Genomic DNA, 243,793 nt, shown 5'->3' on the forward strand with positions numbered 1-243,793 from the left:
AATCCAGTGTATCCTATATTTCCTGGTTAGAATGGTCTAAAATAGAAGATAATGGAGTAGTGTTGTAGTATCTCTGAATTGACAGATCTTATGATTTGCTATGTGATATGGATCAGTGGGGAGACAGGAAGGACTGCTCCAAGGAGAGCACAGCAATGTACTGCCCCTTACACTGGGCTGATCCTACAGCCACAGTGTAGCCCTACATGGACTCTTCCAAAAACTAGCATTGCCTGGAAGCTGCACAAGCCTTTTATGCCTGATTTAAATTCTCTTTTTTCCTTTTAAAAATAAAAAGGAACTGAAAACGCAAAAATGAATCAGTGTAACATTAAAGTTACAAGATCAAATATAGTAAAAATCAGGAAATCCCAAAAGTTTGGTTTGTTCTGGCAATCTTAACTCAGCCATACTGGCCCCATATAGTATTTCTGCACCTCTTCCACTTGTTAAATGTAAATGTTAACATTTTTTTCTTTACTAATGTATAATACTGTGAAATATACAGGATATTCAGTGTAGCTGATTTAATGCTGCAGGGGCACTATGCATGACCTCCCAACTCTTACTTTGCAGTAGCACTAATTTTTTGCATGTGAGGATTTTACATTTGAGGATGTACTTGTTTGGAATCTGACAAGTGACACGTTGTTTTCAGTTTGCACTAACAAGCAGTTCCTTTATTATCAAAGAACGTTTCACAAAATAATCTTAGAGAATGCATATGAAAGCACAGAACAAACGTCTTTCATCCTACTTCATGCTGGAGAGAAAAGTGTAGTGTTTCTAGAAAATATTCTGTTTTGGCACCATTTGAAAAGAAAGCTTAATTAAAACTATGATTTTTCTCATGTAGAGAAATATTCAGATAGAGTTTTAGGCATATGTATCCAGTTGAAGGCCTTGAAAAAAGCGGATAGATTTTGCTTCAGTCTGCCAGTGTTTTCAACAACTATAAAAAAGAAGTGGGAATAGGGGAGACATTTGATGATTTAGTTGGGGATTGGTCCTGCTCTGAGCAGGGGGTTGGACTAGATGACCTCCTGAGGTCCCTTTCAACCCTGATATTCTATGATTCTATTTGGAAGCAACCTTAGCACTAAGATAGGAAATCTAAATGTAACCTACCACTGTGTGAATGAATGGTTAAAGCCTTATGTTGCAATGGTAGCAAGTTCACATTCTGGGTTTGTCTATGTTGCAAGTGAAGGTGTGATTGTAGAACAGATAGGCATACCCATGTTAGCTTTAATCTAGCTAACATGGGCAACAATAGTAGTGTAGGTGTGGTGGCAGGAGCTTCAGCATGGGCTAGCAACAAGAGTATGTACCCAGGTTTCCTGGCCTGGGAGAATTGTGGTTTTGCACTTGCCATTATAAACACAAAACGAAACAAAAAAGAAAGAAGATACTAAACGCATGATTTGTCTGGCTTGCTAGAGCACATGTCCCTAGCTATGTTCCTCAATTTGGAGTGTCCTGATAAGATCACACTACATTTCACAGAACAGTGAGAGGCAGAGACAGTGCATGATACTCTTGAGTATCTTTTAGAAATGCCATGGAAGCATTTATATATATGAATATATGAATGTGTGATACTAAAAGGAGAGTGCCTAATGGGGAGAAAAAGTCTGTGGGAGTTGTTTCTTATTTCAGGAAGTTAATCCAACAAAATACTGGAGTAGAAATAGTACATCCTGTGATGGGGTGACAGCCTATTATGGACTGGAAAGGGGTTAATAGTGAAGTAGTTCGGATGGTGGTGCAATCGATGTACCTAATTAGTTGTTTCTCAGTCAGGGGGGTGGGACTAGGAGGCATCAGGTGATAACTTAATTGATATCTGGTCCCCATAGATGGGGAGAGCTCATTCTGAAAGGGAGGAACTACGGTGTACAGAGGGACTACTATGAAAGGGCCTGAGCTAGAGCCTGCAAGAGAGCAGAGACTCAAATGACACATTCTGAAAGGCCAGTGCTCAGTGATGAAATGGGGAAGGGGAGGAGAAGACTCTGGAGTAGCTGATGGTGAGGACTGAAGACAGAGCCCAGAGAAGGGTAGATTTCTTTAGACTTGGATTACTAGTTTGAGGTTTTGTTGCCCTGAAGGGGGTTGGATTTAGATGCTGCTCAACCAGAGGGCTGAATTGCACACAGAGACAGCTGACCTGTAGGTGGCGCTAGAAATGCAGATTCCATCAATATCAAGCTCTGCCGCAAGGGGGCGCTCTAATGGTAAATTGGCACAACACATCTCTTCCGACTAACTCTTGATCTCCAAGCCTCCTAAGTAGCTAGACATTTTGGGGTGGAAATTTTGTATGTCCCAAGTCACCATTGAAAAGCATCCATGCAGTTTTGGCTGCTCATTCTAACACTTATGTATTTGGATGGTGCTGTGTCTGCACACAGTTGCTTGGACTTTTCAACAGGGATTCAGTTTCAATCAAAGGTGTTTGAGTGGATAGCCTATAACTGCTATTTCTGCCAACTAGTGGCTAGGCACTGGGTGAACTTATCTAAATAACAGAGTCTTTTGTCTGATGGGTGAAGGTTTTTGGTCTATGTTGTACATGTTACTAAGGGCAAGAATAAAATAAAATAATAATTTGCCTTTCTTTAGCATCTACCATCCTGAGGCCTCAGCATGCTTTATAAAAACTAATTAATCAAGCCCTGCGCCATCCCTCTATTGAATTCACTAGGAGCTGCAGATACGCAGCCCCTCCAAAAATCAGGCCGCTAACTTAGGTGCTTAAGGATGGATTTAGGTGTCTACCTTTGGGGACTCACATTTAAAATATTTGGTTTAACTGGTTTTAATAAGCTTGTCTTTAATAAGTCTCTTCACATGTCTTACACTAATTCTGTCAGTGCTCTCTCTTCTGCATGAAGTCACTTCTTTGTGTCAGCACTAAGGCATCAGAACCTCATTCCTCTTTGCAAATTTTTTGCATCTTTTAACATTTATGTACTTTAAAAAAGAGTAGCTGAGTGTTTGTAGCTACCAAATTATAGTAAGTGCTTCAGACTTGTTAGTAGTTAGTAGCATCAAAATATATCATATAATTCAGGACGTAATTGCCCACAGGCATGCTTGGTGTGCGGCATCTCAGCAAATTATGTCACTGGTACTTAACCATTCAGATGAACGAATCACTCAATCCCCCAACACGAGTAGTCCATTTGCTCTGAAAACTGGGTGTTTCATCGAGTTATGCGATACTCTTTCGCCTAAAATGAAAGGAGGGGCAATGTGAATTTCACACATGGCTCTAAATAATACACTTTTGATATTGTGGGTCATACAGTAGTTTAAAGTACTGTAAAAGAAAAGAAGATTTGTTATCTTTTTCCTGCGAGTTGGCTATTGGCTTTTGGCATGTAGAATACTTCTGCAATGTTTCAGAGGATGGTAAGAAAGTGTTGGAACTGCTGAACAAATTCACCCTGGTCTATAATGATGAAATTGTGATATATTTTTGAAGTAGTTGAGAGATCTAAACGAGATGTTTAGGAACATTTTATGTGGAAGTCTGACTGAAAATTGAGGAATAAGTATGACTGAGGTGACTTATTTGAGGCTAAATCAACCAATAAGCACCAGATGAGAGCTTCCCAAGGGACAGTGGGTATTATTAACATTTGCCTAATGGCAACTGTAGCATCATCCCAGCCCCACTGACTAACTTCTATACAGAAACACCCGTGTTATCTATCAGGGAGGATATTTGAGATGGTCACTGACTACAATACCCTGTCGCAGTTATATCATTATGCATGGCATGAATGCCAAAATGTGGTATAGCTCTCAAACAATATTCATTTCAGTTTCCCCACCATAGTTACACCAAGAACGCTAATGCAGATGGTCTGTTTAGGAAAAAAGACAATAAACTGATGCCAAGGAGGAGGAAGTGGGATAAACCTAGTCTCTGCATGTTAATATTCTAGGGGTATCATTAGAAGTCACTGGTACATATTAAGAATGTCTTCCTATATTCTCTTCATTAGCTGGCAAAGTTTAATAATAAGGATATTGTCTTGAAAAGTTTAAGAATAAGGATATGGGATGGTGAACAAGAACTAAACAGTTAGGCCAAAATTTTCAAATTTAGGTGTCTAAATTTAGACCCTGTGGAATTAATTTTGTGGCTGCAGTAAGGTTACAAAAAATCTCCCTTGTAGTTTGCATTGCATGCACTAGTCTTCAAGTCCCCTCCTTTTATATGAAAGTCACTATATACATGTAAGGGATTATGTGATTATGCTCACACTTCATGAGGACTAGAGCTCATACATTAATATTTATGCAGTCTTTTTGTGCAATTGGCTTGGAGTTGCATGCATGCACATGATGGGACGACTGGGCCTCTAAATTACTGAAGTATATCCTTTTCTGTGATGTTACATGCATTCCTCTTGGACAGCCAAACACTACATCCTTATTTGCAGTGAAAAGACATTTTTCCTGAATAGGGGCTGCAGAATTTAGTTTTCTTTTTTACTGTGGAAGTTTTCAAAAATCAATAAGAAACCCGATCCTGCAGTCTTTACTCAGGCAAAACACATCAATAAAGAACATAAAGGCCCACAACTGAATGTAGTCTGTACTATAATGGAAATCATAAAAATAGACTGTCATAAACACAGTTATGTTCCTGATTCTAGACAATACAGACAAATATGGCACTTTTCCTTTAAAAGTTCTTTAATGGAGCTCCCAGTGGGTGCAGGTGATGACTGCCTCCTTAAGGAATCTCAAGAATTTCCTAGCATTTGCAATAGCTTGTGAGATAAACAAGAGGAATTCTGGGAAGAATATGAATATGAGATGAACACACATAGCTGCAGGGTTCCATTGTTGATCTGTATTTAGAGGATCTTAGATTTGTTTCTGTGGCAGAAGGAAACCTCTGTCTATATGGGGAAGTGTTGTGCTTAAAAAGATCCTCCTGATTGGGGAGATATAGGGCCCTCATAAATCCTTATCCCTGCTGAGAAGAGGATAGTCTCCTTAAAACTGCACACTGTGTTTGTCTTTCTTCCAGGAGGTTTTTGGGTAAATTTTCATTTTGATGCTCAAAGATTTATGCTAATAGAAATTGCAGATGTAAATCCCCCACACTTTAAGATGGGGAAGAATTTACCACTTACTTTCAGTACATTATATTTCTTTCTCCTGACTAAAGTAATTTTATGAACATAATGCAGGCAGCAGGGCAATACTTCATAAGCCAGATGTTTATTGACCTTTGTGACCGCTCCAAGTGTTTTCCTCCTCATTGTTTGTGATATGAACATAACAGATAACATCTGAAGTAATGTGGGAAACAGAGGTCTACAAATGCAGTCACTTTTGGCACTTGTTTCAGATCATTTTGATTTCCATTGGTTTTGTTTACTTAACAGAAGAATGAAGGAGGAGGGAAACAAAAAAATGCATTAATTGCAATAGGTTTCCAAGACTCCTTGGTGGATGCTATGAATGAGCATTGAAAATAGAATGAACTGCAAACAATGGCTCAATAATCCTGATTCTGCAGGAAAACTTGTTTAGCAAAGCAGATGCTGTGATGCAGGGCTGCTACTTTTTAGTACTTATGATTCAGGATGGTATCTTGGCTATTGTCATTTAAAAATATTGAATCACAAGTAATCATTCTGCACTTTGGACTCAGAGAGCCAAATAAATGTGTAATGCCTCTGAAGTCAAAGGGATGAATCTCTTGTTATGGCTTGCCCATTGGGAGTCACTGATGTATACGGGTCTAGGATGAAACTCCCCACCGACAGAGTTAAGATGCCATGCAGTAACTGCACCCAGAAAGTCATTAAACAGTCTCTGGTCACTCGATTACAGACCTAAAAGTTGCAATTCTTCAACAAAAAAACTTCAAAACCAGACTCCAACGAGAGACTGCTGAATTGGAATTAATTTGCAAACTGGATACAATTAACTTAGGCTTGAATAGAGACTGGGAGTGGATGGGTCATTACGCAAAGTAAACTATTTTCCCATGTTTATTTCCCCCCTCCATGCCCACTGTTCCTCAGATGTTCTTGTCAACTGCTGGAAATGGTCCACCTTGATTATCACTACAAAAAGGTCCCCCCCCGCCCCGCTCTCCTGCTGGTAATAGCTCACCTTAGGTGATCACTCTCGTTACAGTGTGTATGGTAACACCCATTGTTTCATGTTCTCTATGTATATGTCTCCGCACTGTATTTTCCACTGAATGCATCTGATGAAGTGAGCTGTAGTTCACAAAAGCTTATGCTCAAATAAATTTGTTAGTCTCTAAGTTGCCACAAGTACTCCTTTTCTTCATCCGTCCATAGTTGTTCTTTCCCAAACACTGAAGGAGTGAGACACAATGTCTCTGAACTGAGGAGACAGAGTTCAAACATTCACAACTGTTATGCTGCTCTTGATACGAAAGACAAATAGGCTGCCGTCCTGCAGGTGAAGAAGGATGGGCTGGCTGGTTAAAATTAAACCCAGAAGATCATCTTTTCTAGATTTATATCCTTTTCTAGGAAAGTCTTGTTGCCTAGCCCCGTAGTACAACTGATGAAAGAATTGCTGAGAGCGATATTGCTGGAGTTGTGATCTGAAAAATGATGCATCTTTTGTCCTGGATATAAACCCTAAAGACTGTAAAATAGCTTGGCAGTCCTTAAAAAATTTTAAAGTTTAATCAGTTTTCTCAGAAAACAAAAAACAACCATCAAACGGTAATTCCTCTACGGTATGTTGAACTTCAGAAGTTATGGTGGAGTTCTGTAGCCACAAGCCCTTTTCATTGTCACAGCTGAAGCCATAAGTCTGGACGAAGAATCTACCACATCCAGTGCTGACTGTAAAGCTGTCTGCCACCAAACAGCCCACAGTAATAAATGCCTTAAATACTTCCTCGGAGGATTCTGATAATTTATTTACAAAGTCATATTTAAATAATAATGCATGCTGGTTGGCAAAATCCATTTGTAATGAAGATATTGAATGTACTTTTCTTCCTATCAAATCTAACCTTTTTAAACTTTGTTTTAGGAGTAGATTTATACCTACCCTGACTTACTCTCTCATTTGCCTCAGTCACAATCAGGGAATTAGGAAGCAGATGAGAGGAAAAAAAAACCACTCTAAACCTTGCCAGTATCCTTAGCTGTGGATATTATAGATGCTGGGGTATTCCACAGAGATTTGGCAAGCTCCAGTATTGTTTCATAGGGAGAGCGACTCTCCCAGGAGCTGAAGTTTGAAAAATATAAATACCCTTATGGGTGTTCTGAATAAACCCAGACTGAATACCCACAGATGATGCCATTTGTCTCAAGAAGTTTTGACACAATTTATTTAAAATCCTCTGGTATTGCAGATGAGCACTCGGGCACTGTAGCATTATCTGGTGAAAAGGTAAGCGGAACCACTGGAATCTCTTGTGATAACAGTTAAGTGCATCAGTGGTTCAGGTTGCACCAGGTCAGACGGAGCTCTCTCAGCCTGTGGCTGTACCACAAGGCTACAAGGGCCAGAGGATGAGCGCTACTCCAACAAGAATTGCTAAGCAAAGTTCTTGGCTTCAGTACATTGGGCCCATGCACACAAGTGGAATATGTGTCTGCAACCAACTGAAGAAAAATCAAGTAATTGTGCATCAGGTGACCCAATCTGAGCACAGAAATTCAGGGGTACACACATACATGCAGGTTTTAGGCTACACCAAATGACTATGTGTGTATTCTGAGTGGTGCAATACCAGAGACCACTTTGAAATGAGATTGCTTTGTAGATCCTGGTTTCTCTTTGATAGAGGAGCACAAAACCACATCTGAAACCAGAAAGCTACTCTTGTTCTTTTTTCCCCATATTAAAAACAATCCAATCATTTACATGAAAAACTGCTCACATTATATAAAAATTGCTTATGTTATATACCAAGCTTCAGACAAGAGCTAATTTTTAACACTGATTTATAAGACCCTAAAAATAGAGTTGATAATAAATATGCTAACACACCCGATTATAGCAGTGCCAATGCCTGTGGTACCATTATATTTAGACTTAGGCTTGCTGAATAATGGAGAACTCTTCATGTAGGCAGTCTGGTTCTTTTTTTCCCTTACCCTGTATTCATCTTTCCTTTCTCTCTCTATGGGATAGATTACCTACGCTATCACTCTTGAAATGATGTAAACTTTACCTTGTTTTTAATGTTATTTCCTATTTTATCTTCAAATGCTTCTGAAGTATTACTAATGTTTTGGCCTCTTGTCGTCCAAATTGAATATAAAGAAATGCTATTAAAAAAAACCCAACAGTATATCTTAGTTCATTTTCACATATCACATTTACTAATGTTTCTCATATGCAGCATTAGACTATTTTTCCTGGGGGATATTATTAATAAACCTATCTAGCTATCAAGCCAGGATCAAAAAAGACAGGCTTTGAGGGTATAAATAGTAGTGGTTGCCGAAAGTCTTTTATTTCAGTTGTGACAGGGTCGGGCCAGATGGCTATAGGAGAGTAATCCTATTGGGATCCAGGAAGTGGGCGGGCAAAGCCCGTTCACTGCTAAAGGATCCCCCCCAGCCTAAAAGGGGGATCCACAGGACCTAGATACCAAATAATTCCGGGGGACAACTAATGAAATAACAGGGATAGGAGTGTTGTCAAAGGGTCAAACAAAGGGAACCAACGGGGACACCAAGCAGAGAACCCCAGACAGTGCACACTGCCCCTCAATGGCGTCAAGGGAGTCAGAGGACGCCGCCAAGAGGAACTCTGCCCAGATATGTGAACGGACTGAGGATCGGAAATAGGCCGCACAGTCACAGGAGACTTCATCGGCCAACCTCCTCACTCTGGTTTTATAGATGGCCATTTTAGCTAGGGCCAGGAGGAGGTTGACCAGGAGATCCCGTTACTTTGTGGGGCCACGGATAGGGAGTGCATAGATAAGAAGGTGAGGGGAAAAGTGCAACCAAAAACATAATAAAATATTGGTGAGGAGCCGGAATAGGGGCTGCAGCCTGGCACACTCCAGGTACGTGTGTGCTAGGGTTTCCCTCACACCACAAAAGGGGCAGGTGTCTGGGATTGAGGTGAACTGTGCCAAGAACATGCCCGTGCTCACGGCTCCGTGAAGAAGCTGCCAACTGACATCCCCGGCGGGCCTCGGGACTGGTGGAATATAAGCTGGTCCACCGGGGCTTCTCACCCTCCAAAGGTGGCAGGAGGTCCCGCCATTTTGTATCGGGGTGGGACACGAGGGTGAGGGCATGAAGGGTGTGGAGCACGACCATGTATAGATGTTTTCTTGGCGTGGTTTGAAAGCAGACTGGCTGCATCTCGTGCAGCCGGCTTATAGTGAAGGGGTAAGGGGGTCGGTTGGGTCCACGGGGCAGGGGTCCAATTAAAAGGTCCAGCGGGCCTGGGGCAGGGCGTGCCCTCGTGCAGGACCCGGTTGAGATAAATCCGAGCAGTGGGTGGCAAAGCGTCCTTCACCTCCTGAAGTATGTGCCAGGGAGTACAAGGTCTGGAGAGCCCCATGTGCTGAGCGAGCGTCAGGGGATCCAGCCAGTCTCCCCGGTCATAGTCCAGGAGGTCTCCAACTCTTGTGACTTCTGCCAGGACCAACCTCTGGTGCACCGAGCGGGACTCCACCATCTGCACACGGAGCTGGGGGTTGTGTAGCAGGGGCTCCTCATTTGCCCCCTCGGTGGCCGCCACGAACCTGGTTGTTGAAAACAGTTTCCAGGTCTGGAGGTCCTGATAGAAGACCGGCAGCCCGGAGAGGTCTCGCGGAAGATCTCTTGGATGGAGATAAAGGAGCTGCTGGTCGTATCGGAGCCCTCGGAAGTGGCGCAGGAAGGCGTGCGCCAGTATGTTCCACACCTGCACCATGAAGGAGCCTCTGCAGGGCCTGGAGGCGGAAGACATGGACCTGAATAAGCGGACATTTCAGGCCCTGCCCTTCCTCCTCCAAGGGTAGATGGAGAACCCCTACAGGGACCCAGTGCAGTCCTGACCAAAAGAACTCCAGAATCGATGTCCGGAGGTTGGCCAGGAAACCCGGGGCCGGGACCAGGGTGTTGAGTCGCTACCAGAGCATGGACAGGACTAGTTGATTCAGCACCAGCGCTCTCCCTCGAAAGGAAAGGCACCGGAGTAGTCCTGTCCATTTCTGAAGCCACTCTATCACCCCACCCTCTAAATTCTGCCAGTTCTCCGGTGGAGAGGGATGCATGGCAGAAAGGTAAAACACCTAAGATAGAGCAGCGGACCCGCGCTCCACCGGATGGCCTGAAGCACGGGTGGGAGGGAGCTCGCCTGCCGCCACTCCCCTACCACCAAGCCAGAGCTCTTGACCCAGTTGACCCGCGTGGAGTAGGTTGCCGAATAGATGGCCTGGCAAGCCTCCACCCATGCCAAGTCGCCCGGGTCCTGGACCACGAGGAGCACGTCATCAGCATACGCCGACAGGACCAGCTGCAGCTCCGGCTCCCGCAGCACCAACCCTGTCAACCTCCTTCGGAGGAGACAGAGGAAGGGCTCGATCGCCAGAGTGTACAGCTGGCCCAAGAATTGGCACCCCTGCAGTACTCCTCGCCCGAAGCTGACTGGTTCAGTCAGAGTCCAGTTGAGCCTGACCAGACACTCTGCGGAGGCATACAGTGCCTGGAGAAAACCCACAAACTGGGGTCCGAAGCCAAACATTTGCAGAGTGCTCAGGAGATACCCGTGATCCACCCTGTCGAACGCCTTCTCCTGATCTAAGGACAGGAGAGCGAACGACAGACCGTCCCTACACTCGAGTTCCAAAAGGTTCTGGACCAGATATAGGTTCGAAGATGATGTGGCCCGGGACGGTGTAGGTCTGGTCTTGGTGAACCACGTCCGCCAGCATGGACCCCAGCCGCAGCGAGATTGCTTTTGCCATGACTTTGTAGTCTGTGGTGAGGAGCGAGACGGGATGCCAATTTTGTAAATCACGGAGGCCCCCTTCTTCAGCAATAAGGTGAGCACGGCTCGCCTGTACGAAAGAGGGAGGACCCCGCTCTGCAAAGACTCGGCTCAGACGGTGACTAGGTCTGGGCCGAGGACATCCCAGAACACGCGGTAGAACTCCACAGTCAGCCCGTCCATGCCCGGAGATTTATTGGTGGGCATACGATGGAGGGCTTCCGAGAACTCAGGAAGAGTAAGAGGCAGCTTTAGCTGGTCTTGGTCGCCCACGCTGACTGTACGGAGCTCCTCCCAGAGCACTCTGCAAGCGTTAGGATTGGTCGGATCTGGGGAGAAAAGGCTTGCGTGGAAAGCTCTCACCCTCCTACACATCTCCACCAGATCTGTGAGGGGGGTGCCGTCTTCTGCCAGTAGGCAGATGATATGTTTCTTGGCCCCCCTCTCTTTCTCCAGTGCGTAGAAGAAGCGGGAGCTGCGATCCATCTCCCGAAGGAGACGGATGCGGGATCGAACAAAGGCACCCCGGGCCCGATGGTCCTCAAGGGCCCGGAGCTCCTCCAGCTTCTCCCGGCACGCTCCGTAGAGGGGCAGATCCTTGGGGCTGGCAGCCAGACGCCTCTCCAGCTCTAAGACCTTCCGTTCCAACTGTTCTATTGCCGCATCCCTCCGTTGGCTGGCGCCCCAGGTGTAATCACGGCAGAAGAGCCGGCGTGCACCTTCCCTAGGTCCCACCACTGCCACGCCGCGGGAAAGGCACGCCGCTGCCCTCGCCAGGCCAGCCAGAACTCCTGGAAGGATGCCATGAAGCCTGCATCCTCCAACAAGCTGTTGTTGAAATGCCAATAGGCTGGCCCTGGCCTCTCCGCGCAGAGGGAGGCCGTCACAGTGGCTAAATGATGGTCAGAAAATGGGGCTGGCCGGATGTTGGAAGAGTGGGCTTGTGAAAAATGGAAGCGTGATAAACAAATACAGTCCAACTGATGGGCCTCCACCCGGACAAAGGTGAATGTGGAAGTGTCATCCGGGTGGTGGTCGCACCAGACGTCCACCAAGGAGTGGTGTTCGACTATCTCCCGGAGGACGGCGGCGGCGGCTGGGGTCTGCTCGGTCCCCAAGCGATCCCGCTCCTCGAGGGTGATGTTAAAGTCTCCTCCCAGAACCAGGCACTCATGAGGATCCAAGATGCTAAGGAAGGCGGACGCCTGCTGATAGAATTGTAGCTGCTCTGGGCACACTGCCAGGGCATAGATGTTAACGAGGTTGACTACGAGCCCCTCCACATGGACCCGGAGATGCAGCAGGTGGCCCGGCACAGCCTCGGTGACCCCCAGCACCTTGGGCCGTAGGACAGGGGAGAACAGGGTTGCCACTCCAGCCGTACGAACTGTGAGATGGCTAAAGTAGACCCTGTCCCCCCAAACCGGCCTCCAGCTGTCTTCGGCGGTCGGGTCCTTATGGGTCTCCTGCAGGAAAACCACAGAGTACCCCCATTCCCGAAGGAAGGAGAGCACCTGGGACCTGCGGAGACACATCCTACAGCCGCGGGTGTTCAATGTTGCGATGGTAAGAAGTGCCATGAGGAGGACTGGGGGGGATCCTCGCCGGCAGGGATGCTTGTGGCTCCCAACGGGCCGTGCAGCAGTCCGTGACCTACCCCGTAGGTGAATAAGGAGTCACGGAGAGGCGGACCCACTGGTAGGCCGCGGTGCCCTGCTTCCCAGTCCTTTTACCCTCCCCCATGAGGGCCCTTGCGGCCCGGAGGATTTGATGAAAGTCCCCCCATCACTGGAGAGCAAGCTGTACTTTGTTGCGGGAGCCACGGACGTCTTCTAAAAACTCCTGCAACTCCTCTTGCAGCACATGGGGGGGTGGGGTTATGGTCTCCTGGTTACTCCCCTACGGGGCCGTTGGTACAGCCCTGTGGCCCACCGAGATGGGCAGACAGGGTGCGGACCCGCGATGGGGCTCCTGATGGGTTGGTACCACTAGGCCCGCCTCGAACCCTGGAGCGATAGGGGGAGGCGGAGGGAGGATAGCAGCCCCTAGTGGGTCAGGATGGGTAAACATACACAAAGGCCGCTCCCGGGGGTCATCTATTGGAAAAGGGAAGGAGACAGCCCCAGGGGCGGCAATGACATCTCAGGAGGTGGACGGGATAGGGACGGGGCAGGGGCAGGGTTAGAGGCGAGATTCTGGGCGGGGAGAGGGCTCTCTCTGCAGGCTCTATGGTGGATTTGGCAGCCATGGCATCAGGAGGTGGACTATCTTCTATAGGGCCCCCTCCCGGGAAGGAGGTCAATTGCTCCTCACCAACAAGGGGAGCCCCTGGTGGCTCAGGTCCCGGCCGCATGGCACTGGCCATCGCCTCAACAGGCTCGTCAGCGGGGTGCCATTTGCAGCCAGATTGATGGAGGAGTCCAGGGGCTCCTCGGAGGTGGGAGCGGAAGCGATGGTTAGGGGGAGGGAGCATGAGGAAAGGGGGACTGGAGTGAAGTCGCCCAGATCGAGGCCCGCTGAGATAGGGTCATCCTCCCCCTGGGTGATCGGGGTCAGACCCAGGGCCTCGATCTCTTCATATATGGATGGGAAATCATTTTCTTCCACCCCGGGATTCTCCCCACCAGCACCTGATGTGATGGTCGCCTCGGGGCTCATTGAAGTTTCAGATGGCGCCAGGGCAGGGCAGGCTCCCTCGGGGGCCTCGGAGGAGAGGGACTCCCGTGGAGGGGAGGTACTGCCTTCCAGTGCTGCCACATCTTCCCCAGTCAGCACCGATGGATGGAACAGACTCATGGGTAGAGCGGAAGGCTCAGCATCGGTGCCCCCCTTCTGGTCTTCCGGGGGCCTCCGCATCAGATGGGAGGAGCGGAGCTCGAGCCTTCCACTTGCCCCGCTTCCCCTGGACTAGGGCCCAGCCCTCCATGGCATCATCCGAGGACTGGCTAGCAGGGGTCGTGTCAGGGGGCAGTGGCAATGGCTCAGGGACTCGAGGGGTAACGGTGGGGCAGCACAAGGGAGGGAAGATTCCCCTTGGGGCGGGCCCTCTCCCATGCCCAGTGGTGTCCCTGCTGCACCCTCCTCCACAGGCACTGCCAGATTGCAAGCAGTGGGCACGGGGCTCTCCTGCTCATTTGGTCATAGTGGGGGAGGTGCCCCTCGGGCCCAAGTGGGAGCAATGGTGGACTGGGAAGGAGGCGGGGTGGTTTCAGGTGCTGGGCAGCCAGGGGCGCCGGTGATGACGGGGCCGGTGCCCTGTCGGGCCTCGGGGGTCCCGGATGCCTCTCCTTGCCGGGCCAAGGGGCAGTCGCTCCAGACGTGCCCCATCGCCCGGCGGAGGTAGCACTGGGCCTCCCCTGTGGAATAGTGCACCCAGTAATGGGCCCCCTGGTAGGGGACTAGGAAGGACCCCTTGAGTGCCTCTCTGTCACGCGCTGCTGGTGGCAGTTGAAGCTGCACTTGCCGGCGGAATGAGACGACGTGACGGAGGGCGGGGTCCTTGCAGCCCAGTGAGAGAGGTCTCAGAACGGAAAGGAGCTTCCCCAGGGTTGAGAGGGCAGGTAATAGGGCAGCATTGGGAAGGAAGGGAGGGACTGAGGTCAGGACGAGGCAGACGCCCAGGTCGTCTAGCAGCTCCAGGGGGACAAACACGCCCCCCACTGCCAGGCCCTTCTCCTCCGCCTCCTGGGCGGCAGCCTCCGATGCTAAGAATAAGATGACCTTTCTATACATTTTGGAGGCCGCCACAATGGCCGTGGGCCCCGCCACCCTCACCAACGCCCGCACGTAGGTCTCCACGTGGGGCGAGGCGGGCACCAGGAGGCAACGGACGCCGTGCTTCCTGGTCATGGTGGGAAAGGGGCCCCGGCCGCTATAGATGATAGTGGAGGCGGTGGGTGGGAGAGATGACGTAGTGGCAGGCGGGGGGGCTGCCGCCACCTGGATGTACGCCCTGGGGGCCAGGGGAGGGACACCTGCAGAGCTGGTGGAGGGAACAGCGGGGAGGGACGCCCCAGCTGGTGGTGGGGCCGGGGTATTGGGGGCAGCCCCTGTCATGGAGGGCCTGGTCTTTTTCGCGGGGCCCTTCCCCTTCTTCTTACCCTGGCCTTTCCTGCCGGCTGGGGGGGGCTCCCCCCGAATCTGAAGTGGGGAGGGATGTGGCAGCAGAGGATGTCACCCCGGTGCCCGCCGCTGCTGGTGCCCCAGCGGGGGCAGTGGCAGGTGGTTCGGCAGCAGAGGTAGAGGCTTAGGGGGGGTGATGGAGGGGCAGGCGTGGGAGGGGTAGCTGGGGCTGCTGGAGGGGCCCCACTCATCTTGTCCCCCACCATCATGAGTAGGGAGGGAAGGGGAGACACCAGAAGGAGGAGGGGAGAGGGGAAGCAGGTCGACCACTCCTCCCCGCTAGGCTGCAGGCAGGGGAGGAGGGTGCCAAAAGGGGTGGGCTGGATGGGGGGCAATCAGGGGTTGGGGTCAGTCGCTTGACACAGGGTGGAATTCTGGCTTCTCTAGCTGCACTAGGGGAGGGGGGATACAACAACATTGGGGTGCAGTGAAGAGGGTTGAAATTAAAATGGGGAGTGGCACAAGCGCATGGGAGGGGACAAGGGGGCATGGAGCAAGGGGCTAAGCGGGCTGGAGTTAGGGCAGGGAAACCAAGGGACTAGCTTCAGAGGCTGGGGCAGGGCAAACAAACAAAGGCTGCAGAAGGAAATGGGTGGGGCAGGCAAATAAACTGAAGCTAGTAAGGTGGGGCTTGGGCATAAGGGGGGCAAAAGCTGCAAAGGGCAAATGGGGCAAGTTGCAAGGGCAAAGCTGTGAGGTAAACAGGCTGGGGGGGGGTGGTACGTGCGCTTGCACAAAGTCTGTTTAGGCTGGTTGCTGCTTCTGAGCCAAAGGGTGGAATCAGGGCATGGCAAGCCAAGCAAGCACTGAGTCTAGAGGTAGGAGTTGAGGCAGATGGTATACAGCCAGTGGGGGCGGTGGAGGGGGCAGCGGTGGTAGTAGTAGTGGTGGGGGGGATGGGGGGGGACACAGATGGATTGGAGGGCAGCTCCACGCCACACCCCGTGTCCCTACAAACACACTCAATCAAGACCCCCACCACAAGAGCACAGTTTGAAAGTTGCTCAGCCTTAAGGCCCCCTCCATGATGGTCTGCAAAGTCTCTAGGTGCTCCCCCACTGGTAGGTGGTCCTCTTCTTCTCCTCCTCCGGGCTTCAGCAGCTCCAGGCAGCAGACTCCGCAGCAGCAGCTCCAGGAACTCCAGGTGGTGGTCCAGGCAGGCAGGGAGGACCACTCTCAGGTGGTGGTGGTGGTGGTGTCCACAACAGCAATGGCTGGGGCTAGGGTCCCTCACTCTCCCCCTTTGGGGAGTAGGCCAGCAGCCCCACCCCCTGCAAGGAGCTGCAGTTGGAGCAGTAGCAGCACCCAAGGGTGGGGGTCCAGCAGCTGGCCAGCAACCAGGTAGCAGAGAAGGGGGGTGGTATCTGGCCTAGCCAGGGGAGCAGCTGGAGTAGCAACAGCCATATTGGGATCCAGAAAGTGGGCGGGCGAGGCCTGTCTACTGCTAAAGGATCCCCCCTCAGCCTAAGAGGGGGGTCCACAGGACCTGGAAAGCCAAATAATTACGGGGGACAACTAATGAACAACGGGGATGGGGTGCGGTTAAAGGGTCAAACAAAGGGAACCGGATGGGGACACAGAGCAGAGAACTCCGGACAGTGCCCACTGCTCCTCGAAGGTGTCGAGGGAGTCAGCAGACGCCGCCCAGAGGAACTCTGCCCGGAGGCGTGAACGGATGGAGGATCGGAAATAGGCCCCACAGTCACAGGAGACTCCATCAGCCAACCTCCTCACCCTGGTTTTATAGATGGCCACTTTAGCCAGGGCGAGGAGGAGGTTGACCAGGAGGTCCCATGACTTGGTGGGGCAACGGACAGGGAGTGCATAGATAAGAAGGTGAGGGGAAAAGTGCAACCAGAATCCTAACAAAATATTCGTGAGGAGCCAGAATAGGGGGCTGCAGCCTGGCGCACTCTAGGTAGACGTGCGCCAGGGTTTTCCTCATGCCGCAAAAGGGGCAGGTGTCTGCGATTGGGGTAAACCGCGCCAAGTACACGCCTGTGCTCACAGCCCCATGAAGGAGCCGCCAACTGATATCCCCGGCGGGTCTCGGGACCAATGTGGAATAGAGGCTGGCCCACTGGGGCTCCTCACCGTCTAAGGGTGGCAGCAGGTCCCGCCACTTTGTGTCAGGGCGGGATGCGAGGGTGAGGACGTGAAGGGTGTGGAGCACGAGCGTGTATAGATGTTTCCTTGGCGCGGTCTGAAAACGGACTGACTGCAGCTCGTGTAGCCGGCTCACGGTGAAGGGGCAGGGGGGCAGGTCGGGTCCACGGAGCAGGGGCCCGATCAAAAGGTCCAGAGGGCCTGACGTGGAGGGTAGGCGGGGCACGCCCACCCTTAGGACCCAGTTGAGGAAAACCCAAGCAGCGGGCGGCAAAGTGGCCCTTACCTCCTGAAGTACGCGCAGGGGAGTACAAGGTCTGGAGAGCCCCATGCACTGAGCGAGCGTCAGAGGATCCTGCCAGTCTTCCCGGTCGTAGTCCAGGAGGTCTCCAACTCTGGTGACTTCTGCCAGGACCAACCTCCGGCACACCGCGGGGGACTCCGCCACCTGCACACGAAGCTGGGGGTTGTGTAGCAGGGGCTCCGCGAGGAGATCTTCCCCCATGGAGGCCACCATTGACCTGGTCACTGTGAACAGTTTCCAGGTCCGGAGGAGGTCCTGGTAGAAGACCGGCAGTTTGGAGAGGTCTCGCGGAAGACCTCTCGGATGGAGATAAAGGAGCTGTCGGTCGTAACGGAGCCCCCGGAGGCGGCGCAGGAAGGCATGCGCCAATACGCTTCACGCCAGACTACCTGCACCATAAAGGAGCCTCTGCAGGGCCTGAGGCGGAAGACATGGACCTGAATGCGAAAACACTTCAGACCCTGCCCTCCCTCCTCCAGGGGTAGATGGAGGACCCCTGCAGAAACCCAGTGCAGTCCTGACCAGAAGAACTCCAGAGTCAACGTCTGGAGGTTGGCCAGGAAATCCGGGGCCGGGACCAGGGTGTTGAGCCGGTAACAGCATGGACAGGACTAGCTGATTAAGCACCAGTGCCCTCCCCCAAAGGGAGAGACACCGGAGTAGTCCTGTCCATCTCCGGAGCTGCTCTACCACCCTGCCCTCTAAACCGTGCCAGTTCTCCGGCAGAGACGGATGCGTGGCAGAAAGGTAAACGCCAAGATAGCGCAGCGGACCCGCACTCCACCGGATGGCCTGAAGCGTGGGTGAGAGGGAGTTGCCTGCCGCCAGTCCCCTACCACCAAGCCAGAGTTCTTGACCCAGTTGACCCACGTGGAGGAGGCTGCCGAATAGATGGCCTGGTAAGCCTCCACCCATGCCAAGTCGCCTGGGTCCTGGACCACAAGGAGCACCGGAGCTGGGGTAAAGGAGAGGGCAAAAAGGCTGCAAGGGACATAATGGGGCAGGTAACGGGGGACAAAGATGGGGCTCACTAAAGGGGTCCAGACCGGGGGGGGGGCACGTGCGCCATCAAAGAGTCTGTTTGGGCTGGCTGCTGCTTCAGGCCCAAAAGGTGGTGAAAGGGCACGGCAGGCCAAGCAAGCAGCAGAGTCCCAGGGGCAGGAGCTGAGGCAGATGGTACGCAGCCAGTGGGAGTGGTGGAGGGGGCAGCGGTGGTGATACTGGTGGGGGTTGGAGCAGGACACACAGATGGATCGGGGGCAGCTCCACGCCACACCCCCTGTGTCCCTAGAAACACACTCAAGACCCCCACTACACAAGCACAGTTTGAAAATTACTCAGTCTTAAGGCCCCCTCCATGATGGTCTGCAAAGTCTCTAGGTGCTCCCCCACTGGCAGGTGGTCCTCTCCTTCTCCTCCTCGGGGCTTCTGCAGCTCCAGGCAGCAGACTCCGCAGCAGCAGCAGCTCCAGGAACTCCAGGTGGTAGTCCAGGCAGGCAGAATGGACCCCTCTCAGGTGGCAGTGGTGGTGTTCACAGCAGCAAAGGCTGGGGTCCCTCACTCCCCTCTTCTGGGGAGTGGGCTAGCAGCCCCCCCCAGGGGCTGCAGTTGGAGCAGTAGCAGCATCCAAGGATGGGGGGGAGAGTCCAGCAGCCGGCCAGCAACCAGGTAGCAGAGAACAGGGAGAGGGGTGGTGTCTGGCCCAGCCAGAGGAGCAGCAGTCACCACAGGGAGAGCCCAGGGCCTAGCAGCAATACCAGCAGCAGCCCTCTCCCTCCAGGCCAGAGGGATACAGGAGTGCAATAGAAGGAAGAGAGGTTGGTCCCAAGTCAAGCAGGTCCCTTTTCCCAGGGTAAGGGAATAGGAAAGGTTCCAGAACAATCAGGAACCTTCAGGAGACAATTAAGACAGGCTGATTAGAACACCTGCAGCCAATCACGAAGCTGCTAGAATCAATTAAGGCAGGCTAATCAGGGCATCTGGGTTTTAAAAAGGAGCTCACTTCAGTTTGTGGTGTGCATGTGAGGAGCAAGAAGCACTAGGAGCTGAGAGTGGGAAAGTGGACTCTTGGAGGACTGAGGAATACAAGAATTATCAGACACCAGGAGGAAGGTCCTATGGTGAGGATAAAGAAGGTGTTTGGAGGAGGCCATGGGGAAGTAGCCCAGGGAGTTGTAGCTGTTGCACAGCTGTTCCAGGAGGCACTCTAGACAGCTGCATTCCACAGGGCCCTGGGCTGGAACCCGGAGTAGAGGGCGGGCCTGGGTTTCCCCCCAAATCCTCTCAACTCCTGGTCAGACACAGGAGGAGTCAACCTGCACTGTGGGTTCAGAAAGCGGCCAAGCTGAGGGCTGCCGTGTAGTAAATCCGCCAATAAGCGCAAGACACTCCAAAGAAGAGCAGGAACTTTGTCACACAGTATTAACATGTCTGAATTTAGACTATAGATATGGGTGGAATGACTATAGGTAGAAATCAGCGTATGAAAGGCAATTACTTGGTTACTGTATGTAGTTAACAGAACATGACTTGTCACAGACAGCTAGTTTGTAATATATCCAGCTATGTATCAGTAATGAGGCTCTGAGACAGTCTAGGTGAGACTTAATTTCCTTACCACAGGCACATGATCTGGGACAAGATTAAAAATGTTATAGCCTTGTTACATGGCAGGTGTCAATATCCACTGATTCTAGTGGCTACTACTACAAATGCATGTGTGGTTGTTCTTGAGGCACCCAGAACAGTGAACCACTTTGTTACCCTCTGCCTCCAGCCAGATAGAGTGTTTCTTGTGAGAGCTGGGTGTCAGCTCCCTGAAACAACCAGTGTTTCAGCCACTCAAGCACTTTCCTGTGGGATATGCCAGCCCTAACTTCACCATGCAGGTGATATCCAGCCCTCACACTGGCTAGCGGCAGGAATTCCAGATCCCCTGCACTCAAAGATGTAGTGCACCCCAATTTACCAGTTTTACCTTAAACCATCTCTTCTGTAAAGCACTGTGAGCACTTACAATAAAACAAAAGTAGGTTTATTTAAGAAAGAATAAAGATTTACCTATAAGTGAGAGAAAGTGATGGAAATGCTGGTTAAAACACAAAACAACATCATAAAATGCAAACCTGAGTCTAAACTTATCCCCAGTTACCTTTCCTATATAATAAAGTAGGCTTTCCCACAAAGTTCAGTCCATTGCAGAGCTGGATGTTTTCACATAAACCAGGATTCAACTGTTCATGAAAGCCCTCTGCACCTTAAGGGATTTACTCAGTGAATGGACACAGAGTATCTTTCCCTAGACTCTGTTATGCTGAAACCATCTTTTGTCTTTTTTTTCATAGCCAGGACAATCCCCTGCCTGATGTAATGTTCCTTTTCACCTCCAAGTGGTTTTGATCATTTGCAATTGTCTTAACAGTTTTCCATCACCTGTTCTATGGCAAGGATAGACAACAGAAACTTGCATTATCTCAGTGGCTGAATAGGGAAGGATCACAACTGCCTCATGTTTGAATGGGTCATCACCAAGGATCCTAATTTTCCACGATAAAAAAAACAAACATTCTCTGATAACATTAAAAATCCATGTTTTTCTATGATTAAAATAAAATGCTGAACTTTAGTTTCCCTAGTCACAATATATATAGGTATCAGTTGAACGCTATGTTTTATTGAGATACAGCAGAATCCCGTTTATCTGAGTCTCCATTATCTGACTCTCTGTATTAACCGAACAACCAGCCACCTGGAGCTGACAGCGGGGCTCAGGTGGTCAGCCCCAAGCAGCTGGTGGTTTGGTTAATACAGAGAGCTGGATAATGGAGGATTGGATAAATGGGGTTCTATTGTATGTTTTTATTTTTTTTAACAAAATGTAAAATCTAAAGATTCTCTGTAAAAATGCAAATTCTGTGTTTTTCCATGGCAAACAGATTTCTAGGATCCAGTGTCAACACTAGATTTATCTCCTGGTGACTAATTTCTACTCCATGTCCATAAAGCATACTTTCAGTATAAATACATTATTCCTAAATATTACCCGTACATACATCTCACAATGGGTATGAGTATTGAAAAGTTATGTGCTTTCTGTAGCTACCTTACATGTTACTCTTTATGGATAAATATCCTGTAAAACATGTATTTGGTGTAGTGAATTCATCAGGTATGAGGTAAGAGGTTTTTTTTTTTTTTTTTTTTTTTTTTTTTTTTTTTTTGAAGAAACGGGGTCCTTTTTCAAGAAGCCTCTGTGTCACACTTAGATAATATATATAGGATCCTATCTTTTAAAATACCAAGGCCCAAATGTGGGAACCAATATGTGACTGAGAGACAGAACTCAATCACGTATGTAGCAAAATTAAAATGCTATGGAATCCTTTGTTTAGTATAATAACTCTTTCTATAAACCTCAGTGTCATGAATATTTCTGATTTAAATAATTTTTCAACAACAAAAGGAAGGGAACATCAAATATGTGTAGAATATAGATAAAATCTGTGTTTTAAATCTGTGAATTCCTTGATTGTATGGCTAAGGGACCACCATATATGCCACACTGGAGGCTTAAAAATGTTTTTAAAAAGCTGTGATGAAAGAAATTAAAGAGAGGAATGGGTGAAAGGAGGACAAACAGAACTGCAGTTTGTGTTCCCAGAAATTCTATTACAACTATAAAATGATGTGATTTTGGAATTATTACAAAACCAAATTTTAAATATATCAAATACATAAGAACATCTATGTATATTCTTCTTAGCTTCTTGGTTTGAAAAAAGAAAATAATAACTATTGTGTGAAATAGCTTGCTAAATTATACATAAACACACAATTCAGCATTCATTTTTAATAAGCCAGAACAGTAACCATATAATAAAGTCTGAGATTCCAATCTGTGTGTGCAGTTATTGCAAGTTTCATGACCAGAAGAAAGAGTTTGTGTCCTGTGGCAAATTGCCGGCACTACTATGATGGGTCCCATGCTCTCTCTTCTTGGGGGGTGGGGGTTCAGGGTGCCATTTCTCGCCCCTGATCTGGGGTATTAACTGTCCCACTAGTATCCCAGAGAAGGGGAGTGGAGAGGGAGGGACCTGGGCCCGCCCTCTACTCCGGGTCCTAGCCCAGGGGCCCTAGGGAATAGCAGCAAACCACTTGAACTAGCGATTCCTTTCCCTGGGCTACTTCCCTCTCCGGCCCTTCAGCTTGTGGGGCTTCCTGCTCTCTCTCTGCTTGGGCCAGGTTTCTCCCAACCCCTTGTGTCTATGGAGTCCCTCTGCTCTGCACAAGCCAGGTTTCCCTTTACCTAGGGTCTTGGTCTACTGGCCTGCAACAGCACTTCTCCAAACTCTCCTCTGCTCTCCTTCAAACTGCTCTCTGCTCCAACACCAAACCACTCTCTTTCAACTCCTTCAACTATCTGATTGAAGCGGGGGGGGGGGGGGGTTACCAGGTGACTGGCTTCAGGTGCTCTAATTAATCTATAGCAACCTCTCTTCCCTCTACAGGGAATAAGGCTCTCATCATCCTGGGGCTTACATATCTCCCCTCTATCACCCTCCTGATCTGCACAATCTGCAGCCAGTCCGCTTCTAGAACGCACCAAGGAAACATCTATACACGCTCGTGCTCCATACCCTTCATCTCCTCACCCTCGAGTCCCTCCCCGACACAAAATAGCAGGACCTCCTGCCACCTCTAGAGGGTGAGGAGCCTCGGTGAGCCAGCCTATACTCCACTCTAGACCTGAGGCCCGCCGGGGAAGTCAGTTGGCAGCTCCTTCACGGAGCCGTGAGCACAGGCGTGTACTTGGCGCGGTTCACCTCAATCCCAGACACCTGCCCCTTTTGCGGTGTGAGGGAAACCCTGGCACACACATACCTGGAGTGTGCCAGGCTTCAGCCCCTATTCCGGCTCCTCACCAATATTTTATTACGCTTTTGGTTGCACTTTTTCCCTCACCTTCTTATCCATGCACTCCCTATCCGTGGCCCCTCAAAGTCACGGGACCTCCTGGTCAACCTCCTCCTGGTCCTGGCTAAAATGGCCATCTATAAAACTAGGGTGAGGAGCTTGGCTCATGGAGTCTCCTGTGACTGTGGGGCCTATTTCTGATCCTCAGTCCGTTCACGTATCCGAGCAGAGTTCCTCTTGGCGGCGTCCACTGACTCCCTTGATGTCTTTGAGGAGCAGTGGGCGCTGTCCAAGGTTCTCTGCTCGGTGTGCCCATCCGGTTCCCTTCGTTTGACCCTTTGACCATGCTCCTGTCCCTGTTATTTCATTAGTTGTCCCCCAGATTAATTTGGTGTCCAGGTCCTGTAGATCCTCCTCTTAGGCTGGGGGGGGGATCCTTTAGAAGTGGACGGGCTTCGCCCGCCCACTTCCCAGATCCCAATAGGATCACCCTCCTGATCTGCACAATCTGCAGCCAGTCCACTTCCAGACCACGCCAAGGAGCGCGGAGCAGTGGACGCTTCGAGGAGCAGTGGGCGCTGTCCGGGGTTCTCTGCTCTGTGTCCCCATCTGGTTCCCTTTGTTTGACCCTTTGACCCCCCAGAATTACTTGGTTTCCAGGTCCTGTGGATCCCCCTCATAGGCTGAGGGGGGGATCCTTTAGCAATGGATCTCTGGATCCCAATAGGATCACCTTCCTGCTGCCCTCTGGCCATGCTGTATCACAGTCCACCTTACAGATATTCTACCAAACTGTTTGTTTGTTTCCATATAATCTATAAATAGGGCTAAATTAAGAAGGGTTAATTTAACTCCATTGATTTTAGTGGAGTTGGACCACTTACACCAGGTATGAATTTGGGCCATTGTTTTGTTTTTCTTTGCATTTTCCTGTCTGTCACATATTACTTCCTCCATTGCAGCATTCTGTATTCTGTGTTTAAGGTCGTATTTGACCGTTTATACAGGTTTTCCTCTTCTGTTTAGATAAAAACTACCTCCTTGCCAAGAGCAGTGTCGGTGCCAGGATTTCTGAGTTTTTCACGTTGGAGCAATGAACTACTACTTAAGATACTACTTAAGATGGGGGGAGGGATAGCTCAGTGGGTTGAGCATTGGCCTGCTAAACCCAGAGTTGTGAGTTCAATCCTTGAGGGGGCCATTTAGGGTTCTGGGGGCAAAAATTGGGGATTAGTTCTGCTTTGAGCATGGGGGTTGGACTAGATGACCTCCTGAGGTCCCTTCCAACCCAGATATTCTATGATACAGTTCTGGGCTAGGAGCTTTATGATGCCCACTAATATCTCTAGTTCTTTGGACCAGTATCCCTCAATAAGGGGGCACTCCCAGTCCAAAGCAGCTTGCATCAGGGCATATTTTAAATTTGTCTTATTTTGTTTTGTTTATCCAGCCTCAAATGTATTGTGTATACATTTATTGTACACTAGATTGTACCTAGCATTTATGGATATTGTTTTAGTTCCCCCACACAGACCCATCCACATTTTATCAGAATGCATTTCTCATGCATCTCATGTTCATAGGTTACTGGAAGAATCCCATACGAAGCATATGAATTTAAATATGGTATTGTTCAAATGCTTTGTATCTTCATCAGCTTGTAGAATTCCAAAATTTTCCATATCACTGTGTACACATTTCACTTTTAATAGTACGTGCCAATTTGCAAATAACGAAAAAATCATCACCTCTCCAACTTATATAGATGCCCAGAGACAATGGGATGGTGCAATGTGCTCCCCTCTGCACTAGCCTACTTTCCCTAGTTCTACACACTGCCTATTCCTCCCCATCCCTCTCTGGATGCCCGGAGTGCTGCAGTTGTGAGTGGCTGCTGGCTGGGGATGCAAGGCATATGGGAAAAGTTCCTTGAGGCCTCTGCCTTGCACATACTCTCTGTTACAGACTGGCCCTAAATTTGCATGAAATACTTTCCCCCTGGCTATTCCTATTCCACTATTCCTCTGGCTCAGGAGTAAGACTAATAGATTTTTTCCCACGCTATTTTCATTTGTTTTGTTTTGTGTTTGTCAGATGTAGCTTCTGAAGCAGAGTATCTTGTATTCTTGTCTTTTTAGCATAAACTTCCTCTTTCCCTACTCTTCTGATCATGTTATTTAGCCCTCCAACTTTCTGCAAGAACAAGGTTAATGTGCTGCCAATTGTGTTGCCTTTTCCTTTCATATTTGCACACTTTTTCTCATCTATAGATTTTTTCTGTATTTATCTTAATGTATTTTAATGAAACTATATATATTTATTTCAGCTATTACCACATTTTCCATATATAGCTGCCCCAAAAGTGACAAACCCTAATAATACTCTTTATAAATTAAGACCCTTGAGCAACTTCTACAAAGACCCTTAGGATGAGTACAATAACTTATCACAATAGGCTGACCACTGCTTGGGTGTTAACATATTATTATTAACACATACTTTAGCAAGTCATTTTTGAATGACTGTTTCCTATTACAGACTGGAGGGATATTATTTCACTGTGATCTGTTCTCCAGATTATCTAATGGCTCGAGCATGGCCTAGGAATCTTTAATTTGCATTTCTCTTCTAGATTTTTGTATCTACCTTTCAGGCAGTGTCTCTGCCTAATCTACTTTATTACCAGTTCCCTGTGTTCCTTGTTTCAATTAGTTCATTTCTTCAGTTAGAATTGGTAATCAAATTTACTATTTAGTTGGTTGTTGCTGCTTTGATGGATCGTGACCTGACAATCACTTTCATTCAGTGGGAGATCTGCTTCCAGAAATTGCATCACATCTTTAGTCACTCCCTGAAGTCTGTGGGGGAGCTGGGTGCAATCCACTTAATCCTGCAACATGAACTGTTCCTGCTTTTGTTTGCCCCTTTTTGTTCTGCCTGCCTGCCTCTGTTCTTGGCACCTTTTCAGTCTTCAGTTTGGTATGCAATGTCTCTTCTCCCCAACCCCTCAGCTTCTTTTTAAAATAGATTTTACTATAATCATGGGTTATAGCCAGAGTTTACCACTCACTGGCACAAGCTTCACCATCATGTGGTCTTTCTCATCCTGCATAAATGGAGTCTAGATGTGATTTTAGGTTTAGTTCATGTTTCACTATGCATAAAAGAATGGAATGTGATATAAAAGAAGAAATACTACTGAGAGGAGCACTTTATTTTAGAGACTGATGGAGAATAACAGAGGTACCCTTAGTTCACTTTCTTTGTGTTTGCACTGAGAACAAGCTGAAAAATTGTACTAAATCTGAAATTACTTGCCAAGAACATTACTCCTGACAATAATATTGTTTCTGACAATAAGGCAAGGTTGGGGTTTAATAATTTTTTTTTTTTGGCCAGGAACTCTTTCCACTGGAATTGCACTCAGATCAGCTGTAGAGCAATCATTTTGGGGATGACATAATCACTATAGCATCCTCTGCCTAGATGCTTTTATTTCAACCATTTATATTCAGCATGAAGATTTATTTGAAAAGGTTTCAGAGTTGGGACTTACTGTCATCATGACTAATTTTATATAGTGAGAATGACATAGAGTTTTCAGGATAAGGAAATATATTTTAAAAATGCAATAGAGCTATGTTGATTTACACCAGCTGAGGATCTAGCCGATTATTCTTAGAGGAAAATTATGCTGGCTCAGAACAAAAGCACAGTTAACTACAGATCAAATTCACTTCTGGCATGGGTGGGTTATTGACTAAGTGAAATTGTTTACACTTATGCCAGGATCAAATCTGACCCAGAGTAAGTAACTTTGTTGCAACTTTGTTGCAGATCTTATACTAACTGAATCACTACCATCAATACATTCAAATAATAAATGAAATCCTCTTTGAGTCAAAACCTCTAGAGAGCATCATTTTACATGTGAAATGCCCAGGGACTTCAAGAAAGGACTAGGTCAGGGATATCAAATTCAAATCACTAAAAGGGCCACATGAGGACTAGTACATTGGCCCGAGAGCCGACACCTTTTCATACAAAGATACAAAAGCCCCCGCCGTCTGCCCTTGGCCCCGCCCCCACTCCACCCCTTCCTTGAGACCCAGCCCATGCCCTGCCTCTTCTCACCCCTTCCGTGCTCCCATTCCAACCCCTTTCCCAACTCCGCCCCCTCCCTGCCCCTATTCCAACCCCTTCCCCAAATCCCCACCCCAGCCCCGTCTCCTCCCCTGAGCGTGCCACATCCCCGCTCCTCCCCACTCCCTCCTGGAAAGCCCTAAGTGCTGCCAAACGGCTGTTTGGGGGCAGGAAGCGCTGGGGGGTAGGCAGAGGAGTGGGGACACAGCGTGCTCGGGGGGGGGCAGAGGCAGAGGCGGGGCAGAGGCAGGGGGAGCTATGGCGGGCCGCAGGAAATAACTCCCGCGGGCTGCGTGTTTGAGCCCTGGACTAGATGGTCTGGTCGATGCACTGCACCAACAAGTAAAACGCAATAGAAATTGCTTTGAAGTCACAGATTCATAGAATTTAAATCCAGAAGAGGCTATTCGGATAATCTAGCCTGGTGTCCTACATAACACTACATATAAGACCCTACAAATTCACAGTCCACTTTTATCAATTTGGTCATAGGATTTTAAAAATTATAAATTTCATGAATTATTTCATCTATTTAAATCTGAAATTTCAAGGTGTTGTAATTGTAGGGATCCTGACCCAAAAAGGAGTTGTGGGAGGTGGGAGGGTCACAAAGATATTGTAAGAGGGGCAGCTCAGAAGTAATGGTGACATTACTGCAACCCCCCTAAAATAACCTTGCAATCCTCTGGCAATTTCCTTTTGGGTCAGGACCCCCGATTTGAGAAATGCTGGTTTCCCCCATGAAATCTGTATAGTATAGGGTAAAAGCACACAAAAGACCAGATTTCAGGGATGAGAAGAGATTTCACGGTCTATGATGCGTTTTTCACGGCTGGGAATTTGGTAGGGCCTTAACTATATAACTTCATCAAGAAATTTCTGCATTGAGCCCAACAACTTGTGTTTGTCTTAGACTATATATCCTTAAAATGATATCCGGTCTTGATTTTGGCTCCAATTTATCAAAGCACTTAAGCATATGCTTAACTTTTACCATATGTTAAAATCCCAATGATTCCCTTTATACACATACTTAAGTGTTTGATGAATCGTGGCCTTAAAACTTCAAGTGATGGAGAATCTACCACATCCCTTATTAAATGTTCCAATGGTTAACTGCCCTCATTGTTAAACATCTGCATATTGTTTTCAGTTTGATTTTTTTTCTTCTGGTTTCAGCATCCAGCTACTGTAATGCATTGTATCTCACCATTCTCCTCATTACTTTATCCTCCCCATGAAAAACCAATCAATTCTACCTCCTAGAACACCATCAATTAATTCAGTCACCACAAACAATAATTCTATACCTCCAACACAGCCCCACAGTTAATCTACTCTCCAACACATGTAGGGTATGTCTACATAGCAACTAGACACCTGTGGCTGCTCATGCCAGCCGACTCAGGCTCACAGGGCTGTTTCATTGCTGTGTAGACTTCTGGGCTCAGGCTGGAGCTCAGGTTCTAGGACCCTGTGGCTGCAAGGTGGGAGGGTCCCAGAGTTCAGGCTCCAGGCCCAGCTCAGAAGTCTACACAGCAATGAAACAGCACCACAGCCCGAGACCCACAAGCCTGAGTCGGCTGGCATACAGGTTTTTCTTTGCTGTTTCAATATACCCATAAAGCTCTGCAGTTATTTCTATGACCCATGCACCTCCAATTAATTCTGCTCTCCACCATGCCCATAGGCTCTCCAATTAATTCTGCTCTCTCCTATCCACATACCCACCTGCACAGAGGCTCCCTCAATTAATCCTGGTGCTGACCTCTCCAAGCACCCCACCCCAATCAATCCTGCCCCCTCTCCACACCCTATTGAAATCTGTCCTCATTTCAGGGTTATTGGTGGTCCTGTTCCCTTCCAGTCCCTTGGCCTCTCATATCCACTGGCTCTCTTTGCTTATCATACTCCTTCTCCTGCAAAAAATACAGTGGCTCCAGCTCCTTTCCTCCAGGTGCTCAGAGGATGGACAAGAATAGAAGGATATTTCATTCTCTCCTCAGCTTTGGGGAGGGGCCTTAGCAACAATGTGGGGACATTATCCTGCCTTCCAGGTCTGGCAGGGGAAAGAAGCAGCAGTAGTTGCAGAGCCAGAAGCAAGCTGCTGTTTTCCAGCCAGCTCTAAGCACTAGTGTTCCCCAGTGACCAGGCTGACCCTAAACACATGAAGCAGCTCTGATTGGCTCCCTTTTGCTATTTCCCCCACATCCTAATGAGGGATAACCAATCAGAAGGGGATTTCACTGCAGACGTATAAGAAGGTCTGAAAACCTGTAGTCTACAGGGAAAGCCGGGCAACTGTAGAGTTGGCAGGCCCGCAATGCAATTCCAGTAAATGTTGGTTGAATTGCAATAATGCAACAGAGAGAAGAGTTTGGCTCTCCACATTTATTCTGTTGTGATACTTAGGTCTAGATCCTCAGCTGGTGTAAGTCAGGTAGCATCAGGTGAAGATCTGGCCCTTATTATAAGTGGACGTTCATCTCAATAATGATTTGGTTAAGGTGCAGAATATTATTATGCTGGAAGGTGTTAATGGCTGCCATCAAGCATGTCTTTGCTCTATAGATCAGTCACTGACATGGTAAAAGTCTGTGGGAGATATTAGCCACCTTTTATTCAGGCTAAAAAGAAGAAGCAGTTAAGTGCCCCTTTTGTATAGTGATAGCTGAAATGATAGGAAGCTGCCTCCCAAGGCACTGTATGGCAAAGTCAACCAGAAGCTACATTGTGTGGATGGAGGAGTTTCCCTGGGGACTAATTGCAAATTCAGGGGCTGCAGATTGATTGGTTACAGCTCTGTGGGGAGGGGAGAGGCAGATAATGAGAGAAGCAGTGGGGAGCATGGCCTTGGGAGGAAGCCAAGAGACAGAGATTCATGTGGGCACAATACTTTGTGGAAAGGCAGACTTGGATTTCTGAACAGGGAAACTGCCTCCTTCTGGTTGTTTTTATTGCGTTCAGGGAAACAGGACTGTGTACATTCTGTGTAAATAAACAGCATTGCACCAAAGAAATATCTGACTACTAACAATTTCTCCACCTAACAGAAACAACAAGGCTCCAAATGTTGGCCAACCACTCAAGTCAAAAAGGGGAAACAATGTGTTCTCTGGTATGCATAACAGAAACATCTATTTATCTATCTAGCTGTGTATCCAATGAACCATCCATCCATCTAGGTTTTTACCGCACACGCATTGCCATTATATTTATGTATCTTACAAGAAGATAAAAGAGAAGATTTGTTATTGTTTTTGCCATCATTCTGTGGTTCAAGAGTGTGATGTGACATATGAAATCTATAAGAAGATTTTAAACAACCAAAAGTCCTATAAAATTCTAACAGAAATGAAGTATGATCCAGCTGAATGAAAAATATTTTCTAGTAAAATCAGAGAGATATATTAAAGTCAAAATAAAAGCAGTCTTTTTTTTAAACAACATACATGCTTAGTCATCTGTTAAACAGCAAACAACTTAATACAAATATCCTTGTATGTTAACCATGTAAAGCGTGATTGTTTTATTGTGCAGTGTTATTTTTAAAGGCACAGAATTAAATGACTAGAAAAGGATCATTATTACTGCTTTTAAGGGGAGGCAGCACTGACATAACTACCTTTAGGCAGTTAATCCAGAATCATTTACTATGTCTCTCTGGAGCAGGACTCATAATTTGATTTCTCCCATTCTCCCCCAGACACAATTTATTTCTATAGGTGACAGCTCTGAGTGAGATGCTGTGCTGCACCTTAAGCAGCACAGCATACAACCCTCAGCCTAGGCAGAGGGGGGCTAAAGGTGGCTTTAAACCACCTTTGTGCTCTTTCAGTCCCCGGCTGTGCTGTGGCCCCAGGTCTAATTTAGAAAGTCCTCAGTCTACATATGGAAACCTCCTCAGACTACTGTATGGGTGGGATCATGTGGCCTTGCTCCCAATATATCCACCCTAGTATGTCCCCATGAGTGGGGTCCTCAGAAGGCAGTCTTATGGCTGTCTTCCCCAGTGCCTGTGCCAGTAGGGATTCCCAGTCAGATCTCGGGCTTAGAGGGTATGTCTGCACTGCAATGTAAGCCCAAGGTTAGTGGGACTCCAGTCAGCTGACCCATGATACGGAACCTAGGCTTGAGCATCTACACTGTATTCTAACCCTAGGTTAAGAATTTTCTGAACCATGCTTGAACCTAGGGTGGGTCCAACCTTTCAATAGGTAGATTTCAGGCAAAGTAACCATATCCCAGAGTCTCTAGTGCCTTCCCACCCCCAAATGTGGCTGCTGTAGCCCTAGGAACATGGGGCACTATGAGAAAACTCTACTGCCCACCCTGCACATTACAGTCTGTACTGCCCATCAATACAGCCTGTTATTTTGTTAACGGTTATTTTGTTCTGTGCACTCCCAGCTACCAGAGCCAGCAACGTGGAGGTGGCGCCTTTTGACAAAGTTCTCTTGCTTGCGCTTTCGCTCCAGTGTGAGGAAACTGGCAGAGCATCTGCAAGGCGCTGGTGGACATTTCAGTGGCTTTTTCCATCCCACCAAAGGTGGATGGATTTCCAAAGGCAGAGGAGTAAGTTGGCATTGCAGACTCTCACTGGCCGATATTGCTCAGTATAATTGTCATAGCTGCTTATGTCCCCTATATATACCGCCACTTCTGGTGCAAGGCCACAAGCACAGAGTGGTGGAACCGCATCGTCTTGCAGACCTGGGATGACTAGCAGCGGGTCCAGAACTTTTGCATGAAGAAAGTCACGTTTCTGGAGCTTTGTGATCAGTTTGTTCCCAACCTCCAGCATAGAGACACATCTGAGGTCACCAAGGCCAGTCTAGCAACGGGTTGCTACAACTGTCTGGAAGCTGGCTGCTACAGGTCCATTACTAACCAGTTTGGGATTGAAAAGTTACATGTGTGTAAAGCAGAGATGGAAGTAACTGAGGCAATCAGATGTGTGGCTTACCCAAAGATGGTGGGCATTAAAGATATTTTAGAGGTAATTGCTGGCTTTGAGAGAATGGGGTTTCCTAACTGCAGCGGGGCTATTGATGTGCTCATAGTTTATCCTCTTCAAGGAGCACATGACTATATAAAACACAAAGGGTACTACCACATTGTTATGCAGGCACGAGCGTACCACAGAGACAGATTTATGAATGTCAGTGTGGGCAGTACAGGAGAATCATGGTGCCAGAGTTTTTCACTGCTCAGGAGTCTACTTTCATGGACAGGCAGAGACCCTATTTCCACCAAATGACATTGACATAAATGGTGTTACTGTCTCCACTGTTATTCTGGGGACCCTAGGTACCCTCTGTTGCCTTGGCTTATGAAACTATACCCTAATTTCAGAGGCTTTCACACAAAAAAAGGTTTAATTACACTCTCAACAGGTTTAGATGGTGGCTGAATGTGATTTTAGCAGATTAAAATCATGCTGGAGGTGTCTACAAATCCATTCGGATGCCAATGTAATCAATGCTGTCCACATTACTGTGGTTTGCTGTGCTCTTCACAAGCTTTGTGAAGCCAGAGGTGACCCATTTCACCCTGAATGGGCCTATGACAGCGAGAAGACATTGGATCAGTACCCTCAGCTAGAAAGTACAGCTACCACTGAGGGAAGCTGGTTGCATCCAGGCAGCAGAAGTAAGGGATGCTTTGTGTTCTCACATTATGTACTTGCCTGGCCTATTTGAAGAGGGGGGATAGTACCTGTACGAATGTGCTTCAGGGAAAACCTGGCTGATTTATTTTTTGGGGTTGGCAGTGCTTGGGAATGGAGTGGTCTTGATTGCCCTGCAATGTAAGTCAGCATGACATGATGAAAAATGAATTTGGTTGTGGTTTGGGGGGCCCAATGGCTGTACAGATAGAATTTACTGACATTTGAATTGCTGCACCTACATAAATAGAGGAATACTGTTTGCTTTGTAATGCTTAATTACTCAACATGTTTTGAGCTTTATTATCTGAAATCATGATTGTATGATATTATGCAGTGATAGAAATAACCTTTCTTGAAAATATAACATACTTTATATGTAAACAGCTCTTAAAACACTAAACCACTCACAGTCTTGTGCAAGCCAGCTGCCATTATAAAACCACACACCCAAAAAGAAAGGTCAGGAAAGAGTTAATACCCAATCTGATCCCCCCACTGCTGCATGTCCCCTGGTCCCAGATTCTCCTTTCCCTTCTTTACACGTTTACCCCACACTTTGCAATGTGAGTGGGGCTGGAAGTTTCCATCCAAGAGGGGTGGAAGAAAGGAAGGGAAGCTGCACAGTATTTAGCTGCTCTGCCCAGCTGCTCAAGAGTCCTGAATGCACGGGCCGCCCCAACATGGAGTTGTCCAAGCTACTGCTGGGTGAGGGTATGTTGCTGGGGCATCATGCTATGGGGAGGCAGCAGGAGCCAGTGTTCTTGCAGCCATTGTAGACAGGAGTTGCTGAAACAGTTCTCTCCGCAGAGCTCTGTCTTCCTCTAGCCACTGATCCTGTTCCAGGAACTGCTTTGCAAGTACCAGCTGCCTTGATGAAACCCTGTTCTCCATCTGGGTGGCAAGCCTCAGCCTTGCCTCCTGCCTGTCAGCATGCCATTATTCCAGTCTTTCATCCTTCTTCTTCTGGAACTGTACCTGCTGGTCTGCCCTCTCAAGAACATCAACCATAACTTCATCATGGGAACACTTCCTTTTGGAATGGTCTGTGAGTCCATGTTGGGCCAAGGATCAAGTTCCTGAATTTAGAACAGCAGGCAGTATAGGCTGAGGGTCCTGAAACAGGACAAGAAACAGAGGGTTATTGTTCAAAGTAGCTCTGTGGAAGAGCACAGAACTAATTACTGTGGAATCTCAAGGACATAAATTGTAACTGTTCTAAAGTGATTCTACACATATTGTGAAAAGGATGCTTCAGTCCTCTGTTTCTGGACACAGCCTTGTTAATCGTAGTTACAGAGGTGCAGAGGCAATGGTAAGTTTAAAATTAACACCTTTATTTTGTTTCATAAAAATGTATAACTAATTGTTTAATGAAGAAGGGGAGTATGTATAGCACCCTCACTGAAAATGGTTTTTTACTCTCTTTTCAGGCCTTTCATATTTTGGAAGACATAACAGTTCTTGGGGTGCCCTAGTGGCAGAGAGAGATGTTATTCCAAGCTGCTGGATGGAAACCTGCAGTGTATGCAGCAGCAGAATTAAAATGAATAGTGACTGAACAGCACACTTGTGAGTGGAGTGGAGTTCCAAGCTGTACAGATGGCTTGGAAAATATGCTCTTCCCCACAGTGTGACTGACTGTCTGGAGTTCCTGCTTCAGGAAAAGTTTGCAGCTATCAGCAGTCAGGACTGGGTCAGAATCCCTGAGGGAATTAACATGATGCTGTGTTAGCACACACATGGTTTACCTTGTTATTGATGAATGCAAAACTCTCTGAAATCTGCAGCTTTACTCCACCTCTGCACGGATTACCTCTGCAATGGACTAGATTTGGAAACACTTCACTGTTTACAGGCAGCTGTATATACCCAGGAGAAGTGACTGCAGAGTGGCAAATTTCTAATTACTGAAAGGAAAACAAGAAACATCTGTGACTTAGTTAAAATAAACTTTACAGCTGTGTATGAAAGCTTGAAATTTCAAGTTGCCATTTTGAACTACCACTGGTGGAGGGTTGGGGAGACGGAGACGGAGACAGAGAGGGAAGGGATGCCTAGGCTCTGTGATATAATCCACCATTAGTGGCCAAACGCTGGGAGCTGGGGCTTACCATTTTTGCATTGCCTCTTAATGCAGAAATCCCTTCCATTACTGTAATAATAAACTTTTTATTTGAATCATGCACTTACCAGTTCTGGGGCAGCTTCTGTCCCCACTGGGTTCTCTGCAGGCTCAGCAGCTGGCTATTCCTCATTGTGGGACATGGATCAAAGAACTCTTCTGAGCAGGGACTGAGAATTTGCTGTTTATCCTGATCCACAGCCTGCTCTGGGACTGGTTTCATTAAAAGTGTCGTTTCATGATTCTGGCTGGGATCTCATCAGTCCCATGGCCTCTGGCTCCTATCACTCCCCATTCTTGATTCAGGGCCATCCCAGCTCACCAGGTCATCATGAAGCAAGGTTAGCTCTGTGCTGGGGCAGTGCCTAGGACCCAGTCAAGGTCATCATAAAATAGGCATGCTGCTGTGAGTTATCTGAGGTATGATTTTATCACTTGCTTCCTGTATTCACTCCTGCACTGAACATCTGTCCGGAAAATCTGCAGAGCTGCCAGATTTTTAGCTATCTGCGGGAAAGCGTGGTCATTCCTGGTGCTTTTGCTGAAGTCCACAGTTTTACTGGCCTCACACCACAGATTCACCAAAATTTGGCTGTGCTTGCATGACCAAGAAGCAGCACTGTTTTTAATAGAGTCCATTGTAGAGTGTTGGCATAGAGAGAACTAAGGAAGTTGCCCCAAGGAACTGTGGATACTTTCGAATGACTCCCAGGAGCTAAGTCAAGCCGAGGCCTCATCTACACTGCAAAGCAATAAGGCTCAGCCCCTAAGTCCTGGCTTGACTTGAGCTCAGACCCAACAGGGTCCTGGGACTCTGGGTATGAACCATGGGTTAGTGCAACTGCAGTGTAGATGCAAGGGGGTGTTGCCTTGAGCCCGGGCTTACATTGCAATATAGACATACCATTAGTGCACCTTCATGCTGCTCCAGCCCTTTTATCCAATCTAAAGGGGCTAGAGCAGGTGTCAGGATTTCATCTTTGTATGCCATCCCAAAAGTTTATTGGCGCTTTACTTTGGTAATTGCTAATGTCATACTAAAGAGTCCAATAAGTCTTTCTGTGTCACATTCTTACCTTTTGCATTATGTGTGACAAAAGATGGATCCTGCAATCTTCAGCAGAGTACTAAAACAAACAAAATATCTAATTTTTCCTTTCTTTGTTGCTTTTTGAAGTGAAGCACCTGGATGTAAACAGGTGACATTCACACCCACCTCCTCACAGTGTGCACACTGATAACACTGCAACCTCCCTGGACACTTGATTACAGACCTAAAAGTGGCAACTCTTCAACAAAAAAACTTCAAAAAACAGACTCCAATGAGAAACTGAAGAACTGGAATTAATCTGCAAACTGGACATCATAAAATTAGGCTTGAATAAAGACTGGGAGTGGATGGGTCATTACACAAACTAAAAACTATTTCCCCATGCTAATTCCCGCCCCCTACTGTTACTCACACCTTCTTGTCAACTGTTTGAAATGGGCCATCCTGATTATCACTACAAAAGTTTTTTTTCTCCTGCTGATAATAGCCCACCTTAATTGATTTGTCTTGTTAGAGTTGATAAGGGAACACCCCTCTTTTCATGTTCTCTCTGTGTGTGTATATATCTATATCTGTCTTCCTACTATATTTTCCATTCCATGCATCTGATGAAGTGAGCTGTAGCTCACGAAAGCTTATGCTCAAATAAATTTGTTAGTCGCTAAGGTGCCACAAGTACTCCTTTTCTTTTCGCAAATACAGACGAACACGGCTGCTACTCTGAAACCTGTCACTCTGAAATCTGAGGCTGAATATTGTTCATACTCATGCTATCCCTGGGGCTTGCCTTTATAATTAACATAAATAAAACAACAAACAAATCTAACACAAACGTTTCCTCTTAGCTTGGCTGTTACTTTTTAGCCATGACGTAGCTCTGAAAACCAGTTCAGTGCACTCTGAAGTACATTATTGCAAGTCAGTAAGGTGTGCTAAGAATCACAGATATGAGAGGGGGGAAAAGGTTGTCATTTCTTATTTGGGACTTTTCTTGAATGTGACCTGCAGCTGCACTGCCTGCAGAGGAACCATACATGTTCTAACAAACTCAGAAATACATAGTTATGTGATGTGGACTAACAGTTGTTGAGAACTAAAGGAACAAACTAATATGAAATTGCCTTTACAATGCCAGTCTTTGTTACATAATTCTCCTTTTCTTTTGCCTGTGGGCTTGTTAACCCTTCACAGGTAAAGCAAGCAGAGAACAGACCAAGAGGGATTTTACAGCTAACTGGCTGGCTGGGTGTCTATCAAAGGGAGCTACTTCCCACCTCCTCCCCCTTCATGTATCACACCTCCTCTCCCACATTCCATGCTCTCTCCACCACAGTCAGCTCCCTACTGATGATATCCAAGTCTATTACAATAATGATGGGAAGGGAGCATCTTTCTGGTATTTTATTATTACTTTCTTAGGGGTGGATGCTGCAATCCTGGATGCTTATAGTGAGCAATACTTATCTATTAATCCTTTCAAAATGTGAGCCTTAACCATAGACTTTTAGCTATTTCTTATTTCCTCCTTGGATCACAAGTATGCATAATAGCCTTCTCATGCCAGTGGCCCAAGTACATCATTATTTTCTGTAATTACAGGGTATTCTCATTATTACTTTTATATTTTGGATCACAGGTTCAGAAGAGGAAATGTGTTTGCCAAAGGTCCATTTTTGGTTTTAGCAAACTGACATGAACCTCTCAGTCCTTGCTTGTTGTCTCGCAGTTATAAGTGTACAAAATAAAACTGATTTCATTCAAACATGAACCTTTCTGAACTTCAAGGAGCGTAAACCGGCTCTGACAAAGACTTGACAAATGCGTTTCAAACAGAACTTGAAACGGTAACAGCTCTAGAAGAGGCTCCGTGGTAGCCTCTTTCCAGTACTGTCACTTCTCACAATTTTATGATGATTCTCACTGCATCTGTTGTTTTTCTTGAAACCCCAGCACCTGGAGTCATGTGATTACATGGGACTACCGTGTTTCTTTTGGATTATATAAATTAGGGGCACTGTGTTTCTTTCTTTCTGGCCTCTTTTTAGTGGACTGTATTTACTGAGTCATTCTTATGCATATAGATCTATTCAAGCTAAGTGAATCATTTTTTCCATGACTACTAGAAAAAATGATATTTGAATTATGCATAATGTGTTTATCAATAAAATATACAATGTTATTCTATCATGATCTTCAAACCCAATGTGTATGGACTCTATTTTGGAGCAGGCAGTTCAGTGACAGATCTAGAAGAGGAACTTGCTAATGGACTCTTAACCATACTCTTGGTTTTATTTACTAAATTTAAAAGATTCTTACCACTATCTTGGTATTGCTGGTCTCCCAGTACGCCGAAATTATACTAGCATATGCTTTTAGTCATGAGAGGCAGGGATGTGTTAATTTTAGAACCAGAAAAAATGTAGCTTGATGGAACGGAACAGAAGTAAAAAGGTGAGAAGTTTAGAAACCTTTTTTCTCTTTTTTTATTCAGTGTCACCCTTTTCTTAATATAACTTTCATGTTTGAACACACAAAAGCATCTATCAATGCAGATTTACCACATCTACCCTGTTCACTAAATCTAATGAATAAGATCACTGCATGATATTATTGTACCACATTTGCTGTAAGATTCGGATATCAGAAGTCAGTTAAGAACATGGTGAGCGCTCTATTTCCTTCCTGTTGAGGGCTGGTCATGCTGCCTTAAGAGTTTGTATGGTAATTTTCTGTGTGAATTAATAATAATCTTTAAAAATGTAAATAAAATCTCATCATGGAAGCATATGAGAATATCCTATAATGTGCTGATCACAGATTCCTCAGAATGCATCATTCTTTTTAGTACCTTTGCAAACAACGATTCAATAAGGACTCTTATGTTGATTATTGACATGAACATAGTCTTCAAGGGTTGCTTTATATCATCTCTGTGATGAAAGTCCTTGTTTGACCTGTCATGGGCTCTAGAGGTTTAATTTAGTTCTGAAAATAAAGACCAAGTCAGTTAAGAATATTTGAGTAAACAAATACCTAAAAGGAAAAAAAGTGAACCTATTTATTCAGAGACAGTTTATGAACCCTTTACTCTCTCATTGTGTTGCTGCACATAGCATTGATGTTCTTTTCTCTGACTGGAGAGCTGCTTTTTTTTGCCAAGGGGAGGGAGTATTTATAAAGTAGGAATACTCACATATATTTCTCATCTTATAATTTAGATGGTGTGACTAGATATATGGTTGATAGACTTCCCACATGAAGGAAAGGATTAAAATTAAAGGCATGAATTATTTCAGCAGATGAGAAGGGTGTACCTGTCAGTATAATTTTGAATATGCTGCTTTTATGACCTGGTCTTGCTCCTATCAGTGTCTTCATTGACTTCCAGGTGTGTAGAGTAGGTGTCGTTCTTTTACTGTATAAACCGTAAGCTCTTTAGGATATGGACCATGTCTTTCTATCTAGTTTAAAACCAGGTGCAACAAGTGAATGGAACAAACAGTAGGAGGGTCATGAAAAAGGAGGGTCAGATTAACAGGAAATAAATACAAATTATGCATTTACTTTTTGCATACGTTCATAATTCTATACTACACTATAAATATACTATAAAATCTTTGTTTTAAATATCAGCAATCTTCACTGTTTTTCTGCTTAGCCATTATCAGTTGATCTCCTGCAGACACAATTGTAGGAGTAGTTCTTAAGAAGAACTGAAGGACAGGTTAGTAACTTTATGGAGTGGTTCAGGACGAGCATGTTATACATAAACATGGAAAGAAGCACACACACGTGCTTGTGGGTGAAGCAGATAGTTGCCATTCAGGTTGCCATCAAGGTTGGCATCGTTAGTGGGGTATGTGTTGAAGGGTGATACAGCAGATACAAGAGCAGATAACTGGGGAGGAACAGAGGTGTGAAAGGCTTTAAAAGATGTAGTAAAGAAGCTCAAACATGACACATTGGAGTTTGGACATGGAAAAGCTACTAAGGACATTTAAAGAGGAGTGACTTGGCCATTGCAATGTGCAATGCATAAAAGTATTCAGTAGGACTTCAGAGTTTTAAAGCTGAATGTTGTAGTAGCTACAATAATTCTGCACAGTCTTCATATAAGAATGGTGAAAGATAATATTCTTGATTTCCATAATAACTCTAATACTGTTCAGCATTATATAGTACCTATGTCAGAGTCCTGTATTTTGGGAGATCCTTATATATAAAGAACCCCCATCATGACAGCATTCAATCACTCACAGTCACTATCCTCACAACATCCCTGTGAGATAGAGAAGTACAATTATCCCCATTTTACAGATGAGAAACTGAAGCACAGAAAGACTAAATGACTGCCTAAACTCTCACAGACAGTCTGTGAGAGAGCAGGGAATTGAACACAGGTCTCCTGGGTCAGAAGCCAGTAGTCTAACCACTGACACAGCCTTCTTCTATCTACTTATCATATACACAATTTTGCTCATGGAAAGACAAGTACCCAGGGGCTCCATACACTCTTCCATAGTAGGGACAGAATCCTTCTGCTAATGTCTTCTAAGATAAATTCTAGTGGCAAATAGCCAGGAATTTAATTTTGCATCTATCCCAAGACCCAACTCGGAGGTAGGGGGAGAGAAATAGTTTAAATTTAACTAATCTAACCCTAACTGTTCCTGCACTTCTATCCTGTGATATTCATTCTTGGACATGTGGATATCATACACAATATTACATGGTACTATGGCTCATAAGAAGTTCTTACCACAAGTATTCTTTATTGTAACTAGTATAGCAGAACTGAAAATCCAAAATTAAGTTATGAATTTTTAGCTTCAACAGGATAAAAATCCACAAGAGTCAAAACCTGAGACCAGATTTTTTTTTATTTCATCCACCAGAAGTACCCCAAATCTATAATTTTAACAGTGTTGAAAATCATTTGTGGAGGAAGTCAATGGACACTCATGCCTTGGAAGCTGAGGCTTCAGAAGTGGAAATGCCTGAAACTGAAGGTTTTGTCCAGTTTAATTTATTTGGATTATCAAAATTCCAAAGGATGTAATTCCTCTTCAATAGCCTCTTCTCAACAGGGTATCTCCCTTCACTATATTAGTGAGGTGACTCCCTTTGTTATTGCCATGCTGGTATGGGTCACCCATGAGAAGGCCAAATTCAGGGCAGACTGTAAGAAACAATCCAAAACTGGTGGCCTATTCTAGAATTAGATTTCACCAAGCCAGTAACAAAAGTGAGCTCCTGCATCACCACTGGTTAACAAGAAGCCCAAACACAGTCCCCGGTTTACCACCCAGACAACCAGATTTCTGTGATAAATAATTATTAAAACCAGAAATCACATATAAAGTTCTTCCAATCACAAAGGCTCAGACACACCCCAGGTTAAAATATACTTCAGATTTTACCCCCAAATCACACTGATAGCCAATCCTTTAATAATTAAAACATAAACCTTTATTAAAATAAAAAGGGAAGAGTTATTAAGAGGTTAAAATGAATCATATACATTACGGTTAATTTCAGAGTTTGTAGATCCGGATAATAGCAGTAATGTTAAATCTGCTAGCCTGCAATGAGTCTCTCTGGATCACCCAAAAAGATTAGAGTCCAAAAAACATCTTAGATGTAGAGTCTATTAGAGGCCTTCCATGAATTATCCAGGGCAATCCAAGTAGTTTCTTGGAGATCTCCATCTCATGGCTTAAACTTTCCCTGTTTAAAAGTTCAGCAGACTAGAGATTACAGGATCATACCCAACGCCTCTTTTTTATAGTTGAAACAAGCTACCAAGTTTCTTGAGCACAACATGTGTTCAAAGATTCCTCTTTATTGAGCCCACAAGGACTCATCCTTTTAAGTTAACATAATATTTCCTATGCATACACAGGCAATTCCTCTACACTGATTTACATAAAGCAATTGCTGGTCACTTGTTATAATAGGAATAGATAAGATGAAGACAATATAAGTAATATCATTAGTTCATGCAGTGTTTATACATCTTTGATCTTAAGGTTGACTGAACAGAGCCGCATATATAATGTAAAGACAATTAAGACATAAAAAGGATTTAGTATCTAAAAGCTAATTTGATGACATTAGTAAACTTCAAACAAGACATAGGCACACAGACAAACACACTTCGCATCTACTCTTGATTCCTATTACTACAAATGAATGGGATAGTGATTGCTGGTCTACTTAACATTTCTTTGATACCCACACACAAGTGAATTGTCCTGATTACAACTGAAGTGCCACTTGTTAAGCCTCTAAGGATCATATACAGTTTAGCTGGTTTTCCAGCATCACAGTTATAAGATTCCCATGGCAATTCAGCAGGGGTTATAAGCATCTTGAGGTTTAGCCTGTTTCTTTTGTACTTTAATCAGCTCCAGCCATATAGAATCTTGGATTGCAACTACATTGAGGGACAATAGATGATGCTGTCTGATACCTTTCCTCAGCCAGTTATATCAGATTGTCCAATAGTTAGGGCACTAAATTGGAATACAGGAGAATGGGGTTCAATTCCCTGCTCCATTACAGACTTCCTGTGTCACCTTGGGCAAGTCGCTTAATCTCTCTGTACCTCAGTTCCCTACCTATGAAATGAGGATAATAACACTTCCCTATCTCACAGGGGGTTGTGAGGATAAAATACATTAAAGATTGTGAGATACTAAGATATTACAGTAATGAGGCCATATGAGTTTCTAAGATGGACTGTGGCACAGATTCATTTGGCACAGCAAAGAGAGAGGAAGAGGTGAGAGTAGTCATGGCTCCATAATTCTCAGGGCAGATTGACCTCACCCTAAACCCTGGTGGTGGTGATTTTAATGCACACCAGCTGGGTATAGCTGAAGGGCACTGTCCTGTAGCTTTGCTTCCCCACCTGCACAAAAGCGGGAGCTGCAGGTGGGGATGGGGTTCACTAAATCAGATTAGCATCAGTGACAAGGGAATTTTCAGGTGGGAAAATGTGGCTTCTTTGAATCCCTCATACACACATAAGGATCTATATATACAGCAGATCTGTTTAATGAAAACTCAGGTAGTACTTCTCTCATGTGTCCTCTGGCTTGATCAAGATTTTTACTTCTTATTTGATCTGTTATAGCATGTACTTGTAACTGTCTGAACTATGACTACCGCTGTTTTTAAAAACATAAAATCTTTTTGACAATTAGGCAGAAAAGTTCACAAGCAACTAACTCCGCTAATGAGGGCTAAACATCCTGACAATGTGGGGGCTGGGAAAGTTGCAACTGAGAGGGGGGAAAAAAGGTGGACAGACTATCACAGGTAGCTCCAGAGATCTACATTTCTAAGAACATCTGCTTGCATCCAGCATAGAAGTAGGTGGTTGGAGGTGATGGAATGAAAACAGAACAGAAAACAACACCCAGAGGGAGTCCAACATAATAGCATAATAGAATAAGATAATAGCACTGCAAGATTCTATTTTTTCCCTCTAAACACTATTTTACTAGTTATCAGGTGTTCCTAATTATTATTCATTTCACTAATTTCTTACAACTTGTTCAACTAGCTCTCCAGATAATTAATTGTATTACTACATGCTTCACTGACTCTCTCTGCTAGATGTTTTCCATTCTTAGTACATTTCTTCAAATATATCTTAGGTGCTGTACTCTGTTTGGTTTCTGTCCCTTTCAGTTTTAAGTCTGTTATTTCCATTAGTCTAGTTGCTCATTTATCTCCTCTCTTACTTGGCAAGTCCTTCTACAAGGCAAATGTTATATACTTCTCAGATGTCATATTTTGCATATACAGTCACTGCTTTCAGTAGTGTGAATTAAAACTGTTTGCAGTTTGGCACTTGCCTTCACAAATGATAGCCATGTTTTCTGACATGGGCTAGTCCTGCTGCTGGTGGAGGAAGCAGACAAGGAGTTGATTAGACTAGAGTCAACTTGGAATGGCTGTAGTTAAATAAATATACATGGAACAACAATACCTGAAAAACAGTTTCTGATATTAAATCTCCTTATTTTTGAGATGGGGTTGAAACTTCTTAACCAGATTATTTTCATTCTTATTCATAGAGGCAGAAATGATAGTGCACCTACAGTAAGGTTGCCTAACATTTCCTGTTATGAGACTCTGTCTTCAGTTGCTTATAATTTTTGCCAAATTTTAACTGTTTGGTCTGAAATGTTTCATGGGTAGGTGTCTGCCAGAAACTATTTTTAAGTTTCAGGTAAAATGCTTCAGTGGTATTGAAGAATGAAATTAGGGAATAATGCATTGTTTAGTCTATGTTTTTAAAAAAATGCATGCAATTGTTTCATGGAAAAGCGCTAGTGCCTTCATGCTTTGAAGCAGCAATTTGAAATTTAGCGTGTGTGTGTGTGTGTCACACTACTTATGGAAGGATGTGCCTTTTAATGTCCCCCCAGAAAATCCACCCACACCTAGCCAAATTATGAGCCTCTGGAAACCACAATTCACACATGCTCAGTAGACACCTGTTAGAGTTTTGCAGCTAAATTCTCTGAAGATTCTGTCCACAATGAGCATGCTTCAAGTTGGAGCTGTACAGGACTTTTCTTACAACTGCTCATTCCAGCTGCTAGGGGTGAAAAGGGACAGAAGGGGGAAACATTGGCTATGCCCCCCAAGTCCTTTTGAATGTAGTGGGGATGATGAGAGTGGAGGGGTGCAATATAGACTGCAGGGAAGAATAGGGACAGAGTGAGGGGGGAGGGACAAAGAGCCAGGCTCTAGGGGAGAAGTAGAGGCAAAAGGGACCCCAGACAAGCAAGCAGATGATAGGGGCAGAAAGAGGTAGTCAGAAAGGACCGGGGCAGAAGAGTTTATAATCCCTAAAGCATACTCACCTACAAAACCCAGAATTTAATCCAGGATTAGAGTCCGAATGTTCTTCTGCTGTCTAGCAAATAGCTATGAAACACACTAGCAAAGTGTGCATCTCCATTCATTTCTACTGGCTAGTCCTCGCAGAAGGTAATAATCTATTACTGCTGCCAGTTACTCCATTCGCATATGCAGTAGAGCAGTGGTTCCCAAACTTTAACAGCCTGCGAACCCCTTTCACTAAATTGTGAAATCTCATGAATCCCCTCCTAAAAATGAATATTTCCAGGGATTTAAGTTTAAATTTCCTCTGCACTCCATGGGGCTCCTGCTGCTGGACCCCGTTGACTGCTCCGGTCAACTGAGCTCCACTGAGCTTGGGCTGCAGGTCCCGCTGACCGCCGGGGCTCGGGCTGCCAGCCCCACGTGGAGCGTTGGGGTTCTGGCGGCCAGCTCCCCGGCTGACAAAGGCAGGGCTCGGGCTGCCAGCCCCAACTGCCCTGCCCTGCTCTCCCTGGGGCTCGGGCTGTCTGCCCTGCAACCAGGTCCCACCTGCTGCCTCCAATGCCCGGGGTCCTCTGGCTGCCATTAGTGAAATTTTTCTGGCGAACCCCCTGTAACGTTCTGCAAACCCCCAGGGGTTCACAAACCCCAGTTTGGGAACCACTGTAGTAGAGTTATGTGCTGTGGATCTAAAGAGCCCAACCATATTGATGACCCATGTGGAAGGTCACTGTGGGTATGTCTACACTCTGTGCTTAATTAGTAATGAAAGAGGTGCTAGGATTCAAACACATTTTTTTACATTCATAATTAATGCAGCAGACAGATGGGGCTATGAACTGCCAAGTCTAGAGGTGCCGTGGCAAAAATTAGGCACTGTCTACACTGCAGTGTAAATCCAGGGTTCAAAGTCAGGCTTGAGCCCAATCCCCCTTCTATCTACACACAAATCACAACTAACTGAGGGTCCAAGCCTGAATCAAGAGGGGATCCAGGCTTCAAGCCCTGTGGCTTTGTACTGTAGATGCAGCCCCACTGGACTCATGCTCTGAAAGCCCTCCACAGGCTGACTTTCTTTCTCCTCTGCATAGTCAAGTTTGGCGGACAGTCAGCTTTTCACACACTGCATCATGAACAAAGGGCTAGAGCAGCCACATTTTTGGGAGGGTGTTAAGAAGACTGGGATATGGGTGGTTGGATTTGGGATTGCATAATGCAGCATAGATGCTGGCCCAGGTTGGGCCCTCGGGTTCAACAATTCCTAATCTGGGATTACAAATAAGTGTGGACACTCAAATCCTAGGTTAACAAACCCAGGGTCTCCTAACTCAAATTCTAGTAAGCGTGGGCTTACGTTGCAGTGTAGATGTACTCTGTAGTTCCATACAAAGGAATTTGTTTTTTTCTGTTTGTTTGTTTTCAAATAACCTTTTAAAAAATCTAGGAAATTATAGTTAGAAAAAAAACTGTTGCAGAGTCAAGCCCTCAAAAGTTAGGAAATATGGACATAAAGATTGTCTGCAGTGTGGCATAGTTGGAAATTAAAATCACATCTTTTGAGTTAACCACAAGAACATCCTTCTTCTTTACAAAAAATAAGAGTACTTTATTTGTGTTATAGACAAACTAGGAAAAAATTCTTAGTCATACAATTCAAGTAATTCCAGTCCAAATTCCTATAACCCTTAAAATTGTTATTGTACAGGAGATACCATTGACTAGGATCTAAACAAGAGTTTAAAGAAAGAATTGGGATGGTCTGATAGCACAGGAGTTAAAGTTAGGAGACATGCATGAATTCTAATTCTGGGTTTTCCACAAACTTCTGTATGACTTTTGAAAAGTCCTCTGTGCATCTGTTTTCTATCATTAAAACAGCCTGCTTTATGGGGCTATTGTGAAGTTTAATCAATGTGAGTAAAATGCTTTGAAACTCTCAGACAAAGAACATTAAAGAAGTGAAGTATTATTATGAGTTTTTCATATGACTGGATGTTGGTATAGTTAGGAAATTTTGAGGTTGTACCACTTGGAGCTGTACAATTTATGCAATATATCATTAAGAAAATGTTGTCTAAAGATGTTAATTTTCTTGACTCTCCAGTTAAGTCTACAACTATATAATTGTTTACAGAGCCTTTCACCTGCACATCACCAGCTGAATTCTAAGCCAGGTGAGAAGAAGCTGAATATAACCAAAACTACAGTTGATCTGAGCAAAGTTCACTCCTCAGTGTCTCTATTTGGTGTTATGCAGCCCAACACTCACACTTTTCCTTCTGATTCCATGCTTTATGGTCACCTGCTACTCAGTTAAGCTAATTAAGATGCACACTTGCAGTGTCTTTAACCTCAGACCAAGATAATTAACCCACTGGATTAGAGCAACAGTTTACTATATGAAAGCTTGTTGGAGGCTTCTGTGAAACGAGCTTAGTGTCTCAATGTGACAGGTAATGTTATTATTATTTTGGATAGGGGAAAAAAAGCAGAATTAGCAATGGATAGTGAGTTGAATATAATTTTTTACTTTTTAAATGATGATGAATCTAAAAATGGTGAATATTTGTCTTGTTATAACCTTGCTTCCTTTCCTGTTGGGGTTGTATATCCTGCAAATGCCAACTAAGGACTATACGCTTCCCAACTCACTCGGTCAATGTGTCTATTAATGTCAATAGAGGGGGAACTTGGTGCCTTGAAGTAAGCAATCAGATAATTTAGTGTTCGTAGCTTACACTTTAATAAAATAATACAAATTCCTTCCTTTTTTGAGGAGAAAAGAAATCCTACAACATCTGAAATATTGCAGGTCCTACATGTAGGCTTAGAACAATTAAATATTTATCAGTAAATGTTAGTAAACATTGATTTCATCATACACACGCTCACAGACTGACAAAAATACTTCAATCAATAATAATTGAAATTTACAGATAGATAAATAAGAAAAATGATGTTTGAGAACTTATTAGAGTTTGATGTAAAGATGTACATACTTTGTAAATTTTGACACATGATTTTGACAATCTGTATTTTAGTGGTTATAAAGATTTAACTTTTTGAATGTCAGCATCTACTGTGTCATTTAATAATTGTCTGACCCTGACTCCCATAATTTACTGCAACCATGAAAATTCAAATTGGTAAAAAATGGAAATGCATGCTTTAAAATAAGCATTGATTTTTATCCTTTTAAAATTACAAAAAAAGAAAATGGATTTCTAATAAGTTTTCTTACATGATTTGGCAAAAACTTAGTACTTCTAAACACAGACATTAATGCGCCAAACAAACCATGTGAACAAAATTTTGGTTCATAAAATATGGAGAACTTCCCCCCAACATAGGTTAACAGATTAAGGGTCCTATATGGCAATCACTTAAGTACATATTTAATTTTACTCATTTTTGGAGTTTCATAGAGAGCAAAGCGACTATTAACATGCATCAAATAAAGTACATACATATTTGCAGGACTAGTACCTCAGAGTGAGGGCAAGATCCTTATCACATAATATTCTGTAGTTTAGGGGAAGGTACACCAAGCTAAAGTCAAGCACCCAGGGGCTGTAATCCAGCTCTTCTCTTGACTATACCTTATATTTCTGTGCACTTCATGAACCTTATTACCTTGGTGAGGTAAATTTTGCCCTTGAGCATTCTGTGATTGATCACAGATACTAAGGTCAGAAGGGACTATTATGAACATCTAGTCCGACTTCCTGCACAATGCAGGCCACAGAATTTCACCCACCTACTCCCGCGAAAAACCTCTCACCTATGTCTGAGCTATTGAAGTCCTCAAATCGTGGTTTAAAGACTTCAAGGAGCAGAGAATCCTCCAGCAAGTGACCCGTGCCCCATGCTACAGAGGAAGGCGAAAAACCTCCAGGGCCTCTTCCTATCTGCCCTGGAGGAAAATTCCTTCCCGACCCCAAACATGGCATACCACAAAGCTTATTGGGTGGAAATTTTTGGATGAGACCTTAAAAAACAAGGTTCTGCTATGTGTGGCTATTAATGATCAAGTGGCACGTCTTGCCTTGATATTACTGGCCAAAATTTTTCCTTCCACTATTTTGCAGTATGCTGTGTGCTAATGGACTGTTCTACTCCATCCCCAAGTTGTCTGAATTTCAGTTGTATCGTATGTATATAGCAGTTAAATTGCTTTCATGTGAAAAACACCACAGAAGTGTAAAACTTTATTTAATATACCATACTACTTGGTGCAAAATTCAAGGTGAAGAAACTATGTTCAATTGTACAATTTCAGGTTTGTTAGATTTTAAAAGAAAATTAATGATGTCTGACTTTTCTAAAAAGGAGAAAATGTTTCCTACTGTTTTAAAGAAACATTTTTAGAATTCTTACAGTGATCTCTGCTACATCACTTTATGTTATGGGTGTAATAGTCTCAGTCACAGTGTATTTCCTCAACATTTAGGAAAATGATTTCTGTAATTTAAAATAATAACTCAACTACCTATCTAAATAATACTGTGCATTAAGAGCTTTCTGCTTAAATTTTGAAGATAATGAGCTCATCCACCTACCTGATGCTAGCAAGTGTCTTCCACTCCTCTACGGTAGAATAATGCAGCAATAATCCAGTTCCCCTCCAACTTTCATGCAGAGTGCACTGAGAATAGAGGATTGTGATCCTGCTCCCATTGAAGTCTATGGAGAAAAAAAACCACTCGTATAGACTTCAGTGGTATAAGCTCAGGCCTACAGTCTGCAACCTTTAAGAAGTTTCTGTTGCTAATGCAACCACATGGAGTTCATTAATATATTTAAAAGCAAATTTTCTTTTAAACCATTCTGTGCTTACGGCTGTGTTATGATAGATAGTTTCCTAGTAAGGGGTGTTTACAGGATGATAGTATGCCTAGATATAGGGTAATGTCGTAGGGCATGTCTACATGGAAGTTAGGAGGTGTAATTCCCACTCAGGGAAATGTATGTGTCGGGGTGGCTAAACTTCCTGAGCCTCCGAGCCATATACGACAACCTTCAGAAGTTCAAGAGCCAGGGTGCACCTTCTGGGGCTCCCGGCTTCAGCCCGGTGGTGGGGCTAGGAACTTCTGCCCAGGGCTGCAGGGGGTCTCGGGGCTTCAGCCCCATGGGAGGTGCCGACTGGGGCTCGGGACTTCAGCCCCACTCCTGTGACTGAAGCCCTGAGACCCCCCCGCACAGATGGACAGAAGAAGCCCCTAGCCCAACCACCTCGCTGCAGGCAGAAGCCCCGAGCTGTCCCCGACCAGTCTGGCAGGTCGAGAATGGGGGTTCACAGGGGGCTCTGAGAGCCACACTTTAACAGTCAAAGAGCCATATGCAGCTCACAAGCCACAGTTTGGACACCACCTGGTATATATGCTAACTCTGCTTGAGCTATTGCCTCAAAATAGCAGTATAGGTGTAGCAACATGAGCGGCTATCTGAGCTGCCATTTGAGTATTATCCCTCCTGACCCCCTGGCTACGTACTTGGGTGGGTAGCCCAAGACACTACCCTTGCCGCCACAGCCTCACTACTATTTTTTGGTGCTAACTTGAGCAGAGTTAGTGCATGTACATCTACCACAGCTGGGAATTGCATCTACCAGCTGCTGTGTAGACATACTCATTGAGAACTCTATTTTCAGAAAGTGCTCAATGAGAGAAGACTGTGCATACGTAGAGGAAGTAATAAAGCCTAAATGTTGCAGAGTCTTAGCTCTTTCTCTTCCTTATGTGTTAATATTCTGCGCTTGAGCCTGAGACGTTTGAAAACAACCAAAAAAGAAGTGCAGTTGTTTTCAAAAGGGATCCATGGCAACGTGGCAACATATGATATAGGCTAATAGCTTCAGGGTAATGAACATATGCAGTTGTCACCTCTCATGTTTTTTCTCAGTCCAGTTAGCAGATGCTTGTTGTAAACAGCTGCCATATCACTTTATTTATCGCTACAGACTAGGGACCGAATGGCTCGGCAGCAGTTCTGCGGAAAAGGACCTAGGGGTGACAGTGGACGAGAAGCTGGATATGAGTCAGCAGTGTGCCCTTGTTGCCAAGAAGGCCAATGGCATTTTGGGATGTATAAGTAGGGGCATAGCGAGCAGATCGAGGGACGTGATCGTTCCCCTCTATTCGACACTGGTGAGGCCTCATCTGGAGTACTGTGTCCAGTTTTGGGCCCCACACTACAAGAAGGATGTGGATAAATTGGAAAGAGTACAGCGAAGGGCAACAAAAATGATTAGGGGTCTAGAGCACATGACTTATGAGGAGAGGCTGAGGGAGCTGGGATTGTTTAGTCTGCAGAAGAGAAGAATGAGGGGGGATTTGATAGCTGCTTTCAACTACCTGAAAGGGGGTTTCAAAGAGGATGGCTCTAGACTGTTCTCAATGGTAGCAGATGACAGAACGAGGAGTAATGGTCTCAAGTTGCAATGGGGGAGGTTTAGATTGGATATTAGGAAAAACTTTTTCACTAAGAGGGTGGTGAAACACTGGAATGCGTTACCTAGGGAGGTGGTAGAATCTCCTTCCTTAGAGGTTTTTAAGGTCAGGCTTGACAAAGCCCTGGCTAGGATGATTTAACTGGGACTTGGTCCTGCTTTGAGCAGGGGGTTGGACTAGATGACCTTCTGGGGTCCCTTCCAACCCTGATATTCTATGATTCTATGATTCTATTGTACGTGGTTTACTGCTGCAGACATTGGCAACATTAGCACAGTTCTAGCCTACAGCCACCAGAGGCCACCGCTGCTCTTTGCCTTACTTATGTGTAGAGTATGCAGTGGCAAGGAATCAACCCAGAGGCATCCAATGCAAGGGTAGCAACAACTCAAACTCTTTTCCCTCATTCCACCAAGCTGCGGTGGGCTAAACACCAAATGTGATCTATTGGCAGAGCAGGGGAAGAGAAGGAACTAGTGTGCTCTTTGCAAACTCAGCTTGCTGGAAAGAAGCCCCAATTACATTCAGACAAATCTGATTTCATTCTTTGTGATTACAAATTTTGTTGATAAAGGCAACAGTCTAGGTGTAATATAATTAGAGTTCTGTAAGGTGCTTGACTTAGTGACATTCTGATTAAAAATAGGCTTGTTATTCTATGGAGCTATATTAAATAGATTAAGAACTGGCTAATGGACAGATCTCAAAAAGTCATGGTCAATGAGGAACCCACTGAATGGGAGTGGGGATCTGCAGGGATTGTAGTTGACTTGACATTATTCAACACTTCACCAATGATATGGATAAATATAAAATCACTGCTGTTAAAATTGGTATCTGACACAAAGATTGGTGAAATGGTAAATAATCATGAGGACAGAGCAGTCATACAGAGCAAGCTGGGTTGCTCGATAAACTGCATACATTCAAATAATTTGAGTTTTAATACAGCCGAATGCAGACCATCGCTACAGAATGGGTGACTATCCTGGAAAGCAGCGACTCTGAAAAAGATAAGGAGTACTTGTGGCACCTTAGAGACTAACAAATTTATTAGAGCATAAGCTTTCGTGAGCTACAGCTCACCAAATACATCCGATGAAGTGAGCTGTAGCTCACGAAAGCTTATGCTCTAATAAATTTGTTAGCCTCTAAGGTGCCACCAGTACTCCTTTTCTTTTTGCGAATACAGACTAACACGGCTGCTACTCTGAAATCTGAAAAAGATGTAGGGGATGCAGTAGATAGCAACTGAACATGACTAGAGCACTGCAAATCTGTGGATATCTGCTTTATATCTGCATCTGTGGACCATATTTGCGTATTGGACGCAGACACAAATTTTGTATCCATGCAGGGCTCTAAATGTGAGCTCCTCGTGCGATGGAATGGTAAAAAGGGCTAATGAAGTGCTTGGATGTATGAAGATTAGTAAGGAGGTGGATTTACCACTGTATATGGAAATGGTGCGACTGATGCGGGTGAACACTTCTGGTGTTCACAGTTTAAAAAGGATGTTAAAAATTGGAGAGGGTGCAGAAAAGAGCCTGAGATTATTTGAAGGCTAGAGAAAATGCCATACAGTAAGTCTTAAGGAAGTCAAGCTGTTTATCAAAAAGAAGACTGAGAAGCAACTTGACTAGTTTGGGTACTAAAGGGTTCTTTAATCTAATGGAGAAAGGCATAACAAGAACCAAAGGTTAGAAGATGAACAAATTCAAATGAGAAATAAGGGAGACATTTTTAATAGTGAGGGTGATTAATGATTGAAACCCACTACCACGAGACATGGGGGGTCACCAGCAAGACCTTTCTGGAAAGTATACTTTAGTCAAATGCTAAGCTCAATGCTGGGGTAACTGGATGAAATTCTGTGGCTTGGATTAGACAGAAGATCAGACAATATGATCTAATGGTCCTGTCTGATCTCAAGGGTTATGAAAGCTCCCCATGCTTGCTGGATTCCATATGTGGGCAGGGGTGTATGATTCAGGGCAGCATTGTGAGACAGGGAGGTACTAGGAAAATGTTTTCAGAATAGAACTGGCATGGGAGTAGTGTTGCCAACCCTCCAGGATTGTCCAGGAGTCCCAGGAATTAAAGATTAATCTTTTAATTAAAGATTGTGATGTGATGAAACCTCCAAGAATATGTCCAACCAACACTGGCAACCCTACGTGGTGAGGATTTTAGAGGCAGAAAAGGGAGCATGTCCTTCTCATCGCTGAGGCACAGGCAGACGCCAGTGTTTGTGAGTACATTTTATACCCCTCTCCCCTCAGATGTTCAAAGTGCACTGGAGCTGCATGTGTGTGCCAGGGGCAACTTCTCACTGAATTTGAAGATCAGAAGACAATAGCCAAACACGGCAGGGATGCCAGCCCACTTGATTTCTGGGTGAGTTTCACACTGTATGATTTTTCTTAAAACCCCAACTCCTTCAGACAAGGGACTAGGGTGAGACTGTGTTCATTTTTTAAAAAATATATGAAATTACTAATTGTCAGAGGTGTGGAGAAAAGCTGGAGCATGTGCGCCCCTTAAAGGCTCTCAGACCCCAGATGGCAAAGAAAAAGAGTCCAGCACCCAACACTGCTGGATAAAATCATGGTGTTTTTAAGCCACTTGTGATGGGGAGGGGACGAGGGCCTGACTCAGGCTGCCGTGTGGCAATACTTGTGTCCTGATCTTAGGGTTGCCAACCCCAAGGATTTTTGTCCTGGAGTCTCCAGGAATTAAAGATTCCGTCCTGTGAGGAAACTCCAGCAACAGGTCCGACCACACTGGCTACCCTAGTGTCATGATTTCCAGGGCCTGCCTGCAAGGGCAGCGAAGGAAGGGTAACGTGTGTGAATGCCACTCCCCGGCTCCACTCCCATTCTGCGGGCAGGCGGCCGCAGGGCCTCCGTCCCTTCCCCGCCGCGCGATTAGAACTCCGCTCCGCTCTCAGAATTCCACAGTCCCCGGATGTCACAGAGGCAAAGCCATCCCTCACCCGGCACCTCACCCTCCCTCCGCTCGCGAGTGCACGCGCATAACCCCCTGCCATTATCATGGGTAGGGCGCATGCGCCGCCGCCTCTCACTAGAATCACTTTTCTTGCCCTCGCGACCTGAGGCCTTTTGCGTTCGCGCGGGTAAAGCGCAAGCGCCTTTGCCGCGCGCATTTCCCTGCCTCCCCACGCTCGCGGTTCACGCGCGTGCGCGTTTCACTTGTCCGGCGCCTCTCCGTGCGGTTCCTCAGTCTCTGGGTATAGGGCCGGTACGTTCTTTCTTCGCCGGCCCCACCCTTCAACCGCCTCTTCCTCCGCCACCGCCGTTGCAGTGTGGTGGGGGGTGAGTGCGCGCGCACGCGCGTGTGGGGGGGAGGGGGCAGCCATGCCGAGGGGGCGGCCTTCCAAACCCAGCAGGGAGGACAACAAGGCCGGCGCCGAGTCAGGTAACTAGGGCGGCCGGACAGGCTCGATGCGCGCCGTGGGGTTCGAGACTGGGCCCATAGGGGCAGCGAAAAGCCTCCGCCGTGTCCCGCATATAGTCCCCGGATATGGGGAGGGCGGCCGGGTCTATTGTGTGGGGGAGGGGGAGCTAGGCCCTGCGGAATGATACTGAGCGGGCTGAGCCGGGGCCGCCGGCCCTGCGCTGTTCCTGCTTCGTTCAGTAGCCGCGGCGCCGCCGCATCCAGCCGGGGGCCAGCGCGCCTGGGAGCGGGGACTTCCCGGGGCCCCTTTGTATTCGCGTCGCATGGGGGGAGCTGCTGGGCGGGGGGGGGGGGTGCGCCTCCAGGCCAGAATAAGAAAGCGAGCCGAGGCGTGTAGCCTCCCCGGCGGGTGCCCGGGCCCTGCAACACCGGCTGGGCGGCGAGCGGAGCAGGAGCCGGAGCCGGACCGGGGACAGTTTGGCGATGAGGGGTCGCCTGTTGCTCTCTTCCCCCCACACTGAACAAATCCAGGCTTGAACTATGCGACCTAGCTATCGGCAGAGGCAGCCGTGCCGTGCGGGCTTAGAACTCGGGGCTCTCCTCGCAAGAAATAACTTTTAAGAGAGTTTTAAAACAGTCCCTCCAGGTGTGTTGAGCATAAGGAAACCATCAACATAGAGGTCACCCGGTTCTGCCTTTTCCTTTGGCCCTTTATAATTATTTATCATTGAACAGATTTTTTTTTTTCCAGGTAGTTGTCTTTGTGCATTTGATAGCACTTTTTATAGTCAATTTTCCCTTTTTATCTGGATCTTCCTCACAGAAACCAGAGAGGGAAAGCATGATCATAACAGCCCCAAAAACTAGCACAGATGCTCAGGTAGGTCTGTGCCTCTGATTATCTTCAGCTCGCTTTCAAAGTGATGGATTAAATTGCAGGAACCTGTAAGTAACAGAATAGAAGAGTCCCTCCCATAAAGTAGGGAGTTAGTTCATCCTTTGATGTACAGACATTCAACAGCACTCTTCCTCTTATCCAGCAACTGATTTTTTTTTTTTAAATTTTCTCTCAGGAGGTGGGCTAAATGTTTATTATTTTGTGGGATAGATACTCCCTAATCTTGAATTAATTTTTTAAACTCCCTTAAAAGTTCTTAACTCTATAATGAAAGATTTTTTTTGTTTTGTTAGATATTTAAAAATCGCACTCAACTTTTGAAAATATTATTTAATATTGATTTTTTTAAAAGTTGAACTGAGAAAATTCTGCAGTAGTGTCTTGGGTCCTTATCCTGCAAAGACTTAAACTGTACATGTGAGGACTCCTGCACCAGGGCCTTCCACAATACTTGAATCTCACCCCGGCTCTCCTAAATTAAACTCTTATCTTAGTTGAAATATTATGTTTTTATATTGTTCATTATGCAGGCTTAAAAATAAAATAAATTGCAATATTTGGTAATGGAGAGTAAGCATGTATCCTATGTTCTTTCCACCCATAGTCCACAGATGCATATTATGATGTTGAAAGTTGAGTAGAAAATATTTCTATAGCAGCTGAATGATTACTGAACTAATATGAGAATTGGTGATGATTTAGGTTTTTTTGGGCATGGAAATGCTCTAAGAAGTGTCATTCATATAGCATGCCCTATGTCATCCATATAGCATAACTCTCTGGAGTTAGTTAATTGGAATAATTTATCAGAACTATGGATCTGGTCCTGCAAATGCTTACACATGTAACTTTGCATGAGCAATCACACTTAGTTAAATGGAACTACTTGTATGGAAAAATCAAATCTGCAAACATGCATTTAGGTTCCAAGTTCCGTTTCTGCAGGGTGGTATCTATGTGGTGCTCCTTGCAGGATTGGGACTTATGCTTGCAGAGAAAAACAGTGATGATGTGCTGTGAAACAGGAGATATGTACTAACGAAGAATGTTATGCTCTGTGTAGAAAAATCAGACAGTGCAAGTGTGCCACAACAAGTTTCAGCCTGAAAGCACTAAGACTTTTTTTTTTTAAAGCAATCATTTCTGCTGTTTTAAACTAAGTAATGCAAAAATAAAAAAAGACACTCAATTTTGATTTTACTACAGATCAGCAGTCAGTTTTGTAATAGTTGCTTTTGGTGTTTTGAAAACAAAGCAATTATCTGTATGTTTTCTGTGCATCTTTAGTAATAGCTTTTATATGGATTTGTATGAGTTTCAGTGCATGTACTTTATACACTTAAAATGTATACACAAGGCTTTTGAATAATGGTAACATAAATGGGTAAAAATGTTTGTCAAGCTTATAATGCAAGCTGACCAAAACAAAGACATTCAAACTGTATGAAATTTCTGACCTTCAGCCTTAATATGATAAAAGTATCTCCAATAACATTTAATTCATAAAAGCGGCAAAGTGTCCTGTGGCACCTTATAAGACTCTTTGCTGCTTTCACAGATCCAGACTATCACGGCTACCCCTCTAATATTTAAATCGTACTTTGAACTCAGACCCGTACATTATTTAGGTATAACGTGATGTGCTGAGGACGGTTAACTACCAGTTGTTGTATAGGTTATTTTTTAAAAAGGTATATACCAATATTTCTCAAGAACAAATTGTAACTAAAAATGCTAAGTTTCAAAGTGTAAATTAAGCCATGTAATACAATGGATGCTGGTTATTAGCCAACTTGATAATTTTTAGTTATTAGCAATTTTTTGTCAAGAACCTATCCCATAGACTTTAATGTTAATTGGATTCATATATTAGCAACTGTCATGCTGCTTATTGACAACTTTTTTGATAACCTAGCGCAAGGATCGGCAACCTTTGGGACGTGGCCTGCCAGGGTAAGCCTCCTGGCGGGCCGGGCCAGTTTGTTTACCTGCTGTGTTCGCAGGTTCGGCTGATCACGGCTCCCACTGGTTGTGGTTCGCTGTCCCATCGGCTTGGAACGGCTGCCAGCACATCCCTCAGCCTGCACTGCTGACCTAGCGTCCCCACTTCCTGCGGAAAACCTTGGCTACAGGTTTGTAGGGCTACAGGCAGGGAAGGAAGCACTGGGCTGTGCCAAACCCGAGCTCCTAGTGTCAGGGTAGGGTGCAGCTCGGAGAGTGCAGGGAGAGGTACTGTGCAATTCTGCAGACACTCAGTTCTACCTTCTCTGCTGCTGTCCTGACCGCAGCCTCCCTTACCAGCCTTCAGCACTGAGACTTCAGAAGGAGTTCCCAGTTACCTTCTGTGTGGGTGGCAGGTCCCTGGCTGTGGGGCTTTCCGCCTTGGCTGTTGTTTCAGGCATGGGCCTTTTGTTTGTTGGCAGCTTTAAGATAATAGCAACTTCTTGCTTGGAACCAAGAAGTTGCTAATAAGTGGCATCTACTGTATAATCGTGAATGAAGTATGGATAATTGGCAGATTTATGCAGAGAAAAGGCAATTAACTAGAGCTTGTTAGAAAAATTGTGACAATATTCTTTCAGTGGAATTTGTTGGTTAGTTGAAATTGGTTTGATTTTGATGGGACTCGGACAGAAACCAGGTTTGATTTCAGTGAAGCTTTGAAAGAATGCATGGAGGTTTGCAGCCATCTCGCCTGCATGGCTCCTAAGAAGCCTGAGCTTTCGGAGTCTGCAGCTCTAGGGCAACCTGCCAGCAGATATTCCAGGGACCTCGGGGCTTCTAGGGTATGTCTGACATCTGTGGCTGGTCCAGGCCTGAGCCCAAACATCTACATTGTAATTAAACAAGCCCTTATCCCGAGTCAGCTGGCACAGGCCAGCCACGGATTTTTAATTGCTATATCGTTATACCCCTAGAGTCCAAGGCTTCAGGGGATCAGGGAGCTATGGGAGTCTCAGCTCTTTGGCTCCTTAGAGGCCTATAAGGTGGTCAGAACTGAGAGCCTGGAAGCCTGGTCCGAGCTGGCATCCCTAGGGCTTACAGGCTCCCAGTTTCTTGTTAGCCTCAGGCTGAAGGGGTTTGTGGGGGCACCAGTTTCCAAGCTCTTGAACTTTCAGTTTCTACTGTGTCTTTCAGGCTACCAGGTAGAATTTTGTTTAGAAAATATCAAAACAAAATCTTCTGACTTTATTTTTTTAAAAAAAAAGGGGGGGGGCTTTTGTTTCATAGAGCTTTTTTAAAAAAATCTTTGTTTTATTTCCAAATTGGAATTTTTTTTTAACCTCAATGCTGTACAGAACAGAATTGCTGTTCTTGGCCCAGCTCTGCAAGTAACTAATCCATATGTTGATGTTGAGGCTGATTTGTACAGAAGAAACTGAACAGTGTATGTTATAATATAGAACAACTGTGCTTTTGATGTGTCTCCTTCATTGATTGTTAATAAACATCACGAACAGCAGATAGCTTTAGTTTTCCTGAAATTGGGACTGTGTGTTCGTTACAGGCTAAGGGTATGATTTCCCCTGATTAGTACACATCCTTGCGCAAGTTCTCGTTAGTGGTAGGGATAGGTTGGGCTTTTCCCTGACCTACTTCCCTGTTAGGCTGTGTCATCTTTGGGGAGAGCAAGGTAGGGGCTTGACTTGCTCTAATCCAAGAGTAGGACCTGGGAAAAGATGCCTGCTTTTAGAGCTGTATAGTGGGGCTGGGATCTCAAGGGTCCCACAGGACCTGCTGCCATAATAGCAGGAGCAGGTAAAATGTACTTTGCTTTGGGTGGGATCAGGTGGGCAAAAACAAAACAAAACACATTGTGGTAATTTGCAGGAAAATACTAAATCTTTCTCATAAACAGAATTTCAGTAATGTAAAGCAGATTTTTTTTTAATAAAGATTTTATTAAAAAACCTAGGGAGCTCTCCGCAGCCACGCCATTGCAGCTTTCCTGACACGTTTACTGGCTGGGAGTGCAGGAGCCATCCCTGTTCAGCAGCAGCATGGCTTCTCCTGTGGCTTGGGGCTTATAGTCCTTGTTGTGGTCCCAGGCAGTCCCCTGCAGCCTTGCTGTGAAACTGAAAATTGAAATTGCTAAAATATCAAAGTTAAAGATAAAAATCGATATCTGTCAACATTCTAAAAGAATAAAATAATGAATTCTGCCTACACCATTCATATGGAATAGGAGGTGCATGTCCATACTTTACCATTGCCTTGAGGCTCCTGTTTGGTTCACATATAGGCGAGAGAAGATACCGTCTCTACTGCTTACTCTGATCCCCAGCCTCATTTTTTGTTTTTTCTTTTGGGGTTTTCCTCCTCTATAAATAGGTTCCCCCTCCTTTCTGCTATTCTTAGCTTTCCATAAACAACTGCAGCATGATTCATTGTTGCCTGTAATCTCTGAATAGCAGAAGAGAAACTGACAAGAGTCTTGTTTGTTTCTCTTTGCTGCTGAGTATATGCTATAATCAGAAGAGGAGGTATTGAAGCTGTCTGCATATTGGGAAAGCATTTTTTTATCAGTTTACATTGAATATACATTTAAAAGATTATATTCACAGAGATTTAGGCTAGAACAATTTTTTTAAATAGAAGCTTAATTATACAGTAAAAAGAAAAGGAGTACTTATGGCACCTTAGAGACTAACAAATTTATTTGAGCATAAGCTTCCGTGAGCTACAGCTCACTTCATCAGATGCATCCGAAGAAGTGAGCCGTAGCTCACGAAAGCTTATGCTCAAATTTGTTAGTTTCTAAGGTGCCACAAGTACTCCTTTTCTTTTTGCGAATACAGACTAACACGGCTGCTACTCTGAAACCTGTAATTATACAGTAGTTATTGAAAAGAGCAGTTACTTCCCTTATAGGATCTGTGGCTCTCCAAAATGTAGAGCCCAGTGATGTTACAAGCTACTGTGCTGAGGTGCCACATTTTCACTGAGTGTCCATTAGGGGGTCAAGATTGTGCTCCACACCTCCTTGAGCTTCCCCTCCCTAGGACTTCAAGAGCAGAGCAACCCTAACTGTCACTCAGTTCCTTCACTACCCACAATCCAAGATATACAAGACTCCAAGCTGTAGGGAAGGAGGGAGAGTTGTAGGATCCATGTGTTCAAAGAGCCACACTTACTATAAAGTAAGTAACAGCTCTTTCTTCTTTGAATACTGCACATGTGGATCCCACTCATAATTACCTTAAATAGAGTTGGGATCCAGGAGTTATTCCAAAACAGACATTTGATCTAGTTGCATTCGCTAACTAGTAATGTTTTGTAAACATATGAGCTGAAGACATTATCAAGGGCACAAGAGCAAACTATCCCACTGCATAGGAAAGATAAGAGGTATTGCAACAGACCACCGTTGCTTAAGTGGGAGATCTTCAATGATCTGAAACTCAAAAAAGAATCCTATAAAAAGTAGAATCTAGGTCAGATTACAAAGGATGAGTATAAACAAATAACACAAGTATGCAGGCTCAAAATTAGAAAGGCCAAGGCACAAAACGAGATTAAATTAGCTAGAGACTTAAAGGGTAACAAGAAAACATTCTACAATACATTGGAAGCAAGGACAAGGTAGGTCTGTTACTCAAGGAGAAGGGGAAAACAATAACAGAAAATGTGGAAATGGCAGAAGTGCTAAATGACTTTTTTTGTTTGTTTTCACCAAAACGTTTAGTAGCAGTTGGACATCTACCTTAATGAATGCCAGTGAAAATGAGGTCGGCTCAGAGGCTAAAATAGGGAAAGAACAAGTTAAGAATTACTTAAATTAGAATAGTCAAGCAGCTGACTGAGGAGATATCTAAGCCATTAACGATTCTTTGAAAAGTTGTGGAAGATGGGTGAGATTCCAAAGGACTGGAGGAGACCTAAGGGTTTAGATGGTGCGATATTGGTATGGGCGTAGAGGTCAGAAGACCTTTATATGATCCTTGATTTAAACTCATAGGCCTGGTCACCAGAAGCTCCTGGAGATTAGATTCCAAATCTTGAATTGTCCAAAATGGACTTGGATCGAGAATTGGACTTCTTATAGGAGATAGCACCACTCCTTGAAAGCTGCCTTGATCACATGTAGCTCTTTGTTCCAGATATTGTTTATTTTCCTGCTGGGTTAGTTTTTGAGGATAAAAAGGATGGGGGGGGATATCGCATGTTAAGATAACACTTAAGATAACGTGGCAAATCAACCGTTAGTGGGATTGGGTGAATTAGGATGGGGGCTGAGGTAAACGCTTTCTTCAGTCGTTCAAAGGGCAACTGAGCCTCTGTGGATCAAGCAAACCAGACTCCCTTTTACAGGAACACTGTTATGGTTGCAACCAGGCCAGAGAAACCTTTAATAAATCACCTGTAGAAATTTGCCAATCTTAGGGATTGCTGTACCCTGCGTATTCCATGGGTGTGGCCTAGACCTGGGTGCATGGTGTGTCCCTTGAGCGAATCAATAAATCCCAAGAATTTCACTGTTCTTATCGAACTTCCATTTCTCGAGCATCATGAAGAGTTAGTTTTGGTGGACTCTCCAAGACAGTGCACACACAATGATTGTGGAGGTCCTGACTTTTGGAGAAAATGAGGATGTCCAGGTAAATGATGACAAATTGGTCCAGCATATCCCTAAATATGTCATTTGTGAATTGCTGGAAGGTCACTGGGGCATTACACAACCCAGATGGCATGACCAAATACTTGAAGTGGTCTTCCATTTTTCTACTTCCTGGATCTTGACCTGGTTGTAAGCTCCACAGAGGTCTAGTTTTGTGAAGATCTTGGCAGAGTGGAGTTTTTGAAACAGCTCAGTAACAAGTAGTTGTGACCAGATGTCTAGAATGGATCACACTGAGAATGCCACACTCAAGGCAGACTGTGAGAAACAGGGCAGACAACCCCCAATATTAGTGTTTTAATCTATAATTAGATTCACTATACCAGTAGCAAAAGAGCTTATGTAGCATAATATTCGTTAACAAGAAGCCAAACACAGTCCCCTTTAGGCGTTCCAGCCATTTCTTCCCATCCAGACAGTGAGAGGTTACTGAAAACCCAGTTCCCCAGACATTAGTTTCTACTAATCCTAAAGGATCAGACACTTAGCCCCATGTCAATATATATTTCATCTCACCCAAATATCACATTGTCACCCAATCCTTAGTAAACTAAGAATTTATTAATAAAAGAAAATGTGGTTAAAAGATCATAATTGCAAAGTACTTAGGTCAAGTTTGTAGCAGTGATGGAATAGTTTGGTGACTTTCAAAAGTCTGGTAACTTCCAAAAGATTGGAAGGTTCTTAGTCCATTGTTCAAAATACTCCTTTTAGTTGTAAATCCACAGTCCAGAGAATTGGAGCAGGAATGAGAGAAAATGGAGATGTCTCAGTTGTCTTTTATATCCTCTACAATGGAAATTTACTGTCTCAAACAAAGCCCACAGCCCCTGTGTATGGAAAGTTACTGATGAACTCCAAGGTCACTTGTCCATATCTCATGCCCTTACATGTTTTGCTTGCAATCTTAGGTGTACTTAGGAAGAGCTGTCTGGAAAGTTGATTCTTCTTAATATCCCATCAAGCTTGAATTGCTCCTAGGGGAATTCTGCACTACTATGCATGCACAGAACTCATGTCCAGCACAGAATTTTTTTCTGCGCAGAAAATACATTTTGCCCAGGAAGTGCTACTGTTCTGCCTTTTGCCCACCAGAGGCCGCTGTGGCACCAGAACAGCCAGCAGCGGGTGACCGGCAATAACAGTCAGCAGCTGGCTGTGTGCATCACAACATCCTGCCTGCAGAGCCAGGTTAGGAGGTACGGGATATGTGCGGGGCGAAGGAGGGGGCAGACAGAGCGGGGAACATGGAGCTGCTGGGGGTTCACAGATTGGGGTTCAGAAGGGCTACTGGGGAGGACAGATTGGGGTGGAGGCTCAGGAGCCAGTGTGGTGGCAGCATTGAGCCAGGGGCTGAATGGAGGGGGTGGGATGGGTTGCAGGGCCACACACTTGGAGGGGTGGTAGAGGGACACACACCACTGAATGGAAGAGGCTAGGAGTTAGTCAGGGTCTGCATGGAGGAGTCTCCCTAACAGTCTCCCCCAACCCCCCCATTCCTCCATTTCATACTTCTCCCATCCCAAGCCTTTGCTCTACTTCTGAGGGGTGTGGGAAATATGTTTCTGTATTGTAGTTTGTTAATTACTCAAAGTTTTGTGTTCATTTGCCTATTAAGGAATTTATTTGTCAAAAAACATTTCCTGAATCTTTCTTTTCTTTTTCTTTTTTTTGGGGGAGGGATCTGTATTTTTATAGACATACTTACTAACTGGTATTTTGAAATAAATGACCAAATAATTGAAACTGGCATGATTATATTGTGTTATTTTTGACAAAATACGCAGAATTTTGCAGAATTTTAAAATATTATATGCAGAATTTTTAATTTTTTGGCACGGAATTCCACCGGGAGTGTTGAATAGTCTATTCACAATGGGCTGGCAAGATTGGATATAAACTACCCTGTGCATGTCACCCCAAGAACAGATACAAAATATATAGTCGATATTCATAACTTCAGATACAGTGATGATACATGGATTTAAACAGGATAATCACACTTGACATATTACAACTTTTCCATTGACACCTTACATGTTATACTTTGTACAAGACTTGTTTCAGTTGTATTACAGTGGTAATATCAATGATATAAATCAGGGGTTCTCAAACTGGAGGTTGTGGCCCCTCGGGGTCACAAGGTTATTACTTGGGGGGTCGTGAGCTGTCAGCCTCCACCCCCAAACCCTGCTTTGTCTCCAGCATTTGTAATAGTATTAAATACAAAAAAAAGTGTGTTTAATTTATAAGGGGGGGGTCTCACTCATAGGTTTGCTGTGTGAAAGGGGTCATCAATACAAAAGTTTTGAGAAACACTGATGTAAATAGTCATCTTCAATTATATAGCATCACAATGGGTAACGGGTACTGGTTTTGGATTGTAGCTTGATAGTCCACACCAGGCCAAAGGGAGCCATCTGTATTCGCCACAAAGATCAGTGGGACCTCTGATGGGGACATGGAGGCGCAAATGAACTCTTTCTTCAGGTTTTCCTCAAGATAGTTCCAGAGTGCCTGTAGTTTGGGTTCAGAGAAGGAGTACAGTAGGATCTCCGAGTTACGAACTGACCAGTCAACCACACACCTCATTTGGAAACACGCAATCAGGCAGCAGCAGAGACCCCCCCCTTCACCCCCCCCCAAAAAAGATTTGACAAGGGTAAGGACTTCTGTGCTTGTTTCATTTAAATTAAGATTGTTAAAAGCTGCACTTTTCTTCTGCATAATAATGTTTCAAAGCTGAATTAAGTCAATGTTCAGTTGTAAACTTTTGAAAGAACCATAACATTTTGTTCAGAGTGATGAACATTTCAGAGTTCTGAACAGCCTCCATTCCTGAGGTGTTCGTAACTCTGAGGTTCTATTGTCAATGCACCTGAAGGGAACCTCTCCTCCTGGCTGGAGGTCAATAAGGCAGTCATAGCTGCGATAAGGTGGTAGAATGTTGGCTTTTGTTTTGTTAAACATGTCAGCGTAGTGTTGATGTTTAACAGGAATTCCTGGAGCCACTGGAGAAGTTGTGAGGTTTTCTAGGATCACCTTTGGATACTGTCTTCACACCTCTGAATTATTTTGAGGACTGAATAGACTGAAAAGGGTTGCTGTTCCTGGGGTGGCTGTCAGGTAAACAGGATTGTTGGCAAGATGGGGAGTCAAAGTGTACTGTGCCTGACTGCCAGCAGTTGCCCAGGTCATGGGCAACAAACTAGAGGATGCCAAGGACTACAGATAAATGCAGTCCATGAATTAACCCAAACTGAAGGACTTCATTGTGACCTCTAAGGATGCCATGTGGTGGGTGACCAGTCCCAATGAAAAGAGTGACCTGTCTATGGAATCTACTAACCTGGGGGAGTCCTTGTGCTGGGTTGGGGTATTGTGTGTTTGGGGAAATTCCAGATCCATGAAATTGGTTGAGACATCCAAGTCCACCAGGGCCTCTAGGTTGGTGTTGGGCATCACAGGGTGCTGGAGCCAGAGAGGGAGAAGTGTTGGGTGCTGATTGGGCATCACCAGGGAGCCGATGGGCAAGTGTTGGTGTGGGTCAGTGGGAGAGAGGAAGTGTCAGCCCAGCCTGGACCCCTAGCAGGGCTGTAGCTTTGCATTTCCTGATCTGGGCATAGATTGGGCATTGGCAGGGCGGTCTGATGCAGAGTCCTGGTTCCCTGTGGTGTAGGCATAGCCACGATGCCTGGCATCTGTCCTTTTCCTCATCAGAGAGATGGGGCCAGACGGTATCGACTTGCATGGGCTTGGGTAATGGATGATGGGGGCTCTGGAGCTAGCAGGACTGGCTGGAGCTGAGAGGACGCCAGCTCTTTTCTGGGTGATGTTTGGTCAGGCAGTCGTCAGTCCTGATGCATAAGTTGAGTCAGGCATCGAGGCCAGACAAGGATTCCACCTGTGCTAGTTCAGGTTTAATTTCACCGATTTAAGTTGAGCAGGAAATGACAGTGCTGAGTGTCTACTACCAAGTGTCAGAACTCCACTACATATTTAGCAACTGGCTGGTGTCCCTGTGGCAACACCCAAAGTGTGGTTTTGGCTGTGCTCTCTCAGCATCAAAGATCACCACCATAACTTGAATGAAGACCTCACATTGTCCCAAAAACAGGCTTGATTTTTCCAGGAGCAGAGACTCCCAAACCAGGGCCCCCCCATTAAGCAGGCTGATAGTCCCACTTGGGGTTGGTTAGTGGGGTACGACTGGACATAGCAGAAATAGGAGATGATGCGGACTTGGGAACCCACAGATTTTGTCATGCTTACCATTGAGCTTGTCAGGTAGAGGAAGCTTGGGCTCATGGGGCATGGGAGTTGGCACTAAAGGTGGCACGACTTGAGCTTGCGGGAGGACTGCATTCTATGCCTGTAGGGCAGTAACCTGGGCCTACAAGGTCTGTAAGTGTCCCGCTATCTCTGTCAGAAAGATATTGGTGCTGAGGATCAGAACTGTGTTACCTGGAGTGAGGCAAGGCTTGGGTGCAAGACCAGAGCAAGGCTGGGAACAAGTACACACAGGAGCTACAGCAGCTGTGGACAAATGCTTTGAGAAGCTACTGCTGGTCTTGAGAGCCAGCCTGCTGGCTTATCTAACCAATCAGACAGTGTAGCCAATCAGGCTGCCTATTATAAACCAGCTGTCAGTGTTCGGCTACCCAGAGCCTGGCTCTGTTGTGGGCCCTGATTCCTAACATAAAATGTGAAATAATTTTAGCTGAAGATAAATGAGGAGTTGGAAAGAAAATTGACGAGTTAATAAATTGATACAAAGTTGAACAATGCTTTTGGAATAAAGAACGGGTGAGGTCTCATAGTTGCTCTCCATATGAAAAACCATGTAGAGAGAGTTAATCATTAATGCTCCTATATGCTGAAGTAATTGCCACAAAGTGTGCCACCTTCATCGATAAAAGGTGAATTGGAGAGCTTGATAAATGTTCAGAATGGGGTTCCATTACAGAAGAAAGCACAGATTTAAATCTTTTTATGGGAGCAGTCTTTCTTACAGGAGGAAAGACTCAAACCAGGTTCCTTAGAACAGTGGTTCTCAAAGCTGGTCTGCCGCTTTTTCAGGGAAAGTTCCTGGCGGGCTGGACCGGTTTGTTTACCTGCTGCGTCTGCAGGTTCGGCCGATCACGGCTCCCACTGGCCGTAGTTTGCCGCTCCAGGCCAATGGGGGCTGCGGGAAGGGTGGCCAGCATGTCCCTTGGCCCCTGCCGCAGCCCACATTGGCCTGGAGCGGCGCGGGCCATTGTTGCACTCTATTTGGTACTATTAAGACCTCAGCTGGAGTACTGTGTCCAGTTCTGGGTGCCACACTTTAGGAAAGATGTGGACAAATTGGAGAGAGTCGAGAGGAAAGCTATAAAAATGATAAAGGTTTCAAAAACCTGATCTGTGAGGAAAGGTTAAAAAATAAAACCTGGGCATGTTTAGTCTTGAGAAAAGAAGATTGAGAGGAGACTGGATAACAGCCTTCAAATACATTAGGTGCTGTTAGAAAGTTTTTCCTAATAGTCTTTTCTTTACAACTATAAGCATAGCTGAGCACAGGAGTAGGTTCTTCTTCGAGTCATTACTCATGTGTATTCCCCATTAGGTGTGCGTGCTTGCCACGTGCACCGGTCCTGGAAGTTTTTCCCCAGCAGTACCCGTAAGGGGGGGGGAGCGCCCCCCGTGACCTCTGGAGTGGCGCCTGCCTGGCGTGGTATAAGGGGAGCTGCGCGCTCCCCCAACCCTCAGTTCCTTCTTGCCACCAGTGAAGATGCGTTGGAACTACTCTGTTCCAGCTTTGCTATAGTTCATCCCCAGAATTGTTCGTTTGTTCAGTGTTAGTACCTGTAGTTAGCTGTTTAGTTAGTTAGTCAGTGCCCCGTACCCTGGGGTTTAAGTCGTGCAGCTCTTGTAGGCATTCTGTGTCAAGAAGTGACCAGCACGCAGACTGTTTGCGCTATTTGGAAGAATAGCGAAAGGTGCAAGATTTGCTAGTCGTTTAAGCCTTGGACCAAAGGAGAAAGGGACATTAGGCTCCAAGACATCCTGATGGAGTTGGCGCTGACCCTGACTCCAGCATGCCGCTCCAAACTGGTACCTGGCACCATGGCATTGGTACGCAGCAACCCTCCAGTGCCATTGACCAGTCAGCACTGCTCCCCGTCCATGGGGCACGCCAAGAGGGCCAGGAAGACTCCTTCTTTGCAGCAGCACTGAGGGAAGTCTGGGACAGAGGCTAGGCACATGTCAGGCAGTCCTCGATCCTCACTGGGCCCCAAGCCTCCAACTCGCATTGAGCGGAGTAGCCCAGCCCCTTCGGAACAGGCCTCTCTGGATGCCTGGATGCCATCCATACCTGAAGCTCCAGGCGGCCCGGGATGTTATGTCCATGCCGGTGCCCAGAGTGCCGCCAATGTCGGCGCCACGCTCCAGAGTCAAGGCACCGCTGGGATCTCCACAGTTGCCTCCAGCCCGGTACCAGTCGAGGGAACGTTCCCGATGCCGTTCACTGCCCAATCACCATTTGGGGAAGAGTTCATGTAGATCGCCCTTGACGCCGACCAGACTGTCTGTCTGGGTTCCATCCAGCTGAGACTCTCGGCACTGCTCATCCTCAAGGAGCGAATATTGACGGGACCGCAGCTGATGTCACCAATGGTCCTCATCTCGGAGGGGGTACTGCAGTCAGTCATGGCACAGTTGTCGACACCGTTCCTGCTCGGACTCCTGATCCAAGTCTCCACCAAGACATCGCAGCCCCAGGTGTCAATTGCCGGCATCTCGGTTCATGGAGCATGCGTTACCACTGGCACTGGTCCTCCACATTGAGATCGCAGTCCCGTGGCCGACGTAGATCCCAGCACTGCCACTCCTCCCTGTCCAGAAACAGCAGCAGATCTTACGCCAGCCTGGCCTCCATTCTTAGCCGTCCTTCGATGGGCCAGGCCAGCCAACCCGAACAGCCGGCCCCGCTGGTTTCACAGCAGGTGCAGTGCACAGAGCATTGTGGCCCACTCAATGTACCAGTAGGCACCCTGGTCTCCAGCGCAGCCCCTGGTGGGAGCTCGCTCAGAGTCCAGAGCTTCGGAAGCGCCATCAGCCTCCCTCTCCAGACCCCAGAGAAAGGAGTCGGTGGGACGTATGTTCTCAGCACCGTGCCCGGAGTCTGACCAGGTGGTGGACCCTCTGATGTCGGCCGATACCCAGAGCACTGCACCGTCTTCCTTGCCCCGCCCGGAGGAGGTGATTGCAGCCTTGCCCCCTCCGCCCTGCAGGAGGACTTCAGGGCCCATCAAGAACTCTTAAAAAGAGTGGCAGCAAGCCTCCCATCTCCAGGCAGAGGAGAAGATAAACACGGACAAGGCCGGGTCCTCCTGATTGCCCCGGCGTGGCCTCACGGACTGCCCTCACGGACCTGGTGGTAGGTCCGCTGTGGCCTTGCCGCTCTGCCCGGACCTGCTCTCTCAGGACTAGGACCGCCTCCTCCATCCCAACCTAGCGACTCTTCAACTCATGGCGTGGCTGCTGATTGATTAGGTGGAGAGGAAAGGATGAGCTCAGAACAGATTCGGTGCATCCTCCTCAAAAGTAGATGGCCCTCCACTCACCACGCTTATTTGGCGAAGTGGTCCTGGTTTTCTAGGTGAGTGGTGGACCAGGGTGTCTCCCTTGTGGCCGCCCCAATCCATTTTATTCTTGATTACCTCCTCCACCTGAGGGCCCAGGGCCTGGCGCCCTCATCAGTTAAGGTGCACCTGGCAGCCATATTGGCTTTCCATCCGCCGGTGCAAGGGCACACTTTTTATTTTCCCATGCTATGACTGGCCGGTTCCTTAAGGGTTTGGACCATCTTTTTCCATATTCTAGACCCCTGGTCCTACAGTGGGACCTAAACCTGGTGTTGGCTCATCTCACGGAGCCCCCATTTGAACCGCTGGCCACGTGCTCCTGGTCTCACCTCTCGTGGAAGGTGGCCTTCCTGGTTGCAGTCACATCGGCCAGGTGAGTCTTGGAGCTCAGGGCCCCGACCTCCGAGCCGCTGTACACGGCCTTTCATAAGGGCAAGGTCCAGCTTCGCCCACACCCCACATTCCTCCGAAAGGTGGTCTCTGCCTACCAAGTGGGTCAGGACATTTTTCTACCGGTCCTCTGCCCCAAGCCTCATGCGTCCAGTGAGGAGCGCTGTCTCTACTTGCTCGATGTGCAGCGGGCTCTGGCTTTCTACCTCAAGCAGACCAAGCCGTTCAGAAAGTCCTCGCAACTGTTCTGCCGCCTCTGCTGAGCACGCGAGGCCCCAGCCGATTTCACTCAGCGGCTTTCCAATCGGATCACTTTGTGCATCCGTTCCTGTTATGAGCTGGCGGGTGTTCCCCCGCAACCCATTGTGCGGGCACACTCGACTTGGGCACAGGCCTCGTTGGCTGCCTTCATGACCCAGGTCCCCATCCAGGACATTTATGGGGCTGCCACATGGTCTTCGGTTCACACGTTCACCTCGCAGTATGCGATCGTCCCCCAAACCAGGGATGACGCCGGGTTCAGCAGGGCTGTCCTCTGTCCTGGGAACTTGTGAAATCCTTCCTACCGCCAACAGATATAGCTTGGAATCACCTATTATGGAATACATATGAGCAATCACTTGAAGAAGAAAAGACAGTTACCTTTTCCGTGTTCTTCGAGATGTTGCTCATGTCTATTGCACATCCTGTTCTCCTTCCCCTCTGTCGGAGTTGTCTGGCAAAACAGAACTGAGGATGGGGGGAGCACGCAGCTGCTCTTATACCGCGCGAGGCAGGTGCCACTTCAGGAGTCGCGGTGGGCACTCCCCCCCCTAAGAGTACTGCTAGGGGAAAAACTTCCAGCACCTGTGCACATGGCAAGTACGCACACCTATTGTGGAATAGACACGAGCAACATATCTTGACGAACACCAGTTATGGACAAGGTAACTGTCTTTTATCAAGGGGCATTGTGGAATCCTAGTCATTGTAAGTTTTTAAGAACAGGTTAGACAAACACTTGTCAAAGATGGTCTAGGTTTATTTGGTCCTTCCTTTCTCAATGCTGGGAGCTGTACTAGATGACGTCTCAAAATCCTTTCCAGCCCTAAATATGTATGATTGTATTACAGAACTTCATCTTTGTCAAAATGTAAAGGAAGAGTAAATTTACTAGTATGCATTCATATCCTTTCAGTCACTTGGAACCTCTAGCTAGTCCAAACTGCTTCATAGTGGAATTGGACTAGCGAGAGAATATTACACTTTTAATCTTTGCTAGCTGCCGAGTCCTCTTCTGATTGAAATTCTTAGTGTTGATTACCATCTGTAAATGGTGGGAGAGGAAGTTGGAGAGCAGAGTGGCCCAGAAGCTGCTGCAGTTAACTGCTGATAGACAGGAGGGCAAGAATAAGCCTGTGAGTAGATGGTTGCGTATTTGGGTGGGATGTATGTGCATGTAATTGAACATATTTGTGGATTTAGTGGGTTGGTGAGAGAGGAAGACAAAGTAGGGAGATAAATACAAATATGTGACTGGTCCTTGGGGATCATGTGCTTAAGAGGGGTGGGAGAAGTATGAAGAGACTGCTGACTGTTACTTATTGCTTTGTGAGAATGAAAAGAATTAAAAACAGAATTTTACCTACAAAATATCTTGTTAGGATAATATTTGGCTTCATTATTGTTTCTGGTTCTAACAGCACTTTGAATCCTCGTATTGAATTCTGGAAGTAATTTTAGTACATTTTTATATAGATAACTATATAACGGTTGATATATGTATGCATAAAACACTGCTGAATTTTAAAAAATGACTTTGCACAATTTGGCTCTCTTACTCTTCTTTTCTCTCCCCTCTCATCAATGCATCTAACTAGAATTTACAAGGACTGGTTGACTAGTGACTGATCTTCTTTGTATGCCACTTGAATAAGTGTGCTATCCCAAGTACAATAAGATAAAGGTCCCTTGTGATTGGAGCTGTGCTGCTAGTTTTTCTAAAAATTTTGACCACTTCAGGGAAGGAAATAGTTCTTGTTACTGGTAATGTTCACAAGCTACAGAGAATTTCTACAGCACTGAATGAATCTGTAGATGAAAGTATGCAAAAGGTTTAAATTTATAGAGGCTAGATATTTGTCATATCTAGACAGACTCTTCTCCTCCTAATTATAACACAATTATGTGAAGCAGAAATTAATCAGAAGGCTTTTGTTTTCCATTCTTCCTATTACTCTGCATATATAAATTTGTTTAATTTGTTCAGTGTTTCAGCACCATTCTGATGTGGCAAAGCACGTGCAAAGAGATAGGTCCTCATTTTTCTTCTGGAGATGGTTATGTCTGAGCTGCTTCTGATTTCTCATTGGATTGTATTCACAGTCAAGGTCTTACTGCTGAAAAACCCTGTCCCATAGACTTTTACCGTGTCCTCCCTCAACTGCAACTTTTTCAGAGGATTGTGACTGTTGTGAGGGGAGAGGGGGAGCTATGACTTCATCCCTCATCCCATGCCTTTGTAACTAGTAATAGCAATTTTTCCTCTTCATTTCTTTGTCATCACTGACATACTTTGTTCTGTTTTGATAGGAAGAGAAGTGATATATTTACAGAACTTTGGTCCTGAAGTACGTGTGCTCTGATAGTACGTCATGAGTCAATGTAGTGTTCAGGATGTTTGTAAATAAAGCTTTGAAGGATCAGATGCTTTTTAAAAATCTGCTACTAAGTTTTTCCATTTAATTTTTCAAAAACAAACCAGAAAACATTAATAATCCATGTAATGTTTTCCAAAATTTAAATATTTAAATTTCCTTAGAGCTGAGATTTCTATTTTCTGGATGATTTGGTAAACAATTTTGAAGAACAGCTTACATACAAAGCAAGATTCAATAATACTCCAACCATTTTCTTCAACACGATATGCAAACCTCAAACTTTATTTCAGGGTTTATATCACCTTATGAGTTTTCAGAGCAGGAAAGGTGAACAGGGTCTTAATTGGATTGGCCTATAAAAAATGTTACTTCTCTTTTGAATGTAAGTGCAAGAATACTCTGATGGATTGATGTCTCTCAACCATCTTGAACAATCAGTATTGGCTACACAACTCTCAAGGTGTGACTGATGAAATGGAGAGAGTGCAGTGACCAAAGGTGCGGGAGAGAAGAGGTGCCTGCATATACTTTATTTTTATTTTTTAAAATTCAGTAGTATTGTAATACTGTCTGAGGGTTTTACATTTGTGGTTTTTGTTTTTATTGATGCTTGTTTAAGGAGAGTGAAGGTTCCTTATACAGCCACCTACGTGGACTTTTACAAACGGCATTGGACATTCGGGACTATTAACTATGCTGTCTTAAATGGTCACCCAAAACATTTTTTTTTTTTTTTTTGGAAGTAAATGTTCACTATAACACAGAGATTGGAGGGGAAATTTTTTATTTGACAGCTTTTTGCAATTCTTTTTCTCTGTCCCTTATTTCTGTGAGCCTTTTGTACAGAAGCAAGAAGGGAGAGAGAATCAATTTTAAAAATAAAGGGAAAAGTATGTCCATAAAGCTACAAATTAATAGGGAGATAAAAAGTTTGGAATGGTGATTAATTTCTGGGTCATCTGAAGCAGGAACATATTCCTTCTTGTTCCTGAGATCTTGCAAATCCGGTTCAGTCAGAATCTTGTGAAAGTTTCCATGGGTCTTTGCCACTTCAGACCACACTTTTGTGCGTGGGTTTTTTTTGTTTTTTTTTTAAACAAATCTAATTTAAAAATTGAAAATATAACTTTGTACAAAAGTGTTTAATGCTTACTTGCAGATGGTGTTCTGACACTGACTACAGAGAACAGTAATTGTTCCTATCAAGTACCTAGCTTCCATAAGTGTGAGATCTGTTTGCTATCCTTTTCAAAAGTGACACAGTTCCAGCGCCACATGAGGGATCATGAACGAAATGACAAGGTATGTATTTCAGTAAATCTAGATAAATCTCTAAAAATATTAATACATCAAAAGTTAAATCCAGCATTTCAATAGATGAGGTTGAAGACACATTTAACTGTGTTCAGTAATGGTGCTGACAGCCAAACTTTGCAGTTTGGTTGGACAAAACTTCTTTTTTACTTCTTCCTATCACATGTGCAGTCTGTAAGGAATGAAAGAAACCTTGCATTGGATAGCATTTCAGCTATGATCTTATCCTCAGTTGAAGCAGTTTTTGCTTGGGTATCCACAGATAATCCATTGTCTCTGCAAAGTATTTAGGTGGGCTAAGGAAACTGGTAAAAAGATACCTTTTTATTCAAGATTTTCGATAGTAAATGAAAAATGATTGCATATAAAATTGTAGAGTAGCATGGTTAACCTTGGAATAAGCAAGATAGTAATTCTCTTAAATGCTCTCTGCTTTTCTGGTCAGATGATTGGTTGAGTCCAGAGGAGGAATTCAGGATTATTATTTACATTTTAGACAGAGATTTAGTTTTTGTCTCCACTCTTCTCTCTTGCCACTTTCTCCTCTTTCGCCCCCCCCCCCCCAAAAAAAATCAAATGGAATTATGAAAAATTGGGGAGTCAGAATTTCTGTTGACCTGGAACCATGAGGAGGGAAAATAATCAGGAGGTTTCTCTTGTGTCATTATTGTAGATAGGTTCTTGAATTGCCTGTTTTTATTTTAATTATTATGTGGATTTTTTTAGTGTATATTATAGTCTATATCTCTGAGAAGATTAGATCTAATATGTTTATCTTTATCTTGTTTCCCCAAACAGCCTCATCGGTGCAACCAGTGTCCAATGTCATTTAATGTTGAGTTCAACCTGACACTTCATAAATGTACTCACAATGGGGAAGATCCTACATGTCCTGTGTGCAACAAGAAATTCTCCAGAGTGGCTAGTCTCAAAGCTCATATTATGCTACATGAGAAAGAAGAGGTAATTTTTAACCTCATTTTTAAGTTTTGAAAGAAAGAATGATGTGATATGAATGTTACTTAATTTCTTGAGTGTATGTGCTTTTGCACAGAAGGATGAGTAAATGAGGCAGAGCTATAAAGTTCATAATGGAGAACATAAACAGTTTAATATTAGCTAAAAATGGACAGCCCCCTCTATTCTGATCTGCTGATACAAATGAATCCCTGCATATTTGGCAAATAGGTTATTGAGAATCAAGGGCAGTAACAAGAAAATAAATATTTACCTTTTGTAAATTCAAGTAAAAATGATTGAAAAGCATCAAATAAGAATGAGTTTGATCCTGGTTTCAGATAACATGGAAGTGTTTTCAATGAGAATGTAATAACATTTCAAGACTCATATCTATTTAATCTTCTATGCTATTTATATCATCTAGTTTCAAAAATTTGATATTGAAGAAACCTAAATTTTCTTTGTTTCAAATTTCAAAAATACCTCATCTCACCTGTGGAACTCAGTCCCTTAGCAGTGCAGAGTTTGGAACCTTCTAGAATAGCAGTACCCATTGGATCTGCATGCATCTTCCCTAGTGGATACGTTTTTCCTAGAGATAGCTTCGTAGCGATAAAATCTGCCGGAGGAGGTTGGATTCTATCACTTACGTACTTGAACTAAAATTTAGGAACTAGAAAAAGATGCGCTATCCACAGAGACTCTAAGATCTTCTCTGCACAGTTATGGTTAATTCTGCTTTGTTCTAGCCTTGTCCTATGCTCCGTTTGTAGTCTTGGCACCAATTTAGACAGTTGTGGACTTTCTGAAATGTCAGATTCTTCTTCAAGTAGTGTCCCTGTGGGTGCTCCACTGTAGATGGCCCCCCTGTGCCTGAGATCGGAGATCTTCGGTAGCAGTGCCCACTGGGCCGCACATGCACTCCTCCCCATCTTGCACTGTGAGCGGCGTCTATATAGCGCTGTGCTGTCCATCCTCCCTTAGTTCCTTCTCAACTGCTTTTTGGTCTGGGGTGGAATCCCAAGCAGATCTTCATACATCCCTATCCTTTAGTAATGGTAGTGTTTCCATTATAATTTTGTAGATATTAGCCATTTCCTTTATTTTTGTTTCTCCTGGTGGGGGAAAAAGAATTCCGTTGCTCTTCGCTCCCTGATATTCTTTAGCTTAGTAGGTTTCCTTTTTTATGCCCTTCCTAAATGGGAAGTTCTCCCTTCTCGGGATTATGCCCACATCCCTGGGTTCAAGAGGTGCCTTTCCTGTCATGAGGCTATTCCCATAAGTGGTGGTCACTCGCAGTGCATATGCTGTCTTTGTGAGGGACACGTCTCACAAAAGCATACCCACTGCCTCAAATTTTAGGTTCGGTCCAGAAATAAATAAATGTTATGGACCCAATGAGTCTTTAAAGCCATGGGAAATAGCATAGGTGATACTTCACATAATAAACTTCTGTTCTTCCAGAGTTAGTTCCAGCAGAGTCTGCTCCAATGCTGGTTTTGTGTGTTGATTTAATGTCTCTCAACTATGAGGGCTCTTCTGATGTTTCAGTAGAGCAAAAAATCTCCATAATCTTTCATACCTCTGGGTTCTCCTCAACATGGATTATCCCTAAAGTCAATTAAAACTCATCATGCAAATAAGACTTTAAAGATTTACTAGATGCCTATCAGCCAGGGTAGAGGAGGATATTGTGAGCCCCCAGTCACTAATGAATTTATCCGCTCAGTACCCCTGTGTATTTTGATGTCTTTTATATAATGGGAACTAATGCATAGGAATAACGAGTGATTTGCCCAGTCTTTACGCAGGAAGACTGGCAGAGCCATAATTGAACTCGGTGCGCGTACCCGTGCAGTGTTTTAATCACAACACCATTCTTCCTCTCATCCTGGAATTTCTCTGTACCATCAGTTGTTATAAATTTCTTTCCATCAGCGGTATGTGACTCCCTCACCCATGTACAACCACCTTCCTGTGGCATGGATCTAGTACAGTACTTATCAAGCTTATGGAATCACTGGTTAAACCTTTAGTAGTCTCTGAAGACTGCATCTTTAATGAATACAGTATTGACCCGAAAATTTATTGGGAATCAGATTTTGATGGTTGATGCTTAGTGTGTTCTATAAGGAATATTGTAGCATATTGAACCAAGATTATATGGCAGACTCTTGCCCCCTCCACAAGTGCTCTTGAAGCTAACCTTATGATTAGGGGTCTATTTAATCATGGAGAAATCACACGTATTGGTTGGTCACGGCATAAATAGCAAATGTTGCAGATGTGTTCATATCATGTGCCACCCTTCCGTGCTGCTGCTGCTGCTGGTGGCACTGCCTTAAGAGCTGGATGTCGGGCAAGGAGCTGGCATTCTCTGAAGGCAGTGCAGAAGTAAAGGTGGCAATACCGCAATCCGCCTACAATAAGCTTGTGTAACCCCTTTTTGTGTCAGGACCCCCAATTTGAGCAATAGGGTAAAATTACACAAAAGACCAGATATCACAGAGAGACCAGATTTCATGCCTGTGAATTTAGTGCCCTATTTATGATAAAATACAGTGCTGAAAAAATGCAGTTTAACCATATGCATTTTGAACTCTTCACTTGTTCTGTGTCAAATAATATAGTTTTATTGTTATTACTTCTCACATTTTCTTTTAGCAGTTTAAAAATGGCACTACTTTTTTGATTTCCCCAGCCACACAAAGTAATTCTGTTTCTTCCCCCATCCTACAAATGACCCTGGTCTGACGTTCAGGATGGGCAATATTCAGTTCTGTGCCGGGGCAGATTTAATGTCCAATATCTCATGTCTCATTGGGGGTAAAGTTGGCACTTTGTACTATTAGAATATCAAATGGTCCCTCTCCCTTTTCCAGTGGCGTAAGCTTTTGTTCAGAGATGAGTGACAAAACTAATTAGAGGTTTGGAAAAACTTTCAAATAAAGAGTGACTAAGGAGATTGAAACTCTTTTAGTTTAGAGGAGATAAGTAGGTACAGTGGTAGTTGTTGTTCAGAATAGTGAATGGTATAGAAAGATAGAACAGGGACTTCTGTCTGCCCTTTCTCATAACTCAAGAACAAGAAGACTTCCAGTGAAATTGAAAGGCACCAACTTCAATTCTTTTTACAGAATGCACAATTAATCTGTGTAGCTCGTTGATACAAGACATGATGGAGGTCAAGAGCATCCAAAGGTATTGGACACTTATGTAGATAATAAGAATATCCAGAGTTGTTATATTAAAACTTTAAAAAAAAAATTCCACATGTTTTGGAAGGTTTTTAAACTCTTATATTTCAGGGCATGAGCAATCGTCTCTCTGTGTGTATGTCTACATAGCAATTAAAAACACCTGCGGCTGGCCTGGGTCAGCTGACTTGGGCTGCAAGTCTGAAAAATTGTGATGTAGACATTTGGGCACGGGTTAGAACCTGACCTCTGGAATACCCCACAAGGTGGGAGGATGCCAGAGCTTGGGCTCTACCCCGAGCCCGAATATCTGCACCACAGTTTTACAGCCCTGAAGCCTAAGCCCCATGAGCCAAATTAACTGACCCAAGGCAGCTGCTGGTGTTTAATTGCTGTGTACCATACCCTGAGGGTCCAAGGAGGAAAGACCACTTTTTCAGAACTAAGCAAAAGTTAGATCTGGTGTAGCTTCTGAATAGGTTTTTAAAAAATCACTCTGTTTATGGTAATATTTTAAGTGTTTCATGATCTAGAGAATCAAGTTCTCTGTTATCTTTTTCAGAATCTTATTTGTTCAGAGTGTGGAGATGAGTTTACTTTGCAGACCCAGCTGTCCATGCATATGGAAGAACATCGTCAGGAATTGGCTGGAAGCAAGACTCATAGCTGCAAGTCCTGTAAGAAGGAATTTGAGACTTCCTCACAGCTTAAGGAGCACATGAAAACTCACTACAAAATAAGGTGTGAATCCTTGGATAAGTTATGCATATTCATGTAATAAGGCATGCTCCTTTGCAGTAGCAGAATATAGAGAAGCCTGAAAAGAATTTACACAGTATTGACTGTTACAGGCAGTGGGAATTGTCCACCAGCGGCACCCTTGTGAGGGTCCTCCATACCCCTTCAAGACCTAGCACTTTAAATTCATGCACATCAGCTGTAAGTGTCTTACTGAGAAAGTGGCAGTGCTGTAGGACTTCATGCTGCTGAGTTTGCTCAAGTAAAACTTCTGTGGATTTAGCTTGAAATTTTGCTTAAATGTGGATTTAACAAATCGGTCCCTTGTTTGGGATTATATTTTCCATATTGCTGACTATCTGAGGCTGTAGTTTGGCTCTTTTTAAGTGTATACAGGTAACTTCTGTTGTGTTGTGAGAGAGTTCGCTAGCCTTATGTAAATATTGACTTTAAAAGCCAAAGGAAGAGCATTAAAATAAATATGACATAATTAACTTCAACTTCTATGAGATAATTTATTGAGTAAGTTTAGAAATGTAAAAGGAACTGAAATCGTTTTTTTATTTTTTAATTCCTCAGTGGAATAGGGCGTGATTCTTTTTAATATTTATGGACTTATTAATATAAACTGTAGTTCCAGTTGACATGTATCTGTAAAGTATGTGTTTAGAGTTCCTGACATATAGTGCTGTGTCTTTGAGTAGTGTTCCTGTGGGTGCTCCACTTGAGGTGTGCATGTGCCCTGTGCACCTTTGATCTGAAATTCTTGGCAGCAGTGACTGTTTAGTATACACCCTACCTGTCCTCATGTGGAACACCAAAGCCAGCATTCCCTGCTTCCATTTGTTCACCATCAGCAGTCTGCATTGCAGGAGGAAACATTTGAGTAGCAAGAAAGAAGGGTTGATGAGGAGGCTACTCTTCAGACAAATATTTCATCATCCTCTCTGGTTAGTGGTTATGTTCCACCCATCTATTGGGGATGACTTCTAGGAGTAGGTGAAGAGAGTAGTGGACTCTCTCCCAGTTTTATTAGAAAAGTCCCAGAGACCCAGTATAAATTGTTGGAAATTTTACACCCTCATCTTCTGTGAATGAGCTGCTGTTGGAGCCTGTCAAAATGGCTTGGCAAGCCATTGCTGCTCCCCCGCCGTCCCCAAAGTTGAGGCTAGATTTAAAAAATAAAATAAAAAAATTTTCCCCAGTCAGGGGCTTGGAGTTTTTATTTTCTTATCCTGCTCCCAACCTCCTGGTGATGGATACAGTCAACAAGTGGAATGAGCAGCACCATTTAAAAGCAACCCTCTTGACAAGAACCAAAAATATTTAGATTTATTTGGTAGCAAGACGTACTTGTCTGCATCCTGCAGTTTAGACTTGTGAACTATAATCACATCGACTAAGCCAAATTTAATTTTTGAGTGCCTTCCACAAGAACACAGGGAGCAATTTCATGCCATCACTGTGGAGGAAAAGCTTCTGTTGGGGAGGACTTTAGGGGCTTACCTCGACACTGCTGGCACAGTAGCTTGATCCACATCCACTACTGCAGTCATGCACAATGCATTCTTCAGTCTTCCCTCATGAGGTCCAAAACACTGTAATGGACCTCCTCTTCTGTGGCGTGAAATTATTCATCTGCCGATGAATCCCTATATTCCTTTAAGGACTGTAGAGTGACCCTTTGCTCGATGGGTACGTATACATCTGCAGTCAAAAGGAGGTTCAGTAGATCTGTGCCTCTCATAGCTCAGAGGTCCTGTCCATCCTAGTTTTCCACTTCCCACAGAGGACTTGAGCCACTGAAGAGGAAACTGAGACTACCCAAAGGGAAACCCTTCTCCACTACATACCTGTTGATGCAGCAGGTGTCATCTGTGAAGCATCCCTTTTGATGCCTTGGTTGAGGGTCACAACCATGATGGGAAGCAGAGTTATCCTGTTGAACTTATCCTCCCATCTCTTGGGGATCATTTCTGCAGTTAGTAGGAGCAGATGGCCTCTGACAGATTGAAAGTCATAACATTAGGCTGTTCCATCTCTTTTCAGGGACAAATCTTATGAGTCTCCCCTGAGACAGGAGGTTCTGTTTTCTTCTCTTCTTAGGAGCCATGGAACCAGTTCCCACTCGATACAAAGGAGAAGGTGATTTTATTGCAAATATTTCCTTGTTCCCAAAAGGAAAGGCTGATGGAAACCAATTTTTAGATCTCGGGATGCTGAATACTTTTCACAAGATTCAGAAGTTCATGATTGAGATGCTTGTGGCTATCATCCCATCACTACATCCCGGGGACTATTTTGAGACATTCAAGCTTTAATACGTGTATTTTCCTGTTGCGATATGGCCTTCTCACAAGACTTTCCTATGCTTTCTAGTGGACCGGGATCACTATCAATATTGTGTCTTCCTTTAGGACTATCTACCACCATGAGGATGTTCATGAAAGTTATGACAATAGTAACTGCATAGCTTTTTCAGTGGGGAGAAACCATTTTTCGCTATCTTTACAATTGGCTCCTAAAGGGGCCTTATCACATGGAAGTTCAAACTGCAGTAAACAAAGCCACCTCTCTGCTCACAAGGCTTGGTCTTCAGCATTGCAAAGTTCTCCCTTGTACTTGTATAACAGAGTTTATAGGCACCGCTCTTGATACTGTAACATCCAGGGCCTGTCTACCAAGGGAAAGGTTCTTCACCCTGACACAAGTTGCACAAGTTCAATTAAGTCCTGAGGTCTTGGCCAGATCCTGGCTCCAGGTCCTTGGGCACATGGCAATGTGCACCTTCGTCATATATGCCCTCTTATACCTGCACTACTTCCAAGCCTGGCTCTGGTCAGTCTACACCCCAAACAGGGACAGGTTGAACAAGTTAGTCTCCTTTGACTGTGGACGAATCTGAACAAGATGTGTTTAGGAGTTCCTTTCAACTATCCCCTTCCCACTATTAAAATAGTTGTTGACTCATCCCTCCTCGGATGGGAGCTCACCTACGGGATCATAGTGTACAGGGCATGTGGACCATTTGAGTCCACCCTTCAGATCGACATCTTGGAACTTATGGCTGTAAGGTGCGTCTGTCAGTACTTCCTTTCATTCGCATAACAACAGACCACAGGACCAGTGTGTGCTACATAAACTGGAGGGAGGGGAAGGGTAAGATCTCCTTCCCTCTGCACAGAGGACATGAAGTTATGGAACTGGCGCATAGCTCAATGTACCTTCTTTCATCAGTCTCTCTGGCTGATCTTCAAAACACCATAGCTGATGACCTCAGCAGACACTTTGCACAGGATCAGCAGTGGGAACTCAACAAGTCCATACTCAGACTGCTGTTTGTCACCTGGAATTTTCTGACACTAGATCACTTTGCCGTCACCATCAAGTGGAGACAACAAACTTGTGCTTGTTCTCTGGGTGATGCCTCCTGTCATGATCCAAGAACCTTCGACGTGCCTTTCCTTCAATGCTATTAATCCTCATGGTCCTGAAAAATGTCAGGCAAGACATAGCCGCACACATATTGATTGCATCAACCTGGCCAAGGCACATTCTCTGCTTCTTCTCTCGGCAGGCCATCAACTTACCATTGACCCTCCTGACTTCTCTTGCAGGGCTCAGGTAGCATTCTTCACCCCAACCTCTCAGCTTGCCTGGGATCTGGAAGGCTCATAGAGATAGAGCTCTCCTGTTCAAAGCAGATGCAGAAGGTCCTGCTTAACAGTTGAAAAGGAGTTCAGAAAAACTTAAGTTTAGCAGTGGAAAAGATTTTACCAATGGTGTACTCACCAACATCTGTATCCCGATTAGCCTATTTTGGAAGTTTTAGAATAACTTTTTATACTGAAGAAAAGAAGTGAGCTCCATTGAAGTCCATATGGCAGCCATCCACAAACTTCCTTTTGAAACAATGGCTACCGATATGCTTTCCCACTTTTCCATGAAAACCATCTTTTTAGTGGCCATTACTTCTGCTTGAAGAGTTGGTGTGTTAGGGTCTTTGATGGTTGACCCTCCTTACACTGTTTTCTTTAAAGATAAGTTGTCCTTCTGACCACATCCACAGTTCTTACCTAAGTCATTTCTGACTTGCATCTAAATCAGACAATTCATCTGCCTATATTTTGTTCTAAACCTTATCAGAGTAGGGAAAATGCTGTCCTCCATAAACTGGATGTTAAGAGAGCTCTGGCATACATTTGGACAGAATTAAACCCTTCTGAGACTCTCTCCAAGTTTATTTGTATCTTTATTTGTATTGTGGACTAAGCTAAAAGGAACTCCATTGTCTACCTGAAGTCTTCCTAAATGGGTTTCTGCCTATACCTTTTCTGCTGTGAAGCTGCTAATGTACCATGCCAACCTAGGGACATGACCCATTCTACCAGATGTCCACCAGATAGGACTCTACATCTGTTGCCTTGCTAAAAGATGTCCCTATAGAGCAGTGATTCTCAAACTTCGTTGCACCGCGACATCCTTCTGACAACTAAAATTACTACACAACCCCAGGAGGAGGGGACTGAAGTCTGAGCCCTGCCACCCCAGCCGGGGTGCCAAAGCCCATGGCCTTCAGCCCCAGGCGGGGGGGGGGGCTGTAACCTGAGCCCCGCCACCAAGGGCTAAAGCTGAAGCCTGAGCCTTGCTGCGCAGGGCTTTAGTCCTCAGGCTTCGGCTTCGGCCCTGGGTAGTGGGGCTTGGGCTTCGGTCCCAGGCCCCAGCAAGTCTAACACTAGTCCTGATGACCCCATTAAAACGGGGTTGCAACCCACTTTGGAGTCCTGACCCACAGTTTGAAAACTCTTGCTATAGAGGAAATACGGTGAGATGCTAATGTGGGTTTCGGTCTATACCTTCTCCTGACACTATGCCCCAGTGAATGCTTCACAAACAGATGCTGCTTTGGTTCTGGAGTTCTTCGAACAGTTCTAGGTCAGGTTCTGGAGTAACCAGAGGGATGCTACTCAAAAAAGAGAGATTACTTAGCATGTAAATAACTGGTATTCTTTGAGATATGAACCTATGGATACAGGTGTAGTTTGACTTCTATATTTGGAATGGCAGCTCCAGTCAGGCCAATGGGGCCTGCGTATGCGGGGGCAAATGCTGTGCCTGTATGAGGTTTGCAGTTCAGGAGGGCATCGCCTCCCCCAAACTGCACCCATGCCTGTAGATGCTCCTTTCCCTCTGCTCTGGAGTCTGTGTGGGATTTTGTAGTAGAGAAGGAACTGAGTGGTGTTTGTCTGCCTCAGCCCTCTATACCCTTGGTACAGGGCACGAGGATAGTTAGGGTGCATGCACAGACTGAAGGGACATTGCTGCTGAAAATCTCTGGTCAAAGGTGCATGTGTAGCACCCATAGGATATCCATCTTGAAGAACTCTATTTACTGTACTGGGAAAAATAACCCTTCCTTCTTGTAATGTGCACAAATTTTTAAAGACTAAGGGAAACAAAGACTGAAATGAATATGTAACTGTGATTTATTAGACAGTTACTTATTACAGATGGATAAAAAACCTAATATGTGGTTCCTGCAATGAAAAGACAGCATTTCTTTTCTATGTATTAGGATTATTTCTCTTTTCTGAAAAAAACAAAAAAAACCCAAAACCCTTTGAAAGGCTGTCCTTTTTCAGATTTTCAAGTTTGCAATGTGATTAAGTGAACACCAGTACAGGTAAAACTGAAGATGATTGATTGACTTTTTTGTTGTTGTTGTTGTGAGTATGTAGGGCCTCTTCTTTTCCTGAATTCTTCAGTTTTTCTTCACCAGTCTGAAAGCCATGCTCAACCCCTCTTTAGTGTGTAACCATGTTCTAAAATTGTTCATTCAGCTACTACCTCATTATTGTCAATGGATATTTATGTTTGATGTAATGATGCATGAAATGGAACAGAATATAGCTTGCTTTTTCTTAGCTGTTCAGGTTCTGCTAGACTAACGTGAGTAAAAAGTGGTAAAAGGTTATTTTTGTCACTAAAGTAAGCACGTTTCTTGAGTGAGAAGGTCCTACTTGCTCATACTTTCTTTTAGAATAGAAAGATACTGCAGTTGTTTTATCAACCTTGCAAAATTTACCAAGTCAGGAACTGAATTTGCTCATCTACCACTTACTATGATGATTGTAGACATTTTATTCACTGTGAATTAATAGAAGCTTACAAAACTGCTTCATTCCATCTTAGTCCCATTTATCACCTGATTAGAGAATACCAGATATTCAAATTTGTGAGGTTTAAATATGGACCTAGCTGACACTACCAAACTAGATTAGTTTAATTAAACTAATCTAATTTAATTAAGCTGCATTTCTGACCTAAATTTACTGTAAATCCAGAAAAAGTAGATGTAATGAAAAATCATCTTTTTCAAATATTTAATCTGAGGATAAAAAGTCTTTATTTGTAACTACTTTGTGTATGTTTCCAGGGTATCCAATACTAGATCTTACAACCGAAACATTGACAGAAGTGGCTTTACATATTCGTGTCCACACTGTGGAAAGACATTCCAAAAACCAAGTCAGTTAACCCGACATGTTAGAATACATACAGGTAAGGAGGAGTGGGAGTTTGTCTTTCAAAAAAAAAAAAAAATTGCGATGGGTAAGCACTGTTATCTCTTAGCTGGTTCTGGCAGTAGCGGTCAGTCTATTTGGTTACTTATCTTATCTTTGTACTAGAGACTTATGTACTGCAGTTAGTACATATTGTGCATAATTTTCTTTGTATTAAGCCAAGGAAAACTTTGTTCGGTGGTTTTTTTTATATTCATGGTGGTACAAATCTGGATTCTGCTATTCAAAGTGCTTTACAAAATTCATTTTCAGGGAATACCCATTTTTATTCTCATGGAAGCAATTTCAATATTCTCTAAAATCTGAATTGCTTGATAGTTCATGTAAATACTCTAAACAAGGCCCAAAATACTCCACAGAAAGCAGGATCTAAATTCTGTGTCAGAATTCGTGCATTCTCTTGATGTATGGTGAGGCAGACTGAAAATACTACAATAGCTGCATTGACTTTTTTTTTTTAAGCATGGAATATGGAAATGAATAATAGTACAGAGTTTCATTTTTATTTTTATGTTAAGTCTATTTATTTAAAGCGATCGCCACACTTTCAGTTTTTTCTGTTGATTGTTTCAGGTATAACCGCATTGTTGAAGTTGTCAGTGGTGAACCTGGAGGTGTTGGTGGAGAGAAGATGAGTGGGAGGCACTTCAGTATTGCAGGATAGGCATATTAGCTCAATGTTTCTGCTAAAATTATCAACACTGAAATAAATAGATGTTTGCGTTTACATTCTTTTATTTAGGTTTCAGACTTAACACATTGAGATGAATGGGGCAGTTAAAGCACTTTAACTATCCTTGTAAGCCATCTGCCCACTACACTGTATTTATATTTTCAGGGATTTTATGGCTAAGGCCCTTAGTTTTCAGTTTAAACTGATTTTTACAAGAAAAATCCCAGGTTTTAAAAATATTTTTTTTTATTTCACCCTACTTTTGTATCATTCAAATATATAAAAATAATTTATTTTATTATAAATACACAATAAATTGCATGAAATATGTATTATGATAATACATTAATCTGTGTGTATATGCTAAGCTGCCTGTTGAAATAAGTCTATGTATTAGTCTAGAAGATGCACACAATAAACAGGCATGCGTGCAAGCTCTGGAGTGCGTGTGCACGCATCTGAATGTACTGATGAATCTAATGCCCCCCACGTACACACTTCAAACCACATTGAATTCCATTAAGCAAAGCATTAATCTGCTGAATACTTCCCCCCCCTTCCCCCCTCCGGTCCTTCTGTCCACCAAAATAAATGCCGATATTTACCCAGAAAAATTTATATCTTTTGCACCAATTTTCAGCTGTTTTTGTTGTTGCTATAATAAAGACCGATAAATTCCTGGGAAAAATAAAATAAAATAAAAATAGAAAATGAAGGGCTCTATTTATGGCAAACAGAGCTACAAATATATACATTTCAACATGGTACTGCAACGCATTGGGCTCTAAATGCGGTCATTAACAAAAATTGCAGAGATTAACTCTTCATACTCATGTAGATATTTTATTCCTGGTGACAATACACAGCGGGAATAAATGAACTCTTTCTTCTAATTTCTAGGAGAGCTCAGGTGAATCATTTTGGTAATGTTCCCTCTTTACCAGTCTCCTTAATGTAACAGCTGTAGTACATGTGGAGAGCTTAGTTTACTGAAAAGGCGAACATGTGAATTATCCGTCAAACTTACTCCTAGAATTGTGGTGCCAGTTCACTTTTTAATAGGGATATCAGTTTTAGGTTTTATATATTGAAGATCCAGAAAAGAAACACAAGAGGTCACTCTTGCAACTGATTTTAAAAGTAGTCTCACAATTCATTATTGTACTTCCAAAGGTTAATTGAAAAGTTATTTTCCTGTTATGTTCATTCTGTCTTGAATTTATTATTCTAATATAAATTTAAGAAACAAGATTGTACTTCATGTAGAGAATGGGAGTCCTTAATTCCTTTAAACTTTTAGAAATTTGCAGTTCACTAGGAAGAATAAAAAGGGTGTATTTGTTGGTTGGAGGAATGGGGGAGAGAAGATATGATCTCAGTGAAATGACTGCACATGTAATAGGTTAGTCCCTAGATTCTAATTCGTTATAGCGTATCTGAATATGCAAGGTTAATTTAGCTTTACTCAAACCACATTATTATTTAATAGATCAGTAGATAAATCAATAGATAACACAGTGGGGCCCCAAACACTATTTAGGTGCTGTACAAATGTAATAAAAATAAAACAATTTTGTTGTCTTTTTATAAAATGCGTTCTTTATAATTGTACAGCATCTCGCCAGCGAGAGCCATAGTTACAACTCTTGTTTCATAGTTAGCTGCTGTCTTCAAGCACTTGAAAAAAAAAAATTAGCCTGTAGGGCCATGGAAACATTTTCAGTATTTTCTAAAATCTGAATTGCTAGTTAGGGCATCTAATCAGTCTAAAAACGGCCTCATATACTTGAAGCAGCATCTAAATTCTAATCTCTTAAAAAAAGAAAAGTACTTTTTGGATAACTTAAACATTAAAGGTAACGTTGTAAGTGATATTTTTAAAAAACAAATAATCTATGCTCGCAAGCTACATCCAAATAAGAACAAGTGATTGTGTTAGATGCAATGACAACAGGTGGTAGACTGTTCCTATACATGTAATGTGCTTTGCTTATGATGGCATTATTTTTCTCTCTCATACCTAATGTGATTATTGGTAATGGATTTATGTTTTTTGGGTTTTTTTAGGTGAAAGACCATTTACATGTAGTGAATGTGGAAAAGCCTTTAACCAGAAGGGAGCATTACAGACACATATGATTAAGCATACTGGTGAAAAACCCCATGCTTGTGCCTTTTGTCCAGCAGCCTTTTCTCAGAAAGGCAATCTTCAGTCTCACATACAGAGAGTTCATTCAGAGGTAAATGCGATTTTGTTGTTAATATGATTGCTGTTAAATATACTGCTTATCAATTTTTAACCTTTTCCCCTCAGTATTTAACCTACCCTATTTATATTACATCATATTCCTATGTTGTATCTTGTTGCCTGCACCCAACATGGATTATATGCTAAACCGGAGATTACTGATCAGTTTTGCTCAATTTGATATAGTAATTTAGACTTGCTAAAATCATTAATCTGAATTAACATTTTTTTTATTAGTAGCAGAGGGTTCATTTACTCTTACCTTTCAAGTATATTGGTTAATGATGTATCAGCTGAGTAATTTAAGATAATTTTATTTATTACAATTTTGAATTATTTAAAAAAAACTATCGTTGGCTCTTGCTGCCTTTGATATAGTTGAAAATACAAATGGGTAAAGATTTTATATATATATATATATATATATATATATATATATATATATATATATATATATATATATATAACCAGCAGCTTTTCCAAAACTATAAGATAAGACAACCAGCCAGAGATTTCAAACCCAGACAATACCCCTCCACTCATCAATACCAGGAAATAAATAATAGCCATTAGAAGGGGCTTTCCGGGTTACAGTTGGAGCAAAAGAAACTACCATGGAAGATACAAACAGTGGTATCGCAACTCTTCATTCTGACTTTTTTCTTTATGGTCTCTTGACGTCTATATTCATAGATATTAAGTTAAAAAAGGACATTATAATCATGTAGTCTGACTTTCTGCATAACACTGGCTATACAACTTTATCCAGAAATTTCTGCACTGAGCCCAACAACTTGTGGTTGAACATATCTTTTTAGAAAGAAACTTAATCTCGGTTTAAAGGCTTCAGGTGATGGAGAATCTGCCATATCCTTGGTAAACTATTCCAATGGTGTATTACCCTTGCTGTTAAAAAATTTGTGCCAGTTTGAAAGCAAGATCCATTGGCTGGAAGCTAGAAAAATTCAATTTGTCAGCTAGTATAAGGTATCTTCTGCATGTTTAGCTACTTGTAGACTTTAATTTAGGGTTTGTCTACACAGAGGTTTTGTACCAATTTAACTATATCAGTTTTGAAACAGATACAATTCTGTGCAGTTCCCTAGTAGTGACTCAGTTATCTGTCTTGGCATGAAAGTGGCTATATCATTGTAGCTTATTTTGGTAAATTCAGGGAGATAAGCTGTAACAACAGAAGCATTTTTGTATCGGGATAACTACGTCTACGCTAGGTAGATAGAACTGTATGTGTGTCAGGATTGATAAAGTTAAATTGTTAGAGAAGCCATTGGTTACCCTTGCTTAAATAAGATAAACGGATTAAGCCTTTAAATCTCTCATTAAAGTGTGTTTTCCAGACCTCAAATCACTCTTCTGCCTTTCTTTAAGTTATTTATTTATGAAATTGGAGTGTGTTAGTATGGACGGCAAAACAATGGATACAGCACTCCAGTACAGTAGTTGTCTCACCAATGCCAAGATAGTATCACCTCGCAGCCTCTACTATGTATTCTTCTATTTGTACATCTAAGAGCTTGCAATTTTATTTCTGCCCCACTTGTCAAGTTATTCAGATCTGTCTTTGTGACTGGTCCTCATTATTTACCACTTTGTTAGCAATGAGTTTCTTCAGCGTAATTGATCAAATTATTGCATAGCATCAGGCTGTTGTGAGATCCTCCTAAATCATCTCTATGTATTGATTCTCCCCCCCCATTCCCAATTTTAAGATCTATCATTTGATCATGCTCTCCTAGAACCGTTTTCTTCCAAAAGCCTTGTCATGCTATGCAGTCCTTGTTCTGATTCTGCCTCTAGTGTTGTCTTTGGTGGATCCTTCACTTCCTCTGTCTCACATTCCTTGGTATTTTTTCAAGAATTTATACTTGCCCCTCCTGTTTTTCTTTCACACTCTTTGACCAGTCTCAGATCACATTGCTTCAACTACCATCTCTACTATGATGGCTCACGGGTCTTTCTTCCTCCATTTAGTGTTGTATTTCTTATTTTCTCTGATACCTCTTTCTGAATATCTTGCTACCAGCTCTGGCTCAACATGGGAAAAGCAGAACTTCATCCCTCTGTTTTACTGTGTTGGCAGCCATGCATACCATACTCTTTTACAGGCTTGCAACATTGGGATAATTTGGATAGCTCATTCTTTCCTTTCCTCCCATCATGTCACTATTGTTGCTATATCCCATCAACATTTTTCTTTACATCCTCTTCAAAAATCCATCTTTTACCTCTGCTAAAATTTTTGTCTGTCCTTATTTTTTGGTCTTTTGCTTCAAACTACTGCAGCCTCCTTCTCTTTTGGCCTCCCTTATTTTGACCTACTCCCCTTCAGTTTGTACAAATCTTGCCATCAGAACATCTACCTTGCCCACCACTCCAGCTATGTTCAACTTATTTACAAATCCCTTTAGTGGCTTCTTCTCACCTTAATTATCAAATTTTTTGTCCTTGCCTTCAAAATCCTTTACGAGCTCTTGCCTACTTTTCTGATCTTGTCTTTTCTTCCTCTGTTCAAGCTACAAGATTAAATTTCCTTGCTTCTGCCTTCATATGTTCTTTGCATTTTAGTCTTCGTGCTTTCTTCCATGCAGCCCTATTTGTCTCTAACAAAGTCCACCCTGCCTGCATCTTCCATTTCTTGATGAACACACAATTTTAAAAAGGTCTACACAGAAACTCTCCAAAGTCTAAACTTAATACGAAAAACCTAAAACAAAAATTCCAAAACAAAACCTAAGACAAAAACGCAAATGAACAAGATGCATTCTCTAAGCATCACCACTAACTCACTTGCTTTTTGTTGCTTTTAGTCTTTCATCTGTACATTACTTGGATATCCTCTTCAATTAGGAACCTTGTTCTTATTTGTAAACTGCCTTATTGGATTTTTGTTTCCATATAAATATTGCTTTAATGCAAAGATGAGATGAAGATGAAAAAAGCTGGAAAACCACTGGCCAAGGGCATTTTTCTTTTTCATATTAATTTACTCTCTGCGGTTATGTCTACACAGCAAAGAAAAACTCGGAGCTGGCCTGTAACAGCTGACTTTAGCTCACGGGGCTTGGGCTGCAGAGCTGTTTTGTTGCTGTGTAGACTTCTGGGCTTGGGCTGGAGCCTAAGATCTAAAACCTTGTGGGGTGGGTGGGTCCCAGAGCCCTGCAGCCAAAGCCTTATGAGCCCAGGTCAGCTGGTACGTGCCAGTCATGGATTTTTCCTTGCTGGCTAGACATACCCTGAAGTTCCACAAATGCTCCCCGTGATAACAGATGATAGTCATGTCACTGAATGATGATGGCCTTGGTCCAAAGAATGATACTGAATTCTCTGTTAGCTGGAGGTAAATAGCGTTGAAGAAATAGACACCTTTCTTTTAAATGAGCTAAGACTATAGTATATTTATTGTGTTTATAAATAAAGAAAAAATTACAACTGGAAAATCTTGGTGAAAAAACATATTTTCTTTATTCCTTAAGGTGAAGAATGGCCCTACCTATAACTGTACAGAATGTAGCTGTGTTTTCAAAAGCTTAGGCAGCTTAAATACTCACATCAGCAAGATGCATATGGGTGGTCCACAGAACTCAGCAAGCACTACTACAGAAGCATCTCATGTTACAACGGTAAACTTAACTTACTTTCTATGCTATGCTAGTGACTTTAAGAATTTAATAAAATTGGATATTTTTAATAGATTCTCCTTCAGATGATATTAGAACTCTTAATATCTTTCTTATGGGTTTCTTCTGAGTTCTTAAAAGAACTAGCTGTGTTTGTACAGAAGAGTGTGAGAAAATTCAAGTTTATGAAGAGTCGGTGCATGCAATAGGAAAATGTATTGTTAAAGATGAATGATGTAGCATATAAATACAGAAGATGTCTTACTTAATGAATTCCCTTTTATTTCATAGGGGAAAACAGCTCTACCTTTTTGCAACCCCTTCCACCTCATGGTCCAATAACTTTCAGGCCTGATTTTTTCAAATTTGCTGAGTATCATTAACTTCAGCTGGAGTTCTGGGTGTGCAACATGTTTGTAAATCAAGCCCATCATGTTCTCCTTGTATGACAGACATCAGTTATGGCTCAAAGAATAGTCATCAGTGGTCTGCTGTCAAACTAGGAGGACATGTCTAGTGGGCTTCAGTGATCTGTCTTGGTCTGGTACTATTTAAGAGTTTCATTAATGACTTGGAGAGTATGCTTAACAAAATTATGAATGACACCAAGCTGGGAAGGTGTTGCAAGCATTTTGGAGAACTGGATTAGAATTCAAAAGAAGCTTGACAAATTGGAGAACTGGTCTGAAATCAACAAGATGAAATTCAATAACGACAAGTGCAAAGTATTACACTTCAGAAGGAAAAATCTAATGCACAAATAAAAAGGGGAATAACTGGCTAGGCAGTAGTACTGCTGAAAAGGATCTGGGGGTTTTAGTGAACCACAAACTGAATAAGATCCAACGATATGATGTAGTTACAAAAACAGCTAATAATCTTGGACATATTAACCTCTGGAATGATATTAGCCTTTTTTTGTAACTATAAGACCTGGGAGGTAGTTGTCTCACTCGCCTTGATACTATTGAGGATGCAGCTGGAGTATTGTGTCCAGTTTGGGGCACCACGCTTCAGGAAAAATATGGACAGATGGAGAGAATCCAGAGGAGAGCAACAAAAAATGATAAAAGGAGCAAAAGTTTAAAAAAAAAAAAAGTATGTTTTAGTTTTAGAAAAGAAGACTAACAGAAGACCTGATAACAGACTTCAAATATGTTAAAGGCTGTAACAAAAGGGATGGTGATCAATTGTTCTCCATGTCTGCTGAAGATAGAACAAGAAATAATCAGCTTAGTCTGCAGCAAGGGAGGTTTAGGTTAGATATCAAGAAAAACTTTCTAACTATAAGGATTGTTAAATACTAAATAGGTTACTGAGGTCGGTTATGGAATCCTCCTCATTGTATGGTTTTAGGAACAGGTCATACAAACATCTGTCGGGATGGTCTAGATATATTTGGTTCTGCCTCAATATAACTTGATGGACTACGTAATCTTTTATTGTCCCTTCCAACCCTACATTTCTGTGATTTGACAACTGCTGAAAATAAGTGAATGAGACTTGCTTTCAAATATCATTGTTCGTATTTGATACATTCTGCTTAACTGCATTTTCTGAGAGCCTCTCTCAAAGATTAGTTGTTGTTGCTGACATTTGTTGCTGAGTCAGATAAGAGGGACTCTTCTTCAAGAGCCTCTCTGTGCATTCCCACTTACAGGATTGCACCTCCTAGAAGTGAACATATGCAACTCTTACTCAATGAAAACTGTTCTGAATGTGCATGAGCACCCTCATGAGGCATCTTAGTTCAAATGCCTGAGTCTGTATATAGGAATGCAAACCCCTCCCAGCTGCCCTAGTTTCTTCTCTGCCATCACAGACAGCAGAAGAGATCTCATTCATATCTAGGAGCTACTTCTAAATTTTAGGTAGCTGACCAATTCGTTATATATGTTTTTCTCAGTTTTTAGTGTATACAATTACTATAGAATAGTTTACTCTGTGTTAATTAGAAGGAAAAAAGGAGTAAATCTCCTTATTCCCACAGAGTGCTTGGGAATCTTCTGGCATTGGGACCCAAAATAGATTTTTTTTTTTTTTTTAAAGGGCATGTCATACCCAGCATCTGCTCTGGAGTTGGATGTATGCATCTGGTGCCCAATATGCCTGGGCAACATGTGATCCCCTTCACAGTCTACAGTGTGTGAGGTTTTTTCCCCAGGAGTCACCAGGAACAGAAGTTAAGGCTTCAGACCACTTGCCGTTCAAAGGACTGAAGGTGGGCAAACTACCCTTGAATCTGAATTCTGCACTTTGTCTGGAATGGCCCACTTCTGTGCTTAAGAGGCGGTTAGCTGCCTTGGCGCCAGCTCTATCAAGGGCTCAATCAGTGGATGTGTCTCTTCTATCAAGAGCAAGATCTCTGCTACTAAACATGATTGGCATCTGACAAGGTCCCAGTATCTAAGCCAACCTCAGTGCCTGGTTACCTTTGCTCCAGTGATTAATTTGCCATCTACTCCTGTCCCAACCCCTGGAGTTACTGCAAAGGGGACTTCCCTGGCTATTCTGGCACCAAACTCTCCCTTTGGGTATTGGCATAGACTCTTCAAGTGTGGCTGAGATTCCCTGAAGGACCCCCTTCCAAATGGAAGGAAAACTGCAAGTATTTTGACTCTGAGGAGCCTTGAAAAAGAATACCACCACACTTCCTCACCTGGCCTGGTGCAGGAACCCTGTGGCCTGGTCTTTTCAGTTCATTTCCTACAATTATTGGCACCAGAACAGCATACCTAGCCTGTTGGTGCGTATGTGCAAAGGGTTTTCCCTTCTGAGAATTCTTTGGGCCCCCTCCATGTCATTGTGCATAAGCACCAAGCACAATTCTGGCCTCTTCTCTGCATGCCTTGTTGTCAAGCCCTGGTCCTCTTCCTAGCCCACCATGGAGGCTCACACCTTTGCATGAATAGTAGAGTACCATCGAGGGGGCTTTGAGAATTCCCTATGCCATTCTCTGCACGAAGACATGGGATCCTTCAACCTCTTCTAAGCCCTTCTCAGATATTGGGCTTCTTGAAGGACTTGATGCAGGGTTCTATGTGACCCTGACAAATGTGATCCTACATCCAAGAGTGTTTTCAGGTTCTCATCATGGCATTGAAGTCTAATCATGTGAAGTCTAATCATATTCCAATAGACCATCAGACTTCAGGAGCTTTCCCATCAGTTTCCATCTCAGCTTGCACCAGCCCAGACCTTTGTCTCTCTGCACCAGGACCAAGCACTACCTCCACTCAGCATCCAGTATATTGATGTGTGGGATGCTAAGGCCCTCAAGAAATGGAGGACTACCGACTGGGAACACAGTGGATGCCACTTCCCTGGATAAGAATATTGGTTTGGTTGCAGTGTTGGCTCTAAGCAATTTCAAAAAAATTTACGACCTTTTTGGGAGGATGGTCAACATCTTACACCAGTGGTAGTCAATTATTTTTTGTCAAGGTTCAGACTCCAGAGAAACATTTTTCACACTGCAATAGCAATAATAATAAATAAATAGAAAGATTTCATGGTACATTCAAAAGCTTCTGGGGGTCTCTTATGGTTTAAAGACCGGTCTAGGAAGGACAGAAAGGCTAGGTTGAAACTTCTATTAATGTAATACTCCCTAGCTCTAGGGGATGTGCTTTCCTCAGTACATCAGCCTCAGCATCCCATGCTGCTCAATTACTGCTTCAACCCTGACAGCAGCCCCAGAGGCTACTACTTCATAAAGGAAGAAGCCTCTTTCATCTATTAGAGAAACAAGAAGAGTAGGTCATCCTGTAAATCTCATTCTTGGGAGACATTGTGTCCCTTAAGGAGTATTGCTGAGGCTCCAACTGAAGTGGAAACGGAGGTGTCAGTACCCCATAAGAAATCTTGTGCAGATAAGTGTTCTGCTCACAGTGTGGCTTCTATCCCAGCACTTCTTAGTTTTCATAGGTCTTCTCCCCCATGTTCTGGCACCATTGCCTTGTTTAAGCTCCTTTGTTGGCTTTTTGGTACTGCATGCACCAACATCTCCTTGGCACTTGGCACCTATCCATTTTCCTGACTCTGTCACTGATTTAGTCTCCGACCATAGGCTATCATTGCCCTCCACTACCCTCCACATTCCTTTTCCCGCAGGACCTCCTTGTTTCGAATGAACCCGTGTCTCCCCTGCTAAGGTGGTCTACTAGAGCAACCTCTTTTTAGTACTGTTTTGACAGCTGCAGCCTGAGTCTCTGTCAGATGTCCAACCTTGGTACTGGCACCGATGCCTAGTACCCCCCTCCCCCTTTTTTTAGCCCAGGGGATGATACTTGTGACTTGAGGTCTCGGTACAGGGCTCTCCCTCGGTACCATACCATCACACCCTTATGAGTCCATTTACTGAAGAGAACCTTCTGGAGCCCTCCAAGTGCCCTAGACCTAGATGATATGAATGCCATTGCGGACCTTCCCTTACCCCAGTAGTCTTACTGGAACTCCTGGGAGTACTTTGGTAAATAGTTTTATGGGGTGCCAGCTAGAAAGAAACTCTAACACCCATTGGCATTGTATAATCATGCACAGGCACCGACAAAACATTCTCTGGCACCACATTCTCCCTGGGCAGTAAGAGAGGCACAAGAGGCACATTTCTTTGGATCCTCTGCTGCATAATTCTGCCATCCATCCCTTCTTCTGGATACCAACTATCCCATTTCCTATCTGCCTAAGAGCACATCATCTCCGTCAAATGGATACTAGAGATGGTCAATATAGGACATTCCATCCAATTCCACTCTATATCCCTCTCCCTTCCTTCTTCCTCTTCAGGGACCTTTCTCATGAAGAGCTGTTAAAGCAGGCGGCCCAAGCTCTTCTACCTTTTGGGATGTGTGTGTGATCAAACTGATTCCCCGGAGTTAGTATTTCTTAGTTCCCAAGAAGGGCGGAGGATGGAGACTAGTGCTCGATCTCAAAAACTTAAATTCTTATGTCATTTCAAGTCACGTCAGGATGGTGATGCTGGTCACCATGATGCCATCCCTGCATTTGGAAGACTGGTTTGTTGCCTGTGACCTCTATGATGCCTATTTCTATGTAGCTATCTGTCCCTTCCACAGGCATTTGGTATGTTTCATAATAGACCCAGATCGTTAGCATTGAGTCCTCTCCTTTTGGGCTCTGCATGACCCCTAGGGTCTTTACAAAGGTCCTCACAGTGGTAACAGCTCACCTATGTCATATTTGGACTGCTGGTTCCTGAAGAGTTGGCTCCAAGGCCCTATTTCAGCCCTTAGGTCTCTGTATGAATCTGAAGAAGTCTAAACTGACAACGGTACAGTCTACAGGATAGACTTCACTGGATTTACTCTAGATTCTCTGACTGCTAGAGCCTACCTGTCCCAGGAGAGATTCTCCACTATGACCAGCCTAATCTCTACACTACAACAGTGGCTTCAAACAATGCATGGATGTGCCTACGGCTCCTAGACTAAATGTCTGCCTCCACATTTGTCACGCTTCACCAGAGAATGCATCTCGGGTGGTTCCAGATGTAGCTAAGGACAGCATATACCCCATACAGGCACAGTTTCTCCAAACGCTTTCAAAAGTTCTGGAATCTTTCTCTCAGGTATTGAAAGACCCATTGAAAGTCCTGCAAGAGAACAGAATTCTCACACCCTCCCTCTCACTCTCCACCCTTAAAAATCCTCATGATGGATACCTCTTTTTTGGATTCGGGGGGCCCCATCTGTAAGGGGCCAGAGTTCAGGGCAGGTGGTCCACACGAGATTATGCATCATATTATCATTTTAGAACCAAGGTCAATCTGATATGCTTGTCAGTACTTCATGACATTCAGGGCCACTCTGTAGGGTAATGCCAGACAACAGGGCAGCAATGTATTATATAAACTGACAAGGTGAAGCAAGATCCCAGTTATCTGTAGAATTGCTAACACTGTGGAACTGGTTCATTCCCCGTCAGATAAATTGCTGAAATTTCTATCTGCCAGATATCCAGAACATGACTGGAGTCACTCTGAGCAAGAATTTCCCTCAGGACCATGAATGGGAACTCAACAATTGTGTCTTCCACAGTATCTGCCAAACCTGGGAGCAGACCGTTTTGCTACCGCAACCAATACAAAATGTCATTTTTCTCTGCTTCAAGGGAGAATGCAGTCACAATTGGTTGGGAGATGTCTTAACAACACCATGACCCCGTGTCTTGCTGTATGCTTACCCACCCCTACCTCTAATTCTCAAGATCTTGCTCAAACAGGAAGGGGTGAAGGTTATTTTCACAGCACTGTCATGGCCGAGACAGGTATATTACTGAAACTCCTTTACCTCTCTATGGCAACACCTCTCCATCTTCCTCTCAAGAAGGCTTTCCTGTCCACATAGCCAACAGTCTTGGCTGTCAAGATATGATTATTGAAACGTAGATACTTGTCCAAGTTCGGAGATAAGGTTTCTGGTGATGCCAAAGAACAACTCTGGGCTGTGCTGACTAAGGATTGTCTTTTGGCTTGAATATCACTCCAGGCTGCTCTAGATGCAATGAGTTTGGTAGTGAGAGTGGTGGTGATTTCAGTTACGATGCACTCTTCCTTATGGATGAAATATTTGAGCATATCTATACAGGAACAACAAATTATTGAGGATTTGTCCTTTAAGGGTTCCTCACTGTTTTCTGGGAAAAGAAGAGAGCTGCTACACACCCTCAGATTCCAGGGTGATTCCCTATTCCCCTCTCCAGGAATCAGTTTCCTCAATAGCAGCGGCAGAGGCAATCCTGTTACCCTCAATGATAGCTGGACTTATCTGGAATGAAGCACACATTTCATAGAACAGCTTAGAACAGCACCCTACTATGTCAAAGCAGTGCTCAGTCAGAGAGCAACATATTCATTATCGGGGATCTTTTTCTTCTTGACCTCCATTTGGAAACATATGATCTGATTTCCTAGGTGCCTGAAAAGCCATCACTATTGACAAATGGGTTCTAAGCACTGTGGAACTGGACTACATGTTACAGCAAAGAACTAGATCTGCTTCCCTGTCCCTGTCCCTCACCAGGTTCCTTCTCATGTTAGTGGTTCTTCCTCACTGTGTTGGAGGAGAGATTTTTATTTGAGGCGTTTCCTTACACAGAAATCAAAGTGTATGTGTGTGGGATTGCTGGCTAAGGCCCATCTTAGACCTACAAAACTTAAACAAATACATAAGAAAGATAGTTTTGTATGATATCCTTATCATCGCGTATCCCATCACTCAATCCTGAAGATTGGTATGCTGCTCTCGTGTGGCCATTCATTACACCAGAAGAGGTTTCTCAGATTTATTGTCCTCCCCTTTGGTCTGTCATCAGCTCCCAGAGTGTTTATCGAATGCATGGTTGGAGTAGCTGCCCTTCTTCACAGAATCGCTCTTCAGGTATATCCCTTTCTGGATGACTGGTTTATTTGGTGGCATTCCTGATAACAAAAGGCATCAGAGCAATTCAGATTGTATTTGACCAGCTGAGCCTGATTATACAGTCTCTTTCCGGTGCAGAGAATTGAGTTTATCGAAGCATTGCTAGATTCAGCCTCAACAATGCTATATCTTCCCCAGGTCAGGTTTCAAGTGATCCTGGAATTATGCAGTTTCCTCCAAGCTTATCCACAAACAATGATGAGAAACTGGATGCAACTTTTAGGACATGTGGCCTCTTGCATGTAGGTGACTCAGCGTGCCAAACTATACCTGAGATGTCTTTAAGGCTGGTTAAAATTAATCTACTGTCTGTTAACTCACCCTCTGGACACATTGATTCACAGACCTGCAAGTGTGCCATCTTCCTTGAAGTGGTGGAGAGTCCAGTTCAATGTCTCTTTGTCTCCTCCTCTTCCCTTCCTACTCTGACTCTGGTCATGGACACATCTTCCTTGGGCTGGGATGCACATGTGTCCCTTGCAAGCTCAAGGTCTGTGGGCAAACAAACCCCCCATACAAATGTTGTATAATTGAGGGCAATTTTCAGAGTTTTTCTGCCAGGTTTTTCTCCACCAGAGACAGGGCAAGTATGTTCAAGTACTTGTAGACAATATGACAGCAATGTTTTACCTGAGGGGCTGGGTGGAGAGGAGGGGCAGATCAGCTTGACAGCCTCGTAATAGCCAGCCTTTCTGGAATTTTTGCATTCAAAATGAAATAGGGCTGGCCGTTAATCGCAGTTAACTTATGCGATTAACTAAAAAAAAATTAATCTCGATTAATTGCAGTTTTACTCACGCTGTTAAACATTAGAATACCAATTTAAATTTATTAAATATTTTGGATTTTTTCTACATTTTCAAATATATTGGTTTTAATTACAACACAGAATACAAAGTGTACAGTGCTCACTTTATATTATATTTTATTATAAAAGAAATAGTATTTTTCAATTCACCTCATACAAGTACTGTAATGCAATTTCTTTATCGTGAAAATGCAACTTACAAATGTAGATTTTTATTTTTTTTATTTTTGGTTACGGAACTGCTCTTAAAAACAAAACAATGTAAAACTTTAGAGCCTACAAGTCCAGTCAGTCCTACTTCTTGTTCAACCAATTTCTAAAACAAACAAATTTGTTTACTTTTATGGGAGATAATACTGCCCACTTCTTATTTACAGTGTCACCTGCAAGTGAGAATGGGCATTCACGTGGCGCTTTTGTAGCCAGCATTGCAAGGTATTTACATGCCAGCTATGGTAACCTTCATATGCCCTTCATGCTTTGGCCACCATTCCAGAGGACATGCTTCCATGCTGATGATGCTTGTTTAAAAAAGAAAAAAATGTGTTAATTAAATTTGAGACTGAACTTCTTGAGGGGGGAGAATTGTATGTCTCCTGTTCTGTTATGCAAATTCTGCCATATATTTCATGTTATAGCAGTCTCAGATGATGACCTAGTGCATGCTATGCATTTTAAGAACACTTTCTGCAGATTTGACAAAACATAAAGAAGGTACCAATGTGAGATTTCTAAAGATAGCTACAGTGCTTGACCCAAGGTTTAAGAATCTGAAGTGCCTTCCAAAATCTGAGCGGGACGAGGTTTGAATCAGAAGTCTTAAAAGAGCAACACTCCAATGCAGAAACTACAGAACACAAACCACCAAAAAAGAAAATCAACCTTTTGCTGGTATCATCTGGCTCAGATGATGAAAACGAACATATGTCGGTCCCCACTGTTATCGAGCAGAACCCATCATCAGCATGGACGCATGTCCTCTGCGTGGTTGAAGCATAAAGGGACATATGAATTTTTAGCGCATTTGGCAGGTAAATATCTTGCGATGCAGGCTACATCAGTGCCATGTGAATGCCTGTTCTCACTTTCAGGTGACATTGTAAACAAGAAGAAGGCAGCATTATCTCTTGCAAATGTGAACAACTTGTTTGTCTGAGTGATTGGCTGAACAAGAAGTAGGACTGAGTGGACTTATAGGCGCTAAAGTTTTATGTTGTTTTATTTTTGAATGCAGTTATTTTTTGTACATAATTGTACATTTGAAAGTTCAACTTTCATGATAAAGAGGTTGCACTACAGTACTTGTATTAGGTGAATTGAAAAATACTATTTCTTTTTACAGTGCTAATATTTGTAATAAAAAATGATCACTATACACTTTGTGTTCTGTGTTGTGTTGTAATTGAAATCAATATATTTGAAAATGTAGAAAACATCCAAAAATATTTAAATAAATGGTATTCTATTATTGTTTAATAGCGTGGTTATTTTTTTTAATTGTGATTTTTTTTTAATCGCTTGACAGCCCTAAAATGAAATATAGCTCAGAACATCAGGGTTCCAGAAGTCTCTGGCAGATCACCTCAGCAGATCCTTGAGCAGAGATCACGAATGGTCACTGAAGGTTGACACAATAAGAGCATTTTTCAAACTTGGGGCATGCTAACTGTGGGCCTATTCACTATGAAGTGAAACAGGGAATGCCATTGTTTCTGCATCAGAACGGGATAAAGTCTAGGTTTGCTCACAGATCTGTTTCTGTTGTTATGGAGTGTGGGTCTGCTCTGTACTTTTCCTCCTTATACCCTTGATGCCCAGGGTAATTCTCAATGGAGAGAGAGACTATTCACTAGCCATGCAGAATGTTTTATTAAATAGTAGAAAATTGTCCACCTGAGTCACTTACCTGCACAAATAGAAAAGTTTGTCGCTGAGCGAGAGGAATGTTTTTCCTGCCCAGGCAAGGATTCAGAATGTTCTGGAGTATTTACTACATCTGAATGAGTCAGATCTTTGTCTCAGCTACCTAACAGTACCTCACTGCAATTTCAGCTTTTTATCTTGCTGTGCGTGGCCATCGGATGTTTTCAAATCCTATATCGGTAAGATTTTTCAAAAGGAATATCTAGACTTTTTTTTCTTTTTAGAGAGACAATTTTCCCTGTGGGATTTGAATTTAGTATTGTCCACGTTAATGGCTACTAAGTTTGAACTAATGGCTTCTTGTCCTCTCTGGTATTTATTGACTAAGGTTGCTTTTCTAGTGGCAGGTACTTCCACTTAGGAGGGTTGCTAGCATTAATGGCATTCTCTCCAGATATCATTATTTTTTATATACAAAGATAAGATTGCTAAGTTTCTCTCTGGTTGCTGATTTCCATCTCAATCATCATCTTTTTACCTACCTTTTTTCCTAAACCACATTCTCACAAGGATGAGATAAAACTTCATTCCCTGGGTGCCTGCTGTGCTCTTGCCTTTTATTTTAACAGGACAAAACCGTTTAGATTTTCACTGCAATTACTTGTTTTCTGCGTGAACAGAGTGGTGGTTACATCATAGCATATTTCTAGATTGATCATCTGCATTTCGACGTCGTGTTGTTGTAAAATCAGCACTGCCTTTCAAGAAAACTGCACATCCCACTAGGGTACAAGTGGCATCCCTGAACGTCTTAAACAACATTGTGTTGCCAGATATATGTAGAGCTAGACTCCTATTCACACATTTACCAAGCCTATGCCATTTCATTGGCCCCAGGGATGATGCTGACTTTGGGAGGGCTATTCTGCAGTCACTTTTCTGATAGATTCTGAATGCTTCTCCATAGTTGACTGCTTGGGAGTCACCTGAAGTGGAATAGACTAGGGTCTATCAGTTAACTCATACGATTAACTAAAAAAAATTAATCATGGTTTATCACAATTGTAATTGCGCTGTTAAACAATAGAGTACCAACTGAAATTTATTAAATTTTTTTGGATGTTTTTCTGCATTTTCAAATACATATTTCAGTTACAACACAGAATACAAAGTGTACACTGCTCACTTTACATTTATTTTTGATTACAAATATTTGCACTGTGAAAAACAAAAGAAATAGTATTTTTCAGTTCACCTAATACAAATACTGTTGTGCACTCTCTTTATCATGAAAGTTGAACTTACAAATGTAGAATTATATACAAAAAATATTCATTCAAAAATAAAACAATATAAAACTTTAGAGCCTCTGAGTCCACTCAATTCTACTACTTGTTCAGCCAGTTGCTAAGACAAACAAATTTGTTTACATTTATGGGAGATAATGCTGCCCACTTCTTACTTTCAGTGTCACTCAAAACTGAGAACCGGCGTTTGCATGGCACTTTTGGAGTAGACATTGCAAGGTATTTACGTGCCAGATATGCTAAACATTATGTCCCTTCATGCTTTGACCACCAGTCCAGAGGACATGCTTCCATGCTGATGAAGCGTGTTTTTAAAAAAATAAAAATAAAGCATTAATTAAATTTGAGACTAAACTCCTGGGGGGAGAATTGTATGTCTCCTGTTCTGTGATATGCAAATTCTGCCATATATTTTATGTTATAGCAGTCTTGGATGATGACCTCTCACATGTTGTTTGTTTTAAGAACACTTTCACTGCAGATTAGGGATGTAAATGTTGTTTAAAAAGTTAACCATTAGGATAGCTATAGCACTCAACTCAGAGTTTAAGAATTGGAAGTGCCTTCCAAAATCTGAGAGGGACGCGGTGGGGAGCATGCTTTCAGAATCTTAAAAGAGCAATACTCTGGTGCGGAAACTACAGAACCCAAACCACCAAAAAGGAAAATCAACCTTCTGCTTGTGGCATCTGACTCAGATGATGAAAATGAACATGCTCTGTCCTCACTGCTTTGGATTGTTATCAAGCAGAATCCATGGTTTGTTTATTACTTAGTCCTGCCATGAGTGCAGTGAATTGAACTAGATGACCTCTCAAGGTTCCTTCCAGTTCTGTGATCATCAGCATAGACACATGTCCTCTGGAATGGTGGTTGAAGCATGGAGGGACATATGAATTTTTAATGCATCTGGCACATAAATATCTTGCTACGCCAGCTACAACATTGCCATGCAAATGCCTGTTCTCACTTTCAGGTGACACTGTAAACAGGAAGCTGGCAGCATTATCCAACCACTTCTGCACCAGGTCCTCGCTCCCTCTCTCCTTAAAGACTCATTTCATGACAGGTTTCAGAGTAGCAGCTGTGTTAGTCTGTATTCGCAAAAAGAAAAGGAGGACTTGTGGCACCTTAGAGACTAACAAATTTATTTGAGCATAAGCTTTCGTGAGCTACAGCTCACTTCATCGGATGCATGAAGTGAGCTGTACTCATGAAAGCTTATGCTCAAATAAATTTGTTAGTCTCTGAGGTGCCACAAGTCCTCCTTTTCATTTCATGATAATGTCTTCCTATAGAAGGTGGACTCTCTGCTATCAAGGGAATCCATAAAAGCTGTCTTCCTAATCTATTGATAGCAAAGAATTCCTGGTATTTCTTCATTCCCCATGAAGGTTGTTGGTATAAGACTCTTTCTGGACTTCACAAACCTGAACAGGTATTTCAGGATATCAAAATTAAGGATTCTCTCCTTCAGAAAGAACCACTAGAGCAGGGGTGGCCAAACTTACTGACCCTCCGAGCCACATGTGACAGTCCTTAGAAGTTTGAGAGCTGGAGTACGCCTGCTGGGACTCAGGGCTTCATCCCCATGGGAGGCACCTATTGGTCTTGTGGCTTCAACAGGAGCGAGGCTGAAGCCATGAGCCCCAGCAGACATGACCCGTGGGGCTGAAGCCAAAGGTCATGTAACACCCCCATTTTTTTTTCCCCAAGGTTTGCTGACCTTGATGCATTTTGAGTTCCAAGGATTAGGGAAAAACCAAACCTAGTAATAGCTGCTTGGTTTTAAAAACGACAATAGCAAATGAGACTTACCATATTTTGTCTCAATCCAGTTGGATATATAGAGCTTAGCATGCTTTGGGGGCAATGTTGGGATGAAACGGAATGTTAGAAAGCAGTTTGTGAGAGGAATTGCTCAAATAACAATAAAGGAAGCCAAATGGCTTTTTTTGTTTATACAGGTTATAGCATTATTACTGTAAGGTCAAAGGATTTATTTTTCTGTTTTAAACAGCGTGAATACTGTTTGGAAAGCGTATTTTTCCCTGCAACTATTAAGTTCACTTGTATCTTTTTGGGGATAGGAGTTGATACAATCTCTCTCTCTTATATATATATAATCTCCTATATCTCTGTGTTTCCTTGGACTGTCTGTCAGTATCCATCTGTTGTCTCCTGTTTTATACTTGGATTATAAGCTCTTTGGGGCAGGGACCATTTTTTGTTCTTTGTTTGTCATAGTGCCTTGCACAGTCGGGTTCTGCTCCTTGACTGGGGCACCTAGGCACAATGGTAATGTTAATTTAATAGTAAAATAAACAAAAAATATCTATGCACACATCCTACCCAAGAAGCTTGCTTTGATACTAAATATAACTGTCTGGTTACTGGAAGGCATATCTTAGGACAGTGTTTCTCTTTTCGTGTGTCCACAGCTGCCTGGGTGGTGATGGGGGGTGCAGGGGAGGGGACAAAGCAGCATCACCTCTCCTACCCTGCCCTTCTCTGGAGCTACAGATGCTAGAGGAGAAGGCAGACGATGTGAGTTCACCACCTTGCCGGGTGCAGTGGGACTTGGGTTTCTGGCTTCAGCTGTGGGGTGGCAGGCACCATCACCTGGCTCTGTCCCCTGGCTTAACCCCACCCCTGGCCCCCGCTGTCTCTTCTGGTCCTGGGTTATGGCCACATGGTGGCGGGCTCCGTCCCTCGGCCGAAAGGTTTCAGGCTGTGGCTGCGGGCCACCAGATCCAGCCCCAGCAGCCAAGTGGTGGCGGAAGTGGGCTAACGACCCCCTTCCAATTGCCCCTGGCCCCTGCTGCATTCTCCAACCTTGGGTTTCAGCCATGTTCTCTGATCCTGGCTACATGGTGCTAGCCACCAAGCTTTGGGTTCCGGCTCTGGTGTTCAGCCGCATGGCAGTGGGTGCTGGCCAGGGGCTCACTAACCCACCCCCATCACCTTTGGCCCCTGTTGCCTCCCCAACGATTGGCTCATCCACGGCTTAATTTGTCCCCCGGCTTGCCATGGCTGAGTAAGTCTGTTGTGAAGAGTGATATTTGTATGGTTTGTTAATATCACTTTTTTTGCTACCTCCCAGCTAGCTAGCAAGTCTGCTGCTGTGAAAAATATTAACAAATGTACAAATATCACTTTTCAAAGAAGCAGACTTACTAGCTAGCAAGTCTTAAAAAAAAAGAAGCAACCAAAAAAGCAAAAAAAAACTACAACAGCAAAAGACAAGAACGTGGAAAGCATCTTGTTTGTTTTTATTCTGTTTAGGTCCAGTAAGAATAGAGGCAACCCTATATTATTTTTATTATTGAGTCTGCAAAAAACCCTAACAACCCTATATCAGCGTTCCCTCTAATTTTTTCCATCCATGTGCAGAAAGAATTTTATGTGCCCCATATTGAGATAATGTGCGGATGTGTGCCCCCAGCAGAAACCAAAAACCTAGATATAATATATTTTTTCAAAAATTACCATAAGGATAATTACTACAGCCAGGACGGGTTAGGCATTTTAGAACTCGTTACTGAAAGAATTTAAATTTAAGCGTAAGAGAGGAATAAAGATTATGAAATGCATAGACCAGTCAAAAAACTAAAATAACACACGTTGGAAGAAGTAACAACAGTAGTACAAGTATCTGTTGGGAGGCGAGTGTGAAAGACTATGTGTATGGGGGGGGTGGGCTTGTCTCTACTTACTGTGGATCAGTGCTTCAGCAATGGATCCACTGGCGGTTGATTTAGCGGGTCTAGTGAAGACCCGCTACATTGAACGCTGATCGCTCTCCAGTACTCCACTGGAACGAGAAGCATAAGGTAAGTCAACGGGAGAGTTTCTCCCGTACCTAGGGCGGTGTAGACGCTGCAATAAGTTGACGTTAAAGTATGTTGACTCCAGCTACATTATTCACGTAGCTGGAGTTGCGTAATTTAGGTCGACTTAGCCCCGTTGTGTAGACCTGCTCTCGGAGAGACCTGCCTTTTTAAGTAGATTGGCATGTTCAACCACAGCAGTAGCTGCCAGCAAGCTTCCCCCTCCCCCCGCTCTGTGGAGATGGGGTACGGGGATGGGCAGAGGAGGATACCCTGACATCAGTGCCCCCTCCCGCGCAGCAAGCAGGAGGCTCCCAGGAGCAGCTTCAAGTTAGAGGGCAGGAGCAGCACAGCAGTGGGGAGGAGGGACACCTGAAGCGTGCAGCATTTGATAGCCTGCTGGACAGTCGCCCAGCTGCACAGCTTAGAGGGAACTTAACTCTACACGAATAAATTGCAATGGACATGTATATTTGCATACTTATTTGTTGTTTCTTAAAGTGAATTAAGTACTTCATGAAAAATTCTCGGAGTGGCCGCCAGCAAGAGTTGGTGGCTGCACTCTGAGGCCACCAAAAATTTTGTTGTGAGAACCCCCAAGTTAATGTATATGCACTATGAAGAGAACCCTGGAAATGTCTCCAACCCCTAAAGTGTCTCTTTTACTCTAGCTGTGGTTTTGATGTTATTGAAAGCTAATTTGTAAGTTTTACACTTTAATATAAAGTTGTTTTTTTTTTTCATTTAATACAGTAGCTTACTATCTTTGCCATTCTTTTGTTTGTAGGATCCTGTGGCCCAGCCTCTAATGACGTCTCCTGCTAACCTGATGCAACCTGTTGATAATAAATGGAAGAACGTAAGTATAGAGATTTTCTTAATTTATTTGTGTCAGTACTGAAATGGCAGGCATGTTAAAAGGGGAATTGCAGCTTTCAGAACTTTGCAAACATTTATTAATATTATGTATTAACAAACACACAGTCCTCTGGAAGGTGGGTTGATATTTGATTAAAGGGCCTTATATAATGCTGTGCCCAATTTATGAATGCAAATCTGTTAATGCTTGTAAACAGTTAATTCAGAGTATAACAAGTCAATTCATAAACATTTCCTGATAACTGCATACATAACTCCTTGCAAAAACTCTTGGAAAACAGGTCAGATACCCCCATTCCAGTCCCTGTACGGCAGGTAAGATGACTAGTGTACCATAAAAGCATTAGGGAGTGCATCCATTAGGGAGGACTCATGCAATGCAAGAACTGTGGAAGAGAACTTCAAGGCTACACTTCCCAGGACTCTCTAGGAAGCCCCAGCATAAGAGTTGGTGGCAGATGGTGTACTATGAAATGCTTTTTTTAATATATCATTTTATAATTAAAACCCCCATCCCTGACCTTCATAAAAGGCAGTTGTCTTTTAAAATATATTGCTTTCTTTGGCAGATTTCAACTTCTTTTGTTGAATCAATCTCTATAAGCTCAGCTACCTTTTGTTTGGTGGAAAGTGGGGAAGTTATAAATAATCAAGAATAGGTAGATTATCTGAGAGGAGAAAGGTATTGTTATAGAGAAGAAATAAAATTAGGACTTGAAAATACTTTCTTACGAAGGATATTTTAGCTAGAATGCTTTGGAATACAGTATACATAGTCCATTGGGTTTGCAAATGGCATTCCTTATATATTTTGCATGACGGCTTGGTGCTTAAGAAAGACAAGGGCTTAATATGAATAAGATGCAGTTGTCAAACAATGCTCAAGGCAAAACTTTGCCAGAAGCTGGGAATGGGCGACGGAATGGATTACATGATGATTACCTGTTCTGTTCATTCCCTCTGGGGCACCTGGCATTGGCCACTGTCAGAAGACAGGATACTGGGCTAGATGGACCTTTTGTCTGACCCAGTGTGGCCATTCTTGTGTTCTTAACTGGTCACCCATTTTCCCCCTCTTATCATTAATGGATAGGAGAAGCCATTTCTTATGCAGCTGGTGATTAAGCAGTCAGTGAGCACCCTGGTGGTCTGAATTTACACTGCTTCTAGCCTTTTCTGCTTCCTCATTATGACAGAGATGTTGGCTGAGTGGGGCTCCAGAAAGAAGCAGGTGTACAGAGAAAGGAGTCCACTATTTAATAACTCAGCAACCGGAGCAGAATCAGCAGTGAGCAGGTGGCTAGCAAAGACTGAGTAGTAGAGATTGAGGGGGAAACTTTAGTCTACTGTACTCCCCCCCCCCCCCAGGACTTCATTCCCAGAATAGTTAATGAGGGCAGGTATTTCAGCCACATAGTCACCTGATTAGCATTCCCATTGCTATATACATTTGCTCTTGGTAAAATTGTCAGATTTTCATATGTTATTGCCTACAACTCAAATTTGAAGTCAGTGGGTTGCACCTCTCAAAATTGGGTATTAAGTCTCTTAGACTCTTAAGTGTGAAAACTTATTTGTAAATATTTTGCTTTCACTAAAATGCAGGGTTTTTTTGTAAATGGTACAAACCCTTGTTGATTACGGGTCTGACAAATACAGTTCTTTACTATTTTTATGATAGGAAAGAGTAAAAGTGTGGTTTTTTTTTTTAAAGCTAAACAATACCATGCTTTCTTATTCTTAAAAGGAATGGATGGCAGACATCTTTATTATGGAACAGTAATAAAACATTTAGCTCTTTGTGCTGTATTATAAGTTGGCCACATGATAAGCATTCAAAGTTACAGCCTGGAAGGAAATCTTTGCCACTTTTATAAATATAATGGGGGAACATTATGGAAATGATAAATAAAACTTTTCTGTGGTTTCATTGAAACATTATGACCTATGTGTGAACATATATAAACATACATAACACCTGATCTACTGTGTAGGTGCAGATGCACACACATGCTGTCTAAATGGGTTGTCTAATCGAGTGTTTTCCCCTTCAGTATTATGTTCAGCCAGCCCTTCAATGAAGGGTTGTCCTCCTCTTGCTGAAGAATGGGCAGCTTATAGAGCTGTCAATCTAGGACTGCTTGCTCCTCTAAGGACCTCTGCTACATTCTGCTCCCAGAAAGTATTGTTTCTGAAGTTGTTGCACCTCCGTTTATAAAATTGTTTTCTGTGGTCTAACAGCAGTAAGTACAAAATGAAGAATATATGTATTATTGTTAATCTGTTTAGACAGAGTTTCTGTCAGATTGAGATCTGAGCAGAGATCGTGCCACCCTGGTCCTCAATAAGATGGATAAACACTTTGTGTGTGTGTGTGTGTGTGTGTGTGTGTGTGTATATGTACACACATATATATATATATGTATGTATATGTACAGGGTGACAAATATCTATTCTTGTGAGTGTCAGCTCACTTTTTTTAATGTTGATTCAGAACTATTCATCCAATTCCAAGGAGGGAACTGCAAGATGAAACAATTTTTTTTTATCCTAATTATTTGGAATCATCACAAAATGTGAAGGCAAGGTCTTTACCCTATCAGTTCTGTAAGAGAGTATTTCAGCTATGGAAAGAGCCATGGAGGAAAAGCTTTTCAAAATGAAAAAAAAAAATTACAGTGAAAGACTAAATGAAATTTATCCTAAAGCCATTTTGGTAGTATGCAGACAGGACTCTACTTAGTGCACCCTGAAGCGATAAGGTGGCTTCTCATTGCTTGAGGAACAGAAGTGAATATTAGTCTGTGTATGCTCAAGAACAGAACTGCATGGCCAGCAAATGTATGTTGCAGTGTCCTTTTTATTGTTAAGGAAATAAAAGAAAAGCTCTCTGAGTAAGTGTATATTCGAGTGGTTTTCAAGTTAAGTGGAAAGAATAAGGCTAGCCACCCTGTTTGTTTTATTCCAGATTCTAAAAAGGAAAAATAAAATTAGCTGAAGAATGAGTCCTTGGATTTCTTCTTCATCCTTCTTTCTAAGGATGAAGAGAAAAGAAAAAGGGAGCAAGCCAAGATGGGTGGAAAAGTTTGATTTTTAGACTTGAACAAAAATTATTTTCAGCATTGTACTTTGTCATTCAAAAGTTATTTAAATTTTTGGAGTAAAAAGAGGTTGAATCAAAGAAGTGAAGAAACTGAAGGAGGCATTACTTTATAGTTCAGAGAGGACGTTTTATGGTTTTATGGTCTCTTACTTTCTAGCCTGGAACAGGTTATTACAAGGAGGATGAATTTCCTTATATAAAGGCAGAAAATTGTAGATTAAAATAAAATCAAAAAGATAAACCTGACTTATCTGAAGAATGTTGCTGTAGTATCACTATTTTTTGTTGTTTTCTTTTGTTTTTAAATTAACAACCTTGTAATTGTTATTGAAGGAGATTTCCCAAAGGACTTGGCATATAAAGTGAGGGAGGCTTTTAAGAAGAAAGCAATCAGTATCCTGTGCCTGTTGTTCATTTAGACTAAAATATTTCTGCAAAGAGCTGAAGAATTGATCCCCAGTAAGGATAAATCTATAAAATTGTCTTTCGGATCATGTCTATATTATTTTTCTTTGTGGCAGGTGCCCCCAGGTACTCTCTCAATACAAACATACTGCAGATGGCTTGCTGGCAGAAGATATAGTGTCTCAACTACAGTGACTGAGACGTAAAACCTGAGAGCCAAGTAAAGTAATTGTTAGCTTCTGCTGAATACCAAAGTGTCAGATAAATGGAAGAGCGCCATCTGTCAACAGGAAATGATAAAAGGTGGTCTCCTGCTTAAAGCAGATGACAGGGACACTGGAAATCTGCAAAGCACCCGAAGTATGAAGTAATTTTATTAGAAGTAGTAACTTACTCTATACAATACAATAAAAGTTGTTTGAAAAAAAAGTGGTAGAGATGGGACCAGATGGCTCATCTTTGTTGGCCACTTTCCTACAATGAAGGATTGGTTAAGGAGGCCTGTAATATAGGGCAGTCTTGTGGGAAGACTGCAGGCGGAGAGCCTCAGTTTTCCCTCTTGGACTGTTGAAATAAAACATCACCAAGGTTTTTTCTTGGTCAGAAATACCTCTCCTTGGGGACTGAACATATTAACCTAAATAAAACTTCAAAAAAAAATCAAGATTCCAAAACAAAGTCCATCCAAAAGTCCATACAGAATGAAGGTTTTGCTTCCATACTTTGGTAGACCACTCCAGGCCCTATGTGGCTGGACTCTCAGTCCTAATTCCTGGGACTTTCTTCTGGAGTCTGCTCACTCCTAGCAGTCTCTGATCCCTGAGCATTCCCCCCTTCTTGCAGCTTCCTGCTGATCTTTATAGGGAAATCTCCTGATTTCTCCCAAATTTGGCTTCTTAGTAATCAGGGTTGGCTGTCCCAGGTCTTCCAGTCTTGTACATGGTTTCAAGGGGAAAAGGGAAAGCCTGGATGGCAGCTGTTGATTTTATTTCTCAGCAATAGGTCTACCAATATGATGATGCACTTATTCACAGAGAGTTTATTTTATATAATTTGTGGACTGTATTACCAGTTCACACATTATACAATAGTCTCTGTTTCACAAAGGCTTAACAGTTGTTTAACTGTGAAACTGTATCACTGCGGCATCATTACTTTTATTAAATATGCTAGACAGTTTACTAATATATTTAAATATTTTTGATAAAAAATAAAAGCTTTTTGAAGTATTTTTTGTGATTACATTTATTTTTTTGTGTACCCTTACCTGCAAAATTCAATCATTCAAAATAGGTCCCCAAGCTGTGAGAATGGGTGAGGGGCCAATATTTTATCATAAACTTAATTCAAGCTGTAAGCTTACAGTTGTATAGCTTGGGAAAAACTCCTTCTGGAAGGAGACTAGAGGAGCAGTCCTTTAGTGGTACAGCAGTCCTTGAATGACAGCTCTGTTAACTCCCCAGTCTTACATGAGTGGACATCCCCACAGTGGACAATTAGCAGACATATTTCAGATAAAGAAAATAGACTGGTAAGTCAAACTTTCTTTTTACTTATCTCTTTCATTTTCCTTTACAAATATACTGCTGTATATTTCAGGCTACACATTTTCGGTCTCCACTTCTTCAACAGACAGAAAACCAAGCAACTTCAGCTGCAGGTCAAGAAGGGCAACAGGCTGTAACAGATGTCATCCAGCAGCTCCTTGAGCTGTCAGAGCCAGGTCCAGTAGAAAATAACCAGCCCCAGCAACCTGGCCAGCAACTCAATATTGCAGTCGGACTCAATAGAGACATTTTGCAGGTAGGGCGTATTTACATAATAAGTAGAGTCTTTCAACAGTGTCTTGTAATTATCTTATCTTTCTAGTGAAATCAGCAGTTGATTACAACAATAAGATGTTTGTATGCCTGAACTGACTTCTTTGCGTAACGGAAAAAATTGAAATAATGAAAGTGCAGAGTGCAGCAAGATGCTTCTTTGGCCCCATTTTGCGATCAGATTGGAATGCAATAAATACTAGTTGGAAGTGAATGACACTAAATATTTTTTAAAATTAAGATTGTCCTTTTTTTTGTGTTGTTTTTTTCTGTGGTCCATGGACTGCTTGTGGCATTCAAGGACCTAAATTGAGGCCATCCAGGATGAGCATGTTAAGAACTTTTCTATTTGATTATGAATTGAGAATTTGTTCCCTGAGCTGTACCCTGTGATGTTTAAGCTGGACTATTTGGATCAACCCCAGTGCTCCAACCCTCTCTCAAACCCATTGCTCTCCAGTTGCCTCTTAATGCTTCTTTTGTAGCATCTGGGGCTCAGCTGGAAGAAAGGGAACAGAACAGGGTAGAAAACTTTCATCTTAAATAGTGGTCGTGGCCCCTTGATCTTTCTCAGATCTGTTCAGTCTTCAAGCTGAAAAGGTTGCACACTATTTATGTATTAGTGTCTCTTCTCTTGAGCACCAGCCAACCACACTATTCATCTGAACCCCTTTTTGAAACATTCAGGCCTTAATTCTGCAGTGCGCTGTTATCCCTGAGCAGAGCCCTATCAGGTCAGTGGGGTTTTCTGTGGGTACAATGAAATAGGATCAAAGCCTAAGGGCTATCTTATCAAAGCCTAAGGGCTACGCTACAAAGTTAGGTCAGGTTAATTATAGCGCTCAGGGCTGTGAAAAATTTCAGAGCCCTGAGTGATGTAACTAAGCTGACCTAAGCCTCAGTGTAGACACCACTAGATTGACGGGTTAGCATTTGTAGTGTAAACATACCCTTATTCTATGAATCTTAACTACCCTCTCCCCACTAAAAGCGAAAAAATTGTTCTGCTTTGAGATTAGTTTTTCCAGTTATTGGATGTATAGGTCTTTTTTTTTTGAGTACAATTTAACATATCATCTCTCCAACTTTAATGGAATACAATTTTTTTTTAAAAAAATAAATCTAGTTCTTATTGTTTTTTTAAATTAGAAGTAACTGGTAAAAATGAGAATTTGAACGGAGATTTAAGAGAAAACACATCTTTTTAATTGGGCTTTGTAGATCTGATTAGTTTTCTGGGGAGTCATTGCTTGTACACATTGCTGGAGAAAATCCAGTTCCAGTCGAATAATGTAATGTACACGTATTGCTGGAAAAAAACAGTTCCAGTTGAATAATGTGATTAGCTAAATGTATTACTGTTTATCACCTTTGTACAGGAAAGATATCTCAATCTTTGCCATTTTGAAATTCAGCTAAAATTTTGTAGTTGTCAGAAACTTGATTAAATGCCTTTAATCATAACTCTATTGAATCTCCTTTATAGTTGTTTGAGCAGAGGTTTAGAATAACTTGTGTAGTTTTTCTTTCCTAATCTTCTAGTTTTGTTTTGCCTTAGCAAGCCTTAGAAAACAGTGGGCTATCTTCAATTCCAGTCTCAGCGCATCCTACAGACTGCAGCCAGGCTAAGAATCCTACAACTCAGGATCACAATCCAGATGTTCAGAATCTTTCTAATCATCAAGCTGACCCTAATAATGCAGAACAAGATAAAGAGCAAGAAAGCCCAGATAAGATGGATAAAAAAGAGAAAAAGGTTATAAAGAAAAAGTCACCATTTTTACCTGGTAATGTTGGAAATGTTTTCTACATACAACTTTTGTGCAGTAATAACTACAATATCTTACAGTTTTATGTAGCACCTGTAACTGTAGTGTATAGGAACTTCCTAAAACACATGCAGTTGATATATCAATAAAATGCTTATGGAATTTCAAAAACACTAACACTTTATTCATTTGTTTTTAACAGAACTTGTGTGCGCACATTGGTTTCCATTTTCTCTACCCCATTCTGTGCATCCAAGTTTGGATTTTTCCTATTCATCCTTAGATCAGATTGAAGATCAGTACAGTAAAGGCATTGCCGGTACTGCTTCAGTGCCAGTTGGTTGGAGTTCTGTGACAAGCAATACTTAACGCTTCTGCTGCTCAGAGGTTAATAGTCATCTTATGTTGCTTGTTCTTTGTGTAGGAAGCAAAGACTTACAGTTGATCCCAAAACAGGAATCCCATGCCCTACACCATTCTTCAACCAGCTCGGACTGTCTGGCACACTCCAACCACTTGCATCCCCACCCCCATGGGAGCAGAGAAAAGAGGTACCATGTGCCTGCAGAGGGGTTTGAGTTGCTGTTCTTTCACCACCCCATCCAATTCCCTGGTCACAGAGGTGGCGATGGAGAGAGTCTGGCAGCACCACCCATGCTCCACCTTAGTGGCGAAAGAGGGCAAGTGACTGGACCTTCTGGGTTGAAGGGTCTTGTCCTCTGTCAGCCTTCAGTTTCGAATCTCAAATTACTGGGCTCTATTCACTAAATCAGCGGTTCTCAAACTGTGGGTCGGGACCCCAAAGTGGATTGATGGGGTCACCAGGGATGGATTAGTCTTGCTGGGGGAATGGTTGAACCTGTTCCTATGACCTACGAGGACGCAGGGTTCTTTTCCACCTATTTCCTGGTTCTCAAGAAGAAGGGCGGGTGGAGGCTGATCTTAGACCTCAGTCATCTCAACCACTTCATATGCAAGCCAAAGTTTTGTATTGTCATCCTAGCAGCCATCATACCTTTGCTAGAAAAGGGCATATGGTTTACGGCTCTTGATATGCAGGATGCTTTCTTTCATGTAGACGTCCATCCTACCCACAGACATTTCTTGAGATTCACAGCAGGTTCTCAATACTTCCAATACAGGGTTCTTTTGTTTGGACTCACCAGTGGTCTATGGTCTTCACCAAAGTTTTCTCGGTAGTAGGGACTCATCTTCGATGTCAAGGGGTGATTATATTCCCTTATCTCAACGTCTGACTGATAGCAGTGTGATCCAAAGCAGAGGCTCGAGTCTTGATCTCCATGCTGTTCACGTTCCTATCTTCACTGGCGGTGAGTGTAAAGGTTGAAAAATCAAGTTTTTATCCCACACAGTCCCTAGAATTCATTGGGGCCCACATCGGTGTGGTCTCTGCATGTGCCTACCTACTGGAGGACAGGTTCCAGAGTCTACAAGAACCAGTTACCAAGGTGGTCTCCAGTCCTTCTGTTCCGGTCAGGATTTGCCTTTCCCTTGGTCACATGGTGACCTGCACGTACATTACCGCCTTTTCTTGTCTTTGCTTTCACTGCCTGCAACTGTGTGGCTCTGAGGGCCTATTCTCTAGTGTACCATACCGTGGACTTCCTGCTGACAGTTCCAAGATTGTCTCCTCCCTCTAATGGTGGACAAACCCAGGTCAGGTCTGTATCAGGATACCCTTCTTCTCGTCATCACCAAGCATGACGATTGTCATGGACGTGTCACTCATCGGATGGGGTGCTCACGTGGGTGAGCACATGATACGGGGGACTTGAGCCACTCAGGTAAAGTTGCCAGTTTTGGTTTGGCTGTATTCCTGGAGATCCTTAATTTTTAATTAAGGATTAATCTTTAATTCCTGGAGACTCCAGGCCAATCCTGGAGAGTTGGCAACCGTACACTCAGGAATCCCAAATGCATATCAACATCCTGGAAATTCAGGCAGTGCGGAGAGCATTTAGCGCATTTCTCCCATCCATTCACTCCTGTCATGTTCTCATTGTGTCGGACAATTACCCCCACCATTTCCTACATCAACAAATGGGAGCATAATGTTGTCAGAGCTCTGGGCGGAAGTTGTTTGTCTTTGAGATTTGTGCATTACCCACAAGGTCCTGTTGTCAGCAGTGTATCTTCCTGGGACTCGGAATATAATGTTGGACTCTCTCAGCAGGAAATTCATGGCTGACCATGAATGGGACCTTCATGACACCATGGCTGCTGACTTTTTTGACCGTTGTGGGACTCCGACCTGGGACTTCCTGTATCCCACACCAACAGCAAATGTACCCAGTACTGTTTCGGGGGCTGGGGGGGGAGGGGGAAGGGAGATAGATCAGCGCCCTTTCTCAAGGCAGTGGCCCAGTTATCCGCTGGTCAGACCAAATCATTTGACTTTCCTCCCCTACTGCTCCTGCCACACGTCCTACACAAGATCAGAGAGGAGAGAGCGATGGTCGTTCTGATCGCCTCATTCTGCCCTCACAGTTTCTGGTTTCCCCTCCTCCTGTGCATGTTGACGTGTCCCCTGCTTCCACTGCCAGCTTTCTTGGAACTCCTCACGCAACATGGTGGCAGGATCAGGCATCTTAATCTGCAGATGCTTCACCTAAGAGCTTGGTTTTTGAACCGACATCGTCCTCTAGAGCAGGAATGTTCATCAGCAGTACAAGACATCCTCTCGAGTAGCAGAAAAGAGTCCACGAGGCGGGTCTTATAGGGCTGAGTGGAAACATTTCACCCTACGGGCCCAGCAGAGGGGTTTTGCCCCTGAGCACATGGACATCCTCTTCTTCTGGACTATCTCCTGTCCCTGAAGGCTTCAGGACTTGATCTCAACTTCATCAAGATTCATGTAGCCTTGCATCCCCTAGTGGAGGGCCATTCTGTCTTTACGCATCGCTTGACTACCAGGTCAGACTACCAGATCTCCTCTAGACTTAGCCGCCTGTTCAACCCTTTGCTCTGCAATGGGACCAACCATTCCCCCAGCAAGGCTAATCAGTTTTGTCCTCTAGGTATTGATGAAATTGCCCTTTGAACGTATGGCCTCCTACTCCCTATCTCTCTTTTCCATGAAGGTTGCCTTCCTGGTAGCTATTACTTCTGCAAGAAGGGTAGGCGAACTGGAGGCCATAATGGAAGACCCCCCCCTTTTACTAATTTCCCTAAGGACAAGGTTTCCCTGCACTTACAACCTTTGGCAAAAAGTTGGGGTGTATCCTGCTTTCATCTCAACCAGCCCATACACTTACCTGCTTTCTTTCTGAAGCCTCACACTTCAGCGGAGGAACAGCACCTTCGCTCCCTCAGTGTCCACAGGGCCCTAGCCTTCTACCTGGAGAGGATGAATCATTCAGAAAGTTCCCTAGACTGTTTATTGCTCTAGTGGAAAGGATTAAAGGTCAAGTGACCTTCACTCAAAGGGATCTCTACGTGCATTTCAGGGTGCATTATGCTCTGCTATTAGTTACTGTCATCACCCCTTGGGGTATAAGTCCATTCCACGAGAGAGCAAGCATAGACTACAGCTGTACTTCATAATGGACTGATTATGGACATATTTAGGGTGGCCATGTGGAGTTCGGTACATAGGCCTTCTCTTCCCATATGCCTTAGTGGAAGACTCTACAATGGATGCCTCATTCGGCATGGCTGTTCTCCGTTACATGATTTCATTGTCTTCCTCCTAACTAGGTACTGCTTGTTAATCACCCTCAGTGGAATACAATAGGGACATAACTCAAAGAAGAGGAGATTACTTATCTGTAACTGGAGGATCTTTGAGATGTGTGGTCCCTACCTGTATTCCAGCCCTGCACTCCTTCTCCTCTGTTGCGGATATGTTTGATTTGTGGTGGTGAAGGAACTGGGGGCATGGTTGGTCCATCCTGTCCTTTTATGTCTTTGGACGAAACCATGAGGCAGAGCAAGGGCCCATGCACGGACCAACAGATGCTACTGCTTTTAAAATCTCCAGCTCTGGATGCATGGTGCATGCATATAACTCTTGGTGGAATACAAATAGGAACTGCGCATCTCGAAGAACTTCCAGTTACAGATAAGTAACCTCCTCTTCTCCAGAGTGGCACAGGTTGAAGTTCTGCTTGGCTAAAGCCAAGTTCCAGTGCATCTACTAAACTCTCTGGAAGGGGAGTTTCAGTTCTCACAAGCTTTAAATTATCTGCTGACATATTAGTGCTTGTGGAATGGCTGCCATCTTGGCTGAAACCAGAAATTGAACTGAAGACCTCCAGAGCTAAAAGCATGCGTCTCTACAGCCTCATCTAAAGAGCCTGGCTCTCTAGCTTACATCTTTAACTGTCCACAGTTGATTGGGCATAGAGGGAAAGAGATAACACACTCCACCTAGTGAGTTACACATTTTGAGATATGAGATTTACATCACTTATGTAGTACATTACAATAAAGTAATGAGACATAAAAATTAATACATTATATATAATATATAGAAAATACTACATGTGTAAGAATACTGAATTAAGGTTTCTGTGGGAATTATAATTTTGTAAGTGTAAACTTTCAATTATAACATTGTATTAATAACAATTTCTTTGAAGTTTATTTTCTCCTAGTTTAGCTTCTGGTTTTTCTTATTTCAGTGAAATAATAATTTTAGGTTTGTGACATCACAATCCCTTTCTTTGGGAAAGGATGGGATGTGAGCAAGTCAGCATTATGTCTTAACTGCCTAATCAAATCTACTGTGCAACCATCTTAAATGATGTTAAACTGTATCTACATGGACACTGAGAGGGGAGTTTGAGTTGAGTTTAGCTACCTCAAGTGAGCTAACATGACTGAAAAATACATTGCTTATGTAGAGAATCCCAGTGTTGTCTGATGCTTCTCAGTTTTATAGGGAGTTAAAAGCTTATTAGGTGTGTAGAGCCCATTTTCTACATACCAAGGTACTGCAAAGTGTAACATTAATATCAAAAGTAACTTATTTTAATTTTGATTTTTTAAGATAGCTAGAGCAAAGGAAAAACTTTAAAAATACCAAGTGTCAGACATATGAAACTTGTTTTTAAAGAAGGGAATTCTACTGCATTTGAATGGGCATCAAGCAAGTTTGTGAAGACCTGATACACTGGTATTTGCAGCTAATACAAATACATTGGAAATGACACACAATCTACAAACAGGATTCTAAACATGAAGACTATTTTGAAAATGTAGGGGGTAAAATATGAAAGGTATTAGTCATAAAATTCTGAAATGTAAGATTAAACTTGAAAGAATGAATCCTGTTTTTCCGTGAAAAAGTACATTGCTTAAATTTAATCTTTTAGTTCTGTTCTCCTTTTATAAATGTAATAAGAACAAAATTCTAATTTGTAGCCTAAATTATTTTAAATTCAGTGGTACATGTATAGTATGTTAACTTAAGTTCTTTCATTGTGTGCATTAAGTTGAATTTCTTTAGGCAGAATGTTCTTAGTGTAAGAGAGAATTTTTCTTCAAGTGGCTCTGCATGTTCCCTACCTTGTGCAGTCTAATGGTGGAACCTTCACAAGCCGTGCCTGTTGGGGTGCTTTCTCTTAATACATATTCTTTACAACTCCGAGGTAGATGTAGGTTTCATTTTTAGAAGGTACACATGATACATTTTTTAAGTGATTTATTTTGAAAACTTTTCAGATTAGTTTTACAGCTATATCAGAAAATGAATGATTGTTTGGTTATTTCATTTACCAAAGGTAATTGAAGCAGATAGTTCACCTCCCAATGACTTCATAAATATCTCCAATTCAACAGGTTAATCTTTAATATTTGGAGGATTTTCTCGTCATGCTGTATTAGGAAGAAAACCTCACCAGACAAACATTTAACTAAAACAACAAGTTATGTATTCTGGAGTTTTTTCTTCAACAGCAAGCATATAATATTTTAACAAAACAAGCATATGAATTTTTGAATTTAGTTAAACATTCAGGTTTTTTAAAATCAGGTTTTGTTTTTGTTAAATGAAAATAGTTAAATGAAATATTAAAAAAACAAAAACAAATTAAATTGACTGGGTCAGCCAGGTCAACATGAGAAACTTAAAATATTGGCTTCTGCAGCTAACTCAGTTGTTTTCACTTTCATTTTCCAGTTTGTTCATAATCTGGAAAAGAAAAACATGCTTTCCTGCTTTTTCAGGTCTCAAACGATTTCTCAATTTGAAATCAATTAGTCCAAAAGAAGAAAATATTCTTTCCACACCGGCAGAAGAAGCTACTGCTGTTAAAAGTGAGATTATCACTTCAACAGTTTCTGAATCCAAGTGCTTAAGTGACTTCCCCCAGTTCACTGGTGTGACTTTCTTTAAAACATCATCAGCAAACATATATTTCTAGAATGGTTCACCCTTAGCTATGAAGTTTATTATAGATGGCATTATGGAGGGATGATTGCTGGTTGTCCATATCATAACCAACCTCTCTTCTTTAGCAATTAAGGTTTGACCCTGGTACCGAGTATTGAGAATATTTGCAAGAAAATGATCTGGAGATAGTGCTTGTTCCATTTGTTTTTTTTAATGCTTGCATATTTCTTTGCATATTTCTATTTTTAAGATCTCTCTCATTTCCTTCCAAATTTCAACTGCATCAGCAATAAAACAGCTATTTCTCTGCATTTTGTTCAAGGCTACAGAAATAGGCTTCAGGGTACTCAGCATGTGTTCAACATTTCTCGTGAGCCCAATGTTGAGAACTTTGGCTGTGACAGTGTCTTTTTTTTTCACGATTTTGTTCACAAACTGTCATCAGGTTAGGCCAGTTCTTGATCTAGTGCTCAAAACAATCCACTGCTGAGTTTCATCGCACGTCTTGTGGGAAAGTTAGTTTGATTCCTCCCACTTTTTTCAGAGCAGCTGCTGCAAAGTGGTTGTTAGGGAAGTATTTTGCAATTTCGACAACAGTAGCCTTTATTTCTGGAACACTGAAGTCTTTGGCTAGGAGGTGCATCAAATGAGCACTGCAACCATTAGCTTGGGACTCTCTTCTAAATAATTTCTGCTCATCTTGGATACGTTTGCAGCATTGTCTGTGACCAAGCTGCGTACTAGACATTTGAATTTTTTTTCACAGTTTGTTATAGCTGTTACTGCTACTTCTTGTAAGTATTCTGCTGTGTGTGCATTTCCTGATGTATCAGTTGTTTCTGTAAGGAAGACATTCCCTTCTTCTGTTGTCACACAAGCACATACAACAGGATCATTGTGGACATTGCTCCACCCATCAAGACTTGGGTTACCAATTTCACCCCTAGACTGGGGTGAGCAAACTGTGGCCCAGGGGGGCCACATCCAGCCCTTCATACGTTTTAATCTGGCCCTTGAGTGCCTGCCGGGGAGCAGGGTCTGGGGCTTGCCCTGCTCCACCTGTGCTGTGACTCTACAAGGCTCCCAGAAGCAGTGGCATGTCCCTCCTCTGGCTCCTATGCATAGGGTCAGACAAGGGGCTCCTCAGCTGCCATTGGCCGGGAGCCATGGTGAATGGGAGCTGCAGGGGCAGCACCTGCGGATGGGCCAGCACGCCAAACCCCCCGGCTGTGCCTCCCAGTAGGAGCTGGTTTCTGGGAGTTGCTTGAGATAAGCACCATCTGGAGCCTGCACCCCTGACTCCCTCCCGCACCCTAACTCCCTGCCCTGATTCCCCTCCCGCCCTCTGAACCCTCCCAGCCTGGAGCACCCTCCTATATCTCCACCCCTGGAAGATGGATAGTCTTCAGAATCCTGTATGTTGAGGATGGATTCTCCTAAACATAATAAGTCAGTGCAGTTATTTAATTATTACCACCATACTGCTCATTTAGTATTCCTCATTGCATTCACTGACACTCAGTACTACTTTAAAGGTGAAATTGTAAAAGGAAGATCTTCCTATTTCACCTATTTATTTTTTTTATCACAACTGCATCTAAAGTGATAGTACCATAGAGTAACAACTATATTTTTTTTCTCAAACATGAGAATTCAAGAATAGTCCAGAAGGAAAACAGGCAGTCCTTAAGAAAGAAGCATGAAATAAAAAAGTTTACCAACTTGAAGATCCTGAATGTTCAGCATGTTCCTTTCATCATCTTCAGCACAGCTTCCTCCTGAGAAGAAACACTTCTCATGATGTTGTTGTTTCATTCAGGCAACCAGGCCTTGCATTTCTTTCTTGCACTGTTTGCATTTTGTGTGCGTGCCTCTCTTACCCACAGATAGAGGAACTTCATTAAAATATTCCCAAACTGGGTCTCTTTTACGGCTTGCTGCCATTGTAGGTTTTCCTTTCTAGTGAGAGAATGGTATGGTAGATCTCAAATCAATGAAGGCTAGACTCAGAAAGACCTCACGACTTCTGGAATATGCTGCACAAAGAGTTTCACTTTTGTTTCTACTGCCTGTCCCTCCCTTCTCACATTTATCTCCAGACTTCTTCTCCTTGTCCAGATCTATTCCTCCCCCAACAACCTTCTATTCATTGAACTTTTTGAAACTTTGCACTTTTAGAGAGAGGTAAGGGATTGATTCTGTATACACAAATTTGCAGAGGGACAATAGGGTTGAGGTCTGTTATTTCTCACTTCTCTATATTATTTATTTATTTAAAAACATTTTTTGCTGTTGACAAGCATGTTATCTCTAGAAACACAAATCCATACCTGAGAACTGTAAAACTAAGCATCTCTGATGGTACCTTCTAGATTGAGCACTGAGATCCACCGTTTGGTAGATAGAAAGATTAATCTAAATAATCTATATAGAAGCTCCTGGAACCCCATAAATTGGGTCCCTAATCCATGAACTATTGGAACTCATTTACAAAACTTTTCTTAAACATTACGTGAATATATTGTCTCATGCTATAGAATTAGAATGAATAATACCTATTCCATGAAGAGATATCTTTGAGCTGTAATGTATCTTAATTAAAACTATCTTTAGATAGGTTTTTTCCTCAAAAAGCATTTTATCAAAAAAATCCGATTTTTAAAATTTTTTTTAAAAATATCATTGATTTTTATCCATCCTGGTATGCTATGTTTAAATCCTGTCAACACAAATATACAGCTCAAAAATGGCTAATACATGATATACTATTCCCATACACACACTCCACACTGTAGAATAAAATGTTACTATAGCTGTATTTTGTTGTTGTTTTTTTGTCCTCTTTCGTTACAGGTATGTTCGTAACTATGATTAAATAGGATTATCTTGATTTTATTTTAATCATATTTCTATAAGCAGCATTTACTCTAAGGGGAAGGTATCTGAGAAGTGCATTACACTTAGTTTACTAAGTCTTGGCAAGCATCTTCTGTGCTCATTTTTAATTCTCATCTTTTGTGTGACAGTGTCAGTTTATCAGATTGTTTATTAACTTACAGGTATATACAGGCACACATCTAATTTTAGTGTTACTCATTTCAGGTTCTGTACGTGAAGAGAATGGAATAAGGTGGCATGTTTGCCCATACTGCTCTAAAGAATTTAAAAAACCCAGTGATCTAGTGCGCCACATTCGAATTCACACGCATGAGAAGCCATTCAAGTGTCCCCAGTGTTTCCGCGCCTTTGCTGTGAAGAGCACTCTCACAGCACACACAAAAACACACACTGGCATTAAAGCTTTTAAGTGCCAGTATTGTATGAAATGTTTTTCCACCTCAGGAAGCTTAAAAGTTCACATTCGTCTGCATACAGGTAAGGCCTGTGAGTTATCCCTATGGTTTTATATGATGTTCAGAAGACCTCCAAGAATAGTGGATAGAGTTTGGTGTGTAGATATGAAGGCGATCAGACACCTTCATAAATATTGAATATAGAATGAAGTATTTTGTCTCTGACAAATAACGTCAAGAATTTAAATGGTAGTCCTGTTGAATTCTTGTATTTTAAATATTTATTCACCAAATATTTTAACTTGTTCATGTCCCAGTTCTCATTGGCGTATGACTTTTTTCACACCTTTTTCTCTGCTAAACCACAACTGTCCACCTATGTTGTTTCCTTCCTTCACTCTTGTTTTTCATTTTCTCCTGGAACATATATCTGCAGGGCTAGTTCTTTAGCTATTTCAGGCCTCCAGACAACAACCCTTACTTGAGTTATGAAGCTACTGAATCATTGAAGGTGGTAGAAGATTGTACACTTGAGTTGAAAGCTGCTGAGTGCAATAGTTCTGAGATTCCAATTTCTGTGGTATTCTAGCATGGAGTTCGCCCTTCAGGCATTCCTACTGGCTTGTAGTTGTTAGTGAAGAGTGTGCCACATAGTCACTACTCCCTCTTCCCATCAATTTGGGAATTTTTGTTCCACGTTTCCCTCTCATTTATGGAGCATGGATGGAAATATCTATCCTTTACTTTTAGGTTAGCCATGTACTTAAACAGCACACAAACAATCTCCCATTTCTGCTCTCTACCCCAAGTCAAAATAACACACACATCCTCCCTGCATTTGATCATGTCAGTCTCTGACACACGGTTATGATTTTACTATTTGGATGCCATAGCTTTTATTCCTGGGGACATGGATGTAAACCATGCAGTAATATATTTTAATTTCTTCCAGGTGTTAGACCTTTTGCTTGTCCTCACTGTGATAAAAAGTTCAGAACATCTGGCCACAGGAAGACTCACATTGCTTCACACTTTAAACACACTGAACTTCGAAAGATGCGACATCAGCGTAAACCTGCAAAAGTTCGAATAGGAAAGACCAGCGTTGCAGTACCGGATATTCCTTTGCAAGAACCCATACTCATCACTGATTTAGGTAAAGACTGAGTTAGTATGTGCTGTAACTTGCTCATTGTAATCCTGAAATTTGGGTTTAGAATGAAGTAGAGTACACTATTAAGCAAAGGCAGTCTATAAACTCACTAAATAAGATGCACCTGCAATTAACTGTTCAGCAGCTGCAGAGAAAGCTGTACTGTGTCAGCTGTTGAATTGAAAGTGTACTTTATGAATTTATAAAGAAGCCTTTTTATATTGATAAAATCCTATAAAGCTTAATAAAAAAAAAAGGTAAAATATGCAGTGTAGGAAAGGTGAACATATTCATTTGTTTCCTTTAGTTTTTTTGAGCTAATGCTTAGAGAACATATTCTAAAATCTCCTTAATCTAATCACATTTATTCTTGATAGTTATAATTTTATATAGCTTTAGTGGATTTTGTGTAAGTGGGAACTCGATTGAAGTAGTGTTTCATTAGCTATAACATTTTAGTAAGCTCACATGGCATCTTTCTATTCTGGCATAGGATGTTATATTATTTATCACTTTTTAAAACCATTTTGTTGTAACAGATTAGTTGTCATTCAGTTTTAGATGAAGAATTGTATGATAAATAAGAGGTTGGTGACAGTGGACAAAAGATTATGATGATATGTATGTACTTACATTTTCACCTAAAAATGGTTGATTTAGACTCCATTAGTGATGGGCAGTTTTCTGATTTGACCACCGTAAACTAGATATGCTAACCATAGTATTATTTTCAAAACTCCAACCAGAGTACAATAACCACATGAGTTTTTTTCAAATGAAAAAGATCAAACTATAGACCTAGAGTATTCCTAAATTGTTAAAGATATTAACATGGCCATAACAATCAGATGGGGCCCATTATTTTATTAATGAAAATAAACCCCACAAATTACTTTTTTTAAATGAGAAACTGTCAATAAGATCGTAGGATTGTAAAATTATTTTAGTTGCTTATATAATAAAGGTAGCCTTAATAAAAGCCCTGTTTTGTCATGTGTATTTTAAATGTAACATTTAAGAGCTTTTTAGAGACTTGGGCCCAAATTCTCTTGCGTGTCCAGTTTCACTGCAATAGATTACCATTTGCAGCTCCTTATTTCTCAGCCAAACTCTGCTGGTGCTGGCATGGTTTAAGCTTTGTCTTGACTAGGATTCAAAGATGCGTTATTAAAATGTGTTTGCTAACATGTTCCAAAGCTCTACTGTGGACAAGGCATTGGACAGAGTGTAGAGTATGTTAGCAAATGCTTTTGACTAGCACATTTTTAAATGCTAGTTAAGACCAAGCTTAAACTGTGCCAGCACCAGCACCGAGCTGAGAAATAAGGAGCAACAAATGGTAATCTGTTGCAGTGAAGACTGGCCACAGAAGAGAATTTGGGCCCAAGTGTCTAAAAAGCTCTTAAATGTTGCATTTAAAATGCACATGACCGTGCACAGTTTGTCACTGTGTCAGGACCAGCATAGTTCGCTGAGAATCAGTGACAAACATGTTCTAACAATACACCTTTTAAATCTTAGTCCAGACGTCCTTGAAATAGCAATGGGGAGATCTAAAATACTTGTTAGTAACCTGTGCCAAGTGGCTGTCATCTAGCTTGGGATTGTTGGAACATATTGAGCTCCAGCCATGCCCTCTCCCCAACCCAGCATCCCCCGCTCACCGGGCTATGGGTGATGATGGTAGGGGCAATATAGGAACCATTCTGGGTGAATCCAGCAAGGGAGATCTGGCAGTTTCCAGTTACTTTGCTGTAGTGACACATGGGCTGGGCTTATCAGAAAATTTTTCTCTTTGACATTTTCATTTCCCTTGAACATGGCCTGCTCAGTTCATTTTAATTCTACCAATAGTGAAGAAACACTTTTTCTGAGTTTATCTTACCATAAAAAAAAAGCTTTAGCATTCTTTAAAAAGGACCTATGAAAGCTTAATGTACTGTGACAGGGTTGGACCAGATGGCTATAGGAGAGTAATAGAAGGCAGATATATTAGCCCCAGGCTAAGTAGGTCCCTTTTCCCTGGGTAAGGTAACAGGGAAGGTTCCAGAACAATCAGGAACCTTCTGGAGACAATTAAGACAGGCTGATTAGAACACTTGCAGCCAATCAAGAAGCTGCTAGAATCAATTAAGGCAAGCTAATCAAGGTTTTAAAAAGGAGCTCACTTCAGTTTATGGTGTGTATGTGAGGAGCTAGGAGCAAGAGGCACTAGGAGCTGAGAGTGAGAACGCGGACTGTTGGAGGACTGAGGAGTACAAACATTATCAGACACCAGGAGGAAGGTCCTATGGTGAGGATTAAAGAAGGTGTTGGGAGGAGGCCATGGGGAAGTAGCCCAGGGAGTTGTAGCTGTCGCACAGTTGTTCCAGGAGGCACTCTAGACAGCTGCATTCCACAGGTCCCTGGGCTGGAACCCGGAGTAGAGGGCGCGCCCGGGTTCCCCCCAAATCCTCCCAACTCCTGGTCAGACACAGGAGTCGTCGACCTGGACTGTGAATTCAGAAAAAGGGCTAAGCTGAGGGCTGCCGTGAAACTCCAAGGCGAACAAATCCGCCATTAAGCGCAAGACCCACCAAGGTAGAGCAGGAACTTTGTCACAGTACATATATGTTGATATCTTTATTGCTGTTTTCACAAAACTTTTTCTATTTTAAATGTAACTCCTTTAGTTACTCTGAGTTAATATAAAATATTTACAATTATTTTATTTGTGAAGTAATTTAGTATTGTTTACTTTCTCATTTTTTCTCCGATGTTGAACTTCAGGGTTTTTCTTGCTACACAATTAGAATATATAAGATTTGTTTGGCTGTTTCTTAGAACTGACAAAGTAAATTCAGCAGTCAGTTACTTTTCAAACTTGTATTCAGACTGCCATCATTCTCAAAAAATAATATTCAAATGGTTACTATTTCTTATAGTTATCATTCCATAGAGAGCAAGTAAGTTCCATTTCTCAGAGTTGTGGAAGCATCAATAGTTCTTTTTCGAGTGATTGCACATGTCCTTTCCAGTTCAGGTATGCACCGGAGTTGGAGATTTTTTCCTTAGCGGTACCTGTGGGGTCAGCTCAGGTGCCTTCTGCTGCGTCATACTGCTGCACGAAGGGATAACTGATGGACCCGCCCTAGATGCTAGTTCCTTTTTACTGCAAGTGTTTGGTAGTCAAAGGACATTGACTTGCTACTGCAAGTTTCTCTCTCGTTACAGAAAAAATATCTTCCTTACTGTATGTACATAGTTAGTGGTATACGTTAGATTAGGTAGTGGTTTTTGTTGCTGGTAGTTTATTTATTTATTTATTTACCTATCTATTTATTTATTTATTTATTTTGGTCTTTGTTTTCTTGGAGCATCGGTTCCATCTTATTCTCAGGCTGCCAATATTCAGTACAGGGATTTGCGTCAGTCTCTGAGGTTTAAGCTGTGTGCTGGCTGCAAAGAGTCTTTGCTAGTGAGATACCCTTGTTCACCTGCCTAAAGTGCCTTGGCAGGAGTCACATTAGAAAACTCTGTGAAAACACATTAGAGAAGATTTGCAGGGACTTGAAGCCCTGGACGAAAAAGGACAGAGAATTGAGATTGCATCACGATCTCAGGGAGGTTGCCCAGTGTCCTCCTTCAGAACATTCTCTCTCAGGGCACACACTGAATACTTTGGCATCAGGAAGGAGTGGCCCTACGGACATGGCTTCTGAAAGTCAGTACTGATCCCCTTCTCCGGTGTTGAGAAAGAAATGCAAAAGGGCAAACTCATATAAGCAGCTGAGACTTAGCTCCACTAGATAATCAAGCTCCCCGGTACTGTCCACCATTAAGCACTCAGGAAAGAACAGGGTGTACTCTGGGAAGAGACACTTCCTGGTTATGACTTCTTCTCATCAGGGGTCGCAGTTTTCTCCTCTTAGGTCAGTTATTCCCATTGAGAACATTATAGAATTCATTACTGCCACTGGAAATCAGTGACTGAACAGGGCACTACTGAAAATGCTGTGAAATTTAGATGGTCATGTTTTGATATGTGATATAGCAAAATGAATCTTTCCAGTTCTGTTAACTTCACTAATGATCCGTCACTTTCTCCTCTTCCTTGTCTATTGTGCTGTCCATAGCCACAGTAATGAATTTGGTTTTTTTGTATTTTGACAGTATCCTTTCTCTGTTATCATTGCTTGTCTTGATAGATCATTGTGCTTCTATTGGTTTTAAGAATTCTTACAGGTTGCTAATATTTTAGAGTAGACAGTTTGCCTATTCAATTTGTAAAATCTTTTTTCCCTTTGTAAAAGGAATGTATACATCTTAGTTCCACACCCTCCTACATGTTTTTGTTTTAAGAATCTCTTGACACTAATCATGTTAGTCTGCATCAAAAAATGTAGTCCTAGTGTGTAATAATAAGATCAGCCAGGAATTTTGCTTGGAGTGAATTTTTTAGACCAAAAAAGAAATAGAAGCATATTTTGTTCTGTGGTGGAAGTAAAATATCTTCAATGATTAATTTATTTGATTAAAGTGCACATTTCTGAATGTTAAGAATTGTGAAATATATGGAAAAGTAGGGTTTTTTTACAGATACATTGTAATTCCTGCACCTTACTGAGTTTGAAATGTGCTGTGTAGGAATCTGAACTTCTGCTACTCCTCCAACAGGTAGCACATGCACTCTAGTGACATTTAAGTGTTCTGAGGACTATCATTTTCTTTTCTCTGAATGGTGACAAGAAATTCCAAGCTGCAAATGTCTTTGCTCAGTGGTGGTGGTGGTATGGTTAAACTGTTTCTTGATGGAAAATTCAAAAAGGTGTAGGTTTTATTTTTTGTTGAAAATATTTTATTCATTTACTTACTTATTTATTCGTGTATCTATTTATTTGTTTGCTCTTGGGTCCAGATATTTTAAGGCAGGTTTCTTTATATGTTCCCTGTGGTATTTTTCATTAAAGTATTGACCAAGAAGTGCCATTGAAGTTATAATCACTTTTCTGAATTTGACTGATGTCCAATAATATTGATTCCTGCTTTTGGTAGGAAGAAATGTTATTTTAAAGAATAAGTTCTCAAAAATATCTAGTTAAGTTGCTGCATCCTGGGTAAAGTGTCTCTTGTCTTTCCTGGCTACCTCAAATGTTTTCTCATTCATCTTATCAATTATAGATATAATTAGAGAATATTTGGGTGTGTTCACAGTAGGAATTTTCATTACTTTTCCAAATATTTGTTCAGTGCTAGTGGTAGCATGAGTGATGGTTCTAGTGTGGACTGGGCACATGCTTTCCCACTACCATACACCTGCCTGGAGAGAGAGAGAGAGAGAGAGTGTGTGTGTGTGTGTGTGTGAGTGAGATCTCCAAATACTAATTTGTGTGGAGTTACCTGTAAAGTTTAAATTTTGATATGGTAGCTCCATGCATCCTAAGCTGCAAGAAAGGGGATAGAAGCGCTATTTTGGAGAGGGGCAAGGATAGGTTTGCAGGAGGAGGTGACTGCCATCTATAGTTGTTAAGTCTCTACTGAGAGGAGCTCCACTTCTATCAAGGTTTAGGAACTTCACAGCAGGAAGGGCCTTTGCCAAGTGAAGCTCTGTTCCTGCTGGATTTAGAAGACCCAGATCATCTTCTGTAGACCTCTCCTGGTTCTACCTCACAAAACATTCTTAAAAGAAATTAATTGGTCACATAGTCTTTTCTTAGCTGCTGTTTTTAATCTCAAAGGATGTTCCTCTTACCTTCAAGGTTAGCAGTATGCAGCCAGGCAGAAGAAACCCTTTGAACTTTCCTTTGTGGGGAGAAATAAAACACCTGTAAGGAAGAAATGCAGAATGGTGGGTGGGCAGGCTGAAGAGCTAGAATAGCTGTTCTCAAACTGTGGGTAGTGACCCCAAAGTGGGTCACAAGTTTTTTTTTAATGGGGTCGCTAGGGGTGGTGGTAGATTTCCTGCTGCTGGAGGTGGAAGCTGAAGCCTGAGCCCCATTGCTCAGGGCTGAAGCCAACACGTGAGCAACTTAGCTTCGCTCGGCGCCCTGTGGAATGGGGTCAAGGGCCATTGCCCTGCTAACCGCCCCCTAATGCCGGCCCAAATTCTATGCTCCAGAATCTAGAGTTAATACAGGACGCTGGGATTGTGTAGTAATTTTTTTTGTTGGAAGTGGGTTTCAGTGCAATGAAGTTGGCAAAAAGAGCTAGAAGATGGCAAAAACTGGCTATTTCTGTGAATATAAGCAGCACAAACAGATTTATGTAGTCTCTTAGTAAAAAAAGATAAATTGTACAGTAACTTTTTATAAGATTGCACACTACTGCTGAGCACAGGACTCTATTTTTGATTCAAAGATATGTGAATGGTTTTGGACCTTTTTACTTGAGAAATCTGCTACTACCCCACATTCTGTCATATCATTTGGGAAGGGGTTCTTTTGTGAATTTTCTAAGACTAAGACTTGGACAGTTAGTAGCTGGATCTCTCCTCGTTTTGCAGAGCTGAAGTTGGCTGTCTTCAGGGTACAGTGTATAAATAGCATCTGTTTAAATAAGGTTGTTTTTTTCCCCTGTGAAATTCTGATGGCACTGAAAAGATAACCACCAATTAGTGGAGGTAGATATTGGGCAAACAAGCATTGGTAATTTCCATTCTCTGTTTCAAATGTAGGTTTTATGTAATGTGAAGAAGACTAGTGCTACAGTGATGCGGTATCACTTATATAAACTCTTCCAATTAAATTTAATGTAACAAAATTACACAGCAGTAGGATAAAATGAAATCTAGCTAATTAAGTGTGATGTGAAATGACTGAAATAAGATCCCTATATAAGACTTCAGTCAGTTGGTAGTGAATTAGTAAATAAATCGTGTTTTATTGAACTTATTTTGGATTTTGTTGGAAATAAATGTCTTATATGGACTCATAGGATTATATTTGCGGCTTACTGTAAGGGGCTAGAGCCATTAGTGCTAGAAGGAACTGTGCAGCTAAGGTACCACATGCAATTTTAAAAAGATACTGTAAAGATGTTTAGTTTTTTTCTGTTACTACCGATTTACTATATTTAATAATATGTATTGTTTTTAAAAATGGTTAATCTCTTTATACCATTGCAGTTTTACCAAATGATCCCATTTTGTTTTTTGTTTTACATATGCAGGTCTTATCCAGCCAATCCCAAGGAATAGCCAGTTTTTCCAAAGTTATTTTAATAATAGTTTTGGAAATGAAGCAGACAGGCCATACAAGTGTTGTTATTGCAATCGAGCATATAAAAAATCTTGCCATCTTAAGCAACATATCAGGTAAAATGAACACAAAATAGAAAGGAAATAAATGTATTTAATAAAAGTAATTTAATGTGAGGACAGTTAAACTGGAAGAATAATTCGTGGGAGGTGTTTATATAGGACTCCTTGCTAAGGCTTCAGCTTTACTATTTTGCTGTCCTTAGCTGATGAAACTACAGAATTAATTTAAGAAGTCAGGTTGGTCCCGATTTTTGGCTAACTTGTACTCTGTGCACTGCCATCAATATCAGTGGGATTGCTTGGGGGTATTAGTGCAGAATTTATCCTATTGACTCTTAAGCGCCGGATTTTTCTATACTACGTATAAAAATGTGCAAGCAGTTGTATGGACATTTACTGCACAAATTGAGTGAGTTTATGGTAAAGGGGCAAATTATATGTTTAACTGTTGTAATTAGAAAAGGAAGCTGGGCTTGTAACTGCATGCACATTTCACAGCTAGTGGTTATCAGTGCATACTTCCTTACTGGTGGTTTGATTGAAGTTTAGTTCAAGAAATAATTTCGTGTATGCATTATGTATATAGTATAATTCCTGCAAGAAAAATCTGATTTATGTAATTAAAGACCATAAGGTTAAACAGGCAATATTAATTCTGGCATTTCCAAACTTTTTAGTGCTTGACCTTACAACCTTAATGTTCTTTTAAGGTCGGCTTTGTGTGTATGGGGCGTGTATGGGGCTGTGTGTGTAATTTCCTTGTTTTTTTTTAAAAAAAAAAAAAGCAAATTGGAAAAACAAATTTTCATTTGTCATTATATTGGCACCCACATGGTTCACCTGCAGAGTTTAAAGCTTTAGATCCACTACACAGACCTCTGCCTTTTGAGCTAACTGAATTACTCATAGCAATAGTAGGTTGTCATCCTCTCTGTGGATCAGAACTAGTAGGGGATGAGTCATACATTTTGCCAGTAGGTTTCACAGGTATTTGCTGATAGAGGAATGGTGAGACTCAGGAGTATTGGATTCCATTCCAGACTATAGGGGAGTGTGTTGTAGTAGTCACACTCTTCTGCCAATTCTGCTTCCCCTTTCCCGCAAGATTGATCCTTTGTGCCCCATCGCTTTCAAATTGTGCCTGCTCCAGTCATGTCTCCTTAGTTCCAGTTCCATTCTCTACCACTTGGGCTTCTCATACAAGTCCCGGTCTCCTTGCACAGCTAGTCTCGGTTTCCCTCCCCACTGGCTCAGTCTCAACACCCTAATTCTTAGTTGCGTTTCCCTGCCCTCGTTCCTTCTCCCAGTCTGCTCTCCCACTCCATCCCTGTCTGGCTCTGCATTTTAATCAGGGAGCTGCTTGACCTAACCAGGTCGGGGAGGGCGGTGTGCACACAGAAGAGACGGTCTCCCTGCTTTCAGCTCACAGCAGCCCAGTCCTGAGTTGTAGCACGCTCAGTGTGGACAAAATGTTCAGGGAATTTAGCTGCAAGTCTCAACTGAGCATTTGCAAACTGAGATTTTTCAAAGACTTGACTAAATTTGCATGTATTTTCATGGGAACAGCAAAAGGCATATCCTGGATATAAAGGCTACCCCCCGGCTCAATTTCAAGTCCCTGCTCCAAAACATGGTGGCACTAGAGGTCAAAAAAAGATCACCAACATTTTTTCCTGACCTCGTTCTTGGAAATGGCTGAATTGTTTTAGCTGAAATTTTCGAGTAGAAGTTGTAGTAATGCTTAATAATCAGCCTTAGGCAGAAGGTTGGAATGCAGAATTTCAGCTCAAATATTTTAATTTTTGGCAAAGCTATAAGCAAGAAGTTTCTACCAACTCTCCCATAATTACGTGCTTAAGTGTAATTATATAACCATTTTTTAGCTTATTTTTTCAGGTTTTGTTGAATAAAATGTTAGATGCTCTTTGGTTATGTTTTTTCTTATTTTGCTGTTGATGACATTGAGAAATCAAACCCAATCTGTGCTTTTGATTTTTTTTTTTTATCTTTTTTTAAAAGATCACACACTGGTGAGAAGCCATTTAAGTGTTCTCAGTGCGGAAGAGGTTTTGTCTCGGCTGGAGTGCTAAAAGCGCATATTAGAACTCATACTGGATTGAAGGCTTTTAAGTGTCTTATATGTAATGGGGCCTTCACTACTGGTGGTAGCCTCAGGCGACACATGGGGATCCATAATGATCTTCGACCATATATGTGTCCATATTGTCAAAAAACGTTCAAAACTTCATTAAACTGCAAAAAGCACATGAAAACTCATAGGTAGGTATAAAACTTTTTTTTTTTTAACTCTTTCAGAACATTGCAGTAGTTCATCCTTAAAGCGTCCTTGAAACCTAGCTTTGATTTAAGAGCTATGTATTATTATCTAGGTTCTAAAAGAGTTAAGAGTAATTTGGTATAATTTAATTAGGAAAAAGCCCTTGTTAGCATCTAGCATGATGAGTCTTGGACTATAACTGAAGCTCCTAGGCAATACTTTAGTACAAATAAATGATGATAAAATAGTAAAACTGTCATATAAAGAGCTAAAATAGTGTCTAAGTGTGTGCATCCTTTGCTAATAAAAGATCTCTTCTTTCATTCTCAGGTATGAGCTTGCACAGCAGCTTCAGCAGCACCAGCAAGCTGCTTCAATAGATGATTCAACAGTAGACCAGCAGAGCATTCATGTTTCCACTCAGATGCAAGTAGAGATTGAAAGTGATGAGCTGCAGCAGCCAGAAGCTGTCACAACAGATCAGGAAGCTATTTTAGAACTAGACCAGCAGCAGGTGGTAACCACAGAAGAAACAGGACTGGGACAACAATTGTCTGACCAACCTTTAGAGCAAGATGAAGGTATATATTTAGAACATCAAAAACTACACTGAAGAAAAAGTCAGTTTTAGGGGAAGTTCTCAAATTATTTTATCTTGAAAACTTTTATGAATTTGGTTTTAAAACATCTGAAATAATGGTTTAGAAAAACATATTTTCTGTAAAAGTGTACAGTAATTACTTAATTACTTAAAATTTACATAAATGACTTAATTTTTTTACCCTGCATAATTGTGTAAAATATACTGGGAAATATAAAATATTTTATATTAACCCTTACCCATTTCTATTTGGCAAACAAATCTAAACAATGTATCACAAAAATATGCTGTGTACTTTATGCAAACATTTTCTTTCTAAATCACCATCTTCCAGCACAACTTTTCAGGTTGTTATCAAAGCACATGTGCACAGATGGTGGAAAGAATACAAAATATTTTGTTAGTTGCCATTGCCAGTATCAAAAAGTTAGGTAGATTTGGTTAAATGAGATGTTTTTGTTTGCAGTTGACCAATAGAATTGATTGATAAACTTTAAACTTTAAAAAAAAATACAACACCTAAAGATTTAAGTCTTCAGGTCTGCACCTGACAGATAATTTTCAAAATAAAAAGATTTTAAAAGATTGAATAATGACATATTAAAGAAATTTTATTTGTGACTAATTGTATATCTACCTAATTAATTTGTGTTCTTTTCTTGAATTTATGTTCCTGATTTCAGATAGGTTTGTGACATCCCAACATACTTTACAGGAGAACATCAATCAATTTGAACAGCAAACTTTAACACAGCAGTCATTTGATCAGCAAGGGTTATCGCAAGGTTAGTTATAGATAAAAACATTTAAATTACAGCTCTTAGTAAATTTGGCCCTAAAGTATTAGAATTATTAAAAGCCTCAACTCTGTGCACATGGGTAACCATGTTGTCATAAATATAAAGGGAAGGGTAAACACCTTTAAAATTCCTCCTGGTCAGAGGAAAAATCCTTTCACCTGTAACGGGTTAAGATGCTAGGATAACCTCGCTGACACCTGACCACAGTGACCAATGAGGAGTCAAGATACTTTCAAAGCTGGAGGGAGCGAGAAACAAAGGGTCTGTGTGTGTGATGCTTTTGCCGGGGACAGAACAGGAATGGAGTCTTAGAATTTAGTAAGTAATCTAGCTAGATATGCGTTAGATTATGATTTCTTTAAATGGCTGAGAAATTAGACTGTGCTGAATAGAATGGATATTCTTGTCTTTGTGTCTTTCGTGTAGCTTAAGGTTTTGCCTAGAGGGATTCTCTATGTTTTGAATCTAATTACCCTGTAAGATATTTACCATGCTGATTTTACAGAGGTGATTCTTTTTAGCCTTTCTTATATTAAAATTCTTCTTGTAAGAAATTGAATGCTTTTTTCATTGTTCTTAAGATCCAAGGGTTTGTGTCTGTGTTCACCTATGCAAATTGGTGAGGATTTTTATCAAGCCTTCCCCAGGCAGGGGGGGTGCAAGGTTTTGGTGAGGATTTTGGAGGCAAAGACATTCCCAAACAACATTTTCCCAGTAAACCCAGTCGAACGTTTGGTGGTGGCAGTGGAAGTCCAAGGGCAAAGGGTAAAATAGTTTGTACCTTGGGGAAGTTTTAACCTAAGCTGGTAAAAGTAAGCTTAGGAGATTTTCATGCAGATCCCCACATCTGTACCCTAGAGTTCAGAGCGGGGAAGGAACCTTGACACATGTGTTTAGCTGTCCCATTCGTGCATGCACAAAAACGAGACCAACTGAAAACCTGATCTTAACTATTTTGAAAATAGGCCTTGTAATATGAAAAAAATAGAGTTTTTGGCTATTTAAACTTATATAGATTTTCCTTTAAAATGATCTCTATCTAGTGGTTACAGCATGAGTTTTATAGTCAGGCATTTTTATTCTGTTTCTAGTTTGAGTGACCATGAGCAGTCTTCATAACATCTTTTGTCTTACTAAACAACAAATTAAAGGAAGACAGTAATGTTTGTCTACCTCACAAAGGTGTTGAGGCTTTCTTAATGTCTGTAAAGAACTTTGAGATTATTGGTGAAAAAGCATCAGGTACTATAAATGCACAGCATTAGGTTATCGAATTTACATACTGCCATAGCAATGCCTTTTAAAATTTGCAAAAATATATGCAAAAGTCAAAATACCCAACATCTGTTAATTTGATTTTTTTATGTTTATGTGTAATTTTGCCAATTTTGGGGAGCTGTTATCAAGGTTGGCAAGTGGTGTAAATCTGGTGGTATTTGAGTGAGTGAGGGAAGGATAATAGCATTAAGAACTGGCTGGATCCCTGCCTTAATCATTTTAGATACCTTAACATTGGAGCTTTTTGAAGCTGTATAATACTGTTTTAAAGGAAGCATAATAATTTTGGATGTTCTCTACACTCCACTGGAACTTACTTTCAACTTCAGTTCTTTTTAAATAAATTTTTGTTCAGGAATGGTCATGTCTTTGAATGAGCACCAAAAGTTTTTAATATGGCTGTCATATAAAGTCTGCAGAAGGGAAGTTCTGTTGTATTACAAGGCCCACCAAAGCGGGGCTCATCTTTTGCAAATTTCAGCAAGTCCAGAAGAGAGATGTGTGTGATGGAGAAATATATACCTGGATGGGATAAGGGGTGGGTAGTGGATGATGCAGGAAGGCTCTAATCCACATAGAAAACTTCAAGAACTTTTTACGAGAGATCAAACTTGTAGTGTTCAAAAGTTTTAGAAGTTTCTGTTGTTGATAAACTCCTTCCCTCCCTTTTGGTTCCTTGTTCCGTCTGTTGTTGCCCATCTCAACTCAGATACATCTCCATGGGACTCCTCCAATACTCTTATGTCCTACCCAAGACCTCTGTACTCTCCTGTCTCCTTGCATGCATCTCTCTTCCTACCTCTGAAACATGCCACACCCTTTCAACACCTCGCTTTAGTTCCTTGTATGCACCTATGTGTCTTTTTGTCCTCTCTGCTCTGCTACCATTCCATGCCTTATCTCCTCTGTACCCCTAGGTCCCTTTCAACTCTCATGGATGGATATTCTGCCTTTCCTGCCCATCGCCCTTGTCTTCTTCCCATATTCTCCAGTGTCTTTCATTCAAACACTGGGGAGCACTACTTCATGCCATTGCTCCATATACCTCACTGTCCCCAGTCTTCTAATACCCCCCACTATATCTCATCCTAGACTTCTACCTGGTTTCCTACCCCTGTTTCTGACTCAGGCTTGGTCTACGCTACACATTTAGGTTGACGTTAACCTAAGTACAGACTACAGCCTTGTCCTGTTGATGTAAGTGCCCTACTACACCGACATAATAACTCCACTTCCACAAGAGGCATAGGTCTTACGTTGGTGTAGTTAGGGTTGACTGTGTCTGTGTAGACACTGTCTGTCTTACTTTGGTTGTTGGCTGTCTTGTCAATTTCAGGGCTCCATACTGGAGCCCTGAAATTGACAAGAAAACTTGGCAGCTAGAGCCTGGCTGTCCCCTGCTCCCAGCTGGGCTGTGCCTGCCCAGTTCCTCATTCAGGGTTCTGCTCCTGGCGGGTAGGCGAGAAGCCCGCCTCCCCCCCCACATTAAATCTGTAGCTTAAACATGCCCTCATGGAGGTCCTGCAAAAGTAAGGCCTGTAGTCATTAATGGGTCATGTGAAAACTACTTCTGGTGTTTACAAAACTTTCTAGAAAAATACCTATGGAATGTAGAATGTGGCATGCGAAACTTGAAGATGATCTGTTTCTGATTGTGACTGAGGAGTGGTTTAAAATTTGGACTTATGGGCACTTAGTTTTGACCTTAATTACATAATACCTATTGATGCTCCCTAATTACACATAAATGATTTGAATTACTATTGTTTTTTATTTCCTCAGTTTTTAATTTGGTTCCTTGTCTAGTTAAATAGCTCCCTTTATAAAGATATAACTGCCTCTTATTACTTCAGTGTGTTATACAATTTAGGATATTTTATTTTGTTTTGCTGATTTTGATACTTAGTTACACTGCATTTTAAATAAGAGTTGAGAGAACGTATTAATGTCTCTAGATTTATTAAACAGGCCTGATTGGATCCATTAAAGTCCATTGGAATTTTGTGATTGGCCATCCCATCTGAGAGCTTTTCAAATGGAAAAAAAAAAAAAGCAGAATTACTGATTTTTCTGCCGTTGTTAATTTTCCAGTTTGGTTGTTCATTTCAAATGGAGAAATTACACTGTTTTCATCTCGAAGTATTATATAATTTATGCTTCAGTTTCTGTGTTTCTTGTCATTTGGTAAAGCTTTTTCCAAAAAAATTGTCTCTTTGGAGTCCTAGTAGTAATCATTTTTACCACAGAAATTTATACTGCTCAACATGTTGTATAAAAAGTGATAAAATCTCATTTGTATAAGACTTCTCCTATTCTACTTGGAATCTCATCCACAGATTCCCAACTCTTTGAAGTTTCCTTGAAGATCCTGGAGCCCTTCAGTTTTTTTGAATTTCAGGTAGGTAAGCATATGCGCGGATGCATGCGTTAAATTGGTCGACCCTCTCCCTATGTCTGCATCTGTGCTTCATGCTCCTTACTTCCTTTTTTCCTGCCAGTTAGATAGGACATCTGAGTCCCAGACATCGTCTTTTCTTTCCTTGGTATTTATAGGCTGTAATTCTTGTTAAATATATTGGTTAAATGTTTAATTTCTTAATAAAACAACGTTGGAGTGTTCTGACATTTTCATAATTATTACTTCAAATAAACAACCAGCCACCCTCTGTATTTGTCAAAGAACAGACATAGACCTATGCAGATCTATATAGACCTATCAGGATCATACATTACATTTTTCTTGTAGGGAATCACAGACTTTTACAGGGTGTCTATTTTGTTCAGATAGATTTCCTTTCTTTTACCATTCAGACTTTTTAAAGAGTTTTGATTTCCTCCCCTGACGGCAGTATAGGCCAGCACCATAATCCATTATTCACTTGAGCTGGTTTTGACAACATCCAAAATGATGAAGCATTGAGTTTTTCTTGATAGCTTCTACGTGTGAATGCTCCTTTCCTCTTCATTTAAGGAAATATTTGGAGATTCAGAGGCAGTCCTTTGCCAGAAAATTGTTACCATTCAAAGGATGTCACTTTTGGAAGTGAAGACTGCAGATCATGACTGAAAATTCAAATGCTATATTTCTCATCGGATACTAGAGTTTGTCTGTGGTCCTTTATATGCAAGACTTTTTTTTCTGATAATGATCTGATTTCCAGAGGGTTTCTCTAATAACTTCATGTGAAAGTGAAGGAAAGTTTCTTGGACGATGTCCTCAAGCCAAGAAAGAGCAAGCTTCACAAATTGGTAGTCATGCTGCAAATGGTGTAGCATCTCATCCAGGACTGAGAGGGACTGAAGAGCTCTGTGTAAGTTCAAAAGCTTTTCTTTCACCAACAGAAGTTGGCCAAGTAAAAGAAATAACCGCACACACCTTGTCTCTCAGATATCCTGGGACCAACACTGGTACAAAACACTGCGAATAGGGATTCTCCAATAATAGACCCCTGTGACTCAATTCCAGATATCCCCTATTCAATGTCAGGTGAAGGAAGAAGATATGTAAGGGTCTTCAGGAGAGGAGTATGGTCTTTTGATTAAAGCACAGGACTGAGAATCCGGGAGATCTGTGCTCTATATCTGACTTTGTCACATACTTCATATGTAGCCACGGTTGGTAAGACACATAATTACTTCGTCCCTTATAGTCCCATCTATAAAATAGATGCACTGTAGAAGTACAGTAGTAGTAGATACCTTCAGCATCTTCAGAACAGTGAAGTTGTTGTATTGAATTCCCAGAGTCATTTAAAATCTTAACTGTTGAAATATGATCTTAATACAAGAAATTAAGCAGACTAATGTGAGTCTCTCAAACTCCTTGTTATACCTTCAGTTTATACTCAGTCCAGAACTTCTTTCACAAGCAGGGCCTACTTCTTCACTGTGACCAAACAACAACTTTGATTGTACAGATCTTCCTTCTGAGCACTTTGTTTGAAACTTTGAGATTGTTTCAGGATTTCTTGGAAATTGTTCAGGATGTTCATAATCCCTTTACTGTAAAACCATGAAGTGAAATGGATGATGATCAGTCATAGTGACATTTTAACACCCTTGTCTAGGGAAAAAGATACTGCGTTACCTCATCTTGGCTTGACTGGATTTGTAGGTGGTCTCTTCTGGTATACTTAACTGTTTTTGGATGGGGGGAGGCATTGTTCTTCAGGGTACCTTTTTTTGTTCTTCTTTTGAGTCTGTCAGTTACCTCAGCCAGGTGAATAAATGATCTATAGCTTCGGTTAAGCAAGCTGACCATTAGAAAAAAGAGGGGTTGTAGTTCGGAAGTTGAATCCTTTTCTTCTTGGGGATTCATCTGAATTTCATGTTGTTGAATCTTATTTTCTTCCAACCTTGATTGATCTAGGAAAGATAGTTATATAAACTGCACAACACTTGAGTGCTTAGTTATAACTGAACTAGAGCCAGTTGCAGGTTTTACCTAGAATTATTTGTGATTTTACTATACTGATAACTGTGTTTATCTGTCGTGAGAACTACCGTATGAGGGACTGGAAGGAAACTTCTTCTTTCATCTGACACATCCCAATGAATGATACTTAGTAATCTGCAAACATTTTGTAAGCATTGCTGTTTAGGCTCTGATGCTGTTGTGGTCATTTGATGTGCTTGTACAGTTCTAGATGATTTTCATAATCTTCATCTGTTGTCCATTAAAGGCAAATTGCACAGCAAAAATAAAATTGTACCCTTTACTGTTTCTTAATGATGCATAATTATGGCCTGATTCTTTTCCACCAAAATTTTCTACTTGTTTTTTTACAGAAATATCAGATCCTGTCTTTTTTCTTATTGTTTGTTGTTGTTATTAAAGGATTAAATTTGATGTTGATGACAGAACAGGCTGAAATCTGAGCTATACTTTCCTGGCTTTCAGTTAGCCTTTTGTGATGGCACTGTCTCATTTGTTCCTTCAGCAAAGAGGAAGGTTACAATCTGATATTTCAAAGAAAAACCACAGAGCAAACCCAACTTTGAGGCCATCTTTATATATCAGTAATGTACATAAACACAATTTTATTTTAACTTTGCAGCTTGTCTTTAAAAGGCACACTTTACTATAATCTAAAGAGTGGGAATATGTGGAGGAGATCCAAAGTAGGAGAAAATGGGGTTACTTTATCTGAAACTGGAGTTCTCCTGTTGGGTCATCTCCTCCACTCACCCGCCATACTCCCCTCTGAGCTTCGCATCTTTGTGATTGGCTTCCAGTGTAAGTAAGGGAGCATGATATCAACATGGATAAAGGGAGCTGGGTCAACCTGTTTGACACATGCATGCTTACGTATAAGAAATTCAAAATTTCAATGGCTCTGAGGTAAATGAGGCATCTTGAAGAAACTTCAAACTGTTGTTCTATGGAGGAGATTGTCTAATAGAACTCCAGCTAATGGTAAGTAACCCTATTATTGTGAAAATTTAGTAGATTCCCAGAATGCTTATGCATTTTGCTTATGCTTACTAGTGAAGAGTGTAATGTTTTCTGCTGTAAATTACTATTTAATCTTTTTTTTGAAGTGACTATTTAAATAAGTGGTGCACTATTTATTTGTCCCATTTTACATTTTGTACATTTTCCATTTTTCTGGGCTTTTGACCTTCTTTAATTTATGACAGGTTTTACAGTGAATGATAGCTACAATCAACAGAATCAATTTTCAGCTGTACAGCAGCTACAGGATTCAAGCACACTTGAGTCTCAGGCTCTTTCAACAAGTTACCATCAACCAAATCTGCTTCAAGTTCCTAACCCAGAGACTATTAATGTGGTGAGTATCTGTGAAAGATAGAATATATTGTTGTTCATTCTGTGAGGCTGACCTTGTGAAGATATTAGCCTCTTCCAGGGGATGTTCATGTAAGCACCGAGAAAATGAGGAAAGGTTCAAGAAGACTTTTCTTGCTTAGTCATTTTTCTTTAAGACACAACAAAAGCAAAGCAAACTGGAAAAAAAAAAAAAGGCAAAATAATAAGTTTCACTATCCACATGTTTAGGAATATAAAAACGTGTCATTTTATTTTATATTTTCTGGCAGTTTCCTTTCTTAAATCAAAAAATCTAGATATGTGTATGCTATGGATACACTTACTGTGAGTCATTGAAAGAATCTTATATAGACAGATTTGAAATTCATTATGCTAATTTATGGAACAACTCTCATGGGTTAACCTTCTTTTAAATGTTTCTCAGGTTTTTTGTTTTTTTTTTTGGTTTTTGTTTTTTTTTTTTTTGGTGCAAATGACATGCTTTTCCATTATATAATCTTGACATTACCTTACTGTATCTAACTTGAATACATGCCGTAACTATTTTGAGATTGTGTTCCTGATAGCTGTGCTATAAAATTGTGCAATATACAGCCACATCCTATGATGAATGGTGGGTGGGGATCAGAAGACTGAGAAACTCTGCAAAGTTAGATTAATAGATTTTGAGGTCGGAAGGGACCGTCCTGATCATCTTAGTCTGATCTTCTGCACAATGCAGGCCACAGAACCTCATCCGCCCATTCCTATAATTGACCCTTAAGTTCTGTTTGAATTACTGAAGTCTTCAAATTATGATTTAAAGACTTCAAGTTACAGAAAATCCACCATTTACTGCAGTTTAAAATCCACCATGCTGCAGAGTAAGGCCAAAACCCCCCAGTTAACCTCAAAAGATGAGTTTTAGTATCTCCAGAGGAATTAAGTGAGTATTTTCTAGCTATCTATATTGGATCTTCCTTTTCCTTCAAATTTTTTGATGTACCAGCCTCACTGTGAGGCTATGCTGTCATTGGTCCTATGAAAGAGGTACATTCATGGAAAGGTAGTAAAGACTGTAAGCACTATTTTTCACCTGGCTGTCAACTGAGTGATGGAAAGCTTGCTATTTAGAGTGACTACCCTTTGATTCTCCCCTTTACATGACCCAAATAATAAGACCTGACTGGAGATTTGACATAGTTGGGACTCCCAGTGAGAGGGGAAATTTGTACTGTACTGGCTCTGTTTATCCTGTTTTGTAAGCCCCAGTAGCTTTTCTGTCTCTGCACTTTTGCTGCTCTCCTCGCTTCACAGTAGAGGAGCTGGTCCCATTGTTAATGTTTAGATCCACTGTCTAAATTCTTAGAGAATTTGTGTATTTATAAATTTATGCTCTTATACCATTTCTGTTGAATACCTGAGCTGCACACTGGCCCCAAGTCTGTGATACAGACTTCTGTACCTTGACTTTAGTATTGCTGCATTTAAGTTTTATCATGGATCTCTGTTTGATTTCTAGACTACTCGCCTCATACAAGATCAGTCACAAGAAGAACTTGAACTGCATGCCCAACGCCCCCAGTTTCTTGAGGACAATGAAGATCAAAGCAGACGTTCATACAGGTCTGTTATATTTCATCTTAGCCTTTGTCACTTGATTTGCTTATTTTCTTACGTTATTACCATTTAAATGTAGTCAAGACCAATACCATTAAGTGATTTGGAAACCAGAAGTGCCATCTAAAAATTGATCCATGACTTTGTAGAAAGTCAATATAAAAAATACTTTTGTGAAGGCATGTTGATGATCATTTGGTTCACCCTAGAGAACAAAGGTACTACAACATTCTGAACAAAACTTCAAGTGATGGAGAATCCCCACTGAGAACTATTCCAAATAGATTTCAGTAAGCTAGCATCGTGGTTGTGGGAACGTACATTCTTCAAAGTGTTTGTCCATATACCTCTGTGTAAAGATACATATCCCACTCCTGGTGTTCATGTGCTCTCTGCACTTGAGATCTGAGTCTTTTAGCCAGCAATATCTTTCAGAACTATGTATGATCCCTGAGTGTTTGTACCAAGGGCATAAAGGGCAGAGCACCCCAATCAGCACTCAGTTCCTTCTCACTGCTCATGACTATGAGATGGAGCTACCTAGTGTCCATGACTTAATGTGTTTACCTTAACTGTTTTTTCTATGTCTTGTAAATGTTAAATTAGAGTGGGTTAGTTAGGTGATTGTCCTGTTTTGTCTGGGGGACTCCCAAATCCCGAGCAAATGTATCGTTCGTAAATTCTTCTTGAAAAGAACTTCAGAGGCCAAGGAAGAACGTTTGCAGATGTTTTTATTCAATAGCTCCATAAGACTGGCTTCAGAAGTGCCCTAGTATTTTAGACCCACCCCTTGGACAAGTTCCACCTTTTTCTATGAGTGTTTCAGTGAACTCAGGATTTGTCCGATCCAGGGGTCCATCATTCAAGGATCCAGCTTCTGTCTCTGGGAAGACAAACGAAAAAGCTTTCTGAGAATAAGGAGCATCACTCCTTGGAGAAAAAAGAGGTAGATTGCCTATGAAAGCTTCAACTAAGAAAAGATCTAAGTCCCCTATTCTCCCATCCCAGAATTAGGCCTTCGTGTCATGCAAGATTTGCTAAAATAGGTTTACATTCTGAGCAGATATCCCTTGGATATGCCTAGTACTGATGACCGTAGGGTGGTGGAATCGTTCCAATCAAGTGTGCAGTTATTTTTGTGCCCCCCCTCCAATCAGAACCATAGTGGTGATGAATTCATCCCTTCTAGGCTGCGGTGGCATATGTGGAGCATCATCATGTGCAAGTCCTCTGCTTATGAACCCATACCATCTTGTTCCTTGCTACATCTGTTGATGAGGGCTTCCTTTTTGGTTGTAGTTACATCAACAAAAAGAATTTGGAGAAATACAAGCCCTCATGGTTGACCCGTCGTATACAGTATTTCATTCTGAAATTATTTTTGACCCCACCCTAATTCCTACAAAAGGTAGTTATGGACTTTAATATGAATCATATATTTTTTCCTAAACATCACTCAAATAAAGGAGAAGCTAACCTGGTTGCATACCCTGGTGGGGGAGCACTGCCTTTTATTTACAAAGAACTAATCGGTTCAGAGTTTCCTTGAGATAGATTGTAGCAATTGTTGAGCAAATGAAGGTCACTTCATTTCAGCACAAAGCCTGTGTGAATGAGCTTCAGGTTGTATTAGGGCCTCTTCCGATATGGCTAGTTTAGACTTTTGCAATTCAGGTTTGGACTTATTCTAATAGGGCTCAGGCAGCATCCGTGGCTTCTTTGTGAAGTAATCCAATCACAGATATCTGTAAGGCAGCCACTTGTGGGGGAGGGACAATCCATACTTTTAAAAAGCAGTATTCCATTGTGAAGCATCAAGGTCAGATGCTTCTTTTGGCAAAGCTGTACTATGATCTCTCTGACTAGACTCTGAGCAGTCACCTTCTTAGATTAGGTTACTGCTTTGTGAGTCACCAAGGATGGAATGAATGTGTGTGCGTGTGTGTGCGTGTGTGCGTGTGAGTGTGTGTGTGTGTGTGTGTGTGTATGTAGGTATATAAATAAAATTGTGTGTGTCTGTGTATATATAATCTAAAAATATGGAAGAAAGAAAAGTTACATACCTGTACAGAAATTTGAGTTCTTCAATATGTTATCCATATATGTATTCCATGATCCACCATCCTTCCCCTTTACTTTGGAGTCCTTTGTCACTTGGATTCTGTGGTGGTGAAGGAACTGAGTGGTGACTGGGCTCCTTTGTCCTTTATGCCCTTGATATGGAGCATGATGATACTCAAGGTGCACCTGAAACCTATCAAAAGGATATGCTTACAGGTAAAGAAGCTAACTCATTCTAATCTAACAATAATTGCAAGAGGTATAGTAAAAACAGTTTCAGTAAGTGTGTTAAGATGTAGACACTAAGCACTCTTTCTCTCAGCTACACGTGATGAGAGGGAACTGAGAGCTGCTTGGGCCATACTGCTCTTTATGTCCTCGGTACAGACAATGAGGACACTCGGAGCAAGTGTAGCCCCAGTGAAGATTGCTGGCCAAAAGACTCTGATCAGAAATACATGGGGTGCTTTCACACCAAGAGTAATATATATATGGACAACACATCTGAAAGAACTCCAGTTATTGTACAGGTAAGTAAATAAATTTCCTTTTTTTCTTGCAAGGGTATAACAGGATAAATATGGATGCAACCTGTGCAAAATACATAACCTGTGGGTACCATTGGATGGCAGTCATATTAGCCATACAGAAGACGCTGACAATTCAGTATACAGAAATGGCAAGTTGACCCCTTTGTAGAACAGATAGTAGAATTATAGCCTTGACCACTTTGCTATGAACACCAAAAAAAGGGTCTGAAACCAGGAATGTTATGTGCTCAGGATGTCCCTGATGTACAACCCTATGTTGAATAGGTGGTTGCTTCTTAAACCCCTTTCTTCAAAGTGAAGACATGGGGTGTTTGAAATTGAGTGGTGATTGGCAAGCATTTTCAGAGTCAAAGGAGTGTGTGTGTGTTTGTTTGTTTGTTTTTTTTTTGAAGAAGTTGCAAACTTTTGTGTGTAAAGAACTCTGTTTTTGTTTTTTTCCCCCCTAGGTCTAATCAGAAGGTGTTGTAGAAATGCAAATTAACTATAATTTCACAAGAAAACACAGTTTGGGGGAAAGTTTAACTGTTGAGTTTCACCGGGTTGGAAATAAACCCATTTTATGTTTTTCATGAAACTTTCAATGATTTTTTTAATAATTGGAATGTTTATTAAGATAATGTGTAAAATCAATATCAAATATTTTTCTGACCAAAAAGATGTTTTTAGCATACAAAAATGTTAGCAATGGAATCATATACATCAAAAATGATGCATATCATGGTAAATTTCACAAAAGAAGATTTCCCACGTGTTAACAATTTTTTGTGAAAAGTCCCATTTCCAGAAAAGACCAGTTTTCGTCAGAAAAACTTCTTGTATGTAAAATTTTAACCTGATCTACTTCCACTCTCAATGGGCATTGCAAATGTTAGTGAATTAATCCTCACAAATAACTTGCTCTTCCTCCCAAGGATATCCTCATTTCCCAATTGGGGAAGCTGAGGAACACAAAAATTAAGTAACTTGTCCAAGCTCACTCTGTGTGTGTGTGTGTGTGTGTGTGTGTGTGTGTGTGTGTGTGTGTGTGCTCGAGCTATTAAGAACTGAATTCTATTATTATTTCCCAATGATTCTGGTCAACGATGCCACCATTGTTGCACCTCTTTAAGTTGCTGTTGCACTTGTTTTACGTAACTTAGAGCTGGTCTCCTCTACCAGAGAGATCAACGCAGCTGCTGATAGCAGAGAGCTTTCCGGTCAACCTCGGTACTACAGCTCCCTGAGAAGAGTAAGGGAAGTCGACGGAGAGCATCTCCCGTTGACTCAGCTATGTCAACTCCAGCTACGTTATTCACGTAGCTGTAGTAGCGTGACTTAGGTAGACTTAGCCCCGTAGTGAAGACAAGCCCTAAGATAGACAAGGATTTGAATCACATTTGGTGGGATTTGGAGAAATCAGAAGACCAAAGATATTTTTATTAAACATTAGATAGAACCCATCCAAAGGATTCAGTTTAAGGGTTCTCAGCTCCTGCAATTAAGACCCAGAGGAAACAGTCTAACGCAAAGAATGTAACAAATACATTGCAGCATGAAGGTACTTCTAGTGGGATGAGACATTTTAGATCAGGGTTCTCCCAACAAATATTTCATGGCCTCAGAGTGCAGCCACTAATTCTTGGTGGTGGCTGCACTGATACTTTTTCCTAAAATACTATATTAACTTTAGGAAAAATAAATAAATATGCACATACATACATCCAAATCATTGTAATTCATTTATTTAGGGTTTTTTTTTTTACAGACTTGATAATCAAAATAAATAATGCACAGTTGTCTTTATTCGTTAGTGGACCTAAATCGTATAGAAACACAAATAAGGTGCTTTGCACGTTCTTGTCTTTTTTGTTGTTGATTCTTTTGCTTTTTTGGTCTGTACAACAATTCTGAAGTAAACTTAAAAATTCTTTGACATAATAGAAGTCTAAATAATAATGAAAAAAGTATCTGCAAATATGTCCAATTTTTTTCTTTCAGAAACAGACAAAAAATCAGTCTAATCCAGTAATAATGATAACAGTAACAACAAACATAATCCTGTTTTATTGTACTTTAGTAATACAGTGTAATAATGAAATTAAAGTTCTGGGTTTTAACGCATCCATTGTATGAAACAAACTATTTGCAAAAGTTCAGGAGCTCTTTGAATGGAAAGTCTGCAGGATCTCAGGTCTCCTGTAAAGCTAGAAGGGAAGCTTCCAGGTTAACATCAAGGAGGCAGTTTTGGTACTTGTTTTTCAGAAAATGCAGTGGTCTGAATGCCCTCTCTCATAGCACAGTAGTAGAAAACAGGGTTAAGCAAAGCAACTTCAGTTAGGGGCGTGTAGGTGTTCTCAAACATGTACATGTTACTCCAGAACTCCTGTATTGTAATACTGGGCTGACTGAAGTATATTTTCATTCTTGAATCATTGCACATTTTCAGCATGAGGAACTTGAGGTTGCTTAAATCCAATGAGTCAAAGGAAGCTAATCTGTCTTGCAAGGCAGTTAGTTGGTTTGCAGCCAAAAAACCTGACCAGAATTGTTGAATGGGCCAGTCACAAAGGTGTACTGACAGAAAAAGTTTCCCTCACTGAAACGACTTTCAAGATCCTCCAAGAGGATACTCAGGTATTTGGTCACAGCTAAGCCAAGTTTTTGCTGCACATTCTCATCCTGAGAGCTGAGAAACTGATTAAGCTAGTAAAAGACTGAAAAGTCCTGTTCCTCTTATAGGTGCTGGACAATGTCAGTGATTGTCAGTCTAAACGTATTAATTATTTCAATGCTATCAAATATAGTTAGCTGAGGTTTTTGAAGCTCCAGGTTCAAGGAAGCAAGTTTTGGTAAAAACTCTTTCAGAAAGAGCAGGCAACCATGTGCTTCTGGATCTTGTAGCTATTGGGACTTTATTTTTGGTGAAACTTTATTTTAAACCTCACAAATTCTTGCTGGAGCTCAAACAGCCTCTGTACACTGTAATTAAAACTAAACCAGCAGACTGGGTTGTAATTCAGCAGCACGTTGTGTGTCTCACAGCTCATTTTGCTCAGAGCTGTGAATCTCCCTTTATTGACACCACTGTTGTTGACAGCATTGATGCATTTTTTCACTATGTAGTCAATCCACACTTTTCATTGAAGCCTTGCTGGTAGGTACTTCTTGGTGCGCAAAACAGTGAAACAAAAAAAGTTTGCACCTTTCTTGAAAGCAGTTCTCCACCTCTTCTTGTCCACTTTGCATAGATGCTGCCCCATCAGCTGTCAAGCTGCAGAGATTGTCAAAGCTAACATGACACTCCTCCATTCTTCGAGTGTTTGCTCAGGTCCATTCCATTGTAGATGTGTGTGCTCGCCACATGCACCGGTGCCGGAAGTTTTTCCCAACTGGTATCTGTAGGGGACCAGCTCTGGCACCCTCGAGTGGTGTGTGTATGCACTGGTGTAAGGGGCACTGCTGGCTGCCCCCACCCACAGTTCATTCTTATCACCAGTGATGGTGCTGGAACATCTCCTTGCCTCGGCAAGCCTATCCTTCTCAACTGTACCCAGTTGCGAACATTTTTAGATATAGCTGGTATAAAATTGTTAGTTTTTTATAGTTCCCTTAGTGTAATTTTGCTGTCGTTTTTTAGTCTCAAACGGGGCTTAGCCTAGAGATGTCGCTCAGGTGGAAGAGTTTGACAGTGGACCAAGAAGGAGTGGGATATTCATCTCTGAGCTCTCCTTATAGAGTCGGTCCTTACACTGGCCTCAGAGCTGACCAGGTCGGTCTCTGCTCCCAGCACTGTGGATTTGTTGCGGAGTGTGCCACCTGCACCAATCCCCATCCTCGATACCAGCTAAAAAGTAAAGAAAGGCCGGGAGAGGACATTCTCCTATGTCCTGTAAAGGGAAGGAGAGGATTGGAGGAGAGAAAAGACCCATGAGGGGCAGCTCTTCCCCACCAGATGGAGGTTGGGCCCCGACTCCTGCTGAGCGGCTGAGCCCACTTAGGACTTGCCCGCCACCCCAGAGAGCGGCAGAGGTACTCGGCACCTGGCGGTGCCATTCACTCCGGAGGACTTTCAGGCCACAAAAGACATCCTGTCCCTGCCGGTGCTGCCCACGCTGGCTATGGATGTACTCCGTTTGAGGAGTAAACCGGCCTTGGGACCCTTCCAATGGTCCCCATCAGTATGACACCGCTCCTCACCGCAGGAGGTGCCCCATCAACACTCGCCTGAGCAATGGCACCAGCCCATGGGCCGGCTGGCCTGCTGGAGTCCCCAGCATCGGTCCACGGACTCCAGGCAGTGTTCCTCAGGCTCGAGGTGGCAATCGCTAGTGGGCTGGCACAGACCCGCAGAAGCATGGCACCAGGGCTTAGAGCCCCAGTACCGGGAGTGCTTGAGCTGCTCACCCAGTGCACGGCACAGCTCTGCGGTGTCAAGACGCTTGTCCCTGGAGCCATGCCACTGGTCGCCGGACCCCAGTACAGATCACCGCGAGCGCGTTGACAGTCTCCGGCTTGTCAGTTGGCCTGCTCATGCTCCCACTCCCACTCTACAGAGTGGCACTGCGAGTGAAGCATAAGGCGTCGATTGCTGGGATTCCATCGCTAATCCACCGAACACCGCCGCCAGTCACCGAGATCGCGGCACCGCGATCCGTCGCCTTCCTACAGATCCTCAGGAGAGGCTCGGGGCCAGGGCTGACAAGATTGAGGTAGACAGGCAGCTTCAGTACCAGCCTGGTCCCCTAGACATGTATCCCTCTCCTCTGGCTCCAACAGCAAGGAGGAGATCCTGCCCATGGGCCAGGGTCAACCATCAGGGGCATCGGCATTTCCCACTCTGCCACCAGTGGCAGCATGGCCACATGGCCAGAGGCCTGCCTCTTGGCAGTTCTGGAAACCCGGAAGATTCCCCCAACAATCTCAGGGGCATTGATCAGCTTTGAGGGCATCCAACAAACTGTCAATAACACTCTACCGCCCGCCCCCGGACTTGGACATGGAGTCAGAGCGGGCTCCCTGGTCCAGCCAGCCTTGGATGAGGCTCCCATGGCAGAGGTGGCAGAGTTGGCAGACCCACCCATACCTGCCTTCTCATCGTCCTCACCTGATGAGGCAATAGTGGGACCCTCTCACCCAGTTCCCCAGGACAGTGCCAAAGCTCACCAGGAACTCTTAAAGAGGGTTGCCTCCAACTTGGGACTGGAAGCTGAGGAGTTGGCAGAACCCTCGGACTCCTTGTTTGACTTACTCAGCATGGCAGCCTCATTGAGAGTGGCATTGCCTGTGTGTGAGGAGGTGGCAAAAACCACCAAGGCTCTGTGGCAGATACCTTCCTCACTGCCACCCATCTCCAAGTGAGCAGAGCAGAAATACCATGTTCCTGCCAAGGGGTATGAGTATTTTTATACCCACATTGCCCCAAGCTCACTAGTTGTGTCGGCAGCCAATGAACATGACACACAGGACCAACCGGGATCGATGTCCAAGAACAAGGAGGCAAAGAGGCTCAATCTCTTCAGTAGAAAAATTTATTCTACTTCCAGCCGAGAGTGGCCAACCACCAGGACCTGCTTGGCCACTATGATTTTAATATCTGGCAGTCTGTGGTCAAGTTCTTGAACACGCTGCTAGAGGAGCCCAGGAAGCAATTCCTGGTGATCCTGGACGAGGATAGGGCTGTAGCCTGGGCAGCCTTCCAAGAGGCCGCAAATGCGGCAGACTCTGAGGCCTGAACTATGGCCTCAGCTATTTCAATGAGGCGGGCGTCTTGGTTGCAATTGTCGTGCTTTTCGACAGATGTTCAGCAGTCCATCCAAGACCTTCCATTTGATGGTCTAGCTCTGTTTTCTGATCAGACAGCAAATTGCATGGCCTGAAAGACTCTAGGGCCACTTTGCACACCCTGGGCCTATGCATCCTGGAGTTGTCAAGGAGGCAGCTAAAGCCTCAACAGACCCATAGATTTGGCAGCCAACCTCTGTCAGAGCCCTTCTGTAAGGAGGGCAAGGGTTATAAGCACTGGCAAGGCAACCAGTCAGCTTCCTCCACTCACTCGAGCTCCACCCTGTAACCAACAGGGTCGTAAGCAGGCATTTTGAGCATGTGCTTGAGAGTGATCTTCTAGCCTGTGTCCTGGATCCTGCTCCCTTGTTGTTTTCCAACCGCCTGTCCCCTTCCTCCCTGCCTGGGTCTCTATAACATTGGACTGGTGGATCCTCAGCTCAGTAATAGGGGGATATATTCTACAGTTTATTTCTATCCCTCCCCTCCCACCCCATCTTCCCATCAGTCTTCAGGGACCCTCGTCACAAGCATCTGCTCGCCCAGGAGATACAAGGCCTTCTCTGGTTGGGAGCCGTGGAGGAAGTCCTGCTGAACTTAAGGGACAAGGGGTTTTACTCCTGCTATTTTTTTATCTCAAATGCCAAAGGAGGTCTACGGCCTATCCTTGACCTGCGGAACCTCAACAAGTATCTCAAGAAGTTGAAGTTTCATATGGTCTCCCTGGCCTCCTCCATTCCTTCCCTGAATCCAGGAGACTGGTACACCTCCCTCAATTTGAAAGATGCTTGCTTTCACATATTGATTTTCAACGCTCACAGACGATTCCTACGTTTCATGGTTGGGACTGCCCACTACCAATTTGCAGTGCTTCTATTTGGCCTGGCAACAACGCCAGTTGTGTTTACTAAATGCATGCTGGTGGTGGCGGCCTACCTCAGACTTCGGGGTATCCAAATTTAAATGTACCTCGATGATTGGCTCATCAGGGGCCGCTCAAAGGTCCAGGTCCAGTGCGGTGTCGAGATGCTTACAAGCCACTTGTCGAGCTCTGGCTCTGCTGATAAACAAGCAAAAATCAACATTAATCCCGGTCTTGTGGATAGAGTTATCGGAGCGGTTCTCTACTCTACCCGAGCCAGAACGTTTTCTGTCAGAGGCCAGGTTCTGGGCAATGTCAGATCTAATTGCCAGCATTCACACACCTGCTCACCACGGCCTTGGTCTGTCTCAGACTACTGGGTCACATCACATATGGCATGTATGTCATCCACTGTGTGAGGGTCAGACTGCACCCCCTTCAAATGTGGCTAGCCAGCAGTCTGTTCCCCATCCAGACACCACATGGACAAGGTCATAATGGTCTCCCCGAAGTACTCACCTCTCTGTAGTGGTGGACTGACCCAAAGTTGGTGCTGGAAGGAGTGCTGTTCGAGAGTCAACAACCCATGGTCTTCCTGATATGGGATGCCTCCTCCCTTGGTTGGGGAGCACATCTCGGTATGCTGAGAACTCAAGGGATATAATCTCGGGAGGAGCTTGCGTTACATATAAACATCAGGGAGCTCAGGGCCATCTGCCTAGCCTGTGGAGTCTTCCTATCCAGCTGTCCAGCCAGGTAGTGCAGATGTTGACAGAAAACATGGCCTTGATGTTCTACAAGGAGGCAAGGAGGAGCATGCTCATTGGCTCTCTGCCAGGAGGCCCTACGCCTGTGGGACTTCTGCATCCAGCATGCAATGTATCTGGAAGCCTCGCATCTTCCTGGTGTCCAGAACACACTGGCGGATCGCCTCAGCAGGTCCTTTTTCTGTCACTACGAGTGGTCGCTCCCTCGAAGGTCATCAAGGCATGCTTCCAAAAGTGGGGGCTCCCCGAGTGGACCTGTTTGCTAACAGACAGAACAGTAAGTTTCATCAGTTCTGCTCTCTCCACGGCCTCGACAGGGGCACCCTTTCTGATGCCTTTCTCCTGTCATGGTCAGGAGAACTGATGTACACCTTATCCCTGATTCTGCTTATTGGCAAAGTCCTGTTGAAAATCAGGAGGGACAAGGTGTGAGTCATCATGATTGCCTTGGTGTGGCCTTGCCAGCATTGGTTCAGCACATTCATGGAACTGGCCGTGGTAGCCCTGTGGCTACTGCCCTGCTGCCCGGACCTGCTCTTTTATGACCGTGGTCGGCTCCTGCACCCAAATCATAGAATCATAGAATATCAGGGTTGGAAGGGACCCCAGAAGGTCATCTAGTCCAACCCCCTGCTCAAAGCAGGACCAAGTCCCAGTTAAATCATCCTAGCCAGGGCTTTGTCAAGCCTGACCTTAAAAACCTCTAAGGAAGGAGATTCTACCACCTCCCTAGGTAACGCATTCCAGTGTTTCACCACCCTCTTAGTGAAAAAGTTTTTCCTAATATCCAATCTAAACCTCCCCCATTGCAACTTGAGACCATTACTCCTCGTTCTGTCATCTGCTACCATTGAGAACAGTCTAGAGCCATCCTCTTTGAAACCCCCTTTCAGGTAGTGATCTTACCTTACCTCTTACCTTCTTACCTCTCTCCACCTCACGGCTTGGATGCTGCTTGACTGACCCGGAGGAACAGGCCTGTTCTAGTAAGGTACAGCAGGCTGTCTTGGAAAGCAGAAAGTCCTTCACCAGAGTGACTTACATAGCGAAGTAGAAGCTCTTCTCCTGCTGGGTGTCAGTGCAACGTGTCCTTGACCCAGTCGTCTCTGCAGTCCATCCTGGATTACCTGCTTCACTTAAAGCACCAGGGCCTTGCCTTCTCTTCCGTCAAGGTGCACCTGACAGCCATATCAGCCTTCCACTCTCGTGTCCAGGGTTCTGCCGATCCAGGACCTGGTCCCCCAATGGGACCTCAAACTAGTGCTCTGCAGGATCATGGGCCTCCCCTTTGAGCCCATAGCTTCTTGCTCCCTTTCTCATCTGTTGTGGAAGGTTGCTTTCCTTGTAGTGATTACCTTGGCAAGGCACGTATCTGAGATTAAAGCCCTCACTTTGGAGCCACCATGTACGTCTCCAAAGACGGCTCCATCCGGCTTTCCTGCCTAGTGTGGAGTCTCATTTCCATGTCAACAAGGATATCTTCCTCCCAGTATTCTGTCCGAAGCCTCACGTGACCAAGGAGGAGAGGTGGCTGCACACACTGGTTGTCCGGTGTGCCCTAACGTTCTACCTGGAACCCACCAAGCCTTTCCATAGGTCAACTCTGCTCTTTATTGCGACAACTAACAGCATGAAGGATATCCGGTGTCCTCCAGAGGATTTTGAATTGGATCATCACCTGCATCCATGCTTGTTACGAGTTGGCGTAGGCTTTGCCTCCACTAATAGTGAAGGCTCACTCATCTTTGGCTGCCTTTCTGGCACACGTCCTTATCCAGGATATCTGCAGGGCCGCGATATGGTCTTCGGTACACATGTTCACAATGCATTACGCCATCACCCAGCAAGCCAAAGATGACACTGGATTTGGCAGAACTGTGTTGCAGTCGACACATCCATGAAGTACCCACCTCCAGTGATACTGCTTGGGAATCACCTACAATGGAATGGACATGAGCAAGCTCTCTAAAAAGAAAAGACAGTTACCTTTTTGTAACTAGTATTTTTCGGGATGTGTTGCTCATGTCCATTCCATGACCTGCCCTCCTTCCTCATTATTGGAGTTTCCAGCAGGAAGGAATTGAGAGTGTGGGGAGCTTTATACTGGTGCATACACAGGCCACTCCAGAGGCACCAGAGCCGGTCCCCTACATATGCTACCGAGGAGAAAAATTCTGGCACCGGTGCATGTGGAGAGCATGCACACCTACAATGGAATGGATATGAACAACACATCTCGAAGAACACCAGGTACACAAAAAGGTAACTGCCTTTTCCCTGCTGGTCATGTTCAAAAATGTGTTTGCCTGTTGGTTTACATCTGAGGCTCACCTGACATAAAACACCTTCACAGTTGTGCTTCTCTGTAATGTGTCATTATTCAGTGGTATCTCTCTGAAAAGCTTACTTTCTGGTTCTACAACCAGAACAATTTTCTTCAGGAGTTCTCCAATGCTGATTGGTTTCCTTGCTTTCCCGTAGCCATGCAGATCTGATCCACTTTATTCAAAAAATTTCTGAGCCTCTGCTGTTTTATTTTGAATTTAGTTTTTGCATCATGTAACAGTTTGCACCTAATGGTAATTCTATTTCAAGTACCCGTGCAGGAGTGGTAGTGTGATGTTGCATTGCATACATTTCGATTTGATGAATCAAACGGCGCACACTGCAACTTTCTCGGAAACTGAATCAGATAACTTCAGAAATACAAGAAACTGCCTTTCCTGCCGGTCTTGAAATGTTTGTTTTTCTTCCTTCCATGTTTTGCTTTTCTTATCAGGAGGTTGGACCATCTCTGTATCAATTCAGGGTCACTTTCTGGTGCTGATTTTTAAAAAACTTCGATAGCCATTTGTGTTTTTAACTCAGGGTCTCAAACTCAAATGACCATGAGGACTAGTACATTGGCCTGAGGGCTGCATCACTGACATCCCCACCCCTCGCTGCCCCTAGCCCTGCCCCCACTCCACCCCATCCATGAGGCCCTGCCCCCTCTCTTCCCACCCCTTCCCTGCCCCCATTCCAATCCCTTCCCCGAAGTCCTCAAACACACGGCCTGCAGAAATAGCCCTGCAGGCCGTGTGTTTGAGACCCCTGCTTTAACTCTTTTGCCTTCTGCCACAAACAATCTCAGCCTACTCAAACACCACGCAGTGATGACATTGACCAATAGCTGCTTAAGAAGCTACAGTAATGGGAGATGTAAACATAATATGAAAGCATTTTGTGACTTGAAAGGAAACCACAGAGAGAGGGAAGAGCATCTTTGCAAGCAGGCTGGCTAACATAGTGAGGAGGGTTTTAAACTAGGTTCACTGGGGGAAGGAGACCAAAGCCCTGAGGTAAGTGGGGACGTGGGATACCAGGAGGAAGCACAAGCAGGAGAACGCGAGAGGGGCGGGCTCCTGCCTCGTACTAAGAAAGTAGGACAAACAGCAAGTTATCTCAAGTGCCTATACACAAATGCAAGAAGCCTGGGAAACAAGCAGGGAGAACTGGAAGTCCTGGCACAGTCAAGGAATTATGATGTGATAGGAATAACAGAGACTTGGTGGATAACTCTCATTACTGGAGTACTGTCATGGATGGTTATAAACTGTTCGAGAAGGATAGGTAGGGCAGAAAAGGGGGAGTTGCATTGTATGTAAGAGAGCAGTATGACTGCTCAGAGCTCTGGTATGAAACTGCAGAAAAACCTGAGAGTCTCTGGATTAAGTTTAGAAGCATGAGCAACAAGGGTGATGTCATGGTGGGAGTCTGCTATAGACCACCGGACCAGGGGGATGAGGTGGACGAGGCTTTCTTCCAGCAACTAACGGAAGTTACTAGATCGCAGGCCCTGGTTCTCATGGGAGACTTCTATCACCCTGATATCTGCTGGGAGAGCAATACAGTGGTGCACAGACGAACCAGGAAGTTTTTGGAAAGTGTAGGGGACAATTTCCTGGTGCAAGTGCTGGAGGAACCAACTAGGGGCAGAGCTCTTTTTGACCTGCTGCTCACAAACCGGGAAGAATTAGTAGGGGAAGCAAAAGTGGATGGGAACCTGGGAGGCAGTGACCATGAGATGGTCGAGTTCAGGATCCTGACACAAGGAAGAAAGGAGAGCAGCAGAATACGGACCCTGGACTTAAGAAAAGCAGACTTTGACTCCCTCAAGGAACTGATGGGCAGGATCCCCTGGGATAATAACATGAGGGGGAAAGGAGTCCAGGAGAGCTGGCTGTATTTTAAAGAATCCTTATTGAGGTTACAGGGACAAACCATCCCGATGTGTAGAAAAAATAGTAAATATGGCAAGCGACCAGCTTGGCTTAACATTGAAATCCTTGCTGATCTTAAACACAAAAAAGAAGCTTACAAGAAGTGGAAGATTGGACAAATGACCAAGGAAGAGTATAAAAATATTGCTCAGGCATGCAGGAGTGAAATCAGGAAGGCTGAGTTGCAGCTAGCAAGAGATGTTAAGAGTAACAAGAAGAAAGTTAAGGAAAGTGTGGGCTCCTTAATGAATGACGGAGGATGTGGAAAAAGCTAATGTACTCAATGCTTTTTTTGCCTCTGTCTTCATGAACAAGGTCAGCTCACAGTCTACTGCAGTGGGCAGCACAGCATGGAAGGAGGTGACCAGCCCTCTATGGAGAAAGAAGTGGTTTGGGACTATTTAGAAAAGCTGGACGAGCACAAGTCCTTGGTGCCTGATGCCCTGCATCCAAGAGTGCTAAAGGAGTAGCAGATTGGAGAGGCCCTGGAGGTTTTTCGCCTTCCTCTGTAGCATGGGGCATGGTTGACTTGAGGGAGGCTTCTCTGCTCCTTGAAGTCTTTAAACCATGATTTAAGGACTTCAATAGCTCAGACATAGGTGAGGTTTTTCGTAGGAGTGGGTGGGTGAGATTCTGTGGCCTGCGCTGTGCAGGAGGTCGGACTAGATGATCAGAATGGTCCCTTCTGACCTTAGTATCTATGAATCTATGTGATTGCAGAGCCATTAGCCATTATCTTTGAAAACTCATGGCGATCGGGGGAGGTCCCAGACGACTGGAAAAAGGCTAATGTAGTGCCCATCTTTTAAAAAAGGGAAGGAGGAGTATCCTGTGAACTTCAGGCCAGTGACCCTCACCTCAGTCCCTGGAAAAATCATGGAGCAGGTCCTCAAGAAATCAATTCTGAAGCACTTAGAGGAGAGGAAAGTGATCAGGAACAGTCAGTATGGATTCACTAAGGGCAAGTCATGCTTGACTAATCTAATTGTCTTCTATGACGAGATAACTGGCTCTGTACGGGGGGGATGAGGGGAAAGCAGTGGACGTGTTGTTCCTTGACTTTAGCAAAGCTTTTGACAGTGTCTCCCACAGTCTTCTTGCCAGCAAGTTAAAGAAGTATGGGCTGGATGAATGGACTATAAGATGGATAGAAAGCTGGCTAGATTGTCGGGCTCAACGGGTAGTAATCAATGGCTTTACGTCTAGTTATCAGCTGGTATCAAGTGGAGTGCCCCAAGGGTCTGTCCTCAGGCTGGTTTTGTTCAATATCTTCCTTAATGATCTGGAGGATGGTGTGGATTGCACCCTCAACAAGTTTGCAGATGTCACTAAACTGGGAGGAGAGGTAGATACACTGAAGGGTAGGGATAGGATACAGAGGGCCCTAGACAAACTAGAGGATTGGGCCAAAAGAAATCTGAGGTTCAACAAGGACAAGTGCAGAGTCCTGCACTTAGGACAGAAGACTCCCATGCACCGCTACAGACTAGGGACCGAATGGCTAGGCAGCAGTTCTGCAGAAAAGGACCTCTGGGTTACATTGGACGAGAAGCTGGATATGAGTCAACAGTGTGCCCTTGTTGCCAAGAAGGCCAGTGGCATTTTGGGATGTATAAGTAGGGCATTGCCAGCAGATCGAGTGATGTGATTGTTCCCCTCTGTTCAACATTGGTGAGGCCTCATCTGGAGTACTGTGTCCAGTTTTGGGCCCCACGCTATAAGGATGTGGAAAAATTGGAAAACGTCCAGCGGAGGGCAACAAAAATGATTAGGGGACTGGAACACATGACTTATGAGAAGAGGCTGAGGGAACTGGGATTGTTTAGTTTGCGGAAGAGAAGAATGAGGGGGGATTTGATAGCTGCTTTCAACTACCTGAAAGGGGGTTCCAAGGAGGATGGATCTAGACTGTTCTCAGTGGTAGCAGATGACAGAACAAGGAGTAATGGTCTCAAGTTGCAGTGGGGGAGATTTAGGTTGGATATTAGAAAAAACTTATTCACTAGGAGGGTGGTGAAGCACTGGAATGCGTTACTGGAGATCAGCGCCAACTCCCTTGTGTCCAGGGGATCAACATCAATTCCCCCATGTTCAGGGGTTGGCATCTGGGCCATGTGGCCAGGGGTTGGCACTCAGGGCCTGCCCTTTGGGTCTGTGCCTGCTGATGCATGACCGGGACTGGGGGTTGGTGTCCAGGGACAGCACCCACTGGAGCCTGACACTGCGTGACTGGGACGGGGGATGGGTGCCCAGCTCCAGCACTTGCTGAAGTCCACAGAACCAGCACCCGCCAGAATCCAGAGTTGGCAACGGGTCAGGGCTGGCATCTGGCGTCAGCACTTGTCAGACCCTGCTGCCGCAGAACTGGGGCTTGGTATTCAGGGCTGGGGATCAGCGACCCCTGCCACAGGGATGGGGGTTGGCACCCAGGGCTGGTGCTTGGGATCTGTGACCGCTGCCGCATGTGAATTGGCATCCAGGGCCAGAATCCACCGGAGCCTGCTGTCGTGCAACTGGGGCCAGGGATCAGAGCTCAGGGTCAGCACCCAGGGCAAGCTGTCAGGGCTGAGGGTCGGACTGCGTGATCACGGGTTTGCGACACGTGGTCAGAGCCAGGGATTGGAGCTTGCTGTGGCTGCCACATGACCGGGGATAGGAGCCTGAAGCCTCCTGGCCGAAGGCCTGCGCTGCATGACCAGAGCCAGCGGTCAGTGCCTGAAACTCCTTGGCCAAGTACTGGGTGCTGGCACCTGAAGCCTCATGGCTGGAGCCCTGGTCCGCAGCCAGACTCCCTAAGTCCCCACTGCCCAACTACCCTAGGGCCAAAGTCCAAACCTTCTAAGGCTCTCTCTCCCCCCCCAGGTATTTGATCCTTCGGCGTTGTATGTCCAGAGGCGGTGCAGGGCGGAGCATCCAGAAGCAATAGGGAGGGAGTAGGAGGGGCTGATTCTCTGCCCCCACCCACTGATCACTGCCGAGGGGGCTGTCATGGCCACAGGGAAAGCCCCTGGTGACCTCATGTGGCCACAGTGGCTGTATGCGAGAAACACTGGTTTAGATAACAATGTCTATACCTGAGGCATTTATACTTTCTAAAACTGTATATTTGGAAAATATCTCTGTATGTTTACCTACAGAATTGTTGTTAGCTGCTGTGCTGGCATAATCTTATTAGTCCATAGCAAAACAAAAAATACTGCTGTGAATGCTGCTTGTATTAAACTGAGGTTGTGAAATACTTCCTATGTAACTTCACAAAATCTGGAAAACTTTGAGGACACGTGATTTAAAATACATACATTCAAGAATAGGAGTGCACTTGCACTGCCATTTTTCCTTTGTTTAAACAAAAATGACTTATGTCAGTGGAGTTCAAATAAAAGGCAATAACAACTGTCAATATAGCACAACCTGAAAACTACCATTTCTTTATTTAAATAGATGTGACTATTGCAACAAGGGTTTTAAGAAATCCAGCCATTTAAAGCAGCATGTGCGATCACACACTGGTGAGAAGCCTTATAAATGCCAGCTGTGTGGCCGTGGATTTGTTTCCTCAGGAGTTCTTAAATCACATGAGAAGACTCACACAGGTAACAGAGTACCTTTTTAATACTGTGTTTATTCATTGTATACACAAAAGCCTCACTTATGAAAATACTTATTTGTTTATCTGACTTCCGTTTTGGAAGTTGCTGTTGTCTCTTAATGTTCTCTGTGTAGGTGAGTCCAATAAGTAAAATACTTTCTTTTTTCTGTTACTTTAAGGAGTTAAAGCATTCAGCTGTAGCATTTGTAATACAGCTTTCACTACCAATGGCAGCCTTACCAGGCACATGGCAACTCATATGAGCATGAAGCCTTACAAGTGCCCATTCTGTGATGAAAGCTTCCGAACCACCGTTCACTGCAAAAAACACATGAAAAAACATCAAACAGTCTCCTCTGCAGTAGCAGCAACTGAAGAGGCCGGAGGAGGAGGTGAACAACCGTTTTTTTTGTTTTTTTTTTTTTTAAACTGTACTAGACCTTGACTGCAAACCAGGCAAAAATGATTATCAACAAATTGCATTCATGTGATATTAGTGCTATAGTTTATGCCCTCTTGTTTCAAGATGCGAGACTATACCCAATAAGCCAGTAAAATTGCTCCTTTACGTTAACTAGTGGAGGAAACAGAATACACTTACGAATAGGTCTGACATATTCAACCCAGCAATAGTTGACAATACAGCTATACCGCGTATTCCATCCCAATGTCTTTAATAGTCTTTTTACCTTACAGTAATGACTAAATTCAGTGCCTTGCATAATGACAGGTTTCAGAGTAGCAGCCGTGTTAGTCTGTATTCGCAAATACTCACCAGCAACCACACACCACACAACAGAACCACTAACCCAGGAACCTGTCCTTGCAACAAAGCCCGTTGCCAACTCTGTCCACATATCTATTCAGGGGATACCATCATAGGGCCTAATCACATCAGCCACACTATCAGAGGCTCGTTCACCTGCGCATCTACCAATGTGATATATGCCATCATGTGCCAGCAATGCCCCTCTGCCATGTACATTGGCCAAACTGGACAGTCTCTACATAAAAGAATGAATGGACACAAATCAGACGTCAAGAATTATAACATTCAAAAACCAGTTGGAGAACACTTCAATCTCTCTGGTCACTCGATCACAGACCTAAGAGTGGCTATACTTCAACAAAAAAACTTCAAAAACAGACTCCAACGAGAGACTGCTGAATTGGAATTAATTTGCAAACTGGATACAATTAACTTAGGCTTGAATAGAGACTGGGAATGGATGAGTCATTACACAAAGTAAAACTATTTCCCCATGGTATTTCTCCCTCCCACCCCACCCCCCACTCTTCCTCTGATATTCTTGTTAACTGCTGGAATTAGCCTACCTTGCTTGTCACCATGAAAGGTTTTCCTCCTTTCCCCCCCCCCTGCTGCTGGTGATGGCTTATCTTAAGTGATCACTCTCCTTACAGTGTGTATGATAAACCCATTGTTTCATGTTCTCTGTGTGTGTGTGTATATAAATCTCTCCTCTGTTTTTTCCACCAAATGCATCCGATGAAGTGAGCTGTAGCTCACGAAAGCTTATGCTCTAATAAATTTGTTAGTCTCTAAGGTGCCACAAGTACTCCTTTTCTTTTTATTAAAAATTGTTTCATGGGGCAGATATTAAGTGACTTGTAAGAATATTTTTCATATTTCTGCTTTGACTAAGATCTTCTTTTCACATTCTGTCATCCTGCTCTTTTTCTGGCCACAATCTCTAGCTAAAAAAAGGTTATTTTCATTCATATCATATAGAATAAAAAAAGCTCACTTTTTATTGCAAATGTGTGTGAGCACTTCCATGAATTCAAGATCTGACAAGAGTGGATTTTTTTGGGACTTTCAGTATTTTCTACAGAATTTTAAAGTGCAGTTTTACTCTATATAAAAAAAAAAAGTGACTTGTAAAAATGGCATTGAGCGTTCCATACTATCTAAATTGATTTCCTTTTTTAAAGTATAAGTAAATAAATTATTTTCTGCAGAACACCACCTCTGCATACTGAGCTTGGAATCTGAAAGTCAAGTAGGGTTCTTTCTAGCTCCTATTTCACTAACTATAAAGATTCTGTATTTGAGACTTAATTAACAATTTTTTGGATGTGGGTAGAGTTAGAATCCAGTGTACTCTTTCCCATAGCTGTGTTCTCCAGACTAGGCAGTCTCCCATTGGGAATATGGCTGTTTTGTAGTGGAGTTAAGGTTGAGAAAACCTATCAGTAATATGGTGTAAAATACATTATCAAGATGTTATAATTTATCATAAAAACAAGCATTATAAAACCAGGCAATTTAGCTTTAAGGTTAAACTTAAAGGAAACCCAAACGTGCACAGTTAAGACTCCAAACAGCCTTAGCTTTGCCGTGTGGACACATACAATAACTATATGATTTTGATTAAGTCATGTTAGTGTTCATAATTGCAGGTTAGATTAAACTGATTTTCTGTGTGGTTTTTAAATAGTTGTATGTGTGGAAGAAGATGATGAAAATTCTGAAAGAACTGCTTCCAGAAAGTCTCGGCCTGGTGTCATCACTTTCACGGAGGAAGAAACAGCAGAACTGGCAAAAATTAGACCACGAGAAAGTGCCACAGTCTCAGAAAAAGTTCTTGTCCAGTCTGCTGCGGAAAAGGACAGAATTAGTGAGATCAAAGATAAGCATGCAGAACTGGAAGCGGAGCCCAAATATGCCAATTGTTGTACTTATTGTCCCAAAAGCTTTAAAAAACCAAGCGATTTAGTCAGGTAAGATGAAGCAGAGGATCATGCTTTTGGGTGTACTAAGTTCTTTACTGACCATTTAACAGTATTAGCTTTTCATCAAACCTTTTATAGCTAAGTTCATTTGTGTCTATCTCACTATGCATTATGGGGACTAACTAGCAGTTGTATAGCAATTTTTCATTTCCAAAGTGATTTACTGAAACATTGGTCTCTGTAATCTTTCCTTGTTATTTCATTCTCAAGAATTGACTACAATTTCTCTCTTTTCACATTTCCATTTCCCTGAATTAAGTTAGTTATTTTAAAGTCTTACAATGAATAACTGTATGCAGGTGATTGGTAACGTAGATTTTTATTGCAGTAAAATTTTGATATATAATATGAAAAAGAATTGCAAAAATCTTTTTTAAAAAAATATCCCCACCACCACACACCCAACAGAATACCCTCTTTCCAAGAGCTCTGAGTATGTAGTATAACCATAAATTTAAGTACTTCAGAACTTTTTAAAGATCGATTAAGATACAAGGTGATTGTTTGGTATGGAAATTGATATGTTTGTTTAAAAAAGCTAACACAAATAATCAAGAAAGCATGTTTTTGTCTAGGCATGTTCGTATCCACACTGGTGAGAAACCATATAAATGTGATGAATGTGGAAAGAGTTTTACTGTGAAGTCTACTCTGGATTGCCATGTAAAAACACACACAGGTCAGTAGGATTTTGAACTTGTGTACTTGCAGCCCCATTAGCTATTTTCTTAATGGGCTCTTTTATCTGCAGGTATTGGAGGATATGATATATTTCACTATTAAAAGCACAATGTTAACATTAGATAACACTTTTGAGTCCACAGTATCTTACTTAGTGGTCGTTGATAAAATCTATTGTTTTAACAAAAGGTTTATGATAAGCCATGTCAGGGAAATATAGCCATGCTTTGCACATAGGTATTACTTTCATACCTGCTGGAACAGTCCACCACTTAGGGCTGGTCTTCGCTATGGGGAGATCAATGCTGCTGCAACCGATGAAGCAGGGATCGACCGCAGAGCACTCTCTGGTCGACTCCAGTACTCCAGCTCCCGAGAAGATTAAGGTAAATCGATGGGAGAGCATCTCCAGTCGACGCGGTGCAGTGATGACATTATTCACAGAGCTGAAGTACTGTAACTTAGGTCGACTTACCCTGATAGTGAAGACAAGCCCTAAGTGATGCTTTTGGCCAGGAAAAGCAGGGTTTACAGATTATATACAACTAGAAAAGTTTTCTGTATACAACTCATGGGCCAAAAGGTACTTTTTCAGTTTAAAAATGAAACTGACTTAAATATCTTGGAACACTAAGTAGAAAGTGTTTGGGCCATTTTTCTGCAGAAGGAGTTTGGGCTGGCATTAATAATCTTTTTTCTAAATTGTTACAGTAACTGCAGCGCCTGACCATGACTAGCATCAGTAGATTGTAAATACTGGTACTAATAGACTTCTACCATAATATGTGTTTGAATTAACAAACCTCTGTCTGAGTATCTTTTTGTATTAGTTTGTTATGGCTGAACTTTTACAACTTATTCATACAGCCACTTCTGAAGTAATTTATTACTCCTGGAAGTAATGGTTACAGAATCAGTATGTTGTGTAACAGTGCTCTTTCTGACTATGTAAAAAAGTGATTTATGATGCCATAACCTAAGATTATTGTGCTTTCTGAAGATCTCTTTCACTTCAAGGGAGCGGTATTTTTTCCCCCACTGTCTAACAAACTCTAGACAGTATGTGTGTTGATGAATGTTATCCCAAACTTGTTTCACTGAACAAAAGTGACCTCCTTGTTGGGGCTATACTGTCCTCCCCTAAATAGTCTGAGTTGCAATTCAAGAATTTAATAAATAGTCCTGTGACATCAGTTAAAGCCACATCTTGACTAGTAACAATTCTAGGCCAAACAGGCTTCCACAACCTCGGTATTCAGTTGTAAAGGAGTTGTGGATTGGGCCAACCAGAGTGTCTGGAAGCAGGTTAGTCTTGCTGTAAAGAACTGAGTTTAACTTGTTCAGGAGTTAGTTTGAGAGTTTGTCAGAGGAAATGGCCAATAGTAGTCATGGTTCACTCATCACCCACTTGATTGGCTGAAATCCTTCCTTCAGTCAGTTTTAGAGAGGTCTGAAATGTTATTCTTCTGTGCTATGGATGTCTGTATATACCAGAAAGAAAAGGAGTAATAGTGGCACCTTAGAGACTAACAAATTTATTAGAGCATAAGCTTTCGTGAGCTACAGCTCACTTCATCGGATGCATCGTAAAGCTTATGCTCTAATAAATTTGTTAGTCTCTAAGGTGCCACAAGTACTCCTTTTCTTTTTGCGAATACAGACTAACACGGCTGCTACTCTGAAACCTGTATATACCAGGAATCTCAAACTCAAATCGCCATGAGGACTAGTACATTGGCCCAAAGGCCACATCACTGAAACCTTTTCATACAATGATACAAAAGTATAGTCAAAAATGAAAAAAGTGAAGAGTAATATAGTATGCTATTAAAAGTCAATGTATTAACTTTTTAAAAACTGTAATGTGAAGAGGGGTTTTAATAAAATATGAACACCTGTTCTATTCTTTATGTGGTCAGTAACACTGATGATGATCTACAGTAACAGTCTATGAACATAGCAGTAATAGCAGGAACTTTTTAAAGTAACTATTCATACAAAATACATTGCCACTTTTAACAAACATTCTTCCTAACTACTCACAGGAAAGAATCATACATGCTGAACTTCATACCTGAGACTGCTTGTCTAGTCCAGGAGGCCCCGCCTCTTCCCTGCCCCCATTCCAACCCCTTCCCCAAAGCCCTGCCCCAACTCTGCCCCCTCCCTGCCCCTAATCCAACTCGTTCCCCATATCCCCGCTCCACCCTCGCCTCTTCTCCGCCTCCTCCCCTGAGCGTGCCGCGTCCCCGCTCCTCCTCCCTCCTTTCTGGAAAGTCCTAAGCACCTCCAAACAGCCGTTTGGTGGCGGGAAGCGCTGGGACATAGGCGGAGGAGCGGGGTTGTGGTGCACTGTGGTGGGGGGGAGCTTGGTTGCCGGTGGAGTCGGCGCCTATGGTGGGTCGCGTGTTTGAGACCCCCTGGTATATACTATGCTGCCTCCAGTTCTTGTTTGGATAGGAAAGAATGAACATTGTAAAGTATGGGAGTTTCAGTTAGTGCTTTACTTGAGCAACATTGTGCTAGGACCACGTTGCTACTTCTTCGACTGATTGCACATATCCATTCCACTATACGTGAATATGTCCACAGTTATCACAGATTTTTTTCCCCTCAGCAGTACGTGTCGGGCCCTCTGCTGCCACCTACCACTGCATGCAATTATAAGGTGTGGAGCTGCCTCTCGCCTCCCTCAGTTCCTTCTTACCACCCATAATGGTTGTTAGGTTGATTCTAGCCTTGCTACTGCAAGTTCTTCTTCGAATAGTGTCCCTATGGGTGCTCCACTGTAGATGTGGTAGCGTCCCTGTGCCTGGGATCAGAGGTCTTTGGTAGCATTTCCTGTCTTGTGCTGTGAGCGGCATCTATATAGTGCTGTGTGGTCCAGCCACCTTCAGATCCCTCTCAGCTTCCCTTGGTCTGGGACGGTATTCCCAGCAGAGCCCTTTGTTTATCCAAGAACCTTTAGTAATATTAGTGCTTCCATTGCAAGTTCGTAGTTATTGGTTATTTCTTTTATTTTTCTCTCTCCCCTCTACCCTTTATAAATAAATGTAAAAAAAAAAATTTCCTTTTCTCTTTCCTCCCTATCTCCATGAGCAATGATCACTCATTGTGCTTATGGTGAGTGAGGGGGCACTTATCAAAAAAGTGCAGCCACTGCCTGAAATTGAAGGCATGGTCCAGAAAGAACCATGAATTGAGACTAAAACTTTTACTAATCGAGTGCTACCAGCCTCAGACGCTGGACCCAATACCTCTCCTCTGCAGTGCTCACTATTGGCATTGTCATCGGCCAACCCCCCACTCGCTGCTTACTACTAAAAGACAATTTAAAACTCTCACTCAGATAAGAAGAAATGGGCCCCAAGCTCACCCACCAAGGAACCGTCTCAAAGAAAGGCATCTCCTACGAGCCTCAGTATCTTTGGGGACGCCTATGACCATCCGATTACCTGCAGTACTGGCGCTAGCGAGAGGTCCAAGGCAGGGCCACGTAGGAACACTGTCACTCGGGACCGAGAAGGACAGTTCAAGGATCTCAAAATTGGCACTGACCACTTCAACTAAACAAATGACTTTGAGTGTGTCAGCACTGTCCAAGTCCTTTGCACCTATGAAGCACGTGGCACCATCTACTGGTTGTTCAACAGAAAGCATTCCACCTTTGGTACTAGCAGTATCCACAATTTCTGCACCAATACACACAACCACGGGTTGCTCCTGCCAGTACTGCAAGAGTTCCGATGCGCGAGAGACCTGATAGTCTCTGATATCCCAGAGTCAATGCCCCTCTGAACCAAGCTCTCCATTGTTCATGCCTCTCCTCTGGATACCCAACTCATACCACATCGTTCTCCTTCACACCAAGGACGACACCACCCTTCTCTAGTGAGGAGGAATACTCCATTGCTCCTTGCACCCTACCATCATATCAAGGGGCTTGACGCAGAGAATCATATTACCACTCTCGATATCCAGCCAGAGACCAGAATTGAACCAGGTTCCTGATATGGACCCCCATGGATGTAACCCCATGTGCTAATTCCCACACATTGGCCCTATGGGGACCCTTGGGCCATGTATAGGTCACACTTTCCCAAACTGCCAGGAGATCAGACACAGACACAAATACATTGTCCATCCTCATCAGTCTCTAGGCTTCCTGACCCAGACCCAGATTTGTTAGAAAAGCCCGAGGAAGAAATGGAGGAAGTTGTTACATCACCAGGCAATATTACTTCATCCTACCCTGACAAGGCCATTATGTCACCATCTCCAACACTGGCTGATAATTTTAAACATTTTCAAGAACTGTTCCACAGGATTGCAGACTCTCTCCGGATCCTACTGGAGGAAGTTAGACAGCAACAACACAAGTTGCTCATCATCTTACAGATTTCCACATCGGCAAAGATAGCATTTCTGATCAATGAGGCCTTGTTGGACCCAGCCAAGGTAATCTGGCAGACCCCAGCATCAATACCACCTGACTTTAAGTGAGCACACAAAAAGTACTATTTCCCTGCAATGCCCATGGAATTCCTATTCTCCCATCTTACTCCCAACTCCCTTGTGGTCAGTGTGGTGCCATGAGAGGACAGCAACACCAGGACAATACTATCTGACAGGAGCTGGAAGAGACTAGATCTCTTCAGTCGCAAGGCATACTCCTCAGCTATGCTCCAGTTTCACATTGTTAATTATGAAACAATGCTAGTCAAATATAGTCATATGACCTATTCACAATTCACTGAATTCAGTCAACGTTTCCCAGAGGATGAAAAAGACCAACCTGATCCATTGCGACATCTATGGTAATGAGGTAGGCCTCCATGGTGCATCTTTCAGGGTTTCCCAGGGAGGTGGAAGATCTGCCGTTTGAAGGACTTAAAACTCTTTATTGAGCACACTGATGAATACCTTCATTTATTGAAGGATTCCAGAACGATGCTGCATTCACTCAGCACCTACACACCAGCACCAAAGAGAAGACCGAGTAGACATCAACCTCCACATTTCACCCCTCAACGGCATTATGATCCACAGCATAGGCGACAGAGACCTCCTTCCAAACTCAGATGGCAGTTGGCAATGCCCTATCCATCCTCTATCGAGCAACCATTTTGAAGATTTAGTCAAGGACCTGAGATTCCCCCGGATCTAGGTATGGCAACCATCTGAATTAATCCATCAGTTTGGCAACTGTTTGACTCCCGTCTATCACTCATGGTGACAAATCAGCTCCAACAAGTGGGTGTTGGCAATCGTCAGCAACAGGTATTCAATTCTATTCCTTGCTCTCTCCCCCTGCCCCATCCCTCTTCAGGCACCCTTCTCATGGACAGCTTTTGCGAGAAGACATAAACCACCTTCTGTGACTGGGAGCTGTAGAACTGGTCCCATTCCAACACAGAGGGAAAGGTTTTTATTCCCACTGTTTTCTAATCCACAAGAAATCCAGCAGGTGGAGACCTATCCTAGGCTTGAGGAACTTCAACAAATTTGTCAAAGTACGTCATTCAGTATGGTCATGATATCAACAATAGTCCCAGCACTGGAATTGGGACTAGCTCTCGGACCTCGACCTCCAAGATGCATACTTCCATATCACCATACACCCTTCCCATAGATGGTTCCTTAGAATTGTCCAGGGTCTGACCATTACCAATACAAGGTACTACCCCTTGGCCTCTCGACAATGCCCAGGGTATTTTCCAAAGTCCTCGCAGTGGTGGCGGTGCATGTCTGCAAACAAGGGATTATAATATTCCCATATTTAGATGATTGCCTCATCAAGGCTCTGTCAAGAGTTGACGTGTTCCAAGGCATAAGAACAACAATGTATCTTTTCTCAAAACTCGGCCACTAGATAAACATGCAAAAAACAACACTGACTATCAGTTCAACCTCTGAAGTTTATTTGGGCCCAAACTGGATACTATAAAGGCCAGAGCCTTCCTCCCAGCTCACAAGTTTTCCACGAAAAGAAAAGGAGTACTTGTGGCACCTTAGAGACTAACAAATTTATTAGAGCATAAGCTTTCGTGAGCTACAGCTCACTTCATTGGATGCTCACGAAAGCTTATGCTCTAATAAATTTGTTAGTCTCTAAGGTGCCACAAGTACTCCTTTTCTTTTTGCGAATACAGACTAACACGGCTGCTACTCTAAAAGTTTTCCACGATAATCATTCTCATCTCTACTGTGAGAACCAGTCCATAGATCTCCACCAGAACTTGTCTGCAGTTTCTTAGTCATATGGAAGTGGCCACATTCGTGGTAAAACACACCAGACTATGCATGCACTGCCTGCAGGGATGACTACAAACAGTGTACGTACCCCACAGACACAGCCTGCACAAACCTCTCTCATTACCACTCAAAGTCAAAGACTTATTAGACTGGTGGATGCAACCCTGAAATGTCTGCATGGGAGTTCCTTTCATCCAACCACCACCATCCTTGATACTGATGACCATTGCCTCCCTACTTGGTTGGGGAGCACATCTACAGACCTATACATTACAGGGCACGTGGTCCCCCTCGGAATCCGGATTACACATCAACTTCTAGAATTACGTGCAGTCCACAATGCACGCTTACACTTTCTACCAATTATCAGATAGCCATAAGAGAAGTGATGGACAACATCGCCTGCATGTTTTATATTAACAAATGGGGGAAGTGAGGTCCCAGTCCCTGTGAACAGAAGCACTAAAATTATGGAACTTGTGTATACAACTTGGCATCAACATCTCTGCCATATATCACCTGGATACCAGAACACGACGGCAGACTCGCTGAGCAGGAGATTCTTACAAGAGGGAGTTAGACACAAGAGCCCTACAACACATATTGAACCACTGGGGGGGATTCCAAACGTAGATTTGTTCAGCACACTCGAAAACGCTGACTGCCTATTATTCTGCTCAAGAGCGGTCTGGATCACCAGTCTCGGAGAGATGCCCTCCTCATTACATGGGATGCACCTCTCATCTATACTTTTCCACTCTTTTCCCTACTGTTCATAGTGCTTCACCAGGTACAAGTGGAATGGGCCAGAGTTGTTCTCATAACTCCAACATGGCCGTGACGTAGATGGTATCCTTACCTCATGCTTGTGGCAGTCTGTCCACCAATCACCCTGCAGTTGACTCCAAACCTCCTCTTGCAGGATACAGGCCAAATTCTCCATTTGAAGGCATGGTTCCTTCATGGTTCCAGGATCTGGAAATAATCTGTTGGGAGGATATAAAGAGATTTTTTTAAAAGGCAGATATTCAACAACTCCTTATATTTACCTACCTACATGGAAAACATTCTGGACTTGGTGTGAGACCAACCATATCTCAGCTTTTTTGAAATGTCCAATATTTTTTAACAGTACTGCTAATTGAACTTCCTTTTCATATTTGCTTAGAACTCTGACTGTTTACGTTGTTATACGGTACTGGTAATTACTGATTATTTCTTCTTTTGCTCTCTCTCTTGTTGTTCAGGTCAGAAGCTCTTCAGTTGTCATGTATGCAGTAATTCTTTTTCTACCAAAGGAAGTCTAAAAGTACATATGCGCCTGCATACAGGAGCAAAGCCATTTAAGTGTCCACACTGTGACTTACGGTTTCGTACTTCAGGACGCAGAAAAACCCACATACAGTGTCACTATAAACCAGAAACCAAGAGGGTCAGGAAGCCTGTGACCCGTACATCTGCTGAGGGCCTACAACCAGTGAATCTTCTTAATTCTTCCACCACAGACCCCAATGTTTTTATCATGAATAACTCTGTTCTGACAGGTCAATTTGATCAAAATTTGCTTCAGCAAGGACTTGTGAGCCAGGCGATCCTTCCTGCTTCTATGTCAGGTAAAAATGAATATTTTCATTTGGGTTTAGTTAGCCAAAATACTAAGCTCTGATTTCTGTTATAGAAAGTTTACAGACATATGCCAAATTGTAGTTCTTGTTCAGATAAGACTTCCACTGAAACTATGATTTGACTCTTCCTCATAAAGTGGTGCTTTCAGGGGTGAAGGTGGTGCTTTCAGCAGTGAAGATATTATGTAGTCTGTTTGTTAAGGATTCATTATTCTCAGGGGAGTAGAGAACATATTCAAGTTACGATTTAAAAAAACAAAAGCTCCCCATGTTGTTGTGATATTGCAGTATTGCTATACACAAAAATGAGAACAATATAGATGAAATAGAAACCTAAATTAGAGATCCCACATTCTGATATATTTTAATTAAATTCTGTTGCTCTTTCTTGTAAAATGTTTTATGTACACCGTTCATTTTAAAAATATATTTTAACCTTAAGCGTTAGGTTATAAAGAAAGGAAAATTAATTTACATTAGTTGTGGTTATGGAGAAAGCATTTAAAATACAGAACTTTTACAGTTGCACAGATCCCTCCCTACAGTTAATTGTTCAGAGCAAAAATTAACAAAAATATTACAGTGAGCAATGCAGAAGAAATTAACAGAAGTATAGGATAATATTTTCAGAAGAGACTTAGACATTTAGGAGTCTAAGTCTTATTGAAAATAAATGATGTTAGCGTACTAAGCATTTTTGAAAATGAGACTTGGGCATCTAAGGCACTTTTGAAAAATTTGCCCATTGAGCCTTCTTTATAGGCAAGGATTTCCCACAAATTTACTTCCATTTTCTTAAATGTTTACATATCCATCCAGTTGTAACCACCGCCATTCTAGCCTGTCTAGTTGGATCTTAGTCTGTTATGTAGAACTGGGTGAAACTGACTGGTTTCATTTCAGACAATATTGGTAAACATTAATTGTCAGGTTCAATTCATGGGAGTTTTACATCCTTTTGAGTTTTGCTTGAGCAGAAAGAGGGGCCTTCAGAATATTCATTTACCTCAGAATGGGGTAATGAACCTTATAAGCAGTATCAAAAAAACATTCCTGGTGCTGCAGGTTGCCCAGTACTTCACAGGTATTTCCTGTAGATGTAGTGGGGAGCAAATTTATCTTTCTGGCAGCACAAAGATTGAAAATAGGGAAAGCAGGACAGATGGCAGTCCATCTGGCTGTTAAAATGGTTCTTGTCTTTTCACAAGTCAGATATTTTTTGTTTATTATATAGTTTTTAAAAGATACATCCAGTATTGAATGGAATATCCTTCTAAATTATAATGAGTTTAACACAGGTCAGATTTGAAGTCTTTACATGTATTTAAATTCTACCCACACAATCATTTATTGAGACATAGGTGGAACTTTTGAACTGTGGTGTTGCTGTACTATGGATTAACTTTCAAAGAACCTTCGTATGTGCATGCATATTCAGACTTTATGGTGCAACCATTTGCAAATGCAAATTTTACATTCAGAGAGGGTGGACGTTCAAAAAGTGAAAATATTGAAATATTTGGACCTTTGTGTCTAGAATTCCAAAGTCATTCTGAAACTCTTCTACTTTATGAAAGAAGCTGGTCACTGCTTAAATACTTTTATTTTTTCCCCCTAAATGCATTATGCAGATTTGTTATAAATTTAAAAAATGGAGCACTGACTACTTGAATCTAATTTATTTTTCTTGGCTCACAGAATTGCAAATACTTAGATATTTCAAAAAGAAAAGGAGTACTTGTGGCACCTTAGAGACTAACAAATTTATTAGAGCATAAGCTTTCATGAGCTACAGCTAAATTTGTTAGTCTCTAAGGTGCCACAAGTACTCCTTTTCTTTTTGTGAATACAGACTAACACGGCTGCTACTCTGAAACCTTAGATATTTCAGAATAATTTCATTTAAAAAACCTGGCTAAAAACGGAGACCAACAATGATAAAGAAAAAATTATAATATGACTATTTTCTTTGGTAGCTGGAGGTGACTTAACTGTGTCCTTGACAGATGGTAGCTTGGCCACCCTTGAAGGCATACAGTTACAGCTTGCTGCTAATTTGGTTGGACAGAATGTTCAAATTTCTGGAATAGATGCTGCCAGTATTAACAACATCACATTACAGGTAGGTTATTGTTAATTTCTATTAATAAGAGTGGATGGAGTGACGTGTGTAGACTACCTGTGCCCTGGCAGAGCCCTGTTGACTTCACTTCACTATACAGGGTGTAATGATTCCACGTTGTACAGTATTAAAAATATTTTGTGTGTGTGTGTGTTGAAAATAAAACTTGGGGTTTCTGGTTCGCAGTGGCCTTTTTTCTGAATATTTTATGCAAATTATAGCTTGCTTTTTATCCGTTAATAACATTGGTTTTCCAAAGCATTTTAGTTCAAATTTTCCTCCTGTTTACAGTCTTTCTTTCACGGAATGTTCTCCCTCTTAATGCAGGAAATCTGTATTATTCAGCACCCTCCATGTCTAGATTTGTTGTTTAATTTTTGGACAACAAAGTTGTGAACATAATCCAGCAGAAATGTTTGCTTGAAAAAAGAGCAAGAAAAAATTCTTGGCTTCAACCAATTTTCAGTGCTTACTCTGAACACACTCTGTGGGGAAAAATGGACAAATGGACTTGGTGTAGTTTTATTGGTTTTAAACAAGAACTCCCATATGTAAATCTGAATTACATATACTTAAATACAGTGTGTATATAAATAAACTAGGGCTGTCTATTAATTGCAGCTAACTCACGTGATTAACTCAAAAAAATTAATCACACTGTTAAACAATAGAATACCAATTTAAATTTATTCAATATTTTGGAGTCTTTATACATTTTCAAATATATTGATTTCAATTACAACACAGAATACAAAGTATACAGTGCTCACTTTATATTATTTTGGATTACAAATATTTGCACTATAAAAATGATAAACAAATTAAATAGTATTTTTCAGTTTACCTCAGACAACTACTGTAGTGCAATCTTTTTATCGTGAAAGTGTAACTTACAAATGTAGATTTTTTTGCTACATAATTGCACTCAAAAACAAAACAACTTCAGAAAAAACTTCAGAGCTACAAGTCCACTCAGTCCTACTTCTTGTTCAGCTGTTTGCTAAGACAAACAAGTTTGTTTACATTTATAGGAGATACTGCTGCCTGCTTCTTATTTACAATGTCAACTGAAAGTGAGAATGGACATTCGCATGGCTCTTTTGTAGCCGGCATTGCAAGGTATTTACGTGCCAGATATGCTAAACATTTGTATGCCCCTTTGTTTGGCCACCATTCCAGAGGACATGCTTCCATGCTGATGATGCTCATTAAAAAAAATAATGCATTAATAAATTTATGACTGAACTCCTTGGGGGAGAATTGTATGTCTCCTGTTCTGTTGTACTTGCATTCTGCCATATATTTCATGTTATAGCTGTCTCGGCTGATGACCCAGCACATGTTCATTTTAAGAACACTTTCACAGCAGATTTGACAAAACGCAAAGGTACTAATATGAGATTTCTAAATATAGCTACAGCACTCGACCCAAAGTTTAAGAATCTGAAGTGCTGTCCAAAATCTGAGAGGGACAAGGTGTGGAGCATGCTTTCAGAAGTCTTAAAAGAGCAACACTCAGATGCGGAAACTACAGAACCCAGAAAAAGAAAATCAATCATCTCTTGGTGGTATCTGACTCAGATGATGAAAATGAACATGTTTGGTTCACCCTGCTTTGGATCGTTATTGAGCAGAACCCATGGTCAGCATAGATGCATGTCCTCTGGAATGGTGATTGAAGCATGAAGGGACATATGAATCCTCAGCGCATCTGGCACATAAATATATTGTGACACTGGCTACAACTGTGCCAGGTGACTCCCTGTTCTCACTTTCAGGTGACATTGTAAACAAAAAGTGGACAGCATTATCTCCTGAAAATTGTAACCAAACTTGTTTGTCTGAGTGAATGGCTGAAGTAGGACTGAGTGGACTTGTAGGCTCTAAAGTTTTACATTGTTTTATTTTTGAATGCAGTTTTTTTTTGTACATCATTCTACATTTGTAAGTTCAACTTTCATGATAGAGATTGCACTACAGTACTTGTATTAGGTGAATTGAAAAAATATTATTCTGTTTTTTTACAGTGCAAATATTTGTAATAAAAAATAAATAGAAAGTGGGCACTATACACTTTGTAGTCTGTTTTAATTGAAAGCAATATATTTAAAAATGTAGAAAATATCCAAAAATAGTTAAATAAATGGTATTATATTATTGTTTAACAGTGTGATTAATCGCGATTAATCTTTTTAATCACTTGATAGCCCTAAGATAAACATATATAAATGTAAATTTTGAAAGTTATCTAAGATACCAATTTATAAAACTTGAGGGTGGATGTACATAAATTAATAAAACACAAAAGTAAGTATATAACTCTAGCAAGGGTGGAAAAATAAGTTATTCCTACTCTCAGTCCACTCTTTTCCTCTACTCCCTTTCACCTTCACTGTCAAATGACTGAGGAAAGTGACCTGAAGGCAATACAGAGGAAATACTGAGTTCCAACAAGAGAATATCCTGCAACTAGTCCCTTCATGTTTAAATCTAATGATTTGTACAGTTGCTCAAACTTGCTGATCTCTTGCTATGGCAGACCTGGAGAAAGAGGCACTTGCGTCTTAGTGGGCGCCTAAACCCTTTATGACTTCATCCGATGAAGTGAGCTGTAGTTCATGAAAGCTTATGCTCAAATAAATTTGTTAGTTGCTAAGGTGCCTCAAGTACTCCTTTTCTTTTTATGACTTCAGTAGTTCATAGGCAACTATTTGAATTGCATTAAAAACAAATAGGAAGCCAAAGTAATTGCTGAGGAACAGGTGTTACTTTTATTTTAATCCTATTTCATTGCTTAACAAGTCATCAGCTGCATTCTGCACCAGATTTCATAAGTGAAATGTAAGTATGGCAAGGTCCAGGTTCAAAAGGAAAGGTTCATGTCTAAACAGGCAGAGGGACTTAAAGGCATTTTAAGGTACTGTCACCTGGAATTTTGGGTTTATATTAACTTTTACATATCAATATCTGACTCTCTTGGTTTTCAGATTGATCCCAGTATTTTACAGCAGACACTACAACAGAGTAACTTACTTGCCCAGCATCTAACTGGGGATCCCAGTATGGCTCCGCAGAACAACTCCCTCCAGACAACAGACAGCACGGTGCCAGCTAATGTGGTTATCCAGCCCATATCAGGCTTGTCTTTACAGCCCACAGTTGCATCTTCAGCTAATATGACAATAGGACCACTGTCTGAGCAAGACTCTGTGTTAACAACTAACAGTAGTGGTAAGAAGTGTTAATAATCCCTTTTCTCTTGCCTTTATGGGGTTTTTTGGCCATAATTCTTAATTCATTTATTGATGGAAATCTTGGTATTGGTTAACTTGCTCTTAGCCCTCTAGACTTCATTAAATAATTAAATTGATATTGATATTAAATGTGTTGCTGCTTTAAGTTTGATGATAAAATACACAACTCCATAAAGAGAGTTCTATTTGTACAACGTAACATCAGGAGCCTGATTTTTAAAAATTTATTCGTATTTTTCATGCACACTCTGACCTCTAATTTTGTGATCATATTTGCAAATTAGTTATCTAAATGTTAACATTTGTGCCTACAGCTTATAGTGGATGCCAGGTCTAGGCTCCTTTATAAACTTGGTCCATGGAATGCAAGCTATTTCTTTGTTACAAGTGTGACTCATTTAGATTAGAAGCCCTATGAGCCCCAAAGACTTTGCCATCTTCTGTGTGCTGTACTGTGCTAAACATGTAGTTTGCACTCAAGAAAACTAATAATTTGATCAACAATACTAGTTTGAGAAAACAGCTAAGTGTATAAACGAGGAAATCCCAGAAATAGGGTTACACATAGAGCTGGCTGAAAAATGAAATTTCTGTCCCATAGAAAATGAGATTTCAAAATTTGTTTCCATTCTGAATTGGTGTGAAAAGTCGAAATCTCAAAATTTTTCATGAAATGAAATATGCTGAAACATTTCATTTTGATTTTATCAAAACATTTAGTTTCAATAAGGTAAAAACTTTTAAACTTCGTTTTGATTTGTTGTATTATAATGGATAATAATATAAAAGTCAAAACAAAATGTTTTGACCTGATCAAAACTAGCCATTTGAACTTTATCTCATCAAAATTTTCACGAAATCGATATCTTCCCACAAAATATTTAAATTTTATTTTTGATAGAAATCTTTTCTGTTGGAAAATTTTCACCCAGCTTTAGTTACCACTTAACTGTCTGTTTTGATAGTCTACACGATTACGTACTTTTTCTCATGTCGTACAAATTTTTTTCTATAACTTTAGAGCTCCATGTTTAGCCTTAGTAATTAAACTGATAAGAACAGATTTAAAAATTGCATTAAAGCTAATGTTAAAATTAGATAGATTCGTAGATATTAAGCGAAGATATCAGAAGAGACCATTATGATCATCTAGTCCGACCTCCTGCACAACGCAGGCCACAGAATCTCACCCACCCACTCCTGCAAAAAACCTCTCACCTATGTCAGAGCTATTGAAGTCCTCAAATTGTGGTTTAAAGACTTCAAGGAGCAGAGAATTCTCCAGCAAGTGACCCATGCCCCATGTTACAGAAGAAGGCAAAAAACCTCCAGGGCCTCTTCCAATCTGCCCTGGAGGAAAATTCCTTCCCGACCCCAAATATGGCGATCAGCTAAACCCTGAGCATATGAGCAAGATTCACCAGCCAGATACCCAGGAAAGAATTTTCTGTAGTAACTCAGATCCCACCCCATCTAACATAATACACAGGTTGAGAAAAAAGCGTGTACATCTGGGTATAGTGCTTAGATTATCCACAAATACAAAGTTTGTTTAAAACTCATAAGATACATATAGTACATAATCTGTACTAACTCAAATTTAGATCAACATAATGATTCAGTTTAGATATTAGGGTACATCACTCATGAAGAGTTATACATAGAGTTGGTTGTAGAAAGCAAATATAGGAATGAGTGGATTGTCCCTTGTAACTGTGCTTTTCTGTATGAACTAAAAGCATAGAATGAAAATAGCTAAAGTAGCCTTTTAGCTATGTACAGTGTAACCTAGTTTGATTGGAATGTTGGTTAGTAGTAGTAAAGTACTGTTTATACGCAAAGTGTCATTCTTCTTGAAGATTCATGACAGATTTTGGAAAAATAAAACTGATTTTCCCCAGTATATTCAAAGTCATGTCTTAATGAGGGTGGTTTCCCTGTCAGACTGTAACTTCATACAGCTGTTGAGGCTAGTGTGGGTGGTTTTTCACTCTTTTTTTCATTCTCAAAAAAAGCCTAGCTGTTTTGTTTTGTTTTTGAAAATTCAAGCAATCTTTTAGCAAAGAACAGGCTAGAAAACATTGGTGAAAGCTTTTGAAATTGGAAAAATTGAAAATGGGGTTTAGAATAGAGGTACTAAAACTATAACTGTCATTAGCTGTCCAGCTACAATAAAATAAGCTTAGCACTGTATCTTGCAGAGTTGTATTTGTATACAATTATAGATATGTACTATAACTTGCAGCACAAAGGCTGGTTACCAAGAAGATTTAAAAGTTTAGGAAAGTAAAGATTGGTTAGCAACAATATCTTATTCAAAACACAACTTTAAACAGCTTAGTATTGTTGTAAAGCCCAGGATTTCATTGGTGGTTTAAAAATATTTTATTTTTTTAAAAAGATCTGTGTTCATTATACAAAAAAAGTACTGTCATGTATTTATTTTTTCCCTCCCAACTTATTTTTTAGGTGCACAGGATCTCTCTCAAGTCATGACCTCACAGGGTATGGTGTCCACTTCGAATGGTCAGCATGAGATAACATTGACCATAAATAACTCAAGTTTGAGTCAAGTTCTAGCTCATGCTGCTGGTTCCACCACTACAAACTCAGCAGGAAGCCCACAAGAAATTACCCTCACCATATCTGGTTAGTATTTTTATCACTGGTCGATCATTCTTAGTTCCCATCCAAAATGCTAGCTATACAATAACATTTGCTGGATATTTTATTAGAGGGTAAAATCATTTGTTTCTACTGCCTGCACGTTTAGCCTAAGGCTATATCTGCACTATAGACCTCTGCTTACTTAGCTATGTTGGTCAGGGATGTGAAGAATGTGATTCCCGACTGACATAGCTATCCTGTAGAAAGTGCCTAGCATAGATGCAGCTCTACTGGCCAAAGCTGTGCCTTCACTGATAAATCTTGTTTTGTTTGTGTGGGTTGGTTTTACTATACTTATACCTAGTACAGCTTTGCTGATATAGCTTTGTGTATGCTAGAAGTGCATTGCTGGGATAATATACTGTACACCTTTACTGATAAAGCACTCCTAGTGCAAACATGGCTTTAGTTTGAAGTATTTTAGATTCTCCAAGGCTAAAGATAGCTTTCCCAGATCTTTTTTTTTTAAATGTTGAATCGCTTTGCTTTGAAGATGGTCTTATTAGACTCTATCCCTTCCTTATTATATTACTATAGATATTTTGCTTTTTCAGTCTCTGGGTATGTCTGCAGTTCAAGCTGGAAGAAAAAAATATTCTTCTGCTGGCCTGGAAATATGTATCTCAAATCAACAAACCTTGCTGCTTAGATAAGATTTCTTCTTCTGGGACAATGTTCTTAATTTTGTGGAGAAGTTACCAGAGGAGGCCAGTATTGGAAGAGGGTAACCTGGTGGCTAGGACCTCGTTACTAGCTTTGGATGGTCCAGACTCTGCAGCCCAGAGCCAGGGCATCTGTAATAACAATGTATTGGTGTTCATGCTTTAATCATCGGGTCTTCCACAGAAGGTACAGGAGACTATTCAGAATCTCCTTTTTGAGGCACCAACCATCATCTTCACAGTCTCAAGGACTTCATGGTTATGTTTGAAAGCTTTGGGGATTTATACTCCACTCCCTAAAAAGCAGCAATTCCACCCTCAGTCATTCCAGTGCTACGCATCCTTTATGGTTAGGCAATCTGTCTAGGAGGAAAGGGAAAAGTCATCAGAGTAGAGCCCACCCTCCTCACTTTTTTGTCTTCAGTAAGCTCTTCTAGACAGCCTGGAAATGCCAAGCAATCTGTTTGACTGTCCTGTCGAGAACAGCTTCCAAGTTTGCCTTACACCAGTTCCTATCCCTATTTTTTCCAACCGGTTATCCTATGCCTGTACCCACATTAGCACAGATCAATGGGTCCTAAGCAGTGTGGAATTAGGCTACATCCTTCAGTGTTTTTCTATGCCCTCCCGCAATCCTTCTTCAGGGACTACTCTCATGAGGAGGTCCCCCCTTCGAAGGTCCAGTCTCTCCTCCTGTTGGGAGCTATAGAAGAGATCCCTCCTCTCCACAGAAGGAAAGAGGTTTATTCATGCTACAGTCTAATTCCAGAGTCAAAAGAGGTCGTAGACCCATATTAGAGCTGTGAGAGCTGAACAAATGTATAAAGAAAATAAAATTTTGCGTGGTGACCCTAGCATCCATTATTTCTTCCCTGGATCCTGGGGACTGGTACACTGCCCTTGAGTTGAGAGAGACACATTTCCATATGTCTGTCCGTCAAAGCCACAGGAGATTTGTAAGATTTATGGTAAATAACTCCCATTATCAGGCCACACTCCTGCCTTTTGACCTATCTGTGACCCTGAGAGTATTTACAAAATACATGGGGATGGTGGTTGCGTTCCTAAGGAAAACAGGAGTACAAGTACTTCCATATCTGGATGACTGATTGGTGGGAGGTCTCTCCAAGAGCCAGGTAGAATTCTGTGTGTCCAAGATCCAGCCTATCTTTAGAGTTGTGGGACTGCTTATCAATGAAGACAAATCAGTCTTTTCCCCTGTTCAGAGAATATTGTTTATAAGAGTAGTCTTGGATTCTACGGTAGCCAGGACTTTCCTCCTGCAAACCAGATTCCAGACGATGTTAGTCATTGTATTGGATCTGAAGGTCCATCTAGTCACAACTGTAAGGAATTGCCTCAGATTACAAGTTACCAGAGGCCTCATGTACATATGTGGTTCAGCATGCCAAAATTTAACTAAGGAAGTTGCATCGGTGGGTGATCTCAATATACTCTTCAACTCATCACTAGACATGCTGGTTTGAATGCCCGTAGGAATTGTAGCCACTATGAATTGGTGGATGGATCTAACAAATGTATGCATTGGAGTTCTGTTCATGTCCGCACAACCACATTGACTCTGGTTATGGACACTTCTCTTGGTTGGGAGCTCACCTGAGGAATCTGTAGACTAAGGTCTTTGGTCTCTCTAAGATTTAGCTGTCCACAAAAACATGAGAGAGTTGAGTCATTCATCTTGCCTGTTGGGCTTTTCTCCCCCACATCAAGGAAAGACTTTTCTTGTTCATATCGACAACACAGCAGCAATGTTCTATGTGAACTGACAGGGAGGGGCCAGATCAGATCATCAAGAGATGATACAGCTTTGGAGTTCTGTATCGCCAACACAATTCACCTCAAAAGTGTCCCACCTTCTGGGTATTCAGTACAGTCTGGCAGACTCCTTGAGCAAATCTTCCACAGAGATCATGAGTAGTCTCTCTGGTCAGATATAGTAAGACTGATTTTTCAAACCTGGGGTGTTCCTCGCATACTTCTGTTTGCAACTCATCACAACAGGAAGTGACATCCTTTTTTTAAAAATTTTTTTATTCTAAAGCAGATCACATTCAAGGGTCTCTGATAAAAGCTTTCCTATTACTCTGGAAAGACAAGCTAATATACGCTTACCATTACCAGCATTGGTTCTCCAGCCTGTTGAGCTTCTCAACCAGGGCTCCTTTTATACTTCTTCGAGAATCGGACCAAATCTCACAGGACTATGGTCACGCACTTCATCCCAACCCAGAGGCTTTTCAGCTTGTGGCCCGGATGCTTCATGATTAACATCTCAGGAGTTCTGTTCAAGGGATGTACAAAACATCTTCCTGAACAGCTGAAAGCCTTCTGCTAGGTACAATTACCTATTTAAGTTCTCCTTATAGTTCTCTTGGTAGTCACAGCAGAAAGGAGGCCCACCAGACTGGGTTTCTATATAGCTTGTTCTGGACTATTTTATTTCACCTGAAACAGCAAGGTTTTTCCATTAGTTCTATCAGGTTTCACCTAGCAGCTGTCTCCACTTTCCACCCTCCAATTGCTCGTCACTCAGTTTTCTCCAGTCCAGTGTCACTCAAATTCTTAAAGTGACTGGACTGGTTATATCCCCAAGCAGAGGATCCTGTCCCTCTTGGGACTGGAATCGGGTGTTAACAAAGTGGATGTGTTCACTCTTTGAACCATTGCTTACCTGTTTGTTACTTCTTTTAGAGAAAGTAGCTTTTTTGATGGCTGTTAACTCTGCAAGAAGGGTGCTAGACTTACAAGTCTCAGTAGCTGGCCCACTTTATACAGTCTTTTACAAGGACAATCTATACTTAGCCCACATCTGAAAATTCTGACTGAATTAGTGTCTCACTTCCAATTAATGAAGCAATATACTTACCAAATTTCTTTCCTAAACCCTATTCTCATAAGAGTGAGGAGAGACTGCATACCACATGAGGGCACTAGCTTTTTACTTGTACAGGGCTAGACCATTTAGGTCATCATCACAAGTGTTTGAGGCATATGAAGATAGGCAGAAGGTTCTTCCAGTCTCAACTCAGAGAATCTTGTCATGAATTTCCTCCTATATAAGAATGTGCTACAACATTACCAGTGTAGCAGATCTGGTGTCTGTACAAGCCATTTGTAGAGCTGCAACTTGCTCATTAGTATATTCCTTTGCATCTCATTATGCCATATCAACATACCAGGTATGATGCCAAGCTTAGAAGAACAGTACTCCCACTACTGTTTAGGTAGACCCTGATCCCACTTCCAAACTGAACTGCTTGTGAGTCACCTGAAGTGGAATGGACATGTGCAATCACTCGAAGAAGAAAAAATGTTTACTAACCTGTTCTGTAACTGTTGTTCTTTGAGATGAATGCATATGTCCATGCCACGACGCCCACCCCTTTCCCCTCTATATTGGAGTCTGTCCAGTAAGAAGGAACTGAGCATTGTTGGGGACAGCTCCATCCTTTATACTATCCATAGCAGTATGAGGCAGCAGAGGGCACATGTGCCACCCTGATGGGTGTCTAAGGGAAAAATCTCGAACTGTGGTGCACTGGACACGCACACCTGAAGTTAAATGACCATGAGCACCATATCTTGAAGAACAACAGGTATAGAACAGGTTAGTACCCGTTTTATCTCAGGACAGATTTTTCAACAATTAAGCTCTGGGTCCAGGTACTGGGTCTCATGGCTTCATTAGTACATTTTCATAGGCCTAACTAAATGAGACTTCATGTTTGCTCATGAATATCTAAATATTAGTGAGCTCAGTAGATAAGTGTACAAAAAATTGTCTGCCCAGTATCTGAAAATCTTCACATAGATTCATAGATACTAAGGTCAGAAGGGACCATTCTGATCATCTAGTCCGACCTCCTGCACAACGCAGGCCACAGAATCTCACCCACCCACTTCTACGAAAAACCTCACCTATGTCTGAGCTATTGAAGTCCTCAAATCGTGGTTTAAAGACTTCAAGGAGCAGAGAATCCTCCCTCAAGTGACCTGTGCTCCATGCTACAGAGGAAGGCGAAAAACCTCCAGGGCCTCTCCAATCTGCCCTGGAGGAAAATTCCTTCCCGACCCCAAATATGGCGATCAGCTAAACCCTGAGCATATGGGCAAGATTCAGCAGCCAGATACTACAGAAAATTCTTTCCTGGGTAACTCGGATCCCATCCATCTAATATCCCATCTCAGGGGATTAAGCCTATTTACCCTGAATATTTAAAGATCAATTAATTACCAAAATCATATTATCCCATCATACCATCTCCTCCATAAACTTATCCAGTAGAATCTTAAAGCCAAATAGATCTTTTGCCCCCACTGCTTCCCTTGGAAGGCTATTCCAAAACTTCACTCCTCTGATGGTTAAAAACCTTCGTCTAATTTCAAGTCTAAACTTCCTGGTGGCCAGTTTATACCCATTTGTTCTTGTGTCCACATTAGTGCTGAGCTGAAATAATTCCTCTTCCTCTCCTGTATTTATCCCTCTGATATATTTATAGAGAGCAATCATATCTCCCCTCAACCTTCTTTTAGTTAGGCTAAACAAGCCAAGCTCCTTAAGTCTCCTTTCATAAGACAAGTTTTCCATTCCTCGGATCATCCTAGTAGCCCTTCTCTGTACCTGCTCCAGTTTGAATTCATCCTTTTTAAAGATGGGAGACCAGAACTGCACACAGTATTCTAGGTGAGGTCTCACCAATGCCTTGTATAATGGTACCAAAACCTCCTTATCCCTACTGGAAATGCCTCTCCTGATGCATCCCAAAACCGCATTAGCTTTTTTCACAGCCGTATCACATTGGCAGCTCATAGTCATCCTATGATCAACCAATACTCCAAGGTCCTTCTCCTCTTCCGTTACTTCTAATTGCTGCGTCCCCAACTTATAACTAAAATTCTTGTTATTAATCCCTAAATACATAACCTTACACTTCTCACTATTAAATTTCATCCTATTACTATAGTTTACAAGGTCATCCAGATCCTCCTGTATAATATCCCGATCCTTCTCTGAAATGGCAATACCTCCCAGCTTTGTATCATCTGCAAACTTTATTAGCACACTCCCACTTTTTGTGCCAAGGTCAGTAATAAAAAGATTAAATAAGATTGGTCCCAAAACCGATCCCTGAGGAACTCCACTGGTAACCTCCCTCCAGCCTGACAGTTCGCCTTTCAGTAGGACCCGTTGTAGTCTCCCCTTTAACCAATTCCTTATCCACCTTTTGATGTTCATATTGATCCCCATCTTCTCCAATTTAACTAATAATTCCCCATGTGGTACGGTATCAAACGCCTTACTGAAATCTAGGTAAATTAGATCCACTGCGTTTCCTTTATCTAAAAAATCTGTTACTTTTTCAAAGAAGGAGATCAGGTTGGTTTGGCACGATCTACCTTTTGTAAAACCATGTTGTATTTTGTCCCATTTACCATTGACTTCAATGTCCTTAACTGATTTCTCCTTCAAAATTTTTTCCAGGACCTTGCATACTACAGATGTCAAACTAACTGGCCTGTAGTTACCCGGATCACTTTTTTTTCCTTTCTTAAAAATAGGAACTATATTGGCAATTCTCCAATCGTTCGGTACAACTCCTGAGTTTACAGATTCATTAAAAATTCTTGCAAATGGGCTTGCAATTTCAGGTGCCAATTCCTTTAATATTCTTGGATGAAGATTATCTGGGCCCCTTGATTTAGTCCCATTAAGCTGTTTGAGTTTCACTTTTACCTCAGATATGGTAATATCTACCTCCATATCCTCATTCCCATTTGTCATGCTACCATTATCCCCAAGATCCTCTTTAGCCTTATTAAAGACTGAGGCAAAGTATTTGTTTAGATATTGGGCCATGCCTAGATTATCTTTAACCTCCACTCCATCCTCAGTGTTTAGTGGCCCCATTTCTTCTCTCGTAGTTTTCTTCTTATTTATATGGCTATAGAACCTTTTACTATTGGTTTTAATTCCCTTTGCAAGGTCCAGCTCTACTTGACTTTTAGCCTGTCTCACTTTATCCCTACATGTTCTAACCTCAATAAGGTAGCTTTCCTTGCTGATCCCTCCCATCTTCCACTCCCTGTATGCTTTCTGCTTCTTGTTAATCACCTCTCTAAGATGCTTGCTCATCCAGCTTGGTCTACAACTCCTGCCTATGAATTTTTTCCCCTTTCTTGGGATACAGGCTTCCGATAGCTTCTGCAGCTTTGATTTAAAGTAATCCCAGGCCATCTCTACCTTTAGATCCATAAATTCTTCAGTCCAATCCACTTCCCTAACTAATTTCCTTAATTTTTGAAAGTCAGCCCTTTTGAAATCAAAAACCCTAGTTGCAGATTTATTTTTGTTAATCCTTCCATTTAGTTTGAACTGAATTAGCTCATGATCACTTGAGCCAAGATTATCCCCTACAACCATTTCTTCTATGAGGTCCTCGCTACTCATCAAAATTAAATCTAAAATGGCATCCCCTCTAGTCGGTTCAGCAACTACTTGATGAAGGAATCCATCAGCTATCGCATCTAGAAAAATCTGAGCCCTATTATTATTACTAGCACTGGTCCTCCAGTCTATATCTGCGAAGTTAGTCTCCCATGATCATGCAGTTTCCATTAGTATTTACTTGAATAAAAACATTAAAAAGGGCTCTATCCATATCCAAATTAGATCCCGGAGGTCTATAGGACACCCCAAGCACTCTCGTAGGAGAGGCTCTACTAGTTATCTTCCCCAATGTAATTTTTGCCCAGACGGACTCTGTCTTATCCATTGCATCGCTTCTTATTTCTTTACATTCTACCTCATCATTGATATACAATGCTACTCCACCACCTTTACCTTTGTTTCTGTCTTTCCTAAACAGCACATACCCTTCAATACCTGTAGTCCAGTCATGACTACTATTCCACCATGTTTCTGTTATCCCTAAAATATCAGGTTTCACTTCCTGCACCAGTAGCTCTAGTTCCTCCATTTTGTTACCTAGGCTCCTCGCCTTGGTGTACAAACATCTTAATTTTTGCTGTTTGGCCTCGCTCACATTTTGTACCCTATTAGGCACAGTCATTCTACAGCCAGTATAACCTATTAGACTAGTATCCACACTGCCCTCACTCCTTATATACATTCTCCTACCCACGGCTGTATCCTTTCTTACTTCATCTTCTTCCCTCTCAATGCTAAAATCTGGCGTGAAGTTTACCTGGACATCTCCCAACCATCTCCCCCAAATTCCTACTTTAAAGCTCTCTTTATCATGTGCAAACCGATTCTATATGTTCACAGGCACTAATGAACTGTCTCCATTTCCTGGTAATGGTTTCCCTTTTCTATAAATCAGTTTAATAATACAGATTTCTTTCAATTACATTTTAATAAATTGAGGAAACTTGTACATTTAGCTGGAATTGACTTGTAATAATACACTTCATACAGTAGTAGAGTATACTGTCAAAAAATCCACAATTTCATAGTCTTCCTTATTAATATTGCCCCAAGTACAAAATTAATCCTTTTGATTGGACGTACTATTTGTCCTAATGCTGTTTAATGAGAACTTGTTTGTACTAAGTACATTAGCAGAAAAATTGCTCTTCTGGAGTTTCCAGAAGTCATAGAAGTAATTTCTCTTTAGGTCAAGATCTTATTCAGCATAATTCTTCTGAAAGTAATGAGTTGAATGGGAGTTTACGACTGACAACACCAACAATCAGCAATCAATCAACAGGTGCTACGTTAACTATAAGCAATGATCAACTTCTGTCTCAGGGTACATCACTGAACGCTTCAGGTAAGCACTAATTGATTTCTTAAGAGAAGTAATAACTTTGTGTGGAAAAATAGTTGCTGGGCCTGCTCAGTAAATCTAGAATGTTAAATTCGTTTTGTTTCCTAATTACAAAGCCCACATCAACAAAGTGGTCGTTTTGACTCCTTGGTCGAGGGTCACAAACATCTCCACAATCCAGATTTGCTACTATACTACTCTGCCCTTTCCTTCCTCCCAACTGTGGGGATTGTGTCTCCTGTTTCTGAACCTCATGGGAGCAGATTTCTTCAGATAGATGGCTCTTGGAGGTTATAACTTTGGGCAACTCCATTCTCTTGCATTCCATACCCTGCTTCCCTTCCCTGTCCCTTTTCAGGCATCCATCTCATGAACCTCTCCTGAGTTGAGAGGTTCTCTCCCTTCACCACATAGGGGCCATGGAACAAGTTCCAACGCAATGTAAAGGAAGAGATCTGTTCTGCATACTTCCTGATATCCAGAAAGAGGGGTACATGGAAGCCAATTCTAGATCTCAGCATGCTGAATACCTTCATCAAGGTACAGAGATTTATGATGGTAACACTAGCTGCTATCATTCCATCCCTAGATTCAGGAGACTGTTTTGTCACTCTTGAGCTTCTGGACGTGTACTTTCATGTCACAATACAGCCGTCTCACAAGAGAGCCTTACACTTTGTCCTAGGTCAGGACCACTATCAGTATCGAGTCGTCCTTTGCAACCCATCTGCTCTGCACCCGGAGTGTTTACAAAAGTTATGATGGTATTTGCCTCACAGCTTTGCCAATGGGGAGTAATTTGTTTCCCTTATTTCAGAAGCTGGCTTCTTAAGGGGTGTTCCTATGTTGAAGTTTAAACTGCTGTAAAGAAAGCTATGTCTCTCTTCCACATGCTTCACCTTCACCTCAGTACTGCAAAATGACCCCTCTTACTTCTGTGGAGAAAGGAGTTCATAGGGGCCACTCTCGATGCCATGACATCCAGAGCCTACCTACCAGAGGACAGATTTCTCAGTCTGACGTACTTAATAGCTCAAGTCCAAATGAATCCCCACACCATTGCCAGATTGTGCCTGCAGCTCTTAGGGCATGAGGCAGTGTATACTTTGTCACGTTACACGCCTGCTTACATATACCCTGCTTCAAAGCCTGGCTCAGGACAGTTTATACCCCTCCAGCAGAGAGAGTTTGAACATGTTGCTCTTTATTCCTAGCCGTGTGCTAGTCTTTCTTGAATGGTGGAAGAATCCGGACAAGGTATGCTCAGGGATTCCCTTTAATTATCTGCCTCCTACTGTCACAATAGTTTTGGATGCATCCGTCTGAGGATGGGAAACTCATCCATGTTATCCTGTGCAGATAGTCTGCTCAGGAGTTTACATATCAGCTTTCTGGAGGTCATGGCAGTACATTATGCTTACCAGCATGATAGAAGGTCATTCTGTTTGTCTAATGACAAACAGGACCAGTATGTACAACATAAATCAACAAGGGGTTGAGATCCCCTTCTCTGTGTTCAGAGGCACTCGGGTAATAGAACTGGGGTATAGTCTACCATATCCGTATCTCAACAGGTTATTTCTACAGCTGCCAAAACACCATTGCCGATTACCTCAGCCAACACTTCACCTCGGATCACGAGTGGGAAGTTGAGAGATCCATACTAAAGCAGATTTTCCTTACCTGGCATCTTCCAAACAATAGACATTTTTTCCAGTACTGCCAACCGCAGATATGCAAAATTCTGTTTGAGAAGAGGGCTCAGTCTCCATTCCATGGGGACACCTTTTTCCTTTCCTGGTCAAAGAGTCTCCTATATACCTTCCCCTCCAATGCTGCTAATCTTCAGCGTTCTAAACAAATAGGACAAACCATGGTAATTTTGATTGCACCAACCTGGCCAAGACAGGTATGGTTTCCTTGCCTTCTTTATTTCTACTCCCAGGCAGCCATCGTTTAGGATTTGGGGAACATTTGTTACCCCAGCTTGGATGCTCTCTGGCTAAAAGCTTGGTACCTAGATGGCTTTCAGGATTAGAACTTTCGCGTTCCAGAGAGGATCAAGAAGTCTTTTTTAGAACAGCAGAAAGTAGTCTACCATGAATTACCTGCAGAAATGGAAGCGATTTTACCACTGGTGCACTTACCATCACCTCTCTCCTGTTGATTCTCCATCTTGGAGATTTTGGATACCTATGGATTCACTCTGAAGAAAAGAGGTCTCTTGTTAAGCTCCATTCAAGTCCACCTAGAAGCCATCACAGAATTTAATTCTCCTGTGGAAGGTTTTTCAGTATTTGCTCGTCCTTCAGCTTCCAGATTCATCAAAGTGTTATCAACCCTCTTCCTAAGTGTGAACATGGGGTTTGAATAATCTCCCTTTGAGCCATTAGTTTATTGTGCGCTTCTAACTCTTTCCATGAAAATGGTTTTTCTAGTGGCAAATATCTCTTGTAACCATGCTTCAGTGGGTCACAACTGAGAATACCAAATTCAGGACGAACTGTTGAGATATAGGGCAAACACACCCCATAACTGGTGGTTATTCTTTCACAAGATATACTAGACCAGCAACAGAAGTAAACTGATGTTTTACCACACTGGCTAATAAGAATTCAGAAAAGCAGTCTCCTTAGGTATTCCAATCCTTGTATCACCACCAAAAACACTAGACTTATGAAGAGTCGTTATTTAAAACCAATTTCATCAACCAAAGGTTCTTCTGATCCCAAAGGACCAGCCACATTGACCTAGGTCAATATTTAACTTACCCAGTAATCATGCTGTTGTCAGTCCTTTAGTATCTAATATCTAAAGGTTTATTTATAAAAGAAAGAAAGGTGAGAGTTAAAAGTGGTTAAAGGAATCACATACATACAATAATTGCAAGGTTCTTGGATCAGGCTTGTAGCAGTGATGGAATTAAACTGCTGGTTTAAGTCAAGTCCCTGGTTGCTTCCAAATCATTGGAAGGTCCTCAGTCCTTGGGTTAGAATGCTCCCATGAGTATAAGTCCATAGTCCAGAGGTTAGAGTAGGAAAGAGACAAAATGGAGATGTCTCCAGGGCCTTTTATAGCTGCTTCTTTATAGCTTCTTCCCATGTAGAGGGAAACCCATTGTTTCAAACAAAGCCCTCCGTCCAGTTTGTGGAAAAATAGAGGTACCATAACAAGATGGAGTTTGGAGTCACATTGGCAAGTCACATGTCCATGCCTGCTGTCTTATAGCAGAGGCCATTACTCCTACTCTAGTTAGCCGTATAGAGTGGAAATCTTTCAACTTCATGAAAAAACTCATACAGATACAGACAGACATCATCTTCCTCTCCAAATACAGATGGACATCATACCGAAAGGACTGAAGGTCAAAAATCCATTACAATCTACATACCACACAGACTATGCTGACAGCTTGTGCCACACACTCTCAAAGAAACTGCGGAACCACCTGATCAACATCCTCTACAGCAAACAGGGAAAGATTAAGAATGAGCTCTCAAAACTGGATACTCTCATAAAGAACCAACCTTCCACACAAACTTCCTCGTGGCTGGACTTTACAAAAACTAGACAAGCCATTTACAACACACACTTTGCTTCTCTACAAAAGAAAAAGGACACTAAGCTATCTAAACTACTACATGCCACAAGGGGCCACAACAGTGGTTCCCGTAACCCACCCAGCAATATTGTTAATCTATCCAACTATACTCTTAGCCCAGCAGAAGAATCTGTCCTATCTCGGGGCCTCTCCTTTTGCCCCTCCACTCCCACAAACATGATACAGTTCTGTGGTGACCTAGAATCCTATTTTCGATGTCTCAGACTCAAGGAATATTTCCAACACACCTCTGACCAACATATTAACCCACAGAGACCTTCCTGCCAACACTACAAAAAGAAGGATTCTGGGTGGACTCCTCCTGAAGGTCGAAACAGCAGCCTGGACTTCTACATAGAGTGCTTCCACCGACGTGCACGAGCTGAAATTGTGGAAAAGCAACATCGCTTGCCCCATAACCTCAGCCATGCAGAACACAATGCCATCCACAGCCTCAGAAACAACTCTGACATCATAATCAAAAAGGCTGACAAAGGAGGTGCTGTTGTCATCATGAATAGGTCGGAGTATGAACAAGAGGCTACTAGGCAGCTCTCCAACACCACTTTCTACAAGCCATTACCCTCTGATCCCACTGAGAGTTACCAAAAGAAACTACAGCATTTGCTCAAGAAACTCCCTGAAAAAGCACAAGAACAAATCTGTACAGACACACCCCTAGAACTCCGACCTGGGGTATTCTATCTGCTACCCAAGATCCATAAACCTGGAAATCCTGGACGCCCCACCATCTCAGGCATTGGCACCCTGACAGCAGGATTGTCTGGCTATGTAGACTCCCTCCTCAGGCCCTACGTTACCAGCACTCCCAGCTCTCTTCGAGACACCACTGACTTACTGAGGAAACTACAATCCATTGGTGATCTTCCTAAAAACACCATCCTAGCCACTATGGATGTAGAAGCCCTCTACACCAACATTCCACACAAAGATGGACTACAAGCCATCAGGAACAGTATCCCCGATATTGTCACGGCTAACCTGGTGGCTGAACTTTGTGACTTTGTTCTCACCCATAACTATTTCACATTTGGTGACAATGTATACCTTCAAATCAGCGGCACTGCGATGGGTACCCGCATGGCCCCACAGTATGCCAACATTTTTATGGCTGACTTAGAACAACGCTTCCTCAGCTCTCGTCCCCTAATGCCCCTACTCTACTTGCGCTACATTGATGACATCTTCATCATCTGGACCCATGGAAAAGAAGCCCTTGAGGAATTCCACCATGATTTCAACAATTTCCATCCCACCATCAACCTCAGCCTGGACCAGTCCACACAAGAGATCCACTTCCTGGACACTACGGTGCTAATAAGCGATGGTCACATAAACACCACCCAATATCGGAAACCTACTGACCGCTATTCCTACCTACATGCCTCTAGCTTTCATCCAGATCATACCACACGATCCATTGTCTACAGCCAAGCTCTATGATATAACCGCATTTGCTCCAACCCCTCAGACAGAGACCAATACCTACAAGATCTCTATCATGCATTCCTACAACTACAATACCCACCTGCTGAAGTGAAGAAACAGATTGACAGAGCCAGAAGAGTAGCCAGAAATCACCTAGTACAGGACAGGCCCAACAAAGAAAATAACAGAACGCCACTAGCCATCACCTTCAGCCCCCAACTAAAACCTCTCCAACGCATCATTAAGGATCTACAACCTATCCTGAAGGACGACCCATCACTCTCACAGATCTTGGGAGACAGGCCAGTCCTTGCTTACAGACAGCCCCCCAATCTGAAGCAAATACTCACCAGCAACCACACACCAGAACCACTAACCCAGGAACCTATCCTTGCAACAAAGCCCGTTGCCAGCTCTGTCCACATATCTATTCAGGGGACACCATCCTAGGGCCTAATCACATCAGCCACAGTATCAGAGGCTCGTTCACCTGCGCATCTACCAATGTGATATATGCCATCTTGTGCCAGCAATGCCCCTCTGCCATGTACATTGGCCAAACTGGACAGTCTTTACATAAAAGAATGAATGGGCACAAATCAGACGTCAAGAATTATAACATTCAAAAACCAGTTGGAGAACACTTCAATGTCTTTGGTCAGTCGATTACAGACCTAAGAGTGGCTATCCTTCAACAAAAAAGCTTCAAAAACAGACTCCAACGAGAGTCTGCTGAATTGGAATTAATTTGCAAACTGGATACAATTAACTTAGGCTTGAATAGAGACTGGGAATGGATGAGTCATTACACAAAGTAAAACTATTTCCCCATGTTATTTCTCCCCCCCCCACCCCACCCCACTCCACTCCCCACTGTTCCTCAGATATTCTTGTTAACTGCTGGAAATAGCCTACCTTGCTTGTCACCATGAAAGGTTTTCCTCCTTTTCCCCCCCTGCTGCTGGTGATGGCTTATCTTAAATGATCACTCTCCTTACAGTGTGTATGATAAACCTATTGTTTCATGTTCTCTGTGTGTGTATATCAATCTCCCCTCTGTTTTTTCCACCAAATGCATCCGATGAAGTGAGCTGTAGCTCACGAAAGCTTATGCTCTAAGAAATTTGTTAGTCTCTAAGGTGCCACAAGTACTCATTTTCTTTTTGCGAATACAGACTAACATGGCTGCTACTCTGAAACCTCTAGTTAGAATGTTCACAGTAGAGTCCATTAAGTAGATAGGAGTCTTCCATGGTTCATTGTGATTTAAGTGTTCTTTGCTGGGCCATTCAACTTGGATAGTTCCTTTACAATGTGCTGGCTAAATACCTTGTTGGTGCTACCATAGGAGCAAACATTTGAAATACAGGTACGTAGTTAATATTCATAACTTCAGATACAAAAATGATGCATTTGTACAAATAGGATAATCTTATTCCGCAAATCATAATTTTTCCGTAGACATCTTACATTATTACTGCAGTGGTTCAGGTCTATACTAACCTCCTTCGGTCAGTAGTGCGCATTCTCAACAGGAACACTTTCATTGACGTAATCCTAACTCGGTGCCCCACAGGCTCCTGGCTTCCCGCTCAACACTGGCTGCCCTCCCCTACACACTCTCGATTAGTGTCCTCCCAGATACTTTCTAAATGGGTTTTCATCATCATCTTCTCCTGATATGCAGCTGCTAATGGGCCATGTCCAAATAGGGTAATAGCCTACTTTACTAGATTTCAGCCTATGTCCATTGCCATACTGAAAGATGTTCCTGTTGCAGAAATCTACAAAGCTGCTATATGGACATTAGTTCATACTTTCTCAACACATTAGGCCTTGGTGAATGCCTCTAGAACAGATGCTACATTTGGTTCTGCAGTTCTACAAACAGTTCTAGGCTGGGTTCTGAAGTGCCCATCTCCTTCAGAGGATACTGCTCGAGAGTCAACTCAAGTAGAGCATGCATAGGGACACTAATCGAAGAAAAAGGAGAAGTTACTTACTTTGTACAGTAACTAAGTTCTTCAAGATGTCTCCCTGTGGTTGCTTGACTACCCGCCCTCCTTTCCCTTCAACTGCAGTGTCTCTTCTCACTGGGACTTCTGTGGTAGAAAAGAACTTGAGGATAGTTTTGTCAATCACAGTCCTAAGTATTCACAGTACAGGGTCCGAAGATGGCTAGGGTGCATACATGGACTGAATGAGCATTGCTGGTGAAAGTCTCCAATCAAATGTGCCAGGGGTGTGTGTACACCTCAAGTCGGGGACACATCTCAAATAGCTCATTATACAAGGTAAGTAATGTCTCCTTTTGTCTTAGTGTCTGAACTGGCTCTAAATAGTTGTAAATGAATTCATTAGATTTAGATAGTGGCAGTGCAGCTTTTAGATTATTGCAGTATTTACTGAACACTCTGTCATGAGTGTTCATTTGTGTCACATCAAGATAAAGGTCTATACCATACTGGGCTGAATTTTTTCAATAAATCTAAGGTCTAAAACTTCATGAATAAAGTAATCTTTCTCTTAACAATAATAGTTATTGAAACATAATTCTGTGCACTGCAGACTAACAAGTAGTACCTGTGCCTCATACTGTTCAGGCAGGTGGCAGCCAATAGGAAACGAAAGTTTTCAACCTTGAGGATGACTTTCTCATAGCCCAGTTATTTCAGATTCAGAATAAATTGGTTCATGACTAGGCAGCTTGTCTATGTAGATGCTGTTGGAACTCCCTTGTGGCTATTTCAAGCCACTACGTTTCTATTATTTTCATATACTGTAATGTGTTCTAATGTAGATTTATATTTTTGGGGCCCTATTCTGTAAACAGATGCATTAACTAATGTGTTTACAGAATTTGGGTCTTATGTTGTTGTTGTTGTTGTTTTTATATTAGAGTGGACACATCTCACTGTAGTATCTGAGCCTTTTATACAGGAAAATAAGATCTGGCTCTGCTCTTGCTATCCTAATGTTTGGTCACTTTTACTGTTTTTGTTTTGTGGTGGAATTTTCTTTCTTTGGGTTTCTTTAAATTTTGTTGTCATCTTTGCTTCTGGTGTAAGTAGACTTTTGAAAAAGGTGAGTTTTTCCTCTGAGTTCCTAAGGTGATCAGATGAAGACACATTCTGAACTCATTTGGTAGGGTGTTTCATAGTGTGTTACCTATCATTGAAAACTTGTCTTCAGTTATACTGCTTGTAATGGAACCATGTCCATGCAGCACAGTGCAAGGCTCTCACACATACATCTTTGTGATGCTGCATGTTTGGCAAACTCCAGTTACAAGAAAGTAAATTGTTTTTCCCGTTGTTTGCTACCTGTCTGACTAAAAGAGGAGAAAGATCTGCAGTAGTGTCACCAACTCTTAGTAAAGAATTAGCAAGCAAGAAATTATCACCTAAGTTATTCACCTAAAATAAGGTAGCTCTGTAGTTAGGATTGATGCTTGTTTCCTTTTTTAATGTTGTGCATACTTTTATTTTTTGCAGAACTTAATACATCAAGTGGAAATCTTCCTTCAACACCACCCATGTCTCAATCCACAGTTTCTGCTCAGAATTTAGTAATGTCTTCGTCAGGAGTTGGAGGAGATGGTAGTGTCACCCTGACCTTGGCTGATACTCAGGGCATGTTATCTAGTGGTCTTGATTCAGTTACACTTAATATCACTTCACAGGTCAGTGCAATTTACTGCTCTGCTCTTTTGATAAAGTAATAGTACAACCTCAAGGGACTGGAGTGTCTGAATGTTTTTTCAGAAAGTAATTTTTACCACTTACGCACAGTAGATGAAGATGCAATAAACATTTTTGCTGCTAACAGTGTGCACATTGTTGCCTAGAACCATGACAGAATTTCTTACATGGAGCTACAGCTTATGCCACCTCATGCTCCCATGGGAAGGCATGAAGGCCGGAGTTCCCGTGATCCTCCCCAAGTTTCCTCTTACTGTCTATGGCAGCAAATCTTTAGAACAGCTTTTAGTTCTTTAATTTTCAACTTCATAATCCCTGTCCAGATTGAATGTCTTTGATTTCATCCCCTTATACAACAATCTCTCCCCATTCCCCTTCCCGCCTCAGGACATACCCCTTTATAGAAAGATCTCAAGATGGTGGAGTCAAAACCTTCAAGCCTTGTCCATCCTTTGACAGACTAATTTTTCTTAAAGATGGACACAGCAGTTGCCTGGTTTTGGGGCGTATAATTCATCCAAGCAGCAGGTGCTCGGTTTGCCTTTCATTCTCTACTCATCTTAAAGGTCAAGAGATGCGAGACTGAAACTCCGTCTCTTAGAACAGTCTGAGAGTGACATGAAACCCAGAAGATCTAGGCACTAGTATCCCCATACTGCTCAAATTTGCACCATCCAGCACTCCATTAAGCAGGCAGGTAATGCCAAGACCACAGCAAAGAAGATTGCATCAAGAAAACAACTGGCACTGACATTAATATCTACACCAGGGCGGGCAAACTTTTTGGCCTGAGAACTACATCAGGTTTCCAAAATTGTATGGAGGGCCAGTTATGGGAGGCTGTGCCTTCCCAAACAGCCAGGCGTGGCCTGGTCCCCGCTCCCTATGCACCCCACCTGCTTCTCGCCCCCTGATGGCCCCCCCGGGACTCCTGCCCCATCCACCTCTCTCTGTCCCCTGACTGCCCCCCGCTGCCCCATTCAACCCCTCCTCTCATTCCTGACTGCTCCCCTGGGACCACTGCCCCATCCAACCACCCTTTCTCCCTGACCACCCCCGGAACCCCTGCCCCTGACTGCTCCCTGCCGCCCTATGCAACCCCCTCTCTTCTTCCTGACTGCCCCCCTGGGAGTCCTGCCCCCATTCAACTCCCGTTCCCCACCTTCTGACTACCCCGACTCCTATCCACACCCCCGCCCCCTGATCACCACTCCGAACTCCCCTGCCTTCTATCCAACCCCCCCTGCTCCCTGGCCCCTTACTGTGCTGCCTGGAGCACCAGTGGCTGGTGGTGCTACAGCTGTGTCGCCCAGAGCACCAAGACAGGCAGCCATGCTGCCCAGCTGGAGCCAGCTACACCACCACACAGCACAGAGCACTGTGTCAGGTTGCAGCTCTGCAGCTGCGCTGCCCAGCAAGAGCTCACAGCCCCGCCGCCCAGAGCATTGCGCTGGCGACGCAGTGAGCTGAGGCTGTGAGGGAGGGGGAACAGCAAGGGAGGGGCTGGGGGCCAGCTTCCGAGGCCAGGAGCTCAGGGGCCCGGCAGGAGGGTCCAGCGTGCCGGATGTGACCCATGGGCCATAGTTTGCCCACCTCTGATGTACACTGTCACCAGTTGCAGCATTGAACCTATCAAAACTTTTGACATTGAAGATGATGCCATTTTTGATAAATTGTATGGTCAGTTGGTCAAGAGACTAAATAACCAATGTCAGTCAAGTTTATTAATATGGTATAGGGAAAAGGTTCCATATGACACCAATTTTCAAAAGAGCCGTCCTATAAAGCAGTGTTACGTTCACTTTATTACAGAAGGTGTGCTCTCCAAAGTTCTACTCCTAGAGTGATCTTAAAAGAAACTGTATTCCTCATTTGAAACTCAGTTCAACTAATTAGCTTTTTATCTTGTTTTTCTGGTGTGCCCCTTATCTTTGTTCTGAACACACTGTACATTCTAGGTCATGATGGACCCTTATCTTTAGTATGGGTAAATGCTTTCCAGGTACTAAGGGATCTGAAGACACCTCCTAAGCCTGTTCTAGAATAAATAGGTTTGTGAGGGTAACTGCCTTTCTGTTTTTATAAGGAAACAATTATATGTCCTGATACTGACAATATTCCTATCTACTGTAAGCCAAAGTTAATGCAAGGTGGTATGAGATATTTCACATAGGTGAATGGAATTATTTCAAAGGTACAGGCTAATTTGGGATATATAACTGCTATATTAATAATTACTATGGATACATAATGCTTTATATATATGTATGATAGCCAGCATAAATTAGTCAACATCACAGACGTTCTTCTTAGTATATACACAGCCAGCCTCAGGTGGCACATGGCCAGGATTCATCACTGAATTTGGTCTGCTAGTTGGATCATTAGCTTCCCCAGCCTGGGCTGGAAACTGATGGGGAGTGCAACATGAAAGCTGATCCATGCTCCCCACCACAGACATTGAAACAGGATACTAAAACAGGCCACCCAGAACACTGGGACAGGAGTTTGAGGAAAAGCTCAGTGTCCTCTCATGCAGAAAGAGATGGAAGGCAATAGGATAAACCTTATCCAACATGAAAAAATGAGTGAAAAGGAATAGATTGCAAGGCAGCAGATTACATTTAGTATCAAAAGTACCTGTACCCTCATCAACACTAGCATTGGGTGAACTATTGTGGACCACACCCAGGACATACATCAGCACTGCAATATCCAACAGGGCCAACAAGGCCCCAGCACTGATGGCTCCCTACCCATCAGTCCCACCCATGAAAGAGAGAGACATCTCATCACCAGGATGCAAGCTGGTATTAGCATTGAGCAGGGAGCTGTCCCTCCCATTTGATCCATGAGTGGTGCCAGCAAGAGACCCAAGGAATTCATCAGAGCCCTACCTTTGGCCTGCCAGGACTGGCATTGGTCCAGTCAGCAACTTAACAGCCACCTGGATGCATATGGGATGCCTCCTTGGCCCCTGTGGTGTACGGTCCATCTTGCCAGGTCTCTACCTTCCAAGCCCCTTGTTTCAGTCGTGGAAGAGGAAAAGATCTCCTTCTCCAGTAGCATCCTTGCCTCAGCCACAGTCGCTGGATCTTTAGTGATCTCAACTGTCCAAGAGAAGTCTTGTTCGGCCAAGAATGTGCCAAAAGATAGACTGGATTTGTTTGGGGGAAAATCCTACTCTGTGCATTGTTTCAATTGTAAGTGGCTATCAGGGTTTCCAAGCCAAATGTGACGTTTTAACTTGGGACAGAGTGAATGTTGTGAGAGCAGAGAGGAGCTCAGGGACATCATAAAAGAAAACTCAGCTGGTGGCCAAAGTGACCTTATAAGCAGCTATGGTCAGAGCAGGCACTGCAACTAGGTACATGGCCTAAGTGTTGCCAGTGTGGAAGGCATGTTGGCTCCAGGCTGTGTCTCTTCTTCCTGGAGTACAAACTATGGTTGAGGATCTGCCATTTGAAGGCTCAGAGAGAAAACTGACACTGCCTTTATGCTTGCTCAAGGACTCCAGTTTGACTGAGCTCTGTTTTGCACCAGCAAAGACAGCACACGCTGTCCTACCGGAGGCAGCCGAAATACCATTCCAAGAAGCTGATGAGATACAGTAGAGGACATCATTCTTCATGAACTGTGTCCACACATAATGGCAGCAAATGTGACCACTCAGATGAGAGTTGCACCAGGACAGGTCCGTGGAGCCCTTTTTTGGAAACTGTCTATCCTCATTCCAGTGAGCATTGATCGGATATTACCACTGACAATTTGGGTGCTGGACATCGTAACTCAAGGTTATACTACCAGTTCCTTTCCCTCTCCTGTTTCCTCTTCCATGTCCCTTTTCAGGGACCCTTCTCACAAGAGCCCTTTACAAACAGAATTGGCCTTCTTGCTCCGCCTCGGAGCCATATCGGAGATGCCTCAGGACTACAGGGGAAGAGGCTTTTACTGCCTGTCTTTATCCTATCCTAGACCGGAGGAAACTAAACAAATACATATGCCGCCTCGGATTTAGGATAGTAACACTTTGCTTCTATCATTCCATTGCTCCCAGCTCAAGACTGGTTCATATCTCATGACTTGCAGGATGCCTCCTTCCACATAGCTCTCCACCTCCCTCACTGGGAGAACCTCAGATTTATAGTAGGACCCAACCATTTTCAATGCAACTTTCTACCCTTTCTATTCTCCATGATACCAAGAATATTCAGTTAGTGCTTGGCCATGGTAGAGTCACTTGTAAGGAAATAGTGACATCATGTCTGTCTATACCTAGATGACTGGCTGTTCAGGGGCAAGTTCCGGGATGAGACAAGACAGCCTTAGATCAAGTTCTCCTCCAGTTCTTTCAGTTAGGGCTCCTGGTGAGCTATGAAGAATCATCTTTCATGCCCTCAAAGAATGTAGAAGTCAGAGGAACTCTGCTCAAGTCACAGATATCATAAGCATACATGTCAAAAGACAAATTGAGATCCCTTCAGTTGCTTGTATGTGACATAAGGGCGAGACTATCCATGAACTTTTGCATATGCCTGGGATTATTAGAACACATACATGCATGTACTTATGTGCCATTGCTTGCCTGACTTCACCTGTGGCCATTACAGCAATGGCTAAGGACTGTGTATTCCCCATCCAAACACAATATGAACTTGTTGGTCACTGTCCTGTCCCATATCTTGTGAGAACTTACCACAAGACTAAACCTCTTGATATGAGGAAAGGTGGGTCTCCTCCTCAACCCCCTTGCTAACAGTGAAGCTTATTACAGATGAAGCAGGGACAAGTTGGGGTGCTCACCTGAATCAACTCCAAATACAAGGAGTGTGGTCACCAGAAAATCTGAAGTTACATGTCGTCAAGATGAGGGTCACCAGCTTGGCCTACATAGCATTTGTGCCTGGTCTGTGAAACAATATAGTGCAAACTGTGATGGACAGTTTGATAGTGATACACTGTATCAGCAAGCGGGGTACCAGATGGTCCTCACTTTATCTGGAATCCATCAAATTTGGTGAATAGTGTTACCAGTGCGGGATGATTCCACCAGACTTTCTTCTTCCAGAAGTCAGCCATGGCCTTACGGACTTCTTGAGCAGAAATGTGGTAACTAACCATGAATGACTGCTAGACCTAGACCCGATATTCTGATGATGGGGGACCCATCCAAATAAGCCATAGATTTATTTTTGCCACAGTAGAGTGCCAAATGCAAGGTTTTCTACTCCAACGTAGGCATATACCTAGGGTCTCTGCTGGATGCTTTTTTTCTTTGGTGGTCTCACAGTCTCTCTTATGCCTTCCAACCGATCCCCAGGATAATATCCAAGATCAGAGGGAACAAGGCTACCATTATCATGATAACCCCCAACTGGCAGGGACAATTTTGTCTGTCAGACCTATTAGAGATGTCCAGCCAACCTCCGATATGCCTCCATTCTTTGCCCAGACATATGTCTCTGAACTCTGGACAGATACTACACCTGTACTTGCACTTGCTGCACACAGCTGCCTTGGATACTGTGTGGATGAGCATTCATGACACAGATTGTGGCAGGTGCAAGAGATTCTTATGCAGAGCAGGAAAACTCCTAGCAGAACTTTTTTTTTCAAATGGTGATTTTTTTTCCATATTGGCAGCCCAAAATAATCTAAATTTTGTTGAAACCCTGATTCCAGATTCTGGACTGTATGCTGCTGCAGTTTTTCACACCGTACAGTGGTGAGATTTATTAAGGGCTTCCTTCGTGCCTGACATCCAGTTAGAGACCTGACTCCTCTTTTTGCCCTCCTGTGGCTCATGAAACCTTCCTTTGATCCTTCATCAAAATGTTCATTATACCACCTAGCATCAAAACAGTCTTCTTAGTTGCTATCAGGTTGGTATAGAAAGTCAGCAAGATCCAAACCCTTATGCTGGACACCACACACATCGTTTTAACAGGGATAAGGTGATGATGAGTCCCCTCCCCAAGTTCATCCCCTAGGTGGTCTCAGAATTCCATCAGAATCAGTCACTCATCTTGGCAGCCGTCTTCTCAAAATCACACTTGTTTTTTCCAGGAGAAAAGAAATTTCAAACTCTGGATGTCTCCAGAGCCCTACCTTATTATTTAGAAGGACAAATCCCTTCAAACTCACTCTGTCTCTCTTTGTGGCTTTATGTAAACGCCAAGCAATATCTTCCCAGAGACTCTCAAAGCAGATCACAGAGTACATTTCCATTTGTTACCAGCTAGTCAATGAGCGTATCTCGCTAAACAACAGGGAGTGCTGCTGAACAGAGCACAGGCAACATCGTTGGCCTGCTTCAGAAATGTGCTGAGCTCAGAGATTTTGATCTTTTTAAAAATATGCACTTGACAGGATTAGCCAGGGCAGACACCAAAAGTGGGATTGCAATCTTTGGCTATATCTACACTTAGGGAAGTGTGTAAAATACAGGTACTACATGTGTAGCTAGATGCTTCAGTGAAAGGCAGGCTGTGTTCACACCTGACACTGCAGGGTATAGCTACACGTGACAGTGGAAGGCTCCAGCAGCAGATAGTTGTCTGAGCTGTTCCCTGGTACCTCCCCGCTGCCATAGCCTTTCACTGTGGTGGGGAAAGGCTGAGGCAAAGGGACCCTAAAAATAGCAGTGCAGACATGGGAAGCACTGCTTGGGCACATAGAGAGTTGTAGGCTATATCTTGGCTGTATAGGTAGGGCACTCTGCTCACCTAAGCTATGCCTTGTCAACTGTGCTGGTACTTATACCCATGCTAGGTGGGAGTGTAAAGTGTCTTCTTTACACAGCATCATAAGTGTAGACATAGCTTTTGATGGTACAGCTGTGGCTTCTTACTCCCACCATCTGAAGGGGAGACTGCTTGCTAGTCACTTATAGTGGGATCTGCACTGACACACGTTGTACGTGAAGAGAAAAGAATGGTTAACTACCTTACAGTAACTTGACATCTTTGAGATGCTATAGTCAGTGTGGTTCCATGATCAACCTTCCATCCCCATTTTTTGGAGTAGTCTGCAATGTGGCTTTCGAGTTGCAAGGGAACTGAGGAAGTGTCATAACCCCTCCACCATTTAGATGGGAGCACAAGGATGCCTATGCAACCCTCATATCCAGTATAATCTGGTCTTGTGTGTGTCAGGTGCGTGCCTCCTACAGTGAGATTGACACTGTGTACATTGTGTCAGAGTCACAGTTGCTGTAAGGCAAGAAACTATTCTTTCCATGTGTTGTAGGATATGTAACTCTGCTCCTTGCTCCTGTCTACTCTGTAACACTGCAGTACAAGAGAAAGGTCACTGGGTTTGTAATAGTGATTTCTACTTAATCAAAATTAGATAAATTAGTCACAATACAAGAACACATTATAGAAATTTTAACAGTAAATCCCAGTGACCTCTTCCATTTCATGTCCAGTTAGGCAGAATTAACAGGAGAAACACCAGTGTGAGATAGTGAAGGAAGATACATTTATATAAAGGTTAACAGTGGTACCTTCCTCTAGGAGCAAGTATTTGTGAATGTGAATAAACCTGTAGAGACTTAAATAAGATATTTATTTTTCATCTGGAAAATACTGGTGCATAATAATCAGTGACTTTAGGTCCAGGCCTCCAAAATATTTTGTAGCATGGACCAGACTTTAGTATGTTGTCTTGTGAACCTGCTGTCCATCCATTTGTGACCACATAATTTCTGTGGCAATACAGCTGTTTCTTTTGTAGAAAATAATAGGAGAGTATTGATTATAGTTGGTAACTGTCTTTTTAAAATAAGTTAGCAGCTGAAAAAAAATAATGCAAGCCAGCACCATGTGACCCCTTGGCTCTCCAAGTCTATCTGCCTGTGGTTCATGAGCCACTGTTTAGGAACCTTTTCAGTGTGTCAATAGAGCTAAAGGTACATTAGCAAGTAGTATGAAGAAAAAATCCTATTGCTTCACATGAAAAAGGACTTCAGTGGTTGGTAGCAAAGCAAAACCATTTACACGTTCAGCAATAACTTACCTCTTCATATAATTTTTAGCTGAATTACATTTGTTCTTGAAAGTTAGACGTTAATATCACTGACTACATTTAGGTGTTGTACATAGGCCAAATGTACAGCCAGATCCTCTGTGACATTTCCCTTCAATCTTAATATGTGAAAACTGCTGGCTTCTATCTTTGCTGAACTAGGACTAAGTTGTTTGCTTATTTATTTTCTGTGGATTAGGGTATGTGTGTGTGTATATTTACACATACAGTCTGTGAAGGTGACTACATTCCCAGTTATCCCCAATCTCTTCAGCTTTGCATTAAAAATATTTGTCTTAAGTTGGAAAAATAAAAATGGTGGGGCTTCCCAAACAGCTTATACAAGGTATATCTGGCTTGATATACAAGGTATATCTGGCATGATAAACCATGCAAATGGTAGGTCAAAATATATAATGATATAATGTATTATACCCCATTGGTCTGGTGACTTCCTGCTCTGTGGAGTTGGCAGTAATAATGTGGTTTAATTTCAGATAATATGACACTTAAAAATATGTGGATTTAGCAGAGTTGATATGCTTATTTGGATATATTTTTAACCCCCATTGGCCTGAAAGTGCTAGGGGTTTTTTTTGTTTGGTTGGTTGGTTGGTTTTTTTTTTTGTTTTGTTTTAAAGTGATTTGTTCAGACCGCTGTTTGAAGTAATCTTTTTAAAGAGTAGTCTTGAGTGATGAAATGAGTTTCTATTTAACCCCATTTTATAATTCTTTTAGGATTACTGGTTAATTATGACAGTTGACTGTGCTTGTAAATACAATCACTTGAATAATTTTATTTTGATAGGGTCAGCAGTTCCCCGCTCTACTCACAGATTCTAGTCTCTCCAGCCAAAGCGGTTCGGGCTCACAACAAGTCATACTGGTGAGCCATACTCCACATTCAACATCTACAAACTCTGATGAAATAACATATCAGGTAGATGTAGTTTATTTGTGTACTCTTATGTATAAAAACATGACTTTACTCAGATATGAAAATGATCCATTTGTCCTGAAGCAGAGAGTTTCATATAATTTTTTAATTTTGTCTTAAAGTAGCTTATTACAGAGGCTCTAGCTTTATAGTTAAGACTGGGTTGATTTTGCACTTAAAGCAGGGATTCAGGGTCTTTGTTAACTATGAAAAAATATCTGATATCTTCATGATAGGTATGGCACTTTTTGAGTATAGAATACATTTTATGGGAATTTCCAAGTAAATCTATTAACTAGTGCAGGCTTTAAAGTGGGTCCTTAAAGAAAGTTGATACTCCAACCTGTTCCGCCTCTCAGATCTTCCCCATCCAACCTCTTCTGTGATTTTAATAACAGAATAATGCAGACTTTCCATATAGTTGAAACTTGCTTAAATCTTGTGCATGGATTACATTTGAATAATTTTTAAAAGATTAATCGCAAGTTTTCTATCAATTCTGTATCAAATTACCATAAAGTGGGGGAAAAAAGAAAAAATATAATCTTTGAAAATGAATTTAATCATATATGGAACCACAGCCATGAAAATACCATACTCATAATAGTGTGATAATTGTATGGCATCAGTACAGGGCAAGTAAAGGTTTAGTATCCCTGTCTGTGCATTGCCAATTCATAACATTAAGTTTAACCTTATCTCTTAATTTCCTGGCTTCATAATGATCGGTTTTGGGAGAATTACATCATCCCTGTAATGTACTGACTATGAATAACTATTATGTATTCTCATCCATAACTTCCATCTTGCCATTGCTTTTGTCTTAGAATTCATATAGACTTAGATTTTTAATATTGCAGATGACAAAAAACATAATTTATGCATGCGATTTCTGCAGGTCCATGCCTAATCACTGCCACAAGGTGCATAAGTTATGGTTTAAATTTGATTTTGAATATTTGTAGTGTCCAAAATTCTGTTTTAAAAATGGATGCTTTAAAAATACAAATATTTATATCTCCTTTTACTCTTCTTCTTTTCAAACTAATCCTATCCTTTTTGATATATGCATGATTTCCGCCATTGCAGTGTGTCAAATAACTTTCATTGCCCTTTTCTCTTACCATGAGGTGACCAATATGAACACAATAGTAACAGCAATTTGCCTATTGTATATAATACTCTTCTCTACTTTCCCTTTTCATACAGGTTACAGTAGCATCATGTTTGTTTTTATTTAACTATTGCTGACATCTTGGTTTTGCTGCCCACACTTCAGTCTTTTTCTGAGAGGTTACAGCTAATTTAGGACCCATTGGTGCATATATTTGCAGTTTAAACTGTTCTTTTCAATATGCTTTACATTGCACTGGACTTTAGTAAACTTAACCTACCATTTCTGTTTTCTAGTTTAGTTCTTATTGAAATTCTATAAATCTTCATTAATCATGACTACCTTTAATAATTTCATGTACATTAATGTGTGCTGTCATGTTTGAGTTGTTTATCTCATTCTAGAAATTACTGAATTTTTAAATAAACTCTCAAGCAGCCTCAAGTTATTTCCTTAAAAAACGATGTGGAGCGAAATTTTTTAAAATACCTAAGTAACTTCAGCTAACTAAATCCAATTGAATTTTAATTGGACATAGGCACTTTTAACCATTTCACCTGTAGTGCCTAAATCCCTTTTGAAAATGGCCTTTTGACTTCTAAGTCACTAAAACTTTTGAAATTTTTACTTGTGCTGAAGAAATAAAAGAAATGGAAAAGATCCTGTCACTTGCACAATCTACAGGTTTATAGGCATGTCGCTGCCTCATTTCCAAATCTTTTAAAAAATTGTGAATTTTGTTTGGTAAAAAGTGTATCACTTTCTAACTCTGCTATTGAGCAAGTGGCCTTTGCTAAAGAAAAAATAGAAACAGACTACACCAGAACTTTATGCACCTTCTCGCATCTGATACACATGTATGCTCAGAATTGCCATTGAATGTACACAAAATATCTATGTATGAATGTACACCAGTGTTCTTTTCTAGAACGCAAAGGCATGTATTGGTCAAGGTTAAAATTCCATTTTTATTACATAAATGTCTTTTTACTGAATTCTTCTAAGTGAGGCCTTACTCTCCTTATTTTGAAGTATGACAGAGTCCATTGCCTCTTACCACCCCTATTGCTCATAGCCATTGAGCTGGTTAATAGCTTTTTATATTACCAGTTCAAATGCTTTATTAAAAGCACATTCTATCTAATGAGATGGAAGAACAGTATTTCTAGCTATGCTTTGAGATAAAGGTCTTTGGTTTTTTGTCTGTCCATTTTAATTATGTGCACTAACTACAGATGTATTGAAATGAAGCTCCATCTGGTACAAGTATCTCTGGCTCATGATCTGTAAAACCAACAAGCTAATACATGTAAATGCTAGCCTTATAACTTGTTTTAGTGGATCATATTGCACTTCAGAAAATGGTTACATCACAAATACAGTCACACTAAATATATTATCACCCTTTTCTTCCAGTTCTTTTTACAAAGAGCATTAGTCTCTTGCAGAAACTCCTCGTGTATTACATAGTGAGGGGACAAAAATCACTCTCACTAAATTAGTTATTTCTTCTGTAAATCATGCAAGCCAGACCTATGGGAAAAAATCTGTTACGTAAAAATAGACAGATGGATATTGTTATCAAATAGATGACACATTACTTTTTCTAATATTCATAATTATCAGTTTTTATTCTTAGATAAGGTATACTTTGGTTTCAAAACATTGATAAACCTGAATCTCCTTGGTTACTCTATAAAAGACAATTAACTTTTTCTCCCTTGCAAACTGTCCTTACCTGCTATACACTTAAAAAATCTTAAAAATCATCTTACCATTTGAGGAATAGACTAGCTGCATTCAAGAAACTGGACAGAGAACAAGCTTTTCATATTGTAGTTAGCTTAATAACATCTTTGATGCAGTCCATTTTTTTTTTAAAGAATAAAGTACTTATGCACTTGCTTAATTTTAAGCACTTGAGTAGTCCCACCGGTATTAGTGAGACAATTTATGGGCTTAATGTTAAGCATGTGAGTAAACATTTGCAAAATTGAGTGAGAACATTGGTGGTATTCAACACATTAATCCAGAAAACATCACAGAAAATGTTTATTCTGGTGCATATCATCTCCCCTAATATGTGAAAAATGGGGTTTGTGGCTTTGTCTAGATAAGGAAATTTCAGTGGTTGAGTTTAGGTCCTGATTATTTAAAATGTTTTAGCTAACCCAGACCTAATATCGACCTCTTCCCTAGTCTAGACACAGGTTAACACCTTTTACTGTGGTTTAGCAGGCTCAGTTTCGACTTTCCTCTATGGACTAAACAGACTGAATCTCGCCTTTACATTTTGAAATCAAGCTTCTTTCAAAGCCCTAAAAACACTTATGTACTGGTTAGTAATAAAAGAACTACACTGAAATAATTTAAATTGATAAGGAAATTTTTATTGGGTATTGAATTTCTCATAATTACAGTATGATTACAATAAAAATGCTGTCTGACTCTCAGTGCTTTGAGCTTATGCAAGGGAAGGACTACATGTAACAGTCTCAACTTAAATTATTAATTCCTTTAAAATAGCAGATTGTTAAGAACGGTGATCTAGGCTCTAGTATGCCAGACAACATAGAGGAAAGCTTAGGAAGAGTTGTTCAAAACCACTTACCCAGTTCTGCTTTTGTGTTGTCTAGAACTATGGTAGAATATTTGGATTCTGTTATGTCTCGTACAATCTGGCCTTCCTCTCTTCCACTCTCATTGGGCTTGCTATTGGTCCACTGGTAGCACCTGGTGTCATTTACCCACAATTTTTTCAAGTATCTATGCAGAAAAGTTAATTTTGTGTAACACTTCCATCAATCGGTTATTGTGGAGTTTCCCCTTGTGTGCAAAGATTGTAGGAAGCTTGAATGCTTTGGCAGTAGACTCCGGGCTTAAGCCCGAAGTACTCTGGTTTCTGCTAGCTCTGCCTTCCATCAGTACTAGATGCAGCAATTTCAAGTTCTCCTGAAGCTTTCCTCTTTTAATTCCTCATAAAGTAGCAGGGACATTTCCCTTTGTTTATCCTTCTTGACCTTTCCCTCTCATTTTGGGAAGTAGTTTCTCCATTTTCCTAAGCTTTCAGAAACTACTCAGTAAAAAATACTGCTTGACAAGTAGGCTGTCCCCATCCAGCACCACGCTCAAGCAGTTGAAAAAGCATTGCTTTTAGAATAAAAAGTATGAAGGAGTACTGTGCCATTTGGATTTCACCTCTTGTTCTGAGATGAACATAAAGCTTGGACTTGGGGGTAATGTCTTATTCATCCAAGAAGTTCTCTCCTTGCCACGAGTGGTCTGTGGAACCCCACAAGAAACAAAAAAGGTTTTTAAAAGTAACCAAAAAATGAGCAGCAAGAGGCTGGACCACAGCCAAAAACAGCTTTGTTTTATATCAGTGGGTGGTAGTGTTATTAATCCTCTTCGTCATACACTTTTACAAAAAGAAGAGGAAAAAGTTAGAGTAATACTTATCTTTCAGATCTAGGCAGAAAAGACTGTTCCATTTCATTATTACTTTGAAGAGATAATCAAATCTTAAAGAAATCTGTATAGAGCAAAATAGTAAACTGCCAAATAAGGAGATGTGGGTCAAAACTGGAATAATTTAGAGGTTGTGATCCTTATCGTTAAGGTTGTCAATGGTCTGGACCCATCTACTCCAGGTATCTGCCTTTCTCTCTCTGTGTCCAAGATATTCTATTAAAATCTGTTTCACAATAGATTTGTGAATAGAGACAATAGATTTGTCTGAGGTTTGGGAACGGTGTGTGTGGCAAAATCTCATTTCTTGTTCACAGCTAGCTTCCTCAGTCCCCACCACGGGGACATTACACCCATCCAGAGGTAATAGACTACTGCTGCCATCTTTCCTATCTCTGAAGAGTTCAGGGGACAGGATTAAAGGGCTTGAGGAGCATATCTCTACAGCTTCCTTATCTTCCTCAATGGTGTCATGCCATCTTTCAACGGTGAAAATTTTAGTTATTAACAGTCTCTGGAGATACCCTTTCAGCTGTGTCTTAGTGAATTCATCATTTAGTGGGCTGCTCTTTGAGTGATTGAGCACTTCATTATCCCTTTGATTGTCTCATTCTCTGCATATTGATTCATCAATTAATCACTTGATTTTTCATATTTTTAACTGTTTCATTGCTCTCAATTTTCTTCATAATAAATTGTCACCTAATAATTTTTGCATGATTGATATAATGGATTTCATTGCTCTAACTTTTCTGCTGTTCATGTGATTTTTCCCACCACACACACATTTTTAGTTGCTTCACTACTTCTTTGATTTTTGACTTCTAGCAGCCATGCTCATCATAGTTGTCCTCCATTACTTTGTTCCTGACACCCTCTTGTTCTACCCTATCTTCCCTTCTCACTGCCCTACATCACAATTTCTCTTTCCATTCTTTTTTCTCCTTTCACTCATTGCCAGGTTCACCTCACAGCCTCCTTGCAACTCCATGACATTCTACATCTCCCTGCTGCCATCATCTCATAATGCCACTCTTTTTGCATCAAGTAACATCTCCCCCAACCTTGCCCATGTCTACATCGCCCCTTGTTCCTCACCAACCACCTTGCTCTGTCACCCTTCCTGTCCCTTTGGGTCCCATATGCTTCCAATTTCATTACTAAGACCACTATTTTTCTCTTCCCTTTTTCACTCCTCTACAAAAGAATACCACAGTCCTGTCCACTTCCTATTCCCCCCATCCCTGACCTTTGAAGTTGTGTTCTAATATGGGGATATTAATTCTCTCTCTACACTGTATATCCTACCCAAAGAACGATACTCAGGGTGTCGGATTCCTCCTCTTCCTGCAGACGGTCTCTCCATTCTCTCCCATTCCTCTTTCTAGTAGCTCTCATCAGACTTTATTCTTCCTTCAACTACTTACAGCTTTTGTCTACTGCCCTGATCCTTCCCCAAATGCTTATTCCCTGATTTTGATTCCTACCTTTTCCCCTCATCTCAATCTCCAATCATCTTTAGTGACTTCAGTTTCCATGTTGATATTCCATTTGATCCACTACCTGACCTGACTACCTCTTTGCCCTTTGTGATCTTGAACTATGGATCAACTCTCCCACTTGCCAAAATGGCCACTCACATGACTTGGTTTCACCAAAATCTACTTTATTTTTGACATTCTCTCTCTCTCTCCAAATTACTACCCCTCACTATCTTCCCTAGTGATAAATAGATTGGGGGAGGTGGAGGGAATAGGATAGCATGAGGAATGGAAAATCTCTTACCCAAAATTTTTGATTAATGTCTCTTTCAATATGGACTCTCCCAAGTCTAGCAGTTGACTACATCTCATTTTTTTCCTACACGCTTTTAAGGATAGTTTGTGTACATACAGTAGTTCACAAAAAAGATAATTCACAATTAATATTTAATCTGAGTTATTGTTTATGGCTTTGAAAATACTCTCCTGGTGGGAAGCCTAATAGTGGGGTATAAGCCTGGAGTTTTCAGGCACAATGCTTGAACTCCCTCTGGTCTTTGCTCACAGAGAGGGAGTTCACAGTGATGGATTGATAGGGAGAGACATAAATCAAAGGAAATTATCCTGTCAGACAGTTTATATATTTTGGAACCTTTTAGTGACACCTTAGGAAGCAGCCATCATTTACTTTATCCTTTTTCTTTCCAGTACTGAATATGTGGTTTTACAATCTCTTCTACATAAAGAATATTGTGAATTAGATCTCCATAGACTTGACTGCATGCACACCATGTACTCTTAATGCCACAATATATTGTTTGTTTATTTTCAGATATTGAATGTATCTAGTGAATCTTCCATTTAAAAAAATTGCCAGAGGCGTAGGAGGAATGGTCAAACACAAATTTATATTTACCCCTAATCTCATTCTATTCTTTTTATTGATGTTTGGTGCCCAGCTCATGAGATTCATTTGAAAATACATTGATCAGACTACAGTACATAAGAAGAAAAATAATTCTGTTGGTTTTTGAGTGTGTCATCCTCCAATTTTGAATGTATAATCATGTTTTATAAATTGTTACAGGTGGCTGAGGTTTCTTCTAACCTGACTAAGGGCAGTCAAGTAGAAAAAGAGGGCCGTGTACACCAATGTTTTGAATGTAGTGAAACCTTTTCTTCAGCCACGATGTTAATGCACCACAGTAAAGAGGTTCATGGCAAGGAGAGAATTCATGTGTGCCATGTATGCAATAAAGCCTTCAAACGGGCAACACATCTCAAGGTACTTGGTAATAACTTAATTCCCAGTTAATATGTTCACTCATTCTTTTGCTTTAGATTTTTAGTTATGTAAATGAATTAAAGATACTTGTCATCTGCTTAATCTTTCCTTTTTGGTATTAGGTCTTAGGGCATGCATCACGTGAGCATTTTTGTGCAAAAATACCGCTCTCTCTCACTCGCTCTTGCTGTAGCAATAGATAATCTTTTTGTACTGTAGATCTCTACTGAAATATTTAATAAAAGACACTACTCTGGAATTTAAATAATAGTGCCCTAGTGTTTTTAAAAATACCAAAACAAATATATATGTGGGGAATTATATTGTTTTGCATTTTCAAATAGAATATTAATTCAATATTTCAGTTTTCTAATGGTGTTTAACTCTGTAGATGAAATGTACTGAAACAGAAATTAACTTCAACTCTGCAAATCTAATTCATACCATCTCCATTAGTCCTGACTTTTGGGTGTCTCCTCTCTTTGCAGAATATGGAGACTGGTGAGACTTGTGGCTTAGTACCCATGTCCATTTGACTTCTAGTTGTTCTGCCTTCTGCATCAGGGCAGATAGAAAGTATGAAAGCTCCTGCTTTCCAAAGTTTTCTTTTTTTTTTTAACTTCCTTATTTTGTTACTATTGTCTTAGTGTTCTTTCAGAATTTCTGGAAAGAGTGAGCAGTCTTACAGTATTTGGACTTTACAGGAAGGAGTAAATATTATTTTACGTTGGAGTTTTCTGATTATTATTCTCAGAGTGCTCCTTTGACACTCCCTTTCACTGCTGCATGTGGCTAGGTAAACAGATATTCCCCTAAAAGGCAAAAATTCTCTGAAGCTCCCCCTCCTTTCCTCCGCAAACAGCGAGCTCTGCCAGACTTATTCTCAGTCCACAGATGACCTTCGTAAAAAACCCATGGCATATAAATAATATTCCAGCAAAATTCCAACACAGCAAGAATTTTTCAGCAGCAAGCATGGAGCATTCATTACAGGTATCAGGAAGGCTACATCTACAAAATTGCTGTACTTCTGATGTAGATGATCTTTCTACATTTCAGACTGAGGTAAATGCCAATACTTCCTTTTCTACAAGAACAGCTCTTCTTTAAGATAACTTTACCAAAATTCATGCAGTCTCTACTTTGGTACTAAAGAGGGTTCTCTCCAGCCTGTGCAAACGGGCAGACGTGCTGTCAAACATGCAAGATTGTCAAGACAATCATAGTTAAATAGATTTTTCTTTCCTCAGAAGTAGATGAGGAAAAGAATCTAGTAACAATCCAGTTAACTTTTTTTTAAAGGCATTCCGTTCTCAAACACAAACACAAACTTCGCAAAAAGCAGAGCAATGTCAAAAGGAAGAAACCTTGAAATAAAAATCTAAGAACAAAAAACTTGAGATTGCACTACTCATCAGGCTTATTTCTAGAAAAAACAGCTCTTTTTTCATCAAAACTTGAAAAGAAGGAACATGACATGTAGGAAAGACTATTAACCCCTGCCTATTTTGTTACCCTGTGCAGAAATGCAGGGTATTCAGCCAGGTAGAGGTAAGCAAACCTGCCATGTCAAAATTCTCTGAAGAATATAATTAGGTAAGTGACACTATCTCACTTAAAACCAAGAGGATTTGTAAACACCTAATGAGACTATATAAAATTCTATTGGTCTGAAGGGGAATCTGACCCTGATCTCAAAGGCAGATGCAGAAATGGCTTCTTTGAAAGCTCACTTTGCAGCAGAGTTTTGAATCTGTCACTGTCTTGATGCAAGCACCTGTGGCACACATTTGATCTGCTAGAGCAGTGGTTCCCAAATTTGTTCCGCTGCTTGTGCAGGGAAAACCGCTGGTGGGCTGGGCCGGTTTGTTTACCTGCCGCGTCCGCAATTTTGGCCGATTGCAGCTCCCAGTGGCCGCAGTTTGCTGCTCCAGGCCAATGGGAGCCGCTGGAAGCAGAGGCCAGTATGTCCCTCGGCCCGCGCCACTTCCAGCAGCTCCCATTAATCTGGAGCAGCGAACTGCGGCCACTGGGAGCTACTATCTGCTGAACCTGTGGACGTGGCAGGTAAACAAACCGGCCCGGCCCGCCAGGGGCTTTCCCTGCACAAGCGGCAGAACAACTTTGGGAACCACTGTGCTAGAGCAGCCCCATGCAGATCCCTTAACCAAGTGACGTTTCTTCATAGTTAGAGATTACAGTTACCACATCCTTCATAGAGCACACCTGAATACATTTTCCTGTGAGGCTGTGGCATCTAACTCCCTCAGTTGCTAGAATGCAAATACGACTCAGACACTGGACAGGAAATAACTACTTAAAGCAGGTCCTGTGTTTTCTGATGAAAGGGTGCTTGAAAACCACGTATGAAAATAGCAGAGAATATAGGAAAATACAAATGTTCCCTGTCAAATTCTTCTAAGAAACACAGGGAAAGAGTTCAATCCCAGCTACAGGATGTAGTTCTTTAGCCCTGTTCTAAGCAACATATTCCAAAAGAAGTATGGAAACCAATAGAAAGATGGTCCTGGAGCAGAAACACTGGAGGTAAATGCCTGGAACAGAAACACTAGAGGTCCTCCTCATTTGGTGACTGGCAAAAAAAGACCTGCATGTCAGTAAAAGTCCTGCGAAGCAATCCAGTTTGGCAGCCTCAACAAACAAGACAAATCCTGTGCTGCAGTCAGGGTTCCCTCATTGATTAATTTAAACTTCACTCTCTTTTCTTCGTAATCATTCCCTCTCTCAATGCTGGTAAACATCAAACTATCAAAAAAAACGAAAACAAAAAAACCCCTGTGTTTTCTCTGAATTGGGGCCAAAGGAACTGTTGCATTACCAGAAAGATTCTACAGTGACTTCATAGTAAAAAACAGATCCTGAAATGAGGGTGTTACTAGACCACAAACATCACAACAAATATGAAGAAATCCAGATTCAGAATGGAAATGTTAACAGCTGCGTTCTCTTCAGGAGACTATTTCCCCATGTTAGAGTGGGTAAATATATACCTGCAAATTTGGATTTGCTGTTGCCATTGAAAGTTGCTCTATTTACATATAGATAAGACACCACTTCCAGTTTAGAACACTTCCAATTAGCCTGTTAACTCCCAAGATTTTCACAAAACCAGTAGAGAGGTGATCATCAGGCACCCATCTGTCAGCTATTTCTGGACAACATACTGATAAGAGTCAGATCTCCATGATAACGCAGAAAGCCAAATAGTTCTCTAGGAACAGGGTTACATTATGAACCTGAAATATACCGAATTGAATTTCAGAGAATGCTACCTAAGAAAGAAATACCCCCTATGTGTCTGGGACAATTGTTCTAACCCAGGAATTAAATTCCAAGGTAACACCATGTAGATTCAAAGAGATCCAATCCCAGCAGTTCAGGGTACATTCTCTATTACCACTGGTGTTATGTATTGGGATCCTGCCTGGGCAAGGCTGTATATGACACCACTCCAAGCACTTGACCTCTGTGTAAAACAATGAGGAACAGTGGTCAGCAAATAGGTCCTGAGTTCCCTCCATTTGGTGGAAGAAATGAAGAATGCTCATAGTTGCCTCTTGCAAGGCCATATTGCAAGGTAATCAAAACCAATGTGAGCCTATATCCAGCAATTTACAACCCAGGGGTATTGGCCATTACAGGAAAAAAACTAAGCTTCACTTTGGAATTAAAAACGGAAAAACTAACATTTGAACACAAAGGGGTGGGGGCATCTAATCAGTCGGGCAACACCACAACAATAGTATATCTACATAGCCAGAAGAAGAAAAGGAGTACTTGTGGCACCTTAGAGACTAACAAATTTATTAGAGCATAAGCTTTCGTGAGCTACAGTGCATTGTGCATCGGAAATGCATCTGATGAAGTGAGCTGTAGCTCACGAAAGCTTATGCTCTAATAAATTTGTTAGTCTCTAAGGTGCCACAAGTACTCCTTTTCTTTTTGCGAATACAGACTAACACGGCTGCTACTCTGAAACCTGTAATTATACATAGCCAGGGAAAAGCAAGGAGTTGGCCTCTGAAAATGAAACACTAGAAACAGTCCAGCAGATACAGTAAAATAGATTTTCATAAGATTGCTGCACATCAAAGGGCTACCTGGTTTGCTGCTGGAAGAGAGAGACCTCAGAATGGACCCTGAACAAAATAGTATTCCAAATAAAAACCAGAAAGATTTTGGAGATACCATAAGTGGATTTATTCACCCATGGAAGTACAGCCAACTCGTACTTTTTTGAGCGAGAGATCTTAGATGTGTGGGGGCAGATGCCTAGCTCTGCAAGTGGCATTCATCTAGTGGCCGAGTGGAATGGGCATGGCAAAATAGATGTTGTGGTTAAGCAACAAATTTCAGCTGTCTCCAAATTCTGCAGAAGACTGGACTATTCTCCAGATTGTGCAGAAGTCCTGAAGATGCTATCTAACAGAGACAAAATTATCGAATATGAATTTTTCTATTCTTTCTAGTAGGAGATTAAGCATTGCATGGCCAGAGTTAGTTGTCATCATATTTAGTGGATTATGTAATTTGAGGAACCAGAGCTTCCAGGTGTGCAAAATGATTAATCATCTCTGATGTTATTCAATGTGCCTGCATGGTCATGCATATACAGCATCAGGGAAGAATTAAAAGGATGAGTCATGTGGGATCAAATAGCACTATGTAAAAAATGAATCCTTGAAAGTGATTGTGTCCTATAAAGTTTTGTTTGCTTGTATCTGAGGGCAGAATTTGATATTATATCGAACACTACAAGAATCCCAGAAGCTGAATCTGTTAGAAACTCTTTTTGTGGTCTCTAGATGTAAATAGTGAGGAAGAAAGGGAGTTGGTTAAAGAAAACATAGAAACAATGTCAAGGAACAGTATCACACAAATAGATGGCTTTATTTTGCTTTAGATGTCTAATAGGTACAAGATTACCCCATATGTTCAGTGTTCAGTTAACATGCAAAGCAATGAAAAATTCCACCATTTGCCGTGTATTTCAGAAACATCTATTAGAAACACCATTAATAACTACAGTGAACCAAATATTGAAGCCTAAAATCTCATTGCTCAAAAACATGCCTTCTGGGTGTGAGAAAGACTTCTCAAATGCCAGATGAATGCTTAGCCTGTTAACTGTGATAACAAAAGTATATAAACTACATGGAATGACAAAGAAAATCTTCTTCCATCACTCAACCATTACTCAGATTTCATTTAGAAAATGACCTCCACCATTTTTAAAGAACAGAATATCAGCTTACATCTTCCTCACTCTGTTATTTCTATTGATGACTGAAGTCCTCTACTATTGGCCCAAAAATAAAACTAAACATGTTTTTTAAAAGATGAATTTATAAAGCCATTTTTTTCCATATTTTGATTAGGAGCACATGCAAACCCATCAGGCTGGACCTTCATTAAGTTCCCAGAAGCCACGAGTGTTTAAATGTGATACTTGTGAAAAGGCTTTTGCTAAGCCAAGTCAGCTGGAGAGGCATAGCCGCATCCACACAGGTAATAACTACATTGTGCCTGCTCTTGCGATTTTATTGTGGATCTTGTGATATTTTGTTTTCCTTAAAGCTGCTCCTGGATTCATGTGGATATATAAGAATATCCGCTGTCAATAATAATAATAAAAAAAGCTTCTAGGTCTCAGGATTTTGGGGAAAAAGCTAGAACCCTTAAAATCTGAAAACAGCAAAAAGCAAAGAAAAAAGAACCCAGTACTTACTATTTTAAAGTTCTCATGAGTTTTGCCCTTTTATGTAAATGGTATTTTGGACTTGATTTTCTTAAGGCATGTAGGTGAACATTTACATGCATGCAGTTGTCTGTTGTCTTTGCATGGCTGCCAGTGGTGGAGCACACACAAAGTAGGCACTGTCTGCCTATAGGAATTCAGTCCTATGAATCATACTCCATTGTCATTCAAAGATTACTTGTTTTCTCAAACTTAATACTAGTATCTTACTCTGTGATGGATTGTTTTCCAAGACCGTAGTGGCAGTAAGTACATGATTTCTATTATATAGCTTGTACTATATTTTCCAAGAAAATACTTACACTAATTATTTTAATTTAGTATTTCCAACCTGTGACTCAGGTTCCTGCTACAGGAGGCAGGTTGGAGGAACCACACTTAAAGCTGCCTCACACTGCCTGCTCTACATCTTAGAGCTTGTCTTCACTATTGCACTAAATTGGCACCACCTCAACGAGAGGCAGAAGCTATGTCAATGGAAGAGCATCTCCCACAGACATAGTGCGGTGTAGACACTGTGTTAAGTAGATGTAAGTTATGTCACTCAGTAGAGTGTTTTGGTTTTTTTACGTAGAATTAAGTGGTAGTGTAGACAAGGCCCTCCTGTCCGCTCTGGCATGAGCTCTGAGCAGCTGCTGTCTTTTCTCCACTACCCATTGCTCAGCAGCAATCCAGCTGGCTGTTGGATTGCAGAAACAGGGAAGTAAGTTACTAACTGGCTACTCAGTGTCCTGTTTCCCTGTTGGGCTGTGGGAGGCCCAAAGATGTCAGGGCAGAAGCTTGATTCGCTGTGTCCAAGCAGAGGGGAGCTCCTAGCAAAGGATGGCTCATTTCCTCTACATAGCTAGATACCCAGGATAGCCAAGGACAGAGGAAAAAGGAGGAGAAGCTGAGAAACAACCTCTAGTTATAGCTCCCCAATTCGCTGTCTCTAATTTGCATTAGGTGATCAGGTGACTGCAGTTCCCTAGAGATGATGGCACCACCTGAGGGACAGCTAGAGTGCAGGCTTCAGCCACACTCTCCTTGCTCCCAGCAGACTCCTCTGCACCAGAGACTGTAGGGAGAGAGGTATAGGAAATGGCTCTGTGCTTTCTAGGGACTTCCTCATAGTGGAAGGATCCCAACATGGGATTTTTTAAATTGTTTTTTCCCCCCTTGGTGGTGCCTCAGTATTGGTAAAGGAGCGGAACAATTCTCTGGCCCTTAGTAGTTTGTGTCTCTTAATGCTTTTAAAATAATGTTTGACCCTCAAGCTGAAAGGGTTGGGCACTGCTATCTTTAATAAATTTTGTGTAAAATGGTCTAATTTACATAGAATCATAGAACTGGAAGGGACCTCGAGAGGTCATCTAGTCCAGTCCCCTGCATTCATGGGAGGACTGAGTATTATCTAGACCATTCCTGACAGGTGTTCATCTAACCTGCTCTTAAAAATCTCCAATGATGGAGATTCTACAACCTCCCTATGCAATTTATTCCAGTGCTTAACCACCCTGACAGGAAGTTGTTCTAATGTCCAAAGTAAATCTCCCTTCCTGCAACTTAAGTTCATTACTTCTGCTACATGGTGTATCTAAAACTGCATCTTGAAAGTAGGATCGTGAAATGGCCTGGGTGGAAGCTAGTCTTCAACAGCTGCTAGGTTCTGTAAATAGGAAGACAGGGAAAAAGGTCTGAGTGAAAGGATGTACAGGTAGTGTGCGCCCAACACAGAACTAGTAAGTAATAGAGAAGGAGAGATTGAATTGATAAGAGGAAATATAGTCACTAGGTCTGTCAATTAACTGCTGTTAATTGTTAATGCACAGCACAATTAATGCGTTATTTTTTTTTAACACATGTTAATCACAGACCCTCTGGGCAGGAGGGCAGCATGAGCTGCTCTGGAGCCCTGTCGATCAGGTGCAGTAACGCAAGCTGCCACCAGGGGGCTGGAAGAGAAGAGGCTAGAGAAAGAAGTGGTTCTCTTCTCTGCTCCAGCGGAGAAGTAGAGATGTTGACACATGCACCCCTGCCCCCAGGTGACCATATTTTTTAAAGTAAAAACAGGATGGCCAGGGGCTCGCTGGAGCTGCCCCTCCCCCTTGCAGGGCTTGCCCAAGCTGCCCTCCCCGTGCTTCCAGGGCCTGGGGCTGACCCCCGCTCTCATCCCTGTGCCACCTGCAGTTGGGTCTGACTGCCCCCCTCCTGAGCCCCATGCCACTCGGGGTTGGGGCTGACCCCCCCCCGAGCCTGTGCCACTTGCAGCTGGGGCTGACACCCCCCCCAAAGCTCCATGCTTCCCCCAGCTGAGGCTTATCTTTCCCCTCCCTGAGCTCTGTGCCTTCCATGTCTGAGGCTGATCTCTCTTTCTCCGTCCGTCCCCCTCCCCCCCCGACCCTCAAGTTCTGCGCCGCCCAGGGGTCAGCTCTGAAGCTAGCACTGCCTGCCAGCAGCAGATTTCTCCACTTTCCTGCTGGCGGGCAGTGCTGCCTTCAGCTGATCACCAGGCAGCAGCCACCACTCTGTTCTGCCTTGTATCCGGGACAAATACCCAATTTTGGTGAAAAAGTAGGGACAGCTGGGACAGAGCTGAAAAAGGGGACTGTCCTGGCCAAAATGGGACGTATTGTTCCTGTCCAGCCCCTCACTCGCAGGACCAACCCCCCTGCGTCGTGCCCCATTGCCTTTAGCCGGCCGTTCACTCCGGGGATAACCCATAGAGAACATGGGCCTGGCCAGCTCAGCCTCCCTGCACCAGACTCTCCTCCCGTGCAGTATGATAAGTCCCTGAGGTAAAATCCAGCCTCCCTTGCAAACAAAGGCTCACTCAGGTGAAGGGAGCCCACATAGCTCAGTGAAAGGACTCAAGCCTGGTAAGCCCAGTACCAGAAACCACCCTTCCAGAAGCAGCAGAAAGACACCTTCCTCACCCTCCTGCACAAATTATTGCTTACTCCTCCCCATTGTTACCCCCTGTCTTCCCAGGCTTTTCTCCTGCACAAGTCATTGCTTACTTCCTCCCTCCCCTGTCCTCCTCCAACACTGAATGCTTGTTTGTCTGAGTGATCGGCTGAACAAGAAATAGGACTGAGTGGACTTGTAGGCTCTAAAGTTTGACATTGTTTTATTGTTAAGTGTAGTTATTTTCTTTTTACATAATTTTACATTTGTAAGTTCAATTTTCATGATAGAGATTGCACTACAGTACTTCAATGAGGTGAACTGAAGTTTTTTTTTTTACAGTGCAAATGATTGTAGTAAAAATAAAGTGAGCACTGTACACTTGGTAGAAAACATCCAAAAATATTTAAATAAATGGTATTCTATTACTGTTTAACAGTGCAATTAATTGAAATTAATTTTTTTATCACATGATTAATCACGATTAATTTTTTAATCACTTGACAGCCCTAATAGTCATACATTAATTGTTGAAATAATAAAGGAAATACAGAAAATAAGTGACCAACTACATTTATTTTGTATAAATGTTCTCTTAAATTTTCTTTACCAATTCAGATGCTTAGATTATAATTCCAAACTCCGGAAACAAAGATATGCTTCTGTGACATCAGGCTCTCGGTTTTCAGTGAACTCATGTTTTTGAGATTATATGGGTATATTCATGAACACAATGGCCATACTGGGTCAGAACATGGTCCATCTAGCCCAATATCCTGTCTTCCGAAAGTGAATAGTGCCAGATGCTTCAGAGAAAATGGACAGGGAAATTATAGAGTTATCAGTCCCCTATTGTCTGTTCCCAGCTTCTGGCAGTCAGAGGTTTAGGGACAGCTGGAGCATGGGTTATGTCCCTAACCATCTTGGCTAATAGCCATTGTTGGCCATATCTTTCATGAATTTATCTAATGCCTTTTTGAACTCAGTTATACTTTTGGCCTTCACAACATCCCCTGGCAATGAGTTCCACAGGCTGGCTGTGCATTGTGTGAAGAGTACTACTTGGTTATTTCATTGTGTATACCCCATTGGTTCTTGTTATGTAAAGGGGTAAATAACATTTCCCTATTCACTTTCTCCACACATTCATTATTTAAAGATCTCTATCGTATCCCCCCTTAGTCAGCTCTCTCCTGAGCCAAACAGTCTTAGTCTTTTTCATCTCTTTTCATATGGAAGCTGTTCCATACCCCTAAACGTTTTTGTTGCCCTTCTGTATAACTTTTCCGGTTCTAATGTATTGTTTTTGAGATGGGGCAATGAGAACTGCACATAGCCTTCAAGATGAAGGCATACCATGGATTTATATAATGGCATGATCGTTTCTATCATATTATGTATTCCTTTCCTTAACGGTTCCTGATATTTTATTATCTTCTTTTGTCTGCCGCTGCACATAGAGCAGATGTTCTCAGAGAACTAGCTATGATGACTGCAAGGTGTCTGTCTTGAGTGATTACAGCTAATTTAGACACCATCATTTTGTATGTATAGTTGGGATTATTTCAGTGTGCATTATTTTGCATTTGTCAAAATTGAATTTCATCTGACGTTTTGTTGCCTAGTCATCCAGTTTTGTGAGATCTCTTTGCAATTCTTCACAGTCAGCTTTGGGCTTAACTGCCTTGAGTAATTTTGTATCATCAGGAAACATAGACACTTCACTTTTTACCTCCTTTTGCAGATGATTTATGAATATGTTGAACCCCACAAGTCCCAGTACAGATCCTTGGGGGACCCTGCCATTTACTTCTTTCCATTGTGGAAACTGACCCTTTATTCCTACTCTTTGCTGTCTGTCTTTCAACCAGTTACTGATCCTTGAAAGGACCTTTCCTGTTATCCCATGACTGCTTACTTTGCTTAAGAGCCTTTGGAGAGGGACCTTGGTAAAGGCTTTCCAAAAATCAAGATACACTATACCAACTGGATCACCCTTGTCCACATGCTTATTGACACCCTCAAAGAATTCTAATAGATAGGTGAGGCATGATTTTCCTTTACAAAAGCAATGTTGACTCTTCCCCAATATATTGTGTTCATCTATGTGTCTGATAATTCTATTCTTTACGATAGTTTCAACCAGTTTGTCTGGTACTGAAGTTAGGCTTACCAGCCTTTATTTGCTAGAATTGTTTCTGGAGCCTTTTTTCTTTTAAATCTGCATTATGTGAGCAATCCTCCAGTCATCTGGTACAGAGGCTGATTTAATCCATAGGTTATTTTCCACAGTGAGTTCTTCAGTATCTTATCTGAGTTCCTTCAAAAGTCTTGGGGGAATACCATCTGGTCCTAGTGACTTATTACTGTTTAATTTATCAATTTGCTCGAAAATATACTCTACTGACACCTCGGTGTGCGACAATTCCTCAGATTTGTCATTTAAAAAGAATGGCTCAGGTTTGGGAATCTCCCTCCCATTCTCTGCAATGAAGACTGAAGGAAAGAATTCATTTAGCTTCTCCACAATGGCCTCATCTTTCTTGAGTGCTCCTTTAATACCATGATTGTGCAGTGACCCCTCTCATTGTTGGCAGGCTTCCTGCATCTGATGTACTTTTAAAAAAATTACTGTTAGTTTTTGTGTGTTTTGCTATTTGTTCTTCACATTATTTTTTGATCTGCCTAATTATACTTTCACACTTGACCTTCTGGACTTTACGCTCCTTTCTGTTTTCCTCTGTAGGATTTGACTTTCATTTTTTAAAAGATGCCTTTTTGCTCTAGCTGCCTCTTTTACTCTGCTGTTTAGCCATGTTGGTATTATTTTGGTCCTCTTACTGTTTTTGTTTTTTATTTGGGGTATACATTTAGTTTACCCTGTATTAATGTTTTTCCATGCAGCTTGCAGGCATTTAACTCTTCTGACTGTTCCTTTTCATTTCCATTTAACTGTCTGCTCATTTTTTGTATAGTTCCCCCTTTTTGAAGTTAAATTCTATTATGGTGGGGTTTTTTTGCTATTCTTCCCTGCTTCCACCCTCCGAATGTTAAATTAAATTACATTTATCACCATGTGGTTCAGCTATATTCACCTTTTGGACCAGATCCTATACTCCATTTAGGACTAAATCAAAAATTGCCTCTCCTCTTGTGGTTTCCAGGACTGGCTGCTTCAAGAAGCAGTCATTAATGGTGTCTAGAAATTTTATCTCTGCATCTTGCCTTGTGGTGAGACATACCAGTAAGCATGGGGATAGTTGAAATCCCCCTTATTATGGGGTTTTCTGTTTTTGTAGTCTCTTTAATCTCCTTGAGCGTTTCACAGTCATTCACCATCCTGGTCAAGTGGTTGGAAGTATATTCCTACTGCTATACTCCTTATTAATTGATTTTCAAGTTGCAATTTTAGTTACAATACCTAAATTAGACCATTTTACACAAAACCAATTAATAAGAACCTTGAATCATGCTTTGTGGACTTATTCCCTCCTTCAGTCCCCTCTGAGTACGTTTCATCCTTCTTTTGAGTGACATGGACTGGAATTGTCTCAGATAAGTGAATTTTGGAAATTAGTGAAGTTATTCTATTCAGTTTCACTCCATACTACACTACCTCCTTCTCCCCCATCCTTTTCCATGAACCTCTCTCATGAGAGAGTACTAGGTGACAGTGTCCATTCATGCTTCAGTTGGAACCAATAGAAAAAGTCCCTTCGTGTTATCAGGCAAAAAGTTTTTACCTCTGATATTTCTTGATATCCCAAAATAAAAGGGAACTTTGGGCTTCTTGTTCCATTTTAGCTTGTTGGCCTTTTTTCTAGTCACAGTAGCTAGATTTCTAAATGGTTTCTAACTACAATTTCACTTGCTGTTCATGAAGAAATAAAATTAAAGTAGTCTGAAATGTGATTGGTTCACTAAGTAGAAACCAATGAATACTTGTAATAGAGACATCCAGGGATTCCAAAGGATGTTTATAGATGAATTAGGTAATATAATTTTGAGAAAATTGCTTTCTTCTAATTGAGTCTTCCGCAATACCGCCAAAAAAAAATACTATGTAACTGTTTATAGGAGCAGTTTTCTTGATGAAGTGCTGGGAGTCTATCAGGTGTCATTCAGATGAAATTTTAAAATGTAGAATTTGCATGAGAATAGCTCTCAGGACTTTAATTTCTATATTTAAATAGAAAAAATGGTCTCAAGTGTTATGGTGGTAAGTGATGTAAAATAATTTTATTATAAGATATATTTTATATTTCTGATGTACATCGTTTCTCATCCTTCATCACTAATGGGTTAATACCCCTCACTTGTACAATTCAGAGGTGGTGCACTGTGTTGCAGGAGGCTCCAGGACTAAGCCCTGGCTTTGAGCTCAGGCCACCAGATTTTCTGCCTCTGGCGGCTCAGTTTCTACTGACAATTTTGTTTTATAACTTTAATTTTTATTCATTTTCATGCAATAGTGACTTATCTCCGAGCAGGTATTTGGCAGCCCGGTGGTTTCAATCTGCTGCAGAACCTTGTCTCCAGGATTGCAGTGTCTTCAAACACCAGGTTATGTAAACAGTGCTCCCTATGGCAGCATTTACAGGTTCTGCAAAGGACAAATCTTACACTGCATCTTCACAGCAAGCTGACCCCAGGGTACAGGCCTCAGATTTTGATCCGCAAGTCAAGTCCTCTCTTGCTTCCAGGAGCCATGACTCAATGCAGAAAAGCTCAAGCAGGAGCTTCTGAGCACTTTAGAAAGAGAGAGGAAGAGAATTTAAAGATCAAGAGAACACTGTCTAGCCTGCTCAGGGAGTGGGGTGGGGTGATGTGGCTACCACAGATGTGGGCTACAGGGAAAAATCCCTGAGAAGGAGCCAAAATTCTCTACTCCGCCCACAAGATACTGAAGTGGTCCTCAGCTCCCTATTGAAAGAAGCAGGGCTCCTACACAACTCCATTTCCTTCTCTTATGACTCAGGGGATTTTCATGTTATTCAGAGGTAAGTCTTGCAAATCCCAGAGACACAGGTCCTAAAAAGGCAAAAGCAAGCATCACTTTTGCAAAGGAGCAATTAATATTGTTAATAACAAGTGGAGTGCAATTGCAACCCCAGGGTTGAATCCCTTCTCCCCCTGCGGGAGTGTTTGCTGAGACTTTTCTCCTACATCGGTGCTCTGTATCAAACTCAATATACCCTCCTACCAGCATGTATGTGGACATGTAGAAAAGCCGGTCACTCCTGTGAAGCCTTGCCTCAGGATGTGGTGCAATGGGAATTGTCTGTCTGGCTTTCAGCCTAAGGACCTCCTCTCTGTTAGGGAAAGTGACTCATATTTCAATTGTGGGAATTGTGCCTTATGATCATCAGCCATAAACCCTGTCTTTGCCAGAGAAAGGGACTCATAGTCTGAAAGGTGGGAAAGGATCTCTTTGTCTCTTTTCTCTGCCCCTTTCCCACTCCACAAGCTGGCTCTATATTAAAGTGTAAAGGAACACTTGAGGCAGCCTCTGAGCAGATTAGAGGCATCATAGGACTGGAAGGGACCTTGAGAGGTGATCTAGTCCAGTCCCCTGCACTCATGGCAGGACTAAGAGCTTGTCTACACCTACTGGGGGATCAACACGCAGCAATCGATGCATCCGCGGTTGATTTAGCAGTCTAGTGAAGACCCCGCTAAATCGATCGCAGATCACTCTCCCGTTGACTCTTGTACTTCACCGATTGAGAAGAGTAAGGGGAGTCTACGGGAGAGCATTTCCAGTCGCCATTGCATAGTGTGGACCCTGTGGTAAGTAGGTCTAAGCTACGTCGACTTGAGTTACGCTATTCACGTAACTCAAATTGCATAGCTTAGATTGACTTTTCCCTGTAGTGTAGACAAGGCCTAAGTATTATCTAGACCGTTTCTGACAGGTGTTTGTTTAATCTGCTCTTAAAAATCTCCAATGATGGAGATTCCACAACCTCCGTAGGCAATTTATTTCAGTGCTTAACCACCCTGACAGTTAGGAACCTAAACCTCCCTTGCTGCAATTTAAGCCCTTTGCTTCTTGTCCTTCCAATTTTTCTTCTTCCTTCTTGTAATAACCTTTTATGTACTTGAAAACTGTTATCATGTCCCCCCTCAGTCTTCTCTTTTCCAGACTAAGCAAATCCAATTTTTTAAGTCTTCCCTCGTAGGTCATGTTTTCTAGACCTTTAATCATTTTTGTTGCTCTTCTCTGGACTCTCTCCAATTTTTCCACATCCTTCCTGAAATGTGATCCCCAGAACTGGACATGATACTCCAGTTGAGGCCTAATCAGTGCAGAAGCAGAGCGGAAGAATTACTTCTCATGTCTTGCTTACAACACTCCTGCTAATACATCCCACAATGATGTTTGCTTTTTTTGCAACAGCGTTACACTGTTGACTCTTATTTAGCTTGTGATCCACTATGACCCCCAGATCCCTTTCTGCAGTACTCCTTCCTAAGCAGTCTTTTCCCATTTTGTATGTGTGCAGCTCATTGTTCCTTACTTAACGGAGTACTTTGCATTTGTCCTTATTGAATTTCATGCTGTTTACGTCAGACCATTTCTCCAGTTTGTCCAGACCATTTTGAATTTTAATCCTATTCTCCAAAGCACTTGTGTCAGGGTTCCTTCCCCACTCTGAACTCTGGGGTACAGATGTGGGGACCCACATGAAAGATCCCCTAAGCTTATTCTTACCAGCTTAGGTTAAAATTTCCCCAAGGCATAGATTCCTTTCTTGCCTTGGGATCGCTGCTACACCAAGTGATTTAATAAACAATCAGGGAAGGGACCACTTGGAGTCCTATTCCCCCAAAATATTTCTCCAAGCCTACACCCCTTTCCTGAGAAAGGCTTGAGCATATATCCTAACCAATTGGTTACAAAACGATCAAAAACCCAAACCCCTGGTCTTGGAAAAATGGAAAAAAATCAGTCAGGTTCTTAAAAGAAGGATTTTATTTAAAGACAAAGTAAAAGAATCACCTCTGTAAAATCAGGATGGTAAATACTTTACAGGGTAATCAGATTCAAAACACAGAGTATTCCCCTCTAGGCAAAACTTTAAAATTACAAAAAAAAAGGATAAACCAGGATAAACCTCCCTCTAGCAAAGGGAAAATTCACAAGTTGAGAAAACAAAGATAAACTAATATGCCTTGCCTGGCTGTACTTACAATTTCGGTAATATGAGAGACTGGTTCAGAATGATTTGGAGAACATGGATTGATGTCTGGTCCCTCTTAGTCCCAAGAGCACACGAACACAGAAACAAAGAATCCAAAACAAAGCTGCTCCCCTCACCCAGATTTGAAAGTATCTTTTGTCCTCATTGGTTCCTTTGGTCAGGTGCCAACCAGGTTATTTGAGCTTCTTAACCCCTTACAGGTAAGGAGGAATTTTAGGTTACCCTTATGTTTATGACAACTTGCAACCCCTCCCAGCTTGGTATCTTCCACAGACTTCATAAGTGTATTCTCTATGCCATTCTCTAAATCATTGATGAAGATATTGAATAGAACCAGACCCAGAACTGATCCCTGTGGGATCCCACTCATTATGTCCTTCCACCATGACTGTGAACCACTGATAACTACTCTGGGAATGGTTTTTCAACCAGTTTTGCACCCACCTTATAGTAGCTCCATCTAGGTTGCATTTCCCTAGTTTGTTTATGAGAAGGTCATGCGAGACAGTATCAAAAACTTTACTAAAGTCAAGAAATACCACGTCTGCTGCCTCCTCCATATCCACAATGCTTGTTACTCTGTCAAAAAAAGCTATTGGGTTGGTTTGACACAATTTTTTCTTCACAAATCCATGCTGACTGTGATATGTGACATTCCACTCCCCACAAAGCTGCATGGGATTAAAGTGGTGAAGTGAGAAATCCCTTTCTGTGTTCAAAATTATCCTGATTTACTGAATAAAGGTCTGAGGGGAGCTAGGTTGCGCCTACAATACTTGGATGCTAGCTATCCTGGGGGAGCAAGCAGGCAACCTTTCATGTTCCTGGGGACATCTAGCAAGCTACTTCTACAATTGAGATGAGGTATTTGTACCAGTATCCCTCCTCAGCTGAGTAGTCCTCCAAGCCAGGATCAATAGCATGCTATCTCCCCATGTAAACAGCCTGGGGAAGTACCACATGCACCACCACGTGCAAGGCCGGACAAGAGGACAGTGACGTGCAACAAAGTATCTTCTCTTTCAAACATTATTAAATAGAAGGTTTTCCTTAGCCACCTCCTTTGAGATCATCTTGGGATCCAAATGAAGATGTCTGATCAAAACTAAATTTTAAACTAAATGTTGTATAACAAAGACATGTAATATGTTTTGGAAACCTAAGGTTAGTGCAGCAATAGCTTCTCCAGTGAAGGACAGGCACTCCTTCAGAAGGCAGCTTTTTTCCAACGGACCATAAGAGAGAGGACATACAGTGCTGCAATTTCAAAGCCTCAACTATAGCCATTCAGACCAGAGGTTTTTCATATACTTAGTAAGGAAAACCTAGTTGATGGTAAGCAGGTGGTTCATTTAGGAGTATAATCCTTGCCTGGAGTTGAACATCTCATGTGCTGACCTTGTCAAACCTTTGATGTGATCTGTGATGAGCAATGGCTTCTGACTTGGCAGTTTAAGTACAAAGAAAGTCAGAAAGCAGAAAGTCAACCTAATTGTCATTCTGGACCATTGCATATTCACTGCGTGAGCAAGTTTTGTACGGTGGGGAGCATATCTAGAAGGCAAATTTCCAACATCTCAGAGTACACGTCCTTTTAGTTAACTTCAGCAGCTCTTTCAGTGATGTCTCTGAACAACCTCCTCTTACCCCCCACCCCCAAAAAAACCCACACAAACCCCAACCTCACTCCCCAGACATGGCCATATGGGATCAACCAGTGGTTCCATTGAGTCCAATATCCTGACAATAGCATTGGCGCCGATATCACTGTTCCAGAAGAATGTGAAAGAAACACTAGCGGAAGGTAAATAAAATCTCAAAGTTCTGTGATCTCACCACCTATTGTTCTCCAATGGGAGGTCGGGATCCTACAACCAAGCACATAGAAATATGGTACCATCCTATTTTTTGTGTCGTGGTAGAATCAGACTCTCTCTTGATATCATGCCAAGATTAAACAGTGAGAGCCTCTGATCTGCTCTCATTACCTCTAATAGATAGTTTTTGGAATTGATTCCTGTCTCTACAAGAACCACGCTGCGGTTGTCATAAATATAAAATTACTCTTGTAGCTTCAGAAAATTTTCTGTTCAAGTAAGTTCCTTTTTCCACTGTTCCTGGAAAATAGTTCTTCCATCATTTTGTTCTAACCGTTAGTACTCCTTTGGAAGAATATCACATAAATGGGCTTTCATGGGACTTAAAAGATATAGATTCATAGATACTATGGTCAGAGGGGACCATTCTGATCATCCAGTCCGACCTCCTGCACAATGCAGGCCACAGAATCTCACCCACTCACTGCTGCAAAAAACCTCACCTATGTCTGAGCTATTGAAGTCCTCAAATCGTAGTTTAAAGACTTCAAGGAGCAGAGAAGCCTCCCTCAAGTGACCCGTGCCCCATGCTACAGAGGAAGGCAAAAAACCTCCAGGGCCTCTCCAGTCTGCCCTGGAGGAAAATTCCTTCCCAACCCCAAATATGGCAATCAGCTAAACCCTGAGCATATGGGCAAGATTCACCAGCCAGATACTACAAAAAAATCTTTCCTGGGTAACTCGGATCTCATCCTTCTAATATCCCATCTCAGGGGATTAGGCCTATTTACCCTGAATATTTAAAGATCAATTAATTACAAAAATCACATTATCCCATCATACCATCTCCTCCATAAACTTATCAAGTAGACTCTTAAAGCCAGATAGATCTTTTGCCCCCACTGCTTCCATTGGAAGGCTATTCCAAAACTTCACTCCTCTGATGGTTAGAAACCTTCGTCTAATTTCAAGTCTAAACTTCCTGGTGGCCAGTTTATACCCATTTGTTCTTGTGTCCACATTGGTGCTGAGCTGAAATAATTCCTCTCCCTCTCCTGTATTTATCCCTCTGATATATTTATAGAGAGCAATCATATCTCCCCTCAACCTTCTTTTAGTTAGGCTAAACAAGCCAAGCTCCTTAAGTCTCCTTTCATAAGACAAGTTTTCCATTCCCCGGATCATCCTAGTAATCCTTCTCTGTACCTGCTCCAGTTTGAATTCATCCTTTTTAAAGATGGGAGACCAGAACTGCACACAGTATTCTAGGTGAGGTCTCACCAGTGCCTTGTATAATGGTACTAAAACCACCTTATCCCTACTGGAAGTACCTCTCCTGATGCATCCCAAAACCGCATTAGCTTTTTTCACAGCCATATCACATTGGCAGCTCATAGTCATCCTATGATCAACCAATACTCCAAGGTCCTTCTCCTCTTCCGTTACTTCTAATTGATGCATCCCCAACTTATAACTAAAATTCTTGTTATTAATCCCTAAATACATAACCTTACACTTTTCACTATTAAATTTCATCCTATTATTATTACTCCAGTTTACAAGGTCATCCAGATCCTCCTGTATAATATCCTGATCCTTCTCCGAATTGGCAATACCTCCCAGCTTTGTATCATCTGCAAACTTTATTAGCACACTCCCACTTTTTGTGCCAAGGTCAGTAATAAAAAGATTAAATAAGGTTGGTCCCAAAACCGATCCCTGAGGAACTCCACTGGTAACCTCCCTCCAGCCTGACAGTTCGCCTTTCAATAGGACCCGTTGGAGTCTCCCCTTTAACCAATTCCTTATCCACCTTTTTATGTTCATATTGATCCCCATCTTCTCCAATTTAACTAATAATTCCCCATGTGGCACGGTATCAAACGCCTTACTGAAATCTAGGTAAATTAGATCCACTGTGTTTCCTTTATCTAAAAAATCTGTTACTTTTTCAAAGAAGGAGATCAGGTTGGTTTGGCACGATCTACCTTTTGTAAAACCATGTTGTATTTTGTCCCATTTACCATTGACTTCAATGTCCTTAACTAATTTCTCCTTCAAAATTTTTTCCAGGACCTTGCATACTACAGGTGTTAAACTAACTGGCCTGTAGTTATGCGGATCACTTTTTTTTCCTTTCTTAAAAATAGGAACTCTATTAGCAATTCTCCAATCATTCGGTACAGCTCCTGAGTTTACAGATTCATTAAAAATTCTTGCTAATGGGCTTGCACTTTCAGGTGCCAATTCCTTTAATATTCTTGGATGAAGGTTGTCTGGGCCCCCCAATTTAGTCTCATTAAGCTGTTTGAGTTTCGCTTCTATCTCAGGTATGGTAATATCTACCTCCATATCCTCATTCCCATTTGTCATGCTACCATTATCCCTAAGATCATCTTTAGCCTTATTAAAGACTGAGGCAAAGTATTTGTTTAGATATTGGGCCATGCCTAGATTATCTTTAACCTCCACTCCATCCTCAGTGTTTAGTGGCCCCACTTATTCTCTCTTAGTTTTCTTCTTATTTATATGGCTATAGAACCTTTTACTATTGGTTTTAAATTCCTTTGCAAGGTCCAACTCTACTCGACTTTTAGCCTGTCTCACTTTATCCCTACATGTTCTGATCTCAATAAGGTAGCTTTCCTTGCTGATCCCTCCCATCTTCCACTCCCTGTATGCTTTCTGCTTCTTCTTAATCACCTCTCTAAGATGCTTGGTCTACAACTCCTGCCTATGAATTTTTTCCCCTTTCTTGGGATACAGGCTTCCGATAGCTTCTGCAGCTTTGATTTAAAGTAATCCCAGGCCTCCTCTACCTTTAGATCCATAAATTCTTCAGTCCAATCCACTTTCCTAACTAATTTCCTTAATTTTTGAAAATCAGCCCTTTTGAAATCAAAAACTCTAGTTGCAGATTTATTTTTGTTAATCCTTCCATTTAGTTTGAACTGAATTAGCTCATGATCACTTGAGCCAAGATTGTCCCCTACAGCCATTTCTTCTATGAGGTCCTCACTACTCACCAAAATTAAATCTAAAATGGCATCCCCTCTAGTCAGTTCAGCAACTACTTGATGAAGGAATCCATCAGCTATCGCACCTAGGAAAATCTGAGCCCTATTATTATTACTAGCACTGGTCCTCCAGTCTATATCTGGGAAGTTAAAGTCTCCCATGATCACGCAGTTTCCATTAGTATTTCCTTTATTAAAGACATTAAAAAGGGCTCTATCCATATCCAAATTAGATCCCGGAGGTCTATAGCACACCCCAAGCACTATCGTAAGAGAGGCTCTACTAGTTATCTTCCCCAATGTAATTTTTGCCCAGACGGACTCTGTCTTATCCATTGCATCACTTCTTATTTCTTTACATTCTACCTCATCACTGTTATACAATATATTTCAAACCTATCGAGTTCACATGCCAAGTGTCTCAGTCCAAAATGCTAAGGCCTTAGGGCCTCAGAATTGCTGCAGGCAAGTGGTTAAAGTCATGCACCAGCTAGTACGCTAAGCAACTGGCAGAACTTATTCACAGGTCATGAGCCTAGTCTGAGGATGATTTTACAAGTAAGTGTTTCCATTCCTTTGCTTCCTTTGGTCGGAAGGTACTGCTGTGTTGTTTCCCACATACTGCCTTGTCATTCCTGCCTGTTGTTCTACTATATCATTAAAACACTGCTTTTTTTTCCCCATGCTTCTGTGATTCACTGCTCGCTACTTCTGTTAGTGATGAATGAGGAGAGAAGTTGAGCAACAGAATATGTAATTTACCTGATAATTGTCTTTCTGTTGCGTAGCTTTTCTCGTCATTCAGTCCACTCGGATAGTCTAGTAAATGACCAGACTAAAAATGGAAATCTTTCTCTAAAGGAAAATGTAGACATATTCTCTTAAGGTTAATTAATGCATTATATCAGGTTGTCTTGATGCTAATAATTGGTTGCTACAGTGTTTCTTCAGCTTTGGAAGAATTTTTCTGGTGGCCTAAGATGAAGGGCAGGGCATAGTCCTTGAGCCTCGAGCAAAATCACTGGACTGCCTCTTAATTTCTATAGCTGGAGGTCAGGGTGGATTGATTTAAATCATTTAAGTCAGCAAGCAGGAGATCTTGATTTAAATAATTCATTTTTGTTTTGCTTTTTATTTTTTAGTTAGAGGTTCATTCCCATTGATTGATAACCATTAAAACATGTTAATTTGCAATTTAATATAGCCTTTTCAACAAATTTAGTACTTCTTTTTGCTAACCAGGAGGATACTCTGTCTAAATACATTTATTTAAGCAGTTATATAACTTAACATATATTTTTTCAGATTCTTTATTTTTATGTTTTGTATTATGTTGGAAAACTGTGAATAATGCATTTCCTATTTACTGCATTATAATTAATTTGTATTTATGATTTTATCAACCTCTGTTTGGATGGAAATTAAAATTCAATTGAAAATTAACAAAACCAGAATTTTAAAATGGTATTTTATTAATTAGATAAAACTACCTTAAATATGAAGAATACATAAGAAAACAAAGTTTATCGAAACATGTTTTGCAGTTGAAGAAATTGATCTGTTAAACAAAGGAGGTATAATCTATAGTTAGTGAATTGAACTGATTGTTTCTGGTTACCACGTCTTCAAGGTTTAAGTAGTAATAGATCTCATCCTCTCACCTAGTTTTTATTCATAGGTTGAAAGAGGAAGAAGAGTTTTGCTGCTTTTCAATTCCCAATCAATTTCTCAACTTGGAATGAACTAGTTATTGAACTAAACTTGTTGAATCAATCAAAATGAAGAAAATACTTCTGCATCTGCAGAAGAGGCTACTGCTGTCAAAAGCTGGTTTAGCATTTCGGCAAACTCTGGTTCCAGGTGCTTAGCCAGTGATTTAGACTTGACTGACTTACTTTAAAACTTCAGTGGCAAATATTTACTGCTTAAATATTTTTTTAATTTAATGGCTTTACTATATTATAGTAAGTTTGGGCTTTAATATATGTTGAAATTTTAAATAGGTTTATTTTTTAAAAGAAAAATGAATTTAATTTAAACAAAAATCCAATTAAAAAAACGGATGTAACTTAAAAAAATCATTTTTTAAAATCAAAAATTTTATCCACCCTGGTTGGGCTAGCATTTACCCATTTGTGATTAATGAAGAGGGAAGCTGCTAACATAAGATTACCATATAAGAAATTTTCTGATTTTTCTTTGATTGCACTTTTCAATAAGAAAAATACTTTACATTTGTATATTTAAACAGTGCTTCATAAACCGTTAAAGAAAACAGACTATTTGATACACACACACACACACACACACACACACATCCATTGACTATAGCAGAGCTATAGCACTGTGCTATAATTTATATATAATATAAAAAAATAAAATGTGTGTAGACCTACCATCTAAGTAATGCTCTGTTTTGGGTAAATAAATTTGTTTAGAAATGAATAAGTTCTAATTGAAATTGTGTTTATCCTTGTAAATAAAAAACAAGTCTAGCAAATTAGGGAAAAGTTTATTTGCTTTTATATTACTTGTATGGAGATCATTCACCTCTTGGCACAGAGGCCAGGGGTCACATTTGGTATTTTATTGCAAATCTAGCAGAAATGATTTTTTAATGGCACAACTTTCAAGTCTGAGAGTAATTCAGTTTTGTAGAAATTAATAAAATGGCCTAATTTATATTATCTTTCTGAGGTAGGGCAAAAAGTATCAAACTTGTAAGCTTCTTTATAACTTGGTATTCTAAAACACAAATTTGTCAAACTTAACGAAATCATGAATATAAAGTAGAAATGTTAATGCTTTCTTCAAGGATTATAAGTGTGTTCTGTCCCATGTAGTTTTGTTACCTGAAAAGTTACCATGTAAATTTTTCTGTTGTGCAGGGGAACGTCCATTTCAGTGTACACTGTGTGATAAAGCTTTTAACCAGAAGAGTGCCCTTCAGGTGCACATGAAAAAGCACACAGGAGAGAGGCCTTACAAATGTGATTACTGTGCAATGGGCTTTACACAGAAAAGCAATATGAAACTCCATATGAAACGAGCTCATGGCTATGCTGGTAGGTAACGTGATATGTAGTAACGTTAAGCACACATTTTTTGAAGCAGAGATCAGTGAGTGGCTTCAGTATCCCCTTTGCTCTGTACAGTAGATGGGGACGATCTAAAACATAGAATGTAGATGATAAACAGTTCTAGTGAAATGCTCCATTCCCTTTGATTTTTTTTCCCATATCAAGGACATTTTCTGATTTATGAACCAAAATAATGTGTGCATATTCCTCATTCCTTGTTTTTGTTGTATTTGCAATAGTCTGATGTTATCTGTATTAGTCATTCCTTTCTTTCTCTGTTGTATTACAATAGGTACTATACAAGAATCTGCCAGTCAGCAAGAACAAGAAGGGGAAGATATTAATCATGCTTTGAATTTAGAAGAAGTTGTTCAAGAATCTTCAAATGAGTGGCAGAGTATAAGCAATGTTTTTCGATGACACCTTAGTTGAAAGCTTTGCTTTCAGGACTTGAATTTCTCAACATATGTTTTGAAAAAAAGTAAAGCATATGGATTTTACAGTTGATGCTTCAAGCATTGAAAATATTAACAATACAATAATATATTATAGTTTTTTTAATTATTTACAAAAAGTACTTAAAAAGAATCATTGTTTTTGTAAGCTTGTGGGAAAATATTGAAAAAACATCAATTAATCTGTGTTAAGTTGTCTACAAATCAGTGAACTCAGGTAATACTACGTGCGGTTTCATCTTCTAATCCACAGCCAGTACATCTAGTTGAACAATTAACTGGAACTTCATATCAGGAAAGAGTGATTCCCTTGTATTAGTAAAGAAGATGAAAAGTAACTTCATGGGAAAACCATGAAAATTGTCATTTACTTTTTTATTTTTTTAATGTATAGCAAAAACATTTGAGGTTAGAAAGAAAAGTGTTACAATCGAGATGCATGCAGTACAGAATTGATTTTTACAATGCACAGTAAAATGTTAAATTTCTGTTCTTAGTTTCTTTTGGTGCATTTGAGGAATTTTGAAAAGTGAATTGCCCTTGCATTAAATGGTATTTATGTAGCTAATCTCTTGAGAGGTGACCAGACTATTTCTATTCCAGTTGTAGAGACGGTCATTAGTTTTTTTTTTCCATCAAAATGTCTGAGGCTTCAAACTCGGCAATAAATACTCAAAGAAAATCCAAACTAAAAGAGATTAAACTGGTTGAACACCCCTGTTTTTAGGTTTGCCATAAGGATCAGCAGGCAGATACTTGAGTATTTGTGGAAAGCACAAGCCATATATTAAAGTTGGGAGGTTACCTAAAATTGTACATTTTAATAGTAGACTGGAAGTAAGCTGCAGTACAGGTCACCTCAGTTAACATAAAAGTAATCTGTACTGTAGACATGTATAGTTCTAAATCTGTAAAAGCATCATTATTTTCTTTTGCATCAACTCTGAAAGCATTTTACTGTGGTGTTTTTTTGTTTGTTTTTTAATTATTTTTTCAGTAAAACTACCTAGTTAACTTAAGGTACATCTACAGCTATGGCAGTGTGTAGAGTACAGGGGTATAAATAGCAGTGTAGATGGTGAGGCAGGGCTTAGGTGGGTAGAGTAGAGTGCCCTACACATCTCAGCCCTCGGGGTATCTATCCAACACACCTCTCTGCATTTCCAAGCAGGGCCTCCCATGTCTATGCTGCTAATTTCTGCAGTGTAGTGTCCCACTGCTTCTCCACTGCCAGAGCCTTTTCGTTGCTGCCTACACACAGCAGTATGTAGCTACTCACTTTAGTGACGAGTGGATGCCACCTGCCTTTTGCCATGGCATGTAGCTACAGGTGTAGTGCCTTTACTCTACTTGCCGCTGTAAGTGTAGACATAGCCTTAGTACTGCTCTGCAAGGTGCCACTTTTAAGTGTATTCATAACAAAGAAACACTGGAGTAAAACTTAAGTCATGTTTTAGACATTCCAAAGACAGAAAACTTTGCTTACTTTTACTTTTTGTTCCTTTGAATTTATTTATGTGTGTGTTTTTTATATATATGTATATATATATATATGTATGTATATATATATGTATGTATGTATATATATATGTATGTATATACACAAATATATGGGCCTCTGTGTGGCTGATCAGTATATTTTGTAAATAGTAATCCCAATTGCAGGAAGATTTCATCAAGTTTTCGAGTTCATATGAGTACTTCTAGATCAGTATTGGATACATTGTAATGTAAAATAGAGTTGGGTTTTATTTTACTGTTTGAAAAATAATCGCCTTTTATTTGCTCTCAGATACAAAAAACACTTTTTTCCCCTTTTGGTAAATATTATCTATACTTGTCGGCTATAAGACCTAGTCATTTTAGATTCCTGAAGAAAGAAATCACTGTAGTTTTTTAAAGGGAATCTCTTATTTCTTTTGTTAACTCTTTGCATATGTATATAAGTAATATAGCTGGTGACATAAAAATAACATTTTTGTTATGTGGAAATATTTAAGTCAGAAATGTTAATAATATTAATTTTTTCCAACTTTCCTTTGTGTATGTTATTTTTAAATGGGTATTCTTAGTTATTTCAAGGAAACTGTGGGTGACTAAAATTATGCAGCTCAATGTTGAACATAAAGGACTGAAGTTCTCCTTTCATTTCAGCAGTGTATGTCATTCCAGACAAGTTGTTTGGTTCTGCAAACTTTCCTTACACTTATTGGTAACTTCTGGAGAATGACAACCTTTTGCTGGGAACCAAGAGGTTGCTAATAAGCAGAATTCACTGTACACTGAAAGCAGATCTTTTCAGTAAGGAGGTGCCATTTGAAATATAGTCATTTTTCCAAGAGGGCCATGCTTTAAGACTCTTGATCACATACCAATCAGGTAATGAGTGGATATTTGTAAGTATAGTAAGTAACAAGTAAATAGGGAGACTTGCTTTTTTTTTCCTGAGTTCTCAACCCACCACAATAGCGAGAGTCCTGCCAATTATGGTAAATATCCTTTTTGAACATTTTAATGAGATACAGTATATACT

General features: G+C 42.1%; 1 protein-coding gene and 2 long non-coding RNA genes across 13 annotated transcripts; 1 reads left to right on the top strand and 2 right to left on the bottom strand.

Annotated features, from left to right (window-relative positions):
- Nucleotides 1–33,581: 33,581 nt before the first annotated feature.
- Nucleotides 33,582–37,584, bottom strand: LOC122458742. The gene is made up of 2 exons (XR_006278959.1): nucleotides 34,982–37,584; nucleotides 33,582–34,346 (listed from the first exon to the last, which is right to left on the bottom strand). It is a non-coding gene; the product is annotated as an uncharacterized LOC122458742 (long non-coding RNA).
- A 3,707-nt stretch (nucleotides 37,585–41,291) lies between these two features.
- LOC122458743 lies at nucleotides 41,292–51,208 on the bottom strand. Its single transcript, XR_006278960.1, has 2 exons — nucleotides 49,831–51,208; nucleotides 41,292–45,023 (listed from the first exon to the last, which is right to left on the bottom strand). It is a non-coding gene; the product is annotated as an uncharacterized LOC122458743 (long non-coding RNA).
- A 3,541-nt stretch (nucleotides 51,209–54,749) lies between these two features.
- Nucleotides 54,750–243,296, top strand: ZNF236 (zinc finger protein 236). 11 transcript variants are annotated; one of them, XM_043508224.1, is made up of 34 exons: nucleotides 55,117–55,158; nucleotides 55,961–56,017; nucleotides 74,471–74,613; nucleotides 75,424–75,588; nucleotides 79,345–79,523; nucleotides 85,957–86,081; nucleotides 88,845–89,017; nucleotides 92,520–92,666; nucleotides 108,701–108,772; nucleotides 113,900–114,103; nucleotides 115,679–115,907; nucleotides 125,347–125,619; nucleotides 126,490–126,693; nucleotides 133,837–133,981; nucleotides 135,947–136,207; nucleotides 136,536–136,786; nucleotides 137,490–137,591; nucleotides 144,525–144,676; nucleotides 146,177–146,280; nucleotides 163,979–164,130; nucleotides 164,306–164,518; nucleotides 166,586–166,868; nucleotides 167,456–167,559; nucleotides 175,064–175,429; nucleotides 177,418–177,563; nucleotides 180,551–180,794; nucleotides 183,287–183,466; nucleotides 191,805–191,960; nucleotides 200,502–200,689; nucleotides 209,545–209,676; nucleotides 216,824–217,021; nucleotides 222,421–222,550; nucleotides 240,614–240,790; nucleotides 241,098–243,296. In XM_043508224.1, the coding sequence occupies exons 3-34, from the start codon at nucleotides 74,587–74,589 to the stop codon at nucleotides 241,223–241,225; spliced, it is 5,610 nt and encodes a 1,869-aa protein (XP_043364159.1). In that variant the 5' UTR covers nucleotides 55,117–55,158; nucleotides 55,961–56,017; nucleotides 74,471–74,586; the 3' UTR covers nucleotides 241,226–243,296. The 11 variants fall into 11 exon arrangements, 9 of the variants coding, with proteins under 9 accessions (XP_043364161.1, XP_043364155.1, XP_043364156.1 ...); XR_006278954.1 differs by lacking the exons at nucleotides 55,961–56,017; nucleotides 241,098–243,296 and adding an exon at nucleotides 239,404–239,585 and having other exon boundaries at nucleotides 54,767–55,158; nucleotides 113,933–114,103; nucleotides 177,448–177,563; nucleotides 240,614–240,749; XR_006278953.1 differs by lacking the exons at nucleotides 55,961–56,017; nucleotides 241,098–243,296 and adding an exon at nucleotides 239,404–239,585 and having other exon boundaries at nucleotides 54,768–55,158; nucleotides 240,614–240,749.
- The last annotated feature ends 497 nt before the right edge of the window (nucleotides 243,297–243,793 follow it).

The sequence above is a fragment of the Dermochelys coriacea genome, chromosome 2 (genome assembly GCF_009764565.3).
Source record: "Dermochelys coriacea isolate rDerCor1 chromosome 2, rDerCor1.pri.v4, whole genome shotgun sequence".
NCBI lineage: Eukaryota > Metazoa > Chordata > Testudines > Dermochelyidae > Dermochelys > Dermochelys coriacea.

Coding starts and splice junctions, on each gene's coding strand:
- ZNF236 (XM_038390762.2), top strand. CDS start 55,098: ATGCCGAGGGGGCGGCCTTCCAAACCCAGCAGGGAGGACAACAAGGCC. Junction 74,614..75,423: donor ATCATGAACGAAATGACAAG/GTATGTATTTCA, acceptor TTCCCCAAACAG/CCTCATCGGTGCAACCAGTG. Junction 146,281..163,978: donor CAAAGCAGACGTTCATACAG/GTCTGTTATATT, acceptor TTATTTAAATAG/ATGTGACTATTGCAACAAGG.